General features: G+C 34.5%; 1 protein-coding gene and 1 pseudogene across 1 annotated transcript; both read left to right on the forward strand.

Annotated features, from left to right (window-relative positions):
- Positions 1–369: 369 nt before the first annotated feature.
- Positions 370–222,785, forward strand: SLC2A13 (solute carrier family 2 member 13). Its single transcript, XM_074194836.1, has 10 exons — positions 370–1,279; positions 31,571–31,730; positions 59,182–59,390; positions 137,098–137,206; positions 161,744–161,907; positions 179,104–179,224; positions 196,697–196,822; positions 202,526–202,647; positions 202,775–202,927; positions 216,737–222,785. Exons 1-10 carry the CDS (start codon positions 667–669, stop codon positions 216,961–216,963), a joined length of 2,004 nt encoding a protein of 667 aa, XP_074050937.1. The 5' UTR covers positions 370–666; the 3' UTR covers positions 216,964–222,785.
- On the forward strand, positions 60,387–72,591 carry LOC141493579 (diphthine methyl ester synthase pseudogene; annotated as a pseudogene).
- Positions 222,786–224,607: the final 1,822 nt, after the last annotated feature.

A 224,607-nucleotide genomic window follows, 5' to 3' on the forward strand; every position in this document is an offset into this window, starting at 1 on the left:
TTAGGTTTAGAAAATGTCTCAGCCTGACAATTCAATAATTCCAAATGAAAAGTCTGGTTTTCCCAAAAGGGTTCAGGGGAGCATACTTGAGAAGTTCCTTTTTATCCAATTTATCCAATAGCCTATGACAAGTCTCCCCGAGGGGTTGGATATCAATATGATGTGGGTCTAATTTATGTCACTTGTTCCTTGGACCATCTTAAGAGGGAAACTCCGGTAGTGTCACGACTTGCCCGGGTAAGAGATGGGGGGCTTCCACCAGGAGGCCGGCTACCCAGCAGAGGAGAAGGGCTCCTAGCATTCCTAACTCCTGCCACTGCCACATGTGACCAGCGGGGCTCCGCCTCTCCTTTCAGGCCAGCTGCGCCAGATCCCGAGCTTGGAGCGAGTCTTTGGAGCCCAGCTCACAGTCCAGCCAGTAGCTCCTCCGCTGGCCTCAGTTTCCCTCCCGTGTCAGCTCCAGCCGCAGCAAGGAAGCGGAATAAGGAGGAAGGCGAGAGCAGCACCGAATACCACGAGTGGCTGCTGAGCGCTTGGGAGAGAAAGGACGGGGGCAGCCCCGGCGGCGGCGGAGGCTCCGCACTGCTCAGGGCTCCCCAGCCGGAGGCACACACCGGGTCCTGGAGGCTCTTCTTCCCTCTCACCTGGGAAGGCGAAGGTTCCCCTATGAACCGCCAGGCAAGCGAGAATGTGGAATACACGCTGCGGAGCCTGAGCAGTCTCCTGGGCGAGAGGCGGCGGAAGCAGCAGGACCCGGACTCGGCCAGCGCGGCTGGCGAGCAGAGCCTGATCGCCGCCACCGAGTCGCTCTGCAGCCTGCAGGGGGGTGGTGGCCCCGGCCCCGGCCCCGGCCCCGGCCCCGGCCCCGGCCCCGGCCCCGGCCCCGGCGCCTGCCTCGGCAGTGGGGAGGCTCTGGAGCGGGCAGCACGGCGGCAGTTCCAGCAGGATGAGACCCCTTCCTTCGTCTACATAGTCTCGGTTTTCTCAGCCCTGGGCGGCTTCCTCTTCGGCTATGACACCGGAGTGGTGTCCGGGGCTATGCTGCTCCTCAAGCGGCAGCTCAGCCTGGACGCGCTGTGGCAGGAGCTGCTGGTGTCCGGAACGGTGGGGGCGGCGGCGGTCTCGGCGCTGGCCGGCGGGGCCCTCAACGGCGCCTTCGGCCGCCGCGCTGCCATCCTGCTGGCCAGTGCCCTCTTCGCGGCTGGCTCTGGGGTGCTGTCAGTGGCGCAGAACAAGGAAACGCTGCTGTTGGGGCGAGTTGTCTTGGGACTCGGGATCGGTAAGTTTCCCGGTGGAGAAGCGACTGCAGGAGCGCGACCCCGGCCCTTCCCTTCCACCTCCCGCCCCTTGTATTCCTCCCGCCTCTCCATCTTAGCGCCAGGCCGGGACTCCGGGCTGCTTTTCTCCCATTCAGATCTGCTCCAAAACATCCTGACTATTAAACGCGGCTTGGGCTCAGCCTGGATCTTCCTGCCAGGCCTGCCTCTTGTGTCTCTTTCAGTGAGCTTGCCTGATTTCCAGGCTTTCCCCACAACCAAGCCTATTTATCACCACCCCAGCTGGTTTATACTTCTCTTGAACCATTTCCTGAAGTCTCTATCCTGGCCCAATTCTAAACTGCTTTTCTGGTTGCGAAGTTTTTTCTCTATCTTTTATGTCTCCACTCAGAATTTTTAGTTGCCTTTCCTATTTTCTTTATTTTCATCCATCATTTTTCTGCCCACATTCATACTTTCTTTTTTACAATCTATTCCTTTTCCATAGAGGATATGTTTTCTCCTTAAATTTATGTAAAGCAAACTTTCCATACTAATAAGATGAATATTTGAGCATTCATCTGCAGCAGTTAAGCCATTACTAAGTTAATGGACATCCTCTAATTCAATTCTTAACCATGTCAAAAAATAGTTGTGATTCATTTTTGCATCCTTAGAGTTCAATTTCCTTGATTCTAATTCCTACCTTAATCTCTTTCCCTCAATTCCCTTTTGTCCCCTCTTTCCTTTCCTTCCTGTTTCCCTGTTGAGTGACATATGCTCAATTCTGCTGCATTTTTTCCTCCTTTGGTCAGCCATTTCAGATGAATGAGGTTCAAGTGTCATTTCTTGTCTCCCCTTCCTCCTTACTTATCATGAACTTCCACTTGTGCACCATGATTGTGTGAGATCATTTTTTCCCTCTCCTTTTCCCTAATTTTTAAAGCCTAACAGAACCATTCCTAGGTCTTCTTTCTAATTAGACTCCTGTGACTCCATTTATGATAGGATTCAGAGGGGACACATATCATATACCCTTAAAAGAGTGTATGCAGTTGTTCCTTGTTTAGTCCCTTATATTTGTTTGCTCATGTCTATCTTTTTGTTTCTTTTGATTCCTGTGTTGACACTTTAGAGTCTCCCAGCAGCTCTTGTCTTTTTTACCAGGAATGCTTCAAACTTCTCTATTTCCTTAAAAGTCTATTTTTTTCCCACTGTAGGATTATTTTCAATTTTGTTGTTTGGTTCAAAGTTTATATCTTTTGCTTTTGGAATATCCTATTATAAACTCTCCTCTCTTTTTTTTGAAGTGACTGCTGAATTCTGTGTGATTCAGACCATGGGTCCTCTATATTTGAATTATTTCTGATTTGATTTTTTGCAGTATTTTTTTCTCTTTGACTTGGAAGCTCTGAACTTTGGCAATAATGTTCTCAAGAGTCTTAATTTTGGAATTTCTTTCAGGAGATAACTAGTGGATTCTTTTATTTAAAGATCCATTTGAGCCTTTTGCTTATTGATAAGCAAAATGCTCCTTTAAAGGCTGTCTAAATAAGTATCATCTATACATATCCTAAGATCATACAAAAAGAATCTGTGAATAATTTGCTGCAATTGTAAACCAGTGTTAAGTATACTATAAATGTGCTTGTTACTCAACTTCAAATGGAACTTTAGTGCTGCAAGGCAATCCTTTTACATTTCCCTAATTTACTCATTATTCTATTCCCCATAGCAGTTTTTCCAAACCTTTTTGTTTTAAAATAATTTTTATTGATATATTTTATTTTTAAAACCACTGTAGTTTTTCCCAGTAATCATCTCCCTTCTGGAGAGTCATCACATGTATTTTTTTAAAGAGAAAAAAAAGAAAGTCAAAGTGAATGATAAATATTTTGAAAAAGTCTGAATATTTGTAGATCTCTCATGTCTGCAAAGGGGTGAAGTGGGAAAGCCTTTTCATATCTCTTATTTCAGTCATGCTACTTCTTTATAGTTTTGAAATATGAACTCTTTGTGTGTGTGTGTGTGTGTGTGTGTGTGTATGTGTGTGTATGTGGTTATTCTTTTGGTTTACATTGCTGTAGTAACTTTGTGTATTTTTTCATGACTTTTTTTTTCATTTTGAATCACTTCATATCTATCCTTCCAGGCTTCTGTATTCATCACATCCATCATTTAGTTAATTAGCTGAATAAAATAATAAATTAATAAAATAAAATAATTTTAATGATATAATAAACTAGTAAATTAAATTAAATTCATGTACAACAAGCTGTTTAGTTGTTCTCCAATTAATGGGCATCTATTTTGTTGTTTGCAGTAATTGGTATTATAGAATATACTGCTATAAATATTCTGGTGTATACTGAAACTTTCCTTCTTATGATTGAACTCCTGGAGTAATGTAATTTCTGGGTTAAAGGGTAAATACATTTTAGTCATTTCATTGGTAGTTCCAAATAGCTTTTAAACAGGCTTGTTTTGATTTATACCTCCACCAAGAAAGTACCACCAATGTGCTTATTTTTTAATATAAATATTTTATTTGTTTTCCAATTATATACAATAGTTGTTTCTACCTATCGTTTTTGTAATGTTTTGAATTTTGCAATTTCCCCCTTCCCTCCCCCTACCTCCACAGAACACAATCTAATAATCTTTACATTGTTTCCATGCTATACATTGATCAAAATTGAATGTGTTGAGAGAAAAATCATATCCTTGAGGAAAAAAATAAAATATAAGAGATAGTAAAATTATGTACTACATAAGACAATTTTTTTTTCAAAATTGAAGGCAATAGTCTTTGGACCTTGTTTAAACTCCACAGTTTTTTCCTTGAATACAGATGGTAATCTCTATGGCAGATACCCTAAAGTTGTCCCTGATAATTGCTGATGAAATGAGAAAGTCCATTAAGGTTGATCATGTTGCTGTTAGGATGTAAAATGTTCTTCTGTTTCTGCTTATCTCGCTCAGCATCAGTTCATGAAAGTCTTTCCAGGCTTCTCTGAATTCCCATCCCTCCTGGTTTCTAATAGGATAATAGTGTTCCATAATGTACATATGCCACTATTTGTTCAGCCATTCCTCAATTGATGGACAGTCACTTGATTTCTAATCCTTTGCTGCCATAAACAGAGCTGCTATGAATATTTTTATACAAGTGATGCTTTTACCCTTTTTCATGATCTCTTCAGGATACTGACCAAGTAATAGTATTGCTGGATCAAAGGAATATATTGTGGTTATTTTTAAACAATTATTTCAATACCGACTATTTCTAATTTTTTTTGTTGCCAATTTGTAGGGTATAAAGTTAAATATCATGGTTATTTTAAGTTGCATTTCTCTTATTGGTGATTCAGAGTATTTTTTCCATGGGGTATTAATAGTTGGCAATTCTTTTGAGCACTGTCTGTATCTATCCTTTGGTCACTTTTTGGAGAATAGCTTTTGGTTCTATGTGTGTGTGTGTGTGTGTGTGTATACATATATGTAAAATGTGAGTTTTTCATATATTTTGCTTATCAAACTTTTATTAGAGAAATTTGATACAGATTTTTTCCTAATTTGATGACTTCTGTTCCAAGTGCATTAATTTTTTTTCTGTTCAGAAGTCCTTTAGTTTCATGACATTAAAGTTAAGCAATATTTTCTTTTGTAATAAGCATAGTTCTTTGTTTAAGAATGTCTTCTGTCTAAATTTATGAGTTATTTGATCTATTTTAATTTTTTGTTTTTCTCTAATATTAAAATCATAAGTCTATTTGGAATATTTTGTGGAAAGATTCTATTTCTACTTTGCCCTCTGATTGTAAAAGATCTGGGGTTTTTAGGTAATCCATTTTGTCTTTGGTTTTCTCTAGTCTTTTTTCTAAGTCATTTGTTTTTACTATAAAATGTTTTTTCTTTTTTTCCTTCCTTTGACTTTATTTTGACATTTTTTGACGTCTTCTTCCTCCTCCATTTCAGGGAAATAGTTGCTCAAATAAGGTGTAATTTCTCTTGAATTCATTGCCTCTCAATTTTTTTCTTCCGTAACTCATTTCTTTTCAAAATTTTCCTCTCAGTCTTCATTTTACTGATATTTATTTTTTTGCTCTTTGAGGCTTTGCTTAAAGATGCTTTCTCTTCTTCTTGATTTGTGGACTTACTTTTCCCTGTAGAATACCATTTTATTTTTAAATATATTTTATTTGTCCTCATTTCCATGTTAAAACACTTTTTCTTTAGCATTTCCCCCAATTACATGCAAAAACATTTTTCAACATTTGTTTTTAAAATTGAGTTCCAAATTCCCTCCTTCCCTCCCTCCCTCCGTCCCCATTTCCTATGTTGAGAAGGCAAACAATTTGATATAGGTTATATATATGTAATCATGCAAAACAAATTTTCATATTTGTTACTGCATCCAGGGCCGTCTCCAGTTGTCCTGATACATATCTGGCCACTGGGCCCTGATGGCTCTGGAAGAGAAAGAGACTGGTCATTTTTTTATAACACTCCCTTGCTTATGTCATGTTCTTCTTCAAGAAAGGACAGACATCATCATCATCATCATCATCATCATCATCATCTTCTTCTTCTTCTTTTTCTTCATCTTCATCACGATTACCAGCATTATCATTGTTCTCATACTAGTCATATTATAAAAGAACAAAATAGCCCAATGTAAAAATCTGAGGAAAAAAGTAAAAGGAAAAAGTATCTTCAAACTGTATTCAGATTCTGGAGATGGATAGCATTTTTTTTATCATAAATCCTTCAGAGTTGTCTTGGATTATTGCATTGTTAAGAATAGCCTTATCATCTATAGTTAATCATTTTACAATATTGCTGTTAACTGTGTATAATGTTTTCCTGGTTATACTCCTTTTATTTTGTATTAGTTCAGGTAAGTCTAGTTTTTACTTTTTGAGAACATCTAACTCATCATTTCTTTTTTTTCCATTAAAGATTTTATTCGTTTTACAATTTTCCCCCAATCTTACTTCCCTCCCCCCACTCCCCACAGAAGGCAATTTGTGTTTTTACATTGTTTCCATGTTATACATTGATCCAAATTGAGTGTTATGAAAGAGAAATCATATCCTTAAGGAAGAAACATAAAGTATAAGAGATAACAAGATCAGACAATAAGATATCAGTTTTTTTTCCCTAAATTAAAGGATATAGGCTTTGGACTTTGTTCAAACTCCACGGTACTTTATCTGGATACAGACGGTATTCTCCATTGCAGACAGCCCAAAATTGTTTGCACTGATGAAATGACTGAGTCCATCAAGGTTGATCATTGCCCCCATGTTGCTGTTAGGGTGTACACTGTTTTTCTGCTTCTCCTCATCTCACTCTGCATCAGTTCATCATCATTTCTTCTATAGCATGACAGAATTCAATCACAGTCATATATCCCAACTTGTGCAGCATTTCCCAATTGATGGGCATCACCTCAATTTCCAGTTCTTTGTCATCAGAAAATAGCTGCTATATATTTAGTCATAGTTTCAAATTACTCTGCATAATGGTTGAATCTATTCACAACTCCACCAACAGTGCATTAGTGTCTCACTTTTCCTATATCCCCACTGACATTTGTCATTTTCCTTTTCTGTTCTATTAGTTAATCTAATTGTGTGGTAATGTCTCAGAATTGGATTAATTTTCATTTCTTCAATAATAGTGATTTAGTTAGAGTATTTTTTCTTATGACTATAGATTACTTTCATCTGAAAACTGACTATTCATATCCTTTGACCATTTATCAATTGGAGAATGATGAGCATTTTAATAAATTTTACTCAATCATATATATATATAATATATATATTATATATATGTATATGTATTTGAGAAATGAAGCCTTTATCAGAGACACCTGTTGCAAAATATTTTGCCCAGTTTTCTGCTTTCTTTTTAATTTTGACTGCAAAATTTGGTGTGTTTTTTAAAAGTTTATTTAAGGTGACTTGCCTAAGGTTACGCAGCTAGGCAATTATTAAGTGTCTGAGGTTGGATTTGAACGCAGGTTTTCTTGACTTCTAGGACTGATGTTCTATCTACTGCTCCACCTACCTGTCCCAAATTTGGTGTTTTGTACAAAATTTGTTGCAAAATCTTTAGCACTTTATATTATCAAAATGATCTGACATGACATTTTCCTTAATCCAAAATTCTTGCCTTATTCACACATCTGACAGATAAACTGTTATTTCTCTTGCATCCAATTTGTCCTTATCTTAGCATATGAAGTGATTTGTTGGTGCACACCTATTATGCCTAATATTTTCCAGTGTTTCCATCAGTTTTTGTCAAATAGTAATTTCTTATCCCCAAAGCTGGAGTTTAAGGGTTTATTAACACTAGGTTAATACTGGTCATTGATAACTGGGTCTTGTTTACTTTATCAATTCCATTGATCTACCACTGTATTTCTTAGCCAGTAATAGTTTTAATGATTACTGTTTTTTTTAATATATTTCGAGATCTAATATTAGCTAGACCATATGCCTTCACATTTATTTTCATTGATTCCCTTGATATCCTTTGATCTTTGTTCTTGCAGATGAATGTTGTTATTTTTTCCTCACCTTATAAAGTAAATTTTTGATTGGAATAGATTAAGTAAAATTGTCATTTTTTATTATATTAGCTTAGCCTATCCATGAGCAATTGATATTTTTCCAATTAATCTGACTTTATTTGTATATAAAATATTTTATATTTGTCTTCATATGGTAACTGAATTTGCCTTGGTGGGTAGACTTCAAGTATTTTATATTGTCAGTGTTATTTTTACTGGAATTTCTCTTTATCTTGCTGCTGTACTTTTTGAGTATATATTTTATTGCATTCATTTTCTATCCTGCAACTATGCTAAAGTTGTGAATTATTCAAGTAGTTTTTAGAATTAATTCTACAGGATTCTCTAAGCACATCATCATATCATTTGCAAAGATAGTTTTATTTTCTCAATGCCTTTTCTAATTCCTTCAATTTCTTTTTTCTTCTCTTTTTTGCTATACTAACATTTCTAGTACAGAATTGAATAATAGGGGCAACTAGATAGCACTGTGGATAGAGCACAAGCCCTAGAGTCAGGAAGACCTGAGTTCAAATCCAGCCTCAGACACTTACTAATTACCTAGCTATATGACCTTGGGAAAGTCACTTAACCCTATTGCCTTAAATAAAAAAATAAAAAATATTGAATAATAGAGGTGATAATAGGCAAACTTATTTCACCCCCTGATGAATTTAGATGAAAATTAATGATCCTTATATATTTAATATCATCACTGTTTGATGTTTTGTCAAATAATTTAATTTTTCTTTAATTTTAAGAATTAAAAATTCTCAACTACTTTTACTTGTAAAAGAATTAATAATTAAATTTTAATTAAAACCTGATAGAGAGAAGTTGGATAATTTGATGTTTTGTGCAGGAGTAATCAATATAGGCCAAAAAATTTACTGCTATAAAAATTAAATAATGAATTCTTCTTATCAGTTTTTTTTCTTTTGAGAAGTAAAACTCTAATGAGTTGAGGCTTATATTCATTGTAAGAGTGATTTTCATATGACTATATTCAATTAATAGTAGAGGAAATTATACAATAAGAAAAATAATGTACCAATTTGCTACAAGATTGAGATGCTACTTTATTATATGTGGATAACAATGCTGCTGTCCTTAACTTACAACATACTTTTTGGCTAGGACCATGATAAATGGTAAATGATATCATAATAAATGGTAAAATTAAGTTTATTAAGTTCCTTCAGTACTATTTTTTTTGCAAGGCAGTGGGGTTAAGTAGCTTGCCCAAGGCCACACAGCTAGGTAATTAGTAAGTGTCTGAGGTCAAATTTGAACTCAGGTACTCCTGACTCCAGGGCCGGTGCTCTATCCACTGCACCGCCTAGCCACCCCAAAAAACATATTTCCATATTAGCTCTATTGCAAAAAAAGAAGATAGAACAACAATAAAACCAAGAAAAGAAAGTAAAAAGAAATATGCTTCAACTGCATTCGGACTCCATTAACTCTTTCTTTGGAAATGGATAACATTTTCCACCAAGAGTCCTTTGGAATTGTCTTAGATCACTGTCTTGCTGAGACTAGATAAGTCATTCACAGTTAATCATGGCACAGTATTGCCATTACTTTGTACATTGTTCTTCTCATTCTGTTCATTTCATTTTGCATCAGTTCATGTAAGTCTCCAGGTTTTTCTGAAGACATCTTACTTGTTATTTTTTTATAGTTAAATAGTATCCTAACACAGTTATATGCAAGAATTCGTTCAGCCATTCCCAATTAATGAACATCATCTTAATTTCCTTTCCTTTGACAGCAGAAAAAGAGATGCGCTTTCACTCTCTCCCTCTCTCTCCTCTCTCTCTGTATATACACACACACACACACACACACACACAATTGTACATATACATATCTTCCTTTTTATTGTTGGGGCAAAGGGGATGTTGTTTGATTATCTTTTGAACAGAGTTCCAATTTTTCTCCAGAATGATTGGATCAGTTCACAATTCCACCAACCATACTTTAGTGTCTCAGTTGTTCCATATCTTCTCCAACATTTATTCTTATCCTTTTCTGTCATATTAGGCAATTTGATATATGTGAGGTGGTACTTGAGAATTGTTTTACTTTGTATTTCTCTATCAATAGTAATTTAGAATTATTTTTCATATGATTATAGATAGCTATAGATTTATAAATAGCTTCATCTGAAAACTGCCCTATGCATGTGCTTTAACCACTTATATTGAAGGAATGATGTATATTCTTATAAATTTGACTTAGATCTCTAAATATTTGAGAAATGAGTCCTTTATCAGAGGAATGTGGTGGAAAATTGGTTCCATTTTCTGTTTTTCTCTAATCTTGACTGCAATAGGTTTTTTAATTCAAAATTCTTTTTATGACAAATAATTTCCTTTATTTTTCCAGCATTTATAAAAATGGGAAACATTCAGTAATAATCATTATATGATAGTTAAAACACTACAAAATATGACCATTTTATTTTGTTTTATAATATAAAAATTATTTTAAGGAAAATAATTTTGAGGGGTTGTAGGTAGTATATACTGTAGTTACTGCTCAAATCCTTACAAAATCCATTACATTTTAAGACTATTTCAATATGTTTCTATAAATCAAGAAATCCAGTTATTCAAGGTTACATATGAAGAATTAATTACACAGAATCATATGGTTTTTCCTTCTAAAAATTAAATTTCTAAGATTTATATGTGTGATGGGTATTTTGGTTTTTTTACATTTGCATTAATTGGAAATACACAGTCTAAGTTCATTGGTTTAATGTTCATGAGATATTGAAAAGTTTAATACAGAATTACCACTAATTAATGTTCCATTAAAACGAGAGAAATTATAAAGATACTGTAATCCCTATAAATTCTGCCTTACACAGACACTTGCAACTATTTTGTTAATGAAACTTAAGAAAATATAACTGGAAGACTTGACAAAATACCAGGACATGCATGCACATGTGCACACATACATGCACATACATACATACATATACACAAACCAAACAGGAGTGCTTGAATGACTTTCTAAACATTTTGAATCAAGAAGTAAATAGAGTTAATTATTCCTAATAGAGATGAACAATATCTGGGACCCAATTCCTATGAACTGGATGACTGTCTTAAGTGAATTAAATAAAAATAAACATTTCAAGAAACAAATAGAACTTCTGGGACCCAAGATGATGGAAGAAATAAATCACCAAAATACTCCTATATTTACCTCTTAACAACCATAAAACACTCCCAAACAAATCCTGCATAAACAGAACCAGTAAGAAGGTGGATGGAAACAATCTTTGAGCTTTAAAAATTTGGAAAATGAGCAGGAAAATTGTATTACACTCCAGTAAAAGAGTAGCACAGTCCATGATAGAAAGTGTCCTCTGAAGCCAGCAATAAGACCCACCTCAGTAAACCAGTAGACCTGAGTGCAGTGGAGCAGGACACCCAAATACCAGGAAACCCCATGTGCCTTTGCATAGCAAGGTGAAAGGGTAGACTCCAGTTCTGAGAACAATCATGTGATTCCGGATAGCCCTGGGAAAAATAGTATTAGTGATTAAGCAAATAGGCATCCACCAGCACCAGGCCCCCACCATATGCTTCAGTGTATGAAACTCCCCAGTTAGCTCAGCACATGCCTGACACTAACATTAGGAAACCAGCTTCTTACTAAGTGTAGTGCCTGAGCCCTATGGCCTCCAGAAGCATCATCCACCCCTCACCTCAACCTCTTGGGGCAGTACCAAGGCAACATCAATAAAGTGCCAGGTAAACAGGCAGGGTCTTCAGTCCCTGCAAAAGAAGCCTGAGACTATGTCCTTTCTATCCCAGGAGAAGAACTCAAATTTAAAAGAAAAGAAAAAGGTAAAAAAAGATAAGCAAAACCCAGCAAAATAATAATAATAATAATAATAATAATAATAATAATAATAATAATAATAATGATCTGAACATAGAAAGTTAAGATAGTGACAGGGAAGGTCAAGACACAAACTCAGAAGAGGACAACAATGTGTAAATACCTATGAGCAAACTCCCAAAGAAAAATGGGAATTAGTTTGAAACCCAGAAAGAATTTATGAAATAACTCAAAAAGGAGCTTAAAAATCTTATAAGGAAGATAGAAGAAAAATTGGGAAAAAGAAATGAAAGTGCTGCATGAGAATTATGAGAAAAAGAGCCAACAGGGTTCCACAGTGGATAGAGCACTGGCCCTGGCATCAGGAGGATCTGAGTTTAAATTTGGCCTCATACACTTAATAATTACCTAGCTGTGCAACCTTGGGCAAGTCACTTAACCCCATTGCTTTGCAAAAATCAAAAACAAAAAACAAAAAAGAGCCAACAGCTTGAAAAATGCTTAAAAAGTAGAATTAACTAAATGGAAAAGGAGATACAAAAATCCTCTGAAAAAAACAACTTCTTTAAAAGCACATTTGGGTAAATGGAAAAGGAATTGGACAAATGGAAAAGAAATCAATCATACAAAAGAATGAAAAATAGAAGAAAATATAAAATACTTCACTGAAAAACAATTGACCCGGAAAATAGATCATGGAGAGACTGAGCCAGACTTATTGTACTATCTGAAAGTCATAGTCAAAAGGTGGATCTGGACAGTAGCTTTCAAGAAATTATAAAAGAAAACTACCCTGATGTCCTGGAATTCTAGGACTGCAAAACAGACATTAGGATCCCGAAATAAAAACTCCAATGAACATTATAGCCAAATTCCCAAACTCCTGGATGAAGAAAACAATACCACAAGTGGTCAGAAAGAAAGAATTCCAATTTCAGGGAGCCAAAATCAGAATCACAGAGGACTTAGCCACTGCAACATTAAGCTATCAGAGATCGTGAAATATGATATTCCAGAAGGCAAAGGAATTGGGACTAAACCAAGGATCACCAATTCAGTGAGATTAAATGCAAGGATTTCAAGTTTTCATAAGAAGACCAGAATAATTTGGTCTTCAAAAACAAGATCCAAAAGAAGCATAAGCTGGTTAAAAAGAAAAGAAAACCTAAGGGTTTTTTCTTTTTCTTTTTTTCAAACCTAAAGTTTTTTTTTTAAAATTTGATTCTTTTTCTTTTATTCTTTTATGAACTCATTGGGTAAAATAGATAGATGAAGAAACTGAGCACAATTCAACAGCTGATCTAAAGTTATTGTAGATACCAGTGGAGCCTCATGCAGAGCCCCATGCTGACCACCCACTGATAATAAGGGGGTCAACTGACAGAAAGGGGGGCAGATTGGGGCAGATGTTAGAAAGAAACAAAACAGATGAGGAGGTAAAGGGTGAAAGGAAAGAGATGAAAAAAAGGAGGAAAAATAGAAAGGAGAGAAATACACAGTAATTATAACTAAATGTAAATGGGTGAACTCTCTATAAAGAAGTAGATAGCAAAGTGGATAAAAAAACCTACAATATGTTTATTAGAAGAAATATACTTGAAGCAAAGAGACAAAAACAGAGGGAAAGGAAAGGGACTGGAGCAGAATCTAATAGGTTTTAACTGAAGTAAAAAATAAAAGCACAAAGTTAAAAGGCAAAAATAGACTTAATTAAAAGAGAAAAGGAAGGAAACTACATTTTACTAAACAGTATCATAGACAAGCTCTATATTCTAAAAGGTTAAGTGAATTGCAGGAAGAAATAGCAAAATTATACTAGTGAGGGACCTCAACTATCTCCTCTCAGAACTTAATAAATCCCCAAAAAAATAAAACTAAGAAGTTAATAGAATATCAGGAAAGTTAGATATAACAGACCTGTGGAGAAAACTGAATGGGAACAGAAAGAATTGTACTCTTTTCTCAGCAGCACATGACATACAAATTTTGATCATATAGTAGGGCATAAAAATCCCATTATCAAATTTAGAAAGACATAAGTATTAAATTATCATAACAGATAATAATGCATGACAATTACATTTAACACAGGGTAGTAGAAAGATATACTAAAATTAATAGTAAATTTGATCTAATTCTAAAGAATAAGTGGATCAAAGAACAAACTGTAGAAAGAATCAATTTCAGTCCTGAAAGAGAATGACAAAAATGAGACAGTATACAAAAATTTATGGAATTTAGCCAGAGCAATACTTACAGGAAAATTTATTTCTTTAAATTCTTACATCAGCAAAATAGAAAAATAAATGGATCAATGAATTGGGTTTGAAACTAAAAAGAAACACTAGCGAAAGAACAAATTAAAAATCCCCAATTGAGCATTAAATTGTAAATTCTGAAATCATAGGTGAGATTAATAAAATGGAAATTAAAAACAGCTATCGAGCTAATAAATAAATCTGGGAGATGATTTGATAAAAAAAGTCAATAAGATAAATAAGTCATTAGTTAAATTTTTTTAAAAAAAGAAGAAAATCAAATATCCTGTATCAAAAGTGAAAGGGATAGAAACATCACCCATGAAGAGGAAATTAAAACAATCATTTAGGAATATTTTGCTCAATTGTATATCAATAAATCTCATAATCAGAGTAAAATAAAAAATATATATGAAAATATATAACAAATCAGGAAGTAGGATGCCATCTTAGAAAAAGAAATTGAATAAATTATTAATGAACTCTCAAGATAAAGGTCATATTATTTCACAAGTGGATTCTACCAAACATTTAAAGAACAATTAATTTTAATATTATATAATCTCTTTGGAAAAATAGGTAAAGAATTTTACAAAATTCCTTTTATGAAGCAAATGTTCTGATACCTAAACCAGAAGAGCTAATAGAGAAAGAAATTATGACCAATTTCCCTAATGAATATCAATGCAAAAATTTTGAACAAAATACCACAAAGACAATACAGCAATATATATCACAGAGATTATGCATGATGCATAATCCAGATAGGATTATACCAAGAATGCAGGGTTGGTTTAATATTAGGAAAACTATCAACATAATTTACCACATCAATAACAAAACCAAAAGAAACCATATGTTTATCTCAATAGATGCTAATTAAAAGCTTAGCACGCATAGGAGCAAGGGGAGCATTACTTAAAATGAAAAACAGTATCTAATTCCATCAGCCAGCATTATCTGTAATAGGTATAAACTAGAAACCTTCCCAGTATGATCAGCAGTAAAACAAGGATGCCCATTATCACCACTTTAATTCAATACACTAGAATGTATATGTACTAGATGTTACTATGTACTAGAAATGTTAGCTCTAGCAATAAGAGAAGAAAAAGAAATTGAAGGAATTAGAATACACAATGAGGAAACAATACTATCACTCTTTGCAGACGATATATGGCATATTTAGAGAATCCTTGAGAATCTACAAAAAAACCCTACTGGAAACAGCTAATAACTTTAGCAAAATTGTAGAATATAAGATAAACCCACATAAATCATCAACATTTTTTGCATAACAACAGAACTGAGCAGATGGAAATAGAGAAATTTTATTTAAAATAATAGTTGGTAATATAAAAAAACTTAGGCATTTTCCTGCCAATAGTAACTCAGGAACTATCTGAATACAATTACAATTACTTTTCACACAAACTCATAACTATACAATTGGAAAAATTTCTATTGCTCATGGGTAAGTCAAGTCAACATAATAAAAATGAAAATTCTTCCTCAAATAATTTACTTATTGAGTGCCATACCAATTAAACTATAAAAAATAATTTGATAGAACTAGAAAAAAATAACAAAATTCATCTCAAAGAACAATAAAAATACAAATTAATGTTACTTTATAATATAAGATTGCAAACTATATTATATAAAACAGTAATCATCAAAAAGTTATTAGCTAAGAAATAGAGTGGTGCATTAGTAGAATAGTTAATATGCTCAAGATTGTTATCAATGACAGTGGTAACTTAATATTTGATAAACTCAGAAACTTAAGCCTTTGGAATAAGAAATCATTATTTCATTTAAAACTGCTGGAAAAGCTGGAAAACAGTGGGTCATAAGGTAAATATAGGGCAACATCTCATACTATATACCAAGATAAGGTCAAAATGGGTTTATGATTTAGACATAAAGACCATTGGACATAAGGTCAATTAGAAGAATAGTCTACCTTTCAGATCAGTGCTAATGGGAATAATTCATGACCAAACAAGAGATGGAGAGCATTGCAAAATGTAAAATAGATAATTTTGATTATATTAAATTAAAAAAAACCTTTTTATATAAGCAAAACCAATGCAACAAAGATTAGAAGAAAAGTAGAACGCTGGGAAATATTTCTTGTATGTTCATGTATAACCTATATCAAATTGCCAACCATTTTCAGGATGAGGGGAAGGAGGGAGGGAAAAATTTTAGAATTCAAAATCTTGTGAAAATCAATGCAAAAATATTATTGACACTTTAATTGGTAATAGTATAAAAAATATCTGAAGGAAGTAAGAAAGTTCTTCAATAAATTGACTTAATTTTTCTAAGGAATTTGGATTGTGAGTAGAAGGCATAAATTAGTTGATTGAGTGAAAACTGTCTTCTTAATAGCTCATATCTTTTTCAGTTAGATTAATTAGGAAGAGTATAAATGCTGTGATCACTAGAGGATTAGAAAAGACACAAATACTTAATTTGCACCAGGGAGAGTCTCTTTTCAAATTGAGAAAAGGTGAATTCAGCAGCTGTCCTTTTCCACCTGAATCTTCTATTTCCATGTACATCAATGGTATAGAGGAAACTAGAAAACCTGAAGATAGTAAGTGATCCTAGCTATGGATAAGCTCAAGACCATAATGCAGACCACTAGAGCTATGGACACTGCAAAGAGGAGGTGCAGTTGGGAAGACCTGAGTTCAGATCTGGCCCCAGACATTTACTAGGCTGTGTGATCCTGGGCACATAATTTAACTTCTATTTGTATCAATATTCTCATCTGTAATAACACTTTACTAAATTTGTGAGGATTAAATGATATGTTTGTAAAGCACTCAACAGAGTACCTAGAACACAGTACACACAATAAAAATGCTAGCTATCATCATCATCATTAATTATTATAATACTTAGCACAGTGTTTATATATATATGAGCTATCTATAATAGCAATAAATTATTATTATTATTATTATTATTATTACTGGTAGGCCTGGGCCATCTGCATGTTTGGGAAGCCATGACAGAAACAAAAGATTTGATTACTCCAGTAATAAAACTCTTTTAAGCTTTGAGAAAAATGATAAAAGTGGCTACTCATGGAGCCCAAAATGCCTGATGTTGGAATAGTTAAAACTTGTCTTTTGTATGTATGTGTGTGTGTGTGTGTGTGTGTGTGTGTGTGTGTGTGTGTGTGTGTGTGTGTGTGTGTGTGTGTGTGTGTGTGTGTGTGTGTGTTGGAGAGAGAGAGAGGGAGAGAGAGAGAGAGAGAGGTGTGAGAGAGGGATGCATAAGATATCCCTGAACAAGGGTGGTTAAATCTATAATTACAAAAATCAATGAATGGGCAAAAGATATAAGGTATTTATGTTTTAAAAAATTTTAAGAAAGGACTTTCACTTTTTAAGTACTTTATGAAATATGGAGCTCTCCTTTGGTGAAGTTAGAGAACACTTTGCCATTACCTGGAGGAAGATGTCATACATTTCTTCTACTTTAAAAGGCAGAATATCCTCTTTATATAGAAACAAAATTTATTCAGAAAATAGCTTTAAGTCCACAGGAAAACCCGTTATGGAGAAGACTGTAGAATTGCTCTTTTCCTATTTTTCCTTGTATTTCTGGCAGAAGGCAGAAAATGGGTAAAGGATTTTCTTCTCCCTTTTGCCCCCATGAGCCATAAGATCTTTTAATAGGGAAATAATTTATAATGGGTGACTTCATACCTAGATTTAGGGAATGTGACCTCTGGTAGAAGAGAATGAGGATGGCTCAAGAAATAATGAGTTTATCAGTTTCTGAGCTGGGGAGAAGAGCAGGCCTAGGTAAACAACCTGTTCAATAGATTACTCATGAAGTGGGGACCACTATATAAGGAGAAGGGAAATTGATTCTGAAAGGGAAGAGCCTTGACAACATGTATCCCTTAAATATAGCAATCAGTCAGTCAGTCAAAACCCTGAATTCTTTACTATTTTACTGTATGTACCAACTCTTTCCTCTAATTCTGGGTATATTCATTTGAGAATGCATCCCAAATTATGGGGAAAATATTTTGTTATTATAGATCTTGTGATTCTATCTCAAGAAATATCTTTGCTTTGAGTTTTTTTTCCTACTGGTTTCCTATGAAACTATGGTTTCCTTTGAGGAGGGCAGACTCATGTACTTTGAATGTTTTAGGTAGCTACTCACTTGGGGGTCCAAAATCCATTCTGTGAATGTCTAATTGGGAGATAAGTCCTGAAGTTGTGATATATGTAATTTCAACATGTTATTATATATATATATATATATATATATATATATATACTATATGTGACTTATATGCCTGATTTTTATTAATTTTATTGCTTAATGCTTTTATTACTAGTCACATTTCCTACTTAAAACTCTATGACATTATGCTAATATATGCATTCATTATTACTAAATGAGAATGGTATGAATTTTTCTTTGATTTGGTCATTTTACATTATTATATTTCATTATTACATAAGGTCTTTGTTCTTAATTTAATATATTTCATGTAATTGGCTAAATGTTTTGGGATAAGTTGGTTGTGTGCGATCCTGTAGTTAGCTGCATGTAATCCTAGAATGAATGTCATGTATTGGATGCTTGAAAAAAATATTTGGTAGGGGCACATTATATAAAAAATTTCAAGTGAAAAATTTTGTACCAACAAGTATTTAAGCCTAGTTCCTCCAGTTAAAATTCAATGCAATCTTCTTCCATTTTTCTATCAATTTTTAAGAGATAGGACCAAAGGTTAATATGGAATACTTATGAATACTCACTAAACAAAACATTTTCCTTTATTTGTGGACTTGGATCTTTTTTTGTAGTTTGACTTCTTAGATAGTATTTCTTACCAATCTTGAAGCAACACTTTTAGCCAGTTTTTTTTTTATCACTTTCTTGTAAAAACAATGAATTCAATGTATAAGTAAAAAACAAATCCAATTGTTCAAATGGGTTCACTTTTTGTAATACTCTTTTCTAGTAACTAACATCATGGTCTTTAGCTTTTCCTCAATAGAATGAAAGAAATTCTCATATAATAGACAGTCTTGAATTTCTGTTGGAGAGTCTCGTCTACCAATATTGCCTTTTATCATACTAGCTTGTTTGAAGTTGCTCCTCCAGGGGAATAGTTATTCAAAGGTTTTAAAAAAAGCAATGTAATCAGAATCAAAATGCAATCCATGTTGCATTTTTTATGCTCTCTTTCTCTTGTTTGGACACAAATTCTTACTTTCTCCATAGATGTCAGATAAACTATTTAATGCTCTCCTACTTTACTTAAATATCACCCTTTGTGTTTAAATTATGTACCCATTTTGACATTATCTTGGTAGACAGTGTAAGATATTTGCTGCCAATTTTTTTTCCAGTTTTATCAGACATTTTTGTCAAACAGTGAATTTTTGTCCTTCCCCACCAAAAAACCCTGCATTTATCAAATATTGATGTGGGCCTTTACTATTATGTCTTATGAACCTAAACTCTTCCACTGATCCACCACTCTGTTTCTTAGCCAGTGTCAGATTGTTTTGATGGTTATGACTAAGACACCCTCTTTCTTATTTCTTATTGATTTCCTTGATATTCTTGACCTTTTGTTCTTCCAAATGAATTTTTTTATGATTTTTTTCTAGCTCTATGAAATACCTTTTCAATAGTTGGATTGGTATGCTACTGAATAAGAAAGTTAATTTTGGTAGAATAGTCATTTTTATATGGCTTGATCTACCCATGAACAATAAATATATCCCCATCTATTTAGGTCAGACTTTATTTGCATGAAAATTGTTTTGTAATCATGTTTCTATAGTTCCTTGATTTATCTTGGCAAGTAGACTCACATGTATATTATATTGTTTACAATTCTGAAATCAAGATGGTGAGATAAGCAGAAAATCCTGTGAACAAGTCAATTAAAGATCTTCAGGCTCAGTGTAGCCAGCAGGTAAATGCCAACATTGGAACCCCGGTGTGCCTCAGCATAGCTTTGGACAAACAGGCAGATACCAGTACCTGTACTCCACCATGTACCCAAGCTCCACCTAAGGCGAATAAGCAGTTGCCAGTTTCCAATTCCTCATGTTTCTCAGAACATAGGAAGCAGTGGGATTTCCATGTGCCTTAGCATATAAGCACATACCAGTACTATGATCCCCCTACCCCACATATGTCCCCAAACATAGGCAGATGCCAGAGTTGGAACCCCCACCCCCACCCCCACACCCCCACCCCCACCAATCCACTTCATTGCAGCAGTAGGTAAATGAGGAGATACCAGTTCTGGGATTCCCCAGGTGCCTCAGGGTAGCACTAGGTAAGTTATCACATCCCTTTGGCCTCCACAAGCACAAGTCACCCCCATCCCAACCCAGCACCAGGCATGTGGGTCTCCCAGTGACCTCAGGGCAGCATGAGCTCAACACCAGACAATCAGTGAGGACCCTGAAGCCCCTGGCACAAGGAACTTGGGATAGTCTTCCTTCCTCCCCTTCTTCCCCCTTACCCCCTTTAACCTCTCCCCCTGAGGCTGAATTTTGAATTCAGGTCTTCCTAACTTTTGCTCCATCTACTGTGTCAACAAGCTGCCCCAAGAAAATAATTCCATAAAAAAAGTTGAATTGGGCAAATAAAAGCTAATAACTCTATGAGACATCAGTAATCAAAATAATGAAAAAGTAGAAAAAAATGCAAAATGGCTCATTGGAAAAGCAACTCACTTGGAAAACAGATCCAATGTAAGAATTATTGGAGTACCAATGTTCATCATACTGTTCATCATATTTCAAGAAATTATCAAAGAAAACTGTCCTCATATTCTAGAACCAGATGATAAAATAGACATTGAAACAATCCACTGATTACTTCAGAAAGAAATTCCAAAATGAAAACTCCAAGAAATACTATAGACAAATTCAAATATTGGAGGCCCACAAGGAAGATAACAGAGTTCTTAGCGACTACAACTTAAAAGGATCAGAGATCACGGAACATGACATTCTGGAAGGTAAAGGATCTAGGATTACCACCAAGAACCACCTACTTAGCAAAACTGAGCATAGTTCTTCAAGATTTTAATGAATTTAATGAAATAGAAGGTTTTCAAGATTTCAAAAGGAAGAGACAAGAGTTTAACAATGCTCAAGAGAAGAATTAAAAAGGTAAAAAGGAAAAAGAAAAAAGATATTCAATTGAGCAAAAGTTTTTTTATTCTACATGGGAAGATGAAACTTGTAATTCTTTTTTTTAAATTAAATTTTATTTTTCCATTTATATATACAAAAGGTAATTTTCAGCATTCTTCATTTTTAAGCTTGAGTTCCACATTTTTCAACCATCCTCTGTTCCCCTTCCCCATGGCACCAAACAACCTGGGAAAAGTAGTGTATATATACATATACACAATTGTGTTTAACAAATTTCCTTATTGGTCATATTGTAAAAGAGGAATTAGAAATGAGGGGGGAAAGAAACCATGAGAAAGAAAGAAAAAAAGCATAAAAGAAGTTTTTAAAAAGTGAATATATTATGCTTTGGTCTTCATTCACACTCCAGTTTTTTCTCAGAATGTGGATGGCATTTTCCATAATAGATTTCTCAGAACTATCCTTGACTACCGAATTGTTCAGAGCAATTGTATCCAACATATAGCAATGTTGTTAATGTGTGTAATGGTCTCTTGATTCTGCTCACTTTACTCCACATCAGTTCATGCAAGCAAGTTTTTCTAAAGTCTGATTGTTCATGCTTTCAGAAAAATAGTACTTCCTAACATTCATATACCATAATTTGTTCAGTCACTCCCAATTTCCAATTCTTTGCCACTATGAAAGGAGCTTCTATAATTTTTTTTATGGAAATTCTCCCCATTTTCATAATATCTTTGAGATCAAAGGATATGCACAATTTTATTTCCCTTTGGGGCATATTCCAAATTGCTCTCCAGGATGGTTGTATCAGTTCACAACTCCACCAACAGTTCATGTGTCCCAATTTTCCCACATCCTCTCCAACACTGACCATTTTCCTTCTTTGTTATATTGGCCAGCTGCTAGATGTGAGATGGTACCTCACAATTGTTTTAATCTGCATTTCTCTAATCAATAATGATTTAGACCATTTTTCATATGACTATAGATAGCTTTACTTTCTTCGTCTGAAAGCTACCTATTCATATCCTTTGACCAATTATCAATTGGGGAATAACTTATTTTCTTATAAATTTGATTCAGTTCTCTATATATGTGAGAAAGGAGGCCTTTATCAGAAATACTGGCTGTAAAAATTGTTTCCCACCTCATTGTCTTCTTTATAATCTTGGTTACATTGATTTTATTTGGGGAAAACCTTTTTAATTTAATGTAGTAAAAATATTCATTTTGCAATATGTAATGTTCTGTATCCTTCCTTAATCATAAACTCCTCCCTTTTCCTTAGATCTGACAGATAAACTACTCCTTGTTCTACTAACTGGCTTATGCTATCACATTTTACATCTAAATTCTGTATTCATTTTGATCTTATCTTTGTATAAGGTATGAAATATTGGTGCCTAATTTCTGTCATACCCATTTCCAGTTTTTCTCAACAGTTTTTTTAAAGTGAGTTCTTATTACAGAAGCTGGAATCTGGGTTTATCAAATAGTAGATTACTATAGTCATTTATTACTGTTTATTTTATACCTTATCTATTCTACTGATCCACCACCTTTATTTCCTTTTTTCCTTCTTTAAAAAAATTATTTCATTATTTTCCAATTACATGCAAAAGTAATTTTCAACATTCATCCATTTGAAACTTTTTGAATTCTACATGTTTCTGTCATGCTCCTTTCCCTCTCAATCCCCATGACTGTGAACCATCTAGTAAATGTTGCACATGTATAATTGTGTTTAACATATTTCCATATTAGTCATGTTGTGATAGAAGAATTAGAACTAAGGGGGGGAAAACATGAAAAAAAGATGATTTTTAAAAAGTGACATAGTATGCTTTGCTCTGCATTCAGACTCCATAGTGATTTGCTCTGTGTTTTGCTTTCTCTGGATGTTGTCCTTGATCACTGAATTGCCGAGAGGAGTTGCATCCATCATAGCTGATCATCTTACCTTGTGTGAAAAGTATTTTGTAATTGTGTTCATTTAGCTTCTGGATTTGTCTTGGCAGGTAGATTCTCAAGTATTTTATGTAATCTACAAATACTTTAAATAGAATTTTTCTTTCACTTGCTGTTAGACTTTGTTGGTCATATATAGAAATACTGTTGACTTTTGTGGATTTATTTTATATCCTGCTACTATGCTAAGGTTAATTGATGAAATATTTTTTTTTGAATTTTGAAAGACAATGAGGTTAAGTGACTTGCCCAAGTTTGCACAGCTAAGTGTCTAAGCTCCTATTTGAATGCAGATCCTCCTGATTCCAGGGCAGATGCTCTATAATACTACACCACAAAACTGCCTATTTCAAGTAATTTTAACCAATTTTCTAGGATTCTCTAAGTATACCATCATATAATCTGCAAAGAATAAAAGTTTTGTTTCTTCATTGAAGTCAATTCTAATTCCTTCAGTTTTTTTTATTACTAACATTATTGATACAGTATCGAATAATAGTGGTGATTTTGGACATCCTTGTTTTATTGAGGGTTGCTGATAGTTTTGATTAAATACTCCTTATCATTTTAAGGAAAAAAACTATTCCTGTGTTCTTTTGTGCTTTTGATAGGAATGGGTGCTGTATTTTGTCCAAAGCTTTTTCAGGATCTATGAGATAATCATATGATTTCTATTAGTTTTGTTATTGAGATGGTCAATTATGTTGATTGTTTTCCTAATACTGAACCATCCCTGAATATCTGGTATAAATCCTGCCTAAGTTAGTAATAACTTATAATCTTTACTAAAATTTTATTTAAAATTTTTTATACCATCATTCACTAGTGAGATTGGTCTATATTTTTTTTCTGTTTTTGATTCTTCCTGGTTTAGGTATTGTTGTCATAGAAGGAATTTGGTAGAACTCTTTCTTCACATTTTTTTTCAAATAGTTTATATAGAATTGGAATTGTTTGGTAGAATTCACCTGTTAACTTTGAGAACCTATCAGATTGACTAATATAACAAAAAGGGAAAACAACCAGTAATGGAGAGGTGAAGGGATGACTGAAACATTAATGCATTGTTTGTGGAGTTGTGAATTGATCCAACCATTCTGGAGACCAAATAGAACTATGCCCCAAAGAGCAATAAAACTGATCATACCCTAATTACCCAGCAATTAGAATACTAGACCTATATCCAGAAGAAATCATAAAATATAGGAAAGTCCTACATGTTTCAAAATATTCAAAGCAGCTCTTTTTGAAGTGGCAAAGAATTGGAAATTGAGGGGATGCCCAACAATTGGGAAATGGTTGAACAAGTTATAGTATTTGAATTTTATAGAATACTATTGTTCTATAAGAAACCATAAATGGTTGGACTCTAGAGAAGCATGGAATGAATTACAGGAACTGATGCTAAGTGAAGGGAGCAGAACCAAGAAATATTGTATAAAACAACAACAACATTGTGAGTTGATCAGCCTTGATGGATGCAGCTCCTCTCATCAGTTCAGAGAGGTAGGATAACTTTAGGAGACCATGGAGAATGCTATTCTGATCCAGAGGAAGAAAAGCAAAACAAAACAAAACAACAACCAAAAAACACCTTATATATTTATTTTCTATCTCAAGGTTTTCTTTCTTTTCCCTTAATCCTAATTCCTCACACTGAAAAATGACTAATCTATAAGCATGTTAACACAAATATGTTTGTACAATATTCACCTGACTATTTGCTGCTGAGGGGAGGAAAGTGGGAAGGGAGGGTGGAAGGAAATTATGTAACTTAAAATATGCATATGAATGTTGATGAATTTTGAAAAGCTTTCATAACATGCAATTGGAAAAAGAAAAGAAAATATCAATAAAAAATGAATTCGTTTGTTAATCAAACTGACCCTGAAGATTTTTTTAAGGAGTTCATTGATGGCTTGTTCAATTTCTTTTTCTATAATGGGGTTATTTAAATCTTTTAATTCTTCTGTTAATCTGGACAATTATTTTTTTTTTGTAAATCATCATTAATTTCAATTATATTGTCAGATTTATTGACAAATAGTTGGGCAAAATTGTTCTGTCCTTGTCATTGATGGTGACTTGAACCTTTTCTTTTTTGATATTGGTAATTTGGTTTTCTTTTTTAAATCAAATTAGCCAAAAGTTTATCTATAGTATTAATTTGTTCATAAAACCAATTCTTAGTTTTTTGAAAAGAGAGAAAAGTATGAACAGGGATAAGATAGAATGGAGAGTAATCATAACTGTGAATGTGAAAGGAAGGAAATCAACCACAAACCAGAAGCAGATAGCAAAGGGGATTAAAAACTGGAATCTTACAATATGTTGTTTATAAGAAACCAGTTTAAAGTAGAGATACACACCCTCCAGGGTAAAGGAAAAAGCCTGAAGCAGAATCTATTATGCCTCAGCTGAAATAAAAAAAAAGAGCAAGGGTAGCAATCCTTATCTGAACCAAAGAAAAAGCAAAAATAGATCTTATTAAAAGGGATAAGGAAGGAAAACTACATCTTCCTAAAAGTTACATAGTCAACGAAGTAATATCAATACTAAACGTACATATACCAAGAGTTATAACATCCATTTTCTTAGAGGAGAAACTAAATGTGTTACAGGAAGACATAGACAATAAAACTATACTAGTGGGGGACCTCAATATCCCTCTTACAGAATACAATAAATCTAACCACAAAATGAACAAGAAAGAAGTTAAGGAAGTGAGTAGAATTTTAGAAAAGTTATAGAACCCTGGAGAAAATTGAATTGGAATAGAAAGAAATATCTGAAATGGATTATATTTATGCAGAATCATGTTTAACATATTTCTGTATTAGTCATGTTGTGAAAGAAGAATTAGAACTAAATAGGAAGAAACATATAAAAAAGGAAAAAATATAAAAGAAGTTAAAAAAATTAAACTAGCATGCCTTGCTCTTGTAATTCAGACTTCATGGTTTTTCCTTTTGAGGTGGATGACCTCTTCTATAGCAGGTCTCTTTGATCACAGAACTGCTGAGAAGATATACCTCCATCATAGTTGATCATCTCATGATGTTTCAAATTAATATGTGCAATGTTCTCCTGGTTCTGTTCTCTCATCATCATTTCATGCAAGTCTTTCTAGGCATTTTTAAAGTCCAACTGCTTATGATTTCTTACAGATCATATTTTTATTAGTTTTTAAAAAAACAACTTGTAGCTCTAATTGAATAACTTTTTATTTCACATTTATTTCTCAGATTTTCAAATTTTCTACTTAATTGTTTAGTTTTCATTTGTGTATATATATATATATACTTGGAAATCTATTTCATTAAATATCTATTTCCCCCTAGTAGGATTATATTTACCTTTGTGGGAATTTACTTTTAGGGTTTAAGACCTTATCTTTTCTGTCTGATAAGATAAAATATAATGACAATTGTTCAAGGTTGTATTATCTGATCTGTATCTCCTTCATACTTGAATGCTTTCTCTCTAGCTTCTTTAAGTATTTTTGCTTTGACCTGAATTCTCTGAGTTGTGATATTCCTGGGAAGGACCAATTTGTTCTTTTTGTTTTTATTTAGCTACAGTTCCAAGATATCTAGGCAATTTTCATTTAAGATTTTTTTTTAATATAGTGTGCATTTTTTTGTTAAAATCTTGATTCTCAGATAATCAGATAATTTGTTAATTCTTAGGTTATATTTTGTTTATTGTTTTTCAGAGTAATTAGCTTTTAATATTATATTACTTATATTTTATTCTGTTTTTAAATGTTTTGAGTAAAACCATTTCTTTTTACCTCCTTGAGTCATTTTCTGAATGACCCATTTCAGTTTTTAGGAAATTTAATTCTTGGGCAAATTTTCTTATTATCTTTTCTAAAGTTTCAATTTAGTTCTTCTTGTCTTTATTCCCTAGTCATTTCATTTTGTACCTATTGTTTCTTTTCTTCAAGTTACTCTTATAATCCTGAGTAGGATATTCCCTCTAAAGAGCTAATATTCCTAGTGAAATCCTCTCAGGGTTAAAATCATTAAAACAAAGACAGACTATTTATCTTAGAGGGAGAAAGAACCTGCATTCCAAGCCAGGCACCCTCCCAATTCTGATGAGGGGGAAAATAATGGACTATTTCCAGAGAGACCCTGCATTTTTAGTTAGTCACCTCTTTGATTATAAAACTATCTTAACTGGGAGAAGAGTAGACTGTTCCCATGAGAAAAACCTTGCATTCCAATGAAACTCATAAGACTCCTCTTGTTTGATGATAATTAGACTTTTACTTCAATAAGATAGTTATAATCCTGAAGGTTATTCTCACCATCTGGATGGTGAGGTAATATTTTATGAAAACCTTTCATTCTTTTCTTTGTTGCTCTGGTAGATTTTCACAAGTAGAATGTAACTCTGAAGACTAACCAATGAGTTGACAGATAGGGAGGCGGAAGGGATCACATTAGGTCATATAACCTTGCTTGACTGTCAATTCAGGGCAGATCCTTGATCTTCACTACCTTTGTGAGACTTGGAGTGTGCACTTTTCTTGAGAAAAGTCAAAATAAACTTTCTTTTTTGTTCAGAGGAGTCTTTATATTTTTTTAAGTGGATTTTTATCCCACGCAATCCTTATAGCCAAAACATTTTTCTCTCTGAAGTTCTACTTGGACTTATGGTGGATGTGTTGCATTCTTTGCAACTTGGACTTAATCATTCAAGAGAATTTCTTCATTGCATGTTGCTGTTGTTGTTTTAGTTTGTATATAGCAGCAAAATATGGCTTGTGGTGGGAGTTCTGCTTTTTATTTTTTGTTTAAAAAAATTTTATTTTTATTTAAGGTAATGGTGCTAAGTGACTTGCCCAAGGTCACATAGCTAGGCAATTATTACGTGTCTGAGGACAGATTTGAACTCAGATCCTCCTGACTTCAGGGCCAGTACTCTATCCACTGTGCGACCTAACTGCCTCTCTGCTTTTTATTCTAACTTTGCTTGTTTCTTTTGATTAGACCTAATTGGTCCAGACTATGGTGTCACCTCAAAGAATTATTTAATCATATCTCCTATTATGGTTTCAGGTCCAGGCTGTCTGGATGCTAGTTATGCCAGTGTTTCTTGGATACACCTCTGAAACTCTTCTTCTCAATGTCAGTAGTCTGGAAGACCTGCTGTTGAGGCCTTTTTCTCTTTATGCCCCCTTCCCCGCCCCCCCCCCCCATCTCACTACAATTCTAGATTCTTCCTGGGTCTTTCTCTAGTCTTGTCTTTCTTTTGAAATTCCTTTTCAGTTTCTGTGGGCCTGCTTAACATTTATCATTCTATCTACTCTCAATTGTCTGTTTAAAAGTTTCCATGGTGTCCTATCATTTTTTGTTGCTATGGACTGGGTAGAGGTGTCTGTAGTTGATTCTCCTTATTTCTTTTCAGATCAATTCATTTTGAAGTTTTGTTTTGTTGGGGAAATTTTTTTAGTTTTTTTGCAAGGCAATGGGGCTAAGTTCCTTGCCCAAGGTCACACAGTTAGGCAATTATTAAGTGTCTGAGGCCAAATTTGAACTCAGTTCCTCTTGACTCCTGACTGGTGCTCTATTCATTGGGCCACCTAGCTGCCCCTCTCATTTTAAAGTTCTAAAGTTTATATTTGAAAACTAAAGTAAACAGAGACAATGGTCTGAGCATGATTAATTTATTATTTATGTTATCAGTAATCAATAAATTGAGTCAGTGTCTCTATCAATGACCAAAGACTATAAGATAGCACTTATTAGCCTTCATATAGTGAATCAGGGATAGCAGTTTCTCTGACTTCTAGGAGAGAATTCCTGTGATTGAGAAATGTTCATTGTTTGAGTCTTCCTGCAAAGTTAGAAATAGGGACAAGATTCCCTGATATCCCTCAAGGATAACAAATTTCCTTGGGGCAAGATTACAGCAGTGATTAGCAGGAGAACTAATTTTTTAAGCTTAGCTTTAAAGCAAAGAAATAAATGAATGTAACTTGAGCAATCTTACAAAATGGGAAAGTAATACAGAATAGGATAGGTTAAATAAACAAGATAGAATCAATTATAATATAATAGAGAATCAATTTAATTTCTTCACTTTGGGATTTGTGGGAGATCTGGGTTCTTTTTGATGCTTACAGATAGCTAAGTCCCCTCAGTCCCCTTCCTTAATATTCCTTAAAGAAGGAGCAAGAAGTGCAAGGATGGAGGTGGGGTTAATATTTTTTAAAAAATATGTTCCTATGTTCTTTAGTTTCTCTCCCAAAGTTTTGCAATCTTTGGTAATACTATTTAGCTTCTTTGAGGGAGTAGAGATCATGCCCTATTATTTCTCAGGAACAGGTGACACATAGTCACATAGCTAGTAAGTTTCTGAGGTTAGATTTGAACTCAGATGTTCCTGCTCAAGCCATTGGCACTCTATCCACTGTGCTATCTACCTAGCTGCCCAGGACTACCTAACTACTCATAAAAATAAAATATGAATATAGTGAAAAATAAGCAATAATGAAGTTGACCTCTAATTATGATGATTTGTTTACCCCTTCAGAAGAAATGAATAAATAACTGCTCCCTACATTCTTTACAGTTATGATCCTAAAATACAGAGAGAGAAAAGGAGTAATTCCAATGATTAAAAAAAAAGCAAATAATTTTGATAAAATGGCTTCTTCTTCCATTTCTATAGTCATCAGAACTACAGAGCATGCATTCCTTCCTACTGGTTGGTCTTATTATACATCAGAAAGCAAGGATGTCAAATGTCTTTCCTGTTTCCTTAAAGTACCAGTCTAATATACAAGTAAGGAGTATACAGCAACCTTGCAACGCTATATTTTATGATTCTGTATATATTTAGGTTTCTTTCAATCCTTATCTGCTCGAACAGTTACTTTCCAATATTGTATAGCTTGTAGATTCTAATGTGGTGCCTTGTTTTATGCACACTTGTTTGGATGAAGGCTTTGAAGAGGTTTTAATTTCTTATAAAATGCATGGATGGGTATATGGGTTTTAGCTCAGAAATTTTTTTTTAGTAACTTTCTAAATTAAGACAGATTCTGGATGGTTCCTGTTGCAAAAAGTCCATCTTCAGGATAATTGGAACTATAATTTGTTATTGTTATTTTTGTAATTTCAGATAGGGTAGAACAAATCAATCATCAGTGATCGAATTCTGAATACATTAACATATTTTTATGTAATTACTAAATAAAATTCTAGAAGTACTAACATTGAACTAGGAGACTGGTATTGTAGGGGATCATTGATCAGTGAAAAAAAAACACAAAAAGTTATGAAGATTCAACATCCCTACCTAGGATGGGTCAGTTTGAATTTTAAGATACCAACACAGATGACTTTAGACTAGATAACAAATTGTATGACCTAGAAATCTGCAGAGAGATATAGGAGTATATACCATTGAAAGATGAACTACTTTAAAGATTACCTGTTTTGATATAGTGTTTTACCAGTACAAGACTTGTTAATTGGGGATGAGGTCTTATTAGTTACATTCCTCGCTAGTGAAAATTTTCGTCTTATAAATATAAGATCCATGGAAAATGGAAAGTATTATAACAATACAAAAAAGAAAATTACAATATTTGTCTAGATTACAATATTTGTCTCTGATATAAAAAATAAAGATTACAATATTTCTCTCTCTATCCAAGGTTTCTCTGCATGAATATGACAACTTACAGCTATGGGAGCAATTATTTGGCAGTCGAAACCAATGGATTTTTTTTTTTACCCTTTGTCACTCCATAATGATATTTTTTTGGAAAAAACATAAAATCACAAGACTGCTTTCATTTTTATAATGATAAATTATACAGTATTACAGAGTTCCTAATATTTAGTAGAAATTTAGAGAAATGCAATTTGATATTTCCTGACACTATTGGTTTATAAATATTTTATCTGCATATAAGCAATAACAATTCTTTTAAAACAGGAACTAATCTTAAATCTTCACCACTAGGATTGTGTTGTTGCATTGATTTATTAAATTATTATATTCTCAGTATATTTTCATATTTTTAGACTTGTAAAAGTAAAAAATAGATATATATACATATGAATTGTAGATTTTGATGAGGCATTTTCTTTTCAGTTTTCTGCTTATAAATTAAACATGATAAATTTGATTAATAATTTTGTATGTTGCATGGATTCTTCTATCAATTTGCAGGGCCAAGAGCAATATTTCCCCCCGCCCTCTTTTTATGTAGCCCTAAATTGTTATTTTAAAAGATTTCCACTAAATAACAGATGAAGTCTTTAAGATGTATAAAATCAGTGTATTATATACACACAAATGTAAATGAAAGCCTCAGGTTAAGAACTGATGTGTATAAATTGTTTTTACTTAAGTATATTAATAATCTAATTTTGACATTTATGATAAAAGGTAATATAATATGAATGTCACGTTCATTTTTCATCACTTTCTTTGTAGGTATTGCTTCCATGACAGTACCAGTGTATATCGCAGAGGTTTCTCCACCCAATTTAAGAGGCAGATTGGTTACTATTAACACACTATTCATCACAGGAGGGCAGTTCTTTGCAAGTGTTGTTGATGGAGCCTTCAGCTATCTTCCAAAGGATGGATGGAGGTATGTACACTATTCTTATATTTAACATTTAAATATGTAAAGTATCAAGTTTAAAAATATCTAGAAGAAGAAGCTGCGATGATTTAAAAAGTTACAAGGAACTTAAGGTTGCTTATAATTAGTCACTTCTCAATTTATGTGACAGTACCTGACTACATGGTTTATGTACTTTTCAACAACAAAAATAACCTGAAAATTGACAAATGCTAATATTTGATTATTTAGTCTATTAATTTATATTAGTCTAATATTTTAGTCTATTTAATTTTAAAAAAATTTAAATAGTCTAACATGATACAGAATGAATGGTATGGTTTCTTTCTTTTTTACAGCATTTCAATGATGGGTTCAGTAAATTATTTATATAAAATAATCTTCAGAAAATTATTTATATAAAATAAGTGTGGTAATACTTGACCTTCAACAATATTAAAATGCTTTTGATGAATTATTAGTAAATTAATCTTTATTACTCTTTTGATTTAGTCAGGTAAATTTTAACCTAAGGAATTGGATTTCAAATAAAATGTATAATACTGCAAAGAAAAATGTAAAATTTTACATTTGCAGCTAGCATAAAATTTGTACATTTGTTGGCTCAGCTGAAGTTGGATGAGCCAAAAAATGATGTGAAGCTTTTTATTCAAGTGAATTTTTCAATTCAAATGAATTTTATAAAAGTAGATATACACACACACTTTATATATATATATATATGTATATGTATATGTATATGTATATGTATATGTATATGAATTCATTAAAATTCAAAGATATGGAATTGTGTTTGGCTGTACATGTCCAAGACTTTGTGGTTTAATTCATGGCAATTATACCCTTACATCGCTATCAGTCAATTAGTAAGAATATATTAAGTACCAGACATTTGCTAGGCTATACTAGGCTCTAATACACAAACAAAAAAGAGCAAATGAATCCCAGATCTCAACAATCTTATATTTTAATGGGGAACAGTACACACACACATACACATACAAACATGTATGCATATGTACATACATATATGTATGTATGTGTTCATATATGGAGTGCATAGAGATATATTATATGTGTATATTTAAATACACAAATATTTGTGTACCTATGCCTACATATATAACATATATATATATATATATATATATATATATTATATGTATATGAGCAAGGAGTGATGAGAGCGATGAGAGCCTCTATGATAGTGGTCCCCCAGGGGAATGGTGAGAGAATAAGAGAAAGGTGTATATACAAGGGATGTTATAGGATAATTCTGAGAAGCTTTGATAATTTGGTTAGCTATGTGGATGAAGGAGACTTCTCTGTTGCGGTTGACATTAGGATTTTGAATCTCAGTGACTGGAAGATTTGGTGATGCTCTTTATAGAAATAAGGGTGTTAAATCTTTAAAATTTAAACTTCGTTGATAGAGTGCAAGACCTGGAGTCAGGAAGATCTGAGTTCAAATCTAGCCTCTGACACTTAATAATTGGGTGATCCTGGACTTACTTTCCTCACCTGTAAAATGAGATGGAGAAGGAAATGGTAAACTTCTCCAGTATCTTTGTCAAGAAAACCACAAATGAGTCAGACACAATTGAAATCACTGAACAGCAACAAAGGTAACTAAAAATATGATAAACTTCCTGCACCAGAGTGCTTTCCCTAATTGCAAGGCAATAATTATCCTTGCTTCTTCAGAATAATCATAATTCACATTTATATCTTAATTTAAGATTCACAAAACACTTTTCTCAAAACATCTCTGAATGGTAAGTAATGTAAGTATCCCTCTTTTATAGATGATAAAACTGAATCTCAGATATATAAATAAATGTTAGAGCCATATCTTCTTTTTCTGTTTCTGTCTTTTATGTTACTATCATGTGCTTTTATATTACTGTCATAATGATATTAAGAATAAGAATAGTGTTGTATAGCTAAAATTTCTAATATGAGGTGAGTTTTTTTTGTACCACTATTTGGGTTAACATCATAGTGAGATGCAACTATTCCTAAGGGTCAAAGAATCAGATGAAGATATTTTCTGCCAAGATGGCAGAAAACCTCAACAAAAAGTAGGCTGTCTAGCTCCTCTGAACTTAACTCCTGAAAAACCTTGACATTTGCAATAGATTGAAAAATGATCAAGAGATCTCTTGAGAAATTACTTTAATATCTTCTAACTAGGATCACAGAGCTAGGAGCTCAGAAGTAATAGGAAAAATGATCACAGAAAGCAAAATTATTGTTAACATGTCTGGAGGTGGGATATATGTGGTTTGTAAGTCTTTATATCTGGAAAAAATAAGTGTGGAGGGCTGAGTTAAAAGAAAACTTCAGGATGGAAACCTTCAAAGCCTGTGGGAATGGCAGTTGAAAGTGATGATCATGTGTGTTCCTATAGTGTTCCAACCATGACCGCAAGGGCCCAAGGCCTCTGCAGTCAGTACCTTCAGTGTTAAAGTTGACACTGAAGACTCAATACTTTGAAAGTCAAATACTCAATAGAGCACTCATCTTGGAGTCAGGAGGACAGGAGTTCAAATTCAGCCTCAGACATTTACTGTGTGACTTTGGGCAAGTCACTTAATTGCTTCTCATACAGAGCCATCTCCAGTTTTATCTCCTCACTGACCCTGGATAGCCCTGGAGGAGAAAGTAAGGCTGATGGCTTAGCACAGTCCCCCTCACTCAAATCCAATTCATGTGCTTGTCATGGTATCACCTCCCTGATGTCATGGTGTTCTTTGAGAAAATGAAGGACAAACATTATTACTCAAAACCTCTGAACTTCTATAGAGGGCCTAAACCTTGGTAGGCAGAAATCATATAAGTAAGCCAAAAGATGCTCAAGACTAAATAGGATTCTGGGCCTTTTAGAAGCTTACTCCATCTTCTCTTCATGCTTCATTGGGGAGTGACTGACATCTTACTGACTCCATGACTGATTATCAAGAGTTCACTCTGACTCCCTTAGTATTTCTACACTTAGAGTACTGATTTCAGAACCTATGAGATGGAGCTAGATTCAGAACTGCCCAAAATAAGACCTCAGTCCCTTTGATTTTTCAGTCTGGATTTAGACTTTCTTGAGGTGCCCCCACTCAGAGACCTCAGATTTCTCATCTTTATCTTTTTGAAGTCTTGGACAAAATGGAAGAACTTCTTGTTGCCTAATTTTTATCTTCATCATTGGTCTTTTGGTATGTAGGAGAGCCCAGGTTCTCTGACTTTCATTTTGTAATTTTGACTTGAAAATATTTGTTTTTATTCTTCAGAAATGTGTGATCACTTAATTAAGCATAGTTTAAAATTGATCATAGTTCTCTTTTTTTCTTTACATGATTGTGATTATTTTGGGTAGATGAAAAATGAAATGACTGGGAATGGACAGAACAAAGATAGTGCAGAAAAGGCAGATATTCACCTGAGCTCTCCTCCAAATATTTTAAAATAATACTTCAAAACAAATTGTAGAGCACCAGAACCCACAAAAGAACAGAAAGAAACAATTTTCCAGGCCATGACAACTTGGAGGGTCAGCAGGAAAGGTCTGCTACACCAGAGTGAGAAAGGAGAGCAGTCCAACATAGTTCGTGCCAGTCCAGGCTGAATGCCAGCAAACTAAGAGAAAAAGCCTTACTGAAGAAATGACAACAGTGGTATTTTCTGGATCTCCCATTCTATAGATAGTAAGGGGGTTAAACAACCAATCAGAAAGAGCATACATCATGGACAGTACTATTACAATGCCTATAATTGGATCTGGGTCACAGTCCTGGGTCTGACTCCAGAGGCTGGGAGGAGTAATTGCACACCAGAGCTTATGGCTACTGGGGAGCAGAAACCTTGGGAAAAAATTGCTTGTGATTGGGCAACCCAGATCACAGGCCAAGAGAACAGTTATACACCTCTTCTTAGATCATATCACCTTGGAAGAGCCCAAAATTTTCAGGTCCCCTAGGACTATCCTGAAAAAAAAAACTGCAGAAAATGCTGAAGCTTGGGATGGTGTCCCCTTCACTCTGGAAGCAGAACCCCATTTTAACCTTGAGTTCAAAGTCAATATAGCTGGAAAATGAGCAAAGAAAAGATACTCAGCATAGAAAGTTACTATGGCAACAGGAAAGATCAAAACACAAACTCAGAAGAAAACAAAGTCATAAAGTCTACATCCAAAGTCTCAAAGAAAAATATGAATTATTCCTAGACCACGAGCTCAAAAATGATTTTTTAATATTTTATTTAGTTCAACCACATGCAACAGTTGTTTTCACCAGTCTTTTTTGCAAGTTTTTGAGTTTTACTTTTTCTCTCTTCCTCCCCTCCCCTCCTCCTCCCCTGACAGAAAACAATCTGATATAGCCTCTACATTTCTAACCATGTTAAACATAGATCCAGATTGATCATGTTGTGAGAGAAGAATCAGATTAAAATGGAAGGAAAACAATAAAGAGAAAAAAATGACATAATACATGACTGCTTTTAAAAATTGAAGATAATCTTTGGTCTTCATTTAAACTCCACAGTTCATTCTCTAGATATGGGAGGTATTTTCCATCACATGTCTTTTAAAATTGTTTTTGATTATTGTACTGCTGAAATGAACAAGCCCTTTGTGGTTGCTAATCGCCTCATGTTGTTGTTACTGTGTATAATGTTCTTCTGGTTCTGCTCATTTCATTCAATGTCAATTAATGCTGGTATTTTAAGGCTTTTATGAAATCCCATCCCTCACAATTTCTTACAGAACAATAGTGTTCCTTCATATACCTCAATTTGTTCAACCATTCCCCAGTTGATGGGCATCCCCTCAGTTTCCAGTTCTTTGCCACTACAAAAAGAGCAGCTATAAATATTTTTGTACATGTGGAGTTTTTACCCTTCTTATTATCTCTTCAAGATACAGACCCAGTAATGGTATTGCTGGATCAAAGGATATACTCATTTTTATTGCCCTTTGGGAATAATTCCAAATTGCTCTCCAGAAAAGTTGGATTGGTTGACAACTCCATCAACAATGTATTAGTATCTCACTTTTCCCACATCCCCTCTACCATTGATCATTTTCCTTTTTAGTCATATTGGCCAGTCTGAGAGATGTGAGGTGTTAGTTACCTCAAAGTTGCTTTAATTTGCATTTCTCTAAAAATAATGATTTAGAGCAATTTTTCGCATGACTATATATAGCTTTCACTCAGTGTATCTGTTTCAAATATGTTTCTTGTAAGCAGCTTATTGTAGGATTCTGGTTTTTAATTCACTCTGCTATCCACTTCTGTTTTATGGGAGAGTTCATCCCATTCACATTTACAGTTAGAAATACCAGTTCTGTATTACCCACCATGCTACCATGCTCTTCTTGTATTTTTTCCTCCTTTCATCTTATACCTCCCCTTTAGTCTTTTGTTTCTGAATATTACCTCCCTCAATGTGTTTCCCTCTTCTATCTTCCCCCTTCCCTTTTCTACTTCTTCCTTCCCTCCCTTCTATATGTCCCTCCTTCCTCCCCCTCCTAATATTTGATAAGTTAAATGTCTTTTTTTTGCAAGGGTTAAATGGCTTGCCCAAGGCCACACAGCTAGGTAATTATTAAGTGTCTGAGGCCAGATTTGAACTCAGGTACTCCTGACTCCAGGGCTGGTGCTCTATCCACTGAACCACCTAGCCGCCCTGATAAGTTAAATTTCTAAACTCAACTGTGTGTGTGTTTGTGTGTGTGTGTGTGTGTGTGTGTGTGTGTGTTAATCCCTCTTTGAGCCAAATCTGATGCAAGTGAGATTCAGGCGGTTCTCACTTCCTCCCTTCTTTCCCTCTATTGCAATAGTTTCTTTGCACCACTTCATGTAATGCACTTGAGTTCACTCAGCCTCCCACTTCCTCCTGTCTCTTTACAATACCACACCTTTTTTATGAAATAATTTTTAATCATTACAAGGAATTCATAGAAATACTATGAATGTCCACACCTTCAACCTAAGTATATTTCCTTTAATACAGTTATAATTTTCAAGAGTTTTGAGAATCTTCCTCCCAAGTAGGGATGTAAACAACTTAATCTTATTGAATAGCAGGTCTTTTACTTTTCTCCTTTTACCTTTTCATGTATCTCTTGAGTCACCTATTTGAAAATCAAATTTTCTCTTCGGCTCTGGCCTTTTAGCTAGGAAAGTTTGAAAATCATTTATTTCATCAAATGTTAGTCTTTTCTCCTGAAAGAATATGTTCAGTTTTGCTGGGTACTTGATTATGGATGCAACCCAAGTTGTTTTGCCTTCTGGAATATCATATTCCAATCCCTATGAGTTCTTAATGTAGATGCTGCTAAATTCTGTGCAATCCTGACTGTAGCTTCATGATATTTACATTATTTCTTTCTGACTGCTTTTAATATTTTCTCCTTGATTTGGGAGTTCTCAAATTTGACTAGTATATTCCTGGCAGTTTTTATTTTGGTATCTCTTTCAGGAGTGATCAGTGAATTCTCTCAATTTCTATTTTACCCTCTGCTTCTAGGATATCACGAGAGCAATTTTCCCGAAGAGTTTCTTGAAAAATAAAGTCTAGGCTATTTTTCTGGTCATGACTTTCAGGTAGCCCAATAATTTTCAGATTCTGTCTTCTGGATCTGTTTTCCAGGCCAATTGTTTTTACAATAAGAGATTTCAGATTTTCTTCTAGTTTTTCATTCTTTCGATTTTGTCCTATTGTTTATTTTTTAAAAACTAATTAATTCATTAATTTCCATCCATTTGTACATGCATATTTCCAAGTTCCAAAATCTCCCTTCACCTTCCCTTCCCAACCCCTTCCCCTCAGCAGGCAATAGTCAAACGTATTTACAAATTAATAATTTTTGTCATGAGGAATTAGGATTAATGGAAAGAGAAATGTAAGAGATAATTTTTATGAAGTGTTCATCAGATTTGGAGGGGTTGTTTTTCTGAGTGTGTGTGTGTGTGTGTGTGTGTGTGTGTGTGTGTGTGTGTATGTTTTCTTTTGTTTTTGTTCCTCTGGTTGAGGATAATATAGTCCATAACCAGTCAAATACTCTAGTCCTAGCTCTTTGTAATTGTCAAGAAGAGTTGCTTCTGTCAAGGTTGTTCATCTCATAATGTTGTTGATGTGTACATTGTTCTTTTGGCTCTACTCCTTTTACTCAGCATCAGATTCCATAAGTCATCCCTTGCTTCTCTAGAGTCTGACCATTTATGGATTCTTTTAGACCAATAGTATTCCATAGAATTCATGTATCATAACTTATTTAGCCATTCCCCAATTGATGGGAATCCCCTCAATTTCCACTTCTTTGCTACTATAGAAAAAGCTAGAATTGGAATTTCTGGATCAAAGGGTACGAACAGTTTTATGGCTCTTTGAGCATAGTTCAGTATTGCTCTCCAGAAAAGTTAGATCCATTCACAACTCCACCAGCAATGCATCAGTGTCCCAAACCTGCCATAACCTCTCAAACACTGATCATCTTCCCTTTTTCTCATCTGGGCTGATACCTCGTTGTTGTAATTTGCATTTCTCTAATCTATAGTGATTTATTTTATTACATTATTCATTACCCTTTATTACATGTAATTTTTATTGTGTCATGGTCTGAGAAGTGTATATTATTTTAAGGTTTTTGTGCCCTAGTACATGTTCAATTTTGGTGAAGGTGCCATGTACTGCTGAGAAAAAAAGGTATATTCTTTTCTATCCCTATTAAATTTTCTCCAGGGGTCTATCATATCTAAGTTTTCTAAAATTCCATTCACCTTCTTAATTTCCTTCTTGTTTATTTTGTTGTTGGACTTAGTTAATTCTGAAAGAAGGAGATTGAGGTCTTCCATTATTAAAATTTTGCTATCTATTATGCCTTGTAATTAATTCAGGTTGTTCTCTAGAAATCTGGATGCTATACCACTAGGTGCATACATGTTTAATAATGATGTAGCTTTATTTCCACTGGTGCCTTTTAAGAAGATGTAGTTTCCTTCCTTATCTCTTTTAATGAGATTGATTTTTGCTTTTACTTTGTCTGAGATTAGGATCGTTACCACAGATTTTTTTACTTCTGCTGAGGCATAATATATTTTGCTCCAATCTTTTACCTTTACAATGCTTCAGATTAATTTCTTGTAAATAACATATTGTAGGATTCTGTTTTTTAATCCATCCTGCTATCTGCTTCTGTTTTATGGGACAGTTCATTACATTTACATTTACAGTAAAGATTATTAATTCTGTATTTTCTTCCATGCTATCTTTCTCCACTTTTATTTATATCTTTCCTTTTCTCTTATTCCTCCTCACCAAAATTTTACTACCTTCCCCCTTTGACTTTTTGTTTAAAAAGTTTAACTTTCAAGAAATTACTTTAATGAGTTAGAAAAAATTGTAAGTAAATTCATATGGAGAAATAAAAAGTCAAGAATTGCCAGGAGCTTAATGAAAAAAAGTGCAAAAGATGGTGGCTTAGCCCTACCTGATCTAAAATTATATTATAAAGCATCAGTCATCAAAACTGTTTGGTATTGGCTAAGAAATAGAGTGGTGGACCAGTGGAATAGACTAGGTGTAAAAGCAGGAGATGATTATAGTAATCTACTGTTCCATAAATCCAAAGAGTCCAGCCATTGGGATAAAAACTCCCTCTTTGATAAAAACTGCTGGGATATTTCAAAGTTAGTATGGAAGAAACTTAGATTAGACCAACACCTCACACCCTTTACCAAGATAAGATCCAAATGGTTACAGGACTTAGACATAAAAAACAATACTATAAGCAAATTAGAAGATCAAGGAGTAGTTTACCTGTCAGATCTATGGAAAGGGGAGCAGTTTATGACTAAGGAAGGGTTGGAGAACATCACCAAAAACCAATTAGATGATTTCTATTACATTAAATTAACAAGCTTTTGCACAGATAAAACCACTGGAACCAAGATCAAAAGAAATGTAGTAAATTGGGAAATAATCTTTACAACTAATGATTCTGACAAAGGACTCATTTCTAAAATATACAGAGAACTGAGTCATATTTTTAAAACAAAAAGCCATTCCCCAATTGACAAATGATCAAAGGATGATCAAAGGCAATTTACAGATGAGATCAAAGCAATCCATAGCCATATGAAAAAAATGCTCTAAATCATTAATTATTAGAGAAATGCAAATCAAAGCTTCTCTGAGGTACCACCTCACACCTCTCAGACTGGTATATGACCAGAAAGGATAATGATCATTGTTGGAAGGATTGTGGGAAATGTGGGACACTATTACACTGCTGGTGGAGCTGTGAACTCATCCAACCCTTCTGGAGAGCTATTTGGAAGTATGCCCAAAGGGCAACAAAAATGTGCATACCCTTTGACCCAGCAATACCACTAATGGGTCTCCTCACAAAGGGTATTTAACACCCTGTTAAGTGAAAAAAAAGGCCTATTAGGGGCAGGTAGGTGACTTAGTCAATAAAGCCCAGGCCCTGGAGTCAGGAGTACTTGGGTTCAAATCTAGTCTCAGACACTTAATAATTACCTAGCTGTGTGGCCTTGGGCAAGCCACTTAACCCCATTTACCTTGCAAAAACCTAAAAAAAAGGCCTACTGTCTCTCCCACTTTACCCTCCCCCCCACACCCCCATACTTCACTTCTGAAGAGATGATGAAAAAGGGTAAAAAATATTCCTTGTACAAAAATATTTATAGCAGCCCTGTTTGTTGTGGCAAAGAATTGGAAATCAAGTAAATGTCCTTCAATTGGAGAATGGTTTAGCAAACTGTGGTATATGTATTTCATGGAATACTATTGTTCTATTAGAAACCAGGAGGGATGGGATTTCAGGGAAGCCTGGAGGGATTTGTATGAACTGATGTTGAGTGACATGAGCAAAACCAGAAAAACACTGTATATCCTAACAGCAACATGGGAGTGATGATCAACCTTGAAGGACCTGCTCTTTCCATCAGTGCAACAATCGGGAGCAATTTGGGGCTGTCTACAAAGGAGAGTACCATCTGTATCCAGATAAGGAGCTGTGGAGTTTGAACAAAGTTCAAAGACTATTCCCTTGAATTTAGAAAAAAAACCAGATATTTTATTGTCTGATCTTTTTACTTCTTAGAATTCTTGTCTCTACTCTAAGGATATGATTTCTCTGTCATCACACCCAATTTGGATCAAGGTACAACATGGAAACAAAGTAAAGACTGACAGATTGCTTTCCGTGGGGGAGTGGGGGGAGGGAAGTAATATTGGGGGAAAATTGTAAAACTCAAATAATATCTGTAATAAAAATTAATTTAAAATTTTAACTTTCGGTTTATTTTCACTTCCCTTTTATCAATCCCTTCTTCCTTTGTTTTACCCTTTTCCAGTCCCCCTTCCCCTTTCTTGCTGCTTAATTTAGATTTTTAAACCCAAGTGGGAATAAATTTTAATTTCCTCACTGGGCTAAATCTATTGAATATAATTTACTCAGCATTCACATTCTCCCTTCTTTCCTTCTAAAATTATAAATCTTTGGGCCTCTTCCCTTGGTGCTACTTTTTGCTCTAATATTATTAATCAGGTATCATCACTCAAAGTTTGATTATTTGATTGCTTAATAAGCTCCTGTTGTTATCTAGATATCATCACAGATTGTTTACTTGTTGCTTGATAAGCAACATTGACTCAAATTATAATTATAATCATTTTTTATCTTACCCCTTTTTCAAGTATCTTGCAAGCACACACACTCCTCCTCACAAGCCAAAGTATGGTCCAAAGCCAAATCATTTCTTGAACTATTTGTGCTCCTCCCCAAGGTCTATTTTCTTTTACACTTTACCTCCTCACAAAGGGTATTTAACACCTTGTTAAGTGAAAAAAAGGCCTATTAGGGGCAGGTAAGTGGCATAGTGGATAAAGCACTGGCCCTGGAGTCAGGAGTACCTGGGTTCAAATCTGGTCTCAGACACTTAATAATTACCTAGCTGTGTGGCCTTGGGCAAGCCACTTAACTCCATTTGCCTTGCAAAAACCTAAAAAATGGCCTATTGTCTCTCCCACTTTACCCTCCCCCCCAACAAACCCAGGGTACTTCACTCCTTGTTAAGTGAAGCACTGGTTAATTCAAACTCTGATCTAATTAACTGAGAGAATATTGAAGAACTGGGAGGTTCTGGAGGTCTCAGCTGACTTTAGAAATGATTTGAAGTAACAGAGACACTGTATCAGGTCCTCACAGTTTATAGTGCTTAAAGGGCTCTTAGTACTGGGAGGCTCTGAAGGTCTTACCTGAGAACTCTACAAATGATTGTAAGTTACAGAGACACTAACTCAGGACCTCACAGTTTATGATGCTCTCATTAGACAAGGTGCTAAGCACCTTGTGATTAAAGTGAATCAAAGTGTAATGAGATACTTAAGTTAAAGTTAACACTCTTGCTTTTTTTTCAAGGCTTTTTGTCTCAAATATAGTGATGTCATCTTGGACCTCTTCAATTGAGATACAAGACCCAATTATACCTATATTCTTTAGGTTCTTTCTTTTCATTTATATTCTACCCTCTAATTATCCTTAGAGAAGTAAAGTTCTAAAGGATTAGAAGTGTTGTATCTTCCCTTTTAGGGCTGTATACAATTTGATAGTCAAACAACATTTGTTTAAAATAGTTTTGTTTTAGCCATTCCCCAATTGACAAATGGTCAAAGGATGTGCAAAGGCAACTTACACATGAGGAAATCAAAGCTATCCATAAGCATATGAAAAATTGCTGTAAATCATTACTTGAGGAATGTAAGTTAAAGCATCTCTGAGGTACCACCTGATACCTCTCAGACTAGCCAATATGACCAGATAGGATAATGATCATTGTTGGAAGGGATGTGGGAAATCTGGGACACTAATACATTGTTGGTGGAGCTGTGAACTCCTCCAACCTTTCTGGAGAGCAGTTTGGAATTATGTCCCTTTGATCCAGCAATAACACTATTGGGTCTGTACCCTGAAGAGATTATGAAAAGGGTAAAATTGTCACTTGTACAAAAATATTCATAAAAGCCCTGTTTGTGGTGGCAAACAATTGGAAATTGAATGAATATTCATCAATTGGGGAATGGCTTAATAAACTGTGGTATATGTATGTCACGGCACACTATTGTTCTTTAGAAACCAGGAGGTGTGGGTATTCAGGGAAGCCTGGAAGGATTTGCATGAACTGATGCTAAGTGAGATGAGCAGAACCAGAAGAATATTGTACACCCTAACAGCAACATGGGGGTGATAATCAAACTTAATGGATTTGCTCACTCCATCAGTGCAACAGTCAGGAACAATTTTGGGCTATCTGTGATGGAGAATACCATCTGTATCCATAGAAAGAATTGTGGAGTTTAAACAAAGACTAAAGACTATTATCTTACCTTTTTTTGATACTTTCCCTGTGAGTGTTTTTCACTTTCTTCTTCAGACATGATTTTGCTGTTGACTTTGAAAGTAGTTTTCTATAGTGAGTGCTCTTTTGGCTTTTTCGTTCATCTTTGCTTTTTCGTTCTGCTCCTGGGCTATATGGAACATAGATCCAAGTTTTTATTTTTCTGGCCTGGGGTCTGATCCCTGGCTTTTTGTTGGCCAAGATGTTGCCTATGCAGTCCAGGCCTTGCCTTCGCAAAAGTGTATTCCCTTCCTTTTGTCCAGGTTCTGACTTAACAGAGGATTGTTCCCAACCCAGTCCTGTCTTTTACCCCAGTGTTTTGAGGGTTCAGACTTTGTTTAGGTTTGGATCCTCCCTGCTGGCTTGCTATCTAGCTGCTGGGACCTCTGTTATTATTAACCTTTTGGGACCTGGATTGTACTGTGGCTAAAAACCTCCTGCTGGCTTCCTGCACTCTCCTGACTCCTGGACTTTACTTCCCTTTCCCCCCAAAGAGACAGACCTTCACAGAAGATGCTCCACCATGTGTACAGTTGAAAACATTTTTAAATCTTCTCTTTTTCTCAGTGGGATCTGTAGTGTGAATGTCAGAGTAGAGGTTTCATTTATCTTTGGTAGTGAAAGGCTCTGGTAGCATGTTAGCTTCACACCACCATCTCGGCTTTGTCCCCAAAGTTTCCTGTTTTATTGTTTCTTGATTTCTCAGAAAGTCATTAGCTTCCCTTAGCTCCATTCTACATTTAAATAATTATTTTCTTCAGAGAGTTTTTAATTTCTTCCATTTGGCAAATTTTGCTTTTTAATTCAGCATTCTTCTCTTCATTGACTGTCTGGACTGCTTTTTCCATATGACCTAAACTGGTTTTTAAGATGGTATTTTCTTAGTTTTTTTTTGAATCTCCTTCACAAAGCTGCTGACTTGGTTTTCACAATTTTCCTGCATCATTCTCCTTTCTCTTCTCTCTTTTCTCTCTCTGTCTTTCTTACTTGATTCAAAATCCTTTTTTGAGCCCTTTTATAGCCATCTCTCATTTTACTTGGATGCTTTGGATACAGAAGCTTTGACTTTGTCATTTTCTTAGTGTGTATTTTGATCATCCATGTGACCAATCTTACTGTTTATGGTCAGATTCTTTTTCTTCTGTTGTTTGCCCATTTACTCAAACTATGACTTGACTTAATGTACTTCCAAAGCTTTGGGGGATTTTGGAGACACCCCCATAGGGACTCAATTCCTTCATGGTCTTCTGAGAAGCAATGATCCAAGACAGTTACAAAAGACTTAAGACGAAAGTTGCTTTCCATCTCCAGAAAAATAATTGGTAGAGTTTGAATGCAGATAGGAAATACATTTTTTTAAGAATTTCTTTTTGTTTTTTTAGTTTTTTTTGTGGGATTTTTGGGTATGTGTTTTCTTTCACAGCCTGTTTTTGGCATGACAAGCATATCAATGTCAAATTGCTGGTCTAATGAGGGGAGGAGGGAAAGGAGAGAGAGGGAAGAAAAGATTTGGAACTCAAAAATAAAATAAAATGTTAAAATTATTTTTACATGTAATTAAGATTTTTATATGTAATAACATTAAACTTTAAAAAACTTTTTGAAAAAGATGAAGTGACTGAGGAAACAAAGGTATGAGCTTCCAAGCCTTTTGATTAATAAAGCATGGCAATTACCTAATAAATCAGGAACAGAACTCTTCCTCTCCTTAGGATGGTACACTGAATACAGGGATGGACAGATTATTTTTATATGTGAAAAGCAAATAAAATAAGATTAGTTAATTAAAAAGAAACTATATAACATCTGATTTCTAATTGTAGGAAAGGTTATGGATTTTCCAAATTGGAAGAGGGAAAGAAAAACAGGTGTAATATCTTGAATTCAGAAAATGGAGTATCAAGTAGCTGTTAAAATAAATAAAAAACATGGAAATAAGTGATTGATCAGTATGAGAACATTTTTTTCAGATAAAATATACAGTGCAATGTGAGAAGAGGCAGTTTCTAGGTAATTAATAATGAACTTATTAACTAACCTATCTAACAACCAATAAGTTGATGGTCAGTGATTTCTCTCAGAAAACCAAAGTCAAAAGCATGGACAAAATAAATGCTCTAATTTTTTTTTAAGGAAATGTCTCCGATAAGTGAAAATCAAACTCATTGGTGGACATTTAAAGAGGAAGTAGTCTAGAAATCTTTAGCTGTTACAGTCTAGAGAAGGGAATTCAACTCTTTTCAGACCATTCTGGCTGGGTTTCTCCTTCATGAACTGGGTCACCATAAGTTCTAATAGGGTAGAATAAAGACAGAGACTCTTCTCCATGGGAAAAAAATCATATAAACTAGATTATTTTTACACTCTGAACAGGAGTAAGATTTCCTAGTTGGGTGAGGTGTGGTCCATGATTAAGGAATATGTTCTCTGGAGGAAACTCATTAATCAGAGATTGTTTTTTCAGGGGCTGGCTCTTAAATGAATAAATAAAAGGAGAAAAGTTAAGATACTAATTTAATAATTACTCATTTAAATAATAGCAAATAATAATTTGGCTCAGCAAAAACATTTTTTAAACAATTTCAACAACTGAATAAAGTTTTCTCACAAAAATTGGACTAAATGCATAATTGATTAGAAAGGGAACTGAACTCACTCCAGAATTTAGTCACAAGGGATGGGATGGTCAATGAGGTACACTCAGGTCCCTCCTACCAACACCTGCTTCTCCAATACCGTCAATTACTTCACATTGTGTATATAGTTCTTCTATGTACTATAATATATTAGAATGTTATATTACATGCTATATACAAAATATATACTTTAAACCATTTAAGTTTAAGGAAACAACATTCTTTTATTTGTTTGGCTATTTATTTTTTAACATTCACTTTTTAAAATTTTGAGTTGTGAATTCCTCTCCTTTTTTGAGCATCTCCCCCCATTGGTATGTGACAGTTTTTAGTCAGAGAAGAGAACATAGGGAACTAGAGCAAAGGTACCTGATCTGAAGGAGAAAGAGAATTATCATGGAGTCAACACCAGTCCTGTTCCTCCAAAAATTTCTCGAGTTAGAGACTGAGACTGGTGAAAAGTGAGTTCTATAGAGGGTATCAGGCTCAAATAGCTATGAAGCTAGAGTTCCTATGGCAGGAGCTGGACATCCAACCTGTGGGTATATGAGGCCCATATTCTGGTGCTGCCATGGCAATTATAAGAAGGACTTGAAATTCAATAAATCAAGGAGCTTTTTAGGAATGAATTAATTAAATGTTTGACCTCATGTAGCAGGTGAATGATGTTATAAATATCCAAATGATCCTTGACAGAAAAAATGTTCTAGGGGGGCTGCTAGTAAAGTGGAAGATGTCAGAAAGTAGAATGTAAGGGGAAATCATTAAGCCACCAAAAATGCCAGGACGTAGAAAATTCAGTTTAAAACTTAGAATTTAAACAGATAAATCATCAGAGAATATAGTATAAGTGAAGGGAAAATGGTTATCAGAACATCTAAAAGACTATAAGCAACTCTAAATAATTATTGTAAGATGAAGGAAATGGAACTAAAATTTGTAGGATGAAACCAAAACAAGGTTTCTAAATGACAATGTGCAGATCAGTTAATTGGGCATGCAATTAAAAAAAAAAACTAGAAAAAAAGAGCAAATTAAAAATCCCCAACTAAACATCAAATTAGAAATCTTGAAAATACAAGGAGAGATTAGTAAAATTGAAAGCAAGAAGAACATTAAACTAAGAAATAAATTAGTATCTGATTTTATGGGAGAAAAACAACAAAATAGATGTCATTGACTAATTTGACTAAAAAGAAAGAAAATGAGTTACCATTAGCAAAAATGAAAAGGTCAAATGCGTCACCAAAGAAGAAGTTAAAACAATTGTTAGGAGCTAGTTTGTCCAATTTTATGTCAATAAATCTAAGAATCTAAGTGAAAAGGATGAATATTTAGATTTAGATTATATATTTATATTATTTAGATTTTTAGATATTTAGATTAACTGAATAGAAGTAGAATACTTCATCCTATCTTAGAAGAGAAAATTGAAAAAGCCATTAATGACCTCCCAAAGATAAAAATCATCATTACCTAAGGAATTCACAAAAGAATTTAAATTATAGTATTTATAATTACAAACATTTAAACAGCAATTCCAGTACTTTGTAAATTACTTGGGAAAACAGGCAAAGGAGAAGTTCTACCAGATTTATTTTATGACTCAAATATGACACTGATACCTCAACTAGGAAAAGTAAAAACAAAGAAGCGAAATGAAGATCAATTTCCTAATGAATATTGATGTAAAAAATTTTAAATCAAATACTAACAAGGATAATAAGTACATACCACAAGTATGTACACTATGTTCAGGTAGAATTTATACTAGTTCTTCATGGTTGGTTTGATATTAGGAAAACTCAGCATATTTGACCATAAGAAAGCCAACAACAGCCATATTTTTATCACGATAGTCAAAAAGCAGAAAACACTTTCGATACAACTCTTATTCCTATTAAAAGCACTAGAAAGCACAGGAATAAATGAAGTTTTCTTTAAAATAAGGAGCAGGTGTTATCTGTAATAATAGAAGCCTTGGTAAGAGCAGGGATGAGATGCTCATTATCACCACTGTCATTTACTATTTTACTAAAAATGCTAGTTATAGTAATTAGAGAACAAAAATAAGCAAATATTGAGGAAACAAAGCTAGTTATATGATAATATACTTAGAGAACCCTAGAAAATAAACTAAAACACTAGTTTTAGTTGAACAATGAACAACCTTAGCCAAATTGTAGAGTGTAAAAAAAACGAAATCATCAACATTTCTATTTATTACCAACAAAGTCCATCAGGGAGACATAGAAAGAAAAATTTCATTTAAAATATTTGTAAACTATAAAATCCTTAGAAGTCTATTTGCCAAGACAAACCCAGGAACTATATGAAAAGAATTAAAAAATATTTTTTTTCAGATCTAAACAACTAGACAAATTTTAATTGCTTGTGAGCCAATATTATAAGAATGAAAATTCTACCCAAATTAATTTATTTATTCAATGCCTTACCCACCAGCCTTGCAAAATGATTTTACAGAATTCTAGAAACTTATAATGAAATTCATCTGAAGGAACCAAAGGTTAAGAATATTAAGAGAATCAACAGGAGAAAAATGTGAAGAAAAGTGCTCTAGTAGTACCAGATTTCAAACTCTATTACAAAATGGTAACCATGAAAACAATCTGGAACTGACTAAAAAACAGTGATGGATCAGTTGTGTAATACACAGTAATGGATTGTTACTATAGTAATCTCATGTTTGACAAACACAAAGATCCAAGCTTTTGAAACAAGAACTTGGACAGAACTTCCGGGAAAACTGGAAAGCAGTTTGGCAGAATCAAGGTATAGATCAATATCTGGCACCATATCCCAAGATAAGGTCAAAATTGATACATGACTGAGACATAAAGGGTGATACCATAAGCAAATTGAGGGAGCATGGAATAATATATTTGTCAGATCTACAGAGAAGAGGAGAATTTATGAATAAATTGGAGATAGAGAGGATTAAAGAAAGTAAAATGATTAATTTGATTGCATTAAATTAAAAAGATTTTGCACAAGCAAAATCAGTGCAGTCAAGGTTATAAGAAAAGAAGAAAACAAAAAATATTTTACAGCAAGTGACTCAGTTAAACACCTCATTTCTTAAATATATAGATAACTGAGATGCTATTTCCCAATTAATAAGTCAACAGTTATGAACAAGCAGTTTTCAGATGAAGAAATCAAACTATCTATTGTCATAGGGAAAAAAAAATGCTCCAACTCACTATTGTGTGGAAAAATGCAAATTAAAACAATTCTGAAGTACTAACTCACAACCTACCAGATTGGCTAATGTGACAGAAAAGAAAAATAAATCTTGAAGGCAATATGGAAAAATTGATAATGCAGTGCTAGTGGACTTATGGATTGATCCATCATTCTATAGAGTAATTTGGAACTATATGCAAAGGGATATAAGACTGTGTTTACCCAATGACTGAGCAATTTCATTACTTTGTCTGAATCCCTAAGAGATCAAAGAAAAAGTATCAGAATTTAATTTGTTCAAAAATATTTATAGCTTTTTCTTGTAGCAAAGAATTGGAAATTTAGGAGATTCCCATCATTTGAGAAATGGCTGAACACGTTGTGATATATAGTTGTGATTCCATATTTTTATGCTGCAAGAAATTTGAGTAGAATGCTTTCAGAAAAAAAAAGCACTAGAGAGATTTATGTGAACTGAGGCAAAGTGAAGTGAGTAAAACCAGAATATTGTACAAAGTACCAAGGATATAGTTAGATAATCTACTGCAAATGGCTTAGCTACTGTGATCTAAGAAAATTAACAAAAGATTTATGATTAAAAAAAAATGCTGTCCTTCTCCAGGGAAAGAACTGATGAAATCTGAATTTTGATTGAGGCATTTTTTTCTTTTCTTTTTCTTTTTTTAATTTTTATAAGGCAATGGGATTAAGTGAGTTGCCCAAGGCCACACAGTTAGGTAATTATTAAGTATCTGAAGCTGTCTTTGACCTCAGGTCCTCCTAATTCCAGGACCGGTACTCAATCCAACATGCCACCTAACTGCCCCCATACTTTTTATTTTCTTTATTGTTCTAGCATTTTTGTAACATTGATAATATTGATGTATGTTTTGCAGAATTTCACATGTATAATTGTTAACACATTTCTTGACTTTTCAATGATTGAGGGAAGTTTGGGAAGGAGGAAGGGAATTTGGAACTAATTTTAAAAAAATTAACATTAAAATAAACAATTTTTTAAAAAGTATAACAAAAAGTAGAGTAATTTGGAGACAGGCCACTACAGAGAAGGATAATAAATTCTGACTTTTTTAGTTTTTTTTTTAGTTTTCTTTTTTTTTTTTAGTTTTTTTGCAAGGCAAATGAGGTTAAATGGCTTGCCCAAGGCCACACAGCTAGGTAATTATTAAGTGTCTGAGACCAGATTTGAACCCAGGTACTTCTGACTCCAGGGCTGGTGTTTTGGTGCTTTATCCACTACGCCACCTAGCCGCCAAATTCTGACTTTCAAAAAATAAATGCATACTTGATTACAGTATTTTTTAAAGCTCCCTAAATAACTATATTTAGGGATTTACTGTCCAGGTTGATTAAGAAATGTTTCTATTATGTTTCTATTATTATTTATACAACATTTGTGAACCCTTTCTTTCCTTTTGACAAAGCTCAAGAGAAGTCTGAATGTACCTTAAATCATGGATATATGACTTAAGAGGTTCTATTATGCAAGATATCATATGCAATAGAAAGGCATATGGACAAGCAGTGATGTTTCATAAAGGAAACTGTATTATATCTGTATGTATGAAGCACAATTCTTTTTTATGTCTGGTTGAATGAAAAAATGTATTAAATTATTACTATATTTCAGGATCTATATAAAGCATTAGGAAATAATATACAAAAGTGAAATAGTTCTGTCCTCCTGGAATATATTTTGATGAGGGAGATAACAACTAAAAAAATCATAAGATCATAAGACTTGTCCAGATGTGGTAGCCAGATAAGGGAGTTTTGGACTGGAGAATCACAAAAATGTTGAGTTGATCTGTAGTCCATAATAAAGCAACAGCCCTTTTTTGTTTGGTGGCATAATAGACCAGGTGCTATGTGCTCAATGCCTAATGCTTCACAGCATAGACATGCAAAATATAATACTTTGTCTATTCTGGAATTATTTTTTCCTATTTATAACTTTTAATTTTATTTGCTGTTACATTTAGGGCTTACAAGTGTTATTTCAGCAATGGAATAATTCTCCCCTCCATCTAATTGCATTTCTTCCCTAAACAGACTGAAAATTGTTGCAATTCAGAAATTATTGCTGTAACAAAATTCATCAGGAGGAACAAAATGTGAAGAATATCGAGGGAATGAATGGAAAAAATGTAAAGGAAGATGGCCTAGCCATATCAGATCTAAGACTATGTCATAAAGACCCAGTCATCAAAATTGTCTGGTACTGAAAGCAGGTTATATGGCATGAAGAGTTTATCCCCCAAGAATTCAAGGATGCCTCCATTGTCCAACTTTATAAAGGTAAAGGGAATAGAATGTCCTATGACAATCACAGGGCATTACTCTTTTAGCCATTGCTGGTAAGCTTCTTGCCAGAGTCCTTCTCAATAGGCTAATCTTTCACCTCAAAATAGAGAGAGAGCCTGAGAGCCAGTGTGGCTTCAGAAAGGGTAAAGGAACAGTTGATTTGGTGTTTGCTGCCCAACAACTCCAGGGAAAAGCCAGGAACAAAACAGAGGTATATACATACATATATATATATATATATATATATATATATATATATATATATATATATGGAAAATTATGTCAAAATTTGGTTGCTCTGAGAAGTTCATCTGGATTGTATGTCAATTTCATGATGATGTGCTTGCGTGGGTTCTGGATTGTGGACAATTCTTTCAAGATTTCTTAGTCACTAATGGAGTAAAACAAGAATGTGTCCTCACTCTCATACTTTTTAGCATGATGTTTTCAGCCATGTTATGAAATGTTTCACTGAGGATCAACAAGGTCTTAAAGTCAGTTACTGCACAGATGGTAAGTTCTTCAACTTGAAAAGGCTACAAGCCAAGATCAAAGTGGAAGGAGTATTGGTGCATGGTCTTCTGTTTGCAGAACTGCGCTCAGTGCAGCTTCTGAAGCTGAGATGCAGCAAAGTATGGATTGATTCTCTGCCACTTGTGCTAATTTCTTATAATTAACACCAAGAAAACACAAGGTGTGTCATCAGCCAGCACCACACCATCCATATGTGAAACCATTGACTATAGCAAATAGAAATGTTTTGAATACTGTGGACAATAGCACATACCTTAGCAATGTCCTTTTCACTCATTACCAGAACTAGCTCTGTATTTGGAAGACTCCAAAAGAAAGTGTGGGAGAGAAGAGGTATGAGACTGACTATCAAACTGAATGTCTACAGAGTCATGCTGAACTCATTGTTATATACCTGTGAAACTTGGACAGTCTAACAGCACTATGTCAGGAAATTGAATCGCTTCTATTTCAATTGTCCTGGGAAGATTCTGAAGATCACCTGACATGAGAAGATCCCAGACACTGTGGTCCTTTCCCAAACTAAACTGTTATTTTATGAAGAACTCACACAGGGCAAACACTCACAAGGGGGTCAGAAGAAAGGATACTGAGACACCCCAAAGGCCTCATTGAAGAACTTTAGAATCAATTAGATAGCATGGGAGACACTGGCATAGGCCCACCCAGCATGGTTTGTCCTTCTCTGTAATGGTGGTGAGCTCTATGAGGAAGGCAGAATTGAAGCAACTCAAAGGAAACATGGCATATGTAAGTATAGAGTAGCCACCCCAGGTGTTCCACATGGACTATCTCTTCCCAACCTATGGTAGAGCATTCTGAGCTCTGATCAGCCACAGTTGGACACAGTGTAATTTGTCTCATAGTGATGTCATCATTTTGGTCTTCTTCAATAATGAAGAGCAAAGAACCAACCAAGAAACAGAGAGCTGCAATAGATTAGAGACAGGAGTAAATGACTATAGTGATTTACTATTTAATAAATCCAAAGACTTCAGCTTCTGGAATAGAATCCATTAGTTGACAAAAACTACTGAAAAAATGAAAAATACTATGGCAGAAGCTAAGTATAGTCCAGCATCTCACACCATATACCAAGATAAGATTGAAATGGGTATAAGATCTATACATAAAGAGAGATACTGGGACAGCTCAGTGGTGTAGTGGAAAGAGCACTGCTCTGGAGTCAGGAGGACCTGAGTTCAAATTTGGCCTCAGACACTTAATAATTATGTAGCTATGTGACCCTGACCAAGTCACTGAACCCCATTGTCTAGGAAAAACCAAAAAAAAAATGGTGATACCGTAAATCAATTGGGAGATAATGGAATAACCAGACCTATGGAGAGGGGAGGAGTTTGTGATCAGATAAGAGATGGAGAAATTATAAAATGAAAAATGAATAATTCTGATTACATTGAGTTAAAAAGTTTCTGCACAAATAAAATCAATGCAACCAAGATTAGAAGTAATGCAGAAAACTGGGGAACAATTTTCACAGACAATGTTTGTGTTAAACTCTAAAACTGAGTCAAACTTATAGGAATGCAAGTCATTCCCCAATCATAGTCAAAGAATATGAATCTATCTATGAAATCATATAAAAATACTCTAAATCATTATTGATTAAAGAAATTCAAAATAAGATAACTCTGAGGAACCAGCTTACATCTATCAGATTGGCTGAAATAACAAAAAAGGGAAAATGATCAATGTTGGAGGGGATGTGGAGAAAAGTGGGACACTAATGCACTGCTGATAGAGCTGGTAACTGTTCCAACCATTTTGGAGAGCAATTTGGAACTATACTCAAAGAACAATAAAACTGTGCATAACCATTTGATCTCACTACTATGTCCATATTCCAAAGAGATCATAAAAAGGGAAAAAGGCCCACATGTATAAAAATATTCTTAGCAGCTCTTTTTGTAATGGCAAAGCATTGGAAAATGAGGGGATGCTCATCAATTTGGGTAATGGTTGAACAGATTATGGCATATGAATATGAGGGATTACTATTGTTCTTTAATAAATCTTGAATGAGTGGATTTTCGAAAAGCCTGAACTGATGCTGAGTTAAGTAAATAGAAGAGGAAAAACATTGTACACATTTATTTATTTAATTTATTTTTAGGCAGCTGGGTTAAGTGACTTGCCTAAGGTCATACAGCTAGGCAATTATTAAGTGTCTAAGGCTGAATTTTTTTTTTGGGTTTTTGCAAGGCAAATGGAGTTAAGTGGCTTGCCCAAGGCCACACAGCTAGGTAATTATTAAGTGTCTGAGACCGGATTTGAACCCAGGTACTCCTGATTCCAGGGCCGGTGCTTTATCCACTGCCACCTAGCTGCCTCACACTGTACACATTTAAAAGCAACGTTGGCAGATGATCTGTTCTTACTTCTAAAGGAAACTATTAGGCACACTGAAAAGACAAAGTATCCTTCAGACCCTACTATTATAGACCTTTCAATTTTTTTCTTTTCCTCTTCTTTGATCCTGGCTAATGAACCACAGAATGACCAAATGAATGGAAAAATATATAAGTGCCAATAAAATAGTTATGCATGTAATAGCTTGCTAAATGAATAAATCCAAAGACTTCTATTTGTGGATACTATAATCTACCTAGTTTCAAAAATGATATAAAATTCACTATCAATGAAAATTTATTACTAGATATCCTTATCATCATATCAACAACCTTGGTGGCTATGATTTTACTACTGGATGATTGAGACAAAGTCTTTCTTCTTATATGATATGTACATAGTTACATATTATAAGATTATATTAATTGTACATAATTGCATATATGTACATAATTACAGCATATGCATTCTGAGTAAAGGTTACATATGTGCATATAACAATATATAATAATGTATATATGTATGTGTATGTATGCATGTATATATTTATAGAGTCAGAGTGACTTGGATTCAAGTTCTATCCCTGCCACATATGATTCTATCACCAGTAGTAGACAACTAAATTTATCTGTGCCCCAGTCAACTTTCTGTGTCTTCATGTTGTAGAATAATTGAGGACATGCAATATTAGATGAGATTCCTCACTTGCATTACATAGATGTGGTGGCCAGTTGTTTTGAAGGAGAGAGTCATAGAAGTGATGAGTTGATTCTTTATACTAATTAAATTATGAATTTGCAGTCAAAAATGATCTAATCTGATGCATTTTCTTTAAAAGAGAGGGATTTAAAATAAGGAAATCATTTCAGCAGTTACATTTAGGTTTTATAGTGTTTTGTAATTAGAGAAAGAGAATGAGTTTTTTCTCATTTTTTTCTTTTCTCTTCTTTTCTTTTCTTTTCTTTATTTTTAGGTCTTTTTGCAAGGCAAATGGGGTTAAGTGGCTTGCCCAAGGCCACATAGCTAGGTAATTATTAAGTGTCTGAGACCGGATTTGAACCCAAGTACTCCTGACTCCAAGGCTGGTGCTTTATCCACTATGCCACCTAGCCACCCTTTTTTCTTTTTTCAATAAATAAAAAGCACATTCTTTTCCTCCCATAATTTCCAACCTCCATTGAAAAAGAAAGGAAACCAAAACTTTTGTAACATATGCATATCAACAGGCATAGTCAAATATGTATCATCAAGCAACTCAGATTCTTTGTTACTATTATTTTAAAAATAAAAGGTCTGTTACTTCTGTTAAAGTTTGCTTCATTATGAATCCTCTGGGATTAAAAATTCTCAAGTGTTTAACAGATGTTTGTCTTTATAATTTTATTACTATTGCTGATTAAAATATTCTGATTCTTTTCACTTCACTCTGTGGCAGTTCATACAAGCTTCTTTGGACAAGTCTCTTTTGCTATTTCTCATTGCACTATAGTATTGCATCACATTCATATTCCATAATTTATTTAGTTTTTCCTCAATTGGTGTCTACCCCCTTGCTTTCTACTTCTATATTAATACAAAAAGTATTGCTAGAAACTTTTGCATACATAGTGACCCTTTTTACCTTCCTTTGATCTCATTGATGCATAAACTTAATTGTCTAGGTTACTTCGGGTGCATAGTTCAAATTATTATACAGAACAATTAGATTAGTTCTATTAATGTACTTGCACTGCAACCATTTTTCATTTTTCTTCAGGTCAACTCAACCTTAGGTATTAGGAAGTGTTTATTTCATTGTATTTCTCTTTTAATAATTTTTATATGGATTGGTAAGCTTCAAATTATTTCTCTGAAAACTGTATTTTTATAACATTTTGTCATTTATCAATTGGAGAATTCCTAATTATTCTTATGAATTGGAATCAGTACCCCATATTTCTTAAAAGTGAGAGCTTTATCAGAGGAAATATATTGCAAAGATTTTTTTTAATGGTAGTTTGGGCCTTAAAGTTTGTGGTTGAGAATCCTGTAAGATAGAGCATTGGATTTATTTGTTCAAATACTTATTTTGTATAATCAATTGTCCATTTTGCATTTTATGTTTCTTACTACTTTTGTCCAAAGTCCTACACTTATTTGCAGTTTATTTTGGTATAGGAACATAAGGTGTTGATCAATTTTTTCCAGACTTCCAGTTTTTTTTTTAACACTTATAGCTGAAAATTCTATTCTTGGGATCTTTGGTTTATCAAACACTAGAATACTACGCCTAATTGTTTATATTTATGTACCTAAACTATTCCTCTGATTGTATTTATTAACCTATACCAAATTGTTTTGATGAGTATTCTTTTGTAGTCTTGCTTAAGATATGGTATAGTTTGATTCTTTTTCTTCCCATCCCTCCCCATTTCCCTTGATATTCTTGAACTTAATTTTCCCATTAGATAACATTTCTTCCCTTTAGATAACATTTCTTTAATTTTTTTCCTGTCTCCTTAAAGTAACCTATTTTGACCAGTATGATTGATATGAGACTGAATATATAAATTAATTTAGATAATTTTTTCATTTTATTACATCAGGATTATATTGTCATGAGTAATGAATATTGTCCCAGTTATTTACATCTTTCTTTACTTGCAAAAAGTGTGTGTTGTAATTTCATCCATATGCCTCCTGTGTTTGTTCTGGCAGGGAGATTCTGTAATGCTTTATATAAAGTTAAATAGATGTTTTCTTTTTGTCTCTTCCTACTGAATTTTCTTGGTAATATATAGAAATGTTGATTTCTGTAACTTTTCTGAATTTGTTCATTCTTTTTATTTTTTTGGTTGACTCTAGTTAAATTTAAGTAAACCATCTGCAAAAAAGTCATAATTTTGTTTCCTTTTCATCTAAGCTTATTCCTTCAATTTTTTCTTGTCTTTTAGCAGTTGCTATGTTTTCTAGTCTGAATAGTAATAGTATTGAATAGTAATGCTGATATAGACACAACTGTGCTTTACTCTCAATATTTCCTTTGAAATATTTTTTAAAAAAAATTGATTCCTAGTTTTATTAATTTAGTGGGGAGGGAGGAATTTCCCTTGCTTTTTGATTTTCAAGGTTTTATTTTGTTGTTTAATTTGACCTTTAAATTTTATTTTCTCATTGTTTTAGTTTGAATTCCAAATGATGTACTTTATCTTTTTTATGTGTTTAATATTTCACCTTTCTACTGTTATATATGAGGTTTTTAATATTCTAATACTTGGTTGATTTTTGTAAATGATATACAACATATAAGTAATAAGCACACACATCTACAGATAGGTCCTCTTTCAGTCTGCATAATTCAAGAGGTGAAGTGATACCAACTAGGCACCATCACTATTGTCCATAGATCTCTTTGTCAATCTCTCTGTGTTGACCTGGGCTGGAATAAATGACACATTATGTTGGATTTCTTGGGTTTACTAATTTGAACTGATTTTTTTTTTCTCTCTAGATATTTGTGTAGGCTATATATTTTACTTTCTCTTACTCTGACATCAGATTTTCAGAATGGTATTATAATGGCATTAAATATTAATGGTTTCAGGCATATATTTCTGTACTTTGAGCTCTTTGTGATTTTATCTGATGCAGATCACACTATTATGTCATTTCTAATTTTGAGACTTTCTGAAAAGAGGCTTGCACTAAAATGGTACAAAAATTTATATCGGTACGTAGCATTCATTTACCTTTAAAATCTGCCAGTGCTTATTTTGAATAATTATAGTCCTGAAAAATTCAGTAACATCTCTAATATTGGACAAAATATTGTAGTAGACCTGTAGTAAGTACAGATAAAATACAGAAAATAAATATTTTTATATTCAATCTAAATTATCTTCAATGTGACCAACATAGTTATTTTATATTTTATTTCTAATGATATTAGATCTCACAAAGTTCTTTTACTCTGTCTTTTTTTGACAGGTATATGCTGGGCCTTTCAGCTATCCCAGCAATAATACAGTTTCTTGGATTTCTCTTTCTACCGGAAAGCCCAAGATGGCTCATTCAGAAAGGACAAACTCAGAAAGCTCGGAGAATTTTGTCACAGATACGAGGCAGCCAAACAATTGATGAGGAATATGATAGTATTAAAAACAATATTGAAGAGGAAGAAAAAGAAGTTGGTTTAGGTAAGTTGGTTTTACATTTGTATTTTTTTTGCCTCAAAAGAACTTTAAAATGTTTTCATTATTTAGTTGTGTGGTATATAGACTTACTTAAGCTCTAAGATATTGATATTATAAAGGTAGAGACAAAAGATGATGTTCAGTCATTTTTCAGTAATTTTTGGCTTTGTGACCCAATTTGAGCATTTTATTGGGAAAGATACTGGAATAGTTTGCCATTTTTTCTCATTTTACACATGAGGAAAAACTGGGGCAAACAGGGTTAAATGAGTTGCCCAGGGTCACACAGTTAGTAAGTGTCTGAGGCCAGACTTGAACTTGGGAAATGTCTTCCTAATTCCAGATCCAGTAGTCTATCTACTTTACCACCTAACTGCTCTTAAAAGAGTACTTTGAGATCATCTGTTCTAACCTCAATTTATTAGTCCTCAGACTTCAAATCTAGCTTCCTTTCCATCAAATATATAGCAAAGCCATTTTTTTTTTTAGTTTTTGCAAGGTTAAATGACTTGCCCAAGGTCAGACAGCTAGGTATTAAGTGTCTGAGGTTGGATTTGAACTCAGGTCCTCCTGATTCCAGGACTTGCACTCACTGTACCACCTAGCCAACCCCCCCCCCAAATAAATTATTGATTTGAATAATAGTAATAATAGTTACTCCATTCATCACTTTAATGTTTATGAAGAGTTTTACAAATATACTATATTCTATCTAGAATTTCATTCTCTTTCATATTAAACATTTTAATTAAAAGTTAATCGGGGAAGCTAGGTGGCACAGTGGATAGAGCACCAGTCCTGGAGTCAGGAGTACCTGAGTTCATATCCAGCGTCAGACACTTAATTATCTAGCTGTGTGGCTAGGCAAGCCACTTAACCCCATTTGCCTTGCAAAAAACCTAAAAATCACAGTTAAATGGCATTTTATATTTAAATCAACTTCCATAAAACATTTATATGCCATACTTTGTACAGTAATATTTTTAAAAAATTTTATTTATCGCACGGCCGGCCCACGCGGGGGAGGCTGGGAAGCTCCGGGGCCACGCGGCCTCCCTCAGCTCCGGCCCAGGCCCGCGGCTCCCGCCCTCTGCTCCAAGCTGCAGCACCTTCACTGGCCAGGAGCAGTTTTATGGAAGACAATTGATTACTGCTGATAGACAGGTAGTGGAACAAGAAGTAGAACAAATTTTAAAGGATGCTGATGTCAATGATATTGCCTTCCTTGTTGTTGGCAATCCATTTGGGGCTACGACACACAGTGATCTTATTCTAAGAGCAGTAAAGATGGGGATCCCATACCGAATTGTTCATAATGCTTCCATCTTGAGTGCTATGGGCTGCTGTGGTTTGCAGTTGTATAATTTTGGAGAAGTAGCTTCCATTGTTTTCTGGACAAGGACTTGGAAGCCAGAAAGTTTCTTTGACAGAGTGAAGACAAACAGGCAAAATGGTTTGCACACCCTGTGCTTACTGGATCTCCAAATAAAGGAATGGTCTTTGGAAAATCTAATAAAGGGAAGGAAGATCTATGAGCCTCCATGATTCACGACTGTGAACCAGGCAGCCCAGCAGCTTCTGGAGATTGTTCAAAACCGAAGAGCTCGCGGAGAGGAACCAGCCATCACTGAAGAGACAATCTGTGTGGGCCTGGCCAGAGTAGGACCTGAGGAGCAGAAAATTGCTGCTGGCACTTTACAGCAAATGTGTACTGTGGACTTGGGCAGCCCTTTGCATTCATTAATTATAACAGGAAAGTTGCATCCTTTGGAGGTAGAGATGCTAAAACTGTTTCCTATGCCAGAAGATGACTGAAACCCTGAGTGTTGATAGGTCCTGCCCATAGCCACTATTTCTACTTTTATTTCATTGTCAGATGTATATACAAAGACATACAACTTCCAAATACAAAACAAAATGGACAAACACTTGGATTCATCTTGTGAATAAAAAAGGAAGATAAATTTATCTAACAAAACCTCCTTCATTAGAGGCCATGTCAGTCCTCTTGATGTCAAGAACAGGTGGTATCACCTTGACCATTTCCCAAGATAACTTTGCTTGCAGGAGGCTGCAGACAAAGCAGGAAAGTAGAAACACAGATATAGGCAAGGTGGTTTTAATAAGTTTTCCTTCATTTAAGAAATTGGGTTAACAACTGCTTTGACTATAATTTTAGGGTAAAATTTAGAGGGACAGTTGGAATGTGAATCATCCTGAATTAAACTCAGCTTCCGTTTTTGAAGGGGAAAAGGCAGCTTTTAGAAGAAACCTAAGCCAATTGGTAACACTTCATTCATAATTTGCTTGTCATTGTGCAAGTATTGGATGAATTATTCTGCTTGAACTTAATGGTAATAATGCTCATAAAAAGATTTGAAAAGAACAAACCACCACCAGGTTCCACTCACCTAAAAGCACACTCCTTCAAGTGACACTCATCTGAATTGGCTCATCTCATTTAAACTGACATCCTAATTGTGTGGCACAAGGCTGGCCACATTATGTGGGTTAGTACTGCACTGGAAATGTTGGATCAGCCATATGTAGTTGCCATTGGATTGTAAATGGATACCATATTTCTTGTCCATGCTGACAAAGGACTTTAACTACAAAGAAAGAACTTTTTAAAAAACGTAAGACATGATCATAGTCTTAAAGATTCATCATTCAATGCAACTCATTAAATTGTATCATTTATGTACAAAATTTTTTTATTTATTTATTGTTTTTGTTTTTTGCAAGGCAATGTGGTTAAGTGGCTTGTCCAAAATCACACAGCTAGGTCATTATTGTCTGAGGCCAAATTTGAACTCAGGTCCTCCTGACTCCAGAGCTGGTGCTCTATCTACTGTACCATCTAGAAGCCCCACAGTAATATTATTTTACCTTTCAGTTTTATTTTTAAATTTAACTAACAAAAAAACCATGAAAGCATAGTTTCTAGATAGCTAATCACTTCTGTGAGAGCTGTTTTAATGAAAAATAATTCAATTCTAGTTATTTTTTGTTATGAAATATGTGAAATCTGAAATATTATTTTTGAACTGCAGCTAAATTGTAGAAGTTAAACCAAAGTTCAAAATGTGGACAATTTAAAATAGCATAGAACAAGAAACTGGTATTCAAGAGAGTTTCTATTTTGTTCACATCCCAATCCAACTAAAAGTGGTGAGAGACAGAAAACAAAAGAAAACTTTTGTTTTAGGTTTCATTCAAGACAATCCCCTGATAGTTTAATTTTGATACTGAAACAAAATGAGTCACTTGTAGGTCATCCAATAGTTAATAAAAGGACACTAGTTTACACATAGCATAAGGATATATACAAGGATAGATACTAAGAACTCCTTTGATATAATTTAGCAGAGTGAACATACTGACAATATGTTTTCTTTAATTCCATTCTCATTGATAGAATTATCTATTACTTATATCAAACCATTTGACAGCATCAAAGATTTTGGTGACATGAACTTTCTTACCTGGACCTTCAGTAGCTGTGGCTTCTCCAGAAGATAGACCAGCAATACTTGCAGAAGCAATTGTGGAGTTGAATCTTACAAGGGTCTCTTTCCTCTAAAATAGTGCTGATGGTTAGGATAGAAAGAGGACTGATAGTCTGGGAGACATTGCTATTATTCCCAGATTTCTTTGACCCCCAAGACCCAGGATGTTTCCACCAGCCATCCCAGGAAATATTGTAGTCAAAGATGTCCTGGTGTTTTCACTCATTTGGCCCATGCCTCCTCCTGTCCAGTTTCAAAAACTTACCATTTTCTTATCATTTTCTTATCCTTATCTTATCCTTACTTCTCATTTTCTCATCCTTAAAATGGGATAATAATAATAATAACATCTACATTACTGGATTTTTATGAGGATCAAATGAAATAATAGCTGTACCCAGCACAAAGTGCTATATAAGTGTTATAATCATTATTTTAATTACTATGTCTCCGGTTCTTTAAACTAGCTTATAGGAGATATAAATAGAAATAATCTAAGCACTGTTCATCCTCTGAGAAGAAGAGGAGAGCCCGATACAGCACCTGTTAGCTAAGGAGAAGAGGTCAACAGACACCAGGAGAGCCTTTTCTGTATCCTCAACTGTTTTATTTTATCCATTCTCAAAGAGGGAAAGTAGATTTGAATTGTATTTATCTCCAATCAACCCTTTCCTTAACACTGTTGACTTAGAAATAGACATCTGATTCAGAATAAGCATCCCTTTCCTGATCACTCTTAAGGAGAAAGATAGCACATAAATTTTAACTGTGTTTGACATCATGGAGTGGTTTTATTTATCTGTTTATTTGTTTTAATTACATTATTATTTTTAATATTTTATTTTTTCAATTAAATGTAAAAGAAATTTGTAATATTAATTAAAACATTTTTGAGATTTAAATTATATCCTTTCCTCTCTTGTTCTCTCTTAAGAAGGTAAGCAATTGGGGCAGCTAGGTGGTGCAGTGGATAGAGCACTGGCCCTGGAGTCAGGAATACCTGAGTTCAAATCCGGCCTCAGACACTTAATAATTACCTAGCTGTGTGGCCTTGGGCAAGCCACTTAACTCCATTGCCTTGCAAAACATATTTCTGTATTAGTCATGCTGTGAAAGAAAGCAAAGACCGAAAAAGAAAAATTAAGAAAATTTTTAAAAACACGCTTCAATCTTTTCTTTCATTCTCCATCAGTTCTTTCACTGGAGGTTATGTCACTTTCAGTTATAAGTTCATTAGAACTGTCTTGGATTCATGTTAAACTAATAATAGTTAAGCCATTCACAGTTGATCACCATACAACATTGCTGTTAAACTAGTGCAATTATCCTTCTCACTTTGCATTAGGTCAAGTAGATATATCTAGGTTTGTTTCTTTGCTTTTTATGAAAACATTCTGCTCATTTCTCTTTTAAAAAATTTATTTTAAAATTATACTAAAAGATAGTTTTCATTATTCATTTTTGTGAAGTTTTCTCCATCCCCTCTCTACCCCTCCCTAGGATAGCAAATAATCTGCTTCAGGTTATACAAGTACAATCTTTTTGTTTGTTTGTTTGTTTGTTTTTAGGTTTTTGCAAGGCAAATGGGGTTAAGTGGCTTGCCCCAAGGCCACACAGCTAGGTAATTATTAAGTGTCTGAGGCCGGGTTTTAACTCAGGTACTCCTGACTCCAGGGCCCAGTGCTCTATCCACTGTGCCACCTAGCCACCCTGTACAATTGTTTTACACATATTTTCATATTAGTTATCATTTGAAAGAAGAATCAAAATAAAGGGTGGAAAGGAAAAAGAAATTCTATAGAACCTTCTCTGCAGGTGGATGGCATTTTGCATCAAAGTTCTTTTAGAATTGTTTTTGATTTGCTGTAATGCTGAGAGGAACTGAGTATCCTAGTTGACCATTTCACAATGCTGCTTTTAAGGTGTACAGTCTTCTGGTTCTGCTCATTTAATTCAACTTCAGTTCATTTAAGTTATTGCAGGTTTTCCTAAAATCTGCCTGTTAATTATATCTTATAGAACAATAAGTTGTTCAGTCATTCCCCAGTTGATGGGCATTCCCCTCAATTTTCAATTCTTTGTCACTACAAAAAGAGCTGCTATGAATATTTTTGTAAATGTGGATCTTCTCCCCTTTTTTACGACTTCTTTGTGAAAGGGTACAGTTTTATTGCCCTTTAGGCATAGTTTCAAATTGCTCTCCAGAATGGTTGGATTAGTTCAGACCTCTACTAGCAGTGCAGGAGTGTTCCAGTTTTCCCACCTCCCCTCCAACATTTATCATTTTCCTTTTTTTGTCATTTTAGTCAATCTGATAGGTCTGAGTTGTTTAAATTTACATTTCTCTAATCAACAATGATTTAGAGCATTTTTAATATAACTACAGATAGCTTTAATTTCGTCATCTGAAAACTGACTGATCTTAACCTTTAACTATTTATGAATTGGAGAATGGCTGGTATTCTTAGAAATTTGACTCAGTTCTCTATTCTCAAAAGCAATGGCTGTGAAAATTGTTTCCCAGCTTTCTGCCTTCCTCCTAATCTTGATTTCATTTATTTTGTTTGTGCAGAAACTTTTCAATATAATGTAATCATAATTATCCATTTTGCATTTTATAATGTTTTCTCTCTCTTCTTTGGTCATAAATCCTTCCCTCCACAAATTTCACAGGTAAGCTTTTCCTTGTTCTTCTAATTGTCATCTTATCTCAATATAGGGTATGAGATGTTGGTGTAGGCCCAGGTTTTGCCATGCTGTTTTCCTAGAAGTTTTTGGTAGTGAATTCTTAGCCTAAAAGCTAATGTTTTAAGATTTATCAAACATTAGATTTCCTACTCATTTGTGACTGTATCTTTTGAACCTAATCTATTCCACTGGTCCATTACTTACCCAGGACCAGATAGTTTTGAAGGCTGCCACTTTATAATAGTTGTAGATCTGGTATAATCTAGCCTTTGAAAATTTTTTCGTTAACTGCTTTGATATTCTTGACCTTTTGTTCCTCCATATGAATTTAGTTACTATTTTTCTAGCTCTGTAAAATAATTTTTAGTAATTTGTTTGGTATGGCACTGAATGAATAATTTAATTTAGGTAGAATTGTTATTTTTATTATATTAGGTCTGCCTAACTATAAGCAACTGACATTTTTCCAGTTGTTGAGATCTGACTTTATTTGAGTGAAAGGTATTTTGTAATGCATTACATTGTAATGCATTGCAATGCATTACCAACATTGCATTACATAAAGTTACTTGTTCATATAGTTTCTGGGTTTATCTTGGGAAGTAGATTCACAAGTATTTTATGTTGTCTATAGTTACATTAAATAGAATTCCTCTTTCTATCTCGTTGCTAGGCAATAAAAATTTGATGATTTTTCTGGGTTTAATTTACAACTTCGCTAAAGTTATTAATTATTTCAAGCAATTTTTTACTGAATTCTCTAACATTATTGAAGTGTACCATCATATCATCTACAAAGAATGATAATTTTGTTTCTTCATCATTAATATCTTTTTCTTCTCTTACTTCTAAAACTAGTATTTCTAGTAAAATATTGAGTAATAGTGGTGAAAATGATCATCCTTGTTTCACCCCTGATCTTATTGGAAAGCCTTTTTGGTTATCCCCATTGCATGTTGATTGTTGATTAATACTTGTTGATTATTTTAAATAAACACTGCTTATTAAGAAAGATTTGATTTATTCCTTTGTTCTCTTGTGTTTTTAATAGTAATAGGTACTGTATTTTGTCAAATGCTTTTTGAGCATTTATTGATATAATCATATGATTTCTGTTAATTTTTTTTATTGTTTTGGTCAATTATGCCAATAGTTTTCCCAGTATTGAACCATCCCCATATTATTGGTGTGTGGGACAAATGCCACTTAAATAAATTTCGGAGATCTCTTAAGGTATGAAGAGGAAAGCTTTATTTGGTTCTCGAGGATGGGGCACAATCAATTACAGAGACTGAGGCAAAAGCAAAAGGCCCAAGAATCACATTTATCCTAACTTGATTCCCGCCCCCCACTGACCCACCCTCATTAATGAGGAAGGTGGTTTTACAATCTATACTGGCAAACTAATCTAGGGAAAAGAGCATAAAATTCAAACTGAAACCAGATTATCTCTTCAGCCCCAGGGAATGAATGGTCATCCTGACTTCAATAGATAAAGTAGGGTCAGTTGACTCTTCACCAATATCCCAGAGGTTGCTTTGTCAAGGGAGGAGGTACACATAGTTAACTATTCTCCAATCTATAATATTCTACTGAAGAAAGCTCAGACTTTATCCCACTCAATCTCTCCTCTTCTATTTTGATGAGATTTCTTCAAATTTCTGAGTTGGCCCTTAAGTCTAAATAACAACTCCCTGATCACCTCCTTACTTCCCAGGGACCCTTTTAGATAAGCCCTATTATGACCATGATAACAGGTACTTTCCAAAATGATGCACCTCTTTCCACTGAAAGTTTTTATATCAAAGTCTTTAGAAAGGTCTTCCTGGCTCCAAAATTGATCAAACTAAATTCCTGATTTTGTGCCATTGGATCAATCCCAAGAATAGCTAATATACTTAGTGATGTTACTTAAATTATTTTTCTTGCAAATGGCCATTTCTACACTCTCCTTGCAAGTCCATACTGACTCATAATCAATTTCCCTTAATAAATGCCCCAGTTTGTGCATCTTTACAAAGGATCCAGGTACCATCATTAATCTCACATGAGTCTGAGGTCACTGATCTCTAAATTGTACAATCCAGAATATATGCACCCCACTTCTGGACATATTCAGACATTTTCTACTCCCCAGGTAAATATCCTGGCCAGTCAGTTATAAACAATAGTCACCCTTTCTCTCCTCTGGATCAGAATCCTGTGCCACAGTGCACCTCTGATCGGGGACTGAGAATCTAGGTCAGAGCCAGGGGTACTGCCACCCACTAATCTCTTTTTCTCTCTCAATGGAGAAAATTTTCACCCTGCCTCCCCTCTTCCTTTCCATAAGGAGAAGGGCATAAGTAGGGGTGTCACACTTACAGAGTCAAGGGAAAGTTATAGATAAACAATGTACACATAGGTGAGAGATAGTGTACATGAACTGGTTCAGTGTCTCTCCTCTCTTCTCTTCTCTTCTCCCTTGGAGGCATCCAATGTCCTTCAGCATCCTCTGAATCTGTTCCAAAAAGTCCTCTCCAGCTCTGGTGACTACTTGTCTTCTGGTAAAGAAACTTCTTAACATCTTATTCAGTTCAAAACGCATGTCTTCCATCACAAAACAATGAAATTCTGGAACTTATTACAATTTAAATTTTGCCTTACTGCCATATTGACACACATACTTCACTTTTAACACTTGTAATTACTATTAGTATTTTACTACATGAGCAAACTCCCAGTGAGAATGATTACATTGACTCAAGCTTGTAACATATACATTCAACAGTCATCTTTGTTCTAAAAGTACTCAACATCTGGTTTAAAATAAAACAATTTTGACCTTTGTTCTCATTACAATGACTCAAACTTCCTTAACCAAAATGTTTTTTTCCCAAATTTTCCCATATTTTCTTTTTCCTGGTGTACTTATCTAACTCACATTCCTTTCCTTAAACTAGAATTTGAAACTGTAATTATCCTAAGAATTTCCCATTCTTCTCCTTACCTAAATATCCCCTCTAACACAAAAACTAAGGAAACTTAATTCCTATCTTAGCATGTAGCAAGTGTCAGGGCCAGACACCTAACCTATCTCTGGCTATTAGATCCAATTCACCTAAAACTTTTTTTCCTAGTTTGCGTAGTAACTAACTATAAAGATCCAGGACATTAAAGGAAAATTCCTTTACAGATATAAGTATTGAATGTCAGTGTCCAGGCAGGTCACATAGGTAAGTCAAATGTCTTGGACCAGATTTATTCTTCTAGGTGAGATATTATCCAAATGTCATTTTGGGGAATTCAAGGTGAAGGGGTCCAACCTCAGCCATACTGAGAAGTTGCCCCTTTGGCTGCCCATCCCAGTCACATGACATCTTGGCTTCCTTGGCTGCAAGAACATGACATTTACCCAGTGGCATTTCCTTTTTGTTGGCCATCCTGGTATCTGACATAAGAGGAAAAAGTCATTAAAAGTCCTGTGATCTAAAATGGTTGTTTTACATAGTTAGAAATACCAGTGAAGAAAATTCACTAAATTCCAATTATAATTTTAATAGAATCCCAATTAATGAAACCCCTCCCTAAAGTTCATATTAACCTTCCTGGGTCTTTGCCTAAAATATGGTATTCTAACTATGACTGGCTCTACAGGCCTCTTACTAGAGAAATCCCTTTGTCTGAAATCATATCTACTCTATCTGTATATAATGATGGTATATCAGATTCCCCTTGGCTAGAGAAACCTCCTTCTAGTCTGTTGTATCTTACAACAAATAAATTCCTCCTTTGTCCAGGAAATTGCACAGAGAAATATCAAATTATCTTGTGTTTTTCTTTCCTATATTATATCGTGCTTATGCTTCACAGCAAACAATCACCGCTTTGGAATATACATAAAGATCTAAAATATTCCCAATTCAAACACACACACACACACACACACATATGTATATATATAGTTAGAAACTTCTATTCATAAACTTGTATACCTACTAGCCATCCTCAGCAATTGAAGTTAAGTGACTTGCCCAAGGTCACACAGCCAGACTACCACTAAGTATCTCAGGCCTGATCTGAACCCAGGTCTCCTGACTCCAGGGCTGGTGCTCCATCCACTGTGCCACCTAGCCACCCCCAACATACAAATTACTTTTCAGAATTCTTTAAAACCATTAAAACATCTTAGGTAGCATTAAATTTCCAACATGCATTATTAATTTCATTATAACAGGACAGCAATAAGAGTAACAGAGTAACACAAAGTACAAAGCACTTCCTCCATTATTGCATTATCCATGAACCCACAGATCTATCCCAGAAAGGGTCATACTTTTTCATATTTTCCTTATTGCCCTTCAAAGCAATCACATTAATCCCAGGCTTTAACAATACAGTATTTAAATAACATATTCACAATAAATAGCTAAATATTGCAAATATAATCTCCTTGTGGTTCCAAAGAATCACATAACTGATAAAAACATCTTATTCATCAACCTTACAATAGGGCCTACAATTGCAATTTGTTCAGAGCGCCCCCATCAGCTGTATGCAGTAAGAGAGAAGTCCACATTCTTGACTTCTTTAAAATTAAACATACATTGCTAATATACATTAATCATAAAATTCTTATTTAAACATCTCATTTCCCATTGAACAAGAGCAAAATGTATATACCATGTTCTTTATACTTTTGTCTCTTCACCCAAATTCTCAGAATCCAATCTCATATATATGATACATTTAAAAACCCAATGTAATTACAACTCAACTAACTTCCCAACAGCTTAGTTTGATAAAAACTTTAGAATACCTTATACAGAGAATCCAGCACTCACATTCCAAAAGCTCTATCAAAAATAAAAACACAATTGTTAGCATTATTCAACATTAAAACCAATTAGAGTTTTTTCCCCAAAAGAAATCAGTAAACATCCATGATAATCTAGGTATTTCTCTTCTTAGTGACCCAATTCCACTTTTCTTTAACCCAAAGCTGTTACAATAAAGTTTAAAATTCCAAACCACATCACTCCTTGCAAAAGTTACAATAGTGTTAAAATAGTTTAATCCCAAACTAATTTAACAATCTAGGTTATTTAATTCCTCCCATTCTGTACAAATTTTGTCAGAATGCTACAACACCGGTATCCCTTATTTAAAACCCTCAGAGTGCTTTCCAAAACTCTAGTTCAGAAACTTTACAAACAATAAGAGTCATCACTCAGGCCACATGGCCAGCAGATATTCATTAAATGTGATTCCCTTTAAGGCTTCTCTCCTGTCTATCCCCTCTTCCTCCATGGGCAGGTGGGGCTCTCATGTGGACTGGTCTAGGGTTCAAGTCTTAACAAGATGGTGGATGGGATTGAGACCACCACATGTCCAACCCACCACCCCTTCCCCCAACCCAGGGAGAAAGCATAAGGATAGGAAATCTTCCCTCCTCTTAGAATGATTTGTAAGCCACTTTACAAAGTTCCCAAAATTCATCTTTGGTATACAAAGTCAAACCTGCTCAAACCTTCTGTCTATATGCTTCAACCAATTTCCATATTTAATTCCTTTTCATTAGCTCTTCTTGACTTTAATTCATACTATCATGAACTAGAATCACATAGCTTATACAGGTATATAAACCACAGATATGATTACACTTTTCACAATACATCCCGAGCTTTTAATAGTTAGCATTTCTTGATTATAATTGCTAAAATCCTGGAGAAGGCAAGCAGTCATCCAAAAATCCCTTAGCCTAATCAGAATAATCCCTGCCCCCCTTCTTCAAATTGAGTAAACTGAATAACTTTTATAGAGGGACAGTCCTTTCGGGGGGGGGGGGCAGTTGATCTTCTATTCTTAAATCCTTACATGTCCCATAATTTTGTGTAATAACCAACATTACCAGAATCTAAAATGATAAACTTCTGAAGCTTTGTTACCATATCTTTCTGGGAAAAGATTAACTATTTAGTTTCCCCTATACTGGCATAGCTTGGTAACCATATTATGTACCTTAGATTAACCCGACTCTCATAGTCTTTCTGAAATTTATTTTCTAACAACCTCTTTTTTTTCAAATTAAAATAGCATTTATTTCTATGATAATATTCATTATCTCTTTCCTGTTTCTTTAACGTCAAAACAAGGTCCCTTTGTACATTTATTTTACTAATTCTTCCTGAAGTAACACTCTCTCTCTCCTCTCTCTCTCTCTCTCTCTCTCTCTCTCTCTTAGTCCAGCAAGCTAAACTAGGGAAAAAGAGCATAAAATTCAAACTGAAACTAGATTATCTCTTCAGTCCCAAGCATTGAATGGTCATTTGGACTTCAACAGATAATGTGGGGTCAGAACTTCAACAGATAATGTGGGGTCAGTTGACTCTTCACCAATATCCCAGAGGTTGCTTTGTGAAGGGAGGAGGGACACATAGTTAACTGTTCTCCAATCTATAATATTCTACTGGAGAAATCTCAGATTTTATCCCAGTCATTGGTATAAATCCCACCTGGTTATAATGTATTATCTTGATGATAGTTTGCTGTAATTTCTTTGCTAATATTTTATTTAATTTTTTTGCATGACTATTCATTAGGGAAATTGTTCTATAATTTTATTTCTTGGCTTTGGCTTTTCCTGGTTTGGGTATTAGCGCCATATTTGTGTCTAAAAGAAATTTGGTTGTATCCCTTTTCCCAAGACTTTATATAGTATTGGAATTGATTGCTTTTTAAATATTTGGTTGAATTCATTTGTGAATCTTTCTGGTCCTGTAGAGTTTTTCATATGGAGTTCATTGATTGCTTATTTAATTTCTTTTTCTGAAATGGGATTAAGTATTTTATTTCTTCCTCTGCTAATTTGGTCAATTTGTAATATGTAAATATTCACTTTGATTGTCAGATTTATTGGCACATAGTTGAACAAAATAGCTTTATCTTATTTCCTCTTACTAGGGATGAATTCACCCTTTTCATTTTTGATACTAGTAATTTCATTTTCTTCTTTCTTTTTTTAATCCAATGAACCACAGTTTTAATATTTTTGTTGGATTTTTCATGACACTAACTCCTAGTTTTAATTTCTAATTCAGTAGTTTTTCTTTCAGTTTTATTAAACTCTCCTTTGATTTTTAGGATTTCTAATTTGGTATTTAATTGGGGATTTTTAATTTGATCCTTTTCTAGCTATTTTAGTTGCATGCTCAATTTATTGATCTGTTCTTTTGCTACTTTTTTTACATATGCATTTAGAGATATAAAAATTTCCCTAAAAACACTTTGCATTCCATAAATTTTAATATATTCTCTTATTATTATTATTATTATCATCATTCTTTTGGATGGTTGATTGTTTCTATGATTTTTTTTTGTTTCACCCACTCATTCTCCAAAATTAGGTTATTTAATTTCCAATTAATTTTTAGTCTCTCTTTTCATGACCCTTTTTACATGTAATTTTTATTAAACCTTGATTTGACAAAGATTAATTTAATATTTCTGCTTTTCTGCATTTTATGGTGAGGGCATTTTATGCCCTAGTACAGGGTCAATTTTTGTGCAGGTGCCATGTACCACCAAGAAAAAGGCATATTCCTTTCTCCATTCAGTTTTCTCTATCTTATCTGACTTTTCTAAGAGTCTGTTCACTTCTTTCTTGTTTATTTTGTATTTAGATTTATCTGATTCTGAGAAAGGGAGGTTAAGGTCCCTATTAGTATAGTTTTACAATCTATTTCTTCCTATACCTCTCTTAACTTGTCCTTTAAGAATTTGGATTCTATATCACTTGGTGCATATATTCAATATTACTATTCAATATTACTATTACTTTATTGCCTTTAATGCTTATTAGCAAGATGTAATTTACTTTCTTATCTCTTCTAATTAGGTCTATTTTTGCTCTTCCTTTGTCTAACATTAGGATTGCTACTTTTGTTTTTTTTTTAACTTCAGCCTCTTAATGTGATGTGATCTACCCCTTTTCTGCCTCCTCCATCTCCCAGTATTATATTTTTTGTGTTTTAATTCTTCAATCGCCCTAATAGGAACATAATTTTTCAGTTACATGTATAATCATATAATAATCAATTAAAACCACATCATTTCTCAAAGTATGCTTTTTCCAACTGTCCTAACAGAAATATATTTCTTAAGTTACAAATATTATTTGTGCATGCAGGCATGATTACAGTTTAATCTTATTGAGTAATTTTTTTTTCTTTCCATTTACCTTTGTACTCATGAGTCTTGTATTTGAAGATCAAATTTTCTGTTCAGTTCTCATCTTCCTTTCAGATAACTTTGAAAGTTCCCTATTTTGTTGGAATTTCCATCTTTTCACCTGAAAGAATATGCTGAATTTTCCAAGGTGGTTGATTCTTGGTTGTAATACTTCGCAGTTGGAATTGCCTTGCAGAATATCACATTGAAAGCCCCCTGTTCCTTTAATGTTGAAGCTATTACATCCTGCATAATCCTGACTGCTTCCTTGGGATTTTGATTATGTTAGATGGATTCTTGATATGTCATTATTTTCTTCAGTCAGTTTTTGCATTTCCTTTTTCAGTCAACCAATTCTACCATGTGATACTGATCTTTCCTGAACTTCTTTCAAATATCTTGTACTAAAAAATTGTTTCACTCTGTCCTTTTATGAACTCTGTTATTTTAAGGTCTGTTTAGAGGTTCTACCCAGCAAGTCCAAAAAGGACCTCATTGAACAAAAATATTTATAGTAACTCTTTTTATGGTGGTAAAGATTTGAAAACTGGGGGGATAATTATCAATTTCTGAATGACAGAACAAATTGTAATTGTTATAAGAAATGACAAAATACATGATTTCAGAAAACCTGAACTGATGCAAAATTAAGTGAGCAAAACAAGAACATTGTACATAGCAACAGCAATATTTTGATGAAGAATTGAATGACTTTTCTATTCTCAGAATTATAGTGATCAAAGACAGTCATCAAAGACTAATGATGAAACTTCCTTTCCATTTCCAGAGAAAGAATTGCTTTTTATCCATATTATCTGAATTCAGATGGAAACATACATTTTATTCTACCTTTCTTTGTTCTTTTTTCCATACTTTCTCTCTTTCTGAGTCTTTCTGACTCTTATTTTACAAAATAACTAATATAGAAATGTTTTTGTAATACCAAATCAGATTGTTCACTGTATCAAGGAGGAAGAGGAGGGAGAAAGAGAGATATAGAATTTGGAACTCAAAACTTTAACAAAAAAAGACAAGTGGGTCATAGTAAAACATTCTCTAGCTTTGGTCTTGGTGCATGTCAAAATGGGCAAGTTGATGAAACCTGGGAAGGTGGTGCTGTTCCTAGACAGGAGGTACTCTGGGCACAAAGCTGTAATCATGAAGAACACAGAAATATATCACATGGTTCATACACTATGGTCAAGTGAGATTTAATCCAAGAATGCCGAATTTGACCTTAGGAAAACTATCAGCATGTCCTTATGAAGAACAATGATGATGGGACTTCAGACAGGTCCTACAGTCATACCTTAGTGGCAGGTATCAACTGCTACCCTCACAAGGTGACTGCAGTAATGGGGAAAAAGATTGCCAAGAGATCAAAACTCAAATGAAGTTTATAATTACTCATGACCATCAGATACTTTGTGGATATTCAATTGGACAAAACATTTGTCAACAAGAATGTGTGACCCTGCTCTGAAACATAAACCCAGGAGAGAGCCAAGGTCAAGTTTGAAAACAGGTTCAAGACAGGTTCAGAAGCTATGGCTTTAGAACTGCCCTGTTGGTCAGGAAATAAGATGTTTATTTAAAATGAAAAAAAAAATCCTCTAAGTCACTTTGATTATAAATGCAAATTAACCAAAAAAACCCTCTGAGCTACCACCTCATTCCTCTCAAATTATCTAATATTACAGAAAAGGAAAATAATAATTATTGAATAGAATATGGGAAAATTGGGACACTAGTGCATTGAAAATGGAATTGATTCTACTATTCTGGAGAGCAATGTGGAATTCTACCCAAAGGAGTTTAAAACTCTGCATACAATTTGATCCACTCATACAATTACATCAATCCCAAAAAGATCATAAAAAGATAAATTTATACAAAAAAAGACAAACTTATACAAAATTAGTTATAATAGATCTATGTGTGGGAGCAGATAATTAGAAATTAAGGGGATGTTGGAAGTGGATGTACAAGTTCTAACATATTAATGTAATTATTCATTGCATGTAATTAAAAATTGCATATAGCAATGGAATGCTATTGTGCTTTAAAAAATTATGTACAGAATGATTTTAGCAAGACCTACATGTTCTGATTCACAGTAATGTGAGCAGAATCAAGAGAATATTTTAAACAGTTAACTGATATTAAAGAGTCACCTATTAATGACTTAGCTATTCTCAGTAATGCAGTTATCCAAGATAATTCCACAGGGCTAATGATGAAAAATGCTATAAATAACGGATGGAGTCTGAATACAGATCAAAGCATATTATTTTGCATTTTCTGTATTTTTTCATTTTTTTCTTTGCATCTTTGTCTTCTTTCACGACCTAATATATTAATATATTTTTCAGGATTGAACATATTAGTTATGGTGTATTTCTGAGAAATTTTAAAAAATTGTTGCCTGTAATTGGGAAAAGATAAAATATTTTTAAAAAGAATGAGTGAATCAAAGGGAAATCATAAAAACAAGCAATGATTTAATTAAAGAGAAATGACAGCAATTAGACACCATACAAAAATTTATTTGAAGCAGCCAAAGCAGTATTTATTGTGTATTGCCCAAAGAGCGAGACAGAAACCAGAATTTGATAAGGAGATCTTTATTCTCGGGGACTATCTGGGGATTGAGTACCCAAATCAGACAGCACCTTAGTGTTCAGCGGATAGGGTTTTTATAGTGTTTTGGAGGCGGGGTACTGAGAGCAAGCAAAATACAGAAAAGCAAAGACAGCAGTTAGACATATTATCTTGATATATACATATGTAAACATAGGGTACCATATAGATAGGGGTGAGAAGGGGTCAGGGTCTTTGTGTAATGATGGAACATATTTTCTGAGATGCAGGGAGTCAGGAATTTACTATCTTATGGTTCCAGCAGCATCTGGGGAAGCAGTCCTGGAATTTAACAGATACAGCAAGACAATTAGGCTAACAAGAGTGCTTTGTAAATTTTTAGACAATTTTATGGTACATCCATGATCCCTTGGGTCCTATTGGACTATCTTCAGACCTAAAGGTTCCTAGCCAAGGAATTTCTCAGAGCCCAGAAGGATGTCAGGGATCCCTTTCTAATAAAGGAATTTCATAAAGATTGATATTGTACTTCATTCCCCACCTTTTTTTTCAAAATAACTCAAACCCTTGAGTTATCATCTTCATAACCTGGATAATCATGAACTACAAACATCTTTACAAAGGATCCAGGTATCATCATTACATCTCAATCCACCTATCTCTTTAAGGTGTACAGGTCAGCTACATCAGAAATAAGACTTGGATAGGATATAAACATACCACCCAATAGTCTTCCTCCTTTTCTTTCACTGGATAACATCTGCACCCTGCCACTCCTCCTTTTCATAGGGAGAAGTGCATAAGTGGGGTGTCACACTTACATTATCAAGGGGATGTTACAAAAACAGATCCCTTGACTATACAATGTAAACATTGGTGAGAAATGGTAGAGATGAACTGGTCCAGTGTCTCTCTTTTCTTCTCTTCTCTCCTGGAGACCTCCGATGTCCTTCTGCATCTTCTGAATCTGTTCCGAAAAGTCCTCTCAAGCTCAGGTCACTAGTTGAGACATTGTCTTCTGGTAAAGAATCTGCTTAACATTTTACTTACATCAGAACACATGTTTTCTTCACAAGACAATGAGATTTTGGGGCTTCTTGCAATTTACATTTTGCCTTATTGCCATATTGATGCACATAATTATTTTGTTTAAATTTATTTTTATTAAAGATATTATTTGAGTTTTACAATTTTCCCCTAAATATTACTTCCCTATCCCCCCCATCAAAAACAATCTGTCAGTCTTTACTTTGTTTCCATGTTGTACCTTGATACAAATTGGGTGTGATGCGAGAGAAATCATATCCTTAAAGAAGAGACAAGAAGTCTAAGAGGTAACAAGATCAGACAATAAGATATCTGTTATTTTCTAAATTAAAGGCAATAATCCTTGAACTTTGTGCAAACTCCACAGCTCCTTATCTGGATACAGATGGCCCTCTTGTTGCAGACAGCCCCAAATTGTTCCCGATTGTTGCACTGATGGAATGAGCGAGTCCTTCAAGGTTGAACATCACTCACATGTTGCTGTTATGGTGCACAGTGTTTTTCTGGTTCTGCTCATCTCACTAAGCATCAGTTTATGCAAATCCCTCCAGGCTTCCCTGAAATCCTATCCCTGCCAGTTTCTAATAACACAACAGTGTTCCATGACATACATATACCACAGTTTGCTAAGCCATTCCCCAATTGAAGGACATTTACTGGATTTCCAATTCTTTGCCACCACAAGCAAAGCTGCTATAAATATTCTATGAATAGAGTCAAAATTCCTGAGAGTTATTAGAGTCTTTCTCCCAAGTGGGGTTGGTTAAAGCCAGTTACATCCCATTAGATAGCAGTCTCATGGATAGGTCATGAATGTCCATCATTTTTGACTAGGTATATTCTGTCTGTTAGAGTTACAGTTCTCAAGGTTTATGAGCATCTTTTTCCCATTGCTGGGATATAGCGAGTTTCAACTTACTGGATAGCAATTTTTTCCCTTTTAATGCACCCCTTTTTTTTACCTTTTCTTGCGTCTCTTGAACCTCCTGGTTGATGTCCAAGTTTTCTGTTTAGCTCTGGTCTTTTCATCAGAAGTTTTTGGAATTCTTCCATTTCGTTAAATGTTCATCTTTTTCCCTGGAAGAGAAGGCTCAGCTTTGTTGCAAAGTAGATTCTTGGCTGCATTCCAAGCTCCCTTGCTCTTCGAAATATCTCATTCCAGGCCCTGTGATCCCTTAATGTTGATGCGGCCAGGTCCTGCGTGATCCTTACTGTGGCTCCTTAATATTTAAATTGTTTCTTTATGGCTGCTTGCAGGATTTTCTCTTTTATCTGATAGTTCTGGAATTTGGCCACAGCATTCCTTGGTGTTTTCATTTTAGGATGTTTTTCTGGTGGGGATCGATGTACTCTTTCAAGAACTACTTTGCCCTCCAATTCCATTATATCAGGTCAATTTTCAATCACTAGATCCTGTAATATTAAGTCCAGGCTTTTTTTTCCTCTTCAGTGTTTTCAGGAAGTCCTATAATTTTCAGGTTGCCCCTCCTCAATCTGCTCTTGAGGTCAGTGGTTTTGTTGATGAGATATTTTGCATTTTTTTTTCTATTTTTTGATTTTGTTTAACTGAATCTTGCTGTCTCATGGAGTTATTAGTTTCTGTAGATTCCATTCTTTTTTTGGGGGGAGGAGTTTTCTTCATTAACCTTTTTCAACTCCTTTTCCAATAGGTCAATTCTACTTTTGAAAGAGCTTTCCATTTGACCAATTGTGGTTTTGAGAGAATTAATTTCTTTTTTGCATTTGCTCATTTGAGGATCTGAGAGAATTATTCTCATTTTGTAATTGTCCAATTGATGATCTGAGAGATTTAGTCTCCTTTTGTATTTGTCCAATCCGAATTTCTAAGGATTTGTTTTCTTGTTGCAAGCTATTGTCTCTCCCAAATTTTTAAGCTCCTTCCTTATTTCTTCAAGGAAGTCTTTCTGTGCTGAAGAACAGATCGTGTTCTCCTCAGAGGTTCTAGGTCTTTCTGAGTTAGGGTCTTTCCCTTCCAGGAATTTTTCTATGGATCTACCTTTTCGCTGACCCTTCTTCATTTTGCTAAGACCTTGAGTTGGGGAGGGGCTGGTTCACAGGGGCTTGGGAGAGCTAAAGGCTTTACTCATTGAGTGCAATTTCTCTGGATGGCCAGTAGGAGGTGTTGGTTGCTTTTCCTGGAGTGTCTGTGATCTTGATTGAGGCCTTCTCCCTTTGCTTGAAGGGAGGAGTTGGAGCTATTGAATTCTTTTGCCTTCAATCAATGGTGAGCTTTACCCTGGGCTGAGGTCATTTGTCAGCTGGGTTAGTTCTTCTGCTCACACACCTGGGCCTGAGGCAGAAGTAGTTTGCATTTCTTTGTTCTCAAGAGGTTTGAGTTGTAATGGGATTCTGAGTTCCTCAGACCCTAGTAGCCCAGGGATGGTCATCCGCAGCTCTCCTGCACCAGAGCTCTCCTCCTAGCCCTGTCTGCAAACTCCCTGGAGTCAGCATCAATACCAGTGCCTCTGCTCCCTAGTTGACTCAAGCCCCTGCCATCTAGCCCCACAGCTGATCCAGCAGGTCCGGGTCTTGGGCCCTCAGACTCTGGGTTCCAATTCAGCTGTTAATCTGGTTGATCAGGGCTGATCCTCCCACTAAGCCGAGATTCACCCGCCTAAATTCATCCAGTGCTGCTGCTGGAGACAAATCCTAAGGTAGATCTTCTTTCTCTTGTCTTTTCTTTCTGGGTTTTGTGGGTCAGATTTCTTTAAAGAGGTTTGTTTCATATGATAGATGGGGGAAAGATCAGGAGACTTTAGAATTGTACCTGTCTTCTCTCCACCATCTTGGCCGGAAGTTCCACATACTTAATTTTAACACAATAAGCTTTCATTAGTGTTTTACTACATAAGCAAACTCCCAATGAGAATTATCATACTGTCTTAAGCTTTTAACATACATTCAACAATCATCTTAGTTCAGAGTACACAGCATATGGTTTAAAAATAAAACAATCTTAGCCTTTGCTCTTATTACAATAATGTCTCAAACATCCTTAACCAAAGTGAAAATTTTCAAAATATTCTCAAATATACTATTGATTTTCCTTTTCCCGATATACTTATGTGACTCACATTCCTACCCTAAGCTAGGCCTTAAAACTATAATTATCCTAAAATTTTCCCATTCTTCTTCTTGCCTAAATATCCCTTCTAAAAATTAAAGAAACTTAATTCCTATCTTAACATGTAGCTGTTAGCAGGTGTCAGAGCCACACACCTAACCTATCTCTGGCTATTAGATCCAATTCACATAAAATTTCTCTTTCTAGTTTGCTTAGTAACTAACTATAAAAACCCAGGACATTAAAGGAAAATTCCTTTATGGATATAAGTATTGAATGTCAGTGTCCAGGCAGAGGTCACGTGGATAAGTCAAATGTCTTAGGGCAGATTTATTCTTCCAGGTGAGATATTATCCAAATGTCATTTTGGGGAAATCAGGTCGAAAGGGTCCAACCTCAGCCATACTGAGAAGTTGCCCCTTTGGCTCCTTATCCCAGTCACCTGACATCTTGGCTTCCTTGGCTGCAAGAACATGACATTTACCCAGTGGCATTTCCTTTTTGTTGACCATCCTGGTATCTGACATAAGAGAAAAAGTCATTAAAAGTCCTGTGATCTAAAATGTTTGTTTTTACCTAGTTAGAACTTCCAGTGAATACAATTCACTAAATTCCAATTATAATCTTAATGGAGTCCCAATTAATGAACTCCCTACCTAAAGCTCAAATCATTCTTCCTTGGTTTTTGCCTCAAACCAGGTATTCTAACTATGACTGGCCCTACAGGCCTGTCTCCTACCTCTTGCTAGAGACATCCCTCTGTCTGAAATCATATCTACTTTATCTGTATATAAAGATAGTATATCATATTCCCCTTGGATAGAGAAACCTTCTTCTAGTCTGTTGTATCTTACTTCCTTTGTCCAGGAGATTGCACAGAGAAATATCAAAATATCTTGTGTTTATCTTTCCTATATTATATAATGCTTTTACTTCAAAGGAAACAACCACTGCTTTGGAATATTCATATATAGATCCCAAATATTCCCAATTCACATACATAACTAGATACTTCTATACCTACACTTGCTTACCTACTATCCATCCTCATCATACAAATAGTTATTTTTGTTTTGGCAAGGCAATTGAGGTTAAGTGACTTGCCCAAGGTCACACAGCCAGACAATCACTAAGCGAAGGTTGACTTGAACTCAGGTCTGCTGACTCCTGGACCTAGTGCTCTATCTTCTGCACCACCTAGCTGCCCCTTAACATACAAATTACTTTGCAGAATTCTTTAAAACCATTAAAACATCTTAGGTAGCCTTAAATTTCCAACATGCATTATTAATTTCTGTGAGTAACAGAGTGACACACAAATTACTATATTGTACAAAGCAATTCCTCCATTATTATATTATTCATGAACCCACAGATCTATCCCAGAAAGGGTCATACTTTTTCATGTTTTCCTTATTGCTCTTCAAAGCAATCATATTCATCCCAGGCTTTAACAATAAAGTATTTTTAAAAAATATTCCCAATAGATAGCTAAATATTACAAATATTATCTCTTTGTGGTTACAAAAGAACATCACATAACTGCTAAAAACATCTTATTCATCAATAAGTTACCTTACAGTAGGGCCCACAATTGCAATTTCTTCAGACCCCTCATCAGCTGTCTGCAGTTACCAAGAGAGAAGTCCACATTCTTGACTTCTTTAAACATGCATTGTTAATATACACTAAACATTAAGATTCCTATTAAAACATCTCATTTCTCTTAGAACAAAAGCAGAATGAATATCCCATGTTCTTTACACTTTTTATCTCTTTACTCAAATTCTCAGAATCCAATCTCATACATATGACACATTTAAAACCCCAATGTAATTACAATTCAACTAAATTCCCAACAGCTTAGTTTGATAAAAACTTTAGAGTAGTTTATACAGAGAATCCAGCACTCACATTCCAAAAGCTCTATCCAAAATAAAAATACAATTGTTACATTATTAAACTTCACATTAAAACCAATTAGAGCTTTTCCCTAAAAGACATCAGTAAACATCCCTGATAATCTAGGAATTTCTCTTCTTTGTAACCTAATAACAGTTTTCTTTAACCTAAAGGTGTTACAATAGTTTAAAATCCCAAACCACATAACTCTTTGAAAAAGTTACAGTAGTGTTAAAATAGGTTAATCCCAAACTAATTTAACAATCTAGGTTATTTAATTCCTCCCAGTCTGTAAAAATTTTGTCAGAATGTTACAACACTAGTATCCCCTCTTTTAAAACCCAAAACTCTAGTTCAGAAACTTTAAAAACAATGAGAGCTATCACTCAGTCCACATGTCCAGCAGATATTCAATAAACATGATTTCCTTTCAATAAAGGAGTCTCAACCCCTGGATCTTAGGGGGTTTTTTCTTTCCCAATCACATACCCCATCTGTGGAGGGGTCTTTCCTTTAATGCTTAAGTAGATAAGCATTTTTCTGCCAGTTCCCCACCATCCCCCTGCTACCCTCTTCTCCCCTTTTTAATTCAGCGAAGGAATCTTCTGAGAGGGGAGTAGGCTGGTTCAGCATGAAGGGGAGACAGGTCTAGGAATGTTCATTACCTTCCCTGCTATTGCATTCCCCCCCTTTTGATCTAGTGAAGGAATCTCCCAAGGGGAACAGACGGGACCTGGTGGTGGTGGGGGTAGGGTTCGGAAATTCAGGGGCTGAGATCTCTAAATTTAACAAAACAGTAATAAGTGTAGCACATTAAGAACTAGATGTCACAAAATAATCTTTACATTATTACGTTTATACCTGGACCTACAGATTTAGAGCAGGGTCCAACACATCATTTAAAATTTTCAGGGAACCTAGAGGGTCATGCTTTGATAATTTCCCTCATTAACAATCATTAATTCCAGCTTTGACATAATTACAGTAAAATGATTTATATTTCCAAAAGCAGATCATATGTTTGACAACACCTTTCAATCTTACTTATTGATAAGTCATCTAATTATGGTTACATAATTTTTAATTTCCTAATAATTTTCCAAAGCCCCTCACATTTATTCAATATCAGTGAAAAGGGTATATGGCAGTTAAGATATGATGTAAACATTAAATTCTTTTTTCTTCTTTTTTATTAAAGATATTATTTGAGTTTTACAATTTTCTCCCAATCTTGCTTCCCTCCCCCACCCCCACCCCACAGATAGCACTCCATCAGATTTTACTTTGTTTCCATGTTGTACCTTGCTCCAAATTGGGTGTGATGAGAGAGAAATCATATCCTTAAAGAGAACAGAATTCTCAGAGGTAACCAGATCAGACAATAAGATAACTATTTTTTTTTCCAAATTAAAGGGAATCGTCCTTGTACTTTGTTCAAACTCCACAGGTCCTTATCTGGATACAGATGGCACTCTCCTTTGCAGACAGCCCAAAATTGTTCCTGATTGTTGCACTGATGGAATGAGCAAGTCCTTCAAGGTTGAACATTACTCCCATGTTGCTGTTAGGGTGTACAGTGTTTTTCTGGTTCTGCTCATCTCACTAAGCATCAGTTCATGAAAATCCCTCCAGGTTTCCCTGAAACCCCGTCCCTCCTGGTTTCTAATAGAACAATAGTGTTCCATGACATACATATACCACAGTTTGCTAAGCCATTCCCCAACTGAAGGACATTTACTGGATTTCCAATTCTTTGCCACCACAAACAGGGCTGCTATAAATATTTTTGTACAAGTAATGTTTTTACCCTTTTTCCTCATCTCTTAAGGGTATAGACCCAGTAGTGGTATTGCTGGGTCAAAGGGTATGCACATTGTTGTTGCCCTTTGGGCATAGTTCCAAATAGCTCTCCAGAAGGGTTGGATGAGTTCACAGCTCCAACAACAGTGTAATAGTGTCCCAGATGTCCCACATCCCTTCCAACAATGATCATTATCCTTCCTGGTCATACTGGCCAATCTGAGGGGTATGAGGTGGTACCTCAGAGAAGCTTTAATTTGTATTTCTCTAATAATTAATGATTCAGAGCATTTTTTTCATATGGCTATGGATTGCTTTGATCTCCTCATCTGTAAATTGCCTTTGCATATCCTTTGACCATTTGTCAATTGTGGAATGGCTTTTTGTTTTAAAAATATGACTCAGTTCTCTGTATATTTTAGAAATGAGTCCTTTGTCAGAATCATTAATTGTAAAGATCGTTTCCCAATTTACTACTTTTCTTTTGATCTTGGTTACAGTGGTTTTATCTGTGCAAAAGCTTTTTAATTTAATGTAATTGAAATCATCTAATTGGGTTTTAGTGATGTTCTCCAACTCTTCCTTAGTCATAAACTGTTCCCCTTTCCATAGATCTGACAGGTAGACTAGTCCTTGATCTCCTAATTTGCTTATAGTATTGTTTTTTATGTCTATGTCCTGTAACCATTTGGATCTTATCTTCGTAAAGGGTGTGAGGTGTTGGTCTAATCTAAGTTTCTTCCATACTAACTTCAAATTATCCCAGCAGTTTTTATCAAAGAGGGAGTTTTAATATCCCAGTGGCCGGACTCTTTGGGTTTATCAAACAGCAGGTTACTATACTCCTCTCCTGCTTTTACACCTAGTCTATTCCACTGGTCCACCACTCTATTTCTTAGCCAATACCAAACAGTTTTGATGACTGATGCTTTATAATATAATTTTAGATTGGGTAGTGCTAATCCACCTTCGTTTGCATTTTTTTTTCATTGAGCTCCTGGCAATTCTTGACTTTTTATTTCTTCATATGAATTTACTTAAAATTTTTTTAATTCATTAATGTAATTTTTTCGAATTTTGATTGGTAGGGCACTAAACAGATAGTTTAGTTTTGGTAGAATTGTCATTTTTATTATATTAGCTCTCCCTATCCATGAGCAGTTGATATTTGCCCAGTTATTTAAATCTGATTTAATTTGTGTGAGAAGTGTTTTATAATTGTTTTCAAAAGGATTCTGAGTCTGTCTTGGCAAATAGACTCCCAAATATTTTACACTGTCTGAGGTTACTTTGAATGGGATTTCTCTTTCTAGCTCTTCCTGCTGTTTCTTGCTAGACATATATAGAAAAGTTGAGAATTTATGAGGGTTTATTTTATAACCTTCAAATTTGCTAAAATTGCTAATTGTTTCCAGTAGTTTGTTAGATGATTTCTTGGGATTCTCTAGGTAGACCATCATGTTATCTGCAAAGAGTGAGAGTTTTGTCTCTTCCTTCCCAATTCTAATACCTTCAATTTCTTTTTCTTCTCTAATTGCTGATGCTAACATTTCTAATACAATATTGAATAGTAGTGGTGATAATGGGAACCCTTGTTTGATGCCTGATGTTATTGGGAATGCCTCTAGCCTTTCCCCATTGAATATAATGCTTGTTGATGGTTTCAGATAGATACTGCTAATTATTTTAAGGAACAGTCCATTTATTCCTATACTCTCTAGTGCTTTTAATAGGAATGGATGCTGTATTTTGTCTAAAGCTTTTTCAGCATCTATTGATATGATCATATGATTTTTGATAGGTTTGTTATTGATATAATTGAGTATACAAACAGTTTTCCTAATATTGAACCAACCCTGCATTCCTGGAATAAATCTTCCTTGATCATAATGTATTATCGTAGTGATGACTTGTTGTAGTCGTTTTGCTAAGATTTTATTTAGGATTTTTGCATCTATATTCATCAGGGAAATAGGTCTATAATTTTCTTTCTCTGTTTTAACTCTTCCTGGTTTAGTTAAAAGTACCATATTGGTTTCATAGAAAGAGTTAGGCAGAATTCCATCTTTCCCTATTTTTCCAAAGAGTTTATATAGGATTGGAACCAATTGTTCCTTAAATGTTTGGTAGAATTCACTTGTGAATCCATCAGGCCCTGTAGATTTTTTTTAGGGAGTTCAATAATGCTTTGTTGAATTTCTTTTTCTGAGATAGGGTTGTTTACATATTTAATCTCTTCTTCATTTAACCTGGGCAACTTATATTTTTGTAAATATTCATCCATTTCACTTAGATTATCAAATTTATTGGCATAGAGTTGGGCAAAATAATTTCGAATTATTACTTTAATTTCTTCCTCATTGGTGGTGAGTTCACCTTTTTCATTTATAATACTAGCAATTTGGTTTTCTTTCTTTTTTTTAATCAAATTGACGAGAGGTTTATCAATTTTATTGGTTTTTTCATAATACCAACTTTTGGTTTTATTTATTAATTCAATAGTATTTTTGCTTTCAGTTTTGTTAATTTTTCCTTTGATTTTTAAAATTTCTAATTTGGTATTTGATTGGGGATTTTTGACTTGTTCTTTCTCTAATTTTTTTTAGTTGCATATTTAGTTCATTGATTTCCTCTTTCTACAATTTATTCATATAAGCATTTATAGCTATAATATATCCCCTGAGAGTTGCTTTGAATGAATCCCATAGGTTTTGGTATGTTGTTTCATTACTATCATTATCTAGGATAAAATGGTTAATTCTTTCTATAATTTGTTTGTTGGCCCACCCATTTTTTAAAATGAGGTTATTCAGTTTCCAGTTTGCTCTGGGTCTATATCTCCTTGGCCCAGTATTGCTTATGACTTTTATTGCATTGTGATCTGAGAAAGATGTATTCACTATTTCTGCCTTTCTGCTGTTGATCATTAGGTTTTTATGTCCTAGTACATGGTCAATTTTTGTATAAGTTCAGAGAAAAGTGCAGAGAAAAGTGCAGAGTGCAGAGAAAAAGGTATATTCCTTTCTATCCCTATTCAGTTTCCTCCATAAGTCTATCATATCTAATTTTTCTAACAATCTATTTACCTCCCTAATTTCTTTCTTGTTTGTTTTATGATTCTATTTATCTAGATCTGATAGCGGGAGGTTGAGGTTTCCTACTAGTAGAGTTTTGCTGTCTATGTCTTCCTGTAATTCTTTCAGCTTCTCCTCTAAGAATCTGGGTGCTGTCCCACTGGGTGCATATACATTCAATATTGAAATGACTTTATTGTCTATGGTACCTTTTAGGAGGATAAAGTTTCCTTCCTTATATCTTTTAATGCTATCTATTTTTGCTGCTGCTTTGTCTGAGATAAGGATTGCTACCCCTGCTTTTTTTTTTTACTTCAGCTCAAGCAAAATATATTTTGCTCCAACCTTTTACCTTTACTCTATATGTATCTCTCTGCTTCAAATGAGTTTCTTGTAAGCAGCATATGGTAGGATTCTGGTTTTTAATCCACTCCGCTATTTGCTTACATTTTATGGGAGAGTTCATCCCATTCACATTCAAGGTTATGATTACTAATTCTTTATTGCCCTCTGTGCTATCTTCCCTCTGTTTGTATTTTCCCCCCTTTTCCCCCCTTTTATCCATATTCCCCAGTATTTTGTTTTTGAATACCACCCCCTTCAGTATGTTTGTCTTCCTATATCACACCCTCCCCTTTCTTTCCCCTTTCCCTTTTCCCTTCCCTTCCTTTTGTTATTTCGCCTTATTTCCCCCAGTCCCCTTCCCTTTCTCCATCCCCCCTCCCCTTTTCCCCTTTTAATACTTGAAAGGTTAGATGTATTATAAGTTAACTGAGCATGTGTAGGTTGACTTTAAGCCAAGTCTGATGAGAAGAAGATTCAGGTGTTTTTCCTCTGTTCCCTTCTTCCCCTCTATTACCATAGGTATTTTTGTACCTCTTAGTGTAATGAAATTTGTCCCATTCAATCCCTTCCCTCCTCCCGTCTCTTTCCTATCCCCCTTTTTAGGGAGGTAGTGTATTTTTTTAGATCATTCTATCTAGGTCATAGAAAATTCTGAGTGTCTGTCCCTTCTAGTTCAGTATATTCTATTGAATAGAGTCAAAATTCCTGAGAGTTATTAGAGTCTTTCTCCCAAGTGGGGTTAAAGCCAGTTACATCCCATTAGATATCAGTCTCATGAACAGTTCATGGATGTCCATCATTTCTGTCTAGATGTATTCTATCTGTTAGAGTTACATTTCTCAGGATTTATGAGGATCTCCCCCCCCCCCCAATGCTGGAATATAGCCAGTTTCAATTTACTGGATTGCATTTTTCCTTTTATCCCACCCCCTTTTTTTTTTTACCTTTTCATGTGTCTCTTGAACCTCCTGTTTGATATCCAAATTTTCTTTTTAGCTCTGGTCTTTTCATCAGAAATTTTTGGAACTCTTCCATTTCATTAAATGTCCATCTTTTTCCCTGGAAGAGAAGGCTCAGCTTTGCAGGAAAGTAGATTCTTGGCTGCATTCCAAGCTCCTGTGCTCTTCGAAATATCTCGTTCCAGGCCCTTCAATCCCTTAAAGTTGATGCAGCCAGGTCCTGCGTGATCCTTACTGTGGCTCCTTGATATTTAAATTGCTTCTTTCTGGCTGCTTGCAGGATTTTCTCTTTTATCTGATAGTTCTGGAGTTTGGCCACAACATTCCTTGGTGTTTTCATTTTAGGATCTTTTTCTGGTGGGGATCGATGTACTCTTTCAAGAACTACTTTGCCCTCCGATTCCATGATATCAGGGCAGTTTTCCATCACTAGATCCTGTAGTATTAAGTCCAGGCTTTTTTTCTCTTCAATGTTTTCCAGGAAGTCCTATAATTTTCAGGTTGCCCCTCCTCAATCTATTCTCGAGGTCAGTAGTTTTGTTGATGAGGTATTTCACATTTGCTTCTATTTTTTCTATTTTTTTGATTTTGTTTAATTGACTCTTGCTGTCTCATGGAGTCATTAGTTTCTGTAGACTCTGTTCTTTTTTGGTGGGGGAGGAGTTTTCTTCATTAACCTTTTGCAACTCCTTTTCCAATTCGTCAATTCTACTTTTGAAAGAGCTTTCCATTTGACCAATTGAGGTTTTGAGAGAATTAATTTCTTTTTGCATTTGCTCATTGGAGGATCTGAGAGATTTATCCTCCTTTTTTGTTTGTCCAATTGTACTTTCTAAGGTTTTTTTTTCTTGTTGCAAGGTATTAATTGTCTCTCCCAAATTTTTAAGCTCCTTAATTATTTCTTCAAGGAAGTCTTTCTCTGCTGTAGACCAGATTGTATTCTCCTCAGAGGTTCCAGGTCTCTCTGAGTTGGGGTCTTTCCCTTCCAGGAATTTTTCTATGGATCCACCTTTCCGATGACCCTTCTTCATTATGCTAAGACCTTGAGTTGGGGGGGGCTGGTTCACCTGGGCTTGGGATTGCTAAAGCCTTTACTGAGTGCAGTTTCTATGGCTGGCCAGTAGGAGGTGCTGGTTGCCCTCTCTGGAGTGTCTGTGACCTTGATTGAGGCCTTCTCCCTTTGCCCAAAGGGAGGAATTGGAACTATTGAATTCTTTTGCCTTCAATCAATGGTGGGCTTTACCCTGGACTGAGGTCATTCCTCAGCTGGGCTGGTTCTGTTGCTCACACACCTGGGCCTGAGGCAGAATTAGTTTGCATTTGTTTGGGAGGAGGCCTCTGTGCAATGGAGGTGTGGATTCAGAGTTTCTCAGACTAGAGGAGCCCAGGGATGGTGTCTGCAGCTCTCTTGCACCAGACCTCTCCCCACAGCCCCTTCCCCAAGCTCCAGGGGGACAGCACCAACACCAGCACCTCTGCTTCCCTACAGACCCAAGCCCTCCACATACAGCCCCACCACTTATCCAGCAGGTCCGGCTCTCGGGCCCTCAGACTCCTGGTTCTAATTCATCTGTTAATCTGGCTGATCCCGGGCAGATCTTCCCTCGGAGCCCAGACTCACCTGCCCGTACTCAGCCAAGGCTGCTGCGGGAGACAAATCCTGAGGTAGATTTTCCTCTCCTGGCTTTTCTTTCTGGGTTTCCTGGTTCGGAATTCTTTTAAGAGGTTTGTTTCATGTGATAGATGGGGAAGAGATCAGGAGACTTTAGAACTGTGCCTGTCTTCTCTCCACCATCTTGGCCGGAAGTCCTAAATTCTTAACCTACATGAAATATAACATGCTGACATCTCATTCTCTTAAAGCAACATAAAACAACAGGTTCTCTTAAAGTTAATCTTATAATTAAGTATCTTTTACAAATAAACCTCTTCTGAATTTTTGCTTTATAATTTATTTTATCTCTTCTTTCATATACACTTCTATTTTCAAATAAGGTAAGATCCTCTGTCAATGTTAGTTTTATACACTAATTTCAAAAGCCCAATGTACACTTATTACCTATGACAGTGTTATGGCTATATGTATAATTTCCTATTTTTAAACAGATAATAAACTACACTCACATCAATATTCTCTTTTGTAAACATGAGGTGAAAAACAAAGCCTTTCACAAATTTCCTGGGCCAAAGCACCTTGAGAACTATAACCCCTTGGCAAGGTATTCTCTAGTTGTTTTTTCATAACAAAAATCTTTACAAATGTGATGGGAGAAACTTCAACTCATTTGTTACTACAAAACAATTTTAAAATCTCAAAAAGTATAGCTTAAATTGTTCTTATACAAAGCTTACTAATTTTACACAGCATATTTCAATTGCATGTATGTTTTCTTTAGTCCCCAAAACTTTAAAATACAAAGAATTCTTAAGACCAATTGTTGCTAAAAAAATCCCTTCTTATGACTACAAGATTTTCTTCATACTTCTCTTGAATTCCAAAAGTCATATTCAAATTAGTTTTAAATCATTTTCTTTCTAAAAGCCTAAAAAGTTTGCAAATTCTTCTTATCTTCATCAGTGCAATTCCAACTTCTCAATACTCTCACTTATAAGAACTTTCTATCCTTACTGACAAACATTTCTTAATATTAGAACATTCTATATTCTAGGAATTGGAGATTCCCCACAATTTGAGATATCAAAGTGATATGTACTAATTCTTTACCTTTACTGTTTATCATTACTCACTCACTCCAGATTCTTCCCAAATACATGATCCACATTCCAATCAGTGTAAAATATTAACTTCCTCTTGTTTAGTTATTCTAAAGCTAACTCACAAGTCTTTCCTGACTCCCATGACTCTGGAGGGGCCATAAAACATTAGAATCCAAACTCAAACATATTCTTTACAAACCCCTTAATTCAATTTACATGTATCTTTAGATTAGCACACTATAGAATCAATAATAACATAATAAAATTAACATTTACCTATCAATTGCTTTCATATCAAACTTTTCACTTTATGGGGTTTATTACTTTTCTAATCAATTCATTGATAAACATTGCAAAAAGTACCAATTTAATGCAATTTTTAAATCAATCAACCTCATCTGGACATATATGTCCCTATAGACTTACAGTTCTATACTTTCTTCTTTTCTTATAATGATTTGTACACTATTTTCCAAAGTTCCCAAAATCCATTTTTGGTGTATAAAGTCAACCCTGCTCAAACCTTCTGTCTACATAGTTAACAAATGGTTCAAAAGAAACCCCAATTGTCTCTAAGTCTGGATTTTCTTTCCAGTACTTTCAGAATCTCTTACTCAAAGTATACAACTCACATTTTCCATCATTCCTTTTCATTAGCTCTTCTTGACTTTAATTCATACTATTACTAACTAGAGTCACATAGCTTATACAGCTGTATAAACTATAGATATGATTCTACTTTTCACAAAACATTTTCCATTCCAAGGGTTTAATATTTAACATTTCTTGATTACAACTGCTAAAATCCTGGAGAAGGCAGTCATTCAAAAATCCCTTAGCCTAATTAGAATATTCCCAGCCCCCCTTCTTCAAATAGAGTAAACTGAATAACTTTTATACAGAGAGATCATCCTAGATTCTTTCTGGGGGGGCAGTCTTCTATTTTTGAACCCTTACATGTCCCATAATTTTCTGTAATAACTAACAATATCTGAATCTATATTGATAAACTCCTGAAGCTCTAATGATGCCATATCATTCTGGAAAAAGATTAACTATTGAGTTTCCCCTATACAGGCATCTTGGTAACCACATTATACACTTTAGGATTAACCTGACTCTCTTGTCTTTCTGAAATTTATTTTCCCTATTTTCAAATTAAAATAGCATTTCTTTCTATGATTTCTTTAACATATTTGGTAATATTTACTATTTCTTTTTTCTTTTTTTATTTTTATTAAAGATATTATTTGAGTTTTACAATTTTCCCCCAATCTTGATTCCCTCCCTCCACCCCCACCCCACAGATTGCTATTTCTTTAACTTCAAAATACGGTCCCTTTTAACAGTTACTTTACTAATTCTTCCTGAAGTAGCTCTCTCACCTGTAAAGGGGAGGGAGAGGGAAACACTCTGGCAATACAGAATCAAGGAGAATGGGAAAGAGAAGGGAACATGAACAAGGAATGGGGGGCCCTTCTCATAATAGTAAAATAACACGGTGAGTAGTTTGGCCTCAGTCAATTTGACACCAAAATCCATTTCTTTTTTAAATAAAAATAAAAACTCCCTCTTGGAGGTGCTCAAGAGACTATGCAGAGATGAGGAGGGAGGGATTAGATTATCCACTGTAACATAGGCAGGAAGCAGGCTCAAGGGGAGAGCCAGTGAGGGCATTAGATGCCTAAAAATCTAGTGGCCCAAAATAACAAAGAGCAGCAATTTAAATGAGGCAACCCAAGGACAACTTTAGGGGAACTTTTCTCCCCATCTAACAAATTAATAGAAGAACCTGAACACACATATAAATAGACAATCTAAACACATAAAGACAGATGACGCACAAGCACAGATCACAAAAACGCAACAGAATTTTCCAAATTGACAATCTCAATGCATATCAACAAACACAGGCCAATAGCAAATGCCCGAAGTCTCAGGAATGCTGTGAGGGGAGATTTCAGTGTCATGTCCGACAATCTCTGCCTCCCAACCAAATGTGTCCCTGCTATCGCAAGGAGCATCCAAAAGAGGGGACCTGGACATCACATCTGATAGGGAATTCCCCTGAAACCAAATGTCTAGACCCAGAACCAGAACAAGCTTACCTCCGGAGGTGTAACAGGATCTCCACTTAGGCCGAATGGAGGATGGCAGTCAAGGAGAGGTTCATACTAAGACTATGTCTACCTAGTCCTGGGGCCCTGAAACATCATCAGGGGCTGGCTCCCCTAGGAAAGGGAGACAGTCCGTTTGAACCTAAACTCAAGGCTCCCGTGGTCTCCTTTGGTGATTCAAAACACTAAGATCTCACTAGGGCCTGCAAATGTTGTACCCAAAGAGTGAGACAGAGACCAGAATTTGATAAGAAGATATTTATTCCCGGGGACTATCAGGGGATTGAGTACCCAAATCAGACAGTACCTAAGTGTTCAGGGGATAGGGTTTTTATAGTGTTTGGGGGCGGGGTATTGAGAGCAAATAAAATACAGAAAGGCAAAGATAGTAGTTAGATATATTATCTTGACATATACATATGCAAACATAAGGTTCCATATAGATAGGGGTGAGAAGGGGTCAGGGTCTTTGTGTAATGATTGAACATATTTTCTGAGATGGAGGGAGTCAGGAATTTACTATCTTATGGTTCCAGCTGTATCTGGGGAAGGGGGAGATAGTCCTGGAATTTAACAGATACAGCAAGACAATTAGCCTAACAAGGGTACTTTGTAAATCTTTAGACAATTTTATGGTTTATCCATGACCCCTTGGGTCCTATCAGACTATCTTCAGACCTAAAGATGCCTAGCCAAAGTTATATTTCTAAGGAATTTCTCAGGGCCCAGAAGGATGTCAGGGACCCCTTTCTATACAGGAATTTCACAAATATTGATATTGTACTTCAGTTGGAAAATGTATTCCTTAAAAAAATTTCTCAATATAATAAAGATCAGATCAAAGCAATGAAAATTTTTTTTAAAAGAACACTAAATTAAACCACTGGTTATTTGCATTAAAAAAGAAGAAATCCAAATTACCAGTTTCAAAAATGAAAAGGAAGAATTCATTATCAATCAAGAGGAAATGGAAACAATTATTATGAGCTATTTTGCACAATTATAGGCCAATAGATCATATAAGCTGAGAGAATAGGATGACTATTTACAAAATTATAATGTGTCCATATTAACAGAGATCACCTATTTGACAAAAATTGCTGAGAAAATAGTATGATAGGAAATAATATATACCACTATAGTACACTTTATACCTAAGAGAATGACAAAAGAAGTATATGATTTAGATATAAAAGATGATTCTTTAAATTAGGAGAGATGGGAATGGTTTACTTGTCAGATCTTTGGATAAGGGAAGAAATTATGACCAATTAAAATTTAGAGCATTATTCAGTGAAAAAATCAATAACTTTTATTATATTCAATTAAAAAAATGATCCTCAGCAATGCAGTGTTATGAGACGATTTCCAAAGGAAATGAAAATACTATTACCCTCCAGAGAAAGAATTTATGAAACCTGAATGGAATTGGAAATGTGCTATTTTTCATTTCCTTAATTTTTGATATTTTGGAGGGGGACAGGGTTGCATTTTCTTTCAAAGAATGACTAAGAGTGAAATGCTTTGCTTGATATAGCCTATATCAAATTACTGTCTTCCCAATGAGAGGGGAAATGGGGGGTGGAACCGAGAATTTGGAATTTGAAGTCTGAAAAACAAATTGTTTCATATAGATAGATAGATATCTTTGTGAGAAATAAAATTTTATTTCACAAAGAGTCTTATTATATCCTTTAATTTGATTACAAAATTATGAATATATTTCTCAGTACCTGATGTCATATTTACAAAAATTGATCATAGACTAGAATTGCAAACAAATCTAAAATATAAGTAATATTAAATATATCCCTTACAGATTATAACACAATGAAAATAGTTATTGCTACATGAATCAAGATAAAAGACCATTTTAAGTGCAGTAAATGAGCTCGAGAATAAATCATGGAAACAATACACTGTTTATCCTTCATTTTTGAAGAAGACTATGAAATCAGGAAGGTGATGCCATGACAAAATGTGAATTGGATTTGAGTGAGGGGGTTGTTGTGCTAAGTCACCCACCTCACTTTGTCCTTCAGAACCATCTGGGTCCAGTGACCAGATATGAATCAGGACAACTGGAGATGACCATGGATTTGGAACAATCAGGGTTAAGTGATTGGTTCAAGGTCGCACAGCTAGTAAATGGCAAGTGCCTGAAGCAGGATTCAAACTCCCTTCCTCTTGAATCCAAGTCCAGTGTTCTATCCACTGTACCACTTAGCAGCCCTTAGAAACAATGAATAATTACATTAAAAAAGAATTGCACAACCATATGAAAAAATGCTCTGAATCAATATTAAGAAAAATGCAAATCAAAACAATCTTGATATTTCACTTCATATTCTACAAATTGGAAACTATAGCAAAAATGTGATAATGTTTAGAGTAAGATGGATTATGGAATGATAGTTATTCCAATGAATTATTGCTGGGGTTATAAATTGGTACAATCATTTTGGAAATCAATTTGGGGTTGTACAAATAATCATAGATCAGATTCCATTATTGATATTGCACCTTAAAGAAGCTATTATTGAGAAGAAAGTCTCCATTTATTCCAAAATATTTATGGTAATACTTTCTGTTATGGCAAAGAATTAGAAATAAAGTAGATGCTTATCAATTGCAGAATGACTAATAAATTGTGTTAGATGAATATAGATGTGAAATAAGAAATGATTATGAGAGAGATATAGAAAGGCATGAAAATATCTAAATATACTAACTGATGCAGAGATGAAAATAGAGCCAACAAAGCAATATACATAGTGACTTCAGCAATGAATATTGAAAGAGAAACTACATTAAAAAATAAAACAGGATTGAATGTAGCAGAGGACTTCCAGGAGACTAGATGGCAGAGTAAGCAGGAAATTAACTTTCCTATATTCACTTTTAGACAACTATAAAATGGATCCCCAAAATGAATTCTGAAATGGCAGAACCAGCAAAAGGACAGGGCGAAACAGTGTTCTATCCCAAAATAGCTGGAAGGACAATAAAAGTCATCTCCAGTAAAAAGACAGTACAGTCCTGAACAGAAAGCTTATGGGCAAGCCAACAACAGTCCTACCACAGCAAGGCAAAAATCAGTCTTAAACCCCATGCAGAGCAAGAAGGGATACCAACTCTGGGGCCACTTTTGTTCCTCAACAAAGCAAAGTGAATTTGCAGGGATATCCTACATGCTTCATTTTAGTCCTGAGCAAACAGACAGACAGTAACACCCTCTACTTTCCTCAGCAGGATATCCCATGTGCTTCACCACAGGGAGATGTCAGCACTGAAACATGTCCCCTAGCACTGGAAGCCCTTTGTGCCTTGACTCAGCACTAAGTAAATAATTAGACTCCTATATCTTTCAGCAATGCTAGAAACCCACTATCCAACCTCCTCAGTGCAGGAACAGAATAAGGATTCCCATGGGCTTCAGTGCAACACCAATGTGCCTGTAAGCATACAGCCAGGGCCTGCACAAGAATCCTTTTTCTACTCCAGGAGAAGAACTCAAATCTAAAAGTTAGAGGAAAAGACTGGAAAAGATTTACCAAAAAAGAGAAAAAGAGAATAGGATCATAGTAAATTATGATCACAGGGAAGATCAAGATACAAACTCTGAATAGGACAAAAATGTCAAAACACCTATGAACAAAGCCCCAAAGAAAATTGGGAATTGGTCTCACACTTAGAAACAATTCATGAAAGACCTCAAAATGGAGTTTAAAAAATCAAATAAGAGTGGTAGAAGGGAAATTGAGAAAAGAAATGAGAAAGATAGCAGAGAAAATCCAGGAAGTTACCTGAGCTCTTCCCTATGAAACACTATTAAATCAATCCTTCAAACAGATTCTTCAGCAAGAGAACCCAAAAAAAGTAGGAGTGAAACAATGTTCAAGGTATCTTAGAAAGACTTTAGGAAAGATTTTATAGCATGAATGCAGGATAGTTCAATCTTAGGAAAACTATCTGCATAATTGACCATTTTAATAACAGAACAGGAATTTTATGATTATCTCCATAGATGCTGAAAACTCTTTTTGACAGAGCTCAGTATCTATTCTTATTAAAAAAATTCTAGAGAAAATAAGATCAAATGGAGTTTTCTTTAAAATGTTAAGCAATATCTATCAAAAACTATCAGTAAGTATTGTAAGCAATAGGAGTAAGATAGAAGCATTCCCAATAAGTTTAGGGGTAAAATTAGAATCCTTGTTATCACAACTATTATTTAATATTGTAAATAATTGTTTGCTTTAGCAATAAAGAAGAAAAAGATATAAAAAGAAATAAAAATAAACAACAAGGCAATAAAACTGTCACTCTTTTCAGAACATATACATATTTCTTCATGTATAAGATACACCCTTATTTGAAAAATTTGGGGGTCTAAAAACTGGGAGTATCTTATATGTGGTTGTAGATTTTTTTACTTGCATTTCCTGCAAGTTAGTCTTTTTTATTTGCTTTTTCATACTTGTCTTTGCACTTATTACTTCACATTTCTTACTGGTGGATTAGGTTACACTTTGTTTCTGCTGAGGCAATGGCTCAGAAAAGATTTTTGTACAATACTGAATTCTAGTAAAAAGTGATCCAGTTTGCAAAAGTGAATGGAAATCCTGCTGCTGAACATAAGTTTGGGCCTCCTCCAACTGAGAAAACAGTCTGAGACTCGCTACAGGAAAAAGAAACCCTACTGAAAATGTCATGGCAGAAGAAACACATGAGAGGCAAGTCAACAAAATGGCTTGTTAGGAAAGGAATTGAAGATATGAAGAGCTAATACATTTTTATGTAATAAATTTATGTAATGACTTTTAATACATTTTTTAAAAATATCCAACCCCAAAATTAAGGTGAGTCATATATGTGGGAGCATCTTATACATGGGGAAATACAGTAATGGTCTTATGACATAATTCTGAAGAATCAACTAAAAGACTACTTGAAACAATTAGCAACTTTAGCAAAGCTGCAGGATATATAAATCACATAATCCATTAACATTTCTATATATACTTCATCAAAGGCCAGCAGCAAGAGATAAATTCCTCTTAAGATAACTGTAGACAACATAACATTGCATTCATATAGTTCCCGGGTTTGTCTTGGCAGGAATCTTACATTTCAAGATAAACCATTTTCACATATATATATATAGTCAGATCTAAAGAACTGGAAAAATATCAATAAATCTGGCTAAGATGAGCTAACAAAAGTGGTAATTCTGCCTAAATGAATGTGCCACACCAACCAAAGCACCAAAAATTTGTTCTATGAAGGTAGAAAAAATAGAAAATTTTTCTGGAAGAACAAAAAGTCAAATATATCATGGGAATAAATTTAAAAAATGGAAAGAATGTGATCTAGCCATACCAGAACTAAAACTATACTATGAAGTGGCAATCATCAAAGCTATTAGATATCGAATAAGACATAGAGTGGTGGATCAGTGGAATAGATTAGGTGCACAAGACTGTAGTAAAATGCTATAGTAATCTATTGTTTGATAAACCCCAAAGTTCTAGCTTGGGAATAAGAACTCACTATATGACAAAAATGCTGAGAAAACTGAAAAATATTATGCAATAAACTAAGCATAGAGCAACATCTCATACTCTATACCAAGAAAAGATCAAAATGGGTGCAAGATTTAGACATAAAATGTGATATCATAAGCCAAGTAGAAGAGCAAAGAAAAGTCTACAGGTTTCAGATGAAGAAATTAAAACTAAGTCATATAAAAAATGTTCTATTTATTAGAGAAATGCAAGTTAAAACAACACTAAGACACCGCTTCATACCAATAAGATTGGTTAATTTGACAAAAACCATGATAAATGTTGGAAGGGATATGGAAAAACCGGGGACACTAATGCATTGTTGATGAAATTGTTTACTGATTCAACCAATATGGAGAGCAATTTGGAACTATGCCCAAAGGGCTATAAAAATGGTTATACTTTTTTATGCCCAAAGGGCTATAAAAATGTGCATACCTTACCTTCTGATTCAACAGTGCCACTACTAGATTGGTATTCCAAAGAGATTACAATAAAGGGGAAAAGGCCAGTATATAAAAATATATTTATAGAAACTCTTTTGGTGACAAAGAATTGGAAATTGAAGGGATGCTTATTAGTTGGGAAATTTCAGAAGAAGTTGTGATAAATGAATGTAATAAAATATTACGATTTTATAAGAAATGATGAGCAGGCAGATTTCAGAAAAGCCTGAAAATGAACTTACTGATGTTGAGTGAAGTGAGTAGAACCAGGAGAATAACAGCAACATTATCAACTATGCTTTTCTCAGCAATACAGCACTAAAAGTAATCTCATCAATCAAATATATTTCTAAAATACTTGTGCTGGAAAATACCATCCACTTTCCAGAGAAAGAACTATGGTGCCTGATGTACACCAGAGCATTATATTTTAATTTTTAAAATTGTTTTTTGTTTTTTTCTTTCTCATAGTTTTCTCTTTTGTTCTGACTCTTCTTTTACACTATGACTAATATGGAGATATTTTTGACATTATTGTACATGTATACATATATCAGATTTCTCTCTGTAATGGGGAGAGGGGAGGGAAAGGTAAGAAGGGAGGAAGGGAGAAGAGTTTGGAACTCAAAATTTTACAAGAAATGAATGTTGGAAACTCTATGTGTAATTAGGAAAAAAAATTAAAAACGTTAAAAAATAGAAAAATGTTCATCTCTTATGACCCAGCAGTACCAGTGCTAGGACCATATTCCATAATAAGGGAGAAAAATCTCGCATGTAGAAAAATATTTATGGAGCACTTTATTTTGGGGTTTTTTTGCAAGGTAATGGAGTAAAGTGACTTGCTCAACACATCCAAGTGTTTGAGGTCAAATTTGAGCTCAGGTCCTCCTCACTATAGGACTGGTGCTCTATCCATTGCCCTACTTAGCTGCCCCAAGAGAAGCTTTTATTTGTGGTGACAAGGAATTGGAAATTGAGGGGATGCCCATAATTTGGGGAATGGTTGAGCAAGCTGTTATATATAAATGTAATGGAATACTCATGTTCTATAAGAAATAAAGAACACGTAGATGTCATAAAATGCCTCAAAAGACTTACTTGAACTGATGCTGAGTGAAGTTAGCAAAACCAGGAGAACACTGTATATATTAACAGAAACATTGTGGGATGATAGTTGGTATGATTGCTTGTCTCAGCAATACAGTGATCAAAGACAATTCTAAAAATCCTGTTAGGCAAAATGCCATCCACATCCACATCCATGGAACTATTAAGTCTGAAAGAAGATCATATACTATTTTCACTTTTTAATTATTTTTGTTTTTTCTTTCTCATTGTTTTTCCTCTTTTGCTATGATTCTTCTTTCATAGTCTGGCTATCATGGAAATATGTTTAATGTTAATGTTAATATGAATGTTACATGTATTACCTGTATCAGTTTGCTTGCTTTCTTGGGTTTTGTGGGGAGGTGAGAGAGAGAGAGAGAGAGAGAGAGAGAGAGAGAGAGAGAGAGAGAGAGAGAGAGAGAGAGAGAGAGAGAGAGAGAGAGAGAGAGAGAATTCTACAAAAATCAATATAGAAAACTATCTCTACATAAAATTGGAAAAAATTAAAATGGAAATGATAAAGCAAAAAGAAGAAAACAAAAGAAATGAGAGCATTGCAAGAGAATCATGAAAAAAGAATCAGCAGCTGAGGGGGTGTTTAACAACTTAAAAATAGTAATAAATTTGATCACATTGAAAAAAATACCTTTAAAATTAGAAGTGGACAAATGAAAGCTAATGATTCTATGAGACATGTAATCAATAATATGAAATAAAAGAATAAAAAATAGAAGAAAATGTAAAATATCTCATTTGGAAAAAAATAGATACAGGAGAAGTCACTTAGGAATTACTTGACTATGTGAAAGCCACAATCAAAAAGGAAGACTTAGACATTATGCTTCAAGAAATTTTTTTTATATTTTTATATTTTTTAAAAATTTTCTTTAATTACACTTTTCTAAAATATTCTTTTTGTAAGAGTAAACATAATACTCCATCCCCCCCCAAAAAAATATAAAATCTCATCAGAAATAAAGTGAAAGAAAGAGGGAAAAAATGTGTTTAAGTCTGTGTTCTGATACCATCAGCTCTGTCTCAGGTGGATCACATTCTTTATCAAAGGTCCCATCATATTTTTACTTCCATATTTTTCCACAGTTGCTGTTGCTGATTGTAATTCATCCCATCCATTCCTCTCCACTACCATCTTTTATATTTTCTCTCTCTCCTTTCACTCTGTCCCTCTTCAAAAATGTGCTGTGGGGCAGCCAAGTGGTGTGGAGGACAGGGGGCCTGGGGCCTGGGCACCAGCCCTGGAGCGAAAAGGCCACAAGCCTACATCCCACTGTAGTGACCCAGCAACTACTCAGCCCCATGGTGCCCAATCCCACCACCTTTCAAAAAGTGAAAAAGAAAATGTGTTATATCTCACTATCTTCTCCTAGGATCTAATCTCTCCTCTATCACCCACATCCCCCCTCCCCTACCCCATCCCCCTTCCTCTCCTTTTTCTTCTAGATTTCTATAACCTATTGAGGGTGTAATTTGTTTCCTCTCTGAGCCATTTCCAATGAGAATGAAGGCTCCCTCATTCCCTATCACCTCCCCCTTTCCATACCATTGCAAAAGCTATGTCTTGACTCTTTTACATGAAATATCTTAGCCTATTATACCTTCTCTTTCACCCACTGACTCCATTTTACAATATATTATACTTTCAAATTAGGCTCTCTCCTTTGCCTCATCTATAAAAGCTCCTTCTACCTACACTGTTAAATGAGAAGGTTTATATGAGTATTGTCAGTATCATTTTTTCCATACAGGAATACACACAGTTCATCATCATCATTAAATCCCTTATAATTTACAATTTCTATGCTTCACCTGAGTCCTGTACTTCAAGATCAAACTTTCTGTTCAGCTCTTGGCCATTTCAACAGGAACATCTGAAATTCCCGTTTCATTGAAAGTCCATCTTTTCTCCTGGAAAAGGATGTTGAGTTTTTCTGTGTAATTCATTCTTGGTTACATTCCAGGTTCTTTTGCCTTCTATAATATAACATTCCAAGCCCTATGAACCCTTAATGTAATTGCTGCTAAGTCCTGGGTAATCTTGACTGTAGCTCCATGATATTTTATTTCTGTCCTACTTGCTTGTAATATTTTCTCTTTGACTTGGGAGCTCTGGAACTTGGCTATAATATTACTGGGGGTTGGTTTCTTTGGATCTCTGTCCAGGGCAGATCAATGGATTCTCTCAATTTCTATTTTATCCTCTGCTTCTAGGATACCAGGGCAATTTTCCTATAGAAATTCTTTAAAAATGAGATCCTGATCATGACTGTCAGGTAGCCCAATAATTTTTAAATTATCTCTTCTAGATCTGTTCTCCAGGCCAGTTGTTTTGTTCAGTGAAACATTTCACATTTTCTTCTAGTTCTTTTTGGTGTTGAATTATTGTGTCTTGATTTCTCACAAAGTCATCAACTTCCTTTAGTGCTGTTCTACATTAGAAGGATATGTTTTCCTCAGAGAGCTTTCTTATCTCCTTTTTTCCATCTGAACATTTCTGCTTTTTAAAGCATTCTTCTCCTCATTAACTTTTTAAACTGTTTTATCCATTTGACCTAAACTGATTTTTAATATGTTATTTTCTTTAGCACTTTTTGAATTTCCTCAACTAAGCTTGCTGGCTTTAGCACTTTTTGAATTTCCTCAACTAAGCTTGCTGGCTTTGTTTTCATGTTTTTCCTGCATCTCTCTCATTTCTCTTCCCAATTTTTCTTCTACCTCCCTTACTTGATTTTTTTGCAAGGCAATGGGGTTAAGTGGATTGCCCAAGGCCACACAGGTAGGTAATTATTAAGCACCTGAGGCCTGATTTGAACTTGGGTACTCCTGACTCCAGGGCCAGTGTTCTATCCACTGTGCCACCTAGCTACCCCACATGATTTTCAAAATCTTTTTTGAGCTCTGTCATAGCCTGAGCCCAACTTCTATATTTCTTGGATTATCTCATCTTCTGATAGTGCGTTTTGGTTCTTCTTGGGACCAAAGTAATTGTCTATGGTCAGGTTCCATTTTATTCTGTTTATTGGTACACCCCTGCAAGAACCTCAGTGTGTGAGGCTCTGACTGCTCTCTTGGTCTGTTGAATGACCACAAGGTCACCCCTCTTCCCTGGGGCTGTGAGGAAAGTCCCTGCTCTTTGGGCACCCCAGACTGTGACCAGGATTTGAATATGGTCAAAGACCCATAGTCTTGTCCCAGGGACAGAGGACAGACCTTGGCAGTCTCCGTCCACTCCCTTACCTTCTGTGGGCTGAGCACTGAGAGAGCAGCTGCTGGGTGACTCCCTGCTGGGAAGCCTGCTTCTGTTTCCTGGGGTTTGGACTTGCTCTGGCAAAAGTCTCCCTGCTGATCTTCCAATTTGTGCTTGGTGCTCCCTGGGTTGGCAGGTCAGGAAACTGCTTCTGCTGCTAGGAGCTCACGTCCCAGGGACCCAGGCACCCTGAGGCTATTCCCAGAAGGCTGAAGATCATTTACTCTGGTGTGCTGCTGCTCCCTCCAACCCCATAATAGAGATTTTCCACTATTTTCCAGGTTACCTTGGGCTGGAGAATTGCATCACTGGATCTTTCTGTGGGTTCTGTCTCTCAAAAATTTAGTTAGGGTCATAATTTTAAGGTTTTTGAAATATTTTGGAGAGAGCTCCTAAGAAAGGCTTTTCTCCTGCCACCATCCTAATTGGCTCCATCCCCTCCCTCAATTATATATATATATATTTTAATTTAATTTAAAATTTAAATTTATTTACAGCAAAAGAGTCCCAAGTTTTTCCTGCCATGTGAAAGACTACTTCAGTTAAATATCAGAAAATGACAAGTTAAAACAGCTCTGAGGTTTTATTTTTACATTCAAAAGATATGCAAAGATGATAAAAGATGGAAATATGTAGTATTATATTTCCTATATCATGAAGATGAGAGAAAGTTGTCATTTAAGACTTATTTTAGGGGGGCAGAGCCAAGATGGCAACAGGAGAGGATCCTCTCTTAGGTGCTCTTACTCTGATATTTCCAAACTTGTAATATAAGGACTCTAACTGAATTTTCAAGAGACAGAACCCACAGAAGGACACAGTGAGGCAGTTTTCCAGTCCAAGGTAACCTGAAAAAGAGTGGAAAGACTCCACTCCACAGGGTTAGAGAGGTGGCCTGCCAGAGTGAAGAAACTTCAGCCTCCTGGAGGCAGCCCCAGGGCATTGGGAGCCATGGCTCATGGCAGCAGGGGCAATTTCCTGACCTACACCACAGGGAGCACTGGGCACAACTTGAGGGATCAGCATGGGGACCTCTGCCAGAATGAACATGTGAAGCTTAGCCCTCAGGGCACTCAGTAAGCAACGTAGCCATGGCAGCCCAGATCCAGGAACCTGAAGCAGATGGAGCCGGTAAGCAGGAGCCCCCAGGTGTGAGTGCTGAGCCTAGGTAGGGGAGTGGAGAGAGACTGCCAAGGTCTGTCCTCTGTTCCTGGAATAGGACTCTGGGGCTCTAACCACATTCAGATGCTGATGGCAGTCTAGGCCCCTCATAGAGCAGCAGCCCCCCCCACCTCAGCCTCATGGCAGAGGGGTGCACTTGTGGTCATTCACAGACCAGGAGGGAAGACAGAGACTCACACACAGAGATCCTTATTGGGGGTGTGTCCAATAATACTCAAAAGCTCAGGAAGCACCCAAAAACCAGGCACAGGCTAGAGAAATAAGTAAGCAGAGAAAAAAGCGGAACACCATTGAGAAATACTTTGTCTGTGATCCCAAGAAGGATCAAAATATGCAATCTGAAGATGAGGAAGTACAAGCTCCTGTATCTAAAGACTCCAAGAAAAAACAGAAATTGGGCTCAGGCTATGACAGAGCTCAAAAAAGACTTTGAAAATCAAGTGAAGGAGATAGAAGAAAAATTGGGAAAAGAAATGAGAGAGATGCAGGAAAAACATGTCAAGATCTAAAAAATGCTGAAGAAAATAACATGTTAAAAACCAGCATAGGTCAAATGGATAAAACACTTAAAAATTTCATTGAGGAGAAGAATGCTTTAAAAAGCAGAATTGGCCAGATGGAAAAAGAAATAAGAAAGCTCTCTGAGGAAAACAAATCCTTCAGACAAAGAATGGAACTGAGGGAAGCTGCTGATTTTACGAGAAATCAAGACACAATACTTCATAACCAAAAGAATGAAAAATTAAAAGAAAATGTGAAACATCTCATTGAAAAAACAACTGATATGAAAAACAGATTTAGGAAAGATAATTTAAAAGTTATTGGAATACCTGAAAGTCATGATCAGGAAAAGAGTCTTGACATCATTTGCAAAAAAAATTACTACAGGATAATTGTCCTGATATCCTGGAAGCAGAGGGCAAAATAGAAATTGAGAGACTTGAGAGAATCCACCAATCTCCCCGAGAAAGATATCAAAAAAACAACCCCCAGGAATATTACAGCTAACTTCCAGAACTCCCAAGTCAAAGAGAAAATATTACAAGCAGCCAGAAGGACACAATTCAAATATCATGGAGGTGCAGTCAGGATCACACAGGACTTAGCAGCAACTACATTAAAAGCTTGTAGGGCTTGGAATATAATACTCCAGAAGGCAAAAGAGCTAGGAAAGCAACCAAGAATCAACTACCCAGAAAAAAATGAACATCCTGTTCCAGGGAAAAAGATGGACTTTCAATGAACCAGGGGAATTTCAAATGTTCCTGTTGGAATGGCCAGAGCTGAACAAAAAGCTTGATCTTCAAATACAGGACCTAGGGGAAGCAAAGAGAGTGGAGAAGGGTAAAATATGAGGGACTTAATGATGATGAACTACATGTATTCCTGCATAGAAAAATGATAGTGATAATACTAATATGAACCTCCTTATTTACTAGAGTAGGTAGAAGGAGCTTTTATAGATGAAGCACAGGAGAGAGTTGAATTTGAGGTTATAATATAGTGTAAAAATGGAGTCAATGGCTAAAAGGGAAATATAATGGGAGGAAAAAAGGAGAGGTGGAATAGGCTAAGATCTTTCATGTAATAAAATTTTTTACTTACAATGAACTATTGCAATGATATGGAAGGGGGAAGGCAAGGAAAAATGAGGGAACCTTCATTCTCATTAGAGGTAGCTAGGAGAGGAAACAGCATATATACTCAATGGGGTATAGACAACTAGAGTAAGGAGTGAAGGAGGATGGGGGAAGTGGGGTATATGAGTGATGTAGGAGAGGGTGGACTGTGGGGGGAGAGTGGTGAAAAATAACACATTTTCTTTTTTACTTCTTGCAAGGGGCTGGGATTGGATGGCCTGTCCAGGACCATAGGGCCAGGTGGATGCTAGGCCTAAGGGGTGATATGTGTGCTCAGGGCCTCTTGGCCCCAGGGCCAGGGATCTGTCTGCTGCACTACACAGCTGCTCTACAGTACATTTAAGAAGAGGGACAGAGTGAAAGGAGAGAAAAACTATAGTATATGGTGGTGGCGAAGTACAAATGGAAGGAGTTACAATCAGCAATGGCAACAGTGGAAAAATATGGAAGAAGATTTTGTGATGGACTTTTCATAAAGAATGTGATCACCCATGACAGAGCTGGAGGTGTTGGAACACAGACTAAAGCACATTTATCATTATTGCTTTATTATTATTATTATTATTATTATTATTATCATTATTATTTGGGGGGGTTGTAGGGCAAGTGCTGCTGGGTGACTTGCCTGGGGCCACACAGCTTTATGATTTTTGGGTGTCTGGGATTTAGACCCAGTTGCTCCTGGCTCCAGGGCCAGTGTTCTGTCCTCTCTGCCACCTGGCCACCTCTACTAATACTACTACTACCATTATTATTATTATTATTATTATTATTATTATTATTATTATTTTATTTTGGGGTTTTTTTTTTGGTTTTTGCAAGGCAATGGAGTTGGGGTGGCTTGCCCTGGGTCATACAGCTGGGTGATTGTTGGATGTCTGGGGCCGGATTTGGGCTCGGGTGCTCCTGGCTCGAAGGCCGGTGCTTTGTCCACTGTGCCACCTGGCTAAACCTATGATGATGATGATGATGATGATGATGATGATGATGATGATGATGATGATGAATTTTATTTTAATTTGAATTTTTTTCTCTTTTCCTTTACTTTATTGCTCATGTAAGTCTATATTTTTTGGGGGAGTGGTATTATGTTTACTCTTAAACAAGAATATTTTAGTAATGTATAAAAAACATCATTTGTACAAAAATAAGAATAAATAAAAAAATAAAATATCAAAAAAACTTTAAAAAATGGAGCAATGCTCCCAAAGATGTCTAAGGAGGCTTAGATTTTGTATCACTTTCCTTATGTGGCTTTTGGGAAAGATGTCATTTTAGCTTACAAGCCTAGTAATATGAGTAGGTAGCACTTCATGGAGAACCTCAAAATCAACTTAGGTTCAAGAATAAGTTGTATGCAAAAGACAAATGAATTCTTAGGCACCTGAGTGACCCTCATGCTTGTTGAATTATTATTGACTATAAGAATGTTCTATGACTCTGATGTTTCTGGAGCTTCTGTTGGTTGTCTTTAGCACCTCACATCAAAAGAAATCTGAAACTGTACTGAAAGTATCACGATCTCTCTTGTGGTTCTGTTGTTACTGGTGCTGCTCTAGATCACCACTGTGCATTAGGAAACTAATCATGAACTTTCTTCTCTCCATCTTCCATTTCCCTTCCCTGTTTTTTCCCTCCTCCCTTCCCTTTCACTTCTTTTTTACTTTCTATTCCTCTTCCTTTCCCTTCCCTTTTGTTCACTTTCTTTGCCTTCCTTTCCCTTTCCTCCTCTCCCTGCCTTCTGAGGTGAGAAAAAATGTTACCCTTATAGCATTCTCCCTCAAAGTTCTTTCTGCACCCTCTTTTTTCTATTTTTTAAAAATTTCTATTTAAAGTTTTTAGTTCCAAACTCAATGCTTCCACCTTCTGAAATAGTCAACTATCAGATATAGGTTAAATATGTGCAATTATGTAAAACATCCCATCTTCTAAGAAGACTAGATGTTTCCTGCTCCTGTTGTCAGAAGTGCCAGGTGCTGTTCTCTGCATATCTTTTGCTCTTTCTTTTTCTTTCCCCTCCAAAAATACTGTCCTCTAGGTGTAGTCTGGGAAAAATAGAAGAATCCAACCTCTAGAGATAGACCTATAAGAGGCTACAGAATAATTATTTCTCTTCCAAGGAGACCCTAAATCTTTTGGACAATCTTTGACTATATTTCTTAGTCTGGGTGAGGTCTCTAAAGATGGTTCAAAGTGTTATATTTTCTCAAGATTTCTACTCCTCTACCCTTTCAAGCTTCAAAAAAACTAAAACCAAAAAAAATCTTGAAATGCAATTTGCAAATATAATTCATAAGATGCTTTGATCACTCAATCTGTCAATTTCCAAGCGTGAATTATCTCCTAATGAATTTAATTTAGAAGTCCTATATTCACCATATTTCTGTAAAATGATATAGAGAAGGAAATGGCAAATTACTCCAGTAGCTTTGCAAACAAAACTCCAAATGAGGTCATGAAGAATCAGCTTGCAAAAGGACTGAACAATATCCTCTAGGTTTCTTCCCCCGCCCCAACATTTTGTTTTACAGAAACAAACTCAGGATGACATGAAAATTGTCTTCTTTATTGAATCATTGTTAGAAAAAAGTAATAACAAGTAAAATATTTGACATTTAAAAATTCTTAGTAATTAAGCTTGTCATTAATTGCTTTAGGTAATAATTAGCAACTGAAGAAAGGAAAGTGGAGGGTTCATCCTTGTCTCCAAGAAATTCTCCTCCATTAGATTCTCTTATAATGATAAAAATGCTTTAGATCCTGAGACACTTTTAAGTCTCCTAGGAAAAGTTGTCCCCTCTTTGCTGTTGTTTCCTTCTCCAGTTCTTTTTCTGCTTCTCTCCAGAGAGCTTTGTAAAACTCTTCTTGTATTAAAAGTTCTGTCCTCTATCCTGATCTCCTAATGAGAATTCTCTTCTTCCCCTGGGGAAAATGACAGATAGCTTTAATAGTGAGGCCATTCCTTCTATGTGGACCATATGAATCTTCTTTTGGATTCCTTTGTCACTATTTAGATATTGTTCCTATCCCCATCCTTCCAACCTCTTCATTCAGAAGCTTACTAGTACAAAAGGATACTCAGAATAGGAGGCCATTTTTCAAATCTCTTTCCACTTATCAAATTAATCTTGATGTGCCATCTATTGTGTTGTTGTTTGGTTATTTCAGTTATGACCAGATCTTTATTTGAGGTTTTCTTAGCAGAGATACTGGAGTGGTTTGCCATTTCTTTCTACAGTTCATTTGACAGAAGAGAATACTGAGACAAGCAAGATTAAGTGACTTATTGAAGACCCCACAAATTTGACTATATCATTCCTCTATTGAATAAATTCCATTAGTTCCCAATTACCTCTAGGATCAAATTTTAAAAATCCTGTTTGGCTCTAAATAACCTTTCTTAACTTAGACTTTTTCTAACTTAACTAACCTTTACTTCATTTACTCATTCCTCCACATAACCTACTATCCAGTAACAATGACCTCATTGCTGTTCCTTACAGTTGATATTCCATCTCCTTTCTGAGTATTATCTGAATATATTCCTTCATGCCTGGAATGCTGTCCCTAGTGTATCTGACTTCCCTCAGTTCTCAACTTAAGTCCCACTTTCTGCAAGAAACTATTAGAGTCTTCATTAGTCTTGATGCCTTTCCTCTGAATCTACCCCTAAATAGTCTAGATATATAGGTGTGTTGGTAAATTTTTATCCATCCATTTTTATCTCTGGGAGAAAATGCCCCAATGGCACACCATTAAACATTATTAATTTAAATTTATTTGCATTCATAACATCTACAAAAGAGAATTTTTAAAGATGGTGAGATGAAGTTAGGAAGCTCCCAGGGCTTTTCTTGAAACAACTTTGAATGAAGTTTCTAAACAATCCCTAAAGTGACACAACTGATTAAAAAAATTAGTGAAACAACTTTTTAATGAAATAGATTTTAGGAACCTCAGGAAAAAGTTTTTCTCACATGGGTAAAAGAGGAGTATAACCTAGTGTAGACAGAAGAATTAGGAAAATCGAGAAAGGTTCTTAGCCACAATCTAGCTCCTGGATAGTGATTCAACAGGCCAGCAATGAGGGAACCAATGCCAGTTCAGAAAGCAAAGTTCAAATCCTCGAAAACTAGGGCAGCATTGGGCCTCCCTAGTGAAGGGAACAAACCATGAACACCAAAAATGCCAGAGCAAAGACCTCTGACTTTGAGCACAAAAAGCTTGGGACTATATAATATGTACCCCAGGAGCCGAGATCACCTATCAAAATGGGGGAGGGGAAGGGCACTAACCATAAAAAGCTACTATTCTGATAGGGTGATAAAAATACTATCTCAGAATAGGAAAGTTGTGACAAAGTGCCTATATGTGAAACCTCAAAGATGTTTATATATTGATCTCAAAATCCAATGGAAGAGCTCAAAAATGATTTTTTAAAAAAAAAGAAGAGAGGAAGAAAAAATGGAAAGAAGAAATGAATCATTCAGGAAAAATACAAAAAATAGACTGAAGAAAGCAATACATTTAAAAATAAAACTGACAATTGGAAAAGGAAAACTACTCCTTTTTTCTTTCTTTTTAGGTTTTGCAAGGCAAATGGGGTTAAGTGGCTTGCCAAAGGCCACACAGATAAGGTAATTATTTAAGTGTCTGAGACTGGATTTGAACCCAGGTACTCCTGACTCCAAAGCCAGTGCTTTATCCACTACGCCACCTAGGTGCCTGAAAACTACTTTTTTAAAAATAAAATTGACCAACTAGACAGGGAAGGCATCTCAATTAAAAGTATAATTAAGCAATTAGAAAAAGAAAACTTATCCAAAAGTGAATTAATTAACTGGAAAAGGAAACACAAACTGAACAGAAGAAAATAAAACCCTAAAAACTAGAATTGGAAAAATAGAAATTAATGACTCTATGAGAATCTAAGATTCCATCAAACAAAACTAAAAGGCTGGAAAAAATGAAGAAAATAAAAAGTATCTATTAGGAAAAAATGTGTGATGTAGAAAATAGATTCAGGAAAAATAGTTTATAAATTATTGTTCTATGTGAAAGACATGATCAGGGAAAAAAAAAACCCTGGACAATATCTTTCAGGAAAATATCATGGAAAACTGCCCCAATATGCTAGAAAAAAATAGTCCTTGAAAGAATTCATCAATCAAACCCAGAAAGAAATGCCAAAATAAAAATTTCAGGGAATATTGTAGCCAAATTTCAGAATTATCAGTTAAAGGAGAAAATGTTTCAAGTAGTCAAAAATGAAGTAATTCAAATAATCAGGGAACCAGTTAAGATTACATAGGATTGTCAGCTTCAATATTAAAGGATTGGAGGACCTGGAATATGATATTCTGCCCAGCAAAGGAACTTACCCAGCAAAATTTGGTATATTCTTTGGGGATAAAGATAGATTTTCTTTTTTTCCCCCAATTGATATTTTATTTTTCCAATTACATATTAACAAAGTGTTTCAACATTCATTCACATGCATATACATATATTTAAGTTAAATAACTGCCTTCCACCCTCCCTTCCCACCCTTTCCCCACAGTGGTGAACAGTTTGGTGAATATTGTACATAGACATTCAACATGATTACAGATTAGTCATTATCTGTAGGATGAATTAGGACTAAGGGAAAAGAAAGAAAACCATGATATATGAAAGAAAAGCATAACAGAAATTTTTAAAAAGTCAATGTAGTGTCCATTAAAATTCTGTTATTTTTCTTCCTCTGGATGTGAATAGCATTGTCTATAGCAAATCTTCTAGGGTTGTCCTATATCTCTTAACATCTTAGAGGATCTGCATTCATCAAGTTTGATCAGTTTACAATGTTTTGTTAATGTGTACAATATTCTCTTGCTTCTCAGCCATAATTCTTTCTATGTTTCTTTAGAGTCTGATCATTCATGGTTTCTTAGAGAACAATAGTGCTCCATTAAATTCATATACCACATCTTGTTCAGCCAATCCCCAGTTGATGGGCATCTTCTCAATTTCCAATTATTTTCCACTTCAAAAACAGATGCTATGAATAATCTGGAACATGTGAAACTTTTATAATTATTTTTTTATTTCTAGTTTTGGTATTGTTTGATCAAAGGGTATGATCAGTTTTATTACTCTTTGGGCATGGTTCTATGATGCTTTCTAGAATGGTTGGATTCATTCACCACTCCACCTGCAATGAATTATTGTCTCAATATTCCCACAACCCCACCAACATTGATCATTTTTCCTTTTTGTCATCTTAGTCAATCTGATAGGTGTGAAGTAGAATCTCATAGTTTTTTTAATTTGCATTTCTCTAACCTCTGGGGTGGAGCCAAGATGGCAGTGTGAAACTAACATGTTCCTGGAGATTTTCCCTACACAAAACTAAATGAAACCTCTACAAAGACATTTGTTGATCCCACCAAAAAAGACAAGATTGAAACAAGTTTTCTGTTAGGGACTGTTGTGTATGGGAGCACTGTAAATTATCTTCAGATAGTGTCCTTGGGCACCAGAGGCTTATGTTACTGAGTACCACGGGAGTGGGAGTGGATTAGAGACTGGGGGATATTTAAACACTAGTATTTTTGTTAAATAAATGCAATACTTGGAGACCTTGGTGTTTAGGTAGAAACTTGTATTCCTTGTCTTCCTTGTTTTCTGCCTCTCCAACATTCGCTTGGGGAAGATTGAGGGTGTCCAGAAAAAAGGACTCAACATAAGAGTCCAGAAAGGGACTGAATAGTTTTCCATTGTAGAAATTGTGGAGTATCTTCAGTTAAGCTCTGCCTCTTTGGGGAAAGGAGAAGTTAAACCCAACTAGGCAAGAGAGTGGAAAGTCAGTAGGAGGATTTGAGACACAACACAGTCCAAATCCCAATAACTTGACAATAGTATTGGTCCTAGGACCTGGATAGCAAACCAGCAGGAAAGGTCCTAATCCCAAACAAAGTCTGAACCCTGGGAATATTGGGACAGAAGACAGGACTGGGTTAAGAACAAACCACTGCATAGACAGAACTTGGATATGAAGGAGGAAACAAATTTCTGCAAAGGCAAACACCTGGGCTGCATAGACAACATCTTGACCAGTGATAAGCCAAGGATCAGACCCCAGTCCTAGCTCAAAAAGCTTTGGTCTATACTACCTAAACACCAGGAGCAGCGCTCAAACAATCAAATTGGGCAGAAAAACTAAGAGTGCTAACATAGAAAGCTACTATGCAGATAGAGATGATAAAATTGCCACCTCAAAAGAAGAAAGCAGTGAAAAATGACTTTCATGGGAAGTTTCAAAGGAGTTTATGTATTAGACTCAAATCCAAAATATCATAGAAGAAATTAAAAAATAATTTAAAAAACCTAAGAAGAAGGAAGAAGAAAAATGGAAAAAAGAGTAATGAGAGCTATATAGGAAAAAAACATGAAATCAATTACTTTATTTTTTTAATTTCTACCACTCTTTTTTTGCAAAGTTTTGAATTTTACAATTATTTTTCCTCCCACCCTCACTTCCTTCCCCCTCTGCTCAACAGAAGGCATTCTGATATAGTCTTTATATTTACTTGCATGATATACATAGATCCAAATTGAATGTATTGAAGAGAAGAAATAAATCCAAAGGAAAGAAACCAGAGATAGTAAAATTTGGTAGTACATACACCAATTTTTAAAATTTGAAGATAATAAACTTTGTCTTCATTTACACTCTATAGTTCCTTCTCTGAATAGGGATGGCATTCTCTATCACCCATCCCCTAAAATTTTCCCTGATTTGCACTGATGGAATGAGCAAGTCTATCATAGTTGCTCATCACTCCATGTTGTTGTTAAGTATCTAAGGTTCTTCTGGTACTGCTTATCTCCCTCAAAATCAATTCATACAAGTCTTTCCAAACTTTTCTGAAATCCCATCCCTCATGATTTCTTATAGAACAATAGTGTTCCATCACATACATATACCTCAGTTTGTTCAGCCATTCCCCAAATTATGGGCATCCCCTCAATTTCCAGTTCTTTGCCTTCACAAACAAAACTGCTATGAATATTTTTGTACATGTGGTATTTTTAATCACTTTTCATGATGTCTTCAGGATACAGACCCAGTAGTGGCATTGCTAAATCAAAGGGTATGCACATTTTTATTGCCCTTTTGGCATAATTCCAAATTGCTCTCCAGAAAGGTTGGATCAGTTCACAACTCCATCAACAATACAATAGTGGATAAAACTCATAAGCAAAGGACTCTAACTAAACTTTCAAGAGACACAACCCACAGAGGGACCCAGTGAGGCAGTTTTCCTACTCAAGGTAACCTGGGAAAGAGCAGAAAGGCTCTGCTTCCCAGGGTCAGAGGGGTGGCCCACCAGAGGGGTGGTGTGCAAGAGCCAAAGAACTTCAGCCTCCCAGAGGCAGCCCCAGGGTGCTGGGAGCCACGGCTCACAGCAGCGGGGGAGTCTCCTGAGCTGCATCCCGGGGAGCACCGGGCACAAAGTGGGGGAACAGCAGGGGACCTCTGCCAGAGTGAGCACGTGGAGCCCAGCCCTCAGGGTACACAGCAAGCAGCAGCCCAGACCAGGAAACAGAAGCAGGCAGAGTCGGTAAGCAGGAGCCTCCAGGGCATGAGGCCATTGAGCTGAAGGAGGGGAGTGAAGAGAGAGAGACTGCAGAGCTCTGGCCCTGGAACAGGACTCTGGGGCTCTGACCACATTCAGATCCTGATCGCAGTCTAGGCCCCCCCCATAGAACAGCAGGGCCCCCCCACCTCAGCCCCATGGCAGAGGGGGGTGCATATGGTCATTCACAGACCAGGAGGGAGACCAGAGCCTCACACACTGAGACCCTTGTGGGAGTGCCCCAAAAGCTCAGGAAGCACCCCAAAACCAGGCCCAGGCTGGGAAAATGAGCAAGCAGAGAAATAAGAGGAAGACTATTGAGAAATATTTTGCAAATGAGCCCAAGAAGGATCAAAATACTCAGTCTGAAGATGAGGAAGCACAAGCTCCTGCATCTAAAGACTCCAAGAAAAACAGAAATTGGGCTCAGGCTATGACAGAGCTCAAAAAAGACTTTGAAAATCAAATGAGGGAGTTGGAAGAAAAACTGGGAAAAGAAAGGAAAGAGATGCAGGAAAAACATGAAAATGAAGTCAGCAGCTTAATAAAGGAAATCCAAAAATGCTGAAGAAAATAGCATGCTAAAAACCAGCTTAGGTCAAATGGATAAAACAGTTCAAAAAGTTACTGAGGAGAAGAATGCTTTAAAAAAGCAAAATTGACCAGATGGAAAAAGAGATAAGAAAACTCTCTGAGGAGAACAAATCCTTCAGACAAAGAATAGAATTCAGGGAGATTGATGAATTTACCAGAAATCAGGAATCAATACTTCAAAACAAAAAAATGAAAAATTAGAAGAAAATGTGAGATATCTCACTGAAAAAAACAACTGATATGGAAAACAGACTTAGGAAAGATAATTTAAAAATTACTGGAATACCTGAAAGTCATGATCAGGAAAAGAGCCTTGACATCATTTTCAAAGAATTACTACAGGAAAATTACCCTGATATTCTAGAAGCAGAGGGCAAAATAGGAATGGAGAGAATCCACCAATCCCCCGAGAAAGAGATCCCCAAAAACCAACCCCTAGGAATATTATAGCCAAGTTCCAGAACTCCCAAGTCAAAGAGAAAATATTACAAGCAGCCAGAAGGACACAGTTCAAATATCGTGGAGCCACAGTCAGGATCACACAGGACTTAGCAGCAACTACATTGGAAGCTTATAGGGCTTGGAATATAATATACCTGAAGGCAAAAGAGCTTAGAATGCAGCCAAGAATGAACTACCCAGCACAGCTGAATGTCCTCTTCCAAGGAAATAGATGTTCTTTCAATGAACCAGGGGAATTTCAAATGTTCCTTTTGGAATGGCAAGAGCTGAACAGAAGGTTTGATCTTCAGATACAGGACTCAGGTGAAGCATGGAAATCGGAGGACTGTGGGGGAAATATGAGGGACTTAATAAGGATGAACTGCATGTATTCCTGCATAGCAAAATGACACTGATAATGCTCATATGAACCTTCTCAGTTAATAGAGCAGGTAGAGGGAGCTTTTATAGTTGAAGCACAGGAGAAAGCTGAATTCGAAGATAAAATATGGTGTAAAAATGGAGTCAATAGAAAAAAAGGGAAATATAATGGGAGAAAGAAAAAGGAGAGGGGGAATAGTCCAAGATATTTCACATAATAAGATTTTTTTTATTACAATGAGCTATTGCAATGATATGAAAAGGGGAGGCAAGGGGGAATGAGGGAACCTTTGCTCTCATCAGAGATGGCTAGGAGAGGAAATAGCATATATACTCAATGAGGTATAGGCATCTGGAGTAAGAAGGAGAGGGGAGCAGGGGGAAGGGGTGGGAATGTGAATAAAGAGGAGAGGATGGACCATGGGGGGAGAGTGGTCAGATATAACACATTTTCTTTTTTATTTCTTGCAAGGAGCTGGGATTGGAAGGCCTGCCCAGGACCATAGGGCCAGGTGGATTCTGGGCCTAAGGGGTGTTATGGGGGCTCAGGGCTTCTTGGCCCCAGGACCAGGGATCTGTCTGCTGGGCCACTCAGCTACCCTACAGCAGAGTCAGAGTGAAAGGAGAGGGAAAATATAGTACATGGTAGTGGAGAAATAAGAAAGGAGGGAGTTGCGATCAGCAATGGCAACGTTGGAAAAATATGGAAGTAACTTTTGTGATGGACTTATCATAAAGAATGTGATCCACCAGTGACAGAGTTGTTGGTGTTGGAACAAAGACTGAAGCACATTTTTTGTTATTATTATTTAGGGGAGGGTGCAGGGCAAGTGGGGCTGGGTGGCCTGCCTGGGGCCACATAGCAGGGTGATCTTCGGGTGTCTGGGGCCGAATTTGGAACCAGGTGCTCCTGGCTCAAGGGCCAATGCTCTGTCTGCCACCCAGCCACCTCTACTATTATTACTATTTTATTTTATTTTGGGTCTTTTTTTCTTCTTTTTGGTTTTTGCAGGGCAGTGGGGATAGGGTGGCTTGCATGTCACATGGCTGGGTGACTGTTGGGTTTACGAGGCTGGATGTGGGCTTGGGTGCTTGTGGCTCCAGGGCTGGTGCTTCATCCATTGCGCCACCTGGCCATACCTACAATTATTACTATTTTTTATTTTAATTTTTTTCTCTCCCCTTTACTTTTTTCGCCCAAGCAAGTCTATCTATATTCATGGGGGGGGTATTTTATTTACTTGTAAACAAGAATATTTTATTAATGTAAAAAAAAAACATTTGTACAAAATGAGAATTAAAAAAATAAATATAAAAAAGAAAAAACCAATACAATAGTGTCCCAGATTTCCCACAATCCCTCTAAAATTGATCATTATCCTTTCTGGTCATATTGGCCAATCTGAGAGGTGTGAGGTGTTTCCTCAGATGCTTTAATTTGTATTTCTTTAATCAATAGTGATTGAAAGCAGTTTTTCATATGACTTTGATTTCTTAATCTGAGAATTTCCTTTCCATGCCCTTTGATCATTTATTAATTGGGAAATGACTTGGCTTTTTTCAAATAAATTTGATTCATTCCCTGATATATTATTAAAAATGAGTCCTTTGTCAGAAACACTAATAGTAAAAAATGTTTCCCAATTTATTACATTCCTTTTGATTATGGTTAAAGTGTTTTCATTAGTGCAAAAACTTTTAAAATTAATGTAATAAAAAATACCCAGTTTTTTTATAATGTTCTCTATCGCTTCTTTGGTCATAAACTGCTCCCCTTTCCATAGATCTGACAAATAAGGTATTCTTTATTTTCTTAATTTACTTATAATATTGTGTTTTATGTCTAAATCCCACCCCCACCCCCATTTTGACTTTAACTTGGTTAGGGTGTGAGATATTGGTCTAATCCTAGTTTTTGCCATACTATCTTCAAGTTTTCCCAGCAGTTTTTAATCAAAGAGTGAGTTCTTATCCCAGAAGCTGGGGTCTTTGGGTTTATCAAACAGTAGATTACTATAATCATTTCTTGCTGTATCACTGATCCACTACTCTATTTCTTAGCCAGTACCAGACATTTTTGATGACTGATGCCTTATAATTTCATATTTGGTATTAAATTTCTAGATATTCTTGACTCTATATTGATTTAGTTACTATTTTTTCCTAGCACCCTAAAGCAATTTTGGGAATTTTGATGGATATGGCCCTAAATAAATAGTCTAATTTAGATAGAATAGTCATTTTTGTTATAATAGCCTGGTCTACTCATGAGAATTTGATATTTGCCCGGTTATTTAGATCTGGTTTTGTTTTATTGGATGTTTTCATAGAGTTTCTGAGTCTACCTTGGCAGGTAGACTCCCAAGTATTTTGTGTGATTTCTCTTTCTAATTCTTGCTGTTCTATCTTTTTAGTAATATATAGAAATGTGAGGATTTATGTGGGTTTATTTTATATCCTTGCTAAGCTTGCTAATTATCCCCAGTAGTTTTTAGGATGATTTTCTAGGGTCCTCTAGGCATACCATCATGTCATCTACAAAGAGTGAAAAGTTGTCTTCATTCCCAATTCTAATTCCTTCAATTTCTTTTTCTCTTATTTCTAAAAGCCAACATTTCTAATACAATTAATAATAGGGATGATAATGTGCATCCTTTTTTTACCCCTAATCTTATTGAGACTACTTCTAGCTTATTCTCATTGCTTATAATGCTTGTTGATGGTTTCAGATAGATACTTATTATTTGAAGGAACAAACCATTTATTCCTATGCTCTCTGTTGTCTTTATTATGAATGGGTGCTGTATTTGGTCAAAGTCTTTTTCAGCATCTATTGAGATAATGATATGATTTCTGTTACATTTGTTATTGATATAGTCAGTAAGGCTGATAATCCCAATATTGAACCAATCCTGGAATAAACTTCTGGAATAAATCCTACTTGGTCATAGTACATTATCCTAGTGATAACAATGTAATCACTTTGTTAACATTTTATTTAAAATTTTTGCATCAATATTTATTAGGTAAATTGGTCTGTAATATTCTTTCTCTGTTTTGACTCTTTCTGGTTTAGGTATCAGCACCATATTGGTTTCATAGAAGAAAGTAGGCAGAGTTCTATCTTCATCTATTTTTTCCAAATAATTTATGTAGAATCAGAACCAATTGTTCCTTGAATGTTTGATAGAATTCACTTGTGAATCCATCTGGCCTTGGAGATTTTTTCTTAGGAAGTTCATTGATGGCTTGTTGAATTTGTTTTTCTGAGATAGGATTATTTAGGTTTTTAATTTCCTCTTCTTTTAACTTGGGCAATTTATATTTTTGTAAATATGCATCAATTTCACTTAGATTATCTACTTTACTGATATCCAGTTGGACAAAATACTTCTGAATTATTACTTTAACTTCCTCCTTATTGGTGTTGAATTCACCTTTTTCATTTTTGATACTAGTAATTTGGTTTTCTTTTTTTAATCAGGTTAATCAAAGGATTATCTATTTTATAGGGTTTTTTCATAAAACCAACTCTTGGTTTTATTGATTAGTTCAATAGTTTTCCTGCTTTCAATTTTATTAATTTTCCCCCTTTAATTTTCAGAATTTTTCATTTAGTATTTAATTGGGGATCTTAAATTTTCTTTTTTCTCTAACTTTTTTAGTTGTATGTTCAGTTTATTGATTTCTTCTTTCTCTATTTTATTCATATAAACATTTAAAGATATACTATATCCCTTAATAACTGCTTTAACTGTATCCCATAAGTTTTGGTATATTGTCTTGTTATTGTCATTGTCTTGGATGAAATCACTGATTCTTTCTAATATTTGTTGTTTGATCCACTAATTCTTTAAAATTAAGTTATTGAGGGTCCTAGTTTTAAGTCTATCTCTCTACGTCCCTTTATTGCATGTAATTTTATTGATCATGGTTAGAAAAAGGTGTACTAAATATTTCTACCATTCTGTAACCAAACATAAGTTTATATGTACTAATACATGATCAATTTTTATATCAGTGCCATGTACTGCAGAGAAAAAAGTATATTCCTTTCTGTGCCTATTGAATTTTCTCCAAAGGTCTATTGTATCTAACTTTTATTTCTGTTACCTCCTTAACCACCTTCTTGTTTGTTTTATGGTTAAATTTATCTAATTCTGAGAAAGGGAGATTGAGGTCTCTGACCAGTAAAGTTTTGTTGTCTATTTCTTCCTGTAACTCATTCAGTTTCTCCACTAAGAATTTCGATGTTATACTGCTTAGAGCATGCATATTTAGTATCCTTTAGCAGGATATCGTTTCCTTCCTTATATCTCTTAATGAGATATATTTTTGCAGCTGCTTTGTCTAAGATAAGGATTGCTACTCCTGCCTTTTTTCACTTCAGCTGAAACATAATATATTCTGCTTCAGCCTTTCAATCTCTCTGCTTCAAATGCATATCGAAGGATTCTGGTTTTAAATACACTCTACTATTCACTTCTGTATTATGGGAGAGTTCATTCCATTCACATTCAAAGTTATAATTACTAACTCATTGTTGCCCTCCATGCTATCTTCCCCTTGTATCCCCCCCTTTTTTTTCACCTTACCCTATTTCCCAATATTTGGCTTATGAATACCATATATACACAAGCACATATATATATATATATATATGTATGTATATATACGTGCATATATATATATATATATATATATATATATATATGTATGTATATCCCCTTCTATCTAACCCCATTTTCTTTCCCCTCCCTTCCTTCTGTCAGTACCTCCATTCTTCCCCCTCCCCTTTCCCCTATTAATACTTGAAAAGTAAAACAAGTTTCCAAACTCAACTGTGTGTGTGTGTGTGTGTGTGTGTGTGTGTGTGTGTGTGTGTATGTGTGTGTGTGTGTGAATTCCTCTTTGAGCCAAATCAGATGAGAGTATGATTCAGGTGGTTCTCACTTCCTCCCTTCTTCCCCTCTATTGCAATAGGTCCTTTGCACCTTGTTATCTGATGTAATATAGCCCATTCAATCTCTGTTTCTTCCATCTATTTATTCCCCCCATTTTTTAAATGAGATATTATCTTTAAATCATCCCATCAAAGTCATAAACATGTGATGGATGTCCATTCTCTCTGGCTAAGTATATTTCCTCTAATAGAGTTATTATTCTCAAGAGTTATGAGAATCTTCCTCCCAGGTGAGGATATGGTCATTTTAATCTTATTGAATGACAGTTTTTTTTTTCCTTTTCCCCTGTTCAACTTTTTTTAGGTTTTGTTTTGCAAGGCAGATGGGGTTAAGTGGCTTGACCAAGGCCACACAGCTAGGTAATTATTAAGTGTCTGAGGTTGGATTTGAACTCAGGTACTCCTGACTCCAAGGCCGGTGCTCTATCCACTGTGCCACCTAGCTGCCCCATATATTTATATTCTTGAACTTTTGTTGCTCCAGATAAATTTTGCTACTATTTTTTAGCTTGGAAAAATAGGTATTTGATAGTTTGATTGGTATGGCACCCAATAAGTAATTTAATTTGGGTAGAATTGTCATTTTTACTATAGTTTCTCTACCTAACCATGAGCAATTGACAATTTTTTTCAATTATTTAAAGCTGATTTTATTTTTGTGAAAAGTGTTTTGTAATTGTCTTTGTACAGTTTCTAGATTTATCTTGGGAGGTAGATTCCCAGTGTTTTATTTTGTCTACAGTTACTTTTTAAAAAAATATTATTTATTTAAGGCAATGTAGTTAAGTGACTTGACCAAGGTCATACAGCTAGGTAATTATTAAGTGTCTGAGGCCACATTTGACCTCAGGTCCTCCTGACTCCAGGGCCCGTGCTCTATCTACTGCTCCACTTAACTGCCCTACAGTTCCTTTTAATGGAATTTCTCCTTCTATCTCTTGCCCTTGGACTTTGCTGTTCATATATAGAAAAGTTCATATATAGAAAAGCTCTTTGTTGAATATGTTAATTGTTTCAAGTAGTTTTTTATTGTATTTCATTTTTTGTTTTTGTTTTTGCAAGGCAGTGGGGCTAATTGACTTACCCAAAAATCACACAGCCAGGCAATTATTAAGTGTCTTAGTCTGACTCCAGGGTTGGGGGGCTCTATCCATCACACACTTTGCTGTCCCTCAAGTAGTTTTTTAAATGATTTTCTTGGGATCTCTAAGTATACCATTATATCATCTGCAAAGAGGAAAAGTTTTGCTTTCTAACTGCCAATTCTCATTCTTCCAATTTCTTTTTCTTTTCATATTGCTAAAGTTAGCATTTCTTATGTTCTAATGTTTATTTAAGATTTTTGCATCAATGTTCATCGGGGAGACTGATCTAAAATTTTGTGTTTTTTGACTCTTCCTGATTTAGGTATCAGCACCATATGGATATCATAAAAGGAATTGACAGAACTCCTCCTATTTTTAAAAATAGTTTACATAGAATTTGAATTAATTTTTCCTTAAATGTTTGGTAGAATTCATTTGTAAATTCACCTGGACCTGGAGACCTTTTCTTAGGGAGTTTATTTATGGTTTCTTCCATTTTCTTTTCTGTAATGGAGATATTTGTGTATTTTATTTTCTCTTATGTTAATCTGAATAGTTAGCATTTTTCTAAATAATCATCCATTTCACTCAGGTTATCAAATTTATGGGCCAAATAACTCTGAATTAACTCTTTTATTTCCTCCTCATTAGTGAGAGTTCATTTTTTAATTTTTGATATTGATAATTTGATATTTTTTCTTTTTTAAAATCATATTTACCAAATTTATTTATCTATTTTATTGGTTTTTTCATAAAATTATTATTAGATCAATGATTTTTCTTACTTTAAATTCTATTAATTTCTCCTTTGATTTTCAGAATTTGTAAAGTGGGGGAGCTTTAAATTGGGGATCTTTAATTTGTTCTTTTGTAGCTTTTTAAAATGAATACAAATTTATTGATCTCCTCTTTCTCTATTATACTCATATAAATATATAGAGATATAAAATTTCCCCTTAAAAAGTTTACAACAGCAGACCATAAAATTTGCCTTGATGTCTCAATTTCTTGGATGAAATGATTATTTCTATAATTTGTTGTTTGATGTATTCATTCTTTAAAATAAAGTTATTTCATTTCCCTTTAATTTTTGGTTTATCTTTTGATGCAATGTTTATTGTATCTTTATCTAAAAAGTATGCATTTCTTATTTCTAACTTTCTGCATTTTATTGTAAAGATTTTATACCCTAGTACATGATCAGTTTTGGTATAGGTTCCATGTATTGCAGAGAAAAAGGTATATTCTTTTCTATCCCCATTCAGTTTTCTCTTGAGGTCTAATCATACCCAAGTTTTCTAAGACTGTACTCACCTTCTTAAATTCCTTCTTGCTTATTTTGTCTTTAGTTTTATCTATTTTTAAGAGGCAGAGGTTGAGACTCCTCAGTATTATGGATTTTCTATCTATCTGTCTAATTCGTTAAGAATTCAAATGTTTTACTACTAGGAGCTCATGTGTTTAACAATGATATAACTTCTGGGGTGGCTAGGTGGCACAGTGGATAGAGCACTGGCCCTGGAGTCAGGAGTACCTGAGTTAAAACCCGGCCTCAGACACTTAATAATTACCTAGCTGTGTGGCCTTGGTCAAGCCACTTAACTCTATTTGCCTTGCAAAAAAAAAAAAAAAACCTAAAAAAAACCCCCAATGATATAACTTCATTCCCTGCAGTGCCTTTGAAGATGTAATTTTTTCCTTATTCTGTTTTTGTTTTTGCTTTGTCTGAGATCAGGATGACCAGCCCTGATTTTTTTTTGCTCCAACCTTTTACCTTTAACCTATGTGTGAATCTCAGCTTTAAATATGTTTTTTTTATAAACAGCATATTGTAGGATTCTAGGTTTTAATCCATTCTGCTGTTTCCATTTTATAGGAAAGCTCATCTCATTCACATTTACAGTTGATTACTAATTCTGTATTTCCCTCCATGCTACCTTTCTCCATTTGTACTTTTTTCTTTCCTTTCCTCTGATTCCTCCTTACCAGTATTTTGCTCCTCCCCGCTGCCTTAACCTTTTCTTTAAATTTTAACTTTGGTTATTTTTCACTTTTACCTTCACCTTCTCTTTTGAGGTCCCTTCTTTCCCCTTCTTTCCCTTTCCCCCCTTCTTCCTGTAGGGTTAGATCAATTGTTAATCCCAATTGGGTATGTATTCTATTTCCTCTCTGGGCCAAATCTGTTGAGCTGGATTTATTCAGTAGTCATACTTTCCCTTATTTCTTATAACACTATACTATAATAGATCTTTGTGCCTCTTCACCTGGTCTTATTTATCCATAATGCCTAGGTTTCTCCTAGTATAGTTCTTCTTTTTTATGTTTTTATTGTTCTAACTCTTTCTTGTACTTACATCCCCTTTTTCAAAAGGCACTCCTTTTATCTGACCTGATAGGAATACTGTTCTCAAAGTTTGATTGATTGATAAAACAGCATTGTCTCAATCATTAAGTACCCTCCCCTTCTCTGTCTCATTAGAAATACACTCTCAAGAGTCATGAATCACATCAAATTATAATCCCTTTATATGATTCTCCCTTTTCTAGTACCCTCCATGGACACACAGTCCTCATGAGCCAAAGAATCAAACAAGGCCAAATCATTTCATTATCCATTTATACCATGACCTCCCCACCAAACATATTCCCACTAATTGTAGCCAAATCACCAAGCAAAACAAAATCTCCTTTTTAACTAAATATGGATTAAGTAGGGAAAACAGAAAGCTGGTAAGTAATTTCACAGCAAAATATTAAAAAATTAAAAAATTGAATCAAATAACTTATAACAAGTCATCATTCACCAACTGATAAATGTTAAAGGATAAGAACAGTTTTCAAATGAAGAAATTAAAACTATATATAATCATATGAAAAAATGATGCAAATCATTATTGATTAGAGAAATGTAAATTAAAACAATGATGATGAGGTACCACCTCATTCCTATTAAATTGATTAAGATGACAATAGGGAAAACAAATGTTGGAGAGATTGTAGAAGGATTGGGACATTAATGCACTGTTGGTGGAGTTGTGAACCAATCCAACCATCTGGAGAGCAATATGGAACTATGCCCAAAGATCAATAAAGCTGATCGTACCCTTTGATACAGCAATACCAATATCAGACCTAAATGCATAAGAAATCATAAAAAATGGAAAAAAGTTCCACGCATTCCAAAATATTCATAGCAACTCTTTTTTTGTAGTGGCAAAGAACTGATGTCTTTCAATTGGGGAATGGCTGAACAAGTTATGGTATATGAATGTTAGGAAGTACTATTGTTCTACAAATAACCATGAATGGGCAGACTCTAGAGAAACATGGATTGAATTATAGGAACTGATGCTGAATGAAGGGAACAGAACCAAGAGAACATTGTATCATTAACAATAACATTGAGAATTGATCAGCCTTGATGGAGACCAGGACAAAACTGTGATACCTGTTATGGACAATGCTCTCCATATCCAGAGGAAGAAAAACAAAACAAAACAAACACCTACAGAATCTGAACACTGTTCTCTTTTTTAAAATTTCTCTTATCCTTTTCTCTTCTATCTCATGGTATTTTTTCTTTTTCTTTAATCCTAATTTTTCATACAGAAAATGACTAATCGGTAGACATATTGAACATAAATGCATTTATACAATGTACACAAGACTCTTTACCCCTGAGGGCAGGGGGATGGGAAGAGAGGAGGGAAATTATATAACTTATGAATATGCATATCCATATGATTGAATCCTGAAAAACTTTCATAACACGTAATTGGAAAATAAAATATCAATTGTGAAAAAAATAAAATAAAAATTTTTTAAAAGGAATCACTTCTTAATCTTTTTATGTCCAGCCCTTCTAAGCAGTTCCCACCTTCTGCTCATATTATACTACAAATCTCTAGTCGCTTCTGATGTAACTATGACTTTATTATTTTTTTAAGGTTTTATGCAAGGCAAATGGGGTTAAATGGCTTGCCCAAGGCCACACAGCTAGGTAATTATTAAGTGTCTGAGACCGGATTTGAATCCAGGTACTCCTGACTTCAGGGCCGGTGCTTTATCCACTGTGCCACCTAGTCACCCCAGCTTCTGATTTAATTATGAATGGAGCCTCTAAGTATTCTAAATATTGAGACACTCGGAATTGATTATAAGCCATGGGAGACACTGGCACAGAACTGTCCAACATAGAGTGCTCTCATTAGAGAAAGTGTAAAACTCTACAAGGAAGGCAGAATTAAAGTGACTCAGGAAACACTCGATATATAAATTTAAACACCTGGATTATTTGTGTCCAACCTATTAGCATTCTGAGCTTGATTTGGTCTGATCCACCAAAGTTGGACTCACTGTAATTTGTCTGAAACATAATGGTGTCATTTCGGTCTTTTTTGATAATGAAGGACAAGAGCCAACCATACCCATATTCTCTAAGTGTAATCTCTTCAACTATATTCAACCCTTTAATTATCTTACAAGAATACAAATCTTAAGAGTTATAAAAGTATTGTTCTATTGTAGGGCTGTATGCAATTCGTGACTAACATTGTTTCCCCCTTTCTATTTACCTTTTTGTGTATCACTTGTGTCTTGTGTTTGAAGATCAAATATTTTGGTCAGTTCTGTTCTTCTTATCAGGAAATTTTGGAAGTCCACCATTTTACTGAAATCCATCTTTTCTCCTGACAGAATATGCTGAATTTTACAGGGGGGGGGGAATTTTTGGTTGTAATCTGAGGTCCTTTTGCTACTTTTGTATTTAAATTGCTTTTTTTGGCTGCTTGTGGTATTTTCTCCTTTGAGAATTCTGGATTTTGACTTTGATAGTCTTTGGAGTTTTTATCCTGGGTTCTCTTTCTGGAGATGTTCTGTGAATATTCTTTCAAGGATTATTTTGTTTTCTAGATCTAGTATATTGGTACAAGTTTCCCTGATAAAATCCTGAAAGATATTTTCTTGGCTTTTTTTTTGATCTAGACTTTCTGGTAGACCAATAATTCGTAAATTAGGTCTCCTGGATTTTTCAGATCATTTGTTTTTCCTAAAAAGGTACTTTACTTTTTCTTCAGGTTTTTTAGCATTTTGATTTTGTTTGATGGAATCTTGGTGTCTCATCTGCATTGGTTTCTATTTGCCCTGTTTTAATTTTTATACTTTTATTTTCTTCAGTTTGCTTTTGTATTTCCTGTTCCAGTTGGTTAATTTTACTTTTTGCTGACTTGTCTTCCCATTTCAGTTGCTGTTTCAGTTTTAGATGAGTTGCATTCCTTTTCTAGTTGTTCAATTTTTTTTTGAAAAGTTGTTTATTTTTACTTTTAAAGGAGTTAATTGGATAAATTTTTCACAATTTTCTTGCATGACTCTCATTTCTTTTTACTTCTTCCGCCTTTTGGTTTTTAAATTATTTCCCAAACTCTTCTATCAGGTTTTGAATTTTAATCCAATTCATAGTCTCCTTTGTGACTTTCCATGTAGGTAATCTGTCCTGGCTTTTTTTCTTCTGAGATAATATTTTTATCCTCTCCATCTGCATAATAACTTTCTATGGTTTGCATTTTTTTAGTTTTTATCCCTCATTTTGATTGTTGAGCTCTTCTCCTGTGGTATAGGGAGTATAATCCTGAGTTTTTTGTTCAGGGGCTGGGGCCTGATCCCTGGTTTATAACTGACCAAGATGTTGCCCAAGCATTTCCTATGCAGAGATATGTTATCTCCTTTATGTCCAGGTTCTGCCTCTGCAATGGTTTGTTCTTAATTCAATCTTGTCTTTGCCCAGTGTTCCTAGAGTTCAGACTTTTTCTGGGGTTGGGAACCTCCTGTTGGTTTACTATTTAGCTGCTTAGACCTACTGTTGTCTCATTGCAGGGATCTGGGCTACATTGTGGCTAAAACCCTCCTGTTGGCTTTCTCGCTCTCCCACCTAGCTGTGTTTTACTTCCCCATTTCCCTTGAAGAGACAGACCTTCATTGAAGATCCTCCACGTTGTCTATAGTTGAAAACTTATTTTGATCTTTTTTTTTTTTTGGTAGGATCTGTAGCTTTAATGTCTATGTAGAGGCTTCACTTTATGTGTTGTAGGGAAAAGCTCCAGGAGCATGAGAGCTTCATTACACCTTCTTGCCTCCATGTGGGAAGTTTAGATACTTATAATTCTTGAGAATTGTATTTTTATTAGGGAAATTAAAAGGAGTATACTCGGAAAGGGTCTAGGTAATAAATCAATACTTATAAATCTTAAGACCTGTACTTCTATTGAGACAGTTGAAAAAAGTATACTTAAATAGTGGGTGTGGATATAAAACAATTAAGACATGAGAAAAAAGGATTATACCAGGAGGACAAGGCAGAGGCTGAAGAGGATACCTAATACCACATGAAGAGACACAAAGGCCTTATTACAGTAGAGGTAGAAGCAAGGTGTAAGTATTGAGTAAATCTTATTCTCAATATATTTGGCTCAAGGAACAAATAACATATATAAGAAATTTATTCTACCCTTCAGGAAAATAGGAAGGGAAAAGGGAAAGAGGAGCTAATGGAAGGCATGGAAAATGGGAGGGGGAAAAGTCAAAGGGGAAAGGAGGAAGAAAAAGGGAGGGGGGTCTGATAGAAGAGAAGGCATATTGGGGGAGGTAATAGTCATAAATAAAACCCTGGAGAGAAGGGATAAGGTAAGAAGAGAAAGAAAAGTACAAACAAAGAGATGAAAGGATAGGAGGTAATTAAAAATAATCATAACTGTGAATGCGAATGGAATGAATTCTTCTGTAAAATAGAAGTAGATGGCAGAGTGGATTAAAAAATAGTATCCTACAATATGTTACACAAGGTAAAGGTAAAAAGGCTGAAGCATAATATATTCTGCTTCATCTGAAATGAAAAAAAAAAACAGTAGGGGTAACAATCCTGATCTCAGACAAAGCAAACTCATTAAAAGGGATGAGGAAGGAAACTACATCTTCCGAAATGGTATCATAATTTATGAAGCAATATCAGTACTAAACATATATGCATTAAATGGTATAGTATCCAAATTCTTAGAGGAGAAACAACATAATTTACAGGAAGACATGGACAGCAAAACTATACTAGTGGGAGACCTCAACCTCCTTCTCTTAGAATTAAGTAAATCTAACCATGACATCAATAGGAAGAAAGTTGAGAAGGTGAATTGGATTTTAGAAAAGTTAGATAAGATAGATCTCAGGAAAAAATTGAATGGGAATGGAAAGAAATACACCTTCTTTTCAGTATGTACAGAAAGGCAGAAATATTAAATTCATTCTTTTTAGATGATACAATACAATTATATTTAATAAAGAACTAAGGATTTTTAAACTAAAATTAATTGGAAAATAACATAATTTTAAAGAATGAAGGAATCAAATAAAAAATCATAGAAAAAATCAACAATTTCATCCAAGACAATGAAAATGATGAGGCATTATACCAAAACTTGAGGGATGCAGTCAAAGCAATTAGTAGGAATTTTTATGTCTTTAAATGCTTACATGAATAAAAATAGAAAAATAGGAGATTAATGAATTGGACATGCAACTAAAATGCTAGAAAAAAGAATAAATTAAAAATCTCCAATTAAATACCAAATTAGAAATTCTGAAAATCAAAGGAGAAATTAATGAAACTGAAAATAAGAGACTATTGAACTAACACTAAGAATTTATTTCACAGGCAAAAAATCTCATAAAATAGATAAATCTTTGGTTAATTTGATTTAAGAGAAAAGAAGAAACTAGATTATCAGTATCAAAAATGAAAAAGGTAAAGTCACCACCAATGATAAGGAAATTAAAGTAAGTATTTGGAAATAGTAATAGTAATATAAAAGGCTTACCTACATTGATCAATTCAAAGATCTGAAACAATCCTAAAGGACTCATGATGAAAAATACTGTCCATATCCAGAAAGAACTAAAGAACTCTAAGTGTTGATTGAAGTTTGATTTTCTCATTTTTCTTGCTTTTTAATGACATTGCTAATATGGAAATATGTTTTATATGATTTCATATGTATAATTCATATTATTTTTTATTTGTCTTCTTAATGAGAGGGGAGGGATTTCAGAGAGGGAGAGAATTTGGAACTGAAAATTAAAAAAGAAGAAATAGCAAAATAAAAGCTAGAGTTCAGGACTAGTTTGCCTTTTCCTTTACATCTCCTCATATAAACTTTACTGGGATTATGTAATTGAGTATCATAGTGAGTATGGTCTGGAGTCAAGAAGATTCATCTTCCTATGTTACAGTCCAGAAATCAGACAATAGTTGATGGTGTGACCCTAGGCAGTTCACTTAATCTTATTTATCACATACTTATGTGTCAGGAACTTTAAGTATTTTGTAAATATTTGATTCTTACAAGAACCCTGGGAGGTATGTACTTTTATGATTCATGTATTACAGTTGAGGAAATAGAGATAGAAAGAGGTGTGGTGACTTGCCCAGGGACACACAGTTGGTTGATGTCTAGGGGTAGATTTGAACTCAGTTCTTCTTGACTCTGGATCCTACACTTTATTTAGCAGTTGTCCACAATAAAATAAAGTAAGGAACTGCAGGTGTGGAATATTGCATACTGTCAAATCAAGTTATTTTGTCAATTCCATTTACTTCACTTTTTTCCTTTGTTACATGGAAGGCTTGAGGGGGCAGCTAGGTGGTGGAGTAGATAGAGCACCAGTCCTGGAGTCAGGAGGACCTGAGTTCAAATACTGCCTCAGTCACTTAATATTTGGTTAGCTGTGTGCTCTTGGACAAAGTCACTCTTAACCCCATTGCCAGAAAGAAAGAAAGAAAGAAAGAAAGAAAGAAAGAAAGAAAGGAAGGAAGGAAGGAAGGAAGGAAGGAAGGAAGGAAGGAAGGAAGGAAGGAAGGAAGGAAGGAAGGAAGGTTGGTTGGTTTCAGTGGTGAAAAGAAAAGAAATAAATTAAGGAATAAGCTGGCCCATTGTAAGTATTTAATAGTTGCTTGTTCATTGAATGGCATAAAAGGGAAAAAAGGCATTAATAAATCTTCTAAAATACAAAAAAAGTAATATTTAAGTTTTACTGACATCACAGATCCTACACAAATTGTAGGATCATTTTTTATTTTATTTTTTAATTCTCATTTTGTACAAATGTTTTTTTTTACATTAATAAAATATTCTTGTTTACAAGTAAACAAAATACTCCTCTCCCATGAATATAGACTTGCTTGGGCGATAAAGTAAAGGGGAGAGAAAAAAATTAAAATTAAAAAAAGAATAATAGTAATAATTGTAGGTATGGCCAGGTGGCACAATGGATGGAGCACCAGCCCTGGAGCCACGAGCATCTGAGCCCACATCCATCCCCGTAGACCCAACAATCACCCAGCCGTGTGACATGCAAGCCACCCTATCCCCACTGCCTTGCAAAAATCTAAAAGAAGAAAAAAAGACCCAAAATAAAATAAAATAGTAATAATAGTAGAGGTGGCTGGATGGCAGACAGAGCATTGGCCCCTGAGTTAGGAGCACCCGGGTCCAAATCCAGCCTCAGACACCCAAAGATCACCCTGCTATGTGGCCCCAGGCAGGCCACAATGCCCCATTTGCCCTGCACCCTCCCCCAAATAATAATAATAAAAAATGTGCTTCAGTCATTGTTCCAACACCAACAAATCTGTCATGGGTGGATCTCATTCTTTATGGTAAGTCCATCGCAAAAGTTACTTCCATATTTTTCCACTGTTGCCACTGCTGATCGCAACACCCTCCTTTCTTATTTCTCCACTACCATGTACTATATTTTCCCTCTCCTTTCACTCTGACTCTGCTGTAGGGTAGCTGAGTGGCCCAGCAGACAGATCCCTGGTCCTGGGGCCAAGAAGCCCTGAGCTGCCCTACCAACCCTTAGGCCCAGAATCCACCTGGCCCTATGGTCCTGGACAGGCCTTCCAATCCCAGCCCCGTGCAAGAAATAAAAAAGAAAATGTATTATATCTGACCACTCTCCCACCATGGTCCATCCTCTCCTCCTTTATTCACATCCGCACCCCTTCCCCCTGCTCCCCCCCTTCTTACTCCAGATGCCTATACCCCATTGAGTATATGTGCTGTTTCCTCTCCTAGCCACCTCTGATGAGAGCAAAGGTTCCCTCATTACCCCTTGCGTCCCCCCCCCTTCAATATCATTGCAAAAGCTCATTGTAATAATAAAAAAATCTTATTATATGAAATATCTTGGACTATTCCCCCTCTCCTTTTTCTTTCTCCCATTACATTTCCCTTTTTTCTATTGATGCCATTTTTACACCATATTTTTTCTTCAAATTCAGCTTTCTCCTGTGCTTCAACTGTAAAAGCTCTCTCTACCTGCTCTATTAATTGAGAAGGTTCATATGAGTTTTATCAGTGTCATTTTTCTATGCAGGAATACATGCAGTTCATCATCATTAAGTCCCTCATATTTCCCCCCCCCTCCTCCAATATCCATGCTTCACCTGAGTCCTGTATGTGAAGCTCAAACCTTCTGTTCAGCTCTGGCCATTCCAAAAGGAACATTTGAAATTCCCCTGGTACATTGAAAGTTCATCTTTTTCCTTGGAAGAGGACATTCAGCCTTGCTGGGTAATTCATTCTTGGCTGAATTCTAAGCTCTTTTGCCTTCTGGTATATTATACTCCAAGCCCTATGAGCTTCCAATGTAGTTGCTGCTAAGTCCTGTGTGATCCTGACTGTAGCTCCACAATATTTGAACTGTGTCCTTCTGGTTGCTTGTAATATTTTCTCTTTGACTTGGGAGTTCTGGAACTTGGCTATAATATTCCTAGGGGTTTGTTTTTGGGGATCTCTTTCTCAGGGGGATCGGTGGATTCTCTCCATTTCTATTTTGCCCTCTGCTTCTAGAATCTCAGGGTAATTTTCCTGTAGTAATTCTTTGAAAATGATGTCAAGGCTCTTTTCCTGATCATGACTTTCAGGTATTCCAATAATTTTTAAATTATCTTTCCTAAGTCTGTTTTTCATATCAGTTGTTTTTTCAGTGAGATATTTCACATTTCCTTCTAATTTTTCATTTTTTTGGTTTTGAAGTATTGATTCCTGATTTCTGGTAAATTCATCAATCTCCCTGAATTCTATTCTTTGTCTGAAGGATTTGTTCTCCTCAGAGAGTTTTCTTATCTCTTTTTCCATCTGGCCAATTTTGCTTTTTAAGGCATTCTTCTCCTCAATAACTTTTTGAACTGTTTTATCCATTTGACCTAAGCTGGTTTTTAGCATGCTATTTTCTTCAGCATTTTTTTTGATTTCCTTTATTAAGCTACTGACTTCATTTTCATGTTTTTCCTGCATCTCTCTCCTTTCTTTTCCCAGTTTTTCTTCCAACTCCCTCATTTGATTTTCAAAGTCTTTTTTGAGCTCTGTCATAGCCTGAGCCCAATTTCTGTTTTTCTTGGAGTCTTTAGATGCAGGAGCTTGTGCTTCCTCATCTTCAGACTGAGTATTTTGATCCTTCTTGGGCTCATTTGCAAAATATTTCTCAATAGTCTTCCTCTTATTTCTCTGCTTGCTCATTTTCCTAGCCTGGGCCTGGTTTTGGGGTGCTTCCTGAGCTTTTGGGGCACTCCCACAAGGGTCTCAGTGTGTGAGGCTCTGTCCTCCCTCCTGGTCTGTGAATGACCATAAGTGCCCTCCTCTGCCACAGGGCTGAGGTGGGGGGACCCTGCTGTTCTATGGGGGGCATAGACTGCGATCAGGATCTGAATGTGGTCAGAGCCCCAGAGTCCTGTTCCAGAGGCAGAGGACAGAGCTCTGCAGTCTCTCTTCACTCCCCTCCCTAGGTTCAATGGGCTCATGCACTGGTGGCTTCTTCTTACCGGCTCCACCTGCTTCTGTTTCCAGGTCTGGGCTGTCGAAAGACCAAGCTGCTGGCTGTGTGCCCTGAGGGCTGGGCTCCATGGGGCTCACTCTGGCAGAGGTCTCCCGCTGTTCCCCCACTTTGTGCCTGGTGCTCCCCGGGGTGCAGCTCAGGAGACTCCCCTGCTGCTGTGAGCCCAGCTCCCAGCACCCTGGGGCTGCCTCCGGGAGGCTGAAGTTCTTTGGCTCTGGGAGGACACCCCTCCGGTGGGCTTCCCCTCTGACCCCGGGGAGCAGAACCTTTCTGCTCATTTCCAGGTTACCTTGAGTAGGAGAATTGCCTCACTGGGTCCCTTTATGGGTTCTGTCTCTTGAAAGTTTAGTTAAGAGTCCTTAGCTTATGAGTTTTATCAGAGAGCTCCTAAGACTCAATCCCTTCTTGTTGCCATCTTGGCTCCGCCCCCCCCCTTAGAATCATTATTTAAAGTATTTGGAATTATTTGGGGGAGACCTTATGTGAGTCCCTACCCTTTATACAACCATATTGACTCTGCCTCCTAAAATTTCTTTTTTGTTTGTTTTTTTTCATTTTTTTTTGCAAATTTGTAAATTGCCCATTTTTCTATCATCCTCCCTTCCCTCCTCCTCCCCTTGGTTACAAATAGATTCACAAAAGTAGTACATGTACATTTGTGTTTATTAGTATGTTATATATTAGTCATTGTGTCTAAGAGGAATTACACAATATCATTTGTGTAAGAGAAAAGAAAGAAAACATAAGATAGGAAGGAAAAACATAAGATAACTTCTAGAAAAGTGAATATTGGATACATTCAGATTCTATGTCTCCCTCCCCACCATGTGAATGGCATTGTCTATAACAGTCTCTCAAATTTGTCTGTGATCTCTGACCTCAGAGGAGCTGTAACAGTCATAGATAATCAACTCACAATATTGTTCTTAATGTATACAGTGTTCTCTTGGCTCTGCTCCTTCATTCAGCATCGTGTAATTCTTTCCATGCTTCTCTAAAGTCTTATGACTCATAATTTCTTATAGAACAATAGTTATCCAAAACATTCATATACCATAACTTTTTCAGCTATTCCCAACTAATGGGCATCCCTTTAATTCCCAATTTTTTGCCACTACCAAAAGAACTGCCATAAATATTTTTGAACATTTAGGACTTTTCCCACTTTTCTATGACTTTTTTGGATATAGGTCTAGTATTTGGATAGGCCTGGGTCAAAGGATCCATTTTATTGCTCTTTGGGCTTAGCTCCAGATAACTCTTCAGAATGCCTGCATTAGTTCAAAACTCCACCAATATTTCATTAATATTCTAAATTTCCAACATTCTATCTGACATCATTTTCTTTTTATTTTTCATCTTAGCCAATTCAATAATAGGTGTCAGGTAGTTTAATTTGTATTTCTCTAATTAACAATAATTTGGAACATTTTTTCATATGATTATATTTAGTTTTAATTACTTCATTTGACCATTTATCAGTTGGGGAATGACTTGCAATCTTATAAATATAAGTTGATGTAGCATCCAGAAATCAGTATACACATTGACTACAACAATGAAAATAAAAATAATAATAATAAAGCAAAACTACTCTCTTTCTAAAGAACATCTTGGGCCTGGAGAAGAATGAGAAAATGTGACTTTCTATACTTTACTGGAGTTATTGAATATCATACAAGATCTCATATATATCCAAAGCTTTGTTTAGTTTTGCAATCTTGATTTTTAAAGTTGATGTTACATGGTATGACTCATTGGATAATGAACATGGAAGGGATATATTAAAAAATGTAAAGGGAAAAGAAATATTTTTTTTAAAAGTTCAATTGAATTAGAGTGTTCATCCAGCTTCTACTTAAAGACCCCCAGTGACTGAGAATTCATTACCCACAGAATAATCCATTCCACTTTTAGGAATTTTTAATTGTTCATTCACATTTTGGAGTCAAAATTCCTAAAGTTTGTCAACTATGTTGCAGTCATTTTTGTGTTTTTGTAAACTGGTATAAACATAGTTCACATGACAGATCTAAAGTTTCGTCCATAGCTTTGTGCATAGGAAAGGAAGTTCTAGTTGCTACGCAAAGAGTAGATTTTTAAACATTAATAAGAAGTAGTAATTCAAAAGTGAATTTTGATAAGTGTATCTCAATGAAAGATTAAAGAAAGAAAATTTAGTTTTTTCAAATGGCCATTAAATATATAATTCTTCAAGGTTTCCTTTGAAATTCTTTCCCTAAATTCTCTCATATTGATTTCAAAGTTTATCCCTAAGGATCTTCGGGTTCAATTAAATTAAATCATGTATAGTACTAAAAATTCTGGAAAAGTATATTTAGACAGTTTGTTCTTCTTAGAAATACTTAACATTGAATTATCTGATTTTTATTGAAATTTAGGGCAAGCTATTTTACTTAAGACCGTTAATATGAGAATGAAAGAGTAATACTTCTCTTTATGCTTCTTTGTTTTTAAGCCGGACCTATAATCTACAGAATGCTGACTTATCCTCCAACTCGCAGAGCTTTAATTGTGGGTTGTGGTCTACAGATGTTTCAACAGTTATCGGGCATTAATACCATCATGTATGTATTTATTTCTGACTTTAAAAAGGAATCATTGTTGATTGGGGGTTTTTCAACCTTAAAATTATTTCAAAGTTTTTGCAAGTAAATTTCACAGACTACTATAAAAATACTATTATATGCCTCCTGCATTGATTTATTCATTTAAGTTTGGTCATTAGATTAATGTGGTTTAGAGTAAGGTGGTTTATTTTGTTTTGTTTTGTTTTTAGGTTTTTGCAAGGCAATGGGTTTAAGTGGCTTGCCCAAGCTCACACACAGCTAGGTAATTATTAAGTGCCTGAGACTGGATTTGAATTCAGGTACTCCTGATTCCAGGGCCAGTGCTCTATCCACTGCGCCACCTAGTTGCCCCTAAGGTGGTTTATTTTGGCTAAAATAATTACTGATTTATTACACCTTTATGAATTGCTATATTACTATATTACTAGGTTAATGTTACTATATTACTGTATCCAATGTTTTTGTCATTTACTATATTACTGTATCCATCCAGTAAACTTTAATAACTATATATGCTTATATTATTACATATTATTATATTTTATTATTAAACTTTTATAAATATCATAGCTTAAAATTACAGTAAGATTTTGGGAATATTCTGTATTCTTGACAATACCATTGACTGTTACAATTAAAATGGCAGTTCAGAACTTATAGAGGAAATGGGTACCCAGGGTGTGTTTAAGGAAGACTATTAGCTTGTTATGAGAGCTGCTGAGCTCTCTTCAGGACTGCTTTCCACTGATGTCCACCTGAACCCACCTAACTCTCATCTGTGGCTCCAAGAAGCTATAGCAAGTACAATGGCCAGACCCCCAATAAACTGTTTCAATAGGCAGGCTAAACCAGGTTGAGGGTAACCAAGGGAGTCTCAAGCTCATTGGTGAGTAGTGAGGGGTGTCTGCCTTAAGCATGTGAAGCCTTCCATTGGTGAAATGGGTGTAAGAGAACAATTTGTTCCAATGGCCATGAAGCCAGCTGAAGCAAGTGCTTTGGTTAGAGCTTGGTTAGATCTCAAAGATGCCAAGGTCATCCACTACATCTAGTACTATCACCAGTTGTCTTGACTCAGTCTTGCTATGCTGAATCATGATGACTTTGGAAAAGAGAGTCAGGCAGATGATGTCATGAAGCTCTACCTTACTTAAATCCAATTTTCCTACACAACAAAAGACATCACTCATAAACATTCCTCAAAGTCCTGTCTTCCAGCCAAGATGGGGAGAGAAGGAAGTCACTGTGCTAAGGTTTCCTGATCTACCCTCATATATAATATGAAACAAACCTCTTAACAGAAATTCAATTGACAAAACCCAGAAAAAGAAGCTAGGTGGGGATCATGGGTGAGTGGGGGCAGAGAGTAGAAAATCAGCCCAGGGGCAGGGTTAGAGTGAGACTAACCTAGGATCAGCTGAAGAGGCATTGACTCTGGGAGCCCCAGCCTAAGAGCCAATTGGGGTGCGGAGACTTTGGCTGTGGGACTGATGATCTGGGGAACTCTGGCAGGGCTGGAGGGTGAGTTCCAGTGGGAAGAGATGCAGACATCAATCTGCTGGGCTAGAGGACCTCAGGCTCCATACTTTCACTTCAGTGGAGTCCTCTTCCCAGAACAGCCTTTTCCCTCACCCCCTCCCCAACCCCCAGGCTCAGGCATGGGCAGCAGAACTCTCTCAGTTGAATAGGAAGAGAAATTGTCCTTGTCACAGGGCATGGCCCATATTGTTCAAGGATAAAAGCATCCAGCAGTGACACCCACAGCCTCCAGATCAAAGGAAGGGGCCTCAAATCAAAGTCACAGACACTCCAAAGAAAGCAATCAGCATCCCTTACTGGCCAGCCCACTTGGAGTTATTTAACACAGTGAATTAAATAGGGATCCCAACAACAAACTTCTGTGTACCAGCCCCTTCCCCAACACAGGATCTCAGGAAAATGAAGAAAAGCCATTGGAAGGGGGTTCCATAGAAAATTACCTGGAAGGTAAAGACCCTAACTTAGAGAGATCTAGAAACTCTGAGGAGAATATGATTTGGTCTCTAGCCCAGAATGACTTCCTTGAAGAAATCAGGAAGGAGTTTAAAAGTCTACTGGAAAATTTGGGAGAGAAAATTAACACCTTACAACAAGAAAACAAATCCTTGGAAAAGACAATTGGGCAAATGCAAAAAGAAAATAATTCTCTCAAAACTTCCATTGGTCAAATAGAAAACTCTTTCCAAAATAGAATTGACCAATTAGAAAAGTAGTTGCAAAAGGTAAATGAAGAAAATTCTTCTATATAAAAAGACTGGATCCTGGAAACTAATGACTAAATGAGACATCAAATATCTAATAAACAAAACCATAAAATCAAAAAAAACAGAAGAAAATGTAAAATAGTTCATTGGCAAAACCACTGACCTCAAGAATAGAATGAGGAGAGACAACCTAAGAATCATTGGGCTTCCTTAATATATTGACGAGAAAAGAAGCCTGGACATAATATTATAGGATTTAGTGATGGAAAATTGCCCTGACATCATGGAACCAGAGGGCAAATTAATTATTGAAAGAATACATCAATCCCTTCTTGAAAGGGATCCCAAAATGAAAATGTCAAGGAATATTGTAGCCAAATTCCAGAACTATCAGATAAAAGAGAAATTCCTTCAAGCAGACAGAAAGATATAATTTAGATACCAAGGAGCCACAGTAAGGATTACCTGGTTGCATCAACATTAAGGGACTGAAGGGACTGGAATGAGATATTCCAAAAAGCAAGGGGACTTGGAATGCATTTAAGGATTCACTATCTGGCAAAAACCGAGCCTTCTCTTCCAGGGAAAAGATGAACATTTAATGAAATAGGAGATTTCCAACATTTCCTGATAAAAAGACCAGAGCTTAATAGAAAATTTTGGATTTCAAATAGGAGACTGAAGAGACACATGAAAAAGGTAAAAAAAGAGGAAGAGTAAAGGAAATAAAATTGTTGTCCAATAAGATGAAGCTGTTTATTTCTGTACCTGGGAGAAAGACTCTAATGCTTCTCAAGAACTGTAACTCTTTTAGAAAGATGATGGACACTCATTACTTTTTTGTGACTCAGATAGAATGATTTAAAAACAATACCTCCTTAAAAAGGGGGACAGTAAAGAAATGGGAGGATGGAAGAGATTGAATGGGGTAAATCTCATTATATTAAGAGGTACAAAAGACCTATTGCAATAGAGGGGAAGAAGGGAGGAGGTGAGAACTGCCTGAATCTTACTCTAATCAGACTTGGTTTAACATTAACATATGTTAATGTTAAACCAAGTCTGATTAGAGTAAATATATGTATATATATATATATATATATATATATATATATATATATATATATATACATACATGCACACTCAGTTAAGTTAAAAACTTATCTTACCTTTCAAGTATTAAAAGGGAAAAGGGGTGGGGGAGGAAAAGGGGAACTGACAGAAGGAAGGGAAGGAAGAAAGGGAAAAGGGAAAGGGAAAAGAAAGGGGAGAGGGTTGGATATAGAAGGGCAAACACACTGAAGGAGGTGTATTCAGAAACAAAATACTGGGGAATATGTATAAAATAAAAAAGGGTAAAAATACAACAGAGGGAAGATAGCATGGAGAGAATAGTTAGTAATTATAACTTTGAATGTGAATGGGATGAATTCTCCCTTAAAATGTAAGTGAATAGCAGAATGGATTAAAAACTAGAATCCTACAATAGGCTACTTACAAGGAGCTCATTTGAAGCAGAAAGATACATATACATACAAAAAAGGTAAAAGGTTGGAGCAAAATATATTTTGCTTCAGCTGAAAGTGAAAAAAGCAGGGGTAGCAATCCTTATCTCAGACAAAGCAGGTGCAAAAATAGATATCATTAAAAGAGATAAAAAAGGACTTTCAAGCATTCCTAGCTTAAAGGAAAAAATAGAACTATGCAGAAATTTTTAAGTACAAATGTACATAATTATCAAGAAACAAATTACAAATGCATGAAAAATTGTAAAGGACTAAACAAGTAAGAACTGTTCAAATTCTAATATTGGGAGATGACACAAGTTGCCATTGAACTCGGTTATCATTAGGGGTGTCTTAGAGGACATCTTATGAAACAGAAGGCCTGGGAGAGGACGGGTGGGGTATGATAGACCTATGGAGGAAATTGAATGGGGACAGAAAGGAATATACTTTTTTGTGCAGTACATGGCACTTACACAAAAGTTGACCATGTACTAGGGCACAAAAACCTAATAATCAGATGCAGAGAGGCAGAAATAGTGAATACATCTTTCTCACATCATAATGCAATAAAAATCACATGCAATATTGGGCCAAGGAGATATAGACCCCAAACTAATTGGAAACTAAATAACCTCATTTAAAGAATGAGTGAATCAAACAAAAAATTATAGAAAGAATTATTATTTCATCCTAGATTATGACTGTAATGAAACAACATACCAAAACTTATGGAATAGAACCAAGGCAGTTGTCAGGGGATATATTATATCTTTAAATGCTTACATAAATAAATTAGAGAAAGAAGAAATTCATGAACTAAACATGCAACTAAAAAATTAGAGAAAGGACAAATTAACTCCCCCCATTAAATACCAAATTAGAAATTTTAAATTTAAAGTAAAAATGAATAAAATTGAAAGCAAGAAAACTATTGAACTAAGAAATAAAACCAAGAGCTGGTTTCATGAAAAAATCAACAAAATTGATAAAGCTTTGGTCAATTTGATTTAAAAAAGAAAGAATGGTTAGTATCATAAATGAAAAAGGTGAACTCACCACCAGTGAGGAGGAAATTAAAGCAATAATTCAGAATTATTTTGCCCAACTCTATGCCAATAACTATTATAATCTAAATGAATGGATGAATATTTACAAAAATATAAGTTCCCCAGGTTAAATGAAGAGGAAATTAAATACCTAAATAACCCTGTCTCAGAAAAATAAATTCAACAAACCATTATTGAACTCTGTAAGAAAAATTCTCTAGGGCCAGATGGATTCACGAGTGAATTCTACCAAACAATTAAGGAACAACTGGTTCCAATTCTATATGAACTCTTTGGAAAAATAGGTGACAGATCTCTGCCTAACTTTTTCTATGACAACAATATAGTGCTGATATCTAAACCAGGAAGAGTTGAAACAGAGAAAGAAAATTATGGATCTATCTCCCTGATGAATATAGATGTAAAAATTTTAAATAAAATCTTGGCAAAATGACTACAATAAGCTATCACTAGATTAATACATAATGACCAAGTAGGATTTATCCCAAGAATGCAGGGTTGGTTCAATATTAGTTAAACTGTCAGTATAATTAATTATATCAATAACAAACCTATCAGAAATCATTATTATATCAATAGATTCTGGAAAAGCTTTTGGTAAAATACAGCACCCATTCCTACAAAAAACACTAGAGAACATAGGAATAAATGGATTGTTCCTTAGAAAAATAAGCAGTATCTATATGATATCATCAACAAGCATTATATGCAATGGGGATAGGCTAGAGGCATTCCCAATAAGATAAAGAGTGAAACAAGGATGCCCACTATCACCACTAGTATTCAATATCGAATTAGAAATGCTAGCTTCAGTGATTAGAGAAGAAAAAGAAATCGAAGGAATTAGAGTAGGGAAGGAAGAGACAAAACTCTCACTCTTTACAGATGACTTGATGGTATACCTAGAGAATTCCAAAAAATCATCTAAAAACTTTAGCATAGTGGCAGCATATAAAATAAACTCTCATAAATCCTCAACATTTCTATATATGACTAGCAAGACACAGCAGAAAAAACTAGAAGGAGAAATCCCATTCAAAGTAACTTCATAAAATATAAAATACTTGGGAGTCTACCTGTCAGGCAGACTCAGAAACTTTTTGAAAACAATTACAAAACACTTCTCACAAAAATAAAGTCAGATTTAAATAACTGGGAAAATATCAACTGCTCATGGATAGGCTGAGCTAATATAAAAAATGACAATTCTACCTAAATTAAACTACTTATTTAGTGCCCTTCTAATCAAAATTCCAAAAAAATTACTTTCATGAGTTAGAAAAAATTTTAAGTAAATTCTTATGAAGAAATAAATATTCGAGAATTTCCAGGAATTTAATGAAAAAAAGTGCAAAAGAAGGTTAGCCCTAACAGATCTAAAATTATATTATATGGTCATCAAAACTGTCTGGTATTGACTAAGAAATAGAATGGTGGATCAGTGGAATAGACTAGTGTGATAGCAGGAGTTTATTATAGAAATATGCTGTTTGATAAACTCAAAGAGTCCAGCTATTGGGATAAAATATTGGGATATTTGACAAAAAAATTGGGATATATTTGACAAAAACTGTTGGGGAAAATTGGAAGTTTGTGTGGCAGAAACTTGGATTAGACCAATACCTCACACCCTATTCCAAGATAAGATCAAAATGGATACAAGAGTTAGACATAAAAAACAATATTATAAGCAAACTAGGAGATCAAAGAATAGTTTACCTGCCAGATCTATGGAAAGGGAATCAGTTTATGATGAAGGAAGTGATGGAGAACATCATAAAAACAAACTAGGGCGACTAGGTGGCACAATGGATAGAGCAGCAGCCCTGGAGTCAGGAGTACCTGAGTTCAAATCTGACTTCAGACACTTAGTAATTACCTAGCTGTGTGGCCTTGGGCAAGCTGCTTAACCCCATTTCCTTGTAAAAATCTAAAAGAAACTAGATAATTTTGATTAAACTAAATTAAAAGGCTTTTGCACAGACAAAAAATAAGCTATTTCTCAATTGACAAATGATCAAAGAATATGCAAAGGCAATTTATAGATGAGGAAATCTAAACAATCCACAGTCATATGAAAAATTGCTCAAAGCCATTACTTATTAGAGAAATGTAAATTCCAGCATCTCTGTGGTACCACCTCACACCTCTCAGACTGGCCAATATGACTAGAAAGGACAACGATCAATCTTGGAAGGGATATGGAAAATCTGGGACACTAATACATTGTTGGTGGAGCTGTCAACTCATCCATTCTTTCTGGAGAGCAATTTGGATTTATGCTGAAGGGCAACAAAAATGTGCATACCTTTGATCCAGCAATACCACTACTGGGTCTTTACCCTGAAGAGATTATGAAAAAGGATGAAAACATCACTTTTAAGGCAAAATGATTATTAGAAAAATTAATGTCAAGAGATTAAAATATCTCTCTGAGTTGCAACAGTTTGCTGCTAGCAATATTCATAGCATCCCTGTTTGTGGTGGCAAAGAATTGGAAATTGTGTGAATGTCCATCAATTGGGGAATGGCTTAATAAAATGTGGTATATGTATATGATGGAACACTATTGTTCTTTTAGAAACCAGGAGGTGTGGGAATTCAGAGAAGCCTGGAAGGATTTGAATGAACTGATGCTGAGTGAGATGAGCAGAATCACAAGAATATTGTACACCCTAACAGCAACTTGGGGGTGATGATCAATCTTAATGGACTTGCTCATTCCATCAGTGCAACAATCAGGGGTATCTGTGATGGAGAAACATCTGTATCCAGAGAAAGAATTGTGAAGTTTGAATAAAGGCCAAAGACCTGTAATTTAAAAAAAGAAAAAAATTATCTTATTATGTAAATTTTCTGTCTTCTTTTTTTTTTACTGAAGGATATGACTTTTCTCTCATAACATTCAACTTAGTTTAACATATACCATGTATTAATGTATATCATGGAAACAACGTAAAGACTAACAGACTGCCTTCTGTGAGGGGTAAGGGAAAAGGAAGGGAGATTAGGGGAAAAATTGTCAAATTCAAAATAAATAAATTTTTTTAAAAATGTGCTGTGATGAGAGACCAGTGATGAAGTAGCAAGTACAGATACCCTGGTTGCTGTAGTCACAACCTTGCTCAAAGACAGTCCAGGCCAAGAATTAATGTCAAGAGATCAGAATATCTCTCCGAGTTGGAACAGTTTGTTGCTGACTTGGAGGGAAAACTGAGTCAACACACAATTGGAAACAGTGGTGTAGGAAAAAGAATGGGCAGCTTTCAGAGATTTGGTGTACAGCTCTTCATTTGCTCATCTGGGCCAGAACAGTCACAAATACCAAGACTGGTTTGGTGACAAAGATAGGAAAATACAGAATCTGCTAAATGAAAAACAACTCCACAGGATTTTCCAGTAGTATAGTTCATCCATTTCTATGAACGTAGCATTTAATTCCATCAAAAGTAAAGTACAAGTGACTCTTGGCAGATGAAGGGGCGGCTAGGTGGTGCAGTGGATAGAGTACCTCCCTGGAGTCAGGAGTACCTGAGTTCAAAGCCGGCCTCAGACACTTAATAATTTCCTAGCTGTGTGGCCTTGGGCAAACCACTTAACCCCATTTGCCTTGCAAAAAACAAACAACTGAAAAAAAAGGCCGATGAAATTCAATTTTATGCAGATAGTAACAAACCAAAATGATTTTATGATGCTCTGAAGGCTATTTATAGGTCAAAGCCACATGGTACATCTCAACTACTCATGGCTGATGGATCCATACTGATTAATGATAGGGAGAAGATCCTTGAGACATGGGCTGAACCTATCCATTGTGTTCTTGACAGACCATCATCAATCAATGCAGAAACCATTGATCGTTTACCTCAAGTTTAAGTCAATCAAACCCTAGCTCAAGTTCCAACTGAAGAAGAGGTATTGTATGTCAATTTCATGTCAACAGGCATGCCTGGGTTCTGGAAAGTGGACAATGTTCTTGAGATTTCCCAGTCACCAATGGAGTTCCCATACATTTTAGCATGATGTTTTCAGCTATGTTATCAAATGCTTTCACTAAGGATGAACATGGCCTCAAGGTCAGCTACTGCACTGATGGCAAATTCTTCAACTTGAAAAGGCTACAAACCAAGACCAAAGTGAAGGGATTGTTGGTGTATGATCTATGTTTGCAGATGATTGTGCACTCAATGCAGCCTCTGAAACTGAGACACAACAAAGAATGAATCGATTCTCTAATGCTTGTGCTAATTTTGGTCTAACAATTAACACAAAGAAAACACAGGTGTTCCATCAGTCAGCACCACTCAATCCATATGTGGAACCAATGATTACAGCTTATGGAGAAGTTTTGGGTACTTGTGGATAAGTTTACTTACCTTGTCAGTGTCCTTTCCAAAGAGGTACACATTAACATAACTAGATCAGTATTTGAGAGGTTCCAAAAGAAAGTGTGGGAGAGAAAAGGTATTAGGCTAACTAGCAAACTGAAGGTCCTCAGAGCCATTCTGCTGACCCCCTTGCTACATGCCTGTGAAACCTGGACAGTCTACCAGTGCCATATCAGGAAACTGAATTGTTTCCATTTAAATTATCTTGAGAAGATTCTGAAGATCACCTGGTAGAAGAAGATACTGGATACTGAGCTAAACTACCTAGCATTCCAGCTACCTTTATCAAGCTAAACTACCTAGAATTCCAACATTATTACAGAGTGTACAACTATCATGGGCTGGACATGTTATAATGCCAGATGTACATTTGCCAAAAAAACCCTGCTTTATGAAGAATTCATACAGGTCAAACACTCACAAGTTGGTCAGAAGAATTGATACTGAGACACCCTGAAGTTCTCATTGAAGAACTTTAGAATTGATTGTATAGCATAGGAGACAGTAACACAGGACCATCTAGTATGGCATGCCCTCATCAGTGAGGGTGCTTCACTCTATGAGGAAAACAAAATTGAAACAGCTCAAAGTAAATGTGATATATGTAAGCTTAGAGAGCCCACCCCAGGTATTCAACATGTACATATGCTGAACCTGTGTTAGAGCCTTCTGAACTTGTATTGGTCTGATCATCCGCAGTCATATATACAGTAATGTCATTTTGGTTGTCTTGGATAATGAAGGATAAGAATCAACCAACCAACCACCTAAACAGAAAGAGAGACAGACAGAGGTAGAGAAATAGAGCCAGAGAGAGAGGGAGAATCAAACAGAGGAAGAGAGAAAGAGACAGAAAGACAGAGTATAATTCTTTTACATGATGTCTTTGCAATGCTACCTCTTTAATAGTTTCAGTTTGTGATGCAAAGAAAATAATAGGGACCAAAAAACCCCCCAAATTCTAATTCTGACTCTGCTACTTTTACTAGTTTTATAACCCTGACTAGTCAACTTCTCCAAGTCTTTTTTTAATTCAGTTCTATTTCATTTTCAGTATCAAGTTCTTTCCCTTTCAGTTCCTTTTCCTATCCTTTGAGAAAGTATGAAAAAATTAATCATGTTACAAAGATTAATAGACAAAACAAATTCTTCTGTTAACAATTTTCATTGAGCTCTCTAGAATTGTGAGTGGTCATTGTATAAATAAGTTCCTAAATGTTCCTAAATATAAATATAAATAAGTTCCTAAAGATATTTATCTTTATAGGATTTTGCTTAAGTGTTCTTGTTCTACTCACTTCATTTGTTTCAGTTCTCTGAAGTGATCCCCTTTATCAGTTCTTGTAGTATAATAATATTTTATTACATTCATAAAGCACAATTTGTTCAGCTGTTTCTACACTTGACAGGAATCTTCTCAATTTTTAGTACCTTAACATCACAAAAATAACACTATAAATATTTTTGTACATAAGGAATCTCTTTCCTCTTTTCTTCTATCTCTTTGGAATGTAGTCCTAGCACATATATGGATGGGTGAAAAGGGTATACACAGTTTATTAACTTTTGGAACAGTTCCAAACTGTTTCCTAGAATGGCCAGATCCACTAAAGAGGTAACCGATTTTCTTATAGTCTTCATAGCTATGCAGTGGGTAGCATGCTGTCCCTGAAGTCAGGAGGATCTGAGTTCAAATCTAGCCTCAGTCACTTATTAGATGTGTGACCTTAGGAAAGTCACTTAACCCCGATTGTCTCACATCCAGTGCTGTCTCAAATCCTCCTGATGCATATCTAACCACTGGACCCAGATGACCCTAGAGAAGAGAGTGAGTCTGGTGACTTAGCACAGTAGCCCATCCCCTTACTTAAATCTAATTTACATGCATGTCATGGTATCACCTTCTTGATGTCATAGTGTTTGAGAATGAAAGACAAACATCACCTTCATCATCCAGTATTTGCCATTTCTTTTTTTGCCAACTTAGCAAATTGATTGGGTCTATTAGCACCTCAGAATTTTTTAGATTTGTATTTCTCTATTGTTATTGATATAGCTAGTGATAACTTGGATACCTTCCTCTGAAAACTGATTATATCCTTTGATCATTGATCAATTGGGTAATGGCTCTTATTTTTCTAAATCTGACCCAGTTCCTTCTATGTCATGAAAATTAGAGAATATGACCTAGAAATTTCATAGAAATTAGAGAAATTTGCTCTAAATATCCCCCCAAATTCCCTGATTATATTCTAATTTTACCTCTGTTGGTTTTGTTTGTGCACAAATTTATTTTTATATTTTATTTTAAAATAAAATTTTATTTTTTGGAAATTGTTCATTTTATTTATTTCCTTGTTTGATCATGAATTCTTTTCCAATCCATAGATCTAACAAGTAATTACTGTCATGTTCCTCTAACTCTGTTCCCATTTGTTGCTCTTTTGCTATATATGGTTAGAAACATTGCTTTCTAATTTTCCATGCAATTTTTGTCGAATAGCTCTTTTCCTAATAGTTGTGGTCTTTAAATTTATCAAATAAGAGCTTATTGTGCTCATCTGTTTCTATATACTGTGTATCTAATCTGTTTCACTTAATCAGTTCCTCTATTTCTTTCCCTGTACCAAATTCTTTGATGATTATGGCTTTGTGGTACAATTTGAGATCTAGTGCTATTATCTGTCTTTATTTCTCACCTTTTAAAATTAATTCTCTTGATATTTTTGACCTATTTATACAGAGGTGTATTTTGTTATAATTATTATTTTTTAATTCCATAAAGATATTATTGATAGTTTTGATGACACTAAATAATTAGTCATTAATGATGACACTAAATGAGTAAATTTAAATAAGTAAAATAATTTAATATCTTAGATTAATCTTTCTATGAATAATTACAATTTTTCAATTATTTGGATTTCTCTGTATGCAAAGAATGTACTGTAATTGTTTTCATAAAAAGAATCTCACACTGTGCATAGTTATTGTAAATGGAATTTCTCTATCTCTTTGGGCTTGATTTTATTGAGAATATAGAGAAATGCTGATGATTTATTGAGGTTGTGTTAATTATTTCAATTAGTTTCTTAGTTGACTCTTTTGGTTTCTCAAAGTAAACATTCCCTCTGCCAAATGTGATAATTTCATTTTCTCTTTGCCTTTGCATATTCCTTTAATTTCTCTTCCTTTTTTTATTGCTATTGGTAGCATTTCTAACACTGAATTGAACAATAGTGGCAGGTATGGACATTCTTGCTTTATCTCTGAACTTCCAGGAAAGGCTTATATCTATTATGCTTATACCTAACTCTGTATTAGTTAAAAAACAAAGCAAAACAAAAATCTCCATTATTCTTATGCTTTCCAGTGTTGTGGTTGTGAATTGCTGTTGTAACTTGTCAAAAGGTTTTTCTTCATCTTAGGTCATTGTATTGTTTAGGAGTTAATCATTATACAATAATGTTCCCCTCATTCTGCTCACTTAAGTTTCCAACAGTTCATTTAAGTTTTTCCTGGTTTGTTTGAAATTATCTTGCTCATCATTTCTTATAGCCAATATGCCTGTTTTCCACAGTTCCTTAAAATATCATAATTTTTTGCTAACTTTTTCTATTTGATGTTTAAGATAGAACTTTATAATTGCTTTAGTTTGTAATTATCAAGTTGTAAATGATTAAGAGTATTTTTATATAGTTATTTCTACCTTACATTTCTTCTTTTGAAAACTTTTTATATCTTTTGACCATTTATCTATTGGGGATTGACAATTGTTCTAATAAATTTGAATTGATTTCTTTTACATTTTGTATATGACACATTTTTCAGAAAAAAAATTTTCCCCAGGCATGTTTTTAATTGCATTTGTTTTATTTATACAGAACATTAAAATTTTAACAAAATAATTGATTTTTGTATTAGTGTTGACTACATGCCACACACTTTACAAATGTTATATGAAAAAAGTTGTTCATTTCATGTTTATAAATTCTCTCTATCCATTATTTGACCATGAATTTTTCCCCTACCCATAGATCTGAATAGTATTTCTTCCTTGCTAATATCATTTGTTATTTATATTTATATATCATTATTTATGGCCAATTCATGAATCCATTTGGAGCTTTTTTGGGATATGCACAATGCAATGTACAATGATCTATGATCATTTTTTTTCCAGGCAATGGAACAGTTTTTCCATCAATTTTTGGTCACATAGTGGGTTCTGCTCCCAATAGCCAGGTTTTTGGTTTTTTGTTCATTTTTTTAATCACTAAGCTATTTTATATACACATATATATATTTTTTCTTTTGCATGTTTTGTAAATAATCTGATCCTCTGATCAGCCTCTCAGTATATTAAAGAGTACCAACTCATTCTGGATCCCTACTTTGAGGTTAGTGGAAATTTTGTAAGGGCATCCACACATTTCTTTTTTTCAAAGTTTATTTTCATTGTTTTTCTAATTAGCAAAAGAAAAAAATTGTCCCTCACACTCAACCTCATTGAGAAAAACAAAATAAAACCTTCATATATTGCTGTATAATACTAAAACAGCATTAGCCATTTCAGAAAACAAATGTCTCTGTATTTTAAGTTCATTATCTCTCAACTGGGGAATGGTATGTTTCATCTTCATTTTTTTTCTTTTTTCCTTTCAGTTTATCATTACATTGATCAAAATTCTAAAGTCTTTCAAAGTTGTTACTGTTCATATGAGTCTTCACAGTTTCCTCTTAAAACTATCATCATATTCCCCAAAAGGAAGGGATCTCCTTGGTTTTCACTTTATTTACCAGGAAAAAGAGCTGTTATAAATATGTGTGTGGGTATATAATTTTTCCTTTTTCTTTGCTAGCTATGTCAAAAATATGGTAGCTTCTCAGTCAGGTTTCAATGCTGAAATGAATTTGTCATACTTGTATGACTTGGATAAAGTTTGCTTAACCTCTCTGTACCTCAATTTCATCATCTGTAAAATGAAGATCATAAGTCTAAGAGAACCTAGTGAAGAATGTTGAGGCCCAGGAGGAATGTTGTCAGTATAACTAGTATTTATGTGTTTCTTATGTGCTAGCACAAATACTGTGCTAACCACTAGGAATGCAAATACAAGCAGAAAGACACTCAGTTCCTTCTCTCAAGGAACTTAATAACTGGGGAATAACTCTAAAAAAGTGGAAAAAATGAGGAGGGAGACATGTTGTGAGATGAAGTTTCCTTTGGGTGTGGAATAGTAAGTTGGGGTGTAGCCTGAAGAGAAGGAATATTTCCTTAAATGGATCTTTTGGAAGGAGTTGTCCAAACAGGGAAAAGAGCCAGAACTGAGGAGACTTTGAATTTGTGAATTCAAAGACTTCAGTGAGGCTTCAAATAGAAGAGCTGAATTAAGCCAAAGCTTCAGAATGATAGAGGAACTCAGGAGTGTTAAGTGAGTTAATAAAGGTCACAGCTTTGTTATGTTAGCTAAAGATCCTAAGACCTCTTCTTCTAAATAGTCTTACAATTATACTAAACAACTTCATTGTATTTTAGTCTTCCTGTATGAAATGGTATACAGTTCTATAGTTACCCATGCATAAATTTATGTGAGAATAAATTGATATTTACTAATACACTTCAAAAATTAAAATTTATGTAAATACAAAATATTTTATTTTTATTTGTATACATATATTACAAATTCATTCTAACAGTTCAGTTCTTATTCCCTAAGTACATTACAACAAACTGAATTTACATTATAAATATCTTGATAATATAGAAAATGTCTACATAAGCATATATAGATATGTCTACATATATTATATATGTCTACATATATTACACATATTACATATGTGTTTGTGCATGTATATTATGCATACATATATACAGATTGTCAATAAATTGTTTTAATCTCCAGTTTTATTACACAACAAACTAATTGATCTTAATTCTCCTTTGTGTAGAATCATTTAATATTACGTATATATGTGTTGTTCTAATGTGTATGATTATTATTCAAGTATATACCTTAACATTCCTAGCACCCTGTAAAGTTCATGGGGACAGACTCTATACTTTATTTTTTCTTTTATATCTTCCTCCCTTTCTTTCCATTCCTCAGCCATAGCTATACTGTAGTGTTTCATAGTTAACTGGTATTTTGTCATTATTTGTTAAGGCCAGGTGTTGTGGTTTTGAGACTGTAATTCCTGCTACTATGGAGGTTTCGGCTGGTGGATATCTTAAGTTTAGGAATTCTGAGCTGTAGTGGACTATATATTGTCAACTTGAAAAATAAATAAGTAGAAGAAATCACTAACACTTTAGAAAAATTTATTATAGACCTCCAGTCACTATATTTGTGTTAAAGGCACAAAAGAGGAGAATAATAGCACATCATCTACCTCTTTCTCCCCTCCATCGCCCCTCACCCCAAAGATTCTGACTTGGGAAATAGGTAGAGAAAGAAAATATAAGAATAATCAGATTGCCTGAAGATCTTGACCATTTAAAAAAAAGTTTAAATATTTCAAGAAATAATGAAACAAAACTTGAGAGTGTTGAAAAAACTATTGAACAAAATAAACATAGAAATAATATGCAAAATATTTCTTGAAAGAAATCCTAAAATGAAAATTTTCAGGAATGTCCTAGCTAAAATCCAGAGCTTCCAGCTTGGGGCGGGGGGGGGGATAATACAAACTTCTAGAAAGAGAGTTTAAGTATCAAAATTTCAGTCAGGACCAGAGAAGACCTGGAAGCTGTTACTTTAAAAGTAAAGAGAGTCTGAAGAATGTTATATAACAAAGAATAATTTACCTGAAACATTAGTATAATATTTCAAGGTGAAAATGGATTTTTAATAAACCTAAGTACAAATTCCTAAATTGAGTCGCCATTTTGAAATGCATATATAAGCATAAAAAATTTACTGAGCAACTGGGATGAAAACTATGATGAAATTCTAGCATTCAAATGGATGAATGAGCTTCTCCCTCAAGAACCTTAATATATATATATATATATATATGTATATATATATATATATATACATATATATATATATATTCATATGTAATATAGGAAGAGAATGTGACAGGGGGCCTGAAATAAAGTTTGTTCTATTTTGATTATCTTTTTTTTTTTTTAGTTTTTGCAAGGCAAATGGGGTTAAGTGGCTTGCCCAAGGCCACACAGCTAGGTAATTATTAAGTGTCTGAGACCGGATTTGAACCCAGGTACTCCTGACTCCAAGGCCAGTGCTTTATCCACTACGCCACCTAGCCGCCCCATATTGTGATTATCTTAAGAAAAAATAAAAGAAAGGAAAAAAGGAATACAAAAGGGGGAAAAAAAGAGGAAGGAGGGGTGGAAGTTATTATTTTACATAAACAGAAAACATCTAATAATTAAGGAAGTTATAGGGTTGAACAGACTACACAATAACTTAATTTTTATCATAACTAGACATAGTAATCATCATGTGACTCATGTACTGAGTTTGGTACGAAATACATCAAACTCAAAAGATTGTCTCCCCAGGCTGGAACACGGAAGACAATACAATTTAAGAGGGTAAGGGGCTTCTGTGCTAAGTCACCAGTCTCACTTTCTTCTACAGAGTCATTTGGGGCCATTGGCCAGATATGAATCAGGATGACTGGAAATGGCCCTGAATATAAGGCAATCAGGATTAAGTGACTTGCCCAAGGCCCCACAATAAGTAAGTGCCAAGTGTCTGAGGTTGGATTCTAACTCTCCTCCTTCTGAGTCCAAGGCCAGTAACTATCTACTTCTTCATGAATTTGCATGTTATCCTTGCACAGGACCATTCTAATCTTTTTTTTTTTTAGTATATGTGCTGTCAAAGTGAGCCCTATCACTATTTATAACCATTTTACAGCTGAGAAAATTGAATCTGAGAGAGATTAAATAGTTTGAACAGGGTTAGTCATAAATCTAGAGCAGCTAGGTCACCTAGTGAAATGCTGGACCTGGAATCAGAAAATTCTGAGTTTCAAAAGTGGTTTCAAAAACAAGTCACTAATGTTCTTTGCCTCAGTTTCCTCATCTTTAAAATGAACTAGACAAGGAAATGGCAAATTCCCATTATCTTTCCTAAGAAAACCCCAAACGGGGATCACAAAGAGTCAGACTAACTGAAATAATGAAACAATAATAAAGCACTGGAAGGATTTAAATTCACACTCTGTGAGCTCTCATTTTTGTTATATTAACATGCAAATAAAGGCATTTGATTCTCTCCAATTATTAGCCTTTAGTCATATATCTTTATTCCTATAATCCTAATTGGGCCTTAGTAAATTATATATCCCAAGTTTTGATACATTTTGCTTTCTACTTTGAATGAATTTTTTTCTTTCTTCTCCTGAATTTTCCAGAGTCAAATATAGACTGATGATTTTTTGTGGTTTTTATATCTTATTGCTTGACTTAAATTATTTATTATGTAACTATTTTAGCAGTCGATATAGCAACTTAAAATTAGCTAAACTTTTATGGTTCTCTAGGTAGTATCTACCAAAAATTATATTTGTTTTCTCCTTTGACTATACTTATTACCTTATTTTGTTTATTTTGTCTTAATGCAGTAACCAGTATTTCTAAAAATATGTCATTCATAGTTGTGAAAATGGGCATATTGTTTTTGCCAAGATCTTATTAGAATGTCCTCTTACTTTTCTTTTCTAAAAATAATTCTAATTCTCAGTTTTGGGTAGTTAGCACCCAATACTAAAGGAGCACTTGATTATTGGGAATTGATTAAATAAAGTATGGTATAATAAGGTAATAGAATATTATTGTGCCATAAGATATGACAATAATGAACAGTTTCACAAGAAATTTTGAATACCTCTATGAACTAATGTGGAGTTAAGTGAGCAGAATTTGGAAAACAATTTATATTACAACAACATTATAAAGAAAAACATCTTTGAAAGAATTTAGAATTGTGATCTATGCAATATTATCCATAAATCTAGAGGGCTGAAAATAAAACATGACAACAACCTCCTGCTAGAGGGATAAAAGATTTAAAATACAGAACAAAAATGTATATATATATATATATATATATATATTAATTTTAATTAAAGATTTTTATTTTGAGTTTTACAATTTCCCCCAATCTCATGTCCCTCCCCCCCAGAAAGCAATTTATCAGTCTTTACATTGATTCCATGTTGTATATTGATCTAAATTGACTGTGATAAGAGAGAAATCATATCCTTAAAGAAGAAACATAAAGAATAAGAGATAACAAGATCAGACAATAAAATAGCAGTTTTTTGTCTAAATTAAAGGCAATACTTTGAACTTTGTTCAAACTTCACGGTTCTTTATTTGGATATAGATGGTATTCTCCATTGCAGACAGTCCCAAAATGTCCCTGATTATTGCACTGATGAAATAAGCACGTCCATCAGCCCATGTTGCTGTTAGGGTGTACAGTATTTTTTCTGGTTCTGCTCATCTCATTCAGCATCAGTTCATGCAAATCCCTCCAGGCTTCCCTGAATTTCCATCCCTCCTGGTTTCTAATAGAACAATAATGTTCCATGACATACATATACCACAGTTTGTTAAGCCATTCCCCAATTGAAGAACATTCACTTAATTTCTAATTTTTTTGCCACCACAAACAGGGCTGCTATGAATATTTTTGTACAATTGATGTTTTTACCCTTTTTCATCATCTCTTCAGGGTATAGACCCAGTAGTGGTATTGCTGAATCAAATGGTATGCACATTTTTTGTTGCCCTTTGGGTGTAGTTCCAAATTTCTCTCCAGAAATGTTTCAATGAGTTCACAGCTCCACCAACAATGTAATAGTATCCCATATTTCCCACAACCCTTCCAACAATGATCATTATCCTTTCTAGTCATATTGGCCAGTCTGAGAGGTGTGAGGTGGTACCTCAGAGAAGCTTTAATTTGCATTTCTCTACTAAGTAATGATTTAGAGCAATTTTTCATATGACTCCTCATCTGTAAATTCCCTTTGCATATCCTTTGACCATTTGTCAACTGGGGAATGGCTTTTTTAAAAAAAAATATGACTCAGTTCTCTGTATATTTTAGAAATGAGTCCTTTGTCAGAAACATTAGTTGTAGAGATTGTTTCCCAGTTTACTACATTTCTTTTGATCTTGGTTGCAGTGGTTTTATCTGTGCAAAAGCTTTTTAATTTAATGTAATCAAAATCATCTAGTTTGTTTTTAGTGATGTTCTCCATATCTTCCTTAGTCATAAACTGCTCCCCTTTTCTATAGATCTGACAGGTAAAGTAGGTCCTTTATCATCTAATTTGCTTATAGTATTTTTTTATGTCTAAATTCTGTATCCATTTGGATCTTATCTTGTAAAGGGTGTGAGGTGTTGATCTAATCTAAGTTTCTTCCATATTAATGTCCAATTTTCCCAGCAGTTTTTATCAAAGAGAGAGTTTTTATCCCAATAGCTGGACTCTTTGGTCTTATCAAACAGCAGATTACTATAATCGTTTCCTGCTATTGCACCTAGTCTATTCTACTGGTCCACCACTCTATTTCTTAGCCAATACCAGACAGTTTTGATGACTGCTTTATAATATAATTTTAGATCAGGTAGGGCTAAGCCCCTTTCTTTTGCACTTTTTTTTATTAAATCCCTGGCAATTCTTGACTTTTTATTTCTCCATATGAATTTACTTAACAACTTTTTCTAACTCATTAAAGTAATTTTTTGGAATTTTGATTGGTAGGGCACTAAACAGGTAGTTTAGTTTTGGTAGAATTGTCATTTTTATTATATTAGCTGTCCCTATCCATGAGCAGTTGATATTTGACCAGTTATTTACATCTGATTTAATTTGTGTGAGAAGTGTTTTATAATTGTTTTCAAAAAGATTCTGAGTCTGTTTTGACAAATAGACTCCCAGGTATTTTATATTGTCTGAGGTTATTTTGAATGGGATTTCTCTTTCTAGTTTTTCCTGCTGTATCTTTCTAGTTATATATAGAAAATTTGAGGATTTATAAGGGTTTACAAAATTTATATTTTTGTACAAGACTAATATAATTTCTTTTGCTTGAGTATGAAGGTATTTAATGAAAGTTTTCTTTTTCTTTTTTATTATTGTTCATTTGAGGGGAACAGAAAGAGATTGCTAGCAATGTCTCACAAATAAGATAATAATATCTTTATGCTTTCTAATTCTTTTACCACAAGGGTGGTATTTTGTAATAAGATTTTTGTTTATTAAATTTTTGTATTTCTATTGTTACCATAATGTATGGTCTTTAACATTTTCCTAAGGATGAACAAATCCTAAATTTATGCAACAATCCTTGTATGATCTTATTGAATAATTTTGCAAATAGCTTGTTAAGTTATTTTAAACATTTTGTTCAGTATTTTTGCATTGGTATTTATTAGAAATGTTGATCAATACTTTTCTTTCTCCACTTTGTTTCTCTGTTTTGGAAATAAAGTATGAGAGAGAGAGAGAGAGAGAGAGAGAGAGAGAGAGAGAGAGAGAGATTTGCCTATATCTCTGTCCCCAAATGATAAATGATTATTATTTTGTGGTCTGATTTCTCCTCATTGTTTTCCCTAAATATTTATATGAAATGCTATTTAGGGCATATATATATATATATACATATATATTTTTATGTGTGTTATCATATATATATATATATATATATATATATATATATATATATATATATATATCTTTTTTTTCTGATACCTACTGCCTAAAGAACTTGGGCAGGTCACTTAACTTCTCAATGTCACAAGCAACTTCTTAAGTCTATAAGTTAGTCAGTAAGCATTTATTAAGTACATACTACACAATAGGCATTGTGTTAAGCATAAGTCCCATTTCTCAAGGAACTCACAATCATTGGAGAGACAATAAGCAATACAAGATATATACATGTAAATGGAAAATCATTAGAAGACACTAGAATTAGGAAGTGTTGGAATAAATTGCTTGTAGAAGTTAGGATTTATTTGAGACTTAAAGGAAGTCAGGGAAACCAGGAGGTGGAGCTGAGGAGAAAGAGCATTTGAGGTGTGGATGATAGCCTGAAAAAAAAAAAAAGGTTACCAGAGCTAAACAGTAGGGAGATCAGTGTCACTAGATTGAAGATTACATGTTGGAAAGTAAAATGTAAGAAGACTGGAAAGGAAAGAGGTATTTAGATTATTAATACCAAACTGTGGACTTTGTATATGTCCTGGAGGTCAATGGAGCTTATTTTGGCACTTTTGGGTTAACGTGGTTGAGCAGGAATTTTAGGAAAGCCTTTGAGTTTAAACATTTCTACTGTATCTCTTCTTCTTCCTGTTGTGGTTAAACTCCCTGGGAAAAAAAAATCTATATCAGAATCCTCCACTTTCTTTATTTTGACTCACTTCTCAACCCTTTACAATATAGCTTCTAAATGTCATTCCACTGAAACTTTTTCTTCAGTATCAACAAATGTATTTCTTTTTTTTTTTTGCAAGGCAAATGGGGTTAAGTGGCTTGTCCAAGGCCACACAGCTAGGTAATTATTAAGTGTCTGAGACCAGATTTGAACCCAGGTACTCCTGACTCCAAGGCCTGTGCTTTATCCACTGAGCCACCTAGCCACCCCAACAAATGTATTTCTACTCCCTCAAACCTACTAATTTCCCACTTCCTTATTCTACTTATTAATATCCAAGATCCAAAATTCCAGCACAGCACACATGCACAAAATTTGATGTCCTTGCCCTTGAATTCAAGTGCATGAATATCTTCTTGATGTAATCATCATTCACAAATATACAATTTCTATGTTCATCAACTCTGAAATTCCCTCATCTAATCAAAGTCTATTATTATTTCACTTCTCCCTTTGTCTTTCAGCCCCAAACTCAGTTTTGTCAGCATCATGTTCTCCAATTTCTTGATCCCTCAGTTCTTTCCCAAGCCATCTTCCATGCAAGAGTCACCCTCTTCTCTTTTCCACATCTTGACTTCTTGAGGAACAAGTTCAATTCTATACTGTCTCTTGAACCTGCCAAATTGCCTCTGCCTTGGATCCCTCCTACTCTTTTCTCCCTTTACTCCTACATATGTGCTGTTACACAAAGGTGGAGAAAATTATGAAAATGTCCTGACTGGGTGCACTACAAATTTGTGGCACCCATCTTTAACTGGGATCTCATTGCTTCCAGGAAATTCTTTTCCACCTCCCTAATTAACTCATTGTGGATAAGTAAGTGGCAAAAAAGGCTTAGAATCAGAAAGACATCTTCATGAGTTCAAATCCTGCCTCAGATACCTGGGCAAGTCACTTAACCCTTTTTTGCCTCAGTTTCTCATCTATAAAATGAGTTGGAGAAGGAAATGGCATAAGAATCTAGTATCTTGCCAACTAAAGTTGGCAAAATTTAACCAAAACTACTTTCTCCAAATTAATAATTGTCTTTTGACAACCAAATCTATTGATTTGTTGTCAGTCCTCATTCCTGTTCACTGTCTTTGCAATTTTTGTTGTCAGTCACAAGATCCTCTCCATTCCAGTCTATCCTCCACTCAGCTGGCAAAGAAATCTTTCTAAAATGTATATCTTACCATGTAATCTCCATACTCAGTGAACTCCAGTGACTTCAAGCTGTCACTTCCAAAATAGAATATCAAAATCCTGTATTTGTCCTTCAGAGTTCCTCATAACTTTATATTATATAACACTTACTATGTGTCAAACACTGTGCTAGCAGTTTACATCCCTTATCTTATTTGCTCCTCACAACAGCCATTAGATTGGTGCTGTTATTATGTCGTTTTATAGATGCAAAAACTGAGGAAACTGATTGTGAAAACTGAGAGATTAATTGATTTGTACAAAGTCACACAACCAGTAAGTGTATAAGGTTGGATTTGAACTCAGTCTTCCTGACTCTAGTCTCAACAATTTATCCAATGTGCCACCTGCCAGACCTGCCTGGATTTCTGAATCCAGTTTTACTAACATTCCATTGATTACTTTCTTTTCAATGTCTGGTTTCAGGAACCATACCCAAGGCTTTCTCCTGAGGAGAGAGGTGTCATCACCCTTTGCTGATTATTGAATAATATTGAATTCAATGATTGTCAATTACTGTCAATTATTGAAGGTGGGGCCCAAAAATCAGTGCTCTAAGTTCAGGCTGCATTTGGGGATGAAATGAGGCACTCACAAGTCATTAAATATTTTACAAGGGGTTTGCTTGACTCTTCCATGGCAAAGATACTTTAGGAATTAACCTCTTTCTGTGGGACTTCTCATTTCCATAAATTCATCTGGTCAGTTGGGCAGGTGAAGTTACTTGCATGGAGTAATGGAAAAAACCACCACATCTAAGGATCATAGATTCCATGTGCCTGGAACATTTTTTGTCCTTAGATTACTAGGAAACTGTGCTGATGAAACCTGGGCCAATTAAGTTTCAGGGGAAACTTTGTCATTGGCCTACCCACAAATTGGTTGGGTAAGAAGGGGAATAATATAGAATGAAGTTACATCCAAAAATCTGGGGCCAATCACATAATTCAACTCAATCCTGAGGACAGCTTTGTCTTCTAATTAGGTACACATGTTTTGGACAGAAGATAGAAGTATCATTAAGGAAACATGATACTATTACACCATATAGAAGGGAGATCCTTGATTGATCATGATACTATCATACCATTGTAGATGTAAAAACTCAACTTCAAAAATAAACTATCCTTTGAAATGTTTCAGTTAAGTTCTCATAACAACATTTCCAAGTGTATAATTTTATTATATGTTCAAAATAGATCTTTTAAAATTAAATATTTTGAAAAAAATTAAATATTTTGGTTGTGAACTTGACATTCAACAAACATTTTATCATAAAAAGGAAAAAAAGACATGCAAACTGTCAACTGATTATCTCCATTTTTATGAAATAAATAAATATACATAATTTAACAGAGTATTGACAAATTTTCTCTATATTTCCCTCAGCACTTTTCTATTTACTTTAAAAATGTTTTGTTGATATTCTGATTTTTGAATATTTTTTCATTGCCCACTATCTTACTAACCCTTAGTTCCCATTTTTTTGCCTTCACTTCTAACAAATATGTATGGTTCAGAAAAACAAATCAGCCCATTGGTTATGCTTATAATTCCATCTCTCATTCAAAAACTAGCATCTACACCAAATTATGGTTAACTTATTACAGATATTCATAGGGCTTAAGAGGTGAGTTTATATATGTAGTTTTATATTTGAATATGTTTCTTAAATAAGTATAAGAAAATTTTTTCTCTCTTATTTCCTTGTAGGTATTACAGTGCAACCATTTTGCAGATGTCAGGAGTTGAAGATGATAGACTTGCAATATGGCTAGCCTCAGTTACAGCTTTCACAAATTTCATTTTCACACTAGTAGGAGTCTGGCTTGTTGACAAAGTAGGTCGAAGAAAACTTACACTTGGTAGCTTAGCAGGTAAGTTTCTGGTATGATAATTCAATTATAAAATTTCTAATAAACAGGGAGGAACATAAAAAGAAATATTTCGAATCTAACTTGACTATTGTTAGTCTCAAATAAAATTTGATATCCCACCCCTTATTGTAAAGTATAGTCATTTACAAAATTATATTGATTTCCACTGGGATTTGTGAAAATAAAGCAATTTTGATATTATGAAAGTATTTTTCCTTTTATTACTTGCATTTATGTTAAAGATATTGCTAAAATGAGAAGTGTCCATTTTTGCATATTTGATATTTTTATGAAAAACATAAAGTAAATTAATTTTAAAAATATATTATACTTGACTTCCAGCCAAGATGGTGAAGAGAAGTCAGGCCCTGTATTAAGGTCTCCTGATCTTCCCTCATAAACAATATGAAGCAAACCTCTTAATGGAAGTCCTATTGACAAAACCCAGAAAGAGAAGCTAGGAAAAGAACACTGACCTCAAAGTTTATCTTGGGGGATGGGGGTGTGGCCAGTGCAGAGTGCTCACAGACAGTGGGGGAGGGCTGATAGTCTGACTAATCTCTGATCAGCTCTGGGGTCTTTTCCCCCTGGGAACCACTTCCCTCTAAGAAACAACCAGAGAGTGGAGGTATGGCAGTGACTGACAGTCTGGGACTTACAGCAGTGACTGACAGTCTGGGACTTACAGCAGGGACTGGAGGGTAGGTTCCAGCCTCTAGCACCCCTTGCCGGCGGGAGGAGATATTACATTCAGTGAGAAAAGCCTCCAGCACTCCCTACTAGCTACTCAGTGAGCAAAGCTTCCATCACCACCTACTGGCCAGGTGGAGATATTACACTCAGTAAGTAAAGCCCCTAGGGATTCCAACACCAAAACTCTGTGAACTAGCCCCTCACCAACACAAGATCTTAGGAAAATGAAGACAGGTTAGCAAAAAAGGGGGACCATAGGAAAATTCTTAGAAGGAAAAGACCCTAATTCAGAGAGATCTAGAACCTCTGAGGAGAATATGATTTGGTCTCCAGCACAGAAAGATTTTCTTGAAGAAATCAGGAAGGAGTTTAAAAATCAACTGGAAAATGTGAGAAAAGAAACCCAAGAGAAGATTGACACCTTGCAACAAGAAAACAAATCATTGTAAAATACAATACGATAAATGAAAAAAGAAAATAATACTCTGAAAACCTCAAATGATCAAAAATATATCAAATCCCTCTGGAAAGGGATCCCAAAATGAAAACATCAAGGAATATTGTATCCAAATTCTAGAACTATTAGATAAAAGAGAAAATCCTGCAAGTATCCAGAAAGAAAAATATTTAAATACCAGGAGGCACAGTAAGGATTACACAGGACCTGGCAGCATCAGCATTAAAGGATCAAAGGGCTTGGAATGCAATATTCTGAAAAAGCAAGGGAGCTTAGAATGCAGCCAAGAATCCATTATCTGGCAAAACTGAGACATCTCTTCCAGGGCAAAAGATGGACATTTATAGAAATAGGAGACTTTCAACTTTTCCTGATGAAAAGACCAGAGCTTAATAAAAAATTTGGACTTCAAACAGGAGACTCAAGAATGACTTGAAAAAGGTAAAATTTAAAAAAAGGGGGGGGAGGAAAAAATTGATATCAAATAAAAAATAAACTGGCAATATCCCTACTTGGAAGAAAAACTTTAATAACTCTCAAGAATTGTATCTCTATTAGAGAGAATTTAAATAGCCAGAAGAGATTCACACACATGACTTATTCGAGAAACTGTTATCCAATAAGATGAAACTGCATATATCCTTATCTGGGAGAAAGACTCTAATAATTCTCAATAACTGCAGTTCTAATAGAGAGAATAGCCAGAAGTGATGGACACTCATTACCCTTCTGTTACTCAGCTAGAATGATTTAAAAAACAATACCTCCTTAAAAAGGAGGGTAGTAAAGAGATGAGAGGATGGAGGAGAATGAATGGGGTAAATCTCATTACATTAAGAGGTACTCATTAAAAGGACTCATTGCAATAGAGGGGAAGAAGGGAGAAGGTGAGAACCACCTGAATCTTATTCTCATCAGATTGGCTTAAAGTCAACATATGTACACTCAGTTAAGAAACTTATCTTACCTTTAAAGTGTTAAAAGGGGAAAAAGGGGAGGTGGAGAAAAGGGGAAATCAACAGAAGGAAGGGAAGGAAGAAGGGGCAAAGGGAAAGGGAAAAGGGGGAGGGGTTGTATATAGCAGGGTAAAAACACTAAAGGTGGTGGTATTCAGAAACAAAATACTGAGGAATATGGATAAAGGGGGGAAGGGGAGAAATGCAGAGGGAAGATAACATGGAGGGCAATAAAAAAGTTAGTATATATAACTCTGAATGTGAATGGGATGACCTTTCCCTTAAAATGTAAGTGAATAGCAGAGTGGATTAAAAACCAGAATCCTACAATATGCTGTTTACAAGAAACTCATTTGAAGCAGACAGAAACATATAGAGTAAAAGTAAAAGGTTGGAGCAAAATATATTTTGCTTCAGCTGAACTGAAAAAATCAGGGATTGCAATACTTATCTCAGATAAAGCAGCTACCAAAATTGATAGCATCAAAAAGAGATAAGGAAGGAAATTATATCCTCCTAAAAGATACCATAGACAATAAAGCAATTTCAATACTAAATATGATTGCACCCCAATGGTATAGCATCCAAAGTCTTATAGGAGAAGTTGAAGGAGTTACAGGAAGACATATATAGCAAAACTCTACTAGTGGGAGACCTCAACCTCCCACTCTCAGATTTAGACAAATTTAACTATAATATAAACAAGAAGGAAGGTAAGGAGGTAAATAGATTGTTAGAATCCTCCTATGGAGGAAATTGAATGGGGATAGAAAGGAATATACTTTCTTTTCAGCAGTATTCAGCACTTACACAAAAATTGACAATGTACTAGGCATAAAAACCTAATAATCAATTGCAGAAAGGCAGAAATAGTGAATATATCTTTATCAGATCATAATGCAATAAAAATCATATGCAATATTGGGCCAGGGAGATATAGAATCAAAACTAATTGGAAACTGAATAACTTCATTTTAAAGAATGAGTAGATAAAGCAACAAACAGAAAGAATTAATTATTTTATCCTAGATAATGACAATAATGAAACAACATACCAAAACTTATGGAATAGAGCCAAGGTAGCTGTCAGGGGACATATTATATCTTTAAATGCTTACATGAATAAATTAGAGAAAGAAGAAATCAGTGAACTAAACATACAACTAAAAAATTAGAGAAAGAAAAAAATTGAAATCCTCCAGTTAAATTCCAAATTAGAAATTCTAAAATTTAAAGTAGAAATTAATAAAAATTGAAAGCAAGAAAACTATTGAACAAATAAATAAAACCAAGAGCTTCTTTCATGAAAAAAATCAATAAAATTGATAAAGTTCTGGTCAATTTGATTAAAAAAGAAAGAATTGCAAGTATCATAAATGAAACAGGTGAACTCATCACCAATGAGGAGGAAATTAAAGCAATAATTCAGAATTATTTTGCCCAACTCTATGCCAATAAATATCATAATCTAAATGAAGTGGATGAATATTTACAAAAATATAAGTTCCCCAGGTTAAATGAAGAAGAAATTAAATACCTAAATAAACCTCAGAAAAATAAATTCAACAAACCATTATTGAACTCCCTAAGAAAAATTCTCCAAGACCAGATGAATTCACAAGTGAGTTCTATCAAACATTTAAGGAACAACTGGTTCCAATTCTATACAAACTGTTTGGAAAACTAGGTGAAGACAGATCTCTGCCTAATTCTTTCTATGACACCAATATAGTGCTGATATCTAAACCAGATAGAATTGAAACAGAGAAAGAAAATTATAGACCTCTCTAATGAATATAGATGCAAAAATTTTAAATAGAATCTTGGCAAAATGACTACAAGGTATCACTAGGTTAATATATAATGACCAAGTAGGATTTATCACAAGAATGCAGGGTTGGTTCAATATTGGTTAAACTGTCAGTATAATTAAATATTTCAATAAAAATCCTATCATAAATAATATGATTATATCAATAGATGCTGGAAAAGCTTTTAATAAAATACAGCACCCATTCCTACAAAAACACTGGAGAACATAGGAATAAATGGATTGTTCTTTAGAAAAATAAGCAGTATCTTTATCATACCATCAACAAGCATTATATGCAATGGGGATAGGATAGAGGTATTCCCAATAAGATCAAGGGTGAAACAAGGATGCCCATCATCACCACTACTATTCAATATCATATTAGAAATGTTAGCTTCAATAATAAGAGAAGAAAAAGAAATTGAAGGAATTAGAATAGGAAAGGAAGAGACAAAACTTTCACTCTTTGCAGATGACATGATGGTAATACCTAGAGAATTCCAAAAAAATCATCTAAAAAACTACAAGAAATAATTAGCAACATTAGCATAGTTGCAGGATATAAAATAAACTCACATGAATCCTCAACATTTCTATATATTACTAGCAAGATGCAGCAGAAAAAGCTAAAAAGAGAAATCCCATTCAAAGTTACTTCATACAATATAAAATACCTAGGAGTCTACCTGTCAAGGCAGACTCAGAAACTTTTGGAAAACAATTACAAAATACTTCTCACAAATAAAATTAGACTTAAATAGCTGAGCAAATATCAACTGCTCATGGATAGGCTGAATTAATATAATAAAAATGACAATTCTACCTAAATTAAACTACTTTTTTAGTGCCCTATCAATCAAAATTTCAAAATATTACTTTAAGAGTTAGAAAAAATTGTAAGTAAATTCATATGAAGAAATAAAAAGTCAAGACTCTCCAGGGATTTAATGAAAAAGTGCAAAAGATCTTAGCCCTACCAGGTCTAAAATTACATTATAAAGTCATCAAAACTGTCTGGTATTTACTTAGAAACAGTGTGGTGGATCAGTGGAATAGACTAGGTGCAATAGCAGGAATTGATTACAGTAATCTGATGTTTGATAAAACCAAAGCTTCCAGATTTTGGAATAAAAACTCTCTCTTTGATAAAAACTGTTGGGAAAATTGGAAGTCAGTATGGCAGAAACTTGGATTAGACCAACACCTCACACCCTATACCAAGATAAGATCAAAATGGATATAGGATCTAGACATAAAAAACAATTATTATAAGCAAACTAGGAGAATAAGGAATAGTTTATCTGTCAGATCTATGGGAAGGTAAGTAGTTTATGACCAAGGAAGAGAATAACACTATTAAAAATAAAACTAGATAATTTTGATTACATTAAATTAAAAAGCTTTTGCACAGACAAAACCACTGTAACAAGATCAAAAAATGTAGTAAATTGGGAAACAATTTTTACAACTAGTGTTTCTGACAAAAGACTCATTTCTAAATTATACAGAGAACTGAGAGTTACATTTAAAAAATGAAGACAAGCCATTTCCCAGTTGACAAATGGTCAAAGAATATGCAAAGGCAATTTATAGATGAAGAAATCAAAGCAATGCACAGTCATATGAAAAATTGCTCTAAACCACTACTTATTAGAGAAATGCAACTCACACCTCTCATTCTGGCCATTATGACCAGAAAGGACAATGATCCATATTAGAAGAGATGTGGGAAATCTGGAACACTAATACATTGTTGGTGGAGCTGTGAACTCATTCAGCCTTTCTGCAGAGCAATTTGGAATTATGCCCAAAAAAGCAACAAAAATGTGCATATGCTTTGATACAGCAATACTACTACTACTGGGTCTATACTCTGAAGAGATTATGAAAAAGGGTAAAAACATCACTTATACAAAAATATTCATAGCTTTTTTGTGGTGAGAAAGAAATAGAAATTGAGGGAATGTTCATCAATTGGGGAATGACTCAACAAACTATGGTATATTTATGTCATGGGATATTTTTGTTCTATTAGAAACCAGGAGGGATGGGAATTCAGGGAAGCCTCAAGGATTTGCATGAACTGATGCTGAGTGAGATGAGGGGAACCAGAAGAACACTGTACACCCTAATAGCAACATGGGAGTGATGATCAACTGTAATGGACTTGCTCATACAAACAGGGCTCATACAAACATTCAAGCACAATTTTGGGATATCTGTGATGGAGAATGTCATCTGTATCCTGAGAAAGAATTGGAGTTTGAACAGAGACCAAAGAATATTATCTTTATTTTTTTTAAAAAAAGTTACCTTATTATGTAATTCTGCTATATCTCATACTATATGTTTCTTCCTTAAGTCTATGATTTCTCTCTCATCACATTCAACTTAGATCAATGCATACTATCAGAATGATGTAAAGACTAACAAAGTGCCTTCTGTGGGGGGTGGGGGGAGGGAAGCAAGATTGGGGGGAAATTGTAAAACTCAAAATAAATAAAACCTTTCTAAAATATGTTATGATTTCATATTTGAAGATTCTGTGGAAGAAAACAGAATCATATTGTTTTATATTTTTCCTGAAAGGAAATTTTTTTATTTTTTTATTTTTATTTTTATTTTATTAAAATTATTTTTTATTTAAAGAATAACACAAGTTTTAATTCAATCCTTTCCTATGCCATATCTTATTACAGGTCTAAATCCTAGTGGAATTTACAATTAGATTACATTTACTTTTCATGACAAAAAAAGATTTTATTTCTTTCCATTTAAGTTTCTGCCTATCTATTTGCAACAATGTGAATTCTTCATCATTGTCCGTGGATGACACCTCTTCATTTTACCTTTCTTAGAGGGTTTAGACAACTTAAAAATAGATTTTGTTACAGAAGATTTTTCCAAAGTTTGGGAACTTAGAACTCATTTTCTCATAAATTCCTGGGACAGCCCACAAATATTCAAATCTAAAAATATTATTTTCATTGGTTATGCTTTGTCTATTCCAACTACCTCTTATAATTTTATTTCTGTGAACAAAACTTGCTTAGAATTTAGATCAATAGGAACCTAAGTTCAACTGTCTCATCAAGACCAAAACTTCCCTAAGTTTCTTTGCCAGTTCTATCTAATCAATGGGAACTCTCTCAGTTAAAAGGGACTTCTTTTATTAGGTGGTGAGTATAATGCCTCAACATTAATCTTCTGAAATCATCCTTTATCATTACTTTGATCAGGTTATTAAATCTTTCAGCTGTTTGCTGTACAATCTTGTTGTTATTGTATAAGTTGTTTACTCTGAATTAGTTTTCCTAGTCTTTTAAAATTTCTCCAAAATATCTTTCATAATTTCTTATAGCATAATAGTATTTCAATCCTTTCCTATACCATATCTTATATATCTATTCCCTAATTAATGAATCTTCCCATAGTTTCCAGCTCTTTGATACTACAAAATGATCTGAAATATTTTTGTAAATATGGTTCCTTTTCCTCTTTCTTTGACATTTTTGGTATAGATACTAGTGATGTAGCTGGATCAAAGGTTAGGCACAATTCAGAGATATTTTGTGTACAGTTCCAACTGACTTTTAAGAATAATTATAGCAAACTGTGGTATTTGATTATAATGAAATATTATTTTGCTATAAGAAATGACAAGCTGGAAGACATACATGAACTGATACAAAGTGAAGTGGGCAGAGCAAAGAGAACATCGTAAACAGTGAGAACAATATTGTATGATGAAAACTGTGAATTACTTTAACTATTCTCAATTATACATATCCAAGACAATCACAAAAGACTCATGATGAAAACTGCTGTCTGCCTCCAGACAAAGAAATGATTTTGTTTGAATACAGATTGAAGCATATTATTTTCTGCTTCTTCCTTCCTTTCTCCCTCCCACCTCTCCTCTTTCCTTTTTTCCTTCTTTGCTTTCTTCTTTCCTCCTCCCTCCTTCCCTTCCTTTCTTTGTCCTTCCTTTTCTCCCTCCCTCCCTCTCTTCCTTCCCCCTTCCTCTCTTCCTCTCTCCTTCCCTTCCTTCTCCCTGCTTTCCCCTCCCTCCCTCCTTCCCTCCTTTCCTTCCTTCCTTCCTTCCTTCCTTCCTTCCTTCCTTCCTTCCTTCCTTCCTTCCTTCCTTTCTTTTTTGAGTCTTCTTGCACAAAATGACTAATGTGGAAATGTTTTACGTGATCACACATCTATAACCTATATCAGACTGCTTGCCATCTCAGGGAGGAGGAGGGGAGGGGGGAAATAGAATATAGAACTCAAAAAAAATTTAAATGTTAAAAGTTGTTTTTATATAATTGATGGAAAATAAAATATTATTTTAAAAAGTTGTACTTAATTCAGAGCTTCTCTAATAGGCAATAATATGCTTAATTTTTTCATAACTCATCCAACATTTGTCCTTATCTAATTTTTGTCAACTTTGTCAGTATCATAGTGTAAGGAAGAATTTCAGAGATGTTTAATTTGCATTTCTCAAATTATTAGTATTTTGAGTATAATTCTTGATTTTTCTTCCTAGGAAAAATGATTATTAAAAAAAATCATTTATTTAATTTTCAGTTCAAAATTTTGTCCATTCCTGTAGGTCTTCCTATTCAGAAGACAAGGAATATGATATCCATTATACATGTGAATTCATGTAAAAAATACTTGCATATTAGACACATGTTTTTTGAAACAAGAAAAGAAAAAGTGAAAAAATGTGATTAAGTTTTTGCTTAAGAGTTCATTGAGTTCTCTCTCTCTGGAGATGAATAGTTTTTTCATTGTGTTTTTTATATTTTTTCAAGATCATTATATTCATCAGAATGGACAGGGTTTTCTTTACTTTTTTCAAAATAATTTATATTTCCCAAATTACATGTATAATTACATGTAAAGACAGTTTCCAACATTCATTTTTATAAGATTTTGAGTTCCAAAGTTTCTTCCTCCTGTTTAACAAGTAATCTAATACAGGTTACACTTATACAATCATGTCAAATATACCTCAATATTATTCATGTTATGAAAGAAGAATCAGAAAAAAGGGAAAAAACACATGAAATAAAAAGAAAAATAATTATATAAAAATAGTATGTTTTGATCTGCATTCTGACTCTATAGATCTTTCTCTGGATATGGATGGCATTTTCAATCACAAGTTGCTTAGAATTGTCTTTGATAATTGTATTATTGAAAAGAACTAAATCTATTGTGGTTAATTATTACACATTTTTACTGGTACTTTGTTTAGCATTCTCCTGCTTCTAATCACTTCACTCAGCATCAATTCCTATAATTCTTTCCAGGTTTCTTAAATATGCTTGATCATCATTTCTTATAGAACAATGATACATTCATATATTCAGTCATACATTCATTCAGTCATACCTTCATACGGTCAATAATACATTTAATTATTCAGTCATTCCTCAATTGATGGGCATCTGCTAAATTTTCCATTCTTTGCCACCACGAAAAGGGCTCCTATATATATTTTTGTAATGTGGGTCCTTTTCCCTTTTTATGATTTCTTTGGGATACAGATCTAGAAGTGGTACTTCTAGGTCAAAATGTAAACCTACTTTTTATAGTGCTTTGGGTATAATTCCAAATTATTCTGCAGAATGGCTGAATAAATTCACAACTCCACCACAAATTTTCCCACATCCCCTCTAACATTGATCATTTTCCTTCTTTGTCATGTTAGCTAATCTGAGGTGCTCAGAGTTGTTTTAATTTGAATTTCTCTAATCATTAGTGATTTAGAGCATTTTTTTCTTTTTTAATTAAAATTATTTATTTATTTTTTTAATTTTACAATTTTTCCCCTAATCTTGCTTCCCTCCCCCCACCCATGCTATACATTGATTTAAATTGAATGTGTTGAGAAAGAAATCATATCCTTAAGGAAAAAAACACACGAGATAGCACAATTACATTAATAAGATAATGATTTTATTTTTTAAAATTAAAGGTAATAATCCTTTGGTCTTTGTTCAACCTCCACAATTCTTTCTCTGGATATAGATGGTATTCTCTTTTGCACATACCCCAAAATTGTTGCACTGATGGAATAAGCAAGTCCATTAAGATTGATCATCAACCCATGTTGCTGTTAGGGTGTACAATGTTCTGGTTCTGCTCATCTCACTCAGCATCAGTTCAGACAAATCCCTCCAGGCTTCTCTGAATTCCAGTCCCTCCTGGTTTCTGATAGAACAATAGTGTTCCATGATGTACATATACCACAATTTTTAGCCATTCCCCAACTGATGGACATTTGATCAATTTCCAATTCTTTGCCACCACAAACAGGGCTGCTATGAATATTTTTGTACAAGTGATGTTGTTACCCTTTTTCATCATCTCTTCAGGGCATAGACCCAGTAGAGGTATTGCTGAATCAAAGGGTATGCACATTTTTTTTGCCTTTTGGGTGTAATTCCAAATTGCTTTCCAGAAAGTTTGGATGAGTTCACAGTTCCACCAGCAATGTATTAGTGTCCCAGATTTCCCACATCCCTTCCAACATTGATCATTATCCTTTCTGGTCATATCATCAGTCTGAGAGGTGTGAGGTGGTACCTCAGAAATGCTTTCATTTGCATTTCTCTAATAAGTAATGACTTAGAGCAATTTTTCATATGACTATGAATCACTTTGATTTCCTTATCCTGAAATTGCTTTTGCACATCCTTTGACCATTTGTCAGTTGGGGAAATGGTGGAGCACTTTTTATATGACTATGAATTAGCTTTAATTTTTCATCTGAAAACAACATATTCATATACTTTGATCTGTTATCAATTGGATAATGATTGTATTCTTAAAAATTTGGCTCATTTCTCCATATATTTTAGAAATTATAACTATATCAGAAATACTGACTAAAATTGTTTCTCAACTTTTTGCTTTCCTTCTAATTTTGGTTGCATTGCAAAAACTTATTTATTGATAATAAAAATCATCCATTTTACATTTCATAATGTTCTCTATCTCTTGTAAGATCCAGACAGGTAATTTATTCCTTGCTCTTCTAAATGATTATCACCATTTTTGTCAAAATTATGTACCCATTTTGATTTTATCTTGCTCTGAGGTTTGAGATGTTGATTTCTCTACTCTACTATTTTCTACTTTTCCCAACAGTTTTGTCAAATGATAGGTTTTTATCCCAGAAGTTGGACTCTTTGGGTTTATTCAACAATAGATTGCTTTAGTCATTGACGACTGTGTTTTGTTCACCCAACACGGATCCATTACAGTATTTCTTAGTACCATTTAGTTTTGTTAATTGTTGCTTTATAATATAGTTTTAGATCTGGTATGGTTAGGTACTTTCCTTTGCACTTTTTCATTAATCCCCTTGATATCTGTGACTTATTGTTCTTCCAGATTAATTTTGTAAGAATTATTCTAGTTTTATAAAACATTATTTGATAATTTATTGGTATGGTGCTGAATAAGTAAGTTAATTTAGGTAGAATTATCATTTTTGTTAATAGTAGTTTGTCCCCCCCCCCGCAAGAAATTGATTTTTTTCCCCAGTTATTTAGGACTAAGTTTGTTGATAAATGTTTTGTAATTGTGCTCCTTGAGTTTGTGGGTTTGTCTTGGGAATATTAGACTCCAAAATTTTATATGTTGTCTACAGTTGTTTTAAATGAATTTCTATTTCTATTTCTTGTTTGGTTGTGTTGGCAATATATAGAAAGCCTGACTATATGTGTGGCTTTATTTCACAACCTGTGACTTTAGATTTCTTAATTATTTCAAGTAGTCTTATTAGTTAATTCTCTAGAGTTCTCTCAATACATGATAATATCATCTGTAGAGTGATAGTTTCATTTCCTCATTACCTATTCTAATGTCTTCAGTTTCTTTTTCTTCTCTTATTGCTAAAGTTATCATTTCTAATATAGTATTTAATAGTAATGATGATGGATAATTCACCTCTGATCTCATTGGGAAAGTATCTAACTTATCCCTATTCCATCTAGTGCTTGCTGATATAGATAATACTTGTAGTTTTGAGGTAAACTCCATTTATACCCATGTTCTCTACTTTGTCAAAAGTTTTTTCAGTATTAATTGAGATAATCGTATGAGTTCTCTTAGTTTGAATATGGTCAATTATGCTGATTATTTTTTTTAATGTTGAACCGTCCCTGTATACCTGGTATAAATCCCACCTGGTCATTGTGTATAAATTGGTGATGAATTGTTGTATTTAAAATTTTATTTAAATTTTGTATCAAATATTAACTTAGGGAAATTGGTCTTTAATTTTCTTTCTCTCTTTTGGCTCTTTCCGTTTAGATATCAGTACCATATCTTTTTACAAAAAGAATTTGGTAGGATTTCATCTCTATTTTTTATAAATAATTTATATTAATATTAAAATTAATTGTTCTTTAAGTGTTTGGTAAATTTCCTTTGTAAATCCATTTGACCCTGGAGAGATTTTGTCAGGGAGTTTATATTGATGACTTGTTCTGTTAATCTGTTAAAGACTAGTTTAAATTTTTGTAAATATTCATGTATTTATTTAGTTTGTTAGATTTTTGGCTCATAGTTGGACAAAATAGTTTCTAATTATTGCTTTAATTTTCACTTCTTTGGTGGTGAACAGATTTTTTTCATTTTTTGACTGGAAATTTAGGTCTTTTTTCTTTTTTTATTAAGTCAAATTATAAACTCAGCTCTTAGTTTTTATTAGCTCAAAAGTTTTCTATTTTCAAATTTATTTTAATTTGGTATTGGGAATTTTTCATTTTTTGTCTAGTTTTTTTTTGGTTGTTTGCCCAATTCATTGATCTGTTATTTTATTCATGTAAGCATTTAGAAATTAATAGAAAAAATCCCCTATGTACTACTTTAGCTGCATCTCATTAATTATGGTATGTTGTCTCATTATTGTCATTCTCTTTGATGAAATTATTGATTGTTTCAATGATTTGTTGTTCGACCTACCCATTCTTTAGAATTAGATTGCTTGTTTTCCATTTGATTTTTTAATCTATCATTCCATGACTCCTTTTTACACATAATTTTTATTCTATCATGATCTGAAAAAGGATGTATTTATTATTTCTGCCTTTCTTGGGAATTTTTTAATACCCTAATTCATGGTCAGTTTTTGTGTAAGTGCCATGTATCATTGAAGGAAAAGGTATATTCCTTCCTATACCTTTTCCATTTTTCCCAGAGGAATATTATATCTAACTTTTCCTAAATTCTATTCATTTCCTTAACTTCTTTCTTCTTTATTTTGTTAGATCTATTTAGGTCTTAAAAGGGGCAGATTGAGGTCCCCCACTAGTATCATTTTGCTGTCTATTCTCAAAGAAGATCACAGAGAGATTATGTCATATCAAGCACATGAACTGAATTTGAATGAAGGGATGCTATGCTAAGTCAACGTCACTTTCTCCTCCAGAGCTATCTGGGCCCAGTGACCAGATATGAATCAGGATGATGGAGATGGCCCTGAATGTCAAACAATTAGGATTATGTGACTTGTCCAATGTCATACAGCCACTAAGTGTCAAGTGCCTGATACTGAATTCAAACTTTTATCCTTGTGATTCCAAGGGCAGTGCTCTATCTACCTTGCCACCTAGTTGCCCTTGGTGCATATATGTTCAGTATTGATATTGCTTAATTGTTTGTGATACCTTTATAACAAGATATAGTTTCCTTCTTTTTCTCTTTTAATTAGATCTGTTTTTACTTTTCGTTTGTCTGAGATCAGGATTGCTATCCTTTCTTGTTTTGCATCTGCTGAGACATAATAGATTCTGCTCCAGAATTTTATTTTTACTTTTACTCTACATATATATCTCTCTGCTTCAAAAAAGGTTTCTTGTAAGAAATATATTATAGGATTTTTCTTTCTTAATCCACTCTGATATTTGCTATTATTTTATGGAAGAGTTCAGCCCATTCACATATCTCTCTCCTTTCACCCTGTCACTCTTCACCAGTGTTCCCTTTTGACCACTGCCTCCCTCAATCTGCCCTCCCAGCTTCATTTCCCTTTTCTTTCCCTCTTTCCTCACCTTCTTCTGCTCTCTCTTCTGTCATCCCTTTTATTCCCCCTTCCCAATCCTTTTTCTTTCCACTTTCCACTCCTACTTCCCTATTAGGTAAGATGAATTTCTTTTTTCCATTTGATATTTAATTTTTATTTTTCCCATTACATGTTATGAAAGGTTTTCTACATTCATCTACATTAATATGCATAGTTATAATTTACATAATTTTGTTTCCAGCCTCCCTTCCCACCCCCCTCCCCTCAATGGCAAAGAGTCTGATGAGTATCATGTATATGCATTTGTGTCTAAAGTTTACAGATTAGATATTTTCTATATGAGGAATTAGGAATAAAGAAAAAGAAAGAAAATTATGAGAGAGGAAAGAAAAACCATAAGACAAATTTTTAAAAAGTGAACATAGTGTTCATTCAGATTCTGTAGGTGTTTCTTTGCTTTGTTTTGTTTTGTTTTTCTTCCTCTGAATGTGGATAGCATTGTCCATAACAGATCTCCCTAGATTGTCCTGGTTTCTGAACTGCTGAGAAGAGCTGCAGCCATCAAGGTTGATCGCCTCAAAATGTTGTTTTTAATGTGTACAATGTTCTCTTGGTTCCGTTCCCTTCCCTCAGCATCAGTTATTGTAATTCATTTCATGCTACTCTAGAGTCAGACCATTCATGGTTTTTTATAGAACAATATTATTCCAAAACATTCATATATCATAACTTGTTCAATTATTTCCAATTGATGAACATCCCTCAATTTCCAATTCTATGTCACTACAAAAAGATTTGTTATGAATATTTTGGAATTTTTTAATGATTTCTTCTGGATCTAGTCAGTATTGGTATGGCTGGGTCAAAGGGTCTGATCAGTTTTATTGCGCTTTGAACATAGCTTTATATTGCTCTCCAGAATGGTTAGATCACTACACAACTCCATCATCAATGTATTAATGTCCCAATCTTTCCACAACCTCTCCAATATTGATCATTTTCCCTTTATGTCATCTTAGCCAATCTTGTAGGTTTAAACTATTTAAATTTGCATTTCCCTAATCAGTAATGATTTGGGGAATTTTTTCATATGATTACATATAGCTTTAGTTTTTCATTTGAGAACTGCCTATTCATATCCTTTGATCATTTACCAGTTGATGAATGACTTGTAACCTTATAAATTTGATTATGTTGAGTACTTTCCTAATATTGAACCATTCTTGCCTACCTGGTATAATTCCTACCTGATCATGTTGTATTATCCTAATAATAACATGAGTAAACTCTTTGCTAAAATTTTATTTAAGATTTCTGCATCAATGTTCATTAGAATGATTAGTCTAAAATTTTCTTTGTTATAATTATTCCTGGTTTAGATATCAGCAAAATATTGGTGTCATAAAAGGCATTTGACAGAACTTCTTCATCTCCTATTTTTAAATAATTTATGAAGAATTGGAATTAATGTTCCTTAAATGTTTGATTGAATTCACTTGTATATCTATCTCAATCTGTAGACATTTTCTTGGGAAGTTTATTGATGGTTTCTTCAGTTTCTTTTTCTGAAATTGGGTTATTTAAGCATTTTATTTCCTCTTCTATTAATCTGGGTGGTTTGTATTTTTGTAAATATTTACCCATTTCACTCCGGTTATCAAATTTGTTGGCATACAATTGGGAAAAATAGCTCTGAATTATCTCTTTAATTTCCTCTGCACTGATGATGAGTTTATCCTTTTCATTTTTGATATTGGTCATTTGGTTTCCTTCTTTCATTTTTAAATCAGATTTACTAATTTTATTTTTTCATAAACTCAACTTTAGTTTTAATTATTAGTTTAATGTCTTATTTTAATTTTATTAATCTCTCTTCCTTTTCAGAATTTCTATTGTGATATTTAATTAGGGTTCTTTAATTTGTTCTTTTTCTAACATTTTTAATTGCATACCCAATTCATTAATCTCTACTTTCTCTATTTTATTCATATTCACATTTAGAGATAAAATTTTCCCTAAAAACTTCTTTTTGGATGCATACCACAAAGTTTAGTATGATATCCCATCATTATGATTTTCTTAGATGAAATTATTGATTATTTCTATGATTTGTTTTTTGATCAACTCATTCTTTAAAATTGTTATTTAGTTTCCAATTAATTTTTTTATTTGTCTTTCCCTGGTCTTACATGTAATTTTTATTGCATCATGATCTGAAAAGCATACATTAATTTTTTCTGTCTTTCTGCATTTGTTTGTAAGGTTTTTATACCCTAGAAATGGTACATGTCCTTCCAAAAAAAAAGGTATATTTTTATTCCCATTTAGTTTTCCATCATATCTAAGTTTTCTTAGATTTATTCACCTTCTTAAATTTTTTTCTTGTTTATTTTTAGAGATTTATCTAGTTCTGAGAGTGTGAGGTTGAGGTCCCCAATTATTATAGATGTGAGAGATTAATATATTTTCATTAAATGTTTTTATATTGCATATTGAGATGTTCCTATATTAATAATGAGTATAATAATAGTTAATATTTAGACAGTACCTTAAAGTTTGCTAAGTTAATTATCTCATTTGCTCTCATGTCTCACAGATTAAGTTGTTAATGATAATAATATTTTAATAGAATCTTTAGAATTTGTCAATTAGTATTATATTGACTGTTCCGCATTTCAAATGTTCAAATATGTTCCTAACTTTAGAGCACAGAGCCCATGAAACACTCTCTGAGGAACTTTTATCTACCTTTAGAACTCTGCACTGGTGCAACTGAGCTTTATCTGATTCTCAGCAATCATATTGTGCTTGAGCACGTCTGAATATTTCCTCTCCTCCATCACATTTCTGTATTGTATCATATTCTTTTTTGTATTTGCATTTGATTCTAATTCCTGTACTGTCAGGGAAGTGCCTTGTGTGAGCAAGTCCCTTGCTTGATCAGTGTTTATCAAACTGAACTATCTTTGAAGCAAACCCCTTTTATTTATCTGTACTATGTCTTTAATCTATGATTTTGAATTTATACTTACAATGGTACTATCCACAGTTCAAAGTATGATAACAGATTATTATCTGCAAATGATACTGTGGATATCTTAGGGAGCATACTTTTATGTATTCTATACTTGTATGGAGATCAGTTCAATATATTTTCTAAAATTGTAGCAAATTTAATATAATATTGTAGAGCATTCTGTATCCTTCTCTGAAACAGTATATTTTATCATTATTTTAGGTACTTGTGTAGCTCTCATTATCCTTGCTTTGGGATTTTTGCTGTCAGCTCAGGTCTCACCACAAATCTCTCTTAAGCCAACAGCTCCTTCAGATCAAAACTCTTCTTGCACAAAATACAGGTGAGGCTTTTTCACCTTCTAGAACATTTTGCTTAATTTCTCAGTTTTTAAAATGCCTTTAGAATTACCATTCTGAATATAGATCTTATGCAAAACAATCTATGCCACAAGACATTTATAGATATTACAGTAAATTTTATTTACATGTTTTTGAACTTATTGAATCATGGAATTTTACCATGAGGTAGAGTTTCCCATGCTTACCAGATGCAGCTAAGGTAAGATTACATGGTCAATTAATAGTAATGTCATATTATTGTTCTACCTCTGTAATTTTTATTATATTTGCTTATCTTACCCATGAGATATTGATATTTTTGCTGGAAAAAGACATTTTAAAGATAAGAGATAAAAAAAGAAGGAAGAATTGGGAACTCAGGACAAATGACCCTTATTTTTTCTGTAAAATGTGAGACTTATCTTCATCTGAGAGGATAAGGAGAAGAAGAGATATGGGAAAGTTAAGGAGGGATTAGAGTGGAAGAACCACAGTAGAGAATGAGATAGTGAGTTGCTTAGAGAGGCTAGCAACAGTGAGGAACTGGAAGTCATGTGGAAGGGGAAGAGAAGTCAGAGGGGAATATGAAAAGCCAATAGATTATGGTTTCAGAGGGATTTCAAAATTCTTGAACAAGTGGCATATGAATGGGTTATGGCATTGAGAGATCATACAAAAGAAAGCTGAAAAGTAGAAGGAAGAAAGGACAGATTAAAATGGGAAGAATGAATGTGCACAATGTTGGGGCATGGTTTTAAATAAAATTTATAAAACATTGGAGCAAAGTCAGAAGAGGAATGAAAGCTGGCTGGTATGACAGGCAAAACTTTAAATATTTGATGAATCAAAATTTGAGCCTCTGAGTATATCAGTTTATTAAGCAATGTATATGCTATTTGCATAACAAATCAAGAGCATGAATCCTCAGATTTGGTACTGGACCCCCAAAACAGGGTAAGACATATTTTTATGCATTTAAAACAAATAAGATCAATTAATTAAAAGAAAACAATGAACCAGGATAAAATCAACCAGGGTTAGTCTATATGATTTCTTTTTTTTTTTTAGTTTTTGCTAGGCAATGGGGTTAAGTGGCTTGCCCAATGCCACACAGCTAGGTAATTATTAAGTGTCTGAGACTTGATTTGAACCCGGGTACTCCTGACTCCAGGGCCAGTGCTTTATCCACTGCGCCACCTAGTCGCCCCATCTATATGATTTCTAATTGGAGGGAAAAAAAAAAACTTTCCAAGTTGGGAGTGGGAGAGTGGAGAAAAAGGTGTCCTACTCCTACAATTGTCTGTTTTCAATCAAAGGAACAGAAAAATACAAACTGATCAACCAGTAGGGAGATGAGGTTTTTAAGCAGAAAAATCAGGTTTTTATTGATTGAATAAATTTAATAAATGAATAGTGAAAATTTTTATATTTTTCATTTACACATAAAAACAATTTTTGCAATTCGTTTCTTTAGTGTTCCAAATTCTCAGGGGCAACTAGGTGGTGGAGTGGATTGAGCACCAGTCCTGGATTCAGGAGGACCTCAGTTCAAATCCAGCCTCAGACACTTAATAATTACCTGGCTATGTGACCTTGGGAAAGTTACTTAAACTAATTGCCTTGCAAAAAAATAAATAAATAAAAACATAAAACAAAAAAGTTTCAAATTTGTTTCATTCATCTCTTCCATTCTTTCTCCCTGAGACAGCAAGCAATTTGAAACAGATTATGTGAAATATATGTCTGCATTAGCTATATTGCAAAAGAAAGCAAAAGAAAGACGTCAACAAATGGAGATAATCACTTTTGGAGCTTCTTCAGGAAGTCAGGCACAGTAATGGACTAATATTGAAACTGTATAAGTTGGTCAATCATTCTTGAAAACAATTTGGAATTATGCTCAGAGAATGACCAAGATGTCTCTTTGACTTAAGAGACCTCATGGCTAGTCACATTTCCTAAGGAGGCCAGAAAAAGAGATTCCATATATAGATTCAAAAGCATAAAGGTTCAAATCCCATCTGTTAAGTCTGTGTCATCTTGGACAAACACAATCTTTAGACCTTTTTTCTCATATATAAAATGAACCTAATAGTTTGACCAGATGGACTACAAAGTTTTTAATGACCTCTGGTCCCATTAATGGTCACATCAATCTACTATGGCTACCAAGTTTTGGGGGAGGGAAAGTATGGAAGAAGTCCCCCATCTCCTTCAGTCCAAAGGAAGGGTGCCTAGCTCTCCTTTAGAGAATGAACTCATTAAAAAGACCAAGATCTCCTACGGTGTACAGAACCATTTCCAGTTGTACTAATTCGTTTCTGGTCGCGGGACCAAGATGACTCTGGAGGAGAAAGTGAGCCTGGTAACTTTACACAGTCCTTCCTCAATGAAATCCAATTCACTTGCATATTATGGCTATCATGATGTCACGGTCCTCTTTGAAAGCAAAAGACAAACTGCAAAGTTCTTAGGAGTTCATTATACCTGTTAGTTATGTACACAATTTCACCCTATTGAAGTCCTAAGGATTTCTTTTTTATTATGTTTATGTTTTTAATGCCTCTCTTGAGTCTTATATTTGAAAATTACATTTTCTATTCAACTGATTTTTTTTCCATCATGAATGTTTGAAAGTTCTTTCTTTCACTGAATATTTTTTTCTCCTGGCAGAGTATACTCAGTTTTGATGGTTAATTTATTCTTCTTTGTACCCCTAGCTTCTTTACCTTATGGAATATCATATTTCAAGAGCCTCAATACTTAATAGCTGCTGAATCTTGCATTAATCTGATTGGGGCTCTAACAACATTTGAAAAGTTTCTTTCTGGCTGCTTGCCAGAAAACCTTGGAGTTCTGGAATTTGATTATAATATTCATGGGAATTACAATTCTGGGATCCCTTTCAGGTGGTAATTAGTGAATTTTTTCCATTCTGGGATATCAATTCAGGTTTCCTTGATAATTTTTTGAAATAACATATCGAGGCTTTTTTTTCTTTTATCATAGTTTTCAGATAGAAGAAATTGACAAAAAGAAAAAAAGCCTAGAAGAGTTATTTTTAGAAATTATTATTGAATTAAAGAACTTCTTAAAAAGTAGAACTGGAAAAAATAGATGAAAACTTTGAATCCAATGACACATTTCAAATTTTCTTCTGTATTTTTCCATTCTTTTGACGTTCTTTTATTGTTTCTTGTTGTCTCATGGTGCCATTAGTTTCCACTTGCTCAATTTTAATTTTTAAAGAATTATTTCTTTAGTGAGATTTTGCACCTTCTTTTCCATTAGATCAGTTTTACTTTTTAAGAAGTTCTTTTCTTCAGTAATTTTTGTCTCTCTTTTACCATTTGTCCAATTCTATTTTTAAGGTATTATTTTCTTCTGTAGAACAGCTAGGTGGTACAGTGTAGTCAGGAGGACAGGAGTTTGAATCTGACCTCAGACATTTGACACTAACTAGCTGTGTGACCCTGGGCAAAACACTTAAACCTGATTGCCTTGCAACCAGGCCCATCTCCAATTGTCCTGATTCATATCTGACCTCTGGACTCAAATAGCTTTGGAAGAGAAAGAGAGGCTGATGATTTAACACAGCATCCCTGTACTCAAATCCAATTCATTTGCTTGTAATGGCATCACCTCCCTAATGTCATGGTCTTCTTTGAGAATGAAGGATAAGCATTATTTTCTTCTGTATTTTTGTGCCTTCTTTAACAGGCTGTTCTCTGACTTTTAATGATTTTCTTGCATATTTTAATTTTTGTTCCAAGTTTTTCCTTTTCTTCTCATATTATTTTGAAAACCTTTTTTTTGTGATCCTCCAGGAATAATTTTGGAACCTATGGCCCTGTCACATTTTTCTATGAAACGTTGCTGTTTTGACTTTATTTTCTCCTGTGTTTGTGCCTTCATCTTCCCTATGGTCATACTAACTTTGTATTGTCAGATTCTTTCCTTCTCTTGCTTATTTTTCTTTTTTTTTTTGATTTATAACTTTATATTAAAAGTTGGACATTTCTCCTAGGGATTTTTTCTAAATTTGTCTGGCATTGTGATTACTACCCCTGCTTTTTTATGTGATAAATTCTACTTTTACATGATTAAATCTTACTTGCATTTTATCTTTGGATGTATCTCTCATTTTTAGTGTTTCTTTCGAGCAACATATTTTGAATTCAAATTTCTATTTTATGGATAAATTCATCCCATTCACAATTAAGCGATTTTCCTTCATCCTATTTTTCCTCACTCTTTTGACCCTATTTACCCTATCCCTCTTCATTCCTTGAATTTACTGCTATCTTGTCCTCTTAACCTTAACTTACCTACTGCTCTAAGAATCCCTTGTTTATTTTCTTCCCTAGCCCTGTCTTCTTGTCTTTCTATGTCTTTCTGAATTTAGAAGAATTTTACCTTTATATATTTATATGTATATGTGTGTGTGTGTATATATATATATACATATAAATATATATAAATAATTTCCCTTGTTAACCAATTACTGATGAAAGTAACGTTCTAACACTACTCACCCTAAAATTTACTAACTTTCCCTGTATCTATTTTTCCTTTTATGCCTCATTTGTATGAGATAATTACTCCTTTTGATCTCTGCCTACACAGATTTATTTATTTATTTAAAAACATGGAAATATTTATTAGAACTGATGTTAGGAAAAGTAAACAGGACCAAGAAAATACACAATGAATACAAAAATATGAATGAAATCAATAATGAAAAAATCAAAACTGAATGCTATGAAGTTATAATAACCAAATTTTACCCTGAAAAAGTGAAGTGAAAAGATAGTTCCACCTCTGTTCTGGTGTAGAACACTGAATATAATGTCAGATTTTGTGGATTTGTTGTTTAATTACACTGATCTTTTTTTTCTTTTTTCTTTAAAATTATTTATTAAAACTAAATGCTTACTGTGATTTGATAGAGGGAGGGATACATTGGGAATTATAGGTGACATTAAAACAAAAGGATCAAAAATCTACTTTAAAGGAAAAAAAGGCCATTTAGTCAGGAGACTAAGGAGGAATATGCAGTTGCCAAACGATCACGGGCCCATTAGAGATGAAAATATTTTTATGATATTTTATCAAGTTGTCATATGAAGTTATAAAATTCAATCTATAAAGATTCTAGCCAGTCCAGGTTCCACATTTTTACAATTATTTTTTATTAAAGATATTATATGAGTTTTACAATTTCCCCCCCCAAACTTACTTCCCGCCCCCCACCCCACCCCCACAGAAAGCAATCTGTCAGTCTTTACTTTGTTTCCATGTTGTACCTTGATCCAAATTGGGTGTGATGAGAGAGAAATCATATCATTAAAGAAGAGACAAGAAGTCTAAGAGGTAACGAGATCAGACAATAAGATATCTGTGTTTTTCTAAATTAAAGGGAATAGTCCTTGAACTTTGTTCAAACTCCACAGCTCCTTAACTGGATACAGATGGCACTCTCCTTTGCAGACAGCCCCAAATTGCTCCCAATTGTGGCAGTGATGGAATGAGCAATTCCTTCAAGGTTGATCATCACTCCCATGTTGCTGTTAGGGTATACAGTGTTTTTCTGGTTCTGCTCATCTCATTCAGCATCAGTTCATGCAAATCCCTCCAGGCTTCCCTGAAATCCCATCCCTCCTGGTTTCTAATAGAACAGTAGTATTCTATGACATTCATATACCACAGTTTGCTAAGCCATTCCCCAATTGAAGGACATTTACTTGATTTCCAATTCTTTCCCACCACAAACAGGGCTGCTATAAATATTTTTGTACAAGTAATATTTTTACCCTTTTTCTTCATCTCTTCAGGATATAGAACCAGTAGTGGTATTTCTGGGTCAAAGGGTATGCACATTTTTGTAGCCATTTGGGCATAGTTCCAAATAGCTCTCCAGAAAGGTTGGATGAGTTGGATGAGTGTGATCCTCCAGGAATAATTTTGGAACCTATGGCCCTGTCACATTTTTCTATGAAACGTTGCTGTTTTGACTTTATTTTCTCCTGTGTTTGTGCCTTCATCTTCCCTATGGTCATACTAACTTTGTATTGTCAGATTCTTTCCTTCTCTTGCTTATTTTTCTTTTTTTTTTTTGATTTATAACTTTATATTAAAAGTTGGACATTTCTCCTAGGGATTTTTTCTAAATTTGTCTGGCATTGTGATTACTACCCCTGCTTTTTTATGTGATAAATTCTACTTTTACATGATTAAATCTTACTTGCATTTTATCTTTGGATGTATCTCTCATTTTTAGTGTTTCTTTCGAGCAACATATTTTGAATTCAAATTTCTATTTTATGGATAAATTCATCCCATTCACAATTAAGCGATTTTCCTTCATCCTATTTTTCCTCACTCTTTTGACCCTATTTACCCTATCCCTCTTCATTCCTTGAATTTACTGCTATCTTGTCCTCTTAACCTTAACTTACCTACTGCTCTAAGAATCCCTTGTTTATTTTCTTCCCTAGCCCTGTCTTCTTGTCTTTCTATGTCTTTCTGAATTTAGAAGAATTTTACCTTTATATATTTATATGTATATGTGTGTGTGTGTATATATATATATACATATAAATATATATAAATAATTTCCCTTGTTAACCAATTACTGATGAAAGTAACGTTCTAACACTACTCACCCTAAAATTTACTAACTTTCCCTGTATCTATTTTTCCTTTTATGCCTCATTTGTATGAGATAATTACTCCTTTTGATCTCTGCCTACACAGATTTATTTATTTATTTAAAAACATGGAAATATTTATTAGAACTGATGTTAGGAAAAGTAAACAGGACCAAGAAAATACACAATGAATACAAAAATATGAATGAAATCAATAATGAAAAAATCAAAACTGAATGCTATGAAGTTATAATAACCAAATTTTACCCTGAAAAAGTGAAGTGAAAAGATAGTTCCACCTCTGTTCTGGTGTAGAACACTGAATATAATGTCAGATTTTGTGGATTTGTTGTTTAATTACACTGATCTTTTTTTTCTTTTTTCTTTAAAATTATTTATTAAAACTAAATGCTTACTGTGATTTGATAGAGGGAGGGATACATTGGGAATTATAGGTGACATTAAAACAAAAGGATCAAAAATCTACTTTAAAGAAAAAAAAGGCCATTTAGTCAGGAGACTAAGGAGGAATATGCAGTTGCCAAACGATCACGGGCCCATTAGAGATGAAAATATTTTTATGATATTTTATCAAGTTGTCATATGAAGTTATAAAATTCAATCTATAAAGATTCTAGCCAGTCCAGGTTCCACATTTTTACAATTATTTTTTATTAAAGATATTATATGAGTTTTACAATTTCCCCCCCCAAACTTACTTCCCGCCCCCCCACCCCACCCCCACAGAAAGCAATCTGTCAGTCTTTACTTTGTTTCCATGTTGTACCTTGATCCAAATTGGGTGTGATGAGAGAGAAATCATATCATTAAAGAAGAGACAAGAAGTCTAAGAGGTAACGAGATCAGACAATAAGATATCTGTGTTTTTCTAAATTAAAGGGAATAGTCCTTGAACTTTGTTCAAACTCCACAGCTCCTTAACTGGATACAGATGGCACTCTCCTTTGCAGACAGCCCCAAATTGCTCCCAATTGTGGCAGTGATGGAATGAGCAATTCCTTCAAGGTTGATCATCACTCCCATGTTGCTGTTAGGGTATACAGTGTTTTTCTGGTTCTGCTCATCTCATTCAGCATCAGTTCATGCAAATCCCTCCAGGCTTCCCTGAAATCCCATCCCTCCTGGTTTCTAATAGAACAGTAGTATTCTATGACATTCATATACCACAGTTTGCTAAGCCATTCCCCAATTGAAGGACATTTACTTGATTTCCAATTCTTTCCCACCACAAACAGGGCTGCTATAAATATTTTTGTACAAGTAATATTTTTACCCTTTTTCTTCATCTCTTCAGGATATAGAACCAGTAGTGGTATTTCTGGGTCAAAGGGTATGCACATTTTTGTAGCCATTTGGGCATAGTTCCAAATAGCTCTCCAGAAAGGTTGGATGAGTTGACAGCTCCAACAACAGTGTAATAGTGTAACAGATTTCCCACATCCCTTCCAACAATGATCATTATCCTTCCTGGTCATATTGGCCAATCTGAGAGGTGAGAGGTGGTACCTCAGAGAAGCTTTAATTTGCATTTCTCTAATAAGTAATGATTTAGAGCATTTTTTCATATGGCTATGAATTGCTTTGATATCCTCATCTGTATATTGCCTTTTCATATCCTTTGACCATTTGTCAACTAGGGAATGGATTTTGTTTTAAAAATATGACTCAGTTCTCTGTATATTTTAGAAATGAGTCCTTTGTCAGAATCATTAGTTGTAAAGATTGTTTACCAATTTACTATGTTTCTTTTGATCTTGGTTATAGTGGTTTTTATCTGTGCAAAAGCTTTTTAATTTAATGTAATTGAAATCATCTAATTGGTTTTTGGTGATGTTCTCCAACTCTTCCTTAGTCATAAACTGCTCCCCTTTCCATAGATCTGACAGGTAAACTAGTCCTTGCACTTCTAATTTGCTTATAGTATTGTTTTTATGTCTAAGTCCTGTAATCATTTGGATCTTATCTTGGTAAAGGGTGTTAGGTATTGATCTAATCTAAGTTTCTTCCATGCTAACTTCCAATTATCCCAGCAGTTTTTATAAAAGAGGGAGTTTTTATCCCAATGGCCGGACTCTTTGGGTTTATCAAACAGCAGATTACTATAATCATCTCCTGCTTTTACACCTAGTCTATTCCACTGGTCCACCACTCTATTTCTTAGCCAATACCAAACAGTTTTGATGACTGATGCTTTATAATTTTAGATCAGGTAGGACTAAGTCACCTTCTTTTGCACTTTTTTTCATTAAGCTCCTGGCAATTCTTGACTTTTTATTTTTCCATATGAATTTACTTACAATTTTTTCTAACTCCTTAAAGTAATTTTTTGGAATTTTGATTGTTAGGGCTCTAAATGGATAGTTTGGTTTTGGTAGAATTGTCATTTTTATTATATTAGCTCTGCCTAAACATGAGCAGTTGATATTTGCCCAGTTATTTAAATCTGATTTAATTTGTGTGAGAAGTGTTTTCCAATTGTTTTCAAAAAGATTCTGAGTCTGTCTTGGCAAATAGACTCCCAAGTATTGTAGGTTGTCTGAGGTTACTTTGAATGGGACTTCTCTTTCTAGCTCTTCCTGCTGTATCTTGCCCGACATATTTAGAAAAGTTGAGGATTTCTGAGGGTTTATTTTATAACCTGAAACTTTGATAAAATTGTTAATTGTTTACAGTAGTTTTTTGGATGATTTCTTGGGTATTTAATTGAGGATTTTTTATTTGTTCTTTCTCTAATTATTTTAGTTGCATGTTTAGTTCACTGATTTCCTCTTTCTCCAGGTTATTCATGTAAGCATTTAGAGCTATAATATATATCCCCTGAGAGTGGCTTTGTATGAATCCCATAGGTTTTGGTATGTTGTTTCATTATTATCATTATCTATGATAAAATGGTTAATTTTTTCTATAATTTGTTTTTTGGTCCACTCATTTTTTAAAATGAGGTTATTCAGTTTCCAATTTGTTCTGGGTCTATATCTCCTTGGCCCAGTCTTGCATATGATTTTTATTGCATTGTGATTTGAGAAAGATGTATTCACTATTTCTGCCTTTCTGCAGTTGATCATTAGGTTTTTATGTCCTAGTACATGGTCAATTTTTGTATAAGTTCCATGTACTGCAGAGAAAAAGGTATATTCCTTTCTATCCCCATTCAGTTTCCTCCATAAATCTACCATATCTAATTTTTCTAACAAACTATTTAACTCTCTAATTTCTTTCTTGTTTGTTTTATGATTTGATTTATCTAGACCTGATAGCGGGAGGTTGAGGTCTCCAACTAGTAGAGTTTTGCTGTCTATGTCTTCCTGTAGTTCTTTAAGCTTCTCTTCTAAGAATTTGTGTGCTGTCCGACTGGGTACATATATATTCAGTATTGAAATGACTTTACTGTCTATGGTACCTTTTAGGAGGATAATATTTCCTTCCTTATCTCTTTTAATGCTATCTATTTTTGCTGCTGCTTTGTCTGAGATAAGGATTGCTACCCCTGCTTTTTTTTTACTTCAGCTCAAGCACAATATATTTTGCTCCAACCTTTTACCTTTACTCTATATGTATCTCTCTGCTTCAAATGAGTTTCTTGTAAGCAGCATATTGTAGGATTCTGGTTTTTAATCCACTCTGCTACTTGCTTACTTTTTAATGGAGAGTTCATCCCATTCACATTCAAGGTTATGATTACTAATTCTTTATTGCCCTCTGTGCTATTTCCCCTCTGTTTGCATTTTCCCCTCTTTCCCCGCTTTTATCCATATTCCCCAGTATTTTGTTTCTGAACACCACCACCTTCAGTGTGTTTGCCCTCCTATATCAACCCATCCCCTTTCTTTCCCCTTTCCCTTTTTCCCTTTTCCGTACCCTTCTTTTTGTTATTTCCCCCTTTTCCCCTTATTCCCCTTCCCTTTCTCCACCCCCCTTCCCCTTTTTCCCCTTTTAATACTTGAAAGGTTAGATGTTTTATAAGTTAACTGAGTATGTGCAGGTTGACTTTAAGCCAAGTCTGATGAGAAGAAGATTCGGGTGTTTCTCATCTGCTCCCTTCTTCCCCTCTATTACCATAGGTTTTTTGTACCTATTAGTACCTATTACCCCATTCAATCCCCTCCCTCATGTCCCCCTTTTTAAGGAAGTAGTGTTGTTTAGGTCATTCTATCTGAGTCATAGAAAATTCTGAGTATCCCTCATTTCTACCTAATTACATTCTGTCTAATAGAGTTAAAATTCTTGAGAGTTATTAGAATCTTTCTCCAAAGTGGGGTTGAAACCAGTTACATCCCATTGGATAGCAGTCTCATGGATAGGTCATGAATGTCCATCACTTCTGGCAAGGTATAGTCTCTCTGTCACAATTTTCAAGATTTATGAGAGTCTTATTCCTCACACAGGGATATAGCCAATTTCATCTTATTGGATAGCCTCTTTTTTCCCTTTTACCTCCCCTCTTTTTTTTTATCTTTTTCATGTGTCTCTTGAACCTCCTGTTTGATGTCCAAATTTTCTATTTAGCTCTAGTCTTTTCATCAGGAATTTTTGGAATTCTTCCATTTTGTTAAATGTCCATTTTATTCTCTGGAAGAGAAGACTCAGCTTTGCAGGACAGCAGATTCTTGGCTGCATTCCAAGCTCCCTTGCTCTTCAAAATATCTCATTCAAGGCCCTTTTATCCCTTAATGTTGATGCATCCAGGTCCTGTGTAATCCTTACTATGGCTCCTTGATATTTAAATTGTTTCTTTCTGGTTGCTTGCAGGATTTTCTCTTTTATCTGATAGTTCTGGAATTTGGCCATAACATTTCTTGGTGTTTTCATTTTGGGATCTTTTTCTGGAGGGGATCGATGTATTCTTTCAATGACTACTTTGCTCTCAGGTTCCATGATATCAGGGCAATTTTCCATCATTAGATCCTGTAATATTAAACCAGGTTTTTTTTTTCTTTTAAATGTTTTCAGGAAGTTCAGTAATTCTCAGGTTGCCCCTCCTCAACCTATCCTGGAGGTCAGTGGTTTTGTTGATGAGGTATTTTACATTTTCTTTTTTTTTCTATTTTTTGATTTTGTTTAACTGGTTCTTACTGTCTCATGAAGTCGTTAGTTTCTACAGACTCCATTCTTTTTTTTAGGAGGAGTTATCTTCATTAACTATTTGCAACTCCTTTTCCAATTGGCCAATTCTACTTTTGAGTGAGCTTTCCATTTGACTAGTTGAGGTTTTGAGAGAATTATTTTCTTTTTGCATTTTCCCAATTGAGGATCTGAGATATTAGCATTTTGTATTTGTCCAATTGATGATGTGAGAGATTTATTCTCATTTTGTCATTGTCCAATTGAGGATCTGAGAGATTTATTCTCCTTTTGTATTTGTCTAATTGTACTTTCTAAGGTTTTGTTTTCTTGTTGCAAGGTATTAATTGTCTCTCCCATATTTTTAAGCTCCTTCCTTATTTCTTCAAGGAAGTCTTTCTGTGCTGGAGATTGTATTCTCCTCAGAGGTTCCAGGTCTCTCTGAGTTAGGGTCTTTCCCTTCCAAGAATTTTTCTATGTATCCACCTTTCTGCTGACCCTCCTTCATTTTGCTAAGATCTTGAGTTGGGGAGGGGCTGGTTCATAGGGCTTGGGATCGCTAAAGGCTTTACTCACTGAGTGCAGTTTCTCTGGCTGGCCAGTATGAGGTGCTGGTTGCTTTCTCTGGAGTGTCTGTGACATTGATTGAGGCCTTCTCCCTTTGCTTGAAGAGAGGATGTGGAGCTATTGAATTCTTTTGCCTTCAATCAATGGTGCTCTTTACCCTGGCCTGAGGTTATTCCTCAGCTGGGCTGGTTCTTCTGCTCACACACCTGGGCCTGAGGCAGAATTAGTTTGCATTTGTTTGTTCAGGGAAGAGGTCTGAGCTGTAATGTGACTCTGGGTTTCTCCTACCAGAGGATCCCAGGGATGGTGTCCATGTCCGCAGCTCTCCTGCTCCAGAACTCTCCCACCAGCCCAGTCCACAAGCTCCCAGGGAACAGCACCAACACCAGTGCCTCTGCTCCCTAGTTGGGGTGGAGGATGCTTCTGCCCTAGTGCATGGTAGGAGATAATAGTTTGGGTGGCCCTTGCCTCTAGCATCTTCCTAGCACCTGCTGTGGCCTGTCTATGTGTCTTTATATATATATTTTTTTGTTTTTGTTTTGTTTTTGGTTGAAATGAGGGGAGAGCCTGGGGTGTGATTTTTATGAATTTTTTTATTATTTATGGACACTTTACATCTCTGATCCCTTCCTTTTTGATACTTCAGATACTATCCTCAACCTCAACCCCTTCCAAGGTTATCCTCCACATCAAGATCCCAAATTGTGTTGGTGTTGTAAGCAATGATGGGCCTTTATTTTAGTATGTAATACATTGTTCTTTTTCCTCAGTTCTAGATAGATATATTTTTTGAGTAAAGTATGTGATCTAAAGAATATAATATAGACTGGATGGGTGAGTGGGAATTCAAGAATGGTTGACTTCCACTCTCAATTCTTACCTGGTCTTTTTCTCTGGTGCCTTCTCCCAATTTGGATGATGGCAGTAGCTATGGTGTTGAGAGTTGGTTGGCCTTGGTCTGGGATTCTGGAGCAAGGGGACTTTCCTGGGACTGTAGATGGAAGCACAGTCTAGAGCTGTTTCCTTATATGAGAGCAGAAAAATCCCATGGAGCCAGCCCCAAGGACTCTGGGGACTCCCTTTCCTACCACCACCCTGCTGGTTGGGGTTGGTAGATCTTTCCAAACTGCCTTTATTCTTACTCTCTTAGGACAGCTGTTCCTCCCTGTCTCCTACCTGCCCCACAACTCCATCTGGATGGGTCTCTGCCTTCTTACCCCCTTGATAACCCTCCCACCCCCCAACTCCCTGTTGCCCACTACTATAACTTGAGTGGTGAGAGTGGGCACTTCCTGCCTTTTTGTAGTTGCCTTTCTCTGTATCTGTTACTGATATTTTGGATAAAAATAAAAAGCTTTCTCAAAAAAAATTCAAAACAAAACAAAACAAAAAAAGACTGATCATCACCCCTATGTTGCTGTTAGGGTGTACAGTGTTTTTCTGGTTCCGCTCATCTCACTCAGCATCAGTTCATGCAAATCCTTCCAGGCTTGCCTGAATTCCCATCTCTCCTGGTTTCTAATAGAACAATAGTGTTCCATGACATACATATACCCCAGTTTGTTAAGCCATTCCCCAATTGAAGGACATTACATAATTTTCAATTAAACCCTATGATCTTAATGTAGAAACTGCTAAATCTTGTGTTATCCTGAGTGTAGGTCCACAATATATGAATGATTTCTTCCAGGCTGCTTATAATAGTTTCTCTTTGTCTTGGGAGTTCTCAAATTTGTCTATAAAATTCCCAGTAGTTTTCATTTTAGAATCTCTTTCAGGAGGTGATTGTTGGATTCTTTCAATTTCTGTTTTACCCTCTGCTTCTAGGATATCAGGGCAGTTTTTTTGGAGGAATTTCTTGAAAAAAATGGAATCAGGGGGTCTTTATTTGGTCATGACTTTCAATTAGTCCAATGATTTTAAAATTATCTCTTCTGGATCTGTTTTCCAAGTCAGTTATTGTTCCAAATGAAGTATTTTACATTTATTTTTGTCTAGGTTTTCATTCTTTTGGTTGTGTTTTATTGTTACTTGATTTCTCATAAAGTTATTTCTTCCCTTAACTCCATTCTATATTTTAAGGAATTATTTTCTTCAGAGAACTTTTGTGTCTCCTTTTCCATTCTGATTTTTAAGGCATTCTTTTTACTGGCCTCTTGGACTGTTTTTTTCCATTGGACCCAAACTGGTCTTTAATGATATTATTTTCAGGAAGCTAGGTGACACAGTGGATAGATTACCGACCCTGAAGTCAGGAGGACCTGAGTTCAAATGTGACCTCAGACACTTAATTACTCAGCTGTATGATCTTGGGCAAGTCACTTAATCCTATTGCCTTAAATTTAAAAAAAAATTTAAAAAGATGTTATTATCATCAGTATTTTTTGTATCTCCTTCTCCAAGCTGCTGACTTGGTTGTCATTATTTCCCCACATTGCTCTCATTTCTCTTCCCAATTTTTCATCCACCTTCTTTACTTGATTTTTAAAATCACTTTTGAGCTCTTCCATAGCCTAAGACAAATTCATATTTTTCTTCGAGGTTTATATTCCAAAGGTTTGACTTTGTTATGTTCCAAATATGTATTTTGATCCTCCAGGATCAAAATAAATGTCTAAGGTTGGATTGTTTTTCTTCTATTTTTTATTTATATTCCCAGCCTAAAACTTGATTTTATCTCTTTTTTTTTTTTAAAGTGGGGCTCTGCTTCCAGGTGGAGGCACATTCCCAAGCTTTTGAGAGTTTTTCAGCTGTTTTCAAGGACCTTCAAATTCTCAATTCCTCCTTATGAAAGGTTCTGACCACTCTCCTGGCTTGTGCTTTAATCTGTGAGTGACCACAAGCATTCCCTTCTGCCCTGGAAATGTAAAGAGGATCTCTGCTATGCCACAAATATTAAGCTCTGTTATGCTTCTGCTCCTTTTCCTGAGATTGGGACCCAAGACTGCGACCTGGATCAGAAAATGGGCAAAGCAACAGAAACCTGCCTCAGGGACAGTAAGGAGACTGCCTGCAATCTCCCTAACACCCCCAATCACTCTAGTGCAGCAGAGCTTTTCTGCTGAATTTCCCAATTGTCCTTAACAATCCCTCAGATGAGAGGTCTGGAAATGCCACTGCTGACATGGAGCCAAGTGCACCCAGTGAACTAAGAGCCCAGCAGTTTGTTCCTGGATGGCTGGATCTAGTTTACTTGGACTGTGGATCCTTTCTTATCCCCATGTAACAGACCACAGATCTTCCAAATTGCCTTGGCCTGGAAAATTGTTTCACTAAAGTTTTTTGGGGGTTCTGCCACTCTAGAATTTGGTTAGAGTCACTATTTAAAGAAATTTGGAGTGATTTGGGGGAGAATTTGTGGTGGTACCTGCCTTTACTCCATCATCTTGTCTGTGCCTCCATTTTTTTTTAATTTTTAAAAAAAAAATTCCAATTGTATGTAAAGATAATTTTCAGAATTCATTTTTGTAAGATTTTAAGTTCCCTTCCCTCTTCCCTCTTCCCTCTCTCCTCTCCAGGATAGCAAAATCTAGTTTATATATGTATAATGATGTCAAATATATTTCCATCCTAGGCATGTTTTAAAACAAGAATAAGAAAAAAAGGGAAAAATCAACAAGAATGTATAAAAAATTAAAAATGAAACTAGTATGTTTTGGTCCTATGTTCAAACTCCATAATTCTTTCTTTGGATGGAGAAGATATTTTCCATCACATAATTTTTGAAATTGTCTCTGGTCACTGTTTTGTTACAAGTTGTCTACCATAGTTGATAATCACCCAATGTTGTTATTGTGTATAATGTTCTTTGGTTCTGCACTCACTCAACATCAGTTCATGCAAGTCTAGAAAGAATATTCCGGTCTGTTTCTGATTTCTTACAGAACAATAGTATTCCATCACATTCATATACCACAACTTATTCAGTCATTCCCCAGTTGATGCTCAGTCTCCCAGTTTCCATTTTTTTTACTACCACAAAAAGAATTTCAATAAAGTGGGGGTCTATTCCTTTTTTTATAGTATTACTGAATCAAAAGTTATGATAGTTTTACAGCCCTTGAGCATAGGTCCAAACTGCTTTTCCACCAACAATGCATTAATTAGAATTTTATTTCATTAATAAATATATTCTAAAACCAAAGGATATCTTTCTTTGGATGATGTTCCCTCCTAGTATCCTGGATATAGTTAGTAACAGATAAGTAAAACTTTAGAATAGGAAGTGACAAAGGACAGGTAAGATTGTTGATCCTTTTTGGCTGTGGTTTTCTTTCACAAGCCTATGTGTAAAGCTTTCCTATATACATATAATAACCACACATCTCCTAAATGCAGGGAAACATTTATGACCATTAAAATCATTAGTCTTTTTGTCTCCTGACTTCAACTAAAAAGGGCAAATGTATTAGTACTTCCAATATAAATACATTAGTGCCAAAAAGGATGACAGAATGGAAAGTGCTATATTTGAAGTTAGAGGACATGGGTTCAAATCTGCCACTTACTACTTGTTAGATCTTGGGCAAATTACTTATACTTCACTAAAGATGTCAGTTTTTTCATTTATAAACTGAAAAAGTTGGACTAGATATCTGCTAGGGTATCTTCCATTTCAAAATCTATGAACAATAATCTATGGAAACTAACACTTCCATCATTATATTTAATAGCTAGCATTTATAAAACACTTTAAGTTTATAAGAGCTATAATAATATTGTTTCTTTTGATCTCCATAATTATTAGCTTCTACAAAATAATTAAATAAATTTATACCTCAGACAAAACCTGTATCCCCAAATATTAATAGCATGACTTAGAAGATGCATAATATATAATTATCTATTTAGTTTTGTTCATATACTTATCTATATTAGTTTTGTGCAACTGAGACAAATGCATCAGATTAATTCTGTTTTCCCCTATTTTTCTAATTGACCTAAAATAATTCTCAATGCCAGATATTAAAGTTTAAATGTAAATGAAGTGTTCATTATAGCAGATGATATAAAAAGATTTCTCTCCTTGAATTTAATATCCTTACAAGAGTGAAAAAAGAGATAACAATAGGGTAGGAGGGAAGAGAGGTGAAGTTTCATAGACACATTTAGGTAATTGTTTCCCATTATTTACCTATAGGAAAGAATAACAGGACCTATACTCTTCTTTTACAGTTCCTGTGAAGGATGCATGCTTGATCCAGACTGTGGATTCTGCTATAAGATGAATAAATCAGATGTGGTCAACTCCTCATGTGTTCCAGTCAATAAAGCATCAGCAAATGAAGCTGCCTGGGGCAGGTATATAAGCTGTTAATTACCATCAAATTTCCATGCCTTTTAATGTTTAAGCAGAACTGCTTTTCAGATTCTTGATTGTGGTTGTATTCACTTTGGCTCTTGAAGAATACTAGTTGAACTATATATTTTATTGTTTTTGGAATTTGATTGCTAGGTGGCTGTCAAATACTGCAGGGTAGGAAGAAAGCAATACAGTCTACCTTTCTCTCATAATTCTACTTCAGAAAAGATGGACAAAAAAATACTAGACTGAGTAGTTATGAGGAAATACAAAGAGGTTCCAGTGTGACTTTTTTCCTAGTCTAAAGTAGAATCTATCTTCAGTCTATGGGTGTATAACCAGGGCAGTGACTATTAATAGGAGTGAGTCTGTGGCATTTCAGCTTATAAGAGAGTAAGTAAACTAGGTTTACAGCTCTGTCACTCTGATCCTAGGGTAGGATGTTGGATTCAGTCCACAAACCTGGACTGAAAGCAGTAGTTGAATAGCAAAGGAGGGGACTATAGAGTAGGAGTTGTGAAACCTGAAACTGTAAAAATCTTAAAAATAAAATGACAGAAAATACAGGTTAGACATTTAAATTTTATTCTCTAAGATCTTAATTCTGACCTATGGGTGATGCTCACTGAGGTAGTGAACAGACCTGAACTGGCAAAGAGTGGATCTTTAAATGCAAAAAACCTGACCAAGAAAGCTGCACAATATTAAGTTGTCCAAACTGCTCTTCAAAGACTATCTTCCTTGTACAGTGCTGTCTGATCTCTTCTTGTCTCTTTCTTGCAGGACAAGTTTCCAAGCATTCTGATCATTGTCCTCTTGAGTTTGTAATTAATATGGAGGGAGATACCTAGGAGTCTTAATTTCTTATTAAGTTGTTGGGTTACTGATATGTGAAGATTGAGTACCCTCTAAATAAATCAGTCTTTTTACAAGAACCATAGTTCTGATAATCTTAGTACACTCAGCAGAGTGAACCTATTCAACCTTCTGAACTGATAGAACCTCCTCATTAGTTGACAGAGAGTGTAGCTATCAATTGTTTTACTGGAGCTTCAAGCAGGGGAAAATCTGCATTTGGGTTGCTCAAACACAGACCAAGGTTAGAAGTCTGCAAGGCTTAAATTAGGATAGCAGTTATCAGACTGTATACTGTCAGACTTATTTTTGTTGTTATTGTTCAATCATTTTTTAGTCAGTCTGACCCCATTACTAATTTTCTTAGCAAACAGGATAGAATGGTTCACCATTCCCTTCTCCAGCTCATTTCTATTTTACCCTCTGTTTCTAGGATCTCAAGGTAATTTTTCTGTATTATTTCTTGAAAAATGAAGTCTAGGCTCTTTTCCTGGTCATGACTTTAAGGTAGTCCAATAATTTTTAAATTATTGCTTATGGATCTGTTTTTCGAGGTCAGTTGTTTTTCCAATGAGGTATTTCACATTTTCTTCTAATTTTTGGCTTTTTTGAAAGAGTTTAATTTCTTCCTGATTTCTTGCAAAGTCATCAGCTTCCTTTACTTCCATTCTGCATTTTAAGGAGTTATTTTCTTCAGAGTTTTTTTATCTCCCTTTCCAGCTGGCCAATTCTGCTTTTAAAGGCATTCTTCTCCTCATTTGCCTTTTATTTTGCTTTTTTTCCATTTGGCCAAACTGGTTTTTAACATATTATTTCCTTCAGCATTTTTTTTGTATTTCTTTCACCAAGCTGCTGATTTGGTTTTTAAGATTTTTCTGCATCACTCTCATTTCTCCTCCCAATTTTCCCTTAATTGCTTTTCAAAGTCTTTTTTTTTTTTTGAGCTCATTCATAGTCTGGCCCCATTTTCTAATTCTCTTGGAGGTTTTGGATACAGAAGTGTCAATTTTGTTGTCATCTGAGTATGTGTTTTGATCTTCCATGGGACTAAAGTATTTTCTATGATCAGATTCTTCTTTTTCTGTTGTTTACTCATTTCCTCAGTCCAAGATAATTTTCAGCACTTCCAAGGCTTTGGGATTTTTTTGCGTGGGGACACCCCACTGAGATCTTTATTCCTCCAAGGTCTTATGCTCTCTTGCCTATGTTTTGATATGTAGATGACCACAGCATTCCCCTCTGCCCTGGAGCTGTAAGGAGAGGCCCTGTTCTGCTAACTTAGTGTGGAAGCCCAAACTGCAACCTGGAACTGAGTGTGGACAAACAGCAGAGTCCTGCCCCCAGGGAGAGAAGAGAAATTTCCAGATTCTCACTGCAGGTTCTGCGGTTGATGCTCCTCATTCCACACTCAGTGGAATCTGTTTGCTAAGAAAATTACTAATGGGGTCAGACTGACTAAAAAATGATTGAATAACAACAAAAATAAGCCTGACAGTATACAGTCTGATAACTGCTATCCTAATTTAAGCCTTGCAGACTTCTAACCTTGGTCTGTGTTTGAGCAACACAAATGCAGATTTTCCCCTGCAGAATTCTCTCACCCCCCTTCAAGCTGTTCGCAGGCTGCACTGCAGATTGGGCTTTTTCCAACTCTTGGTGCTGGTGAAACACACCTTTCCCACAGAACTTCTAAGTTATCTTAGACTGGGAAAATGTATCACTCAGTCTTTCTGTGGGTTCTGCCCCTCTAAATTTTGGCTAGAATCATAATTTGAGAGCTTTTGGAGTTTTGGGCAGAAGGAGATCCTGGGAAATGCTGCCTTCATGCTGCCATCTTGGCTCTGCCCCCTCCCAATTGTATTTTTAAAGGGTTTGTGTTCTTCTGTCATTCTTTGTTCTAATATGTTAATTTTCTCTTGCAAAAATGTTCATTTGCTCTTGAGTTTCTTTTCCCAATTTTTCCATATTATTTTTAAACTCTTTTTTGATCTCTTCTAAGAAATCTTTCTGGACTAGAGACAATTCATAATCTTCTCTGAAGCTTGTTACTTCTGTCCTCCTTTTCTGAGCTTGTGTCTTTGTCTCCAAGGTAACAATTAATAGACCCTGCTTTCTGCTGGCCTTTCTTCATTTTGGGCCCTTTCCCTGGGGTCTTGTGTAGGGGAGGGGCTGGTTTTCAGGCCTTTGTTTTTGAGATACCTAGAGACCTTGCTCACTGGAGTTAGGAACTCCTCTGGGGGTGCTCAGTGGACCCTCAGGCAAGGAACCAGAAACTTTCTCTGGATAATGAGTATTGGAGATTTCAGTGGCCTATTCTGTGGCCTGTGACCGGATCTGGGCTGTCTTCTTAATCTGGGCTGGAAATGTCAGAGATTCACTCTGTGTAATCAGCCCTGGGGAAAACCTGCTATCCACACCCGGGCCTTGGGGCAAAGCACAAACACCTGGAGCTGTTTCTGTGTTTGTGCTGAAGAAATTCAGACCCTCCCACAGGAAAAAGGGGGGACTCCACTGTTAATATGATGACTTGCTGCCAGGCTTTTCAGACCAGCCAAGCAGGGTGTCTGGGAAAGCACGCTGGAGGTTCTCTGCTCTCTGTTCTGGGCACACCCACACTTCCTTGTAACAGACTTGCTGAGAGGTATTCTCCTCTTCTGTGGATTCTATTGATCCAAAATCTCTTAAGAGACTTGATTCATATTGGTTCTGAGGGAAAGCCAGGAGAGCTTAAAACAGTAAATGGCCTCTCTCTTTCTTTCTTGGTCTAATTAATTCAAATCGCCTACCATGGCTTTCTGTAGAGTGTGTGTGTTATGGCCAGAGTTCCTGCTCTAAGGTTTAGACCACTGAAAAGTCTAAACATGATGGACAAAATTACTGTCACTCAATGAGGGGAGGTGATTTGGCAAGCAGTGTTTTTGCAAAGTGTAAGGGATATCCCAAGATAATTTTTAGGCATGAACCTTCAAAGTTTCTTGTGTTTCTGCTCCAGAGGTATGTGGAGACTGATGGGGTGAGGGCTTTAAAGACTAGAGTTCAAAAGTATTCATTTATCTTCTTTCCCTTGTGTGTTTACTTATAATAACATTTCTCATCTGGTACATATTTTGAGGAGTGTGGGAGAGTTAAAAAGTGGTTTTAAGAAACTGGACATTCCTCTATTTTGCATTTTATGTAATCCAGAAATTTTGCTTAACATTTTTATCAATGACTTGGATAAAGTTTTAGTGGATTACAAGTTCAATATGATTCAGCAATTTGATTAAGTAGTTAAAAAAATCATTAGCATCAAGAGAGGCATAGATTCCAGGAATAAGACAATCCCTCTATATTCTTTCATATCAATGAAATAAATTCTATCAAGAATTTATCTAGAGTATTGTATTCTATTCCACCACCATTTAAAAAAAAACATTGATGGTGTAGAGAGGTTCTAGAGGAAGGCAAGGGAGTGTATTATATTGAGTCCATATTAGATGAGTATAGATTGAAGGACCAAGCTATATTTAGAATTGATAATGTATTTGAAAGGTAATATGTGGAAAAGAGATTAAAATTTCTCTATAAGACCCCCAGATAATAGAACCAGGAAAATGGGTAGAATCTGTAAAGAGATGTATTTAGGTTTGATGAGAGAGAAACTTTTATAACAATCAAAGTTTCTTCAAAGTAGAAAAGACTTCCTTGTAAAGCAGAAGTTTATTCTTTCTTGCAGATTTTCAAGAAGAGGCTTGAAGCTTTTGGAAGCATACTTTTTGGGGCATGTTATAGTGGAATTTCTTTGGGTTTGAACCTCTTGAGATGTTAAATCCTTTATAAATCAATTTACTCTAATTCAAATTCCAAACTAGGAGTTATGCTAGGGTCCTCAGTCTTCTTCATCCCAAAACCATTTTCAAAGTTGTGTAGATTCAATAGAATCTCTCACATCACTCCTTTTGTTCACTAATATGGCCTAAATCTTATGTCATGCTGTTGTTATCTCTCTTACCTGAATTATAATAATAACCTTCTAATTGGTGCCATTCCCTCAGTTTTCTCTTTTCAACACAAATAGATATGTGATATTCTCAAAACATAGACCTGACCATGTCATTCCCTTTCTCAAAATCCTCCAATAGCTCACTATTACATCTACAATAAAATGCATACTCTTTTCAGATCTCTTCATGCACTTTACATCTCAAAGTGTTAGATTTCCCACATCTCACACACTGCCACCCCACCTCACATGCCTGGAATGCAATTCTTTTTTTCATCTATGCCTCTTCCCTCAAAGAATTAATAAATTCATGAATTAATAAATGAATTAATAAAATTCTTCTTAATGAATTAATAAAATTCTCCCAGGTTCTAGCACCTTCTTTCTTTTTATTGTCTAATTCATTTTCTTCCAATAGAATGTAAACTATTTGAGGCAAGGTTCTGTCTTGTTATCTATTTTTGAAAACTCAAAGTTAAGTGACAAGCACATGTTGTTCAGTCATTTGGTCATGTCTAACTCTTCATTATCATAGCACACTGGTTCCTTCTGTCCTCCACTATCTCTTGAAGTCTTTTCATGTTCATGTTCTTTGTTTCTATTACATTATCTAACCATCTTATCCTCTACTTCAGTATTTGATCTTCCAGTGAATAGTCTGTTGATTTCTTTTAAGTATTGACCAATGTGACCTCCTTGCTAAGCAAGAATTCTCAAATGTCTTCTACAGCACCATAGTTCAAAAGTGGTGCTAAGCTTTCCTTTTATTCCATCTTTATTTCATAATAAATTGATTTGTCCATGCTGAAATTGTCAACTCTTTACCTAAAATACTTAATTAACTTTTTTTTACAATTTTTTTCAGGTGTACTAATGAAACCAAATTTAAAGTAGAAGAGTTATATTGGGCTTACAATTTCTGCCCATCTCCATATTCCTGGACTGCACTTCTAGGTCTTATTTTATATCTGGTTTTCTTCGCACCTGGTAAATAAATGATTCCTTTTTATATAAGTACTAACTTGAAAAAAAGAAAATTTTGAATATGCAAGCTACTACTTATCAAGGTTTTTTAACTTCATATTTATTAAAGTTTATATTTTGCATTTCTGAGGAATGGGACCAATGCCTTGGACAGTGAATTCTGAAATCTATCCACTTTGGGCAAGAAGTACAGGAAATGCATGTTCATCTGGAACAAATTGGATTTTCAATGTTCTAGTTTCATTGACCTTTCTACATACAGCAGAATATCTTACATATTATGGTAAGAGTTTATTTTCTTCTTCTAGATTAAGATTCTTTATTTCATAATTGTTACAACCAGTAATTGAAGATATTGATAGCAAAAGTTAAATTTATATAAGACTTTAAAGTAATTAAGGTCTTTATTTTAAGTATTTCATTTGAAACTTTATATTATCTTATGGCATAGATAATATGAACACCATTTTATGGATGAGAAAACTGTTCAGAGAATTTAGGTAAATTATCCCTTTATTTCAATTAATAATTACTAAGCTAAGATGTTCTTCCCACTATATGCCACATTTATAATAATAATAATTAGTAGTAGTAGTAGTATAAAAATTCCATGTACTCTTTGTTTTCAAAAGATCTTATAAAGCTACCTGCACATGAGATTAGAAGAGAACTACAGAGGACTATGAATTAGTTAAATAACAGGGAGAAATTCTGTGATTCTAAAACTGAATTAGATAATTTAAAGGTTCTTTCTTATTCTATTTCTTTGAATTCCATAGGGAAATATTTCAAATATGTCTTTAGAAATGTTGCTATACTTGATCAAAAATATATAAATTTATGGAAGAGAGAAGTTACAAAGAAAAATATATATATGTGTGTGTGTGTGTGTGTGTCTTTCATTAGTTTTCTTTACATATGAGTTTGTAAACTAAACCAAGAATATGAAAATATTGTAAAAATTATAGCCATCTATTCATAGGTATAGAGTTGGAAGGCATTTCAGTCCATCAAATCTAAGCCACACCTGAGTAAAAATAGTTTTCAGAACTGCAACAACTTTCTTCTTCTCTTTTTCTCCTCCTCCTCCTTCTCCTCCTCCTCTTCTTTTTCTTCCTTCTTTTCCTCCTCCTCTTACTTACTCAACATTTCCATATTGTATATTCATATATATGTGTAAATATATAACATATAAAATATACACATATATCCTAGAATTATATACCAATATACCAGGTACTGTGCTGAGGATCTCATGGTACATAGAATTCTAGCGGTCAAACAGACTTGAATATTTTATGACTTCCATTGAGGATAGTTTCTTTGGATAGGTGTGTGGTGATTTTTTTTCCTTTTAATCAGCCTAAATTTGTATCTTTGCAACTTCTCATCAATATTCCTAGTCCTGACCATTGGTGTCTACCAAAACAATTGTAACCCCTCTTCCTTACAACACCTTTTCAAATACTTAAAGATAGGCACAATGTGTCTTCTAAGTCCTCTCTTCTCCAAGCTAAACATCTCTAGTTTTTCTCAATGGACACTCTCTAATTTATCAGTGTCCTTCCTAAAATGTATTCTTCAGTCTTGAAGAAGACCATGACATCAGGAAGGTGATGCCATGACAAACATGTAAATTGGATTTGAGTAATGGGATGCTGTGCTAAGTCACCAGTCTCACTTTCTTCTCCAGAACTCTCTGGATCTGTGGGGCTAGGTGGAGCAGTGGATAGAGCACTGGCCCTGGAGTCAGGAGTACCTGAGTTCAAATCCCACCTCAGACACTTAATAATTACCTAGTTGTGTGGCCTTGGGCAAGCCACTTAACCCCATTGCCTTGCAAAAAAAAAAACCTAAAAAAAAAAGAACTCTCTGGATTCAGAGGTCAGTATGAATTTGGATGCCTGGAGATGACCCTGGATGTGAAGCAATTATGGTTAAGTTAGGGTTAAATTAATTAGGATCTCACAGCTAGTTGTCAAGTGTCTGAAACTGATTTGGAACTCCTGTCCTCCTGATTCCAAGGCCAATGCTCTAACCATTGTACAACTCCAAATGTGGTCTGAATCAGACAGAACGAAGGAAGACTATCATCTACCTAACAAACTTTCTAACCTGGGCCCTATGCTTCTCTTAATGTAGCCCAAGATTACATTAGACATTCTATGTGGAGCTTGGAATATACTAAAGCACTCGGGATTTTTTTAAAACAAATTGCTGACTACCAAGAACTCAGTCATTAAACTTTTAAGCACCCACTATGTGCTAAACACTGTGTTAAATGCTAGAAATATGGAAAGAGGCAAAAAGAAGCTTAAGACAATATGCAGACAAATATGTTCAAAGCAATTTATATTCAGGATAAATAGGAAATGATTAAAGAGGAAAAGCACTGGGGGGTTAGGGAAGACTACTGTATAAGGTGAGATTTTAATTGGATTTAAAGGAAGCCAAGGAGGTTAGAAGAGTGGAGGAAAAAGAATATTTCCAATATTCTACCATGGAGAATGTCCAGAACCAAGAGACAAAGTTTCTTGCTTCTGAGACAGTCAGTGTCACCAGATCAAAGAGTACATGTAGGGGAGTAAGGTGTAAAAAGACTGGAAAGGTAGGGTAATGGTAGGAGATGACTAGGTTATGAAGGTTTTTGAATGCAAGAAAAGAGCATTTTTGTATGATCCTGAAGACAATAGGAAGCCTATCAAGTTTATTTAAGAGATTGTATGATCAGGCTTCTACTTTAGGAAAATTACTTTAGTGGCTAACAGAAGATTGTAGTGAGGAGAGATTTGAGGCAGTCAGACCCACTAACAGAATCTCAGAATTGAACGTTCTAGCCTGCTTAGATCTTTTGGGATTTTTACTTATATTTATTGTACTCAGAGCTTTGTGTAATCTGAAAATTTAACCAATAGCCCAAGTATGCCTTTAACTCACTCATTGCTAAAAACTGTTAAATAACACAGGTTGAAAGAGAGAATCCAATAAAGCAAAGATGGAAAAGAAAAGACAGTGACTCACCTTTGTTCTACCCCAAAGCCCATCAAAAATTTAATGGCATTTAAATAATGCCATAAAATAATTGCTAGAGCAGCAGAACCCACAAAGGGAAAGGGTGAAGTAATTTTCCAGTCAAAGACAACTTATGGGTGAGAGTGAAGTGCAGTTTAGGCTGTGCTAGTACAGTTGGGCTGGGGCAAAACAAGGAGCAATCCCTGGGTGCCACTGAATTGTCTGCTTCCAGAATTCTCAGTCAACAGATAATGAATGGGTCGAACAACTGATCAAAAGAGGATTGCAAGGGTCTCTTTGCAACTGCAATGGAGAAGGGACCCTCATATTTCCAGGGAAGAAAAGGATGCTTGTAGTCATTCACAGACCAGAAGACAGGTAACTCTGAATCTCATAACTATGAGATTGTCTAATAAAACAAAAAAGGAAAATATGTTGGGGATGCAGGAAAAATGAGACATAAGTGTACTACTGGTAGAGTTATGGTCTGATTTAACCATTCTCTAAAACAATTTGTAAATATGCCCAAAGGCTATAAAAAACATGCATGCCTTTTGACCTAGTAATACAACTACTATGTTTGAGTTCAAAAGAGATAAAAGAAACAAAAAGGGAAAGGACCTATGTGTGCAAAAATGTTTATAGCAGTGCGTTTCTAGTGGCAAAAAATTAAATTGAGGGGATGTCTGTAAATTGAGGAATGACTGAAAAAATTGTCCTATGTGATTATAATCTAACACTATTATGCCATAAAAATTATGAGTAAGATTCTCTCAGAAAAACCTGGAAAGCCTTACATGGGCAAAGTGAAATGTACTGTATACAAAGCAACAACAATATTGTGAGATGATCATCTATGAATGGCTTAGTTATTCTTAGTAATACAAGAATCCAAGACAACTCTGAAGGACTTGAGATGAAAAAATGCTATCCATCCCTAGAGAAATAATTGATGATATCTGAAAACAGAATGAAGCATCTATACTTCATTTTTCTTGAGATATTTTTGTGGTCCATGTTTTTTTCTTCAACATAACTAGTGTAGGAATATATTTTGCATGGCTGCACATGTAAACTCTGTCAGGTTGTTTGCCTTTGTGGTGAAGGAATGCAGAAAGAGGAAGGAAGGGAACTTGGGACTCAAACTTTTAAAAGTTAATACATGTATTTGAGGAAAAATAAAATACTAAAATAGAGAATCCCTTGTCTTAGGAAGCAAAAAAAAAGAGGTGGGTAGCTTGATTTGTCTTTCTTTTTCTTGGTTTGTGTTTTATCATTCCACTAATCACAAAGTCATCTCCATAATGTTGCCAATTTTAAAACTATTTTCCTATATCTGTTTATTTAACTGCATTGAGTTCCTTCCCTCCTCTGACCCCTCCTTTGGAAGGGAGATAATTGGATATGGGTATATTTACAATTTTGTAACTGTGCTAAATATTGATTGATATTGATTGTGTTGTGAGAGGAGAATCAGTCCAAAGGGAAGAATGAAAATAGTAGACATAACAAAATGATATAATATATAAGACAACTCTTAAAAATTGAAGATAATAAGCTTTGGTCTTCATTTAATCTCCACAGTTCCTTCTCTGAATATAGATGGTATTTTCCATGATAAGTCCCTTAAAATTGTCTTTGATTATTGCACTGCTGAAATGAACAAGTCCATCATGGTTGTTGTTAATCTGTGTAATGTTCTGTTTGTGCTCATTTCACTCCACATCAATTCATGCAGGTCTTTCCAGGCTTTTATGAAATCCAGTCCCTCATCATTTTTTTAGGTTTTTGCAAGGCAAATGGGGTTAAGTGGCTTGCCCAAGGCCACACAGCTAGGTAATTATTAAATGTCTGAGACCGGATTTGAACCCAGGTACTCCTGACTCCAAGGCCAGTGCTTTATCCACTACACCACCTAGCCGCCCCATCCCTCATCGTTTTATAGTATAATAGTGTTTCATCACATACATATATCACAAATTGAACAGCCACACCCCAACTGATGGACATCCCCTCAATTTCCAGTTCTATGCTTCTACAAACCGTGTTGTTATGAATATTTTTGTACATGTGGGTTTTTCACCCCTTTTCATGATCTCTTCAGGATATAAATCCAAGAGTGCTATTGCTGGATCAAAGAGTATGCACATTGTTATTGCCCTTTGGGCATAAAAACATGCCAACATTGTCCAATTTGCTCTCCAGAAAGATAGGATCAGTTCATAACTCCACCAACAATGTATCAGTGTTCCAGTTTTCCCACATCCCCTCCAACATTGATCTGTATCCTTTCTAGTCATATTGGCCAATCTGAGAGGTGTGAGGTAATACCTCAAAGATACTTTAATTTGCATCTCTAATCAATCAATAATGATTTAGAGCAATTATTCATATGATTATAGAAAGCTTTGTTTCTTTTTTGAGAAATTGCCTTTCCATTTCTATTAATCAATTGGGGAATGACTTGATTTTTAAAAATTGGACCCAGTTCTCTATATATTTTAGAAATGAATCCTTTATCAGAAACACTAGTTGCCAAAAATTGTTTCCCAACTTAGTACATTCCTTTTAATCTTGGTTGCTGTGGTTTTGTTTGTGATAAAATTTTAACTTAATGTAATCAAAACTATCCAGTGTTTTTTGTAATGTTCTCTATCTCTTGTTCATAAACTGCTCCCCTTTCCATAGATCTGACAAGTAACCTATTATTACCTTCTATGTCTAAATCTTATACCTATTTTGACCTGATCTTGGTATAGGTTATGAGATGATGGTCTATTCCTAGTTTCTGTCATACTATCTCCCAGTTCTCCCTTTTTTATCAGTGAGGTTCTTTATACCAGAAGCTGGAATTTTTGGGTTTATCAAGAGTAGATTACTATAGTGATTTACTGCTGTCTGAATTGCATCTAATCTATCCTCCATTCTATTTCTTAGCCTGTACCAAACTGCTTTGATGACTGATGCATTTTAATATAATTTTAGATCTCGTATGGCTAGACTGCCTTTCTTTGTATTTTTTTAATTAATTTTCTTGATATTCTTGACCTTTTGTGCCTCTGTATGAATTTAGTTATTATTTTTTCTAGTTCACTAAAGTAATTTTTGGAAGTTTGGTATGACACTAAATAAATAATTTAATTTAAGTAGAATTGTCATTTTTATTATGTTAATTTTTACAGCACAAAGTGACATCATTCTTTGTTGCTATTGTGTTCTTTAGTCGAACTTTGGTGAATAGATTTCTTCCATCTGGAATTTGAGAATTGGGTATAAAGTTGAGATCTACTAGAAACTTGTGGATCAGCTTTTGTAGTCTTTGGTGGTGGGAAAGGAGGTGATAACTGAACATGGAAGGACCTAAGACATTAGTTTTCTTTGCTTTGGGTTTGTCCTGTTTGGTTTAACCTTGTTTGAATTCTTGGTGTCCTAGAGTATGGAGATAGCAAGAATGGTTTTATCTTTGAAATACAATTCTTATTTTGGAAAGATTTGTGTCATGGTGAAGACCAGTCTAATAGGCAGAGATGGAAAGAGAAATTCCATTTTAAAAATCATAAAAACATTTTAAAAAGGTGGGGAGTCAAAATGGTGAAGATTATGCAGTAAATTACCATAAGTCTCCTATAGAAATCCATCAGTATTTGAGGGAATTTCTCCAAGTTATGTTTCATGTAATTATTCTCTTTCTCACTAGAAGCAAGCTTCATCTTTGAGAATTTGCATGGATATGAATATGCACAAATGATTACAATTATTTTTATTTTATTCTGCTAAGAATATGCTATTTCCTGGAGAGGTCTTAATTTAAGCAGAAAGGAGGGATTGCAGCTCATATCTTTTGATAAAAGAATATTGCAAAGAGTTGAAGTTATTCCTTCACATTTCTTTTCAGTAATTGCCTTAAAAACATTAACCTTTATATTCTTCAGATGAATTTTTTCATTATGTTTTCTAACTGTAAAATATATTTTGGTAGTTCGGTAGTAAGTTTACTTAGGTAGAAATTATCTGGATTCAGCTTACCCATAAGAAATTGACATTTTTCCATTTGTTTAGATGTCTTAATTTATGTGAACAATTTTTTGTTGTGATTGCATTTATATTGTTCCTAGGTTTGACTTGACAATTAGACTTCCAAGTGTTTTATATTGTATACAGTTATTTTAAAAGAAGTTTTCCATCTCTTTTTGTAAGGATTTGTTGATAATCTATTTAAAGACTGATGATTGGGGGCAGTTGGATTCCCAGTGGATAGAGCACCAGCCGTGGAGTCAGGGGTGCCTGAGTTCAAATCCGGCCTCAGACACTTAGTAATTACCTAGCTGTGTGGACTTGGGCAAGCCACTTAACCCCATTTGCCTTGCAAAAAAAAAGACTGATGATTGGGGCAGCTAGGTGGTACAGTGGATAGAGCACCAGCCCTGAAGTCAGGGGGACTTGAGTTCAAGTTCGACTTCAGACACTTGATTATTACCTAGCTGTGTGACTTTGTGCAAGTCACTTAACCCCATTGCCTTGCAGAAAGCAATAAATAAATAAATAAATAGTTAAAAAAATAAATAAATAGATAAATAAATAAAGGCTAAATATTTATGTGGGTTTATTTGATATCCTATAACTTTGCTAAAGTTGTGAGCTATTTCAAGTAGGTTTTCAGTTGATTCCAGGCATCTCCAAGTATACTATTTTATCATCTTCAAAGAGTTATAATTTTGCTATTTTTATTACCTATTTTAATTCCTTCAATTTATTTTTCTTACTTTATAGCTATAGTTCTTAATGCAATATTGAAAAATAATGGTAATATGTTTCAATGCTTCAATTCTGATCTTATTAGAATGGTTTTAGCCTATCTCCACTACAGATAATACTTGCTTAATGAGCATAGATGCATATTAATCATCTTATAGAAATATCTCTATATATATCTATGTATACATATACATATACATATACACATACACATACATATACATATATACATACACACATATACCTATACCTATACATATACATATACATATACATGCATACATTCCTATGCTCTCAAGTATGTTTTAATAGAAATTGATTTTGTATTTTGCCAAAAGTTATTTCTTCATCTATTGATAATCATACCATTTTGGTTAGTTTAATTGTTGGTATGTTCAGTTATGTTGATAATTTTCCTAATGTTGAACCAGACCAGCATTTCTAGTATAAAATCTCATTCATTGGTCATAGTGTATGATCTTTGTGATATACTTCTGTACTCTCCTTGCTAATATTTTATTTGTTTTTTGCATCAATATGCATTAAGGAAATTGGTTCATAGTTTTCTTATCTGTATTCACTCTTCCTTGTTTAGGTATCAGCATCATACTTATATCATAAGAGGAATTGGTAGAATTTATTCTTTATCAGTTTTTCCATATAGTTTATATAGAATGTAGGTGTTAGGTAGAATTTACTTTTGAATCCTTCTGGTCCTGGGAAATTTTCTTAAGGAATTCATTGATAGAATTATTTAAGTATTCTGTTTTCTCTTCTGTTAATGTGAACAATTTATATTTTTGCAAATATTCATCCATTTCACTTAGATTATCAGATTTAATGGCAGATAACTGGGCAAAATAGCTGCTAATAATTGCTTTTATTTCCTCTTCATTTGTGGTGAATCCAACCATTTAATTTTTGTTACAAATAATTTAGTTCCCTTTTTTAATCAAATTAACTAATGGTTTATCTATTTTATTATTATTTTCAATAAAATCAGTACCTAGATGTATCAGCTCAATGATTTTCTTCCTTTCAATTGTATTAATTTCTTCTTTGATTTTCAGATTTTCCAATTTTGTTTTTAATTTGGAGATTTTTAATTTGTTCTTTTTCTAGATTTTTTCCATGCCCAGTACATTGATTTTTCAATTTCATTTACTTAAGTATTTAAAGATATTTTCCCCTAAAAACTCCTTTGATTAAATATGGGCAGCTAGGTGGTACAGTGAATAGAGCACAGGCCCAATGTCTTGCAAAAAACAAACAAACAAACAAAAATTCCTTTGACTGCATGCATCCCAGAGATTTTGGTATTTGACATTCTCCTTAATGAAATTTGATTGTTTTTATGATTTATTCTTTGATCCACTCATTATTTAGGATTAGATGATTTAGTTTCTAATTAATTTTTTATCTTTCCACTGCCTATTATTGAATGTAATTTTTACTATATTATGATCCAAAATAGATGCATTTAAGATTTCAGCTTCTCTGTATTTGATTGTAAGGTTTTTAATACCCTAACACATGGTCATTTTTGTGTATCAGGTAAGCTGAGAAAATGTTATATTTCTTTGTATTCTTATTCAATCATATTAACCTTTTGTAAAATTCTTTTTCACCTTCCTAACTCTTGTTTATTTTGTAGATAGATTTATCTACTTCTGAGAGAGGAAAGCTGAAGTCTCCCACTAAAAATTTAAAAATTTGATTATATTTTCATATATATATTTCTATGTATACACATACATACATACATACATATGTATGTATGTCACCCTCTGTGTTGCCCTGTCCCAGGGCTGAGGGTCTCACTGATACCTTCCTGGGGTGCCATCTACTTCTGACTTTCCTTGATTCCATCTGCATAAGATTAATCCTCTTTTATCCCAATGTGTCAAACCTTTTTTGCTGGTCTTCAAAGTTGCATTAGACTCGCCTTTTTTTAGTTCTAACACTCCAGGATTCTATTTGAGTTCCTATTTTATAGTTGTTTGGAGGTGACTTTGAGTGAGTTCTGTCATCTTAGCTTAACCCTCTTGCAGTTAAGTAGCTCTTAAATTAGTTCTACTTAATTTGTCTTAACCATAATTTTCTTAGACTAAAAATGAAATAAAAAAGTTAATTTATCCATGAAGTTTTATTCTCTGAAACCTTAAGAGTATGGTATCACTAAAGATATCAACCCTGATTCGAGGTTTTGTGGGCATATTTCCACAGAAAAGACAATGAATGACATATAAAATTGTTGGTGACCAAAAATCAGGTTACACATTAATCTATGTCACTAATTTTAGTTATAACTTCTCTATCCTGTTCACAAGGTCTGGTCTGTTCTATTGTTAAAAAACTGTTAAGGATTTCCATTAGAAGGAAAGCTATTGTATCCTATAAAGGAATAACCAGATCAATTCCTGCTTCCTTGGGATGGTTTTTAGAGATAATTATCTATACAGCTATAAAATCTAAACTTGCAAGCTTGCATATGCAATCAAGTTGTATGAAACAGACAGAGCCTGTTTTCAGATTTTTATCTATATACAAACCTTGAGGAAGTTAACATTCAGAATTAGGTTAACATTACAAATCCCAATTAGAAGCTGAGAAACAAATTTTTGATAAGAAATATAGGATTAAGGACATTAAGCTTAGACATATGTTTTAGGTCAGGTGCTTATGATACCAGATATCTTAATTTTTTCAGTTTTTTTTTCATTTTTGCTCTGTTGCATCTTTTTGTCTTATGGAGTTTTTCCTGTTTGATCTAGTTTTCAGGAAATTAATTTCCTGAATGAGGCTTAAAACTTTCCTTTCTACACTACTTATTCTCCTTCCAATTGTTTCCTCAGGAGTGTTTATTACTTGCTTCATATCATCTAGGAATTCATGAAATTCAATATTCTTTTGATCCTCTGCATGCTATCATTACAATTATTTTCTCCTTTTGGAGGATCTCTAGGTTTGCTTTTATTTTTTATTCTGCTTTCTGACTTCTTTGATTTATTTTCTATTTCTAGTTCCAGAACAGAGGATTTTGTGCCAGGCTGCACCACAATATATGTTTTTAGGTGGACAGGAGAGAAGGCTCCTTTGTTTCACTCTGTATCTCCTGATTTCTTAATCTAACCTTTCAGATTCATGAATCTTAGAGATAAAGGGCACTGCATATTCAAAAGATGTTATGGCCTCAGAAATTTTGGACCTCAGCTCTCTTAATCTGGGCATTGCAGTTTAAAAAGTCTAAAAGCTACAACATGAAGGCCATTCATCGCATCATTTTACTTTGCTAAATTGCTCTCTACTGCAGCTCAGTAGGGCTTCTAAGGTCACCATCCTAAGGATTTCTGGATATCTTTGGTTTTCTCAGTTTATTCCCCTACTCAGTGGAAACACCTTTCATTCAGGCAGCTATCTTGGCAGTAGTGATCTCCTTGCAAAATTTATCTATTTCATACTCTGCAACAAATGTTGATGCATCAATCACAGTTTATCTTTAAGGTAATTTATGTAATGGGTATCATGATCACCTGACAAGATAAAGTATGATGTGAAATTATATCTCTTTGCCTTTGATTACATTGTGAAACTCCACCAAATTCATTTCTCTAAACAGAACTAATAAATAATTATTTCATTCTACCACAACTTCTTTATTCCTTCAGGTTTAATTTTTAGAAAGAATATTAACACAGAGCATTGCCCATGGGATTTGGGATAGCCAATTAAAGATAGAAAAAAGGTTTTTAAAACAGATCAGGATTTACTGTAAAATATTGTAAAGTAAAACTCCCCAAAAAGCAGTAAGCACCTTGAGGATAGGTTAGGTCAGTGAGAGAGAGAGAGAGAGAGAGAGAGACAGACAGACAGACAGACAGACAGACACAAGTGGCATGGAGGTCTGTGCTAAAATACCAGGGTCTAGCTTGGGAGCTCATAACTAGAAAGGAAAGAGAGATGCAGACATCCTGTAGGGTGGAAGGTAGAGGCAAGAAGAGGCAAGAAGCAGCTGTACTTCCTCTTAAAAAAAACTTCTTAAAGGGCAGCTAGGTGATGCAGGATAAAGCCCTGGCCCTGGAATCAGGAAGACCTGAATTCAAATGTGACCTGACACTTAATAATTACCTAGCTGTGTGACCTTGGGCAAGTCACTTAACCCCACTGCCATGCAACACCACCCCCAAAAAAAACTTCTGTAGTAAATTGGACAAGGTGTTATGCTTTGGGAGTGGTCTAGCACCTGAGCCTGATATTCTCCAAAGGGAAATGATATATATTGGTCCTGCCCGTCCCAAGGTGTGTGACTTCTAAGTTCAATGTCATTTCTGGTCATGCCAGGGTCAATGGGTAAGGCCAAGTACTGGGAACTAGAACCTGGGTAAAGGAGATATGGGGGGGGGGAATTCAAATTTTATATTTAACAATGAAACAAAAGAAGTCAATTTACATCTCAATAGCAAAGAGCTTTCCACACTTTAACAAGATTTAACAGCATTAAAGATTACAGAATTTGTTTCTGATTATAAATTTTCCACATTCATAATTCTCTGCATCAAGAGGCTTTTCATTCTTTCCAAATATATCAACTCAAGTTAAAGTGAAAGTTAATTAAGTGATATAGACAATCTTAGAACTATATGATTTTCCCACACACATATATAGCACTCTTCCATCTTAACTACAAAATGCAAGAGTTAAAAACTATATTGAATTTTGATTTGTTATCAGTCACCAAAGCTTAATAGTTCATCACCTGTTGTCTAACCTTCTATATACTTCCCTCTTCTGAGACAGATTTGATCTTCAGGAACCTTACTTGAAGCTTTCTCATCTTGGTAGACTATATCAGAGGTTATATTTCCTACTATACCTATTGTGAAACCAGGTCACACTTGAGTCATAATGAGCCATTGGGATAAGTCATGGAGATTTATTGTACTGCTGGGTAGTTAAGGTGACCCTGAAATCAAGAAGACCAGAATTTAAATATAGCCTCAGGCACTGACTACCTGAGTGACCTTGGGCAAGGCATTTAACCCTGTTTGTCTTGTAAAATGAGCTGGAAAAGGAAATGGCAAAGGATTCCAATATCTTTGTCTAAACATTCCAAATAGGGTCATGAGGTGCTAGTTGATCATGACTGAAATGACTTAACAACACAATTTTACAACTAATAAGAAATTCCAGTATGGAAGTAAATTCCACTTCTTATATGACATTGAGATTATATGTCTGCATATAAAGCACTTCGATTTAGCTAATTAGTCTTGATATAGTTCAATCAAGTACCTTGTGATGCTGATCAATTTCCTTAATTTATCTGGATATCATTTTCTCTCTTGTAAAATGACTGTATTGGATTAAACTATATCTAAGGTCTCCTCTAACTCAAAACCATGATTTAGATTATTTGATTTGATCAGATACTTTCCTTTACAATGGTCCAACATGTACATTTAAACATAACCTGATTTTTTAGATTAATTCCAGCAACTCACAAGCCTATTTGTTTGTTATTTAAACTTAATTCATATTATGTATGAAAATGCAAGCATGAACTTTCTTTAATCTGTTAAATTCTCTTATAAAGATACAACTGTTTCAGGTTTACCTGAAAACTTTTTCATCAGGGTATCAAGTATAATAATAAATATAGTAATAAAGGTGGCATGAGAAATAACCTAAGCATAAACAAATGAAACCACATTGTCACAGCTTAGCATTTTGGGTTTCTTTTCTTTCATTTCTGGGTTTTTTAACATGTGAACGAACATTGAATTATATATTTTCAAGTTCTATATAAGAAGAGAAGATAGACAACTGCTGTAAAATACTTAGCAAGGCTTAGCATATAATTGCCTTCATAACATAGGTTCAAGGAAGGTTTATAGAAATAGTTTATCCATTCACAGACCTAGGACAGCCCAGAGTAAACCAGACACATGTTTGGTTCCATAACAAGAATCCTACACTTTAGGTAAGTTTCAATAATAGTAGCAAAGTGCTTGGGGTTTAGAAGTGGAGGAAATTTCTGTAAATCTGTTTTCCTTCCTTTCCATGCTTTCTCCTTCCATATAAAGAAATATATATATATATATATATATATATATATATATAATTATATCATATCCCTTTAGCAAGTCTTTCTATCTCTGTCAATCTCTCATTTATTCAACTGCTATTTATTGAACACCACATATAAAAGAACTGTTAGGTACTGATAAATAATCTTTTTTTCCCACTCAAAATGACCCTATAAACTTGACCATTTGTTACAATGAAAAGTTTAATTCATGACTATGTGTATTGTTTTCAATTTCAGGAGCCTTCTTTCTCTATGCTGGATTTGCTGGTCTGGGACTCATTTTCATCTATGCTTGTCTTCCTGAGACCAAAGGGAGAAAACTAGAGGAAATTGAATCACTGTTTCAAAACAAATTATGCACATGTGGTACTTTAGATTCTGATGAAGGGAGATACATAGAATATATTCGGGTGAAGGGAAGTAATTATCATCTTTCTGACAATGATGCTTCTGATATGGAATAAGTTTCAACTGTTGACCTATCTAAACAAACAAAAAATTTCTTAGGGAAGAATAACAGTGCTTGGTGTCCTTATTGTTCTATTTCTGGTCTGGTTCTTTTTTACATTCCCATTTTAAATGCCTTCATAATTCTAAAATAATTGGGAAGATAATATGAGACAGAGATAAAAAATTGATTCCCAGATATCTAATTCTATCAATTCATGGTTAATACTTGATAGTCTCTGATTAGTCTAAAATTCATTTAGTCCACTGACAACCTTATTTCATAATATAATATGTGACAATATGGAAAACAGAAAAAATTGGAAACATTAAAATGTGATTTCCTTTTAGCTGAAAAGATTTTGTCTATTCTATGGAGGTGTTATTCCCCAAAACTGCTTACCTGCAATCAATTTGATCAATTATTAATGTTCATTAAATAACAAAAATTATTTAAAGTTATGTCAAAGAATGTTGGTTTGCACATCATCCACATTGTTCCTCATGTTAAACTAAGGAAAGATTTTAATTTTTTTTTTGCCTTAGACTTTTCCTTTCCTTATCTAAAAATGAGATCAGTATTAAATAAGTCAGTTGCTGAAATTTAAGTAACACTGTATTTAAAGCACTATTAAATTTGTTTAATATCTTTAAATACTGTTAATTTTTCATTTCCACAGTTTAACCTTTGTAATTTGGGAAGTACTCCTTTTAAAATAGTGCAACTACAAATTAACAATTTGAAAAGCCTGGATAATGTTTACCGAACTCAAGGAGTATTCACAGTTACCTGATATTTAGGAAAAGAAATATTTACTATATACACTGGAGGGGCTAATGTTCAGTGCATTAAAGAAACTCCCAGTTGAGATAAGGCAAAAAAATTTCTTTCATAATTGTATTTTTTCCTTGTTAATTTGTGATAGCTCCACAAGATGCAAGTTTTCTTTTTTTGTTTTATATTGGACTTAATTTTCAACAGAAGATTAATGTTCTGTTTTAATTTAACAGAGATAATCTAATATTTAAACAGACAATAGAGGAATATCACCTAGAAGTAAGAGACTAACAACTATTTTTATATGCCCCATATTTGTTCTTTTATCCTTCAACTTTTATTTCTGTAGTCAGAAGAATGTACGTCAGAGTCAGCAGAATGTATGTCAGAGTCAGCAGAATGTGTATGAATGCACCTGCATCTCAAATTCCAGTGCACTCACAACTCTTTAGAAACTAGTTATGATTACAAAACATTTATGTATTTTTAGAAAATATAAATGAAAGTATGTTTTGGAAATAATTCAGTTCAACTCAATAAATATTTCTCAAGTGCTTCCTATTTCAAAGTACTATGCTAGGTACAAAAACAAAAAATAGAATTGTCCCTGCTCTGAAGAAGTTTGTACTTTACTGGTGGAAAAATGTTTACATAGGAAAATTTTTTAAAAATTCAAGATAGTACTAGTTGTGTTAAAAACTGGGCAGGAAGATAAGAGATCAGGAAAAGCCTTATGTAAAACTTGAAGGAAGTTAGAGATTCTATAAGGAAGAGGAAGGCAGGAGAACACTTGTGCAAAGATAATTATGAGATAGAATTTCATATATGGGCAACAGTTAGTGGACTAGTATAAAAACAATGCTATTTTATGCATAAAACTGGTTTCTATACAATGTAGCATAGATTTCTATCCTCTATGTTTTGAAAGTTCTCTTCATAGATATTTAGAATGAATGTATGGTCCTTTAAGTCCATTCTCTAAGCTATTTTATATATAGACTAAGGAAAGTCCTGAATCTGAAAAAAAATTATATCACTATATCACTTTGTATAATAAAATTAATCACTATCTCACTCTCATATAAACAGTTGTTTCAGTGTTAAATTAACAATTATTTGTTTTTCAGAAAATAATGCAATTTAATGGAGAATTTTGTCCTCTTGATATTTCTTACCCTGTCTATACTAGTAAAGTGGAAAATCAGGCAATTATAGTGTTAGATTATACTGAAAATCTGTAGCTATTCAGTGAACTCAAACATACAAAGCATTAGACTTGTTTTCTTCCCCATATTTTCTGAGATATCTAAATAACCACTTCAGGTTTTTTTTTCATTTTTGTCTATATACATTGCCTTAATTATTTATTTTTGACTTTGCAGACCTTCATTTATTTCATTAAACAAACTGATTTGCCACTTTCCACCAAAGCAGTGTGTTTGAAACTTCCCACATATCTTAAAAGAAAATGAATTTTTAGACCACATCTACTAATGTAGTTATTGAAATCAGCAAATTATTTATTTTCTGAGTTGTTACTGTCCCTCTACTTCCATTCCTATCTGTTCTGGTATTGTACTTAAAGAGAGTATACCCCATTTTTTAGATACTACACCAAGAAACAAAATGAGAATTTATAATTGAATTTTTTAAAAATTTATTTAAGGCAATGGGGTTAAATGACATGTCCAAGGTCACACAGCTAGGCAATTATTAAGTGTCTGAGGTTGAATTTGAACTCAGGTCCTCCTGACTCCAGGGCAGGTCTCCATCCATTGTGCCACCTAGCTGCCCCCATTGGTAATTTTTAAATGTAATAAATACCTGAAAAGTGAGCCTTTCAAAATTAGAGTTTTACTTTTTTTGATTAAGTGAAGGTTTGTAGCATATGAAGAAAACTAAGTTTATATTTTACAGAATTTTAAATGTGCTTTTTTAGTTATGAGAATGACAAATACCATATACTTAACAGCATTCCATAAAAATATCAGAAATAATATTGGTAGTACCTTTTCATATAAGGTAATATAACATTTTGATTTATTTCATTAAAAATATCTAAGTACAAAATTATTTCACTAAAGTCTTTGAAAGAAAATGTAGATTTCTTCCTAAAGATGCTATATATTTAATTCAAAGTCATTGTACTTCAACTCAAGAAGATATAAAATCCCTCCTATTTAAAATTTTAATGCTTTGAAACTAACTAGAACAGATACAATATTGAATATATTTTAAAAGGATTATTAGATTAAAATATATTTATATTTCAATTTTGCTTCTGACTTATAGCTATCATTTGTTTATAATCATAATTATTTCTTGGGAAATTGCGATCAAGTAAAAAATGATAGGTCCATATAAGTTTAGAAAAATGGTGAAACTTCATTGTAAAAATTCACAATTAATATGAAAAATATTTTACAAAATGTACACCACCCACAATTTTGAAAATGGAAACATTTGCTCTTAATTTATGTTAGTTTTTGAGTCTTATACTCAATTTTGTGTAAAATTATTTAGAGAATTAAAAATTTTAAGCACAATATTAGGGGATAAATTTGAGAAGATATTTTCCATGAGCCAATAGTTTATGATTTTTCCATTTGTAAAATATATTATCAAGTACTAAATAAAACATTTGCACTGTTGTAACAAATTTCCAATAACCATATCTCTTTGTACTTATTGCAAAGAGTTTTGTTTATCCACTAGAAGTAATAATATGTGCTATAAGGGCAAAATATTGAATGGAAGATGTAATTGTAAGTAACAGTTACAGCTTATATGTAGCTGTTGCTTATAAAAATGACCCAGATTTGTTCTCTAAACTAATTATAAAGTTTTGTTTTGTGTGCATCAATATTGTTCTTTTTAAAAATCCAGCTTCATAGTATTTTTTTTTGTACACCACTGTCAAGCTTAATTTAAGACATAACAGATTGTGGCAGTTGGCAAAATAAATTCTTCTCTGATGTTAGCATTCTCTTGCACTGTCTTCCAAAAGATGGTAAAATGTGTTAAAAGTTCAACAACTTATCATTATTAAGTCTAGTGAATTCTGCTGCTTAGAAAAGAAACATTATATGTGCCCAAAATGATCATCATGGTATTTTGTATTAGAATGTCAATGTTGTTTATGTGAAAGTGACTTATTTGTGTTGAAAAATATATTGCTACAAATCTTTTACTTTTTATTAAATACATAATCTGTTGTATTTGAATAAGTTGGCTTGTACAATTTTCAAATTGTAATATTTTGATGGATCTGTGATTTCATCAGGATGGATATTTCTTACACTGAGGCAGTATAATAACAAATATAATATTCTTAAAAATAGAAAACCAAGATTTCATTATTTTGAAATATTTACCAGTTTTACATCATGTCATTTCTTAGAAAAGACTGAAGAAAGTTGACGCTTCAAAGGAAAACAGAAGATACACTGATATTATAAATGTCCAAAATGTTTTCCTAGTACTTTTAAATCATTGCTCTTACTGCTAAAATATCTTTTAAATGTAACAGGTATTCATATTTATATTGAAAGTCTCTAATATTCATTTAAAATTAAAAATAGTTTTGTGCTATTTCTTAAGCTATTTCTAGAAATATTTTAACTTCCAAGTGCATGCTATATCATTGAACATTTACCAGATCATAGGAAATCTAATTTGAATACATACATATTATCAGTCTTGATATTCTGAATATCTTTCAATAATGGTATTTAGTTTCCATTTCCTTTACATTCATTCAAGTCTATATTCTATTTAAATGCATATTTCAAGGACTTCAAGTGATGTAAACCTGTCTTATAATATTTTGTTGAAATTAAATGTTTAAATGAAATTTAAATCTTTTTTAAAAGTGTCAGTGTCAGAATTATAAATAAAAGAAATAAAGATTTAAATAGTTGATTACAATTTTGCTACCTTCTTGCATAATAAATTCTTGCATTCTTTTCAGTTCTTGTGCATCTTAGAAACTGGAGAATTTCAAAATCTTGTAACATATTCACATCCACTATCAGAACAATATTTTTTATGAAATTCAAAGCTGACTATTACTTATGTGAAATTAAAATCCTTTATAATACTTTAATGTGGATATTTATATGCACACCTATACATATACACTTAATGTCGGTAAATGTTATACAACTGACTCTCTGGGGGAGGAAGAAATAAATGCACAAAGCACTTTATAAAAAATTGTTTTACTTTTAATTTATGGAATAAAAGAAGCATTTACAAAGCATATTATTATTAAAAAGGATGATTATATATGATAATAAAAATCTTATGTTTCTTTTAAATATGTAACAAAGAGAATATGTAAATATGTTTTTCTTCACTTCCCCCACCCTGTTCTAGATATAGCTACCATTACAAATATGTTTTTGTGTGTGTGTGTGTGTGTGTGTGTGTGTGTGTGTGTGTATACAATCATTCTGTATATACTCTATCTGTTCTTTCTCTGGGTGCCAATAACTTCTTCCTTCATATGTCCTTGATTTGGGTATTTATAATCAAATACAAAGTTGTTCTTAAAAATTACTGTCACTGTATACAGTGCTCTCTTAGTTCTGTTCATTTTGTTTTTCATTATTTCATGCAAGTCTACCTTTGTTTTTTAAGATCATCAAACTCATCATTTCTTATAGGAGAATAGCATTTCATCACAATCTTGTAGCACAACTTGATCAATCTCTTTCCAACTGATGTATATCCTTGTAATTTCCACTTCATTGCCACCACAAAGAGAGTTGCTTTACACAATTTCCTTTTTTTCCCTAATCATTTTTGGAAATAGCTCTGCTATTATTAGCTCTGTTGTTTCTAGTTCAAAGGATATAGATAGTTTAACTCTTTTGGAATAATTTCAAATTGCTTTCCAAATGGTTGGATAGTTCAAAATTCCACTAATAGTAAATTAGTGTCCCAATTTTTCCACTTCTCCCACATTTATCGCATTCCATTCAATCATTTCAACTAATCTGATAGGTTTAAAATGATATCTCCAGGTTTTTCAATTTGCATTTCTCTAATCAACAATGATATAAAGTATTTTTATTTGACTATAAATTGTTTTGATCTTTTATTGAAAAACTTTGCATATCTTTTGACCATTTATCAATTGGAGAATGACTCATCTTCTTATATATATATTTTCAAAGTTCTTTATAGATTTGAGATTTGTTTGTTTCTGAGAAACTATCTACAAATTCTCTCTGCCCCCCCCCCACCAAATTTTCTGCTTTCTTCTGACCTTGGCTACATTTATTTTGTTGTGCAAAAACTTTTTAAATTAATGTAATTGATATTATCCACTTTACACTTCACCCTGTTCTCTATCATTTATTTATTCATGAATTATTTGCCTAACCCTATATCTGAAACATAATATGTTTAAATTTTCCTGTAATATCTCTCTTTATATCTAAATTGCACTTATTTTGACCTTATCTTGGCAATAGTGGAAGATATTGGCATATGCCCAATTTCTGCCAGGCTGTTTTCTACTTTTCCTAACAACATTACCAAATAATGAATCTTTATCCCAACATCTTCTCTTTACACTTGTTAAATACAAAGTTACTTTAATTATTTGCTACTGTTTCTTGATCTACCTTTCTATTGCTATTTCTTAGCTAGTAATAGATAACTTTGATAATTACTGCCATATAACATGATTTAAGATTTGATACTGCTAAACTTCCTTCCTTTACAATTCTTTTCATTACTTCTTTTGATATTCTTGATCTTTTGTTCTTTCAAATGAATTTTATTATTTTTGGCTTGATTAAATTTTTTTGGCAATTTAATTTGGAATGGCATTGGATAAGTATAAGTGGAACTGTCATTTTATGTCACTGTCACTGACCAATTGTGAACAATTATTTCTCCAGTTATTTAAATCTGACCTTATTTCATAAAAGAGTGTTTTATAATTATATTCATATAATTCCTGGATTTGTTTTGGCAAGAATATTTTCATATATTTTATATTATCCAGCATTATTTTAAATATGTATCTCCTACTATCTCTTCTTAAAGTGTTCTGTTTGTGATATATAAAAATACTCACAATTTATGTGTATTTACATTATATTATGCTAAAATTATTATTGAGTCTTTGAGATTTTGAGATTTTTTTTTAAAGTATACCATCAAGTCTGCAGGAAATGATAGTTTTATTGCTTAATTTCCTATTCTTATTCCTTATATTTCTTTTTCTTATTGATATTTTTAAGATTTCTAGTACAACAGTGAATAATATTGGTTATAATAGGTATCCATGTTTCACACCTATATTTCTGGAAAGACTTCTAGTTTCTTTCTGTTACAAATAATACATGCTAAAGGTTTTAAATAAATCCTTTTTTTTTTATCAATTTAAGTTAACAGTTCATTTATACCTTTACTTTCAAGTGCTTTTTAATAGAAATGAATGTACTGTACATTATAAAAAGTTTTTTGTCATATGTCATACTTAAAATTTTTTTTTATTATTGAAATAATCAATTATGGTAAGTTTTCTATCTCCATATTCCAGCATAAATACCACTTAGCCATGACATAATCTTTTGTAATATTTTGTTGAAATCATTTAGCTAGTATTCTACTTAGGATTTTTGCATCCATATTCATATATTTTTTCTCTACTTTTTATTCCTCCTGCTTTATGTAGCAGTGTCATATTTGTTTCATAAAAGAAGTTTGGTAGAATCCTTTCTTTGCCTTCAAATTATTTAATAATAGAAATAGTTCATCTTTAAATGTTTGATAAAATTCACATGTGAATTCATCTGTACTTGGTGTTTTTTTCTTAGAAAGCTCACTTATGGCTTGTTCAGTTCCTTTTTTCCTAAAACAAATA

This window comes from Macrotis lagotis, chromosome 7 (genome assembly GCF_037893015.1).
Source record: "Macrotis lagotis isolate mMagLag1 chromosome 7, bilby.v1.9.chrom.fasta, whole genome shotgun sequence".
Taxonomy (NCBI): Eukaryota; Metazoa; Chordata; class Mammalia; order Peramelemorphia; family Peramelidae; genus Macrotis; species Macrotis lagotis.

Coding starts and splice junctions, on each gene's coding strand:
- SLC2A13 (XM_074194836.1), top strand. CDS start 667: ATGAACCGCCAGGCAAGCGAGAATGTGGAATACACGCTGCGGAGCCTG. Junction 196,823..202,525: donor AATGAAGCTGCCTGGGGCAG/GTATATAAGCTG, acceptor AATTTTTTTCAG/GTGTACTAATGAAACCAAAT. Junction 202,928..216,736: donor AGAATATCTTACATATTATG/GTAAGAGTTTAT, acceptor TTTCAATTTCAG/GAGCCTTCTTTCTCTATGCT.